Below are 261887 nucleotides of genomic sequence, written 5' to 3'. Positions count from 1 at the left end.
GGACGGCTCGGGCGGCCAGGCACTTGAGGCTCAGCTTCATCTGGGTCTTCAGGAGGATTTCGGACACGCCCGTGGTGCTCTTGTCCAGCGGGGTCTTCTTCTGCTTGTTGGTCATGTCCGTGTGGGCGCCCGCCTCCACCAGGCCGGTGATGATGGCGTGCAGGGTGAGGAAGTCGCTGATGGGCCGGTTGTACTGGACGATGACGTGCAGGGGGCTGTTGCCCTCCAGGTCCACGGCGTTGACCTCGGCCCCGCAGTCCAGCAGCAGCTTGGCCACCAGGGCGTTGGGGAAGCTGCAGACGTCGTTGGTGTGGAAGTCGTCCACGGGGGTGTTGGAGTTGACGGCCAGGTGGAGCAGCGTGGCCCCGTCCCGGGTGCGGGGGTCCAGCTGGATGAGGTTGTAGATCTGCCGGTTGAGCCGCGCCTGGTCGTCCTCGCTGCACTGGGTCTTGGTGGAGATGCACACCAGGTAGAGGAAGGTGAACAGGTTGCACTCGTGGTTGTCCAGCGCCCCGGGCGGCTCCGCCTCCGGGGGCCCCCGCCCCCGGGCCATCCCCTGCTCGATCTCCAGGACGCTGCACCTCAGCACGCTCTCGATGTCCCGGGCCCTGACGGCCTCGTGCAGGTGGATCATCTGCGAGAAGACCTGGGCGAAGCGCAGGAGGTCCTTGTGGGTGTTGCGGTTGCCCTTCTGCCGGAGGCGCAGGGCGTGGAGCCACAGCTCGATGCACTGCTCGAACTCCATGTTGTCCGCGTAGACGGCCCCGCGGTAGATGATGGGGTGCGACACGTCGACGTTGTCCGAGCCCAGGATGCGCTCGCGCACGATCAGCCCCTCCATGTGCAGGGCGTCGCGGTCCTGCCGGATGGCCTCCAGCTCCTGGGGGCTCCGGCACTCCGTGCGGTTCCCGTAGGCGGCGATCGGCGGGAGCACCTCCTTCTCCACCACGTGGTCCCGGTCCCGGTAGCGCTCCAGCATGGCCAGGTACAGGTAGTGGTACGTCTTCAGGATGTCGTAGTTCTCGCGGTCGTTGGCGAACGAGGCCCCCAGCAGCTCCAGGGCCTCGATGCGGCTGGCCCGGTCGCAGTCCGCGTGCGACAGGAGCAGCTCCACCACGTCCGCCTTGCAGCTCTCGGCCGCCACCTTCAACGGGGTCATCCCGTGGCCGTTGACCGCCATGGCCGCCTTCCAGCGGATCAGCTCCCGCACGATCTCCAGGTGGCCGGCCTCGGCCGCGAAGTGCAGGGCCGTGGCCCCGCAGTGGGCCCGGGCGTTCGGGTCCGCCCGCTGCTCCAGGAGGTAGCGCACCACGTCCGTGTGCCCCTTGTAGGCCGCGATCATGAGGCAGGTGTTGTCGTACTTGTTGGCGATGCTGATGTTGGCGTGGTTCTCCACCAGGTACTTGACGATGTCCAGGCGCCCGTCGAAGCAGGCCGCCCGCAGGGGCGTCGAGTTGGTCACCGTCGTGTGGTTGACGTTGGCCCCGTGGCTCACCAGGAGCTTCACCACCTCAAAGTGGCCGGCGCCCGCCGCGCACCACAGGGCGGTGGCGCCATCGATGACGTAGCTGCGGAGGCAAGGGGCACACCGTCAGTACGCGCGGGCCGCGCGGCGGGGGGGGGGGGGTCCGGGGCGGCCCGGCCGTCTAGGGGAGGGAAGAGCGGGGGGACGGGCGGGGGAACCTCCCCGGCTGTTTCCACGGAGCTTCCCAGGAGGAAGCCGCCCCCGCCGCGGGCGGGACCCCTCCCCGAGGGAGAGCCGGTTCACCGGGGATGTCGGCGTCGCGCCCGGGAACGTCGGCGGGAAGACGGTCTGTCATAGGTTCAACTGGACAGGGAGGTGTGCTGGGCGGGTGGGTGTGGGAAAGTGTGTGTTTGGTAGGGGGTGTGTGGCATGGGACACAAAACTTCAGAGCCCAGAGGAGTAAACAACTGAACAAGGAATTGTGCTGGATACGGTAGCACGGAGGGAGACGAAACCCCAGAGTCAGGAGGACAGAGCAATTGAACGAGGGGGTGGGGTGTGTGTGTGTGCAAGCACGCGTGTAGCGGGGGGAGGGGGTAACCCAGAGGGGGACAAAACCTCAGAGCCCTGAGGAGAGAGGACCTGAAGGAGAAGGCGTGGTGGGTATGGTGCGGGACCGATCCCCAGAGCGGTGAGGAGATTGATTCAATAAATCAATCGTATTTATTGAATGCTTACTGGGTGCAAAAGCACCGTACTAAGCACCTGGGAGAGTGCAAAATAACAACAAACGGACACGTTCCTCCCCACAGTGAGCTCACGGCCTAGAGGGGGAGACGGCCATTGATATGAATAGATAGATAATTACAGATATATGCAGATCTCTACATATGAGCTGTGGGGACGGGAGGGAGGATGAATGAAGGATCAAGTGAGAGCAGTGCAGCAGGAAGTGGGGGAAGAGGAGAGGAGGGCTCAGTCGGAGGGAAGAGGACTAGCCAGAAGAGCAGAGTTTCGGCAGGGCACGGGAGAGAGGACGAAAGGACCCGGGGAGGCGGCGGGCCCCCCGGGAGGGAGGAGCGCTCAGGAGACCCCCGTGATGTTCCGGGGAGGCGGGAACAGGCGCAGGCTCAGGGATCGGGATCGAGTTGTACCACACCCGTGGCTGTCGAAACCTGTCACCTAAGTAAACACTGCCTATGGTTTACAAGGAAGCGAGTGCCTGGGTGATCCCAGGCGGGGGGAAGGGGGACGGGGAGACCCGGGCACCTTCGCAGAGATTCACGATCACGGGAAGGGCTCCGGCCTTTCAAATCCCTCCCTGGGGCAGCAGGGCCAGAACCCTGCGTGTCTCCCATCCCTTTTGGGGGATTCCCGGGGATGAGGGCAGATGACTCCAGGAGCAATCTCAGATGCACCAGCCGGAGCTCCAGGAGAATCCCCTCCTGGCTGTAAAGTGCCCCGGGGCACCGAGTGATAGAGGCCGGCCCTCCAGGCCCAAACGGTGACCCTCCGGTCACAGACAAGACCAACCGATTCTAACCCAGCTTCTTCCCAAGTGAACCACCAGTGGAGTGACACTCAAAACATCAGACGGGCCAAATTCCCACTGGCAAAAAAACATCAGTTTTGGGAAACCTACCCTTAATAATGATAATAATAACGGTATCTGTTGGGCACTTGCTACGTGCCAGGCACTGTACTAAACACTGGGGTAGATACGAACACATCAGGCTGGCACAGTTCACGTCCCACAGGCTCACAGTCTCGATCCCCATTTTACAGACGAGGTGACTGAGGTCCAGAAGTGAGGTGACTTGCCCAAGGTCACACAGCAGACAGGTGGCAGAGCCGGGGCTAGAACCCGTGACCTTCAGACTCCCAGGCTCATGCTCTATCTACTACGCCATGATGTTTCTTACCACCACCTCTAAAGACAAGTGCCCGAGGCATCTAAATTCCCCTAGTGGCTAGAGCACGGGCTTGGGAGGCAGAAGGTTGTGGGTTCGAATCCCGAGAGATCCACCCTATCCCTCTCCTCCCCCAACATAAATCAATCACCGGCAGATCCTGAGCCAAATACTCTGCGCAGGGTGCTAGTCTAAGCACTCAGAAGACAACAGGTGAGGTAGTAATCAACTAGGTATCTACTGAGCGCTTATGATGTGCAGAGCACTGTACCTAGAGCTTGAGAGAGTACACTACAACAGAGTCAATGGACAGGTTCCCCGCCCTCATGGACCTTTCCGTCCAAATTGCTACACCAACTGCCATCAGGGGGTTCTTCCCTAGGGAAAGAAAAAGAGGAGGAGGAAATCCACGGAGCTCGACTGGCAAAGACAGTCGGGGGAAGCGGGTGGGAATCGCAACCGCCCAACTGGAAAAGACTCAAACCGCTGCTCTTGAGATGGGCTGTGGCGAGGACATGAGTTCAGAGACCACAAACTCCTCCCTTCCCATTTCATCCTCCCAACCCGCCCCCTCCACCCACACCGGGCACCCTCCGACCTCAGAGGGGTCAACCGGAACGGTTCATCGGCCAAAAATGTTGCTACTGGAAGGGCTCTCCCTGGTCTTCCTGTCCCCGCTGTCCCACGGCCTCCCAGTTGGTCCCCGGCTGTCAGGCTTGCTCACCCTCTTAGGCAGAGTCCCTTGCCCCCATAGGTCGAGGTGTATGTCCAATCTAATTATCCTGGATGTTTATCATCATTAATGTATTATAAATACTACAACTGAAAATAATAACAAAGTTTGCACAGGGCAAAGTTCTGGTATAGTGCTATTCACTCCCCAGGAGGTCAATAAATGCTTGGTGACTGGCTGGACGTTGCAAATCCCATCCAGACTTCTAATAAGAAGAAGAAGAAGAAGAATGGTGTTTATTTAGCGCTTACTAGGTGCCAGGCCCTGTACCAAGCACTCGGTGGAAAAGACCTTAACAGGAACCCTTAAGATGAGGTCGCTCTGAAAGTACGGAAATCAATCAATGGCATTTATTGAGTGTTTACTGTGTGCAGAGCACTGGACTAAGCGCTCAGAGTACAATGCAACGGAGTCAGTTATCACATTCCCACAATACGAAAGCCCACAACAAGCTTTCAGTCTAGAAAAATTGCATTCACAGATCGCCACAGTATCATCACAACTTTGGAAAGAGTTTTATACCTGCAGAGGCAATAGGCCCCATTTCTAAAATATGCCTTTGATTTACAAAGAATACCAAAAACTATTTTTAAAAGGCTTTTGAAATAAAAAAAATTTTTAAACCACAGGGCTTAAGTGACTTTTCTTTAGCGTAGAGAGTTTACTAATGAATTCACGTACAGGCGCATCTGAGAGATGGTCAATTTCTCCAAAGCCATGAAGCAGCGTGGCCTAGTGGATAGAACCCAGACCTGGGAGTCAGAAGGACTAATCCCGGCTCTAATCCCGGCTCCGCCACATGTCTGCTGGGTGACGTTGGGCAAGTCACTTCACTTCTCTGTGCCTCAGCTACCTCATCCTTAAAATGGGGATTAATCAACCAATGGTTATTTATTGAGCGCTCACTCTGCGCGGAGTACTCTACTAAACTCTTGGGCGAGGGCAAGAGAATTAGCAGACACGGTAAGATTAAGAGCCTCATGTGGGACAGGGACTGTGTCCAATGATTAGCACATAGCTCCCCCAGCACTTAGCAGAGTGTCTGGCACACAGTAAACACTTACCGAATACCATTTAAAAAAACACCGCCACAAAAACTTGAAACCAACCCCGGCCCGGCAATCCACCCCATTATAAGGCGACAGGGCCAATCAACTGTGACATCGGCATTCCTTCGCTTCGGTCGGTCAGCTGTATTTATTGAGCACTTAATGTGTCCAGAGCACTGTACAAAGCCCTTGGGAGAGTACAATATAACAATACAACAGACGCATCCTCTGCCCACAACGAGCTTACAGTCTCGAGGGTGTTTTCCCTTCCCGTGCTTTGCCCCGCACTTGCTCCGAGCAGCGAACCCGGGCCACCACGTAACGACTCGCTCGGTTGTTGAGTTTTGCGTTGCGGTGACTCCTCGAATGCGACACTACCCGGCACATCGGCACCTCTGAACAAATCTCAAATAACGCAACAGGGCAGCAACGAGGCTCTGCAGGGTGGCTTACGGTGACAGGAAAGCTCCTTTTATTAACAGGTGGAATCGAAACCAATATCAAGGGCAGTGAGAGAAAAATATCGGGAGACTGTGAGCTCGTTGTGGACGGGGAATGTGCCTCGTTACACTGTACTCTCCCAAGCACTTATCACAGTGTTTTGCACATAGTTAGCACTCAAAAGATACGACTGAATGAGCTGGAGTCTGGCAGTTATTGTTAGAAGTGCTCAAGAGGCCGACCTCAGGCGAGCATCAAATCGGGGACTGTGAGGTTTCTTGGGAGGAGAGGGATGGTTTCTTTTTTAATGTGCGTACGCCATTGACATTTCGCTGTTTAAATTCAAAAATCTTTTCACTGTTGATACGGTGAAAGGTAATAGTTAATAATGATCATGCAACTTAGGGATCACTACATTCCTCACGTCTTAGCACTTTAAAAAAATACACTTGCGAGCAAATGGCATTGGCCAATTTGGGGGATCTTGAGAAAGCACTGATGTGCTTTACATCACGTCCGATGGGAAACGCTACTCTGTTGAGGACTCTTCCGCTTTAACCAACCACAGAACTAATTATGAACACTCACTGGGATTTTTCAGTATTTCGACGTCTCTCCTACATATACAAAAGCTTTTTCGATTTTACCGCTTTTTTTCCTCCTCAGCCTAAACTGTACTCTACAACAGGGACTTCTAAAATTCAGCTGACTGGAAAGTGAGCTAAGAAACGGCTCTCGTGAAAGACCATTTTCTTTTCACATTCTGCACCTGACTCGGTTTGGGTAATGAACAAATCGGTCGGCTTTGTTTTTTTACCTAAGAGGCCATCGGTTCAGCGGGGCAACGTTCAGATGACCACAGGGATCTGATTCAAACACTGCCCTTCCACTTACGTCACGGGAAAACATCGGGGAAATTCAACCCAAAAACTTAATACGGTGTTTCATAAACGAGCGCTCTTTCAGAACTGGCCTGAGAAGAATTTGCCAAGTGAGTAGCCGATTTCACTTGAGCGTCAGAACCCAACTAACATTTTTCAGCCAGTTTTTGATCTACATTGAGTAGCCTCGGAAAGCCTTTACAAATCCCAGTTTACCACACCGGACAGAAAATAAATAGGGTACATGTGTCTTTCTTATGACAAAATAGGCTTGGGACAAAAACGACCACAAACTACGGGCATTTCCCCTGAGACTTAAAAATGATCTGCATGTGGGTCTTCCAATTTTCACCTAAAAAGGATCCAATGGGATAAGTGCAAAGACTTCAAAACCGGCTACACATTGAGCCTACTAAAAAGGACTGTTTGTAGTCGCTTCCAGGTTTCTGGAGTGGAAGCGCTTTCTTATTCAGTAGTTCTTCAACCCAGGGCTTAGAACAGTGCTTGGCACATAGTAAGCGCTTAACAAACACCAAACAAAACAGCTGATGTTGACAAAGCGCGTACTAAACATTTATAGGTTGATTAGGCTACAAGTAGCTCCTTGCTTATGTTTTCCTCAGGGACTTGCCCGATCTAGTTTTTCAAGCCTTTAAAACAGAGCTCTGGCTACTTCTTTCTGGATGCGCATTTAAATGAGCTGAACAGAGTTTTTTCAAAGGCAGAGCACAAAGAGAGTGCTCCGGGTCTTCCAAAATCCCTGTTTCTCAATCCCGTTTCCTTCCCTGCTCCTTGACAGCTCGACTCCCCCCCCGCCCCCCCCCCCCCCCCCCCCCCCCCCCCCCCCCCGCCTCCTGCAAGTACAAGTGGGTCCCAAAACAGATGCTTTTTTGAAAAACCAATCACACAGCCTGCCCGATGAGCCTCTGAAACGGTACCATCACTACATTCCAGGAATCCCACGCTTCCTGATGAGAATCAGCGTGGTCCGGAGGAGAGAGCGCGGGCCTAGGAGTCAGAAGGGCTGGGCTCTAATCCGGGCTCCGCCACTCGTCTGCTCTGTGACCTTGGTCAAGTCACTTCACTTCTCTGTGCCTCAGTTTCCTCATTTGTACAACGGGGATTAAGACTGAGGGCCTCATGTAGGATCGGGATCGTGGGATAGAGTTTAAATCTACCCGCGCTTAGTACGGTGCCCGGCCCATAGTAAGCATTTAAAACCACAATTATTATTACGAACCTCCCTTTGGCTTTGTTCTGTTCTTATTCCATAATATGGCCTGCTTCCTCTCTCCTTTCAGCCCGTTCTTCTCTCACATTCCCCTTTTCCTTGCCACTCACCTGTCTCTATCCAACTACCTGTCCAACTAAAACTGAGCAGGCTCGGTGGTTTGGCTGTCCATGGAATATCTACTTCTTTCAAAGTTGCACTAAAGCTGACAATAGCCAGAATGCTTTTCGTGATGTGTGCTAACTACGTCAGACACCTGCTCCTCAGTCGATATTTTCTCGTCATCCATCAGTGGCATCTGCTGAGCTCTTACGGTGTGCAGAGCACTGTACTAAGCGCTTGGGAGAGTCCAATATGACAGACACATTCCCTGCTCCCAAAGAGTTTACGGTCCTGAGGACTCATCAGGTTTTCTCTCTCTCCACTTCCAACAGCCCAGATCCCCAATAGCTGCTCTAGAGGAGGAAATCCATCACATTCCACCTACACTATAAACGGAGAGGAGCACTCTGTCAAGACCTGGATTCTCATCCTGACTCCATCACTTGTCTCCTGGGTAAGTCACTTCACTTTTCTGTGCTTCAGTTACCTCATCTGTAAAACTCAGCTGTGAGTCCCACGTGGGACACGGACTGCGGCCAAATCGATTAGCTTGTATCTATCTCGGTGACTAGTACGGCTGACTGGCATACAGTAAGCACTTAAATACCATAAAAAAGAAAAAAAGAAAAAAAAAATTGCCCAGGAGTGCTCTGCCATCTTACTCTATCCTCTGGTTCCCAGAATATACGTAGGCCAAGATTAGGCCTAAATCAAGAAGTTGCTTGTTTAAAAAAAAAAAAATGCAGACCATGGGATCTTTAGATTCAAAAATGACACAAGAAGCAAACTACGTATGGATGAGATGTTTCTATTCTCAGTCCTTATCTTTCAACTCTAACTTTTGCAAGTATTTCCTCTTGCTCTATAACCTGGAATGAGGAAAAAAAAAAAAGATCTGTCTTCTTTAAGGATCGGAGATGAGTAACGCATCCGTCTTTAAGGAAAAATTCCATTTAGTCAAATCTGAACCTGAAAGTCTGGGTTAAAGTGGTACACATTAACTACAGAGTACCCAGAGTAAGTTACTAAACATCCCCCAGAGAGGCCCTACTTCCTAAAGAAGGCGGTTCAAGTTTGAAAAGCCCTGGGGGGGGTTCTCTCGGGCTGGGAGGGAGATGCCAAAACCACCAGATCTCACCATTACACCCACAGTTCTTTGTGTTCAATTGTCAAGCACTTAGTAGAGTATTCTGCACAGTAAGCACTCAAATACCAGATTGATTTGCAGACCTCCAAAACAGAAGAAGGCCCGTTCAATCCCAAGAGGTGACTTTTCTCTGGGGCTGCCTTCCTACCACAACAAGGGAGTAACAGTTCAAAAATATCTTCCGGTAACAGCACCACCTTGGTCACCAGATAAAGCTCTGTCCACAACTCACGTGCCCACGCCCGGGATACACCACATTGAATCCTGAGTCTTGGTTTAGTCTGCCTGAAGTGACGTGACGTTCTTCAGGCCCCCTGATGTGCAGGCAGCTTCGGCACCTGCGAATGGCACGGTGCCAACTTTGGATGGATTACCCTCCAGTCCCCCGACCAATGTGAGGAATGCCTGACCAGGCCACGGGAGATGGGGGATTAATTCTGTTGTACTGCATTCTCCCAAACACTTAGTAGTGTTGTGCCCATAGTAAGCGCTCAACAAATACGACTGATCGGTGCTAAGACGTACGGAAAATGTGGCTGTTATCTGTACCCTCCCACGTGCTTCGTACAGTGCTCTTGCCCACTAAGAACTCGATAAATACGAGCGGGCCCTGCCGCTTGCCAATGGTCACCTACCACTGAGAAGCGGCGCGGTTTAGTGGAAATCAAGCGACTGTATCTCTCGAGCGCTTATTATGGGCAGAGCACTGTACTAAGCGCTTGGGAGAGAGTCCGGGCCTGGGAGTCCAAGGACCCGGCTTCTAATCCCGGCTCCGCCACTCGACCGCTGTGTGACTTTGGGCAAATCACTTCACTTCTCTGTGCTTCAGTTCCCTCACCCAAAAAATGGGGATACTGTGCCCACGGGACTCGGACTGGGTCCAACCCGATGGGCTTGAATCTACCCTAGTGCTCAGTGCAGTCGGTCAATTGTATTTATTTAACATTTCCTGTGTGCAAAGCACCGTACTACACGCTCGGGCGAGTACAACATAATAACAATAATTATGGTACCTGTTAAGTGCTTACTAGGGGCCAGACACCACGCCAAGCCCCGGGGTAGACAGGAGGTCAGGTTGGCCGCGGTCCCCGTCCCATACGGGGTCTCACGGTCTTGACGTCCTTTCTTCAGAAGAGGTAACTGAGGCCGGAGGCGGGGGGGGTGACTTGCCGGAGGTGACCCAGCAGACAAGCGGTGGGAGGAGAACAGAGGAGAAGCAGAGTGGCTTAGTGGAATCGGAGGTCACGGGTTCTGATCCTCCCTCTGCCACCGGTCGTCTGACTGACTCTGGGCAAGTCACTTCACTGTATCTCCGTTTCCTCGAGGATCTGTAAAACGGGCACGAAGCCTACGAGCGCCGCGTGGGGCAATGGGATGACCCCAGCAGTTTAGAATGGTGCTTGGCCCATAGTAAGCGCTTAACAAATGCCATCGTCATCATCATCGTCGTCATTATCCTCCTTTCATTCACTCAATAGTATCTACTGAGCGCTCTGTGCAGAGCACTACGCTAAGCGTTTGGAAGATCCAATTCGGCAACAGACAGAGAACATCCCTGCCCAATGACGGGCTCAAGCTCTAATCGGGGGAGGCTTCCAGGCCCGTGCTCGACGCCCTAGGCCTGGCTGGGGGGACCAGCCTTGGCCGGCCAGGCCGCATTCCGCGCCCCCGTCGTTGGGCTGTTGCCGAACCGCCCGTCCCAAGCGTTGGGCACAGACAGGGCTGCGCCCAGCGCCGGCGCTCGACCGATGCGATCGGCTGGAGGAATGCCCGCCGCGAGCTGAGGGTCTGGAGGCGGGGGGGGGGGCGGCGGGGTGGGGGCACCTACCCGTCGAAGCGGACGGTGCCGGTCTGCTGGGTGTGCACGCGGTAGTGCTCGAGCAGCAGGCGCACCACCTTGGCGTGGCCGTTGCGGGCGGCGATGATGAGGGGCGTGGAGCGCTGCCCGCCCTGCTGGCTGACATAGCCCAGCAGGTAGCGGATGTCGCTCTCCGAGCGGTTGAGGAGCAGGGCGGCCAGGGTCAGCACCCGCCCCTCGCTGGCCGCCTTGTACACGTAGCCGGCCAGGCCCTCCATGCTCGTCCGCCCCCCCGCCGCCTTCTCCTCTTCCTCCTCCTCCTCCTCCTCCCGGGCCCGGGCCCGGTCCTCCTCCTCCTCCGCCGGCCCCTCGAGGCGGCGGCGGCCGCCAGCGCCTCAGCCCGGGCCCCGCACGGCCCATTCAACAACGGGGCCCCCGCCCGCCGCTCCGGGGCGGCGGCGGAGCACGAGGAGGACGACGAGGAGCAGGAGCGGGAGGAGGCCCGGGGCCCGGGCGGCGCTGCCCGACGGGGCGGACGGCCGTCAGGCCCGACGGCCGTCAGGCCCGGCCCCTGCGGGCGCCTCCGGCCGCGGAGGCCTTCATGGCGGCGGCGGCGGCGGCGGCCCGGGCCGGTCCTCGAGCTGTCGGTCCGGGGAGGGGAGGGGAGGCGAGGACGGCGGGCCTTCCCCGCGGCCGCCCGGCCGGGGAGGCGGAGGTCGGGCTCAGGCCGGTTCTCGACGTCCGGGTGGCCTCAGGCGAGCGCGGCGGCGGGGCCGGAGAGAGGCCGAGAGGCAGGTGGGGGCGGCCGGGACCCGCTCCCGCTCCTCCTCCTGCTGCTGCTGCTGCTGCTGCTGCTGCTGCTGCTGCTGCTGCTCCTGCTGCTGGCGGCGGCCGGGGCGGCGGGGCGGGACCGTCCCATCCCAGCGGGCGGCGGACCGCGGGCTCCGGGCCTCCGGGCCGGCCGGGCGGAAGCGAAGCCGGGGGACCGGTCCGCCGCGCATTGCGGCCCGGACGGGGAAACGCCGCTCGGGAACCAAGGTTCCGGGCCGACGGACGGACTGACGGGACTCCCCCAGCCCGCCCCAGCCCGCGGAAGGAGGGGGCTTCTCGGGGCCGGGCCCCCCCCGGGGTCTCCGGCAGCCCCAGCCGGGCGGGCGAGGAGCGCACGTGGGTGGGAGGGGCCCGGGCCGCAGCGACGGCCTCCACCCTCCACCTTCCCCCCCCATCCTCAGCCCGGGCCAGAGCAGCGGCAAAGCGGTAAAATACGGTAAAGCGGCGCCGGGGGGAAAGTGGGTGGGGCAGCCCGTAAATACGGTAAAGCCGCTCCCGGGCGAAGTGGGGCGAGCCGCGTATAAATACGGTAAAGCGGCTCCGGGGGGGAGTGGGTGGGGCAGCCCATAAATACGGTAAAGCGGCTCCGGGGGGGAGTGGGTGGGGCAGCCCGTAAATACGGTAAAGCGGCGCCGGGGGGGGAAAGTGGGTGGGGCAGCCCGTAAATACGGTAAAGCCGCTCCCGGGCGAAGTGGGGCGAGCCGCCTATAAATACGGTAAAGCGGCTCCGGGGGGGAGTGGGTGGGGCAGCCCATAAATACGGTAAAGCGGCTCCGGGGGGGAGTGGGTGGGGGCAGCCCGTAAATACGGTAAAACGGCTCCGGGGGGAAGTGGGTGGGGCAGCCCATAAATACGGTAAAGCGGCTCCTGGGCGAAGTGGGGCGAGCCGGCTATAAATACGGTAAAGCGGCTCCTGGGCCAAGTGGGGCGAGCCGGCTATAAATACGGTAAAGCGGCTCCTGGGCGAAGAAGTGGGGCGAGCCGGCTATAAATACGGTAAAGCGGCTCCGAGGGGAAGTGGGTGGGGAAGCCCATAAATACGGTAAAGCCGCTCCTGGGGAAGTGGGGCGAGCCGTCTATAAATACGGTAAAGCGGCTCCTGGGAGAATAATAATAATGTTGGTATTTATTAAGCGCTTACTACGTACAGAGCACTGTTCTAAGCGCTGGGGTAGATAATGGGGTAATCAGGTTGTCCCACGTGAGGCTTACAGTCCTCATCCCCATTTTACAGATGAGGTAACTGAGGCACCGAGAAGTGGCTTGCCCAAAGTCACACGGCTGATAGGTGGCGGGGCCGGGATTAGAACCCATGACCTCTGACTCCTAAGTCTGTGCTGTTTCCACTGAGCCACGCTACTTCTCCCCGGAAGAGTGTGAGGCAGCCCATAAATACGGTAAAGCTGCTCCGGGCAGGGGAGCAGTTGGTAAATACGGTAAAGCTGCTCCGGGGAGGGGGGAGAGGGGAGAGCGGCCGGGGCCTCGTGTGCCCCCCAGCGCCCAGGTGGGGCATTGCCGCCCCCAGCCCCCGACCCCTGACCCCTGACCCCCTCCCCGACCTCGCTGCGCCCAAAACATCACCGGAGAAAAGCCTGGACGCTTGTCCCCTCCAAACCCCCCGACCCAAAACGGAAAAACCGCAGGAGACGGGGCAACAAATCTTCCCGCAACTAATAATAATTATGGTATTTGTTACGTGTTTACTATGTGCAGAGCACTGTTGTAAGCGCTGGGGTAGATACAGGGTAATCAGATTGTCCCACGTGGGGCTCACACTTTTTTTATCCCCATTTTTACAGACGAGGTCACTGAGGCCCAGAGAAGCTGTGACTTGCCCAAGGTCACACAGCAGACAAGTGGGGAGTCAGGATTAGAACCCACCACCTCTAACTCCCAAGCCCGAGCTCTTTCCACTGAGCCACGCTGCTTCTCTGGCCCCTAAAATTCCCTCCTGGCCCCTTGAGGCTCAGTATTCTCTGGAGGGCAGGCCCGGGTCATGATTTTTTTTAAAAAATACACATTCCCTCTTTATTCCTTTTGTACCTTTTCCACTCTGGCTCAGAAACCTTTGGAAAATACCAATCGACGGTGTCTGTGGGCCGGGAACTGTGTCCACCAACTCGGTTCCTTTGGCCTTTTCTACCTGTTTTCCCCCTTTAAACTCTAAGCTCGTTGTGGGCAGGGAATGCGTACGTTAAATTGTACGCTCCCAAATGCTTCGTACACTGCTCGGCACACCGTAATCGTTCAGTAAATGCCACTGATTGATATGGAACAGTTACCAATAATAATAATAATGTTGGTATTTGTTAAGCGCTTACTATGTGCCGAGCACTGTTCTAAGCGCTGGGTTAGACACAGGGGAATCGGGTTGTCCCACGTGGGGCTCACCGTCTTAATCCCCATTTTACAGATGAGGTAACTGAGGCACCGAGAAGTTAAGTGACTTGCCCGCAGTCACACAAGTGACCAGTGGCCGAGCGGGGATTCGAACCCATGACCTCTGACTCCAAAGCCCGTGCTCTTTCCACTGAGCCACGCCGCTACCAAGAGTAAGAGCACTTGGGAGAGTATAATACAACAGAATTAGCAGATTGCTTATGTCCTGAAATTGTTAGGATTTCCTTTTTTATCTTTGATCTAAACTTCTAAAAGGAAACGAGAATGGAAGCTTTGGGTTTTTGTTCCTTTGTCCCCCCCAATTCCCTCTGAATTTCTTCTCACCCTTTCTTTGCCAAACCACTCAGGCTGTGAGCCCTAATGTTTAAGAGATCTCTGGCGATCCCAGATGTTTATGACTGGCCTGCAGCTCCAGCAGCCAAAGGCAGAGAAGTGCCCTAGAAAAATTGGATTCAGAGCTTGTTTTTTACACAATAAAGTGCAAATTGAAGGTGTCGCTGGCGTCTTCCTATTAAAAAGAAGGGCTTCTGGGGAAGGAAGAGGGAGGGGCAAGGACGAGGGAGGCCAGAATCCCTGGAGACCATCACATTCCAAGCCTGCCTGATTGTGATATAATAAGGGATTTTTCCCTCGATATCAAGGCGGCCCCCTCCTCTTCCTCCTCCTTCCCCCTCTGGATCCCGGCAGCCTCTCTCACCTGTTAGAATGGTCTGATGATCCATGGATTATAGCTCACACACACACCCCCCCCCCCCCCATGTTTTCTTTCTGTGATTGTGTGATGCACAAAACAGGTGAGGATGGACCCGCCCCCACCATTTCCATGGCAACAAAGTCTCGACCAAGACACTTTCATTCATCTTTCGTCCAGGCTCAGGTTTGACTTTGAGGCCTGAGGGATCTGTAAAACACTCCTTTAATGATAATAAGAATGATAATTGTGGTATTTGTTAATCACTGACTTGAGCTTCCCCTCTAGACTGTCAGTTTGTTGTGGGCAGGGAATGTGTTGTAGTATTGTATCCAAGCGGGACTCAAAGTCTTAATCCCCCTTTTCCCAATGAGGGAAATGAGGCCCAGAGAAGTGAAACGACTTGCCCAAGGTCACACAGCAGACAAGTCGCAGAGCTGGGGCCAGAACCCAGGCCCTCTGATTCCCAGGTCCGCGAACAGTGCTTGGCTCATAGTAAGCGCTTAACAAATGCCATTATTATTATTATTTCCAATAGGCCATACTGCCTCCTTTGGGGAGCTGATCTTCAAACAACAGCTTGGGAGGAAAGAGTCAGTCAATCGCACTTATTGAGCGCTTACTGTGCGCAGAGCACTGAACTTGGGAGGTACAGTATAATAGACAGACACATTCCTAGGCCACAGGATGGACAAGCCTCTCTCTGAAGGGCAGCCAGGGACAATGTATCCCCCCGGGCTTGAGGGAGGTAGATGATGATTGTGAAGAAGTTGAACAGCTTCTGAAATTCCCCCAGATCCACAGACCAGGTTAGGAGGCTGTCCAGAAGCACGGCAGGGAGGATTAGAGGAAGATTTAGTTTTCTCTTTTATCCCCAGCAATTAGTATAGGCTTCACACTCGAATGGACTAATAAATCATTTAGTGCCTCCTTTACTAGACTGGAAACCCCTTGAGGGCCAGGATCCCGTCTACAAACTCTCTTGTCCTCTTCCAAACCCTTACTACAGAGCTTGCATCCACTAAGAACTCGGTGAAATATTATTGCTTGATTGATAAATGCCATTAGCAATCAATCCGTCAGTCATGTTTATTAAACGCTTACTGTGTGCCGAGCACTGTGCAAAGCACTTAGGTGAGGACAGCAGCATGAAGCATGAGGCAGTATAGTTTAGTGAATAGAGCACAGGCCTGGGAGTCAGAAGGACCTGGGTTCTAATCCCAGCTCTGCCACTTGTCTGCTGGGTAACCTTGGGCAAGTCACTTCACTTCCCTGGGCCTCAGCGACCTCATCTGTAAAATGGAGATTAAGACTGTCCCCCCCCAGACTGTGTCCAACCTGATTAGCTTCTTAACTAATTAATAATAATAATAAAGTTGGTATTTGTTAAGCGCTTACTATGTGCAGACCACTGTTCTAAGTGCTGGGGTAGATACAGGGTAATCAGGTTGTCCCACGTGAGGCTCCCAGTTAATCCCCATTTTACTGCTGAGAAGTGAAGTGACTTGCCCATAGTCACACAGCTAACAAGTGGCAGAGCCTGGATTCAAACCCATGACCTCTGACTCCCAAGCCCGGGCTCTTTCCACTGAGCCACGCTGCTTCTCGTAATTAGCTGATTAGATCTCCCCAGGGCTTAGAAGAGTGCTTGACACACACTGAGAACTTAAAAAAATACCATCGTTATTATTCCGAGTGCTTAGTACAGTGCCTGGCACACAGCAAGCACTTAAGAGGTACTGTAATTATTATCATCATCATTATTACGACGCAATATAACAGACACATTCTCTGCCCACAGTGAGCATAGATACTAGGCAGACCAACATCCGGGATGGTGGAAGGGGGGTGGTGAATATGGACAACCCACAACATCGGCCGCCAATTATTATTATTAGTATCAGTATACTGCTCAGGTAGTAATTTCCCCTCCTCCCACTTCCCTGTCCCAGGGAGCTAATGCCCCAGGGAGGCATGAGACATTGGCAGGGAGGAGAGGGAAGAGCTGAGAAACATGGCTCACGCACAGACCGGATCAACTCCTGGACAATTCACATATAACGCCACGTAGTTCTACAGAGCACCAGGAAGGCTGCGAATAAAACAGCCTCACCCGCCCCCACCCTTTGACATATTATTAAGCTGTGTCACCTCTCCTAGTCTTCGACATTTACGCAACATGAAATCCTGCACTCAGAACTTTATAACCCAGGAGAAAGACCGGCCCTGCCCGTGGGGAGTTTGCTGCCTCAGAGTCATGACTCAATCAAAGAAACAAGTCCAGACTAACCCACCAGCAAGGGGAGAGTGAGGGGGTGTGAAACACAAACAATCACACACACACATAAACACCCCTCTCCACGCCCTTGATAACAACTGGTTCCCCAAACAACTGAAAAGGAGAGACAGCAGGTCTGATTTTGTGAGGACTGTGCTTCACTTTGTGCCCTGTTTCCGTGGCTTAGCGGAGAGGGGAAGGGCCCGGGAGTCAGGAGGACCTGAGTTCTAATTCAGTCAATCGTATTTATTGGGCGCTTGATGCGTGCAAAGCACTGTACTAAGTGCTTGGGAGAATACAGTATAACAACAAACAGACACAAATTCCCTGTCCACAACGAGGATCCAGGCTCCGCCGCACGTCTGCTGTGTGACAAGTCACTTGACTTCTCTGCGCCTCAGTTCCCTCGTCTGTCAAATGGGAGTAACACTGTGAGCCCCGTGTGGAACAGGGACTGTGTCCAACCAAATTAACTTGTATCTACCCCAGCACTTAGAACAGTGCTTGGCACCTAGCAAGCGCTTTAACAAGCACCATAGTTATTATGAAGCCATGACTTATTTCTTGACTTTTAGTGTGCTTCTATATTATATTTATACATTCACCTGTTCATTCCATTATACGCTCAGCCGTTCTGTCCTGGTCAACCAATGGTATTTATTGAGCACTTCCTGGCTGCTGAGTTTTTCCAGGAATTTATTTATTTCTATTAATGTCTGTTACCCCCTCTAGACCGTGAGCTCGCTGCGGGCCGGGAATGTGTCTACCTACTCTGTTCTACTGTCCTCTCCTAAGTGCTTAGTACAGTGCTCTGCCCAAAGTAAGCACTCCATAAATATGATTGATTGATCAATTCAATCCCCTTGCCCCCTCCTACCTCCCCTCGCTGTCCTCTCACTACAACCCAACCCGCACGCTTCGCTCCTCTAATGCCAACCTACTCGCTGGACCTCGATCTCGTCTATCTCGGCTCCGACCTCTCGCCCACATCCTGCCTCTGGCCTGGAACGCCCTCCCTCGTCATATCCAACAGGCAATTACTCTCCCCCCAGCTACAAAGCCTTATTAAAAGCACATTTCCTCCAGCAGGCCTTCCCTAAGTCTTCATTTCCTCTTTTTTTATGGCATTTGTTAAACGCTTATTATGTGTTCAACACTGTTCTGAAAGCTGAGGTAGGCAGTCCCTACTGTGTCTCCTTTGCACTTCGATTTGCCCCCTTTATTCACCCCACTCTCAACCCCACAGCACTTATATCCATATCTGTAATTTATGTATTTCTATTAATGGCTTTCTCCTTCTCTAGACTGTAAGCTCACTGTGGGCAGGGAACTTGTCTACCAACTTTGTTCGACTGTAGTCCCCCAAGCACTTCATTCATTCATTCAATCATATCTATTGAGCACTTATTATGTGCAGAGCACTGTACTAAGCGCTTGGAATGTACAATTTGGCAACAGATAGACAATCCCTGCCCAACATTCAGGGCTCTGCACACAGTAAGCACCTAATAAATACAATTGATTGATGGATTGATTTGCAGAGACTTCTCATCCCTCCACCTATTCATTCACTCATTCATTCATTCAATCGTATTTATTTACTGCTTACAACAACAGTAATAATAATGATGGCATTTGTTAAGTGCTTACTATGTGCAAAGCACAGTTCTAAGCGCTCAGGTAGATACAAGGGAATCAGGGTGTCCCACGACGGACTCGCGCCATTTTACGGATGAGGGAACTGAGACCCCGAGAAGTGAAGTGATTTGCCCTAAGTCACATAGCTGACAAGTGGCAGAAGCGGAATTAGAACCCACGACCTCTGACTCCCATGTCCGGGCTCTTTCCACTCAGGCAGGCTGCTTCTCACTAAGCACTTGGGAGAGTACAGGGTAACAACAGACAGACAGATTCCTGCCCACAAGGAGCTCACAGCCTAGAGGGGGAGACAGGCATTAATAAAAATAGGTGAATAAATAAATTACAGAGATAAAAATGTGTGCTGTGGGGATGGGAAGGAGGACAGATGAAGGAGCAAGTAAGAGCAGCGCAGAAGGGAGTGGGAGAAGAGGAGCGCTTAGGCAGGGAAGACTTCTTGGAGGAAATGTGCTTTCGATAAGGTTTGGAAGTGGGGGAGAGCAATTACCTGTCTGATTTGAGGAGGGAAGGCGATCCAGGCCAGAGGTAGGATGTGGGCGAGATACATGAGACTGAGGTACAGTGAGAAGGTTAATATTATGTGGGCTGCGTTGTAGTAGGAGAGTAGCGAGGTGAGGTAGGTGGGGGCGAGGCGATTGAGTGCTTTAAAGCAAATGGTGAGGAGTTTTTGTTTGATGTTGAGTTTTGTTGGATTCATTCAATAGTATTTATTGAGCGCTTACTAAGTGCAGAGCACTGTACTAAGCGCTTGATGGCGAACCCTCCGAGCCTACAATCTGATGCTCTGCACCAGAGGCAGAGGAGACACAGTGGAGGCCCTAAGGCCCATTAATATTCCAGTCCTTTAAATACCAAGAGAATCCATCTTTTCCCCTTGAACTGGCAGCTGCACTATGAGCAGAGGGCATCCTAGCTATGCCGGAGACCCCATCTTTAGGAAATGGACATGAAGAAAAGTCTCAGTAGGAGAATTTTACCATCACGGCAGGAGGTAATCCCCTCTCCCTCGCTGCCTGCCACTGGACTGTTTTTAAAATAACATATCCATTGCATGCAAATTACACGGAAATTGGGGATGGAAAGGAAGCCAAGCCGGAGCTGGGTCCTGGCTGGGGAGAGGTAGATGGGGGTGGGCGGAGGTGGGAATGTATTTTGAGAAGCAGTACGGTGTAACGGATAGAGCCCGGGCTTGGGAGTCAGAAGGACCTGGGTTCGTTATCCCAGCTCCACCACTTGTCCGCTGTGTGACTTTAATAATAATTATGGTATTTGTTAGGCGCTTACTATGTGCAGAGCACTGTTCTAAGCGCTGGGGTAGATAGAGGGTAATCAGATTGTCCCACGTGGGGCTCACATTTTTTAATCCCCATTTTTACAGATGAGGTAACTGAGGCCCAATGAAGTGAAGTGACTTGCCCAAGGTCACACAGCAGATGAGTGGCGGAGTCAGGATTAGAACCCACGACCTCTGACTCCCAAGCCCGTGCTCTTTCCACTAAGCCACGCTGCTTCTTGAGCAAGTTACTTCACTATTCTGTGCCTTAGTTACCTCATCTTAAAATGGGGATTGAGATTGTGAGCCCCATGTGGAAGAGGGACTGTGTCTGTATCGATTTGTTACTAACAAATACCATTATTATTATTATTACTATTTTCAGAGGCTCAGTGGGGAACTCAATAGAGAGGCAGCTTGGCCTAGTGGATAGAGCCCGGGCGTCAGAAGGACCTGGGTTCCAATCCCAGCTCTGCCACTTGTCTGCTGTGTGACCCTGGGCAAGTCACCAACTCTCTGTGCTTCAGTTCCCTCATCAGCAAAATGGGGATTGAGACTGTGAATCCCATGTGGGACATGAACTGTGTCCCACCTGATTAGCTTGCATCTCCCCTAGTGATTAGTACAGTGCCTGGCACATAGTAAGCACTTAACAAATACCATAAAATAACAAAACTCACTGTGCAAGCTTCTAGCGGTAGAGTCCCCCCCACACCAGGCTAAGATTCTGTCTCAGAGTCCTCTCTTTGATCTCTTCTCTTCTGCACCATGTACACATCATTTATACATATGTTTCTTCCTTTCACCAACCATGGCCTCCTCCTGGGTCTCATGGATGTCATGTCATGGTTTAATGGATAGAGCAGGGGCCTGGAAGTCAGAAGGTCATGAGTTCTAATCCCAGCTCCATCACATATCTGCTGTGTGACTTGGGCAAGTCACTTCATTTCTCTGGGCTTCAGTTACCTCGTCTGGAAAATCGGGAGTAAGAACCAAGACTGTGTCCACCCCGATTTCCTTGTATCCACCCCAGTGTTTAGTACAGCACCTGCCACATAGTAAGCGCTTAATAGAGACCACAGATATTCCTCCCCAAAATTGCCACAGTACTCACACCTGCTCCTGCTCCATGAAACTCCTTCCAGTGCACCAAAGCATGTTCTTCCCCACCTTCAAAGCGCTCCTAAAGCTCTCATGTGGGCCATTTGCATCCAGGTGTGACGAGGGTGGCCGTCCATCCAGTTTCCCTGCCTGGTGTGGATACACGACTGGACGCTTGAGGTCTGGCATTTTGCAGTGCCCATCCTCCCTCTGCTGCGGCTCCTGCGGCTGAGTACCACGGCCCGGAAGTGGCGCCCACCTTCCGAGGGACCCGGGAGGGGAATGCAGCAGCTCTGGTTCAAGTGTGTGTGTGGCGGGGGTCGGGGAGAGGGTCAGAGGTTACCCAAAAACACACTTTAGGCTCTGGTGAGCTCAGCAGACTCCCCCCAAATGGCACATATCTCATCTATCTCTCCGCCAACCTCTCACCTATGTCCTGCCTCCGGCCTGGAATGCCTTCCCTCCTCATATCCGACAGACACTTACTCTCCCCGATTTTAAAGCCTTATTGAAGGCACATCTCCTCCAAGAGGCCTTCCCTAAGCTCTCTTTTCCTCTTCTCCCACTCCCTTCTGCGTCGCCCTGACTTGCTCCCTTTATTCACCACCTTCCCAGCCCCACACAGCACTTATATCTGCAATTTATTGATTTCTATTAATGTCTGTCTCCCCCTCTAGACTGTAAGCTTATGGAGAGAGAATGTGTCAGTTGTACTCTCCCAAGCACTTAAGTACAGTGCTCTGCACACAGTAAGCGCTCAATAAATGCTGGGTGCCCAGCATAGTATATATAACATCTCATGCACATCAGTATGTACTAATTTCAAGTGCTGCCAGTTACCATACTACTGTCCTCCCCTCTAGTCTGTGAGCTCGTTTTGGGCAAGGATTGTCTCTATTGCTATATTGTACTCCAACAGCTTAATATAACGCTCTGCACACAGTAAGCCCGCAATAAATACGATTGAATGAATGAATACTTGCCTCCCCCATTTGATTATAAGCTTCTTGAGGGCAGGGACTGCATCTTTTGTTCTGTTGAAGGTCCCAAGCCCCCTGTTCTGCGCATCTTGGACTGCACGCAGTAGACCGCAATAAATGTTGAGGTGGAGATGAAAACAGTGGACTTGAAGTCACTGATTTCCCTTGTTTTGTCCAGAAAATTCATTTGACATTTACTCATGAATTCTTTCCACACCGTTAATCATTTTTGCCCTTGTTTTGGGGACCCTCTCCTGTTTCTTCACCTCTTTAAAATGAGGTAAGCACAACTGGACGGGGTTCTCTAATAAAAGGTCTGACCTTTGCATGTCATGTTCGTGCCAATGTACGCCAGGACCATTTGGGCTATTTTAAGAACACCACTGTGTTCGCACAGCTGAGTCAAATTCAGCTTGTGGCCAATAATTTCTGTTGGGTTTTCTCCTCCTTTAGTACATAAGATCTTCGAGGGCAATCATTGCACCTCAGCTGTTATTTGTTAAGCACTTACTATGTGCCTAGCAGGGAACTGAGCCCTGGGGCCAGGTAACCGGGGTCAGAGCTGGGATTAGAATCTGGGTCTCCTGACTTCCAGTCCCACGTTCTTCCTACCAGGCCATTTTTGCCTCCATTTTTGTCCTCCGGAAATTAAAATAATTTCCCGACCTCTGACTTGCAAGCCAGTGCTCTTTCCACTAAACCACACTGCTAGCGATTAACAAATAAGTGTCATTATTATGCCACATGTGCAAATAATCTTGCATGCATCTCATTCATTCATTCATTCAATTGTATTTGTTGAGTGCTTACTGTGTGCAGAGCACTGCACTAAGCACTTGAGAGGACAGTATCCACCAGCTCTCTCCAATCAATGGAGTTTACTGGACAATTTCGGTGTGCGGAGCACTGTACTAAGGGCTTAGGAAAGTACAATATAACAACAACTCTCTTCCCCTACTAGCCCCCAACCCCCACACTTTCTTCTCTCAACTATATCTCGCTCCTGACTTTCCCATGTCTGACCTCTCACGCTATTCCTGGAATTTCCTCCATCTCCAAAGCCCCCAGAAAACTGCCAGACTATAGCCCTCCCTATCTTCGAATCAATCAATGGTCTTCATTGAGCGCCTACCAGGTGCGGAGCACTGTACTAAGTGCTTGGGAGAGTAAAACAAAACAGGGTCGGTAGAGATGTGCCCACACCTTCCCAAAGCCCACGCCCTCCAGGAAGCCTTCCTTGATTAATTAAAAAACTGTCATGTGTGTCCACCCAACACCCTTAGCATTTAAACACTTGATGCCCAACCCTGGCACTTACATATATTGCATATTTATTCAGCTGTTTCATCATGGGGTATTTGTACTGCCTGCTATGTCCTCGTTCTTCCTTCTGCTTCTACTCGTAAATAATTTTTTGTCTGTCCTTTTCCTCCATTGGACTGTAAATTTAAGGGCGGGAATATGTATTTTACCTATGTATATGTATTTTGCCTATGTTGTACTCTCTCAAGTGTTAAGCACGGCACTCTACCTCAGCAGGCTCTTTTTTAATAGTATTTGTTAAGCGCTTACTGTGTACCAGGTACTGTCGACACTAGGGTAGATACAAGATAGTCAGATTGGACACAGTCCCTGTCCCACATGGGGCTCATTGTCTTAATCCCCATTTTACAAATGAAGTAACTGAGGCCCAGGGAAGTGAAGTAACTTGCCCAAGGTCACACAAGCAGACAAGTGGCAGAGCTGGGATTAGAAACCAAGTCCTCTGACTCCCAGGCCCGTGCTCTTTTTTTTTTAATGGAATTTGTTAAGCACTTACTATGTCCCAGCCCCACAGCACTTATGCACATATCTGTAATTTATTTATTTAGATTAATATCTGTCTCCCCATCTAGACTGTAAGATCACTGTGGGCAGGGAATGTGTCCCTTTATTGTGATATTGTACTCTCCCACATGCTTAGTACAGTACTCTGCAAATAGTAACTGCTCAATAAATACGATTGAATGAATGAATACAGATTAATACAGAATACAGATTAGGGACAGTCCCTATTCCACATTGAATTCACAGTCTTAATCCCCATTTTACAGATAAGGCAACTGAGGCAACAGGGAAGTGGAATGATCTGCCCAAGGTCACACAGCAGACAAGAGGCAGAGCCGGAATTAGAACCCAGATCCTTCTGACTCCCAGAAAGAGCACGGGCTTTGGAGTCAGAGGTCATGGGTTCGCATCCTGGCTCAGCCACTTGTCAGCTGTGTGACTTTGGGCAAGTCACTTAACTTCTCGGTGCTTCAGTTACCTCATCAGTAAAATGGGGATTAAGACTGTGAGCCCCACGTGGGACAACCTGATTCCCCTGTGTCTCTCTGACCTCCCTTCCTCCTCTCTCGCCCCGCTCCGGTCTATTCTTCACTCCGCTGCCCGGCTCATCTTCACACAGTACCATGTGCAGAAACGATCTGGGCGTGTCACTCCCCTTCTTAAACAACTCCAGTGGTTGCCTATCGACCTCCGCTCCAAACAAAAACTCCTCACTCTAGGCTTCGAGGCTCTCCGTCACCTCGCCCCTTCCTACCTCTCCTCCCTTCTCTCTTTCTACCGCCCACCCCGCACGCTCCGCTCCTCCGCCGCCCACCTCCTCACCGTCCCTCGGTCTCGCCCATCCCGCCGTCGACCCCCGGGTCACGTCCTCCCGCGGTCCCGGAACGCCCTCCCTCCTCACCTCCGCCAAACTGATTCTCTTTCCCTCTTCAAAACCCTACTTAAAACTCACCTCCTCCAAGAGGCCTTCCCAGACTGAGGTCCTCTTCCCCCTCTACTCCCTCTGCCATCCCCCCTTTACCTCTCCGCAGCTAAAGCCTCATTTTCCCCTTTTCCCTCTGCTCCTCCACCTCTCCCTTCCCATCCCCACAGCACCGTACTCGTCCGCTCAACTGTATATATTTTCGTTACCCTATTTATTTTGTTAATGAATTGTACATCGCCTCGATTCTATTTAGTCGCCATCGGTTTTTACGAGATGTTCTACCCCTTGACGCTGTTTATTGCCATCGTTCTCGTCTGTCCGTCTCCCCCGATTAGACCGTAAGCCCGTCAAACGGCAGGGACCGTCTCTATCTGTTGCCGACTTGTTCATCCCAAGCGCTTAGTACAGTGGTCTGCACATAGTAAGCGCTCAATAAATACTATTGAATGAATGAATGAATGAATACCCCAGCGCTTAGAACAGTGCTCGGCACATAGTAAGCGCTTAACAAATACCAACATTATTACTATTACACTAGGCTGCGCGGCTTCTCCATAAACACCACCGATCGAGGGAAAGGTATCTGCTGCAGAATTTCCCTCGTAATTCCCAGGCAATTTGCAAGTTAAAATATCACTGGTCCTGATTTCCCCCCGGCCCTCCCCCTGCCAAGCAAAGAGCAGGGAGGCAGGAAGCCCCCCAAGAGTGGAAGAAGAAGGGTCTGTCTCCCCCAAGCCCCTCTAGACTCAGTTCATTGTGGGCAGGAAATGTCTCTGTTTATTGCCGCACTGTACTCTCCCAAGCGTTTAGTACAGTGATCTGCACACGGTAAGCGCTCAATAAATACGATTGAATGGATGATTGAATGACAGAAAGAGTTTACCTGAGTCCTGTGCATGGCCGCAGATGGTCCGCAGGTCGCAGACCGGAGAACCCCCAGTCCGGAGGCTCTCAGGATCGCTCCCACCCCGGCGCTGACCGAACCTCTCTTCCGGCCCTCTCCTTCTCCCCATCAGTGGAGGCCGCCATTAATCCCGAGGCCCCGGGACCCCCACGTTCAATCCGGAGCAGCCGTCCGAGGAGACCTCTCTCCGCCAGCCGCCCGTCACCAGAGCTTCCCCGCTGGGCCGGCGACCTGCCGGAGCAAAAGGAATGAGGGTGGTGAGTGGGGAGGCTCGGGAGGGGGCCCGTGTCATCTCGAGGGACCTGCTCGCCCTGTCCTCGGCAACCAGGAGCCGGGCCCTCTCTGCCCGGGAGAGCTGGGACGAGGAGGTGAGGATGGATCGGGGTGTGGTTTCCGTCGTGGCTGACCAGATTTCCAGCTCACCAGGTCCTTCTGTCTCCTGGGGTGTGGTCAGCCGGGAGGAAGGCGCGCAAGTCATACCTGTCCACGGCCCGGCCTTTTTCGGTGCATATTTCCCCCTTGTGGGACAACTGGAGAGCTCTTGTTCTCCCGCATTTTCTCCCTGATCCTCAGAGCATCACGATAGATTGAGAAAGGATCAGAGGTGCTTATCTAATAATGATAATAATATTTTTCATGGTATTTGCATGTGCCCAGGCACTGTACAAAGCGCAGGGTGGATACAAGCAAATCAGGTTGGACACAGCCCCTGTCCCCACATGGGGCTCCCATTGTCAATCCCCATTTTACAGAAGAGGTAACTGAGGACTGAGAAGTGAAGTGACTTGCCCGGGGTCGCACAGCAGAGTGGGTGGAGCCAGGATCAGGATGTGCTTTATTAGCGGTTTCCTAAAATAATCAGTTCTGACCCAGTCCCTGTCCCAGAGAGGTAAGGACAGCAGGAATCATCCCCATTTTACAGATGAGGAAGGCAAGGCATGGGGAGGTTAAATGGATTGTCCATAATCATCATCGTAATAAGCGTGTTATTTGTTAAGCACTTACTATGTGCCAAGCACGGAACTGAGCCCTGGGGCCAGGTAACCGGGGACAGAGCTGGGATTAGAATCCGGGTCTCCTGGCTTCCAGTCCCACGTTCTTTCCACCAGGCCATTTTTGCCTCCATTTTTGCCCTCCGGAGGTCAGAAATAAAGAAGAAAATTGAGGGAAAGAGGGAGGGAGGGAGGCAAAGAAAGAGGGAGAGGAAGGGAAATAGAGAGGGAAGGAGGGAAAGAGAGAGGAAGGGAAAGAGATAGAGACAGAAACAAAGAGAGACAGAGACTATGTGATTTGGGCAGGATTGATTAGAGAGGTGAGGGTGGGCCAGACTAGAGATGCAGCTGAGTTGGAAAATAATAATAATGTTGGTATTTGTTAAGCGCTTACTCTGTGCAGAGCACTGTTCTAAAAGGGACTGCGTCCTCTAGGAACCCTGCCTGCCTCACTGCCTGAGGATTTGTCTCTTCCTGGGGTAGAGAGGGGGCTGAACAAAGTCCTTCATTTCCACCACTGCCTGGAAATGACCCCCTGACGAGTAATAGAGAAGCAGTGTGGCTTAGTGGAAAGAGCCCGGGCTCTGGAGTCAGAGGTCGGGGGTTCTAACCCCGGCTCCACCACTTGTCTGCTGTGTGACCTTGGGCAAGTCACTTCACTTCTCTGCACCTCAGTTACCTCATCTTTAAAAATAGGGATTAAAAAATGTGAGCCCCACATGGGACAATCTGATTACCCCAGCTCTCTGCTCAGCACATAGTAAGCGCTTAACAAGTACCATTATTAATTAATTAGTAGTAGTTTAGTTTACATTCACATTTATTAAGCACCCATTGAGGGTACTAATAATAATAATGATAATGGTATTTGTCATACTACACTATGCTCAGCAATTGCAAAGTACCAAACAAGCAAGTGACACATTGCCTACCCACAAGGAGCTTTCGCTCTAGTCACGGTGGCAGATGGAAGTATATTTTCAGAGAGACCAAAATAAATAGCTGAATGTCCAAATGAAAAACTATAAGCAATCGTATTTTTTGAGCACTTACTGCGTGCAGAACACTAAGTGCCAAATAGAGCCACAAAACTGCTGAGGATGGGCGTACATACGAGCAGTGTGACCTTGGGCAAGTCACCTCACTTCTCTGGGCCTCAGTTTCCTCTTCATGGAGATTCAATAGCTGGTCTCCCTCCTACTTAGACTGTGAGCACCAATGTGGGATAAAGGCTGGGCCTGCCCTGATTATCTGGTATCTACCCCAGCGCTCGGTACAGTGCTCGACACATAGCAGTCCTTAACAAATACCCCGATTATTATTGTGGGAGGTGGGATGCTGGGAATTAATCAGGAAAGGCCTGTTGGAAGAGGTGGGCTCTCAGGAGGCCTTTGAAAAGGGGAAGGCCAGGGTCAGTTGGATCTGGGAAGGCAGTGTGCAATGTGGTTCAGTGGAAAGAGCACAGGCTTGGGAGTCAGAGGTCATGGGTTCGAATCCCGACTCTGCCACTTGTCAGCTGTGTGACTGTTGGCAAGTCATTTAACGTCTCTGTGCCTCAGTTACCACATCTGTGAAATGGGGATGAAGACTGTGAGCCTCACGTGGGACAACCTGATTACCCTGTATCTACCCCAGCGCTTAGAACAGTGCTCTGCACATAGTAAGCGCTTGACAAATACCAACATTATTATTATTATTATTAATGGAAAGGGCACAGGCCTGGGAGTCAGAGGACGTGGGTTCTAATCCCGGCTCTGCCACTTGTCTGCTGTGTGACCTTGGGCAAGTCACTTAATTTCTCTGTGCCTCAGTTCCCTCACGAGTAAAATGTGGATTAAGACTTTGAGCCCTAGGAGGGATAGGGACTATGTCCAACTTGATTATCTTTTACCTACCCCAGTGCTTAGAACAGTACCTGGCACATCATGAGCGCTTAACAAATACCACAGTTATTATTATCACCTCTGGCTCTGCCTCCCAATCTGCTTGTATCCACTCACCGCTTAGTACAATGCCTGGCACATGGTAAGCGCTTAAGAAGTACCATTATCATTATCAGTAGTAGTATTATTCTCTCCCACTTTTAACAACCCCCAAAGAACGACGCCATTGATAAACCCTACCTCAGAGTCTTCCCCCAAGAAGAACTCCGGCACATGAATCACAACCTGTAGCAGCGTCGGGTCTGAAGGACAACAACATGGAAATCAGTCATCTTTCCGGAGGCAAAGCACAGTTCTTTCCGCCACACGCAACCCTTATTAAAAGCCAGGTTAAAAGAAGGGAGTGCGGGGAGCTTCCCTTACTAGGATTCGGGATTTCATTTCTTCCAAGTGCCTTCACCACTCTTCATACTAGTTATTCTCTCCTTGTAGCCGTTACGGAAGCAATTCTGAATTCCAGAAACCACTTCCAGGAACGCTTCTGTACTTACCACTGAATCTGCCCCAGGCTGGATTTCATCATTTTCAGTTCATTCCCAGTTCACGGGTTTGGTCAGTCCATGAGGTGTTGACCAAGCTTAACTAAGCTCTTAAACGTTTCCCTTGTTGGAAAAACAATCTCCCAAAAGAGCAGCCATCCAAATGAATTTTTAGAGTCCTGAGCATCCTGGGAAGACCAAGTAGGGTGGGTCAATTCTTTTATTTCTAGCCTTTTTTTTTTATTATGGTATTTGTTAAATGCTTACTACGTACCCTTCTAGACTGTAAACTGATTATGGGCAGGGAAGGTATCCCCTCATTTTTCTCATATTGTACTCTCCCAAGTGCTTAGAATGGTGTTCTGCACGTAGTCAGCGCTCAATACGTAACACTGACTGATTGATGTGCCAGGCACTGTTCTAATCGCTGGGGTAGACACAAAGTAATCAGGTTGGACACGGTCCACGTCCCACATGGGGCTCACATTCTTAATCCCCATTTTACAATTGAGGTAACTGAGGCCCAGAAAAGTGAAGTGACTTGCCCAAGGTCAGACTGCAGACAAACGGCAGAGCTGGGATGAGAACCCAGGTCCTTCTGTAATAAATTTTCATGCCTGGCAGCAGACTGTGACAGATTATGCTTTGCCAAACTACATTCACCGCCCACTTTAAAACCCTTCAATTCATTCATTCAATCTTATTTATTGAGCACTTACTGTGTGCAGAGCACTGTACTAAGCACTTAGAGAGTACAATTTGGCAACAGAGACAATCCCTACCCAATAACGGGCTCCCCAGAAGGTAGTAGTTATATTTATTGAGTGCCTACTGAATGCAATGCACTGTAATAAATCAATTATATTTATTTACTGTGTGCACAGCCCTGTACAAAGCACTTGGGAGAATACAATATCACAATATAGCAGAGTTGATAAGCACATTTCCTACCCACAATCAGCTTGCAGTCTAGAGGGGGGAGACAGACATTAATATAAATGGAAAAGTCAACAGAAGCACGAGACACATTCCCTGCTCACAAGTAGCTCCCATTCCAATGGAGTGAACGCCTCCCCAGTTGATTCTTCCCTCCATTTATTTATTCATTCCGGCATTTGTCAAGCTCTGACTACATGCCAGGCACTGTACTAAGCCCTGGGGTAGGTACAAAATAAGCAGGTTGTACACAGTCCACGAATCACATGGGGATCACAGTCTCTACCCCCATTTTACAGACGAGGTAACTGACGCCTAGAGAAGTGAAGCGACTTGCCCAGTGTCACACAGCAGACGAGTGGCGGAGCTGGAATTAGAAACCAGGTCCTTCTGACTCCCAGGTTTGGGCTCTATCCACTAGGCCAACCAGCCTCTCCTCTCAGTGAGCGCTCAATAAATACTATCGATATACTATCTCCACGCCCCCCCACCGTGTGCCTGTGTTTATATTCATTCATTCATTCAATAGTATTTATTGAGCGCTTACTATGTGCAGAGCACTGTACTGAGCGTTTGGAATGAACAAGTCGGCAACAGATAGAGATGGTCCCTGCCGTTTGACGGGCTTGCGGTCTAATCGGGGGAGACGGACAGACGAGAACAATGGCAATAAATAGAGTCAAGGGGAGGAACATCTCGTAAAAACAATGGCAACTAAATAGAATCAAGGTGATGTACATTTCATTAACAAAATAAAATTAACAAAATAAAATTAACAAAATTATTTATATATTATCTAGTCATTTGTCTGCGCTTTCGTATTCATCTTCTCACTCAACTCTTGTCTATTTGGCAGCTTATTTCGGTTTTCCTCCTTTCTTAGAGCCCCTGAGAGCAGCGTTCATGCCTTTTCGTTATTTCCACGTTTCCAAGCCCTTGAGAACATGTCTCCTCTAACGCGATGGTTTGGTTGTTGCAAGAACCTCGTGTTAAGGAAGGCTCACCCATGTCCATGCCACATACGTGTACACAAGCAGTTTCTTCGATAACTCAGCTCATCAAACCCAAATAGGCTCACGCAGTCAAAAGAACTTCCCTAATAAGCTCGTTATGGGCAGGGAACGTACCTGCTAATTCTGTTGTCTTGTAATAATAATAATTATGGAATTTGTTAAGCGCTTACGATGTGCCAAGCACTGATCTAAGCGCTGGGGTTGACACAAGTTTCTCAGGTTGTCCCACGTGGGCCTTAATACCCGTTTTTCAGATGAGGTAACTGAGGCCCAGAGAAGTTAAGTGATTTGCCCCACACAACTAAGTGGCGGTGTCGGGATTAGAACCCCTGACCTCTGACTCCCAAGCCCGTGCTGTTTCCACTGAGCCACGCTGCTTCTCAAGTGCTTAGTACAGTGCTCTGCACATAGTAAGCGCTCACTAAATACCACTGATTGCTTAATCAAGCTCATTATCAACTCTGCTATATTGTACTCTCCCAAGTGCTTAGAACAGTGCTCTACACAAAGTCAGTGCTTAATAATACCATTGATCGATCGATTGATAATCGCATTTTGGCCCAAATGCATATCAACAACATATAATAACAATAATAATGATGATGGCATTTGTTAAGCGCTTACTATGTGCAAAGCACTGTTCACAGCGCTGGGGGGATACAAGGTGATCAGGTTGTCCCATTTGGGGCTCACAGTCTTGATCCCCATTTTACAGATGAGGTAACTGAGGCTCAGAGAAGTGACTTGCCCAAAGTCACCCAGCTGACAAGTAGCGGAGCCGGGATTAGAACCCATGACCTCTGACTCCCAAGCCTGTGGTCTTTCCACTGAGCCATGCCGCTTCTTTATGTAAGGAGAGATCAAGCAGTAGTATTTATTGAGTGCCAACCGTGTGCGGAGCACTGTACTGAGTGCTTGGAAGAGTACAAGAGTTAATAGATGAGGTCCCTGCCCGTGAGGATTGTGTGCATTTGGAGGCAAAGGAAGGAAAACACATGCAGAAGGCCACGGAGGTTCTTTGAGTTAAAACTGTTCCCTGTGCTGTTGCAGCCGCGTTCTCACAGAAGCTAGGGAGGATGAGAATAGCAGCCCAAAAACCTAATTTCCAATCCTAGCCGAGCACCCAGTCGATCGTATTTATCGAGTGCTTACTGTGTGCAGAGTGCTGTCCTAAATGCTTGGGAGTGTACAACGGTCTACCCAGAAACTTTTTCCAGATAATTGAAGCCCCGCAAATAATAATAATAGTGGTTTTGATTAAGTGCTATTATATGCCAGGCACCATATAATAATAATAATGTTGGTATTTGTTAAGCGCTTACTATGTGCAGAGCACTGTTCTAAGCGCTGGGGTAGACACAGGGGAATCAGGTTGTCCCACGTGAGGCTCACAGTCTTTACCCCCATTTTACAGATGAGGGAACTGAGGCACAGAGAAGTGAAGTGACTTGCCCAAAGTCACCCAGCTGACAAGTGGCAGAGTCTAGATTTGAAGTCATGACCTCTGACTATTAAACGCTGGGGAAAATGTAAGGAAAGCTACATAGGGCTCACAGTCTTGATCCCCATTTTACAGATGAGGGAACTGAGGCCCAGAGAAGTGATTTATTCAAGGTCACACAGCAGACAAGGGGCAGAGCCAGGATTAGAACCCAGGTCCTTCTGACTCCCAGGCTCGTGCGCTATCCACTATGCCCAGCTGTTACACTCTTGATCTCTATTATCCTATTTCTGTGCACTTATTATTATGGTATTTGTTAAGCACTCACTATGTGCCAAGCCCTGTTCTAAGCACTGGGGTAGATACAAGGTAATCAGGTTGTCCCACATGGGGCTCACAGTCGTAATCCCCATTTTACAGTGGAGGTACTTACTATGTGCCAAGCACTGTTCTAAGCACTGGGGTAGATACAAGGTAATCAGCTTGTCCCACGTGGGGCTCACAGTCGTAATCCCCATTTTACAGTGGAGGTAACTGAGGTACAGAGAAGTTAAGTGACTTGCCCAAAGTCACACAGCTGATTAGTGGCGGAGCTGGGATTAGAACCCAAGTCCCAAGGCCGTGCTCTTTCCACTAAGCAGCTGCTTCACTTCTGACCCAAAGTATTTGGATAATGGAAGGAAAGGGGTATTTGGGCCCGGAGCGGGCGGGGGGACCCCCATTTTCTGAATAATATGCAAGCTTTGACTTACCCCCAGGGTGGTGAGAAATCCTCCAGGTGAGTTTAAGTTGTCATGTGCTTCGGCTCCAAGCCGCTGGGCAGCAGATCAGGCCCAATCTGGGGCTTCCTGGAGGAGGAAGGGAGAGTCCTGAGACAAGGATTTGGGGGAATCTAAAAAGGGCCAAGAGATTCCAGAGCTGAGAACCCCTGGCGGGGGGGGGGGGGTCTGGTCCACCTTGATCCACATTCCTCTCCCTCTTCCTGATCTCTTTGGGGGTTCATTCATTCAATAGTATTTACTGAGCGCTTTACCATGTGCAGGGCACTGTGCTAAGCGCTTGGAATGGACAATCCAGAGGGAGACCATCCCTGCCCAATGACGGGCTCACAGTCTAAATGGTTGAGACAGACGGCAGAGCAAAACAGAACAAAACAAAAACAAGACAGCATCATCAAGGTAAATTCATTCATTCATTCAATAGTATTTATTGAGCGCTTACTCTGTGCAGAGCACTGTGCTAAGCGCTTGGAATGGGCAATCCGGCAACAGATAGAGATCATCCCTGCCCAATGACGGGCTCAAGGTCTAAATGGGGGGGAGACAGACGGCAGAGCAAAACAGAACAAAACAAAAACAAGACAACATCATCAAGATAAATTCATTCATTCAATAGTATTTATTGAGCGCTTACGCTGTGCAGAGCACTGTGCTAAGCGCTTGGAATGGACAATCCAGCAACAGAGACTATCCCTGCCCAGTGACGGGCTCAGGGCCTAAACAGGGGAGACAGACAGCAAAGCAGAACAAAACAAAAACAAGATAACATCATCCAGATAAATAGAATCGAGGGGATGTACACCTCATTAGCAAAATAAAAATAGGGTGATAATATATAGAAAAGAGCACAGTGCTGAGGGGAGGGGAAGGGGGAGTTCACACCGACCCCGACCCAATAGACTACACATGGAATCCCAGACCTTCCAGGGGGAACCCCATCTATTTTCCTCACTGAAATGGAAACATAATGGAAATAAACAACAAATGCTTGTTTTCATCCCCATAAGGTGGGAAGAGATGTGTTCCCTCGTGGTAGGGGGGTGGGGTCAGGGATCTTGGGAAAAGCTCCTCCAGTTCACACTCTTATTATTATGGCTGTGTTCCTTTCTTTTTTAAATGGTATCTGTTAAGTACTTACTATGGGCCAAGCACTGTACTAAGTGCTCGGGTAGATAAAAGTTTATCAGGTTGAACCCAGGCCCTGTCCCGCATAGGGCTCACAATGTCAATCCTCGTATTTACTGAGGAGGAAACTGAGGTCCAGAAAATAATCATAATAATAATAATGTTGGTATTTAGTAATAATGTTGGTATTTGTTAAGCACATACTATGTGCAGAGCATTGTTCTGAGCCCTGGGGTAGATACAGGGGAATCAGGTTGTCCCACACTGGGCTGAGGTAACTGAGGCCCAGAGAAGTGAAGTGACTCGTCCACAATCACACAGCTGACCAGTGGCAGAGCGGGGATTCGAACCCATGACCTCTGACTCCCAAGCCCGGGCTCTTTCCACTGAGCCATGCTGCTTAAGTGTTTACTATGTGCCAAGTACTGTTCTAAGCGCTGGGGTAGGAACAAGGTTAATCGTTATGGGCAGGGAACGTCTCTGCTAATTCTGTTGTCTTGTAATAATAACAATAATGTTGGCATTTGTTAAGCACTTACTACGTGCCAAGCACTGTGGTAAGTGCTGGGGTAGGAACAAGGTTAATCGTTATGGACAGGAAGTGTATCTGCTAATTCTGTTGTCTTGTAATAATAATTATGGTATTTGTTTAGCACTTACTATGTGCCAAGCACTGTTCTAAGCGCTAGGGCAGATAGAGGGTCATCAGGCTGTCCCATGTGAGGCTCCCAGTCTTCATCCCCATTTTCCAGATGAGGGAACTGAGGCCCAGAGGAAGTGAAGTGACTTGTCCAAGGTCACACGGCAGATAATAATAATAATGTTGGTATTTGTTAAGCGCTTACTATGTGCCGAGCACTGTTCTAAGCGCTGGGGCAGATAGAGGGTCATTGGGGGCCCCACGTGAGGCTCCCAGTCTTTGTGCCCATTTTACAGAGGAGGGGACTGAGGCCCAGAGAAGTGAAGTGACTTGCCCAAGGTCACGCGGCTGACAATAATAATAATAATGTCGGTATTTGTTAAGCGCTTACTACGTGCCGAGCACTGTTCTCAGCGCTGGGGCAGATAGAGGGTCATCGGGGGCCCCACGTGAGGCTCCCAGTCTTCGTGCCCATTTTCCAGAGGAGGGGACTGAGGCCCAGAGGAGTAATAATAATAATGTTGGTATTTGTTAAGCGCTTACTATGTGCCGAGCACTGTTCTAAGCGCTGGGGGAGACATAGGGGAATCAGGTTGTCCCACGTGGGGCTCACGCTCTTCATCCCCATTTTCCAGATGAGGGAACTGAGGCCCAGAGAAGTTAAGTGACTTGCCCACGGTCACACAGCCGACAAGTGGCAGAGCTGGGATTCGAGTGCCCTGCCCACAGTCCCACTGCTGGCAGGCGGCGGAGGCGGGATTGGAACCCAGGCCCTCTGCCTCCCCAGCCCGGGCTCTTTCCACCGAGCCCCGCTGCTTCGGGAAATGTGGGCTGGGTGGCGAGCGGGGGCGAGGCGAAGCGCTGGGGCCGCCGTGAGGCAGGGAGCCCGTCCGACTGCGCCTGGGGGGGGGCCGAGGGGCCGAGGGGCCGAGCGCCGTCGTCAGGAAAAATGGACGGTCGGAGGACGGACCAGGGGAGGGAGGAAGGAAGGAAGGAAGGAAGGACGGACGGACGGAGGGACGGGGTCGGCAGGTTGCGCTGACAGGGTCGGGCTGATGGGGGTTGGCAGGTTGGGCAGAGGGGCGGGCGGCCAAGCTCAGTGCGCCGCCCTCAGCCTCGACCCGACCGAAATGGACGAAGCCCAAGGCCGCGGCCCCGCCGTCTCCTCAGCCCGCGCGCCCTGACCCCCCCCCCCCCCCGCTGGCTCCGCCCCCCCCCGAGGGCCCTCCTCTCCGCGCGCCCCCGCCCGCTCCGCGCGCCCCGCCCTCCAGCCCGGCCGGCTGGCCCCGCCCCTCCCCGCGCGCCCCGCCTCCCTGAACGCGCTCCTCCCCGCTGGCCCCGCCCCTCCCCGCGCGCCCTCCTCTCGGAGCGCGTCCTGAATCCCCGCTGGCCCCGCCCCTCCCCGCGCGCCTGGACTCCCTGCTGGCCCCGCCCCTCCCCGCGCGCCCTGAATCCCCGCTGGCCCCGCCCCTCCCCGCGCACCCCTCCTCTCAGAGCGCGCTCCTCCCCGCGCGCCCCGCCCCTCCCCGCGCGCCCTGAATCCCCGCTGGCCCCGCCCCTCCCCGCGCGCCTGGACTCCCTGCTGGCCCCGCCCCTCCCCGCGCGCCCCCGCCCCTCCCCCCCCCGCGGCTGGCGCCTCTTCCGCCCCTTTACAGTGGAGTCTCCTCAGCGTCTAGTCCGGGCCTCTGCCCTCTACCACTCCGACTGACTGGCTGATTCCCTGCCCGTCCGGTCCCGTCCGGTCCCGTCCGGTCCCGTCCGGTCCCGTCCTCCCCGCAGAGCCGCCGGCGGGGCCGGGGCCGGGGCCGGGAGGGAAGCGCGGCCATGGAGGCTGCGGCGCGGAGGAGGCGGCCCCGGCGGCAGCAGGAGGAGCAGGAGCAGCAGGAGCAGGAGGAGGAGCGGCGGCGGCGGCGGCGGCCCCCGGCGGCCCCCGGGACCCAGAGGGGCGGCCCCCTCGTCCAGCCCAGGTGAGGGCCGGGCCCTCCCCAGCCCGCTTCCCCGCAACAGCGACAACAACGATCGTCATCTGAACCGCTCGCCCCGGCACAGAGGAGCACAGAGCTTCCCCTTTGCCCTCCGCTCCCTCCCCCTTCCCCCCTTCCCCTCTGCTCCTCCCTCCCCCCGGCACTCGGCTCCTTTGTACGTTCATTCATTCGGTAGTATTTATTGAGCGCTCACTCCGTGCAGAGCACTGGACTAAGCGCTTGGAATAGACAATTCGGCCACAGAGACACAATCCCGGCCCAATTCATTCAGTAGCGTTTATTGAGCGCTTACTCTGGGCAGAGCACTGGACTAAGCGCTTGGAATAGACAATTTGGCAACAGAGAGACACAATCCCTGCCCCATTCATTCATTCAATAGTATTTATTGAGCGCTTACTCTGGGCAGAGCACTGGACTAAGCGCTTGGACTATATAGTTCGGCAAGAGAGAGACAGAGAATCAGAGATACAATCCCTGCCCAATTCATTCAATAATATTGATTGAGCGCCGACTCCTTGCAGAGCACTGGACTAAGCGCTTGGAATTTAAAATTCGGCAACAGAGACACCATCGCTGCCCAATTCGTTCATTCACTAATGTTGATTGAGCGCTGACTCTGTGCAGAGCACTGGACTAAGCGCTTGGAATAGTTCGGCAAGAGGGAGACAGAGAAACAGACACACAGTCCCTGCCCAATTCGTTCAATAATATTGATTGAGCGCTGACTCTGTGCAGAGCACTGGACTAAGCGCTTGGAATATACACTTCTGCAACAGATAGAGACACAATCCCTGCCCCATTCATTCGTTCAATAGTATTTATTGAGCACTTAGTGCAGAGCACTGGACTAAGCGCTTGGAATATACAGTTCGGCAAGAGAGAGACAGAGAATCAGAGACAGAATCCCTGCCCAATTCATTCAATAATATTGATTGAGCGCTGACTGTGCAGAGCACTGGACTAAGCACTTGGAATAGACAATTCGGCAACAGAGAGACACAATCCTTGCCCCACGCATTCGTTCAATAGTATTTATTGAGCGCTGACTCCGTGCAGAGCACTGGACTAAGCGCTTGGAATGGACAATTCGGCAACAGAGACACCGTCCCTGCCCCATTCATTCATTCATTCAATAGTATTTATTGAGCGCTTACTCTGTGCAGAGCACTGGACTAAGCGCTTGGAATATACAATTCGGCAACAGATAGAGGCAGTCCCTCCCCAGTGAGGGGCTTACAGTCTAATCGGGGAAGACAGGTGGACAAAAACAAGACAACATCATCACGATAAATAGAATCAAGTATATATTTTTATGACCCTCTTTATTTTGTTATTGAGGTGTCCATCCCCTTGATTCTATTTACCGTGATGATGTTGTCTTGTTTTTGTCTGTCTCCCCCGTTTAGACTGTGAGTCAGTCATTGGGCCAGGATGGTCTCGCTGTATTGCCGAATTGTCCATTCCAAGCGCTTAGCACAGTGCTCTGCACATAGTGAGCGCTCCATCAATACGACTGAATGAATGGATTTATCTTGTTGATGTTGTCTTGTTTTTGTTTTGTTCTGTTTCGCTCTCCCCTCTGTCTCCCCCGTTTAGACCGTGAGCTCGTCATTGGGCAGTTATTGCCCAATTCTCTGTTGCCGAATTGTCCATTCCAAGCGCTTAGTCCAGTGCTCTGCACAGAGTAAGTGGTCAATAAATACTATTGAATGAATGAATTTATCTTGATGATGTCGTCTTGTTTTTGTTTTGCTCTGTTTTGCTTTGCTCTCTGTCTCCCCCGTTTAGAGCGGGAGCCCGTCATTGGGCAGGGCTTATCTCTATCCGTTGCCAAATTGTCCATTCCAAGCGCTTAGCACAGTGCTCTGCACAGAGTAAGTGCTTCAGTAAATGCTGTTGAATGAGTGAATGAATTTATCTTGATGATGTTGTTTTTGTTTTGTACTGCTTTGCTTGCTGTCTGTCTCCCCTGTTCAGACCGAGAGCCCGTCACTGGGCAGGGATGGTCTCTCTCCGTTGCCAAATTGTCCATTCCAAGCGCTTAGCACAGTGCTCTGCACAGAGTAAGCACTCAATAAATACTATTGAATGAATGAATAGTAGTATAGTGCATAGTTTCTGAGCACTAGGATAGCTACAAGGTAAGCAGGTTGCCTCACGCGGGGCTCACGGTCTTAATCCCCATTGTATAGATGAGGGAACTGAGGCACAAAGAAGTGAAGTGGCTTGCCCAAAGCCACACGGGTGATAAGTGGCGGAGTTAGGATTAGAACCCAGGACCCCTGACTCCCAAGCCCCTGCTCTTTCCACTAAGCGTAACTGTGGTACTTGTTCAGCGCTGACTACGTGTCAGGCACTCTGCTAAGCGCTGGGGTGGATGCGAGCAAATCGGGTTGGACGCAGTCCATGTCCCACATGGGGCTCACGGTCTCAATCCCCATTTTACAGATGAGGGAACTGAGGGACAGAGAAGTGAAGTGACTTGCCCAAAGTCACACAGCAGACAAGTGGAGAGTCGGGTCCCCCACCCCCCAACCCCACAGTACTTGTGTATCTATGTACATATTTATAATTCTATTTATATTAATGATGTGTATGTATCTATAATTTTATTTATTTATATTGACACTATCGATTCCCATTTACTTGTTTTGATGTCCATCTCCCCCCTTCTAGGCTGTGAGCCCGATGTGGTCAGGGATTGTCTGTATTGCTGAATTCTACTTTTCAAGCGCTTAGTACAATGCTCTGCACACAGTAAGCGCTCAATAAATGTGATTGAATGAATGAATTTGTTGCTGAATTGTACTTTCCAAGCGCTTAGTACACTGCTCTGCACACAGTAAGCGCTCAATCAATAAAATTGAATGAATGAATTTGTTGCTGAATTGTACTTTCCAAGCGTTTAGTACAGTGCTCTGCACACAGTAAGTGCTCAATAAATAAAATTGAATGATTAAAACCCATGACCTTCTGACTCCCGGGCCTGGGCTCTGGACACTGAGCCATGCTGCTTCTCATGATCGTACACCCCCCTCCTCATAGTGGAAAGAGCACAGGCTCGGGAATCAGAGGTCATGGGTTCTAATCGTGCCTCTGCCACTTGTCAGGTGACTTTGGGCAAGTCACTTAACTTCTCTGGGCCTCAGTTACCTCATCTGTCAAATGGGGATTAAGACTGTGAGCTCCACATGGGACAATCTAATAACCTTATATCTGTACCAGCGCTTAGAACAGTGCTGTGCACATAGTAAGCACTTAAATACCATTATTATTATTATCATTTTAATTATTTCCAAGGTCCCAGGCCCAGGCTCTTCCCACTAGACTATGCTGCAATCTCCTTTCCGTAACGGTGCCCTCAACAGATGAGACCTAGGGAACCAACCCCCTCCTGCAGCTGTTCTTGCCCCATTTAATCCAGTTCCCACTCTCCCCTGCGTGCGCCACAGCCCCCCAGCTCCAACTGTGTGACCTTGGGCAAGTCACTTAACTTCTCTGGGCCTCAGTTACCTCATCTATGAAATGGGGATTGACTGTGAGCCCTATGTGGGACGTGGACTGTGTCCAACCTGATTAGCTTGGATCTACCCCAGGGCTTGGCACATAGTAAATGCTTAACCAATACCATAAAAAAAAAAAACCAGGTCATACTGATGACATGGAGAGAGGGCCCTAAATTCACCCAGGACTGAGGGGGACCCGGGAAAGGAGAAGTAGTGTGGCCTAGTGGAGAGAGCATAGGCCTGGGAGTCGGAGGAACTGGGTTCTAATCCTGGCTCTGCCAAGTGTCTGCTGTGTGACCTTGGGCAAATCACTTAACTTCTCTGGGCCCCAGTTTCCTCATCTGTAAAATGGGGCTTAAATCCTACACCCTCCTTCTTTGCCTGTGAACCCCATGTGGGACAGGGACTGTGTCCAAACTGATTAACTTGGATCGACTCTAGTCCTTAGGACAGTGCTTAGCACAGTAGCAAGCACTTAAAAAGTATTATTATTATTAAAGAAGAAAAGGCACTGACCAAGCATGGGTAGAACCCCATCATTGCAGAGCTCCTGGGTCACATTTTCTAGGGGACCTGGAGTTAAAGCTCCTCATTTTTTAGTCCGGGACTCTGCCGGTTTTCGTGATCAATCTATCAGTCTTCTGTCGGAGTTCCATCCGTAACGGCCTTGTTGGTATTCACGCTTGGAAAAAGAGAGGCGGGGGAGCGGAAAAATGGTTAGCAAGTATAAAGTTTCCTTTACTTTTCAAAGACTCAAAGGCCAAAGGTGGCTACTTCTTGAGCAGATTAGATAACTAGCAGGTTGGGGCAGGAAAAAAGACACTAAACTTTGTAGGATCTCTATCCTTCCCCATTCCTTAGGGTGTAAACGCCTTTGAGGGCAGGGATCCCGTCTACCAACTCTCCCGAGCTCTCCCGAGCACCTAGTACAGTGCCCGCGTCCAGAAGGCACTCAATAAATACCGATAGATTGACGGGAAGGAGAATAAAGGAAGGGTTGGGGGAAAGGAAAAATCAACATTAGGCATTCCAGCCCCTGGAGAGCAGATGAAATTTGTGGTCTAGGAAGACTGTGTGAGTCTAGGAAGCAGGGTGGAAAAATCCACTCCAGGTGAGGGGGACTGATTTCCTCAGTCAGACACCATCCCCGCTCTCCACCGGGCTGCCGTTCCTACCCTTTACCAGCAAAACTATGACAGGCTTGGGACTGCCATCTATCCAGGGAGCTGTTTGCACAGAAAAAGCGACCCAAGGTACAATTTACCACAGCCATAAAGACTTAGGGATAGGATTGATTCTTGCAATTTAGCTAGCTTTGACTTTTTATAAGAAAAATAATAATTGTGATACTTGCTAAGCAGGTAACTGTGTATCAAGGACCTTAGTAAATCCGGTGTAGAGGCAGTATAAGTTGATCGGACAGTCTCCGTCCCTCGGTTGAAGCCCCATTTTGTAGATGAGGTAACTAACGCCCAGAGAAGTTAAATGACTTGCCCAAGGTTACACAGCAGGCAGGTGGCAGAGCTGGGTTTAGAACCCATGAACTAGTGGCAAGACCATGGGCTTGGGGGTCAGAGGACGTGGGTTCTAATCCTGGCTCCGCCACCTATCTGCTGTGTGACCTTAAGTGAGTCACTTCACTTCTCCGGGCCTCAGTTCCATCATCTGTAAAATGGGGATTAAGACTGTGAGCCCCCAATGGGACAACCTGATTATCCTCAGTGTTTAGAACAGTGCTTGACACATAGTAAGCACTTAAGTACTATAATAATAATAATAATTATTATTATTATATCCTCTGACTTCCAGGTTATGAGGGGAAAACTGTGCTGTAGGGGCTTCTAGGAGCTGATGGAGAAGGGAAAAATTCATGCTGCCAGAAACATTGCTTTCACTGTTAAACAATGATTACAGTTTTCTGTAAGGGTAGGAGTTGGGGGAGGGGGTTTGCATGCCTTAGTGGAAAGATCACGGGCTTGGGAGTCCAAGGTTGTGGGTTCTAATCCCCCCCTCCACTTGTCAGCTGTGTGACTTTGGGCAAGTCACTTAACTTCTCTGGCCCTCAGTATAAGCATCTTGGCTTATAGCTCTCTCTAATAAAATGAGGAGCTCTCTCTAATAAAATGAGGCGGTATTGTGTGCGGGTATTTAAATAAGTTAAATGTTTGCTATGGGTCAGGCATACTAAGCTAAGTGTTTACTTGTCAGCTGCGTGACTTTGGGCAAGTCACTTCACTTCTCGGTGCCTCAATTACCTCATCTGTAAAATGGGGTTGAAGCCTGTGAGCCCCACTTGGGACAAGCTGATTACCTGTATCTACCCCAGTGCTTAGAACAGTGCTTGGCACATACTAAGTGCTTAACAAATAAATAATTATTATAAATAAATAAAAATTCCTTCTTCTGAGCATTTTTGTTGACCTCCACCACCTTTGCAAGAAGGACAAGAGTGAGGTCCCAGAGCTAAAATTTTATTATTAAGAATAAGAATAATTGTGGTGTTGCTGCTTACGGGCTGCAGAGCACTGTACTATGCACTAAGTCAGGTTGCCTGCCCATAACGACCTCACAGTCTAGAGGGGTTTGTTAAGCACTTACCATGTGCCAAGCACTGTACTAAATGCTGGGGCACATATGAAATAATCAGATCAGACACAGTCCTTGTTGCCCCCGGGGCTCACCGTATAACGGAAAAGGGAATAATAATAATTGTGGTATTTGTTAAGCGCTTAATTATGTGCCAGGCACTATACTAAGCTCTGGGGTAGGTATGAGTTAATCAGGTTGGACACAGTCCCTGTCCCACATGAGGCTCACAGTCTTAATCCTCATTTTACAAATGAGCTAACTGAGGCCCAGAGAAGGGCAGTGACTTGCCCAAGGCTACACAGCAGACGTGTGGTAGAGCCTGAACTAGAACCCAGGCCCTTCTGACTCCTAGGCCTGTGCTCTATCCACTAAGCCACGCTAACAGTTGAGGAAACTGAGAAGTTAAATGACTTGCCAAGGTCACAAAGCAGGCAAGTGGCGGAGTTGGGATTGAACCCACGCCCCCTTACTCCCAGGCCTGGGCTCTTTCCACTGAGCCACACAGCCACACCTTCCTCCTAACCTCCTCATCGGGTCTAATCTCCCCACCGGCTTCCAGGTTCATATCTGGAAAGGGGCAACAGAAGTAGATAGACGTTAAGGAAACACCTACCAAATTCTCATCTGTGACATGGGGCAGATGCTTATTTTTTGTTTTTAATCCTATTAGGGTTTTTTTTTATGGTATTTAAGTGCTTGCTGTGTGCCGGGCACACTCTAAACACTGGGTTAGATAGACGCTGTCCTACATGGAGCACACAGTCTTAATCTCCCTTTTACAGATGAGGTAACGAGGCCCAGAAATGAGAAGTGACTTGCCCAAGCAGAGCAGACAAGTGGCGGAGCCAGGATTAGAACCCAGGTCCTTCTGACTCCCAGGTCTGCGCTCTATCCACTAGGCAGATTTGCACAACCTTTTAGGGAAACGGGGAGTCCCGGGGCACGGTGGGCCAATTCCAGGAGAATTCCCCCCTCCACACTGGCTACCACGGAGCCCGTCTCCGGCTACTGCAAGGCATTATTAGTTGCCCACACTGGGGTGTGAAACGCTGAAGCTCGCGGGTGTTCCGGTTCCATGGCTTGACTCGAATTCAGGCTTTCCCTCCATCCCTAGACCAGTTTCCGGGTTTCGTGCCACCAAATCTCCGGCCGCCCCGGCTCCCTGCATCAATCAGTCAATCAATGGTATTTACTGAGCAGTGTGGCTTAGTGGAAAGAGCCCGGGCTTGGGAGTCAGAGGTCGTGGGTTCTAACCCTGGCTCCACCACTTGTCTGCTGTGTGACCTTGGGCAAGTCACATAACTTGTCTGTGCCTCGGTTACCTCATCTGTAAAAATGGGGTTTAAAAAATGTGAGCCCCACGTGGGACAATCTGATTACCCTGTGTCTACCCCAGCGCTTAGAACGGTGCCGTGCACATAGTAAGTACTTTACAAATACCATAATTATTATTATTATTGTTCCTGAGCACTTCCTATGTGCAGGGCACTGTTCTAAGCGCTTGGGAACATCAGCACATGTATATGTACGAGTATATCAGCCTCGTCTTGGCCCTCATCCAGGCTAATGAGAAATTGAGCCCTAGTTCCTCTGCCAGCAAGACCCTGTCTAGGAAGGGCGTCCAGTCCCCGCTTTTGGAGGGGGAGAGGCTGACCCCGCTCCTCTCCTACCCATCCCGTCCCAGGCCCGGCCCGGCCATGGTGGATGGCACCTCCAGGAGCGCCCCTTTCCACCTGGATCTCTGGTTCTACTTCACCCTGCAGAACTGGGTCCTGGACTTCGGACGGCCTATCGCCATGGTGAGCAGGCGGGAGGGAGAGGGAGGAAGGGGTGAGGAAGGGAGAGAATGAGGGAGGGAGGATGAAGGAGAGAGGGAGGGAGAGAGAGGTTTGGGGGGAAGGGGCAGCACCCGGAAAGAGGGTGCGAAGGGGTGAAAGAGGCAAGAACGAGGGGCTATAGCTCCCTGGGCAGACCAGGGAAACGGCTGTCGCTGTTCTCCTGTCTGACCCGGCCTCATGAAGCCAGACAGCCGATCTGCCTGACAGCGCTCTGGTCCTCGAGCTATCCGGTTTCCACTGCCACGGCCCAATTTCCTCTAAGAAAGAGTTCAGAATAAACAAACGCGCTTGTAATGGAAAGTCCTTGCAAATATCTTTCAGCACCCGGCCAGCAGCCGGGAGATGGAGGAATCTCCCGGGACCGAGCCGTAGCAGCTCCCCGCCCCTGCCTCTCCTCGACCCCTCCCCTCACCCCCCAAACGTGGCAGTGACCCAGGCGCAGGGTGAGCCGGCTGACTGAGCCGAGGTCTCTCCGCAGGGGGCTGGCGTCTCCAAGCCCAGCGCCATATTCCCAGGATCCAGAATTCCAGGGTCGGGGCCCTTCCGATACCCCAGCTCCTCTTGCCGTTCCGAAGGCGGCGTGGGCCCGGATGCTTGCCCACACTGGGATTGGGTGGTTTCGTCGGGCCTCCTGCCCGAGCCCGACCCGCAGCCGGGATCAAAGGTCAGGGGACTGACTTTCCGTCCTTCTTCCCCCAGATCGTCTTCCCACTGGAGTGGTTTCCGCTCAATAAGCCCAGCGTCGGCGACTACTTCCATATGGCCTACAACCTCATCACGCCCTTTCTTCTCCTCAAGGTAACCCCGGTGGAGGGGGCTGAGGCCGTTCTCAATAATAAAAACTGTGGTATTTGTTAAGCGCTTACTGTCTGCCAGGCACTGTTCTAAGCACTGGGATGGCTACAAGCAAATCAGGTTGGGCACAGTCGCTGTCCCACATGGGGCTAGTGGCAAGAGCTTGGGCTTGGGAGTCAGAGGTCGTGGGTTCTAATCCCGGCTCCGCCACTTGTCTGCTTGGGCAAGTCACTTCACTTATCTGGGCCTCAGTTCCCCTATCTCTAAAATGGGGATTAAGACTGTGAGTCCCATGTGCGACAACCTGATTACCTTGTATCTACCCCAGCGCTTAAAACAGTGCTTGGCACATAATACCATTATTATTATTATTATTATTATTATTATTAATCCCCATTTTACAGATGAGTCACTGAGGCATAATGAAGTGACTTGCCTAAAGTCATAGCAGAGACATGGCGGAGGCAGAATTAGAACCCAGATCCTTCTGCACTCCCAGGTCCGTCCTCTATCCACTAGGCCAGGCCACTTCTCACCCTTGGCACCTGACATTTTGGGGGTGAGCGGGGAGGCTTTTCTCTCCCATATCCAAGGCACCGAAGAGTTTTGTAAAAATACTAGTAACGGTGTTGGTTAAGTGTGCTAAACACTGGGATGGATACAACACGGTCACATTCAAACATTAGTCTCTGACCCAACTGGCCCCCACTCTCCAAGGGGGATGGTGAACGAGCATTTCTTTCCCGTTTCACAGATGAGGAAACTGTCAAGATTTTAAACAACTTGCCCGAGGTCACCCAGCGGGCAAGTGGCAGGGTGGGTCTTAGAACCCGAGTCTCTGTACGCCTGCGCTTTTTCCACTGGGCCACAGTGTTTCTCAAGAGTTGATTTGGGGAAGTTGAGGCGAGGGAAGAGGAAGGGTTACAGGGAAGGGAAAAAAGGGAAGAGAGCACTCTAGACTGTCAGCTCGTTGTGGGCAGGGAATGTGTCTTATATTTTACTCTCCCAAGCACTTAGTACAGCGCTCTGCATGCGGTTAGCACTCAGTAAATATGACTGACTGACCGACTGGAGGGGCAGATGGATGGAGAGAGGAGGAGAAGAGGTGGGGGGGAAGAGAGAGGTGTGTGTGTGTATGAGAGAGAGAAAGAGAAGGCAATGCTGATTTCTACCCTCAGGCCCACAGCACTTAGGTCCATAGCTCTAATTTACCTCTACGCTATAAGCTCACTGTTATATTGTACTCTCCCAAGCGCTTAGTTCAGTGCTGTGCACACAGTAAGCATTGAGAAAGTAATTGATTGAACACTGTTTCCATCTCCAGGCAGACCAGCTAAGTTCCCTCATCCCCACTGAACTCCTGGGGAGCCCCCACCCCCCAGTTGCCATCAGCCCCGGGGATCCGACCCACCGTGAGGGTCCAGGCTTGAGCTGCCGCCGGGGCTGTGAGTGGGGGCAGAGGGAGATTCCCAGAACCTCTGCGCCAATCAGGAGTCCTTCCAGCTCCTGGATGAATCCCACCGGCCCCTAATTCCATCCTTTCCCCCACCAACGCCCCCTGCCTCAGGAAACCCCTCCCACTAGCCCAGCTTCTGCTGCAGGCTTAGAAATTAGGCCGCAGGCCACCTGCCCTGCACCAAGGCCAACTGCGGCACAGAGCTGGGCTCTCACCGAAGTCACCTGTCCGAAGCCAGGTTGCAGCAAAGACCCGGTGAGTCTGGAACCTCCTCTCCGGGAACAAGGCCGGGCAAGGCGCCGAGATTGGTCCAAAGAGCACGCCGGAGAAAACTCTGCCTGGAAACGTTCAGTGCTGGCCGGGGGATTTGCAAAGATGAACCACCCCTCTTTCTCCCTCCCTGAGAAGCAGCGTGACTCAGTGGAAAGAGCTCGGGCTTGGGAGTCGGAGGTCGTGGGTTCGAATCCCGGCTCCGCCCCTTGCCAGCTGTGTGACTTTGGGTAAGTCACTTCACTTCTCTGTGCCTCAGTTACCTCATCTGGAAAATGGGGATTAAAACTGTGAGCCCCACGTAGGACGACCTGATCACCTTGTATCCCCCAGCGCTTAGAACAGTGCTTTGCACATAGTAAGCGCTTAACAAATACCACCATTATATCATTCCCACCCCCTCAATTCTCTTGTCATGGAACATTGCTGGAGACTTGGCCAGTAGGGGGCGCCCTGCCGCTTTGGGAGGAAAGAAGGGGGGCTGGAGTCCTTCTGGATCCCCTACCCCTACCCACCCCCCTCCATTGACAGACACCTGTCAGGGAGCAGGAGAAAATTTTGTGAATTACTTTGCCCTAGAAACAAAATCTCCGGAAAGGTGAGATGAGTGCAGCTTTTTTTTTTTTTTACTTGAGTTTGAGCTGCTTGTCGGCTTAAACTGGAGGGGAGAGACACCTCTCCTCCCATCTCACCAGCCCCCCATTTCTGGACAATGACGCTGCTCTGACTGGAAGGAAGGGAGGAAGCCGGCTTAGCGGAAAGAGCACGGGCCCGGGAGTCAGAGGACCAGGGTTCTAATTCCGGCTCTGCCTCTTCTCTGCTGGGTGACCTTGGGGAAGTCGCTTCACTTCTGTAGGCTTCAGCTTCCTCTTCTGTAAAATGGGTTCTCTCTCCCTCTTAGACCATGAGTCAACTCGACTGTCTTGTATCTACCCCAGACATAGTAATCAATCAGTTGTATTTATTGAGCACTTACTATATGCATAGCACTGTACTAAGCGCTTGGGAGAGTCCAGTAAACAGAGTTGGTAGGCACGTTCCCTGCCCACAGTGAGCCCACAGTCTAGATGGGGAGAGAGACGTTAATGTACAAAACAATTACGGCTATGTTCGTAAGTACTGTGGGGCTGAGGGAGGGGTGAATAAAGGGTGCAAATCCAAGTACTTCCCCAAGCGCTTAGTACAGTGCCTTACACACAGTAAGCGCTCAATAAATACAATTGAATGAAGCACAAGGGTGACACAGAAGGAAGTGAGAGAGGAAAAAATGAGAGCTTAATTGGGGAAGACATATATGAATATTATCAATATTAACTGGGTCTGAGATAGGGAGCTACATAGACCGTAAGCACGACTCTAAGCTCATTTTGGGCAAGGAATGTGTTTATTGTTGTATTTCACTCTCCCAAGCGCTTAGTACATTGCTCTGCCCACAGTAAGTGCTCAATAAATACAATTCACTCATTCAGTCGTATTTATTGAGCACTTACTGTGTGCAGAGCACTGTACAAAGTGCTTGGAGAGTACAGTTCAGCAACAGAAAGAGACAATCCCTATTCAACAATGGGCTCACAGTCTAGAAAGGAGAGACAGACAACAGAACAAAACAAGCAGACGGGCATCAATAGCATCAGAATAGGTAAATAGAATTATAGATATATACACATCATTAATAAAATTAATAGAATAATAAATATGTACAAATATACACAAGTGCCGTGGGGCGGGGAAGGAGATAGATTGAATGAATGAGTGAATGAACAGCCTCACCTCAGTCTGAGGGATGGGGCAGGGGCTCCAGGCAGGTGGAAGAGAAAGGCTTCCCACTGCCCCAGGATCAGGCATCTTGGTTTGGATAATATTCCTTTGGAGAGCCAGGATTCTGCTGCCGTCTTCGGCTAAACGCCGAGTACGTTGTAGTGGTGGTATTTACTGAGCACCCACTGGGTCAAATGTCCCATACTAAGCGCTTGGGGCAGCACAGTGGAAACACATGATGCCTTCCCTGCCCAAAAAGACCTACCACTCTAATGGAAGAGGCAGATGTGAAATCATTTACAACTAGGGGAATCAGAACTGACAATTGTTTCCAAAAAAGGGGCGGTTGAGACTCTCCCGTAGGCAGTAACCTCTTTGTGGGCAGGCAACTCTCGTTAGGTTGTATTCTTGCAAGCATTCAATACAGTGCTCTGCGCACAGGCGCTCAGTAGATACCATCGATTGGCTGAGAGGCTAAAGCGGCTGGCTGGATTTTCCTGGCCCTTTCAGGCAATCAGTAGTATTGAACACCTGCTGGGTGCAGAGCACCGTTCTAAATGCTTCAAGACACGAGGGTCACGTATTTGATCGTCTGTCTCCCCTCGCCGCCTTCGATTGGAAGCTCCCTGTGGGCAGGGATCATGTCTACCCAGTCCCCCGGGCTCTCCCAAGCGGCTAGCGCAGCACGCCCCTCTCAGCTCGGCCCCCGTGGCCGGATCGAGGGTGGGATGTCCCCCAGAGTCCGTTCCCTGTTGCAGCTGATCGAGCGATCTCCCAAGACCCTGCCCCGTGCGCTGGTGTACGTCAGCGTCATCACCTTCATCATGGGCGCCAGCATCCACCTGGTGGGCGACTCGGTCAACCACCGCCTGATTTTCAGCGGGTACCAGCACCACCTGACCGTCCGGGAAAACCCCATCATCAAGAACCTGAAGCCAGAGACCCTGGTAAGGCCGTCTTCCCGCTGCCGGCCTCGGGGAATCCCGGAGGCCCGAGCCTCCCCGCCTAACCCCCACCGCTGTTTCGCTTCCGCTTCAGATCGACTCGTTCGAGCTGCTGTACTACTACGACGAGCATCTGGGGCACTCGATGTGGTAAGCGGCCGCCCGCTCGGGGAGGCTGGGGCTGCGGGCCCTAGGGAATCGGGGGCTGCGGGCCCGAGGGAGGCCAGGGCTGCTTGTCGGGGGGGACACCTGGGCTGTGGGCCCGAGGGAGGTCGGAGGGAGGCTGAGACAGCCGTCCTCGGGGGGCTGGAAGGAGACCAGGGCTGCGGACCTGGGGGAAGCTGGGGCTGCCAGCCTGAGGGAGGCTGGAGAGAGGCTGGCACTGCAGGCCGGGCTGCTGGGCCCTGGGTGTTCCCAGCCTCAGTTTAGCACTGCTGTGGTTAGACCGCAGGAGACTATCAGCATGGACTCTTTCCACCTTTTCTGCTTGACAGGGCTGTGGGTTTGTGAGAGAGTGTAGGTGTGGTCGGGGTAGCGTGTCCTAGTGGAAAGAGCACGGGCCTCGGAGCCAGAGATCCTGGATTCTAATCCCAGCTCTGCCAAATGCTTGCTGTGTGACTTCGGGTAAATCACTTCGCTTCTCCATGCCTCAGCTCTCTTGTTCTCCCTCCTCCTTAGACTTTGAACCTCATGTGGGACAAGGACTGTGTCCAACCTAATTCACTTGTACCTACCCCGGTGCTTAGAACAGTTGGACACATAGTAAGCGCCTAACACAAACCATTTAAAAAAGAAAAAAGGACCCTCCGCCTCCTTCCGGGCCAGAGGACGCCGACAGGCTGCCGGCGGAGCCAGCCTCAGTTCCCAGTGACTTGTCCAGCCCAGGCGGGAATCACACACATTTCCACATGCAGATGCAGTCACGTGCACCCAGCCCGGCAAGTGTGTGGACTCTGCAGTCCCGAGCAGCGGGGCCAAACTGGCCAGCTGCGACACGTGTCCCCTCCCCCTCCCGACCCGGGGTCTCAACCCTTGGCCCAAAGACGGCTGGCCTCCAACCTCCTAGGCCACGTGGGAGAGGGCACGCGGAGTGAGAAGCGGCCCGACGAAGGCCCCAGCTCCCTTGGAGTAGGGGGAGGCCTGGCCGTGCCCTTCCAGCACGAAGCCCCTGAACAACTCTACGGACCAGGGCTGCCCTCCCCCTCCACACTCCACCCCCACACCGCAGGTCCGGAGGGCCTGCGGACGACATCATCGTGCTCCGCTTTTAGCTCTCCCCTCTCCCCTGGGACACAGGCAGCTGGGAGAGAGGAACATGGCAAGGCAGGGCAGTTGATGGTACAAGAAACCGCTTTCAGCTGTCTGCTTGTTCTGAGGCCGGAGCGGGCTCCTGAACACTGTTTTTTCACAGTAGGAGGCACAGATACACACACACACATCCCCCCATTCCCTCTGCAAAAGCACTCTGTGGCACCAACACCCAGGGGTATACGCAAGTACACCCATCTCTCACTCTTTTAGCCTGGAAAACTCTCTCTCTTTCTCTCCCCCCCCACACCACCCCCTTCCCCTTCTCTCTGCCCTCCCACCCCCACTGTCTCCGATTCCCGATTATTATCCGGCCGTCTCCGCAGCCTCCTCCTTTGCCAGCTCTCAGGCAGTGCTCGCCACAGCAAGCCCATTCCCCAGATGGGGGAGAGGGCTCGAGTGTGCGAGAGGGGGTGCAGACATGCACCGAGCCTAAGAGAGGCCCCTCCCCACCCCCCTCAACACAGTGCTCTGAACATAGTAAGCACTCAATAAATACGATTGAATGAATGAACCCAGCTGGGTGGGTTGATTTGTAACCCAGGCGGTCCCAGCTGGCCTGGCTCCCTCTTCTCCCTGGGCTGCCACTCAGCGGAGTGTTGGCTCTCTGAGTCTGGGCCCAACCTCAGGGGGTGAGGGGCAGTGTGAGTGGGGAGGGGACAGGAGGATGCAAGTTGCACTTAGTACAGCAAGCGCTCAATAAGTACAATTCGAATGAATGAATGAGATCTAGGTGTAGGCAGATTGGGGGGGGGGGTGTGAGTGCGGGTGAGAAGCAGCCTGGCCTAGTAAATAGAGTCAGAAGGACCTGGGTTCTAATCCCAGCTCCACCACTAGGTGACCTTGGACAAGTCACCTTACTTCTCTGGGCCTCGGTTACCCCCTGTGTAAAATGGGGATTCAGGCTGGGAGCCCCACGTGGGACCTGGATTGGGTTCAACCTAATTAGCTTGTGTCTACCGTAGCGCTTAGTACAGTGCCTGGCATAGAGCACTTAAAAAATGCCACAATTAGTATCATTCTCCTTATATGGGGGAGGAGGCCAGCCAGCCACACTCACCCTGCTGCCCAGACCCGGCTCCAGGCCCGTTTCTGCTGGGAAACGGGGCGGACGCCTCCTCCCGCCAGAAGGGCCGGCTTCTCCCCGTTCCCGGTACCGAGGAGGCGGCCGTACCGTCCTCGTCCTCGCCCCGCCCCCACCCCCCCGGTGCCAGCAGCAGCGCAGCACGGAGGCGGCAGCCCCCGCCCGGCCACCTGCTCGCTGCCTCCTTCAGACTCGCGTTTGAAGCTTTTGTGCTAGGAGATGGCGGGGAGGCAGGATGCTTTTTTCTGCTCCAGCCTTGAGTAATAGAGGAGGAGGAGGAGGAGGAGGAGGAGGAGGAGGTGATCAAAGCGGGGGACCGTGTCTTCTTCACAGCGCTCGTAGCGCTGGCCCAGGGCCCGCTCCCTCAGGAGTGGCTGTAGAAGCAGGCCAGGGTGGTTGGGGGGGGGGGGAAAGGGAGACGATGGCCCTTTCGTTTAACCCCGAAAAGAGCCACTAAGAGCCTCCGTCTCCGGGGGGTGACCTCTCCCCCCGCCCCTCCCCGGGGCCACAGCCAGACGTGTGGAGCGGGGCCTTCCCTCAGTGTATGATGGGTAGGATCGACCTGGGCCTCCACCGCCCGGCTTAGACTCAAGCAGCTTTTCGGCAGAAATGGTGTCGCTTCTCCATCCTCTCTGCAGCGGGAAAACAAGTGAGGTGTGGGGGAAGGAGCAGTGATCCCATGGAAGGGTGGCGTGGAGGTGGGGAGGGCCAGCCAGGGCCCTCCCCCTTGGGTGCTGAGGTTGGGGGACCCGGGGGCGCTACCGTGGCTCAGGGGAATCAGAGGTCATGGGTTCGAATCCCAGATCTGCCACTTGTCAGCTGTGTGACTGTGAGCAGGTCACTTAACTTCTCTGTGCCTCGGTTCCCTCCTCTGTAAAATGGGGATGAAGACTGTGAGCCTCACGTGGGACAACCCCATTCCCCTGTATCTATCCCAGCGCTTAGAACAGTGCTCGGCACATAGTAAGCACTTAACAGATACCAACATTATCATTATTACTGTGTTGCAGGTACATCCCTTTCTTCCTCTTGTTGTTCATGTACTTCACCGGCTGCTTCACCCCGATCAGTGAGGAGAGCAGGATGCCCGGAGCGGCCCTGCTCCTAGTGGGTCCGAGCAGCCTGTACTACTGGTGAGCGAGTGAATGACCAGAGGCCCGGGGAAAGCCGGGAGGGCTTGGGTGCGGGTGGGTGCAGGGGGGAGAGCGAGGGAGAGGGGGCAGGCCCGACCGAGGAAAGCGGCCTGGACTGGGAAGACGGTGAGTGCAGGGGCGCGATGCCGAGGGAGGAACGAGCCAGTCGGTCTCACCAGGACTGAAGCAGCGTGGCCTAGGGGAGAGAGGTCGGTTCTAATCCTGGCTCTGCCACTTGTCTACTTGTCTGCTGTGGGACCTTGGGCAAGTCGCTTCACTATTCTGTGCCCCAAATCCTTCATCTGTGAAATGGGGGTTAAGACTGTGAGCCCCATGTGGGACGTGGACTGTGTCCAACCCGATTACCTCGTATTTACTCCAGCGCTTAGTACGGCACCTGGCACATAGTAAGCGCTTAACAAAAAACCGTAAAAAAAGTCTGCAGAGGGAACTTAGAATCCACTTGGTTGCTTTCCACGTCCCCAGGCGGGAGCGGACTGAGATGCCTCGGTGTTCTCTGGGGGCCAAGACTGTCTGCTCGGGCCTCGTGGATCCTTAGCCCTTTCCTCCCGCCTCGGTCGGCCGCCCGACTTTCCCGGACGTGCGGTGCTGCCTGGAGCCAGAATGTGCACCTCCCCCTTCCTCATCTGCCCCACCCCCATGGGCCCCAGCTCTAACCCAACCCGAAAAAATGTTTTGAGGGGGAAAAAAAAATCAGCAGACAGGAACAATGCTTGCTGACCTGAAGAGTCTGCTTTTGGCCCCAGCCCCATTTCCCAGCCACTGAGCGCCCCCTCCTCTGAACTAGTTAGCCAAACACACACACACACACACACACACACACACACACACAAATATACATATACACTCTCCCTCTCTCTCTTCCCCCACCACTAAATCAAACAGGGATTAGAAAGGAGATAGAGAGGATATTCTGTTTCCCTTTGCCTCACTGCCGGGTTTCCTTTAGCCCTCAAACAGGGCTGTTTTTTTTTCCCATGGCTGCTGTAGTCCCCTCGGATTTCTCTTCCTTGTTTGTCCTCAGCCCCCCCCTCCCTTTCCCGCCGAAGTCCGCACCTCATTAATGCCGGGCCTTGGCCCGTTACATCTTCGTCGTCGTCAGATCCCCTCTGGCCCTGCCAAGAAGACCCACTAATTAAGACTAATTGCGGCCCCCAGCCCCGTTAGCGGAGAGGGTTTGTGTGTGGGGCCAGAGACCTCTGCTTCCAGTTGATTTCTGGGGCCCCTCCTCAGCTGCCCTTCTCTCTCCACCACCCCAACCCTGGTCCAGCCCAGATCTGCCCGCAGGCCTGCTGTTCTGTTTTCTCAGCCGAGACCACCTGCTGGGGCCAGTTGGGGGGGGAGGGGGTGACGGAGCATCTTACTGGGGCCCAGAGGAGCAGAGAGAGGGAGTTACTGGGGACAAAACAAGAACACTGCCCCGGGCCTGACCAAGCTTACGGATCCGTGGTCCAGGGAGCCCATTTTGGCCCCGGAGACCCATCCCCAGCAGCTCCAGGATTGCCAGCATGTGGGAGGCCAAGGCCTGTCTCTGGCCTCACGCAGATCCAGTCTGAGCAGGAGGGAGCAGCTGTTCTGAGGATGATTAAGAAAGGGCTCAAATTGCAGCAGGCAGGATTGAGGTTAGATCTCGGGAAGAATCTCCAACCGGGGCTGAGAGACCCCGAGAAGGATGACCAGAGGAGGTTGGAGAACTCCCTCGATCGGTATTTAAGGAGTGTTTTCAGGGGTGAGCCAGCCCTGAGGGAGGGGGTTGGACCTGATGACCCCTGAAAGTCCCCTCCACCTCTCATCTCTCCTTCCCTCCCTCTCTGGGTCACCCTAGGTACCTGGTCACCGAAGGGCAGATCTTCCTCCTCTTCCTCTTCACGTTCTTCGCCATGACGGCCCTCGTCACGCACCAGAAGCGCAAAGGCCTCTCTCTGGACAGCAACGGACTGTTCTTGTTCTACTCCTTCGTCCTCACGTTGGTGCTGGTGGCGCTGTGGGTGGGCTGGCTGTGGAACGACCCCACCCTCCGGAAGAAGTACCCCGGGGTCATCTACGTCCCTGAGCCTTGGGCCTTCTACACCTTGCACGTCATCGGGCAGCACTGAGACACCTCCCCGCCCTCCCCCCACAGCCCAAGACCCCCACCGGGCGGCCCCAAGTGGGTGCCGGGCGGAGGGGGTGTTTCCAACCCCGTCCCCCACCAAGATGGCATCCAAGTTTCCTTGGGTCCTTTACCGAGTCTCATTTTGTCTTTTTGACTTTTGGGGAGCTGTCTTGAAAAGCGTGTTGGGGAGGGGGTCGCCAAGGGTACCCCAACCCCTCGGGCCCGCCGGCTCCCGAGGCTCGGCCCGCTCCTCACTCAGTTGGGGACTGAACTCGGACCCTGGTAGAAGCAGCTACCTCCACAACCTCCTCCGCTCGGGCCCTGGCTGGCGACTTCCGGCCAGAGGGAGGGGGACAGGGACGGCTCGGACGGGAAGCGATTACCTCAGGGCTCGTCAGCGGGGTGTCCGCACCAGTTCAGACTTAGGGCGGGGAATGTGTCCGTTATATTGTTCTGTTGTACCCTCCCAAGAGCTTGGTACAGTGCTCTGTACACAGCGCTCAGTAAATACGATTGACTGACAGGGCCCAGCTTGACTTAACGGGAACTTGGGAGGGGAACCCAGTGATTCTGGAGAAACACCCAAAATTCCAGAGTTCCACTAGACAGCAACACAACATCCTCTGGCAGTTTTTCCCAACTCGGGTGGCCAAATGCCTGAAGCCAGCCCTGAGGATCACGGGGAGGAAAAGGGCTTTGGCAAGGCGGTTTTGATGGCAGACTCAAGAGATGTCCCCTGTTTTTCACCCTGAGGGGACGGACATTCCATCCCACACCCTTTGGCTGCCCAAAGGCTCCCCCACCCCCACCGGGGTTAATGCGTCACCAGCTCAGCAGAGCTAATCCAACTCCCAGAATAAGCCGAAGGAGAGGCTCCAGGCCAGAAGGTCTAGATCCAGGCCGGACCCCGGGAGGGCCGGGGAGACGACTCCAGACATCGGGAGGAGAGACCCAACCCTAGGTGGGAGCAGAGGTGGGTGTGGCGAAAGTCTTCCAAATTCCCCACCCATCTCCCCCACCTTCACCAGGAAACCCAAACAGGACCTCAGGACCCCCTGCATGTCACTCGGGCCGGCCCTTGCAGGCCAGTAGCTGAGAGCGGTGAGAGAAAGGTGTCCGGGATGGTCAGGGGATGGGGAGGCTGCACTGGAGGCTCAGTTCACAGGGCCTGCTGCCAGAAAGTAGGGAGTGTGGGTGTTTGTCTGTGTTAGGGGCAGTTGTATTGGAGGCTCAGTTCAAAAGGGCTGCGTGCCAGAAAGTGGGTGTGTGTGGAATGATTTAACGTGTGGGGAGGGAGGGGGATGGACTAGGTGACCTCTGAGAGTCCCCTCCATCTCTCATCTCTCCCTCCCTCTATCTCTGGGCCGCCCTCCCCACCTTCTTTCTCCACGGGAGGCCTTTGTTTTCAGTTGCGTCTCAGCAGTGAGGATTCTGGGAGGCAAGCAGGACTCCCCGACTCGATCCTGCCCCACACTTTCCTTGGCCATGCCCTCTGTGGCTCCCTCCCCGCCTCAGGTAGCCAGCGCTGACTAGTGAGGTCCCAGGATGGCCCATTTGAAGGGAGAATCGGCGGGAGGGGAGATGTCCACCTCCCCAAGGTTTATCTCTCTACTGTCATTTCTGTTTACCCTACCCTAAGGAACAACCACAAAAGAGGAAATTTCCAATAAAAAATGTTGGCTAGAGGCTACCGGGGTCCTTTTCCTTTTCAGGGCGGGGGAAGTCAGATTGTTCATCGGGTCAGGTCGGGGGGTCCTAACCCCAGCAGGAATTTAGCCCGTGCACCGGAGACGAACCAGAACCCTCTAGACTGTAAGCTCCTGGGCCGGGAATGTGTCCTTTCTACTGTTCTGATGTCCTCTCCCAAGCGTTTAGTCCAGTGCTGTACACGCAGTAAGTGCTCAATAAATGCGATCGACTGACTGACCCACCCCCTAGTGCCCCAGGTGTGTGGGGCTTGGAAGAGGGACAAGAGCTCCGGGAAAGATGTCCCTCAACAGCTCTGCCGCTGCTGAGACCTGGAGGAGGGAAAGACCGTGTTGCCGGACACCTCGGGATGGAACAGAAGCGTAGCAGGGAGGTGGAGGCAGGGCAGGAGAAGGGGTTGCCCACACACAGGGAAAAAAAATTGTGGTATTTGTTAAGTGCTTACTATGTGCCAGCAGTGTACTATAAGCACTGGGATGGATACAAGCAAATCAGGTCCTATATAGGGCTCACGATCTTAATCCCCATTTTACAGATGAGGTAATTGAGGCACAAACAAGGCGTTCGTCTCACATTCTGCAGGTCCTTCCCAACAATCACTCTCCCCTTCTAATAAAGACACATCTCCAAGAGGCCTTCCCTGACTAAACCCTCTTTTCCTTTTTTTCAACTCCCTTCTGCGTCACCCTGATTAGCTCCCTTTATTTGCCCCGTCCCTCAGTCCCACAGCACTTATGTCCATACCTGTAATTTATTTATTTCTATTAATTTCTGTCTCCCCCTCTAGACTGTAAACTTGTAACAGGTAGGGAATGTATCTGTTATATCGTCCTTTCCCAAGCTCTTAGTACACTGTTCTGCATAGAGTAAGCGCTTGATGGGAAGCAGTGTGGCTCAGTGGCAAGAGCCCAGACTTGGGAGTCAGAAGTCATGGGTTCTAATCCCGGCTCTGCCACTTGTCAGCTGTGTGACTTTGGGCAAGTCACTTCACTTCTCTGTGCCTCAGTTTCCTCATCTGTAAAATGGGGACTAAGACTGTGAGCCCCACGAGGGAGAACCTGATCACCTTGTACACCCCCAGCGCTTAGAACAGTGCTTTGCACATAGCGCTTAACAAATACCATCATTACTACTAATAAATATGAGTGACTGACTGACTGACTGACCTCCCATGGCCCGCACAGTCTTGGAGCTCCAGCGGAGAAGTCAGATGGTGTCCTTGCTCACCTGCTTCTTGGCTTCTGGCAGAGGAAGCTGATCTGTATTTTCAAAAGAACGGGATCCGAGCCTCCACCGCTTCTGCCAAATGGTGAGAACAAGCTGGCTCCTAGGGTGGGGGTGAGGAGCTGAAGGAGGGTAGGACTAATAATAGTGATAATTATCTTAATAATAATTGTAATGTTTGTTAAGTGCTTACTATGCGCCAAGCACCGTACTAAGTCTGGGGTAGATCCAAGCTAATCAGATGAGACACTGTCCCTGTCCCAGAGGGACTGTTTACAGTGTAAGGGGAAGGGACAACAGGAGTTGAATCTCATTTAACAGATGAAAAAACTGAGGCTCAGAGAAGTGAAGTGACTTACCCAATGTCACACAGTGGGCAAGTGGCAGAGCCGGAATTAGAACCCAGGCCCTCTGATTCCTAGGCCCGGCCTTTACCTACTAGGCCACGCTGCTCCTCGGGGGGAAGCCACAGGATATCAACGGAGTTCACAGGGGCGCTGGCAACCTCCTCCCAAAGGATCGACTGTAGCTGTCTCTTCCCGGTTATGTGGGAAGGGAGGAGGGGAAAGGCAGGAAATGGCCTTTAATGCCTCAGAGACGCTTTTTTCCTGGAAAACGGAGAAACAGGATGGAGGTCGGAAGCTGAGGAACGAGAATGACTGGGAACAGAAAAGTGCACTAAGAAAGGGAGAAAGGAAAAGCTAGTTAAGAGGCAAGTTAACAAAACTTTTCGGCCCCTGAATAGCCCAAAAGGAATTAGAGGAACATGGGTTAGTGAGGAACTGTTGTCTACCAACTCTGTTATACTCTCCCAAGTGCTTAGTACAGTGCTCTGCACACAGTAAGTGCTCAACAAATACCATTGATTGATTGATTGATTGAAGCGTGTGTGATTATGACAGAATCTTCCTTCAGGGACAATGGATGAGCCTTGGTCCTGAGGGAGAAGCAGCACGGCCTAGTGGATTGAGCATTGGCCTGGGAGTCAGAAGAACCTGGGTTCTAATCCCGGCTCTGCCGCTTGTCTGCTGTGTGTGACCTTGGGCAAGTCACTTCAACTCTCTGAGCCTCAGTTGCCTCATCTGTAAAATGGGGGTTAAGGCTTTGAGCCCCATGTGGGACATGGACTGTGTCTGACCTGATTAGCTTGTATGTACCCCAGGGCTTAGAACAGTGTCTGGCACAGAGGAAGGCCTTAACAAATACCTTGGAAAAAACACCCTCACAGAGGAACTGATGATGGTGTGAGTTGCTCGTGCCGAGCTATTCACACTCTCTGGTCCCTGCCCGTCGCATTCCTACCAGGGTAGAGAGTGCAATGAGCTCTTATGCTCGAGCCTCACAACGCAGACCGAACTTGTCCACTTCAAGTTTGTCCTTTCTTGCCTTAACTCTGCCCTCTCCTCTGCCTGGCAAAACTATTTCTCTTCCCTTAATAAGACATGGACACCCATGCCCATCACCCTCGCCACTTGTTCCAGACATTTAACTCCCTCCTCAGGCCCCCTGTCTCTGCCCCCCTCCTCTCCATCCCTCTCCCCTAACGATTGGGTCATCTACTTTATTAAGAAAATTAAGCAGCAGTGTGCAAAGAGCAAGTGTGGTCTTTGCTCTCTTTAGCCAGCCACAAGCAGATCCAGGACTAGAACTCGGGTCTCACATTCATTCAGTCATTCAATCGGATTTGAGCGCTTACTGTGTGCGGAGCACTGAATCAAGCACTTGGGGGAGTACAATATAACAATAAACAGACACATTCCCTGCTCACAAGGAGCTTACAGTCCGGGGGGGGGTGGGGGGGGAGAGATAGACGTTAACAGAAATAAATAAATTAGGGATATGTTCATACATTTAGTGGGGTTGAGGGAGTGGTGAATAAAGGGAGCGAATCAAATATAAGTAAATCAATTACAGCTATGGACATAAGTGCCGTGGGGCTGGGAGGGGGGATGAATAAAGGGAGCCAGTCGGGGTGACGCAGGAGAGAGTGGGAGAAGAGGAAAGGAGGGCTTAGTCAGGGAAGGCCTCTTGGAGGAGATGGGCCTTCAATAAGGCTTTGAAGCCGGGTAGAGTAATTGTCTGCCGGATACGAGGAAGAAGGGCGTTCCAGGCCAGAGGCAGGATGTGGGTGAGAGTTTAGCGGCGAGATAGACGAGCTCTGTTGTGTCCCAGAGCACTGCTCCTTCCCACCGACCGGCCCAGCAGTCGGGCTGAAGTGGGTATGGGTCTGGAGTTCAAGTCCTCCAGGGCTCCAGTCCTGAGGAAAAGGGCATGGCCAAGGCGCTCAGAAAGTCTCAGATTAGATATACACATGGGGAGTTCCAGTCCCCTGGGTAAGCTTGGCCCCTTATCCTCTGCCCTTGTGGACAGGCCTCCTCCACAGTCCCCTTCGCTCTGTCCCGGGATCTCTCTCTCAAAGCCAGCTCTGACCGGCAACTCTGGCTGGAGACATCGCAGAGTCGGGGTGATTGAGGGCTTCCAGGGGAGGAAGGAGCCACTAGGGAGACCATCACCCCACCCCCGCTGCTTTTGACTGGGAAGGTGGTGATCTCTGGTGAGACCCCAGAACATGTCCATATCTGTAATTTATTTAAATTAATATCTGTCTCCACACCTCTATACTGTAAGCTCGTTGCGGTCAGGGAACGTATCTGTTTACTGTTGTATTGTAATAATAATAACAATGTGGGTATTTGTTAAGCGCTTACCATGTGCGGAGCACTGTTCTAAGCGCTGGGGTAGATACAGGGTAATCAGGTTGTCCCACGTGAGGCTCACAGTTAATCCCCATTTTACAGATGAGGTAACTGAGGCACAGAGAAGTTAAGTGACTTGCGCACAGTCACACAGCTGACAAGTGGCCGAGCCGGGAATCAAACCCATGACCCCTGACTCCGAAGCCCAGGCTCTTTCCACTGAGCCATGCTGCTTCCCCATTGTACTCTCTCAAGCGCTTAGTACAGTGCTCTGCACACAGTGAGGGTTCAATAAATTCGGCTGAACGAATAAACCAATCAATTGGCCCCTAGCTCAGGATTTCAGGCAACACCTTTCCTCTGAAGTCTCAAAGCACGTTCCAGACAGATGCAGTCCCCTCTCAGTGGCAGTCAGGGATCAAGTTTAGGGCTCAGAAAGGATCCCTTTGGCTACTTCTGGTCTTCAAGTCATTCACTCATTCAATCATACGTATTGAGCACTTACTGTGTGCAGAACATTGTACTAAGCACTTGGAAAGTACAATTCAACAAATACAGACAATCCCTACCCAACAACAGGCTCACAGTCTAAGAGACTGTAAGTTAACTTACTTGGGGCCAAACTCCAATACCTAAACTCCCCTGACCAGTCCAGCTAATTGTAATAATAACAATAATAGTAATAAAATAATAGTAGTAGTTTGTATTAAATGATTACTATTTGTCAAGCACAGATTAGCTTGTATCTACCCCAGCATTTAGTACAGTGCCCGGGACATAGTAAGCGCTTAATAAATACCATAAAAAAAAGCGCAGTACTAAGTGCTGAGGTAGATACAAGATAAGCAGGTTGGATACAGTCCCTGACCCATAGGGAGCTCACAGGCTAAGTGGGAGGGAGTAGGATTTAATTCCCATTTTACAGATGAGGAAAGTGAAGCACAGAGAAGTGAAGTGACTCGCCCAAGGTCACACAGCAGACAGGTGGCAGGATCGAGGTTAGAATTCAGGTCCTTTGACTCCCAGACCCGTGCTCTTTCCACTAGGCCACATTGCTTTCCAGGGGCCTATTAAGGACAATGGGACCAACTCATCTGACCTCCCCTCAACCTTCCCATTTCTCACAACCACACCATGGACCGTCCCCTCCCCAGACCCCTTAAACGGATAGAAAAAAATAGATTGCCAACATGTTTCAATCTCCGAGGACTTGATTCCCCCAGTTTGAGGATTTTTCAAGCCCTCCACCTCTCTTCTTTTCCCTCAGCGTCCTGCGTCTGCAAGAAAATAAAGAGCAGCGGACACTCCCGCCCTTCGGTTTGGCTCCAGTGGACGAGGTTGGGTGGGGGAGGAATTTGAAGCTAATGACTTCAATGTGGGGTTTGGGTTATCTGGAGGTTTCCGTTCTCTGCAAGCTCTCCCCGTCCCCTGCGATCCCAGGCCGAGAGACTGACCGCACCAGCTCAAATCAAGAAATCCACGCAGAGACTGCTCGATCGTTTTCCAAGCGGGGCCCAATCCAGTCACCCCCAAACCTGACAGCCGAGAGACCTCCTATCCTGTGCCAGGGGAAGAAAGAAAAACCAGCTGAGTCTCCACCCAACCCGGATGTTGCGTAAAACTACTTCGGGTCCCCCATCTCTCTCCACTTCAGCATGACTGAGAACTGACACGCCAGCCCAGAACAAGGATGCCCGCTGCCGTCGGCGTAGGCTCTTGGGCTCCACCCGGGATTATTTCCCTATCGGGTCTGTCGTCGGGGTTCGACCTAGCAGAGGTTCTCGATCCATCTGCCAAGGGGCCTTCCCCGACTGAGCCCTCAATTCCTCTTCTCCCTCTGTGTCCCCCTTGCACTAGGATTCATATCCTTTATTCGCCTCTTAGCCCCACAGCACTGCTGTACGTGTCTGTAATTGATTTATATAAATGTCTGTCTGGCCCCTCTACACTGTAAGCTTATGTGTCAATGGGGTTTTTCGGGGGTATTTGTTTAGGGCTTACTGTATGCCCTGCATTATATTAAGCGCTTGGGGTACATAGATGCTTATCAGATCAGACACAGGCCCTATCCCATAGGGGTTTTTTACAGTCTAAGGGGAAGGGACAACAAAAATCGAATCCCCATTTTATAGATGGGGGAATAGAGGCCCAGAAGAGTGAAGTGACTTGCCCAAGGTCACAAAACCAACAGCAATGTTGGTATTTGTTAAGCGCTTACTATGTGCAGAGCACTGTTCTAAGCGCTGGGGTAGATACAGGGTAATCAGGTTGCCCCATGTGAGGCTCACAGTTAATCCCCATTTTACAGATGAGGTAACTGAGGCACAGAGAAGTGAAGTGACTTGCCCACAGTCACACAGCTGACAAGTGGCAGAGGCGGGAGTCGAACCCATGACCTCTGACTCCGAAGCCCAGGCTCTTTCCACTGAGCCACGCTGCTTAGCTGGGATTAGAGCCCAGGCCCTTCTGCCTCCCAGCCCCCAGCTCTTTCCCTAGGCCCCACTGCTGCTCCTGTGGGCGGAGAATGTATCTACCAACTCGGTTATATTGTACTCTCCTAAGCACTCACTACAGTGCTCTGCACCTAGTAAGGGGTCAGTAAATACAATCGATCGATTGATTGATCTGCCCCCTAGGATCTCCTTCCCGTTCTTCAACCTGGAGGACATTTCCTTAGCCAGCCGACGTGAGCGACGGCCGCGGAGTTGGAACCCGACCTGCCGTGAGGCACTGGGCCTCGTCACCATGGCAGCCGGGTATTTATGACGGTCGCCACGGCTTCTCCACCCCCGCCTGGTGAATGGACTTTAGCATTCACCCCGGCGGAGGAGGAGGAGGGAGTTGAGGACGGGATCCCGGACCACAGGCCCAAGTCGCTCCTCCCTCTCAGACCAAATCCCCTTCCTCTTCGGACCCATGGTGAGTGAACCCGCCGGCTGGCTTTGGATCGGTGCTCCCAAACTGTAGCGGCAAACTCTGGACGGATTGTTCTCATTTCGCTTACTTTGTCCTCTTCTTCCATCTCTCCTTCCCTTTCCTCATACCTACAGGTGAAGTTTCTGTCCCAAGATCAAATCAACGGTATGTATGGTTGCTTTTTAAATTAGCTTGGGGGGCAGTCAAAACCAGTTTGGAACTTAATGGCGTTTCTCATTCAAACGCTTCCTTGATGATGATGGTATTTGTTAGGTGCTTACTATGTGCCAGGTACTGTACTAAGCACTGGGATGGTTACAAGCAAATTGAGTTGGACACAGTAGCTGTCCCATGTGGGGCTCTCAGCCTCAATTCCCATTTTAAAGAATAGTGAAGTGAGTTGCCCGAGGTCACACAGCAGTCTAGTGGAGGAGCCGGGATTAGAACCCATGACCTTCTGACTCCCAGGCCCGTGCTCTATCCACTATACCATCCTTCTGGGGATTTGGAAACACTGGTTGCTTGTTGCTCAGAGACCCGATCTTGGGAGGACTCTAATGTCTCCGGAGCGGTCAGGAGTTCCCAGATCAGTCAATCAATTGGCTTTATTGAGCTCTTACTGTGTGCAGAGCACTGGACTGAACATTTGGGAGAATCCAATACAGTTCCTTCCCACAACGAATTTACAGTCTAGAGGCGTAAAGACAGAGTCCTGGACGACAGCTCCGAATTTGGAATAGAAGGGGCCTTCACATTTAACTTCAGTCGGATGAGGGGAAGGAAACAGAGATAAAGGGGGATTTTGCTAGAATCAGCCTCTTGCAACACTTCCCCCTAAACCCGTTAAGTCAGATTTGGGAAAGAACTTAACAGGCAGCCTCAGCTAAAGTCCACTGGACTTTATCGATCCCACAGAGCTGAAGAAGAATGGAAGGTGGGAGATCATTTTTTCAGGGTCCCCATTTCCCCAGCAGACACAGTGGGTTCTCTAACTTGGTTCCCCCGAAGACATGAGACACTTTACCTAAATTGCCTCCCTCCTCCTCACTCAGTTGGAGTTCCTTCGCCTCTCCTGATGGATGGCCTAGTCTCTGGCACGTGTCTGCTGTGTGACCTTGGGCAAGTCACTCAACTTCTCAATGCCTCAGTGATCTCATCTGTAAAATGGGGATTAAGACTGTGAGCCCCAGTGGGACAGGGATTGGGTCCAACCTGATTAGCTTGTATCTAGACCGGTGCTTAGAACAGTGTTTGGCTTATAGTAAGTTCTTAACAAATGCCAAAATCATTATTATTATCATTATTATTATACCCCTCCCAGCCCTTCCCTTCTTCTGGAGCACTCAGCTCTGATTCTAGAAAGAGAGGGGACAGAGAAGAAATTACGAATAAATTCTCAGCAGTCTATTTGAAAGGGTAATAGGAAGGAAGTCAGGACTCCAGCCCAAACTCACACGCAATAATAACAATAATAGTAATAATGATTGTGGTATTTGTTAAGCACAAATTATGTGCCGGGCACTGTACTAAGCACCGAGGTAGATACAAGCAAATTGGGTGGGACACAGTCCCTGTCCCACATGGAGTTCACACTCTGAATCCCCATTTTACAGATGAGGGAACTGAGGTCCAGAGAAGCTAAGGTCACACAGCAGACCAGTGGCAGAGCCGGAATTAGAACCCACATCCTTCTGACTCACTGGCCCGGGCTCTATCCACTAGGCCATATGGCTTCTTGGCTAATGGAGCACAGATCTGGGAATCAGAAGGACCTGGGTTCTAGTCCAATGGATAGAGCACAGGTCTGGGAATCAGAAGGACCTGGGTTCTTATCCCAGCTCCGCCACTTGTCTGCTGTGTGACCTTGGGTACGTCATTTCACTTCTCTGGGCATCAGTTTCCTCATCCGTAAACTGGGGATTAAATTCCCATTCTCCCTCCTCCTTAGATTGTGAACCCCGTGAGGGACAGGGACTGTGTCCAACCCGATTAGCTTGTATCTACCCCGGCGCTTAGTCCAGTGCTTGGTACACAGTAAGTGCTCGACAAATACCGTTTTTTAGAGGCACAACTAAGGTGGGCTAGCTTTTAAGGGTTAAAAACTCCCATCACTAGGGGCTTCTCCTCCCTCCAGATCTGATCCACCCCAAGGAAGAGTCTCTTTCCCTAAGCAGAGCCTGGTTCCTCCTTCCTCATCCCAAATGAAACGTGACATCATATGGCAGGAATGCGGAGAATTCATTCTCTGTCCTGAGCTGAACGATTTCATACCGAATTAAAACTCTGGCAGGAAATGAAGATGTCATCATGGATTTCTTAACGTTCAGCTTAAGAGTCACCAACGTGCTGTGCCCTTTCTCCTCTCATTACCGGCTCCCTTGTCATCAACCCCCCACCCCTACACCCCAACTACCTGCTGCTGCTTCTGGAGCCCTCCTCCTCCTCCACCCCAGTGGAAAGGGAGAAAAAAGTAGTCAAGGCAGATCTTAGAAAGAACCACTCCCCCTAACTACCTTGCCTCTCCGTTTTCAGAGGGTCCGTTAATTGCCTGGAAGCACATCCCACCCTGCCTTTCATTAGTTTTCCAGCTGGTAACTCTATCCCCTTAAGAATTGCAAAAGCTATTTTGCTAGTAGAGAGCCTCAGGTTCAGAGGCTGAGCCAGCTCCATACTTTGTTAATTAGGGTAAATTAAGGAGCCTTAAATTCCCATCTAGCCACCCTGCTACCTCCTCCCTCAGACACCCCCATTAACTTCCGGGCAGGCCTCTTCCTTTAAAGGCCGGGGGCCGGCGGGGAGCAGGAAGGAAGGAAAGGGGAAGAGGGGGAGGGCCAAAGCTGGCCACTAGAGATTGCATGGGCTGATATGGACACACTAGAACCAAGTGATAGAAATAGATCTTCTGAGGAAAGACTAAGAGAAGGCTGTGAGAAAGAATAATAGCCACCTTTAAGCACAAGATTGCCCACCACAGAGCTCTTATGTAGATATCTGCAATTTATTTATTTCTAATAATGTCAGTCTCTCCCTCTAGACTGTAAGCTCCTTGAGGGCAGGGAATATGTCTGCTTACTGTTTTATTGTACTCTCCCAAGTGCTTAATACAGTGCTCTGCACACAGTAAACTCTCAGTAAATACAACTGACCCACCGACTGAATCGCAGGCTAGCAGAGGACTGAACCAGAGAAAATGGAGTCCGCTGTGGGCAGGGAATGTCTCTGCTGTCTCTGTGGTAATGTATGTGCTCTCCACACAGTGTTCAATAAATGACACTTAGCTTGAATTTTTTTAAATGACATTTGTTAAGCATTTACTATGTGCCAAGCGCTGTACTAAATGCTGGTATAAATCCAAACTAATCAGGTTGGACACAGTCCCTAGCCCTCGTGGGGCTCACAATCTTAATCCCCGTTTTCCAGATGAGGTAAGTGATGCCCAGAGAACTGAAGCGACTTGCCCGAGGTCACCCGGCAGACAAGTGGCAGAGTCGGAATTAGAACCGAGGTCCTTTTGACTCGCAGGCCCAAGCTCCTTCCATTAGGCCATGATGAATTAGGACAAAAGGGGTTGGGGGAGAGGCTTTTGAGGCAGGGAACTGGACTAAAGTTTTCTCCCAGCTCTTGGAATAGTGAGTCAGTCATAGTTATCAGGTGTTTACTGTATACAGAGCACTGTGCTGAGCACCTGGGAGAGGACATTAGAACAGACGCAATCCCTGCCCGCGACGAGTTTTATAGTCTAGAGGGGGAGACAGACATTAATATAAATAAATAAAGCTACAGATATGGACAGTGGTGTTGTGGGGCTGGGAAGGGGGTGAATGAAGGGAGCAAGATGTAGGAGGGAGAGGGAGAAAAAGAAAAGAGGGCTGAGGGAAGGAAGGCTCTTGGAGGAGATGTGCCTTCAATAAGGCTTTGAAGGGGGGGTAGGGAGCGACTGTCGGATAGGAGGAGCAGGTGGGACCGGGGCCTGCAGATGGAAGCAGCCCTAGCTCATCTCTGCCTTATTTAACCAATATTGGGGATGGGGGAGGGGTGGGAGGAGCAGCTGGAAATTGATTCTTAGCTTACCCAGCTGACCCGGGTAAGGGAGGGAGCTAACAACATAAGGAAAGAAAAAAGGACGGCTGGACAAGGAGGATGGGGGTGCGGGTGGTCCTGACTCCTACTATTTCTCTCTCTTCCACGCCAACAGAATTCAAAGAATGTTTCTCCCTCTACGACAAGAAGCAAAGGGGAAAGATAAAAGCCAATGACCTGATTGTGGTGATGCGCTGCTTAGGGGTGAGCCCAACCCCCGGAGAGGTGGATCGGCACCTTCTGGCTCATAAAATAGGTAAGTGTCGAGAAGAGCCCAGGAGCCTCTGGGAGATGGAGGAGGGGGAGGATGGAGGGTTCTGAGCCAGCTAGGAAACGGGCGGGGAGGAGGAGACGATAATCGGACCAGTGCCAGCCCAGGATGGGACCGAGGCACAAGTGCCGGGTCCTCTCCGGGTGAACCTCGAAGCGGTTTTGAAAAGATAAAAGAATGGGAGCGGATGCTGCCCGCTGCTTAATGGCCGCTGGGATGGCAGCCAGCTCTCTTTCCGGCCCGATGAAGCGGGTGCTGGGGGGAACTAGAGTTTCTGGTTGCAAGCGAGGCAGCCACATATATTAGTCTGGGCTTGGCATCCATACCGAGGCTACTCCCATCCAGAGTCTGTGCTCCCTCCAGTTAGTCGAGAGAGTTAATTCTGGTATCTGTTAAGCGCCTACTAGGTACCCGGCGCTGTTCTAAGCACTGGGATGGTACAAGCAAATCGTTTCGGACGCGGTCCCTGGCCCACATGGGGCTCCTAGTCTTAATCCCCATTTTACAGATGAGGTAACTGAGGCCAGGAGAAGTGAAGTGACTTGCCCAAGGTCACACAGCAGACAAGTGGAGGACCTGGGATTAGAACCCAGGTCCTTCTGACTCCCAGGCCTGTGCTGTAGCCACTAGGACACGCTGCTGCTCTGTCAGGGGGAGGGGAGGGAGGGGTAGGAACTCTGTATCCTTTCTTCCCTGACTCTAGTTTGGGAATGTGTCTGTTTATTGTTACATTGTGCTCTTCCAAGAGCTTAGTACAGTGATCTGCATTTCATTCATTCAATAATAATGATAATTGTGGTTTTTGTTACACACTTACTCCGTGCCAGGCACTGCGCTAAGTGCTGGGTGGATACAACCAAATCGGGTTGGACACAGTCCCGTCCCACATGGAGCTCACAGTCTCAATCCCCATTTTACAGATGAGGTAAATGAGGCACAGAGAAGTGAAGTGACTTACCCAAAGTCACACAGCAGATAAGTGGCGGAGCTGGGATTAGAACCCATGAACTTCTGACACCCAGGCCCATGGTCTATCCACTGTACCATGCTGCATTGAGTGCTTACTGTGTGCAGAGCACTGTACTAAGCATTTGGGAGAATACAATATAACGATAAACGGACACATTCCCTGCCCACAACGAGCTTAGAGTCTAGAGCACACAGTAAGCGCTCAGTAAATACAATTGACTGACTTGACTCTCCTCCTCATTGGATCCTGCCCTGCTAATGACCAGACAACCGATCAGGACACCATGGTGACATCAGGGCTTTCGAGGTGGTCTCTATCAGAGAATCGCCTCTCGACCGAAAGGCAGCCGGAATTGGGCTGGTCCCGGGCATTCGGGTTCAGAGCTGTGGCTGAAATAGAAGTTTCTACCACAAGTTCATTGAGGGGTAAGGCTGTCTCAGGCCCAGTCACTGCGCTTCAAGAAGGATCCCCCACCTCCCCGTAGCGGCAGAGCTATTGGGCAGTTATGGCAGGCAACAGTAACCAAACGTTTGTAGTTGAGCGCTTCCTGTGTGCAGAGCACTGTAATAAGCGCCTGGGAGAGTACAGTAGAAGAGTTGGTAGACATGTTCCCCACCCACAATAAGCTTACAGTCTAGAGGGGGAGACAGACATTAATATAAATAAATGATGGATATGGACGTAAGTGCTTTGGGGCTGAGGGAGGGGTAAATAAAGGGTGCAAGGGCATGCAGAAGGGAGTAAGAGGAGAGGAAATGAGGACTTAGGGAAGGCCTCTTGGAGGAGGTTGGCCTTCAGTAAGGCTTTGAAGAGAAGAAGAATGATCGACTCCCAGTAGTCAAAGAAGAGAGACGAGAGCAGCAGGAGTGTGAGAATCAGAGTTACATGAGAACCCAAAATGTTGACAAGGACCAGATCTCCCAGAATTCCAAGCAGAGAACCTTCACCGCTCCAGCACAGAGCACCATCTTGGCACCCAGTGGATGGAGTCCGGTGTCAAGATGACCCCCCGAAGTCCTGAGACATCAGGATCAAGCTCCCCAGCAGAGGAATAGATTCGACCGCTAGTGGTTCGCTGGGGATTCACTCACACTCCCTCATCTCACTGGGTGTGTTGGAGTGTAGCACGTTGCAAAGTGCGGGTGCGGTCTTGGCCCAGCTACAGTCCAAATGGGGACTAAAACCCAGCTCTCCTGATTCCCCGGGGCAGCGTGGACCACAAAGGAAGCACTGAATAGGCACCCCAACTCACTGTGGGAGAGGAGATTAAGCCACCGCCTGAGGTTCAGATGGCAGAGGGAAAGCTTTGAATCCTGAGTAAGAGGCAGGAGACGCACCCAGACCTGCCTGCCCGGGCCGGAGTTGGCTCCGAAAGAGCATTAGAGACCGAGGGCCCAGGCTCCGGGTCAGCGGGTCTGGCGGACCACCGGACCCCCACAGACCGGTGAATAAAACCATGCTTCGGGGGCAGACTGGAAAGATCTGAAATGCCTCCACTAACTAACAGAACTAACCGAGAGGAGATCAGCGACAGCGGAGAGAGCACGACCTTAACAGCGGGACTCTGAGGGAGGGCAGGGGCTAAGACACAAGAGCCCCTGGCCACTGCCAAAGGGTCAGGTTTGACGGAAAAAAAGCATCCTGGTGATCAGCTGCCTCACAGAGGAGCTCAAGGGCCTGATGTTTTATGGCTTGGGTTCCTCCTATAAAGTGGGGTTGCGGGATTTTTTCCAACAGAAAGAAATGGCAGTCAAAGCTTAGCTTAAAACTTGCTCCACATTTCGGACAGGTCCGGTGGCTCCAACCTCCCGAACACTCCCTTTGGTGGCTGCTGGAGCCAAAGGATATCTCTTGTATTCACCATCCAAATACATCCTTTTTTTTTTTTATGATACCGTTAAGAACTTACTATGTGCCAGGCACTGTTCTAAGCGCTGCAGTAGATACAGGTTAATCAGTCCTTCTGCATGGGGCTCACAGCCTTAATCGCCATTTTACAGATGAGGGAACGGAGGCCCAGAGAAGTGAAGTGACTTGCCCAAGGTCACACAGCAGGCAAGTGGCAGAGCTGAGGTTAGAACCTAAGTCCTTCTGATTCCCAGTCTCATGCTTTGTCCTTGGTACTTGAAGATCATGGTGCTGAAGGTGAAATTCACCTGGGGGTCCACAGATCCAACCATCCTGTGCACACCCCAAAAAGTATTCCTTGTTGGTGCTGTCATATATGTTGTTTTTGGTGCCCGGCACCATTTCTGCTTTTGCCTTCTCATCCCAAATAAGTAGGGAGTCAGGTCACCCATGAAGGAGCTGTGGATAGGACTGGCTGCGGGGTTCAAGGCTGGAGGATTTTTCTCCCCCAGGCTACCACCACTCCACTGGGAAGGAAGATATAGAGCAGCATCTGGAAGATCCAGCCTATCTTGCCGGTCTTCGTTCTGATTCCCAGAATGTCACTCCCCGTCGCCACTTCTGCGCTTAGTACAGTGCTCTGCACCCAGTAAGCGCTCGATAAATACAATTTGACTGACCGATTGCCTCTCTTTGGTCTCGGGGTTTCCAGACAGAAATGCAGAGCTCGACTTCTCTACGTTCCTCACCATCATGCATCAGCAAATGCAACAGGAGGACCCCAAGAAAGAAATCCTTCTGGCCATGCTGATGACCGACCGAGAGAAGAAGGGCTACATCACCGCCGCCGAACTGAGAGCCAAACTCACTCAGATGGGAGAGAAGCTGTCGAACCGGGAAGGTAATGAGCCCAGGAGTCAGAGACTCCTCTGGTTTCTTCCCCTTGGGCGCTCTTCCAAACGTTCGCTTAGTACAGAGCACACGGTGAACACTCAGTAATTATAATTGATTGATTACACTCTGGGCTAGGATGAGGAGGGTGGGAGAGAAAAGGGGGAGTCTCCAACAAGGATGATGGTCAGGTCATCTGGATGGCCAGGCCCGTGTCCGCTCTATTCATTCCTTCAGTCATATTTATTGAGTGCTTACTGTGTGCAGAGCACTGTACTAAGCACTTGGGAGAGTACAATATAACAGACAGATACATTCCCTGCCCACATCAAGCTTACTCTCTAGAGGGGGAGACAGTAGAAATAAATGACAGATATGTACATAAGTGCTGTGGGGCTGGAAGGGGGGATGAATAAAGGGAGCAAATCAGGGCGACGTAGAAGGGAGTGGGAGAAGAGGAAAGGGGGGGCTTAGTCAGGAAGGCCTCTTGGAGAGGTGTAATAACTGGGTCCCACCTGTTGTCCTACCTATGGGCCTGGTTCCGGTCCAGTATGGAAGTCGAGGAGACGTTCTTCAGCATCCCTCATGAACATGCATCTCGGGCAACCCGCACGATCCAAATGCCAGTTACCTAAACCCTCCGGTGGGCCAAAAGGAGGCTAATTAGTGTCGAGGAGAAAAACCAGTGAAAGACATTTGTCGGAGGAAGCCCGTCCCTGGTCTGTTAGGTGTTTCTATGCTCTGACCTCAGTGGTATTTGAGTGCTTACTGTGAGCGCTTACTTTGAGCAGAGCATTGTACAACAGCTGGTAGACATCACCTGCTCATCATCACCATCATCAATGGTAGTTATTGAGGATTAATATGTGCAGAACACTATACTAAGCTCTGCAGATAGTACAATACAACAGAGCTGGCAGATAAAGTAAGCTCGTCGTAGGCAGGGAATGTCTGTTTATTGTTGTATTGTAGTCTCCCAAGCACTTAGTACAGTGATCTGCACACACTAAGTGCTCAATAAATACCACTGAACGAATAAGTTCTCTGCCCACAGCAGACTTACTATCTAGAGGCACCAGGAGCTTACAGTCTAGACGGGGAAACAGACATTAAAATAAATTTCGGATATGGACGTGAGTGCTGTGGGGCTGAGGATATCAAATGCTTAAAGGGGGCAGATAGCGGACAACTGATAGCTTACCCGATTGAGTTTGGAGAATTCATCCAGAAGTCGCGGGAGGAATGGGACAGGAGAAGAGAACTAAATTTGCAACCTAATGAGAGTCTGAGTAAAGGTTCAAAGCAGAGAGATATTCTGGGGTCTCTCAGGGAAAGCACACTTGGATTTCCACATTTTGCTCCAGGATATCTATTGGTGCAGAAATGCTTAAAAGTGATTTTTCAAAACCAACGGAAAATGATTTGTCACCCACATTGTTTTATCCGAGGTCGATCCCCTGGCAGACTGGTAGACCCCTTTCCCATCTCGGGAGAACAATGACCCGGGACAACGGGTCATCTCTTGCAGGGTTCTAAAGGCTTTCCAAGAATATAAATGACCTTATAAAAGCAAAAGCTCAAGCTTTTGAATGGCCCTGGCCCTCAGAGCAGTTTCTCGGGGGTGGCCGGTCCTGACCTCTGCCCCTTGACAGCTGGAAGAGCAAACAGAGAGGAGGAGGAGGAGTAATGGCTATTTTTTGAGATCAATCTTGTCATCCACCCACCCAATTTTCAGAAAGGGCAGCATCCCAAGAAGCCAGCAGGGGTGCCAACAGGGAGCAGCATGGTGTGGTGTCTAAAGCACAGGTCTGGGAGTCACAGTGTCACGGGTTCTAATCCTGACTCTGCCACTTGTCTGCTATGTGACCTTGAGCAAGTCCCTTCCCTTCTCTGGGCCTCAGTGACATCATCTGTAAAATGGGGATTGAGACTGTGAGCCCCACATGGGACAGGGACTGTGTCCAACCCAATTTGCTTGTATCCACCCCGTGCTTGGAGTAGTGCCTGGCACATAGTAAGCACTTAACAAATACCATAATTAATCAGGACAAGTCTTTCCAAATCGGCTTCCAACAAGGCCTTGTAAGAACCTTTATTGCTTCACCTTGCTAAAATCCTGTTTCCAATAGGAATTCACCATACCCTGAGAAGCAGAGTGGACTAGTGGACAGCGCACAGCCTGGGAGTGAGAAGGGCCTGGGTTCTAATCCTCGCTCACCAGATGTGTGACCTTGGGCAAGTCACTTTACCACTCTGTGCCTCAGTTACCTCATCTGTAAAAATGGGGATTAAGATTGAGCCCTAGTGGGATATGGTCTCTGTTCATCCTGATTATCTCGTATCTAACCCAGTGCTTAGTACAATGCCTGCCGTTTAGTAAGCGCTTAAATATCATTTAAAAAACAAAACACTCCCCAGGTGCAGAGGTCAGAGTCGGAAATCAAGGGTTCTAATCCTGCTCCGCCAATTGTCTGCTGTGTGACCTTGGGCAAGTCACTTAACTTCTCTGTGCCTCAGTTACCTCATCTGTAAAATGGAGATGAAGACTGTGAGCCCCACATGGGACAACCTGACTACCTTGTATGTACCCCAGCGCTTAGAACAGGGCTTGGCACATAGTAAACGCTTACCAAATACCATTATTATTACGAAAAATCCTCCGAGCTCAAACTCACTAACCTGAGTACCCACCTCAAGGATCTCTTTAACCAAGATGGCCCCAGTGTTGGAATCTCACAGTTAAATAGCCCCAGGACATTCCATTTAAATCCCAATTTTACTCTAATATGGAAGGGTCTTTGTTTTTACAACTCATTACTAGTGTGGGGAAATGAGCGATGTTTCTGGGTACTCAATCATTGGTATGGATTGAGTGCTTACTGTGTGAGGAGCACTGTACTAAGCACTTGAGAGAGAATAGTGCAACAGAGCTGGTAGACAGGTTCCCTGTCTACAACCAGCTGACAGCCTAGAAGGGGAGACAGTACTGTAAAAAAATAAATTATCAATATGTAAGTTCTGTGGGGGGTGGTGAATAAAGCATGTGACTCGAAGTTCAAGAGTGATGCAGAGGGAGTGGGAGAAGAGGAAATGAGGGCTTAGTTGGGGAAGGCCTCTTGGAGGAGATGTGCTTTTAATAATGTGTTTTTGAAATGAAAAGTTGGCCCCCCCAGATGTAAAACAGGGAGCCATTCAGGGGTAGGAAACAGAGAGGGAATGGGGATTGATTGATCCACAGATTGGATGATCAGCCCCAGAATCACTGAGAGCTAGTAAACATCAGAACTTACTTTGGGCTGGAAAGTAAGCATTTCCTCCCTCCCCCCCATCACCACACATCGCTCTTACACAGCAGCTCTGGACTTGGGGTATGAGCTGGTTTAAAACACCCTCCTCCTAAATGACTCCTGCGCTTTCTTTCTGAACCCTACCCTCAGGCCCAAACTGGGACCCTACATCCTCCTGTATTCCCTCTCTGTTTTCCAAACTATTTGGAAATCTGGAAGAAATTCTGCCCTGGATTTTGAGGGCAGAAGTTTCTGTAGCATGTTAAGGCAGAGTTCCACACGTCCTTTGGATCCATGTGGAAAAACACAAGATTTGGGGGGAAACCCACTGAAACCAAAAGCAACGGGCAGAAGCTCAGCCGGGAGGGCTGAATGCTTTTCGGCCCAAGCCTCGTCAGCCGAAAGGGCTACGACACGGCCACCGGCTTGCTGAGCAGCCAACAGTGGAATTTGAAAAGGTCTTTGAATTCAGGAAGTGCTTGTAGACCTCACTGAGCTGCTTAAAAATCAGCCTCAAAGTCTGGAGCATCAACTAGGTGTATTAATATTTCCCCTCCCATTTTTTCAATCCAATAATGCATGAGATCTTGCCCTTCATGGTAACCTTTCATGATTGAAATGCTATTCTGGAACGTCCGAGATATAGGGGTTCCACTGAGCCCTTTTCTCTACCAGGTGGATAGTTAGCAAGTAGGAAGCTTCTGATCTCCTAATTCCTGTGGTTAATGGCCTATAACTAAAGCAAACGATGTAGGTCCCCAAACACACACCCCCACACGCACACCTCAGTTGTTTAACCACCAGAGAAGTATTTCAAAGAAATGTTAACAGAAATAATGCACTTCTGTCAAGCGCAGAAAAAGAAAAACTACCACTTCCTGTTGCCATAGAAGATGTGAAAGGACACGGTCCTGCTCTAAGCCAAACCATGCCACTCCCTTCCCCCGCCTCACTTTTTTTTTGGTATGGTATTTGTTAAGCACTTATTATGTGCCAGGCACTCTTCTGAGTGCTGAGGTAGATACAAGATAATCAGGTTGGACACAGTCCATGTCCCACATAGGACTCACACCCTCAATCCCCATTTTAGAGATGAGGTTACTGAGGCCCAGAGAAGTGAAGTGACTTGCCCAAGGACCCACGGCAGACAAGTGATGGAGCCCGGATTAGAGCCCAGGTCCTTCTGACACCCAGGCCTGGGCATTAACCAGTTGATCACACTGCTCTTGAGTGTGTCCGGCCTAGCTGTTGGTTTAGGGATACCCTGCTAAGGAGTAAGGACGCTTTTTAGGCCTTTCCTCCCGCTGTAGGATCGAGAGGGTTGGGAGACGTGTCAGCCAATTGGGAAGTGAAGGGATCTCCCCCAACCATCCCCCCGCCAGGGCCCATCCAAGCTGTAGAAGGTGTCTGAAGCAGTCCCTTCCTGCTGGAATTTCTGTGAACAGCTTGTGGGCAGGGAATGTGGCCAACTCTATTACACTGGACTCTCCCAAGCACTTAGTACAGTGCTCTGCACACAGCAAGGGCTGGATAAATATTACTGACTGGCTGAGAATCAGAACCGAGCTCATCACACCTCCAATGCCAGTATTTATCGACCCCTTTCAATGTACAGACACCTCAGCCTGCCCTCGCCCAAGTGGCAGGGGCTCTAAACTTTAAACACTGTAGAACAGACTATTAAAACCTTATTGAAGGCACATCTCCTCCAAGAAGCCTTTCCTGACTAAGCCCTCATTTCCTCTTATCCCATTCTCTTCTGCATCACCCTAGCACTTGGATTTGCTCCCTTTATTCACCCCTCCCTCAGCCTCACAGCCCTTCTGTTCATATCTGTAATTTATTCATTTATATTAATGTCTATCTCCCCCTCTAGACTGTAACCTCACTGTAAGTGGGCAGGGAATGTGACTACCATAGATACAGATATAAGCAAATATCTGTAATTCATTTATTTATTTATATTAACGTCTGTCTCCCCCTCTAGACTGTGAGCTTGTCGTGGGCAGGAATATGTCTATTTATTATTATACTGAACTCTCCCAAGCATTTAATACAGTGCTTTGCACGAAGTAAGTGCTCAATCAATACGATAGAATGAATGAATACCAACTGTTACATTGTACTCTCCCAAGCGCTTAGTACAGGGCTCTGCACACAGTGAGCGTCCAAAAAATACAACTGACTGACTAGTTATCCTCCCTCTAATGCTGAGCGGTCTAAAATTCAGTCAGCCAATCGTATTAATTTGTATAATGTATATATCATATAACAGACACATACATCCCCTGCCCACAGAGAACTTACAGTCTAGAGGTGGAGACAGACATTACTATAAATAAATAAAATTACAAATATGGACATAAGTGGTGCGGGGCTGGGACGGGGGGGGTGAATGAAGGGAGCAAGTCAAGGCGATGCAGAAGGGAGTGGGAGAAGAGGAAAAGCAGCACGGCCTGGTGGATAGAGCCCCCCTAGGAGTCCGAAGGCCCTGGCTCTAATCCCGGCTCCACCACTTTTCTACTGCGTGACCTCGGATACGTCACTCTCTGTGCGTCGGGTACCTCCTCTGTAAAATGGGGATGAAAACTGTGAGCCCCATATGGAACGTGGACTGTATCCAACCTTTCTTGTATCCCAGCACTTCTTTTAGTGCCTGACACATAGTAAGCTCTTTACAAATACCTTGAAAAAAATACTAGTAGTTTAAACTCTTCCAAATTGTCTGGGGCCAGGGGGCACTTAGACGTAGGTTTTCTCGGCTGAACTCAGCAAGATGCGACGGCAGAATCCCAGCACTTCGGGCCTCTCCTAGGCCTGCAGGCAGGCTCTTTGAGCCGTGCTCGGTTGGGGGTTAGCGAGTGCGCTGCTGCCCGTCGGAAAGATTAAGAAGTGGGCACGGTGGGAGGGCGGAGGTGCCAACTCTGCATTTTCACTGGCGGGGAGGGAAAGGGGCAGAGATTTCAGGCAAGGAAGGGGGCGGGCAGAGATGGGCTTCGATAGCTAATGGGTCAGCCAGAAAGGCACCATTTTGAGTCTCGTCAGGCTTGACTGGAAAATGGGTCTTGTCCGAGGCACAAGACTGGAGGACATCACCCTCACTGACTCCTCGCAGGGAGTGCCTGTGTGGGAGAAGTATCCCTCTCTTACCCTGACACTCTAGGCCAGGCTTGGACACCCAAATCGAGACCATCCCTCCCTCGTGAAACCCCCTCCTCACCTTCCTTCCCATCTAGAGGAGGTTGATCTGGCCAGGTAGGTAGGAGGGAGGTGTTTAGTTTGTTGACTTTTTTGTATACGTTAAGCACTTACTACTGTCAAACACTGTGCTAAGCACTGAGGTCGATACAAGTTAATTAGGTTAGACACAGTCCCTGCCCCACACGGGGGTCACAGTAGGAGGGAGGACAGGTCCCGATTTTACAATTGAGGAAAGTGAGGCACGGAGAAATTAAGCAATCTGCCCAAGGTCGCACATGAGGCAAGTGGCAGAGCCAGGATTATAATAATAATGATAATGATAATAATAATTGTGGTATTCATTAAGCACTTACTATGTGCTTACATAGTGGTTACAAGCAAATCGGGTTGGACCCGGTCCCTGGGGCTCACAGTCTCAATCCCCATTTTACAGATGAGGCAACTGAGGCCTAGAGCAAAGAAGTGACTTTACAAGGTCACGCAGAAGGCAAGTGGCGATGCCGGGATCAGAACCCGGGTCTTTCTGACTCCCAGGCCCTTGCTCTATCCACTAGGCGACACTGCTTCTTTGTTTATTGGAGCGGGCCCGGTTGCCGCCATACATCCCGGAACTGGGCTTCTCTCCGGTCTCCTCGCCCTGGCGCTCTACCCCGATACAGAAGTCGTTAACGAGCGGGGCCAGATCCTCCCCAGATGGTATCGTCAGGCACCGGCACAAGGCTGGAAAATTGTGTTTCCCATTAAAGAGGGTATTAGGGAATCTCCCGCTGGCAGCTATCATCTAGCAGGAAAGTTCCCATTTGAACTCCCAGCAGTAGCAGGACCTCATATCTAGGGAGCTCATCCTGGCACGCTTATAGCCAGTCGGTTGTTGCAGAAGAAATTTTCCCTGAAGGGAGATAAATTACAGTCTTCTCAACTTCCTAAAAATACCCCGATCATTTATTATGGAACAGCATCTAGAGCATGGTGCATAATAATTACACTTTTAAAGGAGGGTGGCTGAAGAGAGAATTATATGAGATTTTTCCAACTGCCCAGACTAATTTGTTCAGATCTCCTTTTCGGGAAAGCACCACGTGATGAAATGACAATTGTCATATCCTACTAAAGACGATCGGCTGCTTCTTACTCACTTCAAAGGCAGCATCTAAAAACTAAAACTTTGTGCATCTTTTTCTTGAACATAATACACTAGAACCTCAAAATCGCCAAAGACAGGGAAAAGAAGATTTACTAGAAGATTTAATGGAAAGATCCTGGCCCTGGGAGTCAGAAGACCTGGGTTCTAATCCCGGCTCTCCCACTTGTCTGCTATGTGATCTTGGTCAAATCACTTCACTTCTCTATCCCTTGGTTCCCTCATCTGTAAAATGGGGATTAGGACTGTGAACTCCATGGGGGACAGGGATTGTGTCCAACCTGATTACCTTGTATCTACCCCAGCACTTAGTACAGTGCCTGGCATATAGTAAGTGCTTAACAAATACCATTAAAAAAATACTGGCGCTGATGCCATGACGCTAATCTAGGCCGAAAAGAATCTTCCACCCTTCTTGGACATGCAGATGAACATTTTTACCTCAAAAACCTACGTTTGTCTAACTCCAAGGAAGTCACCCTCAGGTTTGCTGTGCTTTTTTAAAATACTCTTTAAGCGCTATGTGTCAGGCACTGTACTAAGCGCTGGGATAGATACAAGCTAATCAGGTTGTTTTATGGTATTTGTTAAGTGCTTATGTGTCAAGCATTCTTCTAAGCGCTGCAGTGTATACAAGCCATTCGTGTTGGACACAGTCCCTGTCCTTAAAAGGGGCTCACAGTCTTAATCCCCGTTTTACAGATGAGGTAACTGAGGCACAGAGAAGTGACCTTCTCAAGGCCACGCAGCAGACAGAGGTGGAGCCGGGATTAGACCCAGGTTCTCTGACTCCCAGGCTCATGCTCTTTCCACTGGGCCAGGCTGCTTCTCTGGCAAACCAAATTTCTTAGAGAGAACAGGATTGGCGGCTTGCATCCTGAATGGTTACGGAGAGTTTGGGCTTGGACCATCAGTGCTAGGGCTAAACCTTTTCCCTTTACTTCTGTTTTCTGAACATACACACCATCTTTCTTCCTCCCCCTCACCCCCTTCTTGTTCTACGAAGAGGAACAAGCCCTACTCATGGGAAAGTCACATCTCCCCAGTGCTTAGAACAGTGCTTGGCAATAATAAGCCCTTAACAAATACATTATTATTATTATTATATCCCCATAAGCGCCAGAGTGGGGCAGGCTCATTTGTCAGTGCGACACAAATTTCCCATTGTCTGAAGATGGCCGGGGGGAAGGCAAGGGGTGAGAAACATGTACGCTCTCCTAATCTACTGTTACTGCTACTAATTATATTTGTTAAGCACTTACTATGTGCCAGGCACTGTTTTAAGCATTGGGGTATATACAAGGGAGCCATGTTGGACACGGTCCTTGTCCCACCTGGGGCTCACAGTCTTTATCCCCATTTTACAGATGAGGGAACTGAGGACCAGAGAGGTGAAGTGACTTGCGGACAAGTGGGGGAGCCAGAATTCAAATCCAGGTCCTCCTGAATCCCAGGCCCGTGTTCCAACCGCTAGGCTGTAATGCTCCTCTCCTGCTTTGTTTCTAGGGGCCAGAGGTTTGAGTCCCAGAAGAGAGACCGTCTCTTCTCAGGCTTCCCTTCCTCTCCCACGTCTCTCCTACCTAGTGGGGCTGAGGCTTAGCAGCAGTGCCCCTCCGCTCAGTCCTCCTCCTAGCACAAACTGGCCATAAAATATAAGAACCCTTCCCATCCGCCGCCTGTTCACTCCTTTCTCTTTTTTCATGGCATTTGTTAAGGGCTTACTGTGAGGTAGGAACTGTACTAAGCGCTGGGGTAGATACAAGCTACTCAGGTTGGACACAATCCCTGTGCTGCAGAGGGTTCACAGTCTTAATTCCCATTTTACATTTACATTTCTCTTCTTCTCTCCCCAATCTTGTCAACCTGCAGATCCAGGTAGACCAGGCCTAGGACACGCTCACTCCCCCCGGGGCCCTGCCCACATCTCTCACATTCAAACTCTCCCATTTCATTCATTCTCTTCCTCCGCCCATCCTTCCCTCCCTCCATCCCTTTCCCCAGCGGCCCCAAAGGGCTGCAGCTGTGGCTAGCTGAAACTGGGGACTCCTTAACTAACCAGAGCCCTGAAAAGTGGCCCGTTCTAAAGCCTGGCAAACGTGAAACTACGGTGCACGCCGTAAGAATTCTTTTAAAACGAAACTTGTAGAGCAAAGATACCTTCAGGTGTTTGGGGCCTCCAACACGGCAAAATTCTCTCGACTCCCATTCCCCTTGTACACTTTAAATAAAAAGCAGCTTCTCGCGGCTCTCACCACGACTGAGGAATGACAGAGAGGACGCCGTGTGGCCTAGTGGATAGAACGCAGGCTTGGAAGTCAGAGGACTTGGGTTCTAATCCCAGCCTTGCCACTCGCCCGCTGTGTGACCTTGGGCAAGTTATTCTCTGTGCCTCAGTATTCTCAATTATAAAATGGGGATTCAATACCTGTCCTCCCGTCTCCGTAGAACGTGAACTCCATGTGGGGCAGGAACCGTGTCCGACCCGAAAACCCGTACTTAGAACGAGCGCTTAGAACAGTGATTTCCCCCGGCTGTTTTGAATTCAACGTTGGGTTTCCTACTGGTCGATCGACCCGGGCACTTCGGCAAATGCACAGAGACTTCTGGAATCCCAAACCTGCCGGGACATGAATGGATCTAATCTAATTCATTACAGTGGACGACCTTCTCAGGGAAACAAACGTCGGACCGAGCGGCAAAATCCAATACAATCAGTTTATCCAGATGGTCACCCTTCCCATCCCAGACTACTGAACTTCTATACGAGAGGAAACTTCCCCGGAGCCCGATGATCTTCTCCCGCTCTCAGATTGCTGAATTTGTCCTATCGAAAGCATTCTTCCGCTCCGGAGCGATGGGGCCTCACCTGCCGGGTTCAGCCTAACTTGTCGATCTTGAGAACGAGATTTTGCTGGTGTAAATAAACAATTTCCCCAGTAGCGCAGAGCGTCTTTAATTCATATTCGATCCGTCACTAAATCCTGGCGGTTCAGCCTTCATGACACTGCCAGAATCCAGCCTTTCCTCTCCATCCAAACGGAGACCATGTTAATCCAAGCCCTTATCCTGTATGCTGCTATGATGACCGCGTCAGCTGCCTTGCTGACCTCCCTGCCTTCTGTCTCTCTTGTCTCCAGCCCGTACTTTACTCTGCTGCTCGGATCATTTTTCTATCAAAATGTTCAGTCCGTACTTCCCCACTCCTCCAGATCCTCCAGTGGTTGCCCATCCACCTCCGCATCAAACTCCTTACCGTCGGCTTTAAATCACTCCGTCATCTTGCCCCCTCCTACCTCAGTTCGCTGCTCTCTCAACAACCCAGCGCCCCCCCCCCCCCCCGACTTCACTCCTCTAACTCCAGCCTACTCAACTTCGATCTCGTCTTTCTCGCCGCCGACCGCTTGCCCAGGTCCTACCTCTGGCCTGCAACACCCTCCTCATAACTGGAGAAGTAGCATGGCTTAGTGTAAAGAGCCCGGGCTTGGGAATCAGAGGACATGGGTTCTAATCCCAGCTCTGCCACCTGTCTGCTGTGAAACCTTGAGCAAGCCACTTAATTTTTCTGTGCCTTACTTACATGATCTGTAAAATGGGCATTAAGACTGTGAGCCCCACGTGGGACAACCTGATTACCTTGTATCTACCCCAGCAAATAGAACAGCGCTTGGCACATAGTAAGCACTCAACTACCGTAATTATTATTATTATTATTATAATGAACGGACGATCATTCTCCCCACATTCAAAGCCTCACTGAAGGCGCATCTCCTCCAAGAAGCCTTCCCTGATTAAGCCCTCTTTTCCTATTCTCCCGCTCCCTTCTACGTACCCTTGCATTTGGATTTGCTCCCCCTTTTTACCCCTCCCTCAGTCCCACAGCACTTGTGTACATTTCCATAATTTATTTATATCAATGTCTGTCTTCCCCTCTAGACTGTAAGCTCACTGCGAGCAGGAAATGTGTCTATTAACTCGGTTACGCTGTACTCTCTCCCAAGCACTGAGTACAACGTCTTGCACCCAGTAAGTGCTCAAATGCAATGGATTGATTGACTGATTAACGTGGACATTTATTAACAGAGGCAATAAACTTTAAGAGCCAAAACCTCCCTTGTAGATGAGCACAGGGCTGGGAGTCGGGAGAACCAGGTTCCAGTCCCAGTTGTCACTGGTTTGCCGTGTGGCCTCGGGCAAGTGACTTAACCTTTCTGGGCCACGGTTTCCTCATCTGTAATAATGAAGATAAGATACCTGCTCTCCTTGCCTCTCAGTCTATGTGAATCCCCTGTGGGATAGGGATTACATCTGATCGATGATCTTTTTATCTATTTCGGTCCTTAGCCCAGAGTTCGTGATAAATATGTAGTAATAAGAAGAACTGTGGTACCTGTTAAGCGCTTACTATCTGCCAGACACTGCATTAAGCACTGACACAGATACAAGGTAATTGGGTTGGACTCGGTCCCTATCCCACATAGGGATCACCGGTCTTAATCCCCATTTTACAGATGAGGAAACCGAGGCACGGAGAAGTGACTTGCCCAAAGTCACACGGCAGAGAAGTGGCAGAACCAAGATTAGAACCCAGGACCTTCTGACTCTCAGGCCCCTACTCCATCCACTAGGGCAAGCTGCTTCTCTACACAATTATCATTATCGCATCTTCCAAAGTTAGCCGTCACCGCTCTCCACGGGCTATTACAAATTCTCATTTAAATGCCTCATCTACCCTAGTCCAGTACACGGGGCGAACTCTTTCGGATCGCGCTACCTCGGGACCCCGACCCAATGCACCGAAAATCCGAGCCGGTGTCGGAAAGACGCGATACCGGAGCTCTCTCCCAAGTACGGAGACCACAAGCCGAGACTCTCTGCCTCCGTTCCACGTCGGGCAGGGATTCTCTAACGTCGTGAAATCAGTCTCGCAGGGAGGAGGGGATCTCAACGAAACCCGGATGTGCTGGCGGAAGACGTGAGGGGAATTACGCGGAGGGCAGGTGGCTTCCTTGGAGACGAACCAGAAGTCCTTACCCGATCAAATTGGGCCGAACGCCGCGACAGTAACCACGAGGAAGACGCGGTGGGCACCACGCTGTGGCCTAACGATGGAGAACGTTGACATAATGTAGCAGTCCTCCACTAAGGAAACCCTATAGACAACCAGAGGTGTTCATTGGTCCCAGCTGAACTTTGCCAAAGAATTGGAAGATAGGTCCTTAAAGGAACTGGAGTTCTTTTTTTCCTAAAGAGGATTAATGGTAATGACATTTAGCATGCGATTTTTTGGTTTTTTTTTATGACGAGGACATTAATCGGCTGGATATCTTATCGCCCGAGGACCGAACGAGTGGAAATGGGTTTAAACCAAAGCGGGACGGATTTCTGTCGGACGTACAGTCTTGACGCTCGGGTTTGTGAAACGCCGGCGAAGGCTACCGAGGGAGGTGATAGAGACCCCACCCCAGGAGACATTGAAGAGAAAAGAATAGTCCATCTGACCCGAATAGTTTCATCGGGGCCAATTATGAGTCCAGCTTGGCTTTTTTTTTTTTTAATTAAAAAAAAGGTAGCTCAGGCCCTCTGACGAGGAGATCCTAGAATACAGCCGACCCACAGCTCTGAAGTGACAGATGCTGTTCAGTGAGCTGAAGTAGAATGACTGAAGAATTGAGCCGGCAGGGGGACGCCTAAAAGAGCACACAAGCACAACATTAAATGATGTTGCGGTGCTGTGGGATGGTGGGAAATGACAGGCCAATCTGGTGTAATGCTGTCAAAATGGGGCATGTCATTTTCAGCAAAGACAGCACGCAGCAAAGCAAACGGAGCAGAGACACACACAATGCCACATTCCTCAAACCGTGATGCCCGGTGAAGACTCTCTTTGGTCAGGCCTTTCTATTTGCAGACACAGACACACAGACAGACACACACAGTCAAGCCAATCTGCAGTCACACGCACGGTCAGATCTATTTTCAGACACACACACACACACACCATACACACTCTGGTCAGGCCTATTTTCAGATGCAAACTCACACACACCCCCACCCCCACCCCCAGCGGCATCACCTTGAAAAGGGAGACCGATTAATCTGAGAAACACAAAAAGAACTTCTAAACTCGCATCTTCGAGGCACTTCCGAACTCTCATCTCCTCCAGTCGGCCTCGAATCTATTAGTGGTATTTACTGAGTGCTTATTGCGTGCACTGTACTAAGCTACCGGGAGAGTTACAATACAAGGGTTAGTAGACACGATCCCTGCATACAAAGCGCTTGCCGTCTAGAGAGGGAGAGGGATGTAAGATATATTAGAGACGGAGGAGAATGGCAGAATTTAAGGATACGTACGTCGGTGCCGTGGGGGTGGGTTGTATTTGAAAGTGCTTAAGGGGTAAAGACTCACGTGCAAAAGCAATGCAGAAGGGACGGATAAAGGAAACAAGGCATTAGTCAGGGAACACTTCTTGGAGGAGCTATCATTTTAGTAGGGCTTTAATCAAGGCTTCGCTGACTTAATAATAATAATATTCGTATTTGTTAAGCGCTTAATATGTGCGGAACACTCTTCTAAGCGCTGGGGGAGATACAGGGTAATCAGGCCGTCCCACGTGAGGCTCACAGTTAATCCCCATTTTACAGATGAGGTAAGTGAGGCACAGAGAAGTTAAGTGACTTACCCACAGTCACACAGCTGACAAGTGGCGGAGCCGGGAGTCGAACCTATGACCTCTGACTCCGGAGCCCAGGCTCTTTCCACTGAGCCACGCTGCTTCCTTATTCTTCCTTCCCTATTTTCCTTCCTACTGCCACTTCAACACGTCCACATCGCCTAAGCCCTTCCGTGTCCAAACACACACACACACACACACACACACACACAGAGGACTGTTGAACCTATCTATATCGCTTCCTCCTCCATGTAATTTATTTTAAGGTCTGCCCGTCCTCTACTATAGATTTTACACTCCTTAAGGGCAGGGTTCACGTCTACTATTCTATTGCGCTCTCGCTTAGTAGAGCGCTCCGCTCAGAGTCATGTTCTATGAATACCATCACCTCTAGTCTCAACCTGCGTTTCCAGTGCACTTTTCTTCCGGGTGCTTTTACGCCTAGAATCTCCTTGCTCGTCACTGACTTGCGAGGTGCACTGGATTAAGGATTATTGGGCCATCGCGGACTGGGAAACTGAAGGACAGCAACCACGGTGTTTCGTGGTGGAGCCGGGATTAGAACCGATGACTCCTCTAGACCGTGAAATCGTCGTGGGCAGGGAACGAGTCGGCTAATTCTGTTGTATTGCACCCTCCCAAGTGTTTAGTTCAGCGCTCTGCACAGAGTGAGCACTCAATCGCTCAGTACAATGCCTGGCACACAGTAGGCGCTTAAATCCTTTATCATTATTCATAACAAATATCACTGATTAATCTGATTCCCGGCTTGGTGCCTTTTCCATCAGCCTACACTGCCAGCATGTCCAAACGGCGATTTTACGGAGTAAATGCCCACAGTCCCTTACCTGATACCTAACATCTAGACTGTTAGCCCCTTGTGGGCAGGGAACATGTTTACCGACTGTGATACGGTCCTCTCCCAAGCACTCGGTACAGTGCTCTGCACCCAGTAAGCGCTCAACAAATACCACCGATCGATAACCAAAGGGCCTAGTTTGGGCCCGCTGAGAAATACCCCCCGCTCACCCACTGCTCTCTCGGCAATTTTTCAGAGTGGAGAGGGAGGGAGGAGAGAAGACGGAGCGGCGAGGGCAAAGGCTACAAGCAGTATTGCCCAGTCGGCTTAGTCCACTTGGCCTCCTTACTTCCTGGCCATTGTCTCCTCACCCAAAAACAGGTGTTTGCTTGGCTGGGAGAGTAAACAGGCGCTGCATTCCAACACACAGCTGGCCAAACGTCAGGATTGGGGAAAAATATCCCCGGCACATTCATTACCGTGTGTTGGGAGAGAATGGGCGAATTGCCACGCTCGACCCTCTCTGGATGAAAGGTGCCTTAGAAGCACACGGTATCATCAGAGTCCTCGAGTATCAACTTTGCGTTTCCCCAGCGGAAGATATTTTACAGCAGACGGCTTAACTGAATGCTTTTTTTTTTTTTTATTACATCTAAAGACCTCTACATAAACAGGTAACATTCAATAAGTAAACAATTTTTTTTCCAATGCATGTAATAAATATTTTCACTTGGTACTTTTATACAAACTGACATTGGTCTACTATACATTTTAAAAGCCATTTTACTGGTTTGGCATGCTGTATGGAAACTCTAAGAGAGAAAGGTTTTAAGGCAATGAATCACAGATTTAAGTTCATGGAATTAATGGTAACTTTATATTCTGTATATATACATTTTCCCTTTGTTAATTAAACAATTAACAGCAGCATTCTCGGGGACCACCAGCTATTCTCCCTTCTTTCGAGTCTAAACTTTGCTTACGAAAAGAGAGTTTAACAACGCTTACATTGATAAAACAAAATCCTGTCCCAAATACTTCGAAACTATGCTTTAAAAAACCCTGAAATGCGGAACATATTCAAAACTGAACTCGCCAAACATTCTTTCCACGGAATCGCTTCTGATCATCGGAATACAACTCCGGCCGGTTTCCGAACTCTACCCCGCGGAGGTTTAGGTGAATTTCCGCTAAGCGGGTACGGGTCTATGATGCCTGAACGACGAGAGCCGTACGGACCCTCTGAACGTTCCAAATAAATTATAGTCAGCCAGGCTTGGCTGGTTTCAAGTTCAGATTTTGTTTTGAAACTATGTATCCAATAATGCCCACGAAAGCAATTAAAAGCCACTTCAACCCTGCTATTCAAACAGCTAGTTACGCATATCTGTGTGCATGTGTATATGTATATATATATACATATATACACGCACACGTACAGTACTGTACACAAACACATATACAGACACACAAACACACACACCACTTGTGAGAGACGGTGGGGGAGAATGCGGGGAGATGTTAGCCGACTGCCTACCAGTTACACGATCACCCTACGCAGCCAGAGTTGGCCCTCCGGTGTTGAAAACTGATCAAAAGAGGGAATTACTTTTTACCTCTGAGACACGTACGCGGCCCGTGACACAAACGACAGTCTTTGCTGAATCAGAAGGTCCGTTGAGAGGAACCTTCGAACCGGAAGGCCGATTCCACGCAGCGAACGTGCCATGTGACTTAATGTTTCGGGAAAGTAGGGTGAAGTTAGCCGCGAGAAGATTGGAGAATGAACAACCCACGTTCAAGGACGACAGGACGGTCCCCTTACTCTCCCTCTCTATTACTGGGGAACACTATAGAAACGGCGACTTGAAAAATCATTCCTCCCCTGCCCCATCTCCACCACCACTCTACTGGTTCTCATCGGGTCTGCGGCGCTGTTGGGCGTCAAGCAAAACGGAGCCTAAAATAGGGACTAGCAAGATAAATGGTGGAAATGGTTTTCACCTCTATTACAATTCAGCTCCACACGCGCACACACACACACACACACCCACTCATCCCCCCCCCCCCCCGCCCCTTACTGATCAGATTGAGACTGTTTTTTCAAGGAAAAAACAAGGTTTTTTCAAGTCACCTTAAAAACAGCTGAATTAACGGAGCCCTGTATACTTTGGAAATGTGACCTAGGACCCAAATCTCTGTCATTTTAGTCATCGTTTCCATTCCAAGGGCAGATTTAGACAAAAGTGATGATTTTATTGCTAAATATATCAGTCTAAATTAATAAACCAGCAATTTTTAAAAAGGCGTTTAAACAGCTCAACATCAGATTTGATTTATAACCGAAGTATCTCCTGCTTTACGATGTTTTATTTTAACTGACATTTAAAAGACTTTTATTACAAACTGGTGTACAGTGAATAATTCAGCCAGTTAATGTGTGGAATACACATGCGTTGGGGGAAGACGATTTAACTCACTTATAGCTCACACACACTTATCTATAAATACATATATACACACATATACATATAAACACAAACTTTTTTTCAAAATTCAAGTCAACAACTTAGTGGCAAAGGGATGCTCTAAAAATACGGAGACTATTTTTTCGATGCCACAAATTCATGTGAACCTGTAAATGTATCCTACGGCGATATTTCATTCTACCCGGATTAAAATCGAGCATTTTGTTATCAATGCAAGGTTTAAAAAGACAATTTCATACACAAAAGGTGGTCCTTCATCGATGCTGAGAACAACTAGCTGACATCAACTGTTTTGGCTGAAAATCCCAGACTGAAAAACTGGTAAAATTTGTATTCCTTCTTTAACCTTCTGAATAAACTTGTTACCTGTACTCTCAACCAGCTATAAAAATATTCTGCACACCAGAGAATACATTACATTCTTTGGTGTGGACTTTGGAACACAAGTCGAGCGAACCACTTTTTCTTTCTTTCTTTTTTTAATCCCCCCCTCCCCCCACCCACCCGCCCAATCTCCTGAAAAAACAACTTTCAACCTATTTACACCTTCCGCTATTTAGTACACATGGATGGACCGGACCGACTGATCCATTAGTTCTCTAAAATGACTTCCCAATGCCATGCAAGTCTTTAAAACGGGAAAAGAAAAGGGATGGCTAGCAAGTACAGCCTGTGGTTCTAGAGAAGCATACCGAAAACCAACAATGCAAAGTGGCTAAAAGTCAAAAATGGAAAATGTGAATTGCAAACCACTCGTCCAACACCAGAGCTCCACAGATTAGCCGACTTGGATGCACAGGATAATGAGGTGGCATTGCATCTACTCTAATGCGTCCTTCGTTATTTTGGAGGAAAAAGTCGGAAGTGCTGTACCGTGACCCTTGTCTGTTGCAAAAACCAAAAAACGGACTATTTTCAACAGATTTTTTATTTCCTTAGTTTGGAACCAAGGCTTTAGATGAACATCTGTTACCCCGTTGCCAAAAACAAGCGTCGACCGACTTGTTGCAAAACGGAACTCGGCGAGAGCTGGCTGGCTGGCTGGCTGCCGTCAGAACCCAGGCCTGGGGTGAGAGTGGCCCCGAACCTCTGGGAACCCGTGGCTTCTAAGCCTTCTCCTCGCCAAGGCAGCTTCGCATCTGCCCATCAAAAACTCATTCTCTGTGATGGAGGCAGCAGGCGAGAGCGTGTCAGAGAAGCTGGTTCAAGCGATGGGGATAATGCATCAAAAATTCCATACTGTGAACTTTAAAAAACCTTCAAAAACACTTTTTTGGAAAGTGGAAAAATTACATATACCAACTGAAAACAAATTCAGAGAAAACCAGAAATGACATTAACACAAACATATGAAGGCCCACACGCGAGCACATACGCACGCATGCACACACACACACCCGTTCACATTCTCTCTCTCTCTCCGACACTCACACACATGCACGCAGACACACCATACACTCCCAAAACTCCGTTCAGAAAATACAGAAGGAATGCAGTGAGACAGATGAGATTTATATAACTTAAGGTAGGATAAAATCTGCACAAAAAGGAAATTCCACATAGCCATCCGCTAAAAAATGGCTCTTAAACGAGATATGTTTTTCACTCCCCAAGGAAAAAAAAGCGCCTACAACTTAAAAAAATTAATCTATGCAATTCCTTTTCTGATACTGTGAAGAAAATAATGCCATTCCTGTCCAACTAAAAACAAAAAGTAAAATCACAGGACAAATATATATGATGTAAAATCTTCAGAACTCAGAAAATGAACTAAAGGTGGTTTTGTGGGGGCTGTTAGGTTTTTGTTTTTGGTATTTTTTTTTTTTTTTTGTGAGTTTTACCAGACGGGCAGTCTTAGGTTTATATACAAAAGTAAAACTGAAAATATAGTTTTGTTCTCTGTACATGTCTTTTAATTTTTTTTTTCCTAAAAAAAGGAAAAAAAAAACCCACACTGGTCTACGTTTCTAGACAGAATAAGGTAAAACAGAGCGCAAAAGTTCTCTTTCTGCCAAGTTCATTTAGTCTGGGGGTGGGGAGGGAGGAGGGGGGAGCCGGGGCGGGGGGATCAGTCCAAGGAAATAATGTCCGGCATGATGCCAAAGATGGATGCCGTGTCTGTGCCGCTTCTATTGGCAACGGGGTGGCCGTGATTCTCTCTCAGGCTGTTGGAGGACACGAGGCTGCTGTTACTGCCGCTACTGCTTCCATTGGTGGTCGGAAGAGTAGCAGTGCTGCCTCCCGCGTTTAACTGATCGAGAAACATCTGAGAAGAAGCGTACGGAAAAAACCGTGACGAATGTAAGAGGTCTTGCTCGTCCGATGCAGAAACTGCCGCAGCTGCAGCTGCCAGGAGGGAGGTGTTGTAATGCTGGGGGGGAAAAAAAAAGACAAAAAGGATTTAAATTCTACGTCTGAATACCCAAGTTTTCTTCCCAGCAGCACAAACTTGGAGTAGGAGGGCGATAGGTATTCTAGGTCTCTGGTATTTTAGAGGTTGTCGGGTCTCTCTACTCTGTGTGGTTTTGAGTGTTATTTTGTGAGACAATCTGTACAATCAAGTGGACTGATGTAGGGATCTTTTACCTCTGGAGACCTTGGTTTCTGAAACCAGAAGAAAATTGGAAACAGAATTATTACCGTTCTCGGTCCCAACTCGGAGAGCAAACAATTCTTCAAATCCAGCTAGGGCAGAGAATGCAGTAAAGGGGCAGGGTGGCACGATAAATCCCTTCCTCCCCGAGGGACATACACTCGCCGAGAAACTTCTCAGCCAAAATAGACACCCTACTTACTCCCACCACATAAGACGGTTCTGGGAAAAAAAAAGGGAACGAAAAGGAATCCCTCGTCTTGACGGATCCCAAATTCACAAGTGCTGCACTTCCAAAAGAGACAGAGGCGATTTGAAGAATCACCACTCCTAGCTCATTAGGAAGTAAGTCCTCCAGAAAACCCACTTTAGGCCACCGGATCTCTGCCCCGACACTCTGAAAGGGAACTGCTTTCCGATAATCTGAGGAACGTACCTGATTGTCTCCTGATAAGAAAGGAAAGAAATCTAATCCTGTGAAGTCAAAAAACAAAGTTATTTTAGTTTTCTCGAAAATAACCTCTCTCCCCACCACCCACCTGGACCACAAACAAACCAAACAAAAACAAAACAAAAACCCATGCTGAAATCTCTGGAATCAATGCCATTAAAACCCTATCTGAATTTAAATATTTGGACCATCCCGCTCTGGTGCCAGGGCCTTACTGCAAGTTAGCTGCTGATTTATATGCATTTGCAGGGATACAGTTTCAACAAAATCTGTATTAACCCAGGCGCTACAACTCCCTGGTCCCAGGCCTTGGGCAAAGGCAGGTATTATGAGGAGAGATTTAGGGGTGTTAGCAAGGAGGCAAGAGATGCGAATGAACTATCCAAGAGCTGAGCTACAATGTTGGGACTCCCTAAGAAGCCCAAATGGCTTCTGGAGATTGGGGTTCAGTTGAATAGAGAAGGCAGGCACCTGCCACTCCAAGCCAGCACCCGCCAATCTGCATATCCCGGTTAACCTAGTTTAGAACATAACGCATGGCATTTCCAGAACAAAAACTTAAGCGTGCCTACAATCTCACTAGTCACCATGCTGAAATCAACAGCTCTGAACACCAAAATAAAGGATCTGTAAAATCCAATAACATTTACAAACACATATACACTCTCACACACACAAAACACATATACCCTCCCCACCCTCTACCTACACACACACACACCCTCCCCACCCTCTACCTACGCAGACACAAACACTCACTTAGTCAAACATATTTATTGAGCACTTACTGTGTGCAAAGCACTGTACCAAGCATTTGGCACAGTACAATATAACAAAAAAGACACATTCCCTGCCCACGACGAGCTCATGCACACACCCCACCCACCTATACACATACACAAAAACACCCCCCGCCTCCCCTCACACCCACAGTGTGCCCAAACAGCTGTTGAATCAGACTCAGGCTCAGGAAAATGCTACTGTAAATAACGCAAGGAATCATTCAGCTAAAAAGATTCACTCAAGTGTTTACAGTTAAAAAGCCTCCTGGGAGGGTTATGAAAATAAGGAACCAGAAAAGATGGGTTGCATGACACTCCACTGGCTCACCAGATCCCTGAGATTTGGGCGCCGGGGTGGCCCCGGCCCTGAGAGCCCCGCAATCGGAGGAACGCAGAGACACCGAATTGCTAAGGGCCCGGGACAGGTTTCCCTTGGCCTGGGAGACGGGGACATCCCAGACCCTGCCGAGAACTACATCCCAGCTCTTTCCTTCTCCCCTGCCTAGGGGGACTGAAATCTCTGTCCCTCCTAGAGGTTGACGAAGCACCCGATCTCTCCGGGAGCTCCAGAATCTGGTGTGACCCAGGCCAATTCCAAATTTCGAGGGCAGGGTCCTCTGGTCAGGCAGATTCTACCCTGAAGCCAAAGAGCTGGAACAAGACCTTTTTCTGTTTCAGATCCCCTTCGTCTGAGGAAGAATTTAGGCTGCTGAATGCCATTTAGGCGGTCCATTTCCAAATCCTGACTGAGAAAGGTTAACGATTTAAGAAATAAACTCCTCCTAGAGGACTCTAACAGGAAAATAAGTATCTATTTATGGGGACTGTCTGGTCTCCCATTTTAGTAGTTATGGTATTTCTTTCTCTTTAATTTTTTTAAACGGTATTTGTTAAGCGCTATGTGTCCAACACTCTTCTAAGCGCTGGGGTAGGTACAAGTTAAGTGGGTTGGATGCGGTCCCTGTCCCACATGGGGCTTGCAGCCTCAGTGGGAGGCAAAACAGGAGAACTGAGGCAAAGAGAAGTGACTTGCCCAAGGTCACACACAACAAGCAACTGGCAGCGCTGGGATTAGAACCCAGGTCCCCCGACTCCCGGGCCCGTGCTCTTTCCAGCAGGCCACACTCAAATGCTTATTAAGTGCTTCCCGGGGGTGGAGCCCTGAACTAAGAGCTGAAACTGTAAGTTCCTTGAGGGAAGGCTCTGTTTGTCTTCACCACGACCCCCAACGCCCTAGGATGATATCGGGAACCTATGAGCGCTGTTGAGAACCTCTTGCCCCTCCCCAATTACAACTGTATTTCATTAAGCTGTTCACTGAATATCGGAACTGCTTATGAGAAGAGTATTTCTCCCTGGGTGGCTTTTAAAACAGTAACAAGCTGGGGGGTAGTCTTGAACTCTTAAAAAAGACCTTGACCCAATCCCAAATTGAGATTTTCCCCCTTAGCAAGCAGATCCGACTGTCCTGGAGGTAACCCTTTCGGCAAGAACCAGCCACCCACATTTTCTAAAAGCCGTTTGGGAAACTAGATGAAAATGTTGCATCGAGGCTACCCTAAATAACTGGAGCTGCTAAAAACTCTTCATTTTCTTTGACCTATTCCTTCAACTGTGAATAAGTATCGCGTGATAAAAGGTGACCAGAAATAGACTTACCGAGGGCGTGCCAGCTAATGGGATTTTCCTACTGGCTTACAAGTACTTTGAAAAATGCAAATGACCAAGACTGTTTGTTTCCCAACCACTGTGATGATTTCTAAGAGTCTATAGCAAACACAAGGTACAGTAGGCCTTGAGCTAGGAATTATTCAACTACCGAAGGAAAACCCGGAGTAATTCCTCACCCTGCCAACCACGCCAAAGGTGACTATAATCTAACACTGCACCTCTGGTATGGGGGATACCGGATTGGATACGAGGGAGAGAGCTGAATGAGGCCCCTTCCACCCCACCTTTTATTCATTATTCATTCAATAATATTTATTGAGCGCTTACTATGCGCAGAGCACTGTACTAAGCGCTTGGAATGTACAAATCGGTAACAGAGAGACAGTCCCTGCCCTTTGACGGGCTTACGGTCTAATCGGGGGAGACGGACAGGCAAGAACAGTGGCAATAAATAGGATCGAGGGGAAGAGCATCTCATTAAAACAACAGCAGATAAATAGAATCAGGATTATTCATTCAATCGTATTTACTGAGCGCTTACTGTGTACAAAGCACTGTAGTAAGCACGTGGGAGAGTAGGCTAAAACAAGAGACACATTCCTGCCCACAATGAAAATAATAATGATAATAATAATGGTATTTGTTAAATGCTTACTATGTGCAGGCACTGTATAAACACTGTGGGGGGGGGGGGGGCGAAGGGAAGGGGCGTACAAGCAAACTGGGTTGGACATAGTCCCCATTCCATATGGGGCTCACAGTCTTAATCCCCATTTTCCAGATGAGGTAACGGAAGCCCAGAGAACTGAAGTCACTTGCCAAGGTCAAACAGCAGACAAGTGGGGGGGCCAGGATTACAGCCCATTACCTTCTGTCTCACAGGCCCGGGCTTGCTTTTTTTGTACAAGACTCCCGAGGGTGCAGCATACCCATTCCTGGAAGCACGGAAGGGAAAGCAACCACTTCCCCCCTGGGCAGCGGTGAGGTTACAGGGCAGGCCTAACAGTCTTTCCCTCTACTCGTGCCCTGCATAATCAGATGGAGTGATGGCAAACTGGAGTCCGGAACAACGCTGACCAGACTCAGGACAGCCCCGTTACTGGGGTTTTCTCCCCTTCCCAACCCTTCCCTTCCAAATGGACTTTGGGGTTCATTGGCTGGTGTCTGTGCGTGGATTTAGACAGCCTCTACGTAGTGGGGAAGACAAAGCTCAATAACTTTGAAAAGACTGGCTCTACTGCAATGCAAAAAGATACTCTGTTAACATACATACATGATTATTTAGAACTGCTGAGATGTTCTTGAAAATTTCCCACTGTCTCTCACAATGGGAAGGCAGCTGCCTGTAGTGCAGCATACTGTAGTGGCTACAGCCCGGGCCTGGGGATCAGAAGGCTGTGGGGTCTAATCCTGGCTCCGCCACTTGTCTGCTGTGTGACCTTACGCAAGTCACTTCACTTCTATGTGCCTCCGTTACCTCATCTGTAAAATGGGGATCGAGATTGAGCCTTTACGTGGGACAGGGACTCGTCCAACCCAATTTGCTGGTATACACCCCAGGGCTTAGTACAGTGCCTGGTATATACTAAGTGCTTAACAAAATACCATCGTTATTATTTATTATGAGCTGCAGATACTGCAGGATACACAAACCTAATTGCTGGGGGGGTGTGGGCAGGGACTGTCTCTCTCTATTGTACTTTCCAAGCACTTAGCACAGGGCTCTGCACACAATAAGCTCTCAATAAATACGACCGAACGAACGAATGAAAGAATGAATCAGCTCACTGGCTGTCGGGGCCCAGTAGCCAGAAGATCCAGGCGTAATAAACTATGTGGCCCACGTTTACATTCACAAATAGAGAATCTGAACTGTTCCGATTTTTGTTGTTGCTTTTAAAATGGTACTTGTCAAGCGCTTCCTTTGTGCCAAGCACTGTCCTGAGCCCTGGCACAGAATCAAGACAAATAGGTTGGACACAGTCCCTGTCCCACATGGGGCTCACTATCCAGGGAGGAGGGAGAACAGATATTCAATCCCCATTTTACAGATGAGGTAACTGAGGCAGAGGGTCATTAAGCGGTTTGCCCGAGTTCATGCAGGAGACACGTGCTGAAGTTCTGACTAGAACCCAGGTCCTCCAAGTTCCGGACAAGAGTTCTTTCCACTAGGCCATGCTAATGTCCAAACTGTCGGGTTCAAATCCTTGTAAATTTCAGAACCACCCCCGCCTCTGAAAGGTCATTTCAGATTTGATTTTCAGTACTCAAAAACCCTCTTCCCACCTGAGCAACCTACCTTGCAGGTCATATGACATGGGTGTCATATGGAATGGGTGTCTGTAGTCTTGTATGAGAGAAGTATTAATGTAGCTTGGGTCGACGGCTGGAAGGCTTGGGGTTCTTGACACAGGAGATGCTTGGTGAGGCAGATTTAAAATGCTACCGAGAGAGAAAGAGTTGCACAGTTTTAATTAAGTCGGTTCGGTTAAGTTCATAAAGGGCTATAACTATTACGGTTTCCTCCCGCTCCCACTACTTGTAAATAATAATAATTACGGTACTTGTTAAGCACTTTCTAAGTACCATGTACGGTTCTGAGCGCTGGGGTAGATACAAGTTAATCAGGTTGGACAAAATCCCTGTCCCACATGGGGCCCACATTCTTACTCCCCATTTTACAGATGAGGTAACTGAGAAGTTAAGTGACCTGCCCAAGGTCACACAGCAGACAAGTGACGGAGCCGGGATTAGAATCCAGGTCCTTCTGACTCCCAGGCCCGTCCTCTGCCTGTCCACCCTTTTCGATGGTAAGGTCCCGGAGGTCAGTGCTTTTTGTCTTGCTTTTGTACGGTGCTTTGCACTCAACTCCCGACTCGCTAAATACTACCGAGGATGAACACTCGGCCCAATCTCCCCTGGGGAGGAAAAAGACAAAAAGGCCAATCCAAACAAAGGAGGCAGGGCCAGAAGTGGAGACCAGGAGGGGAGAAGAGGAGCATGGAAAGAGTTGAGCCAGGAAGAGGGGATTAGCTAACATTCCACCTTCATAATAACTCTGTTTTGTTTTTTTTTGAACTCAGCAGGAGCTGAAACTAAAACAGTCAAGCAAGTTTGCATTAGAGCCCCTTTCTCTCTGCAGCAAAAGCAAGGAGTGGGACTGGAAGGTGGATAATGAGTAGGGGGAAGGGCAGGAGAAAATCGGGGGGGCAAGGGTGGGAAGAGAAACTATGGGAGCCCAGCCAAACCTAAGCACTGGCCCCTCTGCAGAGTTCTACGACTGACTTTTACTTTCACTTTTGCCAGACGCTCCTGAAATCCAATTTCTTCCTTTCCAAGGCCCAAGAAAAGCAGCATAAAGTCAGGCAGGCTTTACTTCTCAAGCAAACTCATACCCATACAAATAGAGCAAGGACCTCGCCACCACGATAGGAGTCACTCTGCCTAGGAAACAACCCGAATCTGTCCGATTTCCTGCTGATCATCCACTTGCTTGCCAGATAGGAGACGGGCCAAACGAGTTTACTGACATTAATGCGGGATGCCTAGTCACCTCAGGAAACTGGTGGTGTCTTACTAAATTACCCAACACAAGGTACAGGACTGAATTTCTATAAAGAAAACCATGAAGGAATTGTTGGGCTGTGTCGGACTGACAATATTTTACGCTCTGGTGCCTGCTAATTCTGTTGTATTGTATGTTCCCAAGCGCTTAGTACAGTGCTCCGCATATAGTAAGTGCTCAATAAATACCATTGATTGATTCACTGCAGAGCAACTACGCAGTTCAAATTCTCCTTTAAAAGATGAAGTTTATTTTAGTTGGAAGAGATGCATTATCACTGCTTCTTCGAAACAGGCATCTAGGGTTTTAAAAAATTCAGGCACAACCAACTGCATACTCTCCGCTAACGCCGTGGTTTTCAAATCTGCATTTAGACACGCTACGGTTCTCCAGGAAGTATCCAACAAATATCGACTGAGCATTAATGCCGGTAAACTATTCTAGCTCCACCCAGTGATCAATCCCAGGCCTCTCGCGGGCAAGGAATATGCCTACCACCTCTGTTATACTGAATTCTCCCAAGTGCTCAGAACAGTGCTCCGCACACAGGTAAGCACTCAATAAATCCACTGACGGTGATGACTTCTCCCGCCCCATTCCACTTTCTTGAAAAACAGAACCAAAAAAAAAAAAAAAAACCCAAGCCCACCTCGCCATAAAGACTGCTACAAAGCAGCAAAATAAAGGACAAGGAGGAGCTTATTCCCAGATCAGACACCTAACTGTCCAGTATGCTAGCCAATAATAATAATTATGGTATATGTTAAGTGCTTACTATCTGCCAAGCATGTTCTAACTATTACCTCCTCCCGGAAACTGCAAGCTACTCGAGGGCAGGAGGAATCACGTCTACCAACTCCACTGCCTTGTACTTTCCCAAGTCCTCGTTAGTGTTCTGCACACAGTGTGCACTCAATCAATACCACTGATTGATTGATTATTATCTACGAGCACCACTCCTCACACTTGACTAATGTGGGTGACAGTAAAGAAATCTACCGAGCCGGAAGTGGTGCTTGCAGATTTTTTTTAAATGGTATGTGTTCAGCGCTTACTATGTGCCAGGCATTGTTCTAAGTGCTATGTGCCAGGCACTGTTCTAAGCACTGGGGTAGACACAGGCTAATCCAGTGGAACAGAGTCCATCTTCCACATGGGGCTCAGAGTCTTAATCCCCATTTTAAGGACGAGGGAACTGAGCACAGAGGAACTGAAGTGACTTCCCCAAGGTCACACAGCAGACAAGTGGCGGAGCTGCAATCAGAACCCAGGTCTGTGCTCTATCCACTAGGCCAAGCTGTTTCTCTAGCTTGGCCGAGTATGTGACCTTGGGCAAGTCACTACACTTCTCTGTGCCTCAGTTACCTGGTATGTAAAATGGGGATTAAGACTGTGAACCCCATGTGGGGGACAGGGACGGTGTCTAACCTGATTACCTTGTATCTACCCCAGTACTTAGAAGAGCGCTTGACACAGAGTAAGCGCTTAAATATCATAATAAAATGAAATAAAATAATCAAATAAAACCAAGACCCCAGAGTTGGTAGACACATTCCCTGTCCTCAAGGAGCTTATAGTCTAGGACTAGAAACTGTACCAAGGACCTTCTCCAAGAAATAACACACGGCCCCTAGAATCAAACAGCTCCCTGGTATATTATGCAAACCAGCCTAGGATCTGGCCCTACAATGTCATTTCCAAATTCCATTTCATTTGCATGAAAAATTCACTCCGAGGGGGAAAAGTTGGTAGAAAAAAATTCTCCATCAAGTATTTGCCAAACCCATTTTCAGCTTCGCTGGTTTGTGACAGTATTCTTCCGCTCTACCGCTTACCCTTTATTGTTTAATGGCGACGCGGGAGAAACCGAAGGACAGGTCCTCTTGGCAGAGGGCTCCTCCTCCTCCTCCTCCTCTTCCTCAGAAGAGCTGTCTATAGTTAGATCAATCACCTCTACCTTCTTATTTTTGTTTGAGGACTGCTGGTGAGAAGACACCTGGTGATCCAAGGAAGAACTCAAGCATCCTAAAGATTACCAAAAAAACACAGCTTGTTTTTCCTTTCTTTGTTTTTTTTGTTTTTTTTTTGAACTCCTATGTTTGAGATTTCTTTGCCAAAGAGAATTTACCTCCACTAAGATGCTGGCAGTCATAAAGTTAAGTGTGCTGCTTCTCCCCAAGGAGAAACATACCCATCCAAGGAATGAAAGCCCAAACCAGACTATGAAAAAAAGAAATCCCCAAGATCCACACAATGAATAAAACTTACATAACATAAAATTGAAACAAAAAATGCTGAAAGGACTAACCCTTCCCTGAAAAAAATAGACTACAAATGAAAAAGGATAACATTTCCAAAGTACGGTCCTGCCAAATGAAACATCTGATTACGTTACTTAGAAATCTGATGCCCTGAAAACAAAAGTTTGGGGAGGAATTTCCTTTCCCTACTTTTGAACGTTGAAGCATCAGTTTAATCCAAGGTTTATCGAACTCCTCATAAACTGCCCTCTTCTTTAAAAAACTTCAAATATTCTAGTGCTGAAAATGGACATTTACAAAGAGCAGAGGAAGCAGCTACATCTGGAAAATCAACACTCACCATCAACCCCATTATAGGATGCAGTCACCTCCTGTATTTCCTTTTTCGATCTCATTGGTGCCCAAGATCCATCTTCCTTGAACTGGATCTCATCACAATCTGTACAACACTTCAGGATTTCCATGAATAAACTAAAACAGAAAGATTTTTCATCAGACAACTAAAAGCATTTTAATGAAAAATTGAGAGTTAATCAGATTTGCTTTTTTGACTATTCGCAGATAACTGAGAATCTGCTCCTCCTGTTAGCCGTGGCAAGTGAGTGAAGCGGCGTGGCCTACTGGAAAAAACCAGGGGCTGGGATTCAGGAGAACTGGGATCTAATCGATTAGACCGTAAGCCCGTCAAACGGCAGGGACTGTATCTATCTGTTGCCGACTTGTTCATTCCAAGCGCTTAGTACAGTGCTCTGCACATAGTAAGCGTTCAATAAATACTATTGAATAATTCCATTTTTTTCCCTGGCCTGCTGGGTTTCCCTGAGCAAATCACTTTAACTCTCAATTTTCTCCCCTTCCTAATTTGTGAAACAGGCATAAGAGGCCTACTCTCCCAGCCCCCTAGACTGTGAGTCCCTTCTGGGTCAGGGAATGCATCCAGTCCGATTATCTTTTCTCTGCCTCAGTGTTTAGCTCAGTGCTTTATTATTATTATTATTGTTATTATTATTATTATGGGTATTTGTTAAGCGCTTACTAAGCGCCGAGCACTGCTTTGACACACAGTAAGCACAAAATTCCACTCTTATTATTCCTAAGTGCTGACGAAGAGCTCTGACCACTACTGGAATACTAATGTCACTTTTTAAAAAATGGTATTTGTTAAGTGCTTACTATGTGCCTAGTGGATGGAGCACGGGCCTGGGAATTTGAAGGACCTGGATTGTCATGCTGGCTCTTCTTCTTGTCCTGTTGTGTGACCTTGGGCAAGTCACTTCTCTGTGCCTCAGCTTCCTCTTCTGTGAAATGGGGATTTAGACTGTGAGCCCCATGTGGGATGATGGGGACTGTGTTCAACCCGATATACCTGTATCCACCCCAGCGCGTAATATGATGCCTGGCACATAGTAAGCGCTTAAATGCCATGATTATTATTATCATGTGTCAAGCACTGTTTTAAGTGCTGGGGTAGGTAAGAGTTTATCATGTTGGACACAGCCCCTGCCTCTCAGCCCCCCAAAGTCTAAAATGGGGTGGGGTGGGGGGTAGGGACAAGGAATTAATCCGCATTATACAGATGACATAACTGAGGCAGAAAAACCAAGTGATTTGCAACAAGGTCCCACAGCAAGCAGATGGCAGAGCCAGAATTAGAAGTCTTGTCCTCTGACTCCCAAGTCCATGCCCTTTCCAATAAGCCATGCTGCTTTAACTCAGTGACATTACTGCCATTTGGCATGAATATGATGTTTCCTCAGTATGACCAAAGAGCTTTATGAACGTTAAAATTCCCCAACAGGTACTACTCTAGCAACTTACTTTCAAGTTTTTAAGCCAAGCCCAAATTTTTTCAGGTTCTTTACTCAGCTGAGTCAACAAAAGATACATTTCACCTTCATGTCCCCTAACCCCCACCCCAGTCAAAAAACACTTCAAGTCAAAATATAAATTGCCATTAGCATTAATTCATGAATGAGAGGAAATATTTAATGGATTTTCACCTTTCTCCCTTGGATCTCTCAGGGCAGGTGACAGGTGATGGGGACAAAAGGTGAAAAAAAAAAAAAGGAAACTAAATTGGATGGAAGGAGAAAAGTGGAGACATAAGTTGGCAGAAAGAAAGTCAAGAAACCTAGCAGGACTAGGCGGAAGGAGAGAAGGAAAGAGGGGTGTGGGTGGGGGGAGAGGAAAAGAAGAGTGAGCAAGAGAAATCAAATGACTTTCACAGTGCCGTCAGCATGGTATGTATTTGAGGAGAACAGTGGGGGGTGGGGGGAGAAGGAAGAGAAGAGGAAAGTCTATGCCAGAAAGAGTGGGCTGTTCCTTGACTTCTTTGGGCCTTTAGGAGGGGAGAAGAAACTTCTCAGTTTGAGTGGAGTTCTTTTCAACACCCAGGAATGAGTAAATAAAGCTCAGCCTGGTCTCCCACATAGAGTTTCATAATCTGGTCTCCTTTCGGCCTCATCTAGATAGATTAAATAGGTTGGTGATAGGTTGGTGAGGGAGGAGTTCCTGTTGAGTAAACAAGCATATCTCGATTAGGACCACGAGGGCTTCTGATGATGATTTTTCTCTAGTAAATCCAAGTTAACAAATCCAACATCTTGCATTTGTGCAGCAGGTTGGAAGAACTAAGTGAAGGGACTAACCATTTTCATTACCGTTATTAAAAAGAGCCAATAAACAAGTGAACATTAAAGTCGACACAGGAACAGTAAAATATAACTTTGTGGAGATTCCTTTGTCGGAACACTGTCACGGATCATTCAAAGAACTAAACTGGCACATACCAAAAAAAGAAAATAGTCCCAAATTTATTTTTAGGAAACATGAGCATAAACAGGGCAGAATGCAGTTCCTCAAACAGATACCGTTTCATTGAAAAGGGAAAATTTAAAAAGTTTTTATTTTGAATGCAACTTTGAGGATATGATCGTTGAGCATCAGACAGCCATGAGCCCAAGTTGAAAAACAAGCTCCCCCTCAAAAGAGTCTAAAACAACCAGAACCTAGAATGAACGGATACTAATGGTCGATTACAAGGATGAAGCTGACTTACAAGGTGACTTACCCATCAATTATAAGATGTTCATAGGGAGCCTTCTTATCACAGACAGGACAGACCCAAGTTGGTTTCTTCTCATTCATTTGAATATAAAGAGTGGCATCAAAACACTGCAAGTGCGAACATGTCAATGCTCGGCAAGGAATAGTCAGTCGCATTTTACCAAGCTTTGAGAGAGAGGGAGAGAGAGTGTTAGTGCACTGCAGCTCTGAATAAGTAACACAGTTTGACACAAGATTATTTTTAATAATTTAAATTTCCAAATGCTGAAATATTCAACAACATTTAATGTGTGCAAGTTCTGATTAACATCTGTTTAGCTTTCTGAAAAAGGCTTTAATTCAACACAGTGGAGAACACAAATCTCTACTTAAAACATTCAGATCTTTTACTGATTTTCCTCTATTCTCTCTGACTATATGGCCTGCGAAACTCCTAATGCCTTAACGTTTCTATTCAACTATGAATTCTAACTTTGGAGTCTTTGGGAGACTTGAAGGAAGAATTTTTATATATATTACATTGTTCATTGTTTAGGATAACTATTTCAGTTTTGGGGTTTTTTGTTTTGGTTTTTTTTTAAAGAAAATGCTTTAATACTTCACCCATTCATCCTGAAGAGTTTTCAATCTGAGTTCCACTGGTCCTGCCTAAGGAAACTGGGGTGGGGGAGGAAGGTTTAGAAACATAGTACCTAACCTTTTCTCTTAAAGAAATGTTTGAATATAATATAGAACCTGATTTTTGTTTTCCCCCAGAAACTCTTGATTTGCTGTGTCTTTTTTTTTTTAAAGGTATTTGTTAACGCTTATTATGTGCTAGGCACTGAATTAAGCCCTGGGGTAAATACATGCTAATCAGGTTGGACATAGTCCCTGTTCCACATGGGGCTCACATTCTTAACCCCCATTTTACAGATGAGGTAACTGAGTAGAGCACGGGCCTGGGAGTCAGAAGGTCATGGGTTCTAATCCCAGCTCCACCATTTGTTTGCTGTGTGACTGTGGAAGTCACTTCACCTCTCTGGGTCTCAGTTACCTCATCTGTAAAACGGGGATTGAGACTATGAGCCCCACATGGGACGGGGCGGAGTTCCACCGATTTGCTTGTATCCACCCCGGCACTTAGTACAGTGCCTGGCACATAGTAAGCACTTAAATAACCATCGTTACATGAGTTCTGAGGATGAGCTCAAATGAATACATTCAGAAATACAAAATGGCAGCCAATGGGTTAAAAAGAATCAGCGTACTGGAGAAACTGGAATTTTGGATGGACTATGAAGATGATAAGGACGGTGGTCTGGGGGGGATAAAGGAAGGCGGAGGGGTACCAGACTTTTGGGACAATGTGATCAAGGGAATCATCCCATTATCGAGATTAGTAAATTCAGCACAAAAACATATTTGTTCCGAGTAATTTAGCGAGCCACCCAAGAGGTGGAAAAAATCTAGAAAACTCAACATTCAATACCCTGCGCTAACCACTTCCTGTTCATGTATTAGATGGCCTCCTACCGTACTCTAATTCAGCCCAAATAAGTGTTTGTCAGAAAGGAAATCACTTAAACCTGGGAGAGCAAATTAATCAGAATTAGAAATGGTTTTTGCTTGCCCTCTGTCTGAAACTTATTCTGAGTTTATGACGGCAGGTAGTCTTAAAATCCCAGCCGTTACCCTAAAGCCGTAACTCCACTTTTCTAATTATGCAACAAGTTTCTCTTATGCATTTTGGCAGTTTTTACCCACTTACAAAACATGCATCAGGACAAACTCTGTCAAGATTATGCACATTGTATTATCTTGCGCAAGGTTCTTATCCTAAAGATTTAAGATTGACTACTTTAAGGCAGATCATTCAATATACATAAATAGAAGCAGCACCGCCTAACGGATAGAGCACGGGCCTGAGAGTCAGAAGAACCTGGGTTCTAATCCCGGCTCTGCCTCTTGTCTGCTCTGTGACTGTGGGCAAGTCACTGTGGTCGCTGAGATTGTGTTTCCAGGTTATCCCAAGCCCAAATTATAATAATAATAATTGTGGTATTTAAGTGCTTACTATGTGCCAAGCACTGTACTAAGAGCTTGGGTGGATACAAGCAAATCGAGTTGGACACAGTCCCTGTCTCATGTGGGGCTCACAGTCTCAATTTTCATTTTACAGATAACAGAGGCCCAGAGAAGTGAAGTGACTTGCCCCAGGTCACAGAGCAGATAAGTGGCGGAGCTGGAATTAGAACCCATGACCTTCTCAATCTCAGGCCTGAGGTCTATCCTCTACACACGCTGCTTCCCCGATGGGCCCTGTAGTGTGGAAAGCACCGGGAAAAAACGATCACGAGAAATCAGGCTCTCAACAGCCTGAAATTGAAATCGGTGCCCCATCTCCTAAATGCGTTATCAGCAGGGAACGTGACCGCTAATTCTGTTGGACTGTACTCTCCCAAATGCTTAGTTCAGCGCTCTGCACATAGGAAGAGCTCAATATATAGTGATCAATAAGGAGGAGTAGCGAGACCTAGAGGAAAAAGCACAGGCCTCGGAGTCAGAGGGCCTGGGTTCTATTCCTGGATCTGCCAACTGCTAGCTGTGTGACCTTGGGCAAGTCCCTTAACTTGTCTTTGCCTTAGATTCCTCAATGGTTAAATGGGGATACAACACTTTTTCGCCCTCCTACTTAGGCTGTGAGCCCCATGCAGGGCAGTGACTGTGTCCAACCTAACTGACCTGTACCTACCCTGTCACTTAGAACAGTGTTTGACACACAGTAAGTGCTTAAAAAATACCACTTAAAAAAAAAGATGGCTTCTTTCCCTTACCTTGGCCCATCTGGCCAGGCATCCACTGGCCAAAACTATCTCCCACTCTCACCATTTCTGGTCTAGGTGGGCAGTGGACCTAAGTGCTTTTCCATTCTCCTGTGTCGTAAATATAGTCTGCAGGCATCTCGGTCTTTAGATCTCTAAATATCCAGTACGCACTCAACAGTCTCTTTATGAAAATCATCTAAGTGTTCTTCTGTTTGAAGACTATCAATCGTACCTATTGAGCGCTTGCTGCGTACACAGCACTGTACTGAACACTCGGGCAGTACAACAGAACAGAGTTAGTAGGCATGTACCCAGCCCCCAAGGCGCTTACAGTCTAGAGAGGTAGACAATATAAATACGCTACAGATATTTATACGTATATAAGTGCTGTGGGGCTCAGAGAGGGGTGGATTTGGGTTGCAAATCTAAGAGCAAGGGCGACGCAGAACCAAGTGAGAAAAGAGGAAATGAGGGCTTAGTTGGGGAAGGCCTCTTGGAGGAGGTGTGATTTTAATAAGGCCCTGAAAGTGGGAAGGGTGATTGTCTGTTGGATACGAAGGGGGAGGGAGTTCCAGGGCAGAGGCAGGGAGATGACACTGCTGACAGTGAGATTGTACAAAGGCCAATCTCACTTGGCCTTTATTCATGAAAATATATTAGGGCACCTTTCCTAGCCACTGCCGCAAGACAGGTGCCTGAGTTTTTTCCACTGTATTCTAACGAGTGCTTCTTATAGGGCCCTGCCCAGAATAGGCACTCTATAAATTTCATCGATGAATTGATTGATAGTAGGTGCTAAATCAACAGTACTGATTGCTTTTGCACTAATGCGGGGCCACCCACACGCTCCAGGTTTGTAGCAGTGGCAGATGGTTTCCTGCAGAAGCAACATATTCATCTGTTCATTCATTTAATAGTATTTATTGAGCGCTTTCTGTGTGCAGAGCACTGCACTAAGTGGTTGGAAGAGGACAATACAATAAACAGACACAGTCCCTGCCCACAGAGAGCTTACTTTGGAGGAGGTGAAAATAAAATCCCACACCACATACTTCCAGTCAAATCTTCACTATACATGAGTAGGTGGTTTTGCGAAAGTGAGTCGAATACCAAACTGGATTTCTATGGGGGGACAGGTTCCCTGGCAAGAGGACAAATCAGGGGTGCCGCGGGACGGCACTCACAAAATTAAGGCAACCGAAAGCGACAACTCGGAGAGAACAAAGAGCTTCTTTCCGATTAGATAATTCCCGCAAAGAGCATCCACGGCGTCTCTGTAGCAACTGTCCGTTCCGCTGGGCCCGGAGAATCGTGATCTGTGTTTACCCGTGATGGGGCGAACAGAAGGAAGAGATTTCACAGACTCCATCTGGGCCTCAATGGAGCTAATGATACCTGACTTCTTAGCCCGTTAACGAGAGGATTTGTTTCTCCCATTTCTTGTCACGGCGAAGCGTGGTAGGGAACGGCACGTCAAAGTTGGGGAATTTGATGAACTTTGGTGGCGTCCTCGTGTGTGCCTCTTAATTAGCCCAATTGACAGCTGCTGCCTGGGGGTGGTTGGAAGCTCCGTGCTCCCTCCCCTTATGCCACCACCAGCCTGCTTCTTCGGTTCGGAGGAAGGGGGAGCTATAATTAGACCGTCAGCTCCTCGCACGGTCCTCTCCAACTGATCGGGGTCTTTGCCCGAGAAGATGGGCTAATTATAGCTCCTCTCATTCTCCGATACGAAGAGGTTCACCATCTAATTGGAGTCCGTGTTTGATCTCTGCCCCTCCGCCCCCCTCCCCAACTGAAGCCAGTCTTTGATTGGATTCAAGGGGGAGGGAGTTCCACAGAGAGCCCATCCCCCCTAGTTGGCAGGAGGAGGCTGGGGATGGAGGAAAAAAAAAAAAAAAAGAAGCCTGAAACGCAGCTTGTCTGTTTGGGAGAGCTGCTGATGATAGGGCTCCTAGGCGCAGAACCCGAAGGTGGGACTTGTCGACTGGGCGCAAAAACCATTCTCGTTTAGGAGGTGAAACCTGCCAACGTTAAGCTGGCACAACTCTAGCTTTATCCCATGTGGATTTCTCCATCAATCCCCTCAACCGCACCCCTCCTCAAAAAACTCAAATCCCCACCTGTCAAAAATAATAATAATAATAATAATAATGATAATGGTATTTGTTAAGCACTTACTATGTGCCAGGCACTAAACTAAGTATTCGAGGAGGATAAGAGCAAATCAGGTTGTCCCATGTGGGACTCACAGTCTCAATCCCCATTTTACAGATGAGGTAACTGAGGCCCAGATAAGCAACGTGACCTGCCCAAGGTCACTCAGCAGACAAGTGGCAGAGCCGGGATCAGATCCATGACTTTCTGACTCCCAGGCCCGTGCTCTATCTACTGCGTAGGGAAGGAACTGCAAAAAAGGTCATCTAGTTAAATCCCCTGCCTCCAAATACAGAGAGTGGAAGTAACAGAATCCTTTTCTCAAAGCTGCCCCCCTCCATCCTCCAACCACAAACACTCCTTTGGCCAAGGGTAGGGATGTGAGCTTGTTGTGGGCAGTGAATATCACTGTTTATTGTTGTATTGTTGTTTCCCAAGCGCTTAGGACAGTGTTCTGCACACAGTAAGCGCTTAATAAATGATTGAATGATCGAATGAACTGAATGAATGAATCAGCCCAGAAGGCAGAAGAATATATCTGCTAAGTGGAAAGAACCAACTTTAGATCATTTTGAATGGCTCTCAAATCCCCAGTGAGCTGCCTGAGGCTGAGTCTCCTTGACTAAAACATTCAGCCCAGATGATGAGGTTTTCTGGGGGCTGTTTTTTATTTCTTGTAGAGATTTTTCAGTCGGGGAGATGACGCTCTTCACCAGTAGACTGTTTCAGCAAACTGAAATTCCTATTTCCCCTGTGCCACAGTAATCACCTAGGCTCCTCCTTTTTCTCATTTTGCCTGGTGCTCACTTTGCCTTTTATTTCCCTTGCGCCCTTCCATCCGCCGCCCCCCGCCCCCCCCCCGGGGATTTTCATCAAGGTCAACCAAGCTTCCCACCGGAGGGGAGTCCGGTGGAGGTGGAGGAAGGGGAATGGATTTGGGGAACCATGCACGGACCACACACCTATAGAGGGCAGGACAAGAACGTGGTTCCTGGTGCCCAATCCAAAACCCACAAGTCGAGATGCCTTGATTTTGAGACTGCTTTATATTTTTTCTCTCTTCCCAGGGCAATAGCTCATTTGTCTTCAGGAGAAATGCAATTCTTAGGCTAAGGCCATCAATATAATCAATCCTAGTGGATACAGCATGGGCCTGGAAGACAGAAGGATCTGGGCACTAGTCCCGGCTCTGCCACTTGCTTGCTCTGTGACCTGGGCAAGTCACTTAGCTTCTCTGTGCCTCGGTTACCTCACCTGTAAGACTGGAAGCCCTAGGTGGGACATGGATTATGTCCAACCTGTCTGCCTCGTATCTACCCCCAGGGCTTAGTATAGCGCCTGGCACATAGTAAGCAGTTAACCACAGAAGTACCATAGAAAAAAAATTAACCACTGAGACCACCACCTAATAGAAAGTAGACGCTTCCATATTGTGCAGATGGACACAAAGGCAGCAGAAAACAATGGTGCTTTCCTAAATGATGACACCTAGTCCATCTTCAAAAGGTTTTCCACAGAAAGCTTTAAGACCAGAACATCCTCAGAGCAGGCCGGTAAAGGAAGTTGGGAATTAATAAACCTTTTTGACAGATACTCTATCTCAGCTTCAGAGATGGAACTGGGGCTGAAAGCTCTTTTTTAGCTTAAATCATATCCTTTCCCCCCATGAACAGCAAAAGAGGTTTAAATGTGTGGGTAGGAATGTTTGCATTGCAAATGTACATGTATTTAAAACTTTTCATGAGTGTTTTAAGCAGCTTTGTAGGCCAAGAGTGGTTTGAGCCACCATTCTTATTTTAATATAATAGCATGCCTGAGGTATATCATTACCAATGATGTAACAGGGGAAGAGGAAACATTCTGAAGCAAGTTGAAACCAGTTCCCTGAACCAGAGGGACCTGAAAGATGGTGAAGTGGTTTAAAAAAAAAAAAAGGTTCGGCAAAGAAAGGGAAGTGGGTTTTTGGGGGGTGGGGAGAGGATTGGTGTTTTGTTTTCAAGTTAAAAAAAAACAAGGAAAAGAGGAAGTAGAGTTTTGACCAAAAAAGGTTTAACCAATGCTTCATATTCCTTGCCCTGAATGGTACTTTGACATCCTTTTCTTTATCAAGTAATTGAGCTAAATAGATTTTACAGGCCTGGGGAGAAAGTGCGTGTGTGTCTGCCTCTCTCCCTTCCTCTCCCCGCCGCATCAAGAGGGTTTATCCAATTCTTCATGTTCTATTTTTAATAAATCAGTACCAAAAAATAAGCCTGCCTAAGAGCAAAGATGACATTTTTAATCATTTTCTTTGCCTTTAGCTAAATGGCACATAGACAACAGAATCCCAATTTATCCTGAACACTGCATCACAACCAAAATATCCAAATGCACAGTGGGACATATCTGCCTGTTTCAAAGGGAAATCTTCTTTAGTATTTTATAAATTTGATACAGAGATGGGATACTACTGCTCAGTTTTTAACAAAAAGACACCTGAAGTATGCAGAGCTGTTTTTCCATTAAGTATCACTAGCAGATATTAGCATTATCACATCCCTGTGACCAGGTATAAGTCAATGAAACAAAATGACTGCGATTCTCAACATTTTTAAATGTTCCATCATCGATGCAAATTCACAAAGTAGACGCTACTTTTAAATGAACCGATCAAACTGCAAACAATTAAAGGGGTACCTGGGAAGAAGTAGGAGGCAAAAACAAAAAGGAGAACAAGGAGCCAAACAGAAATCAATGCTTTCCTAAACATACCAAATAGCTCTGACAAAAGAGAGCTGGCACATTCCAAAGTAGGAGCACTAATGAAAACTTCTTGATTGATTCACAAGAGGCAGTTTATATTGACTACTTCCTGCGGCTAATGTTCCAATGAATATGCATCAAAATAGCTTTAACAACTCCTAAAATTCGAGTGCAGAAGCAAACAAAAGAAACGGACGAATAATTTAAGGGAATGTCAATGTGCAATGCAGCTATTTGTTCTTGCGCCTCCTTCTGAATATTAAAAATGAATTTGTTTTCTTATACACGCTTGTGGAAAAAGAATGAAAATTTATCTGACCACTGAACTAAACAGCGACGAAGATTTCACGGGCAAAAATGGAGGAAGGGAATGGGTGGGAGAAAAAGGAAGGAGGAAGAAATTGAGCGCTTACTATGTGCAGAGAATTGTACTAAGTGCTTGGGAGAGTAAAGTACAATAGAGTTGGTAGTAGACACATTCCCCGACAACAACAGCTCTTAGATAGGAATATGTTTAAATCTCCTTTGAACTTATTAATAATAGTTTGAAAATAATTAACCTATTAAAATGCCAACAAAATGTTGAAAGAACATGCTAAAACTAGGTACATATTTAATACTCTTATTATCCTCAATTTTTATGAGTTTAGAATAAATAAGTAATTTGGCTTCTGACAGATTCCCATTTAAACACGATGCATTTTCAACTTCAGGTGTGAGTAAGCTAACCAAATCAGGAAGAATTTTTTTTTTGCTTGCTGAGAGCTCAGTCATCAATAACAGAACACATGATATTCAAACTGTTTAATTCATTTCCTGTGAAATTTTAAACTATAGAAAACTGAAAAGTTTGGACTAATGCTTCCGATTTGATCATTCTGTTAGACACGGTTCAGTATAGAGATCAGAAAACCTCACCTACTCTCTTGCTTGGGATACGGTCTTATTTCCAGATTTTTCAAGTAAACTTTTCAGCTAATCTGATCAAGAAACAAGCTATTTTATATCCACAAACCCAAGATTCTCAGCTTTTAAACCCCCAAAATGGATTTCTGAATGTACTTTTTACTGTTAGAATTAAGATCTTTCCTTAGGGTATACTTCCCTGCATCAAAAACGTATAAACCTTGAAGATGTAAAGATTTTTGTCTTTCTTCTTTAACGAGTCACATCCAGGATGGGCATATGTCCAAGAGATTTAAGACAAGTTCTCAAGTGATGGGGAAGTGGGCCGTTGACATACTCATCTTGGAAATGGGGGAGGAAAAACTCATGCAATTGCCCGGTTTCTAATACTTACTGGACAGAGGAGCGAAACCCTTAGACTGGTCGTGGCTATTTCACTGTCTGGATCCGCTGTCAACTTCTCTTTAACTGTCATTCGATGAGGAAAGGCAAACAGAAAAACATTATGGGTTTATCGCTCATTCATCACCATTATGGCACAAAAATACTGTAGATACCTTAAAATAATTTCTTTAAAGATTTCCAATAGGCACAGCGAAAAGGGAAACCACAGCTCGAGAGTCTGCATTTCCTGCCGGAGACAGCCAACACTGGTGCGTGTAGTCTGACTGCGCGTCCTAGGAGGCCACCAATTTCTCCCCCCGGGGAACCAAAAACTGCAATGCAGCAGCATGAAAGGAGAATTTCCGAAGTAGGAAGCAGGTCCCTTTTTCATCCAGAATCCAAGGCCCTAAGTTGGTTTTCATTTTTTGTCGTCGTCGTTACCGAGACGGAATATTTCACCTTGGTTAACCTAACGTCTATTTACAAAACAGCACAAAGACAGTTACAAATCCACTCGGATGCTAATGAGTGATAGCACACTCTGTGGAAGACTTTTAAAAGAGATTCAGATGTCTTTTATATATAATGCACAGAAGAAAGTGGCCTGTGTCTTCCTCTCCCCTCTATTTTTTTTCTAAAAAAAGGAATCAGAAAATGGCTGTAGACTGATGGTATACTGACTACTCTGATGGAATCCTCCCCCCGACACGTGAAGGGCAGCAATAGCAGAGGGGACCAAGGGTCACGTACCGAAGAGGGAGCGGACTCCAATCATAATTCGGCCAAGAAGGTCGGATTGGAAAAAATTCCTTTCACTGGCATGGTGAACAGGTGTTCGGGGCGGCGGTGGGGGGCTAGGGGAGGGAGATGTGAGGGGGTGGGGAGAGGAAGTGTGGCAGCAGGCAGCAGCCGGAGCAGCTGCAAAAATACTAAATGATAGAGCATAGGTACGCTGGCCCCTCGGCATGTGAAGAAGAGCCACGTGTGGCTCGCAGACTTCAGTTCGGCCACCCGTAAGCTATTCGTCTAGAGACTCCCCGCTCGGAAACCCAGCCCGGGAGCCGAACCACATCACTGCACGACGCTTTAGCGGCGGGGGTTTAAGGCCCAGGACCTCTCTCTAATAATAACTGTGGTGTTTGTTAAGCGCTTACCGTGCGTGGGTGGATACAAGCAAATCGGGTTGGACACAGTCCCCGTTCAAAGGGGGCTCATGGTCTCATTCCCCCTTTTATAGATAAGGTAACTGAGGCACGGAGAGGCGAAGTGTCTCGCCCAAGGTCACACAACGGACAAGTGGCGGAGCTGGGTTTGGAACCCCCAACTTTCTGACTCCCAGGCCCGTGCTCTATTGACTATGCCACGCCGCTTCTAACGCTCTGAAGTTCAAACACGAGTTCGAGCCCTGGGAAAGGTACCTGCCGCCCCTACTTCAACACCCACTGCGGCTCTCGGGGCCCTCAGCGTCCCTAGATGTCAGGTTGCCTCCCCAGGATCCCACGCATCCCCCAGGAACCTCCTTCCCGGCGGGACAGACCGAGGAAAGCAAACACAGTCTGGTGCCACCTCCCCTTCACCTCAGGAAGACTGAGATGGATGCCACTGATGCCGTCATTGGGGTCGGGTTGTGACTGTGGGCTCCGAGCCACGAGGAGCCTGAAATTCCGTATCTCCTGCCCCGGTGCCCTGCCACGCTCTGTTTTGGTCTTTCTGCGGTCTTAGTTCATCTCGCTTCCTGGATCCCTTACCAGTCTCTCTCCCAATTTTTTATTTTTACATGTTTAGTACAGCACGCTGCACGCAGTAAGTGTTTAAAACATACTGTTAACCAACAAAACTACTACAGCATGGCTTAGTGGAAACAGCCCGGGCGTGGAAGTCAGAGGACGTGGGTTCTAATAATAATAATGTTGGTATTTGTTAAGCGCTTACTACGTGCAGAGCACTGTTCTAAGCGCTGGGGGAGATACAGGGTAATCAGGTTGTCCCACGTGGGGCTCACAGCCTTCATCCCCATTTGACAGATGAGGGAACTGAGGCCCAGAGAAGTGAAGTGACTTGCCCACGGTCACACAGCTGACAAGTGGCAGAGCCGGGATTAGAACCCATGACCTCTGACTCCCAAGCCCGGGCTCTTTCCACTGAGCCATGCTGCTTCTCCTCGGCCACTTGTCAGCTGTGTGACTTTGGGCAGGCCCCTTAACTTCTCTGTGCCTCAGTTACCTCATCTGTAAAATGGGGATTAAGACCGCGAGCCCCACGTGGGATAACCTGATAACCCTGTAACTATCCCAGCGCTTAGAACAGTGCTTGGCACATAGTAAGCGCTCAACAAATACCATCATCATTATCATTATTATTATTACTGCTATGATATATTGGCACCAGAACCGCCTTCCTAACCATGCTGCTTACCTTGGAGGCGTAAAAATATTAAGGCCAAAAAGGAAGAGAAAGAAAGGCAATCTAAGGGAATCTGGTGGTTGAGATTTGAAAATCATAAAATACAATAATCCAGATATTTCCGTTATTGCTCCCACAGCAACAGTAAATTCTACCAAACTACGGTGCGGGCAGCGCACTAGTGTACATGTGGGTGGATGCAACACTCAGAAGTTGATCAAAATATTACATATGAGCAGAAGGGACAGAGTTATGCCTGCTGTGGGAACAATAACGGAATCTGTGATTTGCCTGTTTAAATTTCTACAACAGTACTGCAGTAACAAATATCCTTATTTGCTCAATTATCGATTTTAGAGCATATATACATTTTAAATCCCAATAACGGGCGTTTGGATGGAAATGACTTACTCGCAAAGGAATGCGGGGTGGTAAAATACGTTTTTAGAGTATTAAATACCGTTAATGAGGGCAAAACTATTTCCATTGTTGTAACCTTCTTTTTTTTGGTCAAATTAGGCAGCAAGAGTGGAGATCACTTTTAATGCAGTTCTCTGGTGGAAGGAGTTCTAGGGTGGAAAGGATCCAGATAAATCCAAGGTAATGGGGCAGTAAAGGCTTCATTAGCTTACAATCAGTGCGGGCTTTAATCACAATCACCATGGAATTCCCTAGATCTTCCCCCAGATCTTCCCCCAGCTCTATGTGTCTTAACCTTATTGATTTACATTTGGATATATCCAGTCCTCACCAATCTATGGGTCATGCTACCCTTCTGGCTCACAATATACGAGCGAAAACAGCAACCCCAGCACACCCTCAAATATATATCCACCCATCAATGGTATTCATTGAGCGCTTCCTGCGTGAAAAGCACTGCACTAAGCATCTGGGAGAGTCCAAAACAGCAGAGTTGTATTCACGTTCCCTGCCCACAAGGTGCTCCATCTCACAGTGTTCTAAAAATGAAAAGGGATCTCCTTGCACTTGGTTTATAAGATGGATGATAAGAGTTGTTAGAGCAACACTTGAGTAGCAGCGTGACCCAGTAGATAGATTACGGGCCTGGGAGTCAGAAGGACTTTGCTACTCGTCTGCTGTGTGACTTTGGGCAAGTCACTTCACTTCTCTGGGCCTCGGTTTCCTCATATGTAAAACTGGGACTAAGAATGTGAGCCCCATGTGGGGCATGACTGTGTCCAACCTGATTAGCTTGTATTTACTCCAGTGCTTAGAACGGTGCGTGGCACATAGTAAGTGCTTAACAAATATCATTAAAGAACCATTCCCTTCCCCACCCCCCCACCACACCCCTCCCCAAAACAAACAAAAAAAGATATTTTACTCCTCTGATGGGGCTGACACTAAAAGTAGGCTGTTAATCCCAATGGATGGGGCCTTGCTACCACTGCTGAAAGGAGCAGCAAACAACTGGAAGAATTTGCAAAGGGTGAGTGCGATTATTAACGTCACACCTGTACTTACATTGTGTTTTTTATGGGGTGTTCTCGGAACGTTTTTGAGGGAATGACTTTACCACTAGAAACAAAGGTCCAGTAAAGAGAGAAATCTACCATCAAAGAGGCAGTGCTGAAAATGAGCCAAGAAGTCAGCACGTTTGGCTTTCAGGACCCAGTTTAGCCACCAAATTAGAATCCTTCCTTTACGGATGAAGGACAACCAGTAGAAATATCGGGGGGGGGGGGGGGGGTGTGTGTCCCATCAGCATGCTAAACTACTTAACTACAATTCTTCCCTCTGGATATTCTGATTTTCTTTTGGCACTGCCTTCCATCACGATCTTCAAAATTTCAGATGCCATACTGCTACTTCAAGCCCAATACGTCAAAATGGAATGCTCTCCTCTTTCATCTTGACTTTAAACTCATTATGAGCAGTGAATGGATCTGCTAATACCACTGTATTGTACTCTCCCAGGCGCTCAGTACCGTGCTCTGCACATAGTAAGCACTCAATAAATACCAGTGATTGACTGATTCCCTGTGGGTTCTTTCCTTTCAGCTCTTACTCAAAGCCTTACATTTAGATTAGGCTCGTCGGATCCCATTTCCATGAATACTTCTTTTTAAATACGATAGCTCCAGAAAACGCACTCTTGAAACCCAGTGGAATTTAACCTTTGAATTCACAGCCCAGCACCCCAAAGCTACAGATACAGCATGGCCTAGTGGAAAGTGCAAGGGCCTCGGAGACAGATGCCCTGAGTTTTAATCCTGGCTCCTCCACTTACCTGCTGTGTGACCTCGGGCAAATCACAATCCCTTCTCTATATCTCACTTCCCTCACCTGCATAATGGGGATTCAATACGGTTTTCCCTTTGACACAGACTGTAAGCCCCATGTGGGACCTGATTATCTTCTATCTACCCCAGCGCTTAGTACAGTCCTGACACATACTAAGCCCTTAAGGAATACCATAATTATTATTCTTCGGAAGAATGGAAATCATTCTCATTGGCTGATTTACCAGGAACAGGGTCTTAGGCAAGCATACTCCCATCATTTAATGCACACTGGTTTTCAACACTGGGAATATTAGGAGCCGGCAGGTAATTATTTCACATTAACTCTTTGATACCTCAGACGGCATGAAATACCCAATTTCCAATTCTGTAAAATGGAGATATTTCTTGTGTCTCCCCCATTAGTCTCTAAGTTCTTGGTGTAGTCACATCTCTTTCATCTTCTGTGTTGTTCCAAGCACTTAGTACAGTGCTCTGCACGCAGCGCTTTCTTCTGGCCTCAAAGAGCCATTCAGATGATCTTCATTTTTATTTTCAGAATTCTAGTAGCACTCATTTAGTCTATGACACAATTTGATATTTGGGTTCTGGCTCTAATGTGCAATGCTCCCTTCAGGTACTTAACAACAGTGGAGAGGATATAAAATGGCAAAGAAGCAAAAGCACCTCAAAAACAAAGCGTTTCTAAGGCTTCGGAGGACATTTTCATAAAATTAAGAACAACGCCAAGTCGAAAATTCTTTGAGTGGTCAACTTGAGGCTTAGTGCAGTTTTCCACACACAGTAAGCCCTTCAAATACCCCCAGATGGTTGAACATTCTACAGTGACAAAATACGTTCCCTGGATGCAGATCTCACTCAGACATAAAGCGGCATACGTACTTAAAGCTCTAGAATGATCGGGATTCCTTATTCCTTTTGCCCGTAACCTCTGAAGGAGAACTGTGGAGGACAACTGTTTTACAAGATAGACCGCCATGGAATAGTTCTGAAAAATAAGCATCAAGATTGGAAATCAGATGAATCAGGCCTAAATATCTGTGTTAGAGGCGTACATAAACAGTGCATATTAACACACCCACACACCCCTCCCCCCCCCCCCCTTAATTCTTTAGCCAGCTTCCAGTATGGGATGCCCAAAATTTCACAAGATACCAACTGAACCCGAGGCTTAACCACTGGATTGCACCTGTCTGAAACAATCCCCCAGTGAGGTCAAATGAAAACCCTGACTAGTGACTTGTGACTTGAGGTGGAAGAATCACCACCGACAAGAATGACTAGGTAGCAGACGTTGCTGGAAAAGTAATTAAAATTCCAGTTGGCTCCGGCTGTTTTTTCCTAACTCTTCTCCCTTCGACCAGACAGATCTCCGATCGTTGGGGAACAGGCCTCTGAGCAGTATAACCATTGGGGAGTTCAGGTGACAAGGGAATTTTCGGGAACGATCTGAAAGGTGCCGGCTGGCATACTGGCGTGGAAATACCCATTACCAGCACGGGGGGAATAAACAGATAGGACTCAGAGGAAGGAACAAAGAAAGCAGTCAAGCAACAAGCCTAGGCAGAGTGGAGGGAGTTTGATTGGGTAATAGGAGGTAGAGACAGCACAGCCATAGAAAAGGGTAGGACGGGATTCTGAAAGGAGAAGTTTGAATTTGGTGCTGGATGCGTGGGAAGAGATCCATAGAGGACGATGATTGCGTGCACAATAAGGCCAACGTTGCTTTCCAATGTATAATCGATTTTGAAAAGCAGGATTTTGCTCAGACTCGTCTATGGGAGGCAAATTTGTCATTTCCAAATTCATCGACAGTATATCCTGATTCGCAGGAAAAACTGCTGCACAGAACATAGCATGTTCTTTAAAGAAGAGTCAAAACACAGGCAAACAATAGTGGAATTCATAATTCATGAAGCAACGGAAACCAAGTGGCTTTTAAATTTTCTACGGTTTCGGAGAGCCCAACCTAAAAATCCAATATGCTACAACAGCTCTTCTTTCGGCATTAAGCAAGCCTCTTCATCTTTATCACTTGTTTGTTTAATGCTTCAATTACGATAGATGTTTAAAAAATGCTAATTAACACTGTGAAATTATTTACTGACAGCTTGACTCTACGGAGCTAGAAACCTGCCTAAGGCAACTTCTTCGTAAATCTTTAGAAACAGATAGAGTGGAAACCACAACTACAAGTTTGGTGCAAAGGTATGTTCTCTCCTGTTGAGACACGCAGCCCGACAGAACGGAAGAAGGTAGGAGGAAAGAAAAAAAAAAGTCTAATATTTTAAAATGTCATTTGTATCCATAACCGGGAACTAATTTTTACAGTCATTAACAGAAATCCAACCACAAAAAATCTGTGCTATTGCTTGCTGGAGAGATGGGGAGAGGAATGTTTTGGGCTCATTTATCTCTCTTTCTCCCCGACGAGTTCGAAATGCCTCATCCAGAGGTACGGTGCAGGGGTGGCCGAGCCTCACGAACCCAAGAGCCACAAAGCAAAAAACACGACGTGGCCGAGAGCAGCGGATTAAAAAATATTCCTTACCCAGAATGTCGGGTGGACATTATGGAGGGAGGAGCGGGGGGCTGGATGAAGGGGAGATACAGTGGACAGCAAAGGCGGCCGACGAGAGACGACTGGGGCAGGAGCTGGGGGCGGGGGGGAGGCGAGGCAGAGGGAGTACCAGGTAGTCAGATTTACTGAGCGCTTACTGTGTGCAGAGCTCAGGAGAGCTCAACTGCATATATTTTCATTACCCTATTTATTTTGTTCAGGAAATGTACATCGCCTCGATTCTATTTAGTTGCCATTGTTTTTACGAGATGTTCTTCCCCTCGACATTATTTATCGCCATCGTTCTCGTCTGTCCGTCTCCCCCGATCAGACCGTAAGCCCGTCAAACGGCAGGGACCGTCTCTATCTGTTGCCGACTTGTTCATTCCAAGCGCTTAGTACAGTGCTCTGCACATAGTAAGCGCTCAATAAATACTATTGAATGAATGAATGAGAGGACAATACAACAATAAACAGGCACGTACCCTGACCGCAACAAGCCGACAGTGTAGAGGGGGAGACGAACGTGAACAGAAATCAATAAATCCTGGCCCCGTGTGGATAGAGGGATGTTCCCAACAGTGAAGGGCAGAGCCTAAAAGGGCCGGAGCCGCAGCACATGGCAGTCATGGGGAACAAGAGCAGAGCCGGACGAGCCGCTCAGCGAGCGGAAAAGGGCAAGCCCGGCTACGTGGTGGCTCACGAGCCACGGTTTGGCCACTCTCGGCTTCTCACCGCCCATTAGGGACTTCACGTTGGCTTTCAAGCCTGCGGAATTCTGAGGTCCCCTTGGGAAGTCGGTATCTTCAAGAGAGACGGTTTTAGTTGGGACATCGTCTCCTCTCTCCTCCTCCTCTGTCCCTAGCCGTGCGGGATTTTCTGGTCTCGCTTTCATGTTTGAAAAAGCATTTTCACACCATTCCCGGGTGCCATCACAAAGACAGCAGACTTTACCAGTCAAGAAAATACTAAGAGTTTGATGGATGGCAGTTCTAAAAGCAAATTCAGAACAAGAAATGACAACCATAATGATCCAAAGATCAAGACGCAAATGAAAAGACTTGTACTGTTGATTGTTCAGGAGCTCATTTTCTTTGACTAGGACAGGCTGCTGAATGTTCTGGAAGCAATATCGCTGTTTAAATTATGGCAGGCTATCCTAAAATGTGGTCATTATAATCCACTTTGATTCAACAGAAAGAGTTGGGGATATAAAACAGTTATATTATTTGTACATAGATTTTTCCATCACTGCAGTTGAACAAGCGGAGATCTTGTTCAAGGAGTATGCATCTTATTTTAAGTAGTCTCTGGCTTCCAAGAGAGAAAAAAAAAGAAAAACCTAAGATAACGACACTTCTTTCGTAACCGTATATTCCATGTTCTTCTCTTCTGCCATGAATAGAAATTCAGGAAAAAAGTTAAGCGTTCTCTTCTAACAGTAACCAAAAATTACACCCTCCACTACAAATTTGGTATTCAATTTCAAAGCTAAGGAAATTTACATTTGAAAATCAGTCAGACCTTTCCAAATCTCTTCATAAGGAAGCTATTTCAAACTGGTTAAGTGAACGCAGGGCTGAAACCCCCGATAGTGAAAATCCAAGGAGTGGGTTAACAATAAAAAAAAAATGGGATCAACTTCCTGAGTGTCTCAAGCCATCACTTAAGGGCCCAAGTTTCTCCCCTTGCCAGGACTCTTCCGGGGTAGGTACAGGTGAGAGAGCTGAAGTCAGAGTGGCCCGCGGGTGTCGATCTGGTCCAGGGATGGCAAGGTGGGCAGGTATCGCTGACTGCTTCTCTGCAGGCAGGGAAGTGGTTAAGAGCAGAAACGCGACAATCCTTCAAAAAGCTGCTCGAGACCACTGGACCTATCTAGATCCAGCTTAAGGAAGCATCATCTAATGTTTAGAGCATGGACCTGGGAGCCAGAAGGACCTGGGTTCAAATCTCAGCTCCGTCACTTGCCTGCTGTGTGACCTTGGACACATCACTCCACTTCTCTGGGTCTCAGTTCCCTCATCTCTCAAGTAGGGATTAAGGCTTTGAGCCCCATGAGGGACACAGACCACGTCCACCCTGACTAGCTTGAATCTACTCCAGCACCTGGTACAGTGTCTGGACCATAGTAAGTGCTTAACAAATACCATTAAAAACAAAAAACAAACTAAAAAAAAAGGTCAGGATCTAGGCTGGAATGCCAGTGGAGTGTGCCCAGACCATGGAGGTCAGCTCACACACCATTCCTACAGCTTGGATTTATCAAAGGGGTCCTGCCGGCCGCCATTCCCACCACACAGCTCCCAGGAAATCTGCAACTCCAAATTCCAATTCCTGCAGCAGGATAACGTGGACTTCCCCGCCCTCAGTTTGAAAAGCAGTGAGGCCTAATCTTTAAAGCCAGAAGGACCTGGGATCTAATCCCAGCCACCCCGCCACTTGCCTGCTGTAGGACCTTGGGCAAGTCACTTCCCTTCCTCTGTGCCTTAATTACCTCATCTGTAAAATGGGGATGAAGAATGAGAACCCTGTGGGGGACTATGTCCAACTTGATCAGCTCGTATCTACCTCAGTGCTTAGTAAAGTGCCTGGCACATAGGAAGCGCTTAATACTGGGGAAAAAAAAAAGTACTAACCCTAAACCAAAACTCAATCCTAAAACACACGCCATCCAGTCTAGATTTGTCTAGATATTGCAGTTACTTGCAAAGAAGACATGGGCTGAAATTAAAAACACAAGGCAGAAAATTTCAGCAGGGTACCCATTTTGCTTTGTCTTACTAACAAGCTACGGTGCTGCTTTTTTTTATAAGATGAACGCTTCCTGAACCCTTCCTGATACTCCTCCAAGCAAAAAAGAACAAAAAGCTACTTACTCTTCCGATTTCCGCAGTCCACGAGACCACGATGGTGTTCGGTACTGTCGTGGAGAGCCGGACGAGCGAGGTGATATTGATGGGTCGGCTGGGTCGCTTTGGTTCCACACCATTTTTGGTAGGTGGAAGGTAGCCCTGAGAACAAAATAATGCATTTATATCCGTTCTAGTCCTCAAATAGTCTCATTTTTCTTCCTCCAACAGCCCCAACATTTTTATCCCTCTAGACTGTAAGCTCTTTGTGGGCAGGGAATGTGCCTGTTATATTGCACTCTCCCAAGCGCTTAATACAGTGCTCTGGACACAGTAACGGCTCAATAAATACATCCACTGACCGATTAAGCGCTTAATACAGTGCTCTGCATGCAGGAAGCGCTCGATCAAGACGAGTGGCTGATTTAAAGGTACAAATATTCTCATTAAGGCTCAAAATTGCGAGCGCTAACCAGAAATAAAAACGGTCGGCTCTCGTGCTTTAAATCTCTCTGCTTAGTCAAAGCTTATTTCTCATCCTGCTCTCGGACCGCAAGACTCCTCGTACAATCTAGTCTTCTAACTACGTCTATAGGTTTGCTGAGGCAAGTCTAGGAGAAGACAATAAAGTTAATAATCACTCAGAGACATCGGGAAGGATTACGTACAAGAATAAGTACAAACAATTAAGAACCCGGCTCACAAATATAAGCTTAAGGATCAAGGGATCTTTTCTCCACTTCATCAGCACTAACCCTTTCTTCCCTGCCTTTCCACACCAAAGAGCTGAAACAATAGCGTGAGGCTTCTTGCTATGTCTTTTCTTTCCCTCTGACTGCTGTATTATTCTACAGAGCATCAAGTTCCCTAATCTGTACCCTTATCTTCAGACCCTTCCCTGCAACAGTACATACCTTATATTTCGGAATAACATCTGTACAATTGGGTCACGCGCTCCATTTTTTCAAGATAGAAAAATATAATAAAAATCAACACTTGGCCACGATACCATGCGGTTTCACTGAAATAACGTCAGGCTGCCCATTCAAAGAGCTCTTCGGAACTTACTGGAAGGCTGCAAGGTTTCCCGTTAACTTTCACACAAAGATTGGGCGGGAAGTGATCTTCTTGTGGACAACTGGTTTCTGATAAACAAAACCTAAAAAAGTTACACAGATTTATCAGCTTTCATTCTTAAAATCCGATCCTGATTTATTCACAGCTGAGTATTTATTCCACACTTGATTTGGCTGATGAATAACTGTTAATATCATTACACCCGATTCGCCTCCAAGGTAAGGGTAACGTATTGATTTAGATTAACGTCTGTGTCCCCCCAGACTGTAAGATCATTGTGGGCAGAGACGGTGTGTGTTTATTGTTATGCTGTCCTCTCCCAAGCGCTTAGTACAGTGCTCTGCACACAGTAAGCCCTCAATAAACACAACTGACTGATTGACAAGGGTTGCTTTCTTGCAGAACGTTACATTGAGGACAGTAGATGCTAGATTATTTACCGCAAATCCAACGCCACACCAGGGCACATCAGAGCACATCGCACCATGCTGCACCCAGACGGGCAGCACATTATCGGGAGACACAGCTCCCTCAATTCAGCCGTGGCGGCCTAACCAAAAGGTGGAGTGAAAATGTGTTATGGCAGAACACATTTTCTGTTTCGGATCTCTCCCGAGAACTGCATTTTTGCTATTATTCTACCCTATTTTGGATTTGGGTTCAACTGGCCAGGTTGCGGTAGAGGGAAGGTTATCACAATTGGGCAAGTTTTTTAATCCAAATTTTGGCTGGCACAGTTCACTGAGCTCCTGAAGAGCCTGCTGTAAATGATCCAGCGGCAAGAGCCTCGAGGTTCCGCCGAATTATTCCCGAAAACCGTTTGTGACTACACTGTAATGCTTTCATTTTTACCCCTCTCAACGGGCCAAGGAACTGGACCTGGAAGGGCAAGGAGGAATGGGGACTGTGTCTGATTATTGTTATACTGTCCTCTCCAAAGCGCTCAGTACAGTACTTTGCACACAGTAAGCCCTCAACAAATACGATTCAGTGAATGAATCAATCAGCATTCCGGTTTAGGGGGCATGAGAGAACTTTGAAAGCCAAGGATCTTGGATGGAATAGTGTGATCGGTGTTTTCATTACAGCAACAGAAATGAAGATTAAAGAGACGACCCCTTAAGAGAACACCACGGCTTACGCAACTGTCCATCTACCCCGCTATACAGGTAGCGTATTTAAACGGAAGCACTAGGGCTCTTCCTAAGACTCATAAAACTAACCCGAACAATTCCATCTACACCTGGAGTCGATGACCAATACACCTGGTCTGTGTTATCCTCACTGGGCTGAAACTTCAGGTGTCTGCAGCACGGTATCAGGAGGGAAGCGAGAAGGAAGAAGTTCTAGTCTCTTAGGAACCAAGGGAGAGGCACAGCTTGGGCTTCTCTGGGTCAGGATCCTGTCCAGCAGGGAGGCTTCTCAAATTTTACTAGGATGAGCAGAGGGAACCCACTCTTGGGAATGTCCCGGCAGCCATGGGGATCGCTTATCGTGCAGGTGCAATTCTGCCTTTTCCTTTTCTTCTTTAATGGCATTTGTTAACAATAATAATAATAATTGTGATTTTTGTTAAGGGCTTCCTATGTGCCAAGGACTGTACTAAGCACTGGGGTAGTTAATAATAATAATAATAATGTTGGTATTTGTTACGCGCTTACTATGTGCCGAGCACTGTTCTAAGCGCCGGGGTAGACACAAGGGAATCAGGTTGTCCCACGTGGGGCTCACAGTCTTAATCCCCATTTTACAGATGAGGTAACTGAGGCACCGAGAAGTGAAGTGACTTGCCCACAGTCACACAGCTGACAAGTGGCGGAGCCGGGATTCGAACCCATGACCTCTGACTCCAAAGCCCGTGCTCTTTCCACTTCCAAGCTAATCAGGTTGGACACAGTCCATGTCCCACAAGGGGCTCATGTGTCTTAATCCCCATTTTCCAGATGAGGTGCAGAGAAGTTAAGTGACTTGCCCCAGGTCACACGGCAGACAAGTGGCGGAGCCGGGATCAGAACCCAGGTCCTTCTGACTCCGAGGCCCGGCTCTATCCGCTAGGTCATGCTGCTTCTCTTTTCCCTTCTGGAAGTTATTCAGGACCCACTTGGGATCCACACCCCTGGGGCTTCAAGGTGAAGAGCCAGAGCAGGGCTCGGGGGTCGGAAAGACGGTCAACCGATCAATGGATTGACCAACTCAGGAGCCGAGTTCTTTCCCGTTGTGGTCCTATCCTCTCTCGGGACCTCCCAGAAGAGGGTGGATTTCTCCTGACTCTCCCTTACCTCTGTTGTACTGCACTCTTGCCCAAGCGCTTAGTTCAGTGCTCTGCACACAGTAAGTGCTTAATAAATACCATTAACTGATGGATTGATTGACTCTGGGACTCAATAAAGGTTTGAAGACACAAAGGGATGTGGAGTAAAAGCGAGCCCGAATAGGGCTGTAGAACAACGCCTAAAGGAGTCTCTGGAATAGTGAAGGGCGTTGCATATTAAAACAAGAAGCAGAACCAGAGCTCAGGGTAGCCATATATTCATAATACATCTCCTTAGATGTTTGATCTTGTGGGCCAGAAACCCATTAAGACATCCATTTCTAAACCTGGCACGTAACCCTCTTTGGGGGAAATAAACTACACCTGGGCATTTGATTCGACAGCGAGTAGAGGTTACAGTGCCTGCGCCACGGAAAAAAAAAGTTGGCCCCTACCATCTTCTACAACCCATCCTTTAATCTGAGGTCACCAACAGGGAGACCTATGGCTTCCCTCTCCTCCTAAAGGTGGGACTGGTCCCACTCTCAAGTGCTAATAGGGCATTTGGTGGGCAATTTTTTACCTTTTAAAAGAAAACAGGGCCTGTCAGTTCTGCCGCCAGAGCACGCATTTTGAATAGGATGCGAACGAAGGTGGAGTTATGGAACACTCTCCTGCTGCCTTGTTTGGAGGAGACGGTGGAGGGCCCGTGGGAGAAGCGGCAAGTGCCACAATGCGAATTTCCCTCCACACAGGGTTCGCTGGGAACCCAAGTCCCTCGACAGAGGAGAACTGACTGTACCGTCCCTTACGCTCTGTGGCGTTCCTTGCATTAGAAAACTAATCTATCCGAACATGGGCACTCTCCATCATCCCCTGAAGAGATTTTTCTGAAAAACAAACCTGGAAATGGATCCTAGAACTCTCAAGCACATGTGATTCCCTTTATCCCAAGGAAGGCGGTATCAGATTACCGGATCCCCTCCGTTTGCTGCAACACAAGATGTGCCGTTCTTTGCCTGGGCAGTCAGTTGCTTATGAAATTCCTCATAAGGGAGTTGAATCCCTTGAAGTCTATATGCCACTTCCAGAAAAAGACCGCCTCCCCTTAATTGGGATGATAGCCAACTCTGAAACTTCTCCCAATCCTGAACATAAGCATTGTTTTTACGAGATGTTCTTCCCCTTGACTCTATTTATTGCCATCGTTCTCGTCCGTCCGTCTCCCCCGATCAGACCGTAAGCCCGTCAAACGGCAGGGACCGTCTCTATCTGTTGCCGACTTGTTCATCCCAAGCGCTTAGTACAGTGCTCTGCACATAGTAAGCGCTCAATAAATACTATTGAATGGATAAGGGGTGGCGGAGGAAACTTACAGGGGTATGAACACAAGGAGATCACACCCAAAGACTTTAGGATAGCCTGTAAACACAGCCGTCTTTAAACATGTGCAAGAAGCCTGGTTCTGAGAGGGGAACAAACTCCTTTGAGAAATCATTCCTTTGTTAAAGTGACAATTACACTTTATTACATTTATTACGGGAAGCAGCGTGGCTCAGTGGAAAGAGCCTGGGCTTCGGAGTCAGAGGTCATGGGTTCGACTCCCGGCTCTGCCACTTGTCAGCTGTGTGACCGTGGGCAAGTCACTTCACTTCACTGGGCCTCCGTTACCTCATCTGTAAAATGGGGATTAACTGTGAGCCTCACATGGGTCAACCTGATTACCCTGGATCTACCCCAGCGCTTAGAACAGCGCTCTGCACATAGTAAGCGCTTAACAAATACCAACATTATTATTATTTTTTTAAAACCGACGAATTGATTCTCCGCCAAAAAGCCCAAAACCTACAACGGAGTTTTCCTGACAGACTGCTACCTTTAAATCTGGACATCAAAAGCAGAATGAGTTTAAATCCTCCAATTTTATCAGCTTCCGAGGAGCCATTCAAGATTTCTTCTATAGCTAGCATCCATCCCTCCTCCCCAAACTAGGAGAGGACTCGACAGGTAGTTCTTTAAAAAAATTTCAATTTATTGAAAACGGCATCGATGTCCCATACGGGGGCTAGCTCTTGGGGAGCCAAACCACTGAACCAGAAAACAGATAATAGGATTACATCTAGGGGTGGAGGATTTCAGCACTTTAGTTTATTTAGGCAACGCAACGGCCTGCCACTGTGGTAGGGTGAAGTCTCTTAGGGTAATTTGATCCTCAAAGTACAAGAGGTTTTTTTGGCAGGGCTTTGCGGGGAGGAAATCCCGGGGTGGCCATTAGTTGAGCAGTTCCGTTGGGCAAGTCGCAAGGTACGGAGTTGGAGCGAGCCGTCCGCCTTAGCGCTTAGCCCGGTGCTCCGCACGCAGCAAGCGCTCAATAAACACGATTCAATGAGTGACTGAATGAATGCCTTTGGAGTTCTGGAGGACCGGGGGATGAACGGGGTCAGGAGGAGAAACGTCTCTTTCTTCAGACAAGGGAGTCTGAAAGGTTCCCCAACAGTATAATGAGGAGATAGATGATGAGGATTTGTGGTGCTTTCGTCTTGGAAAATGTCCCAATTAGCTTTGCTCCTGTTTCCCCTCCCCTCTGCCCCGACCTTCGAAATAAAGGTTCAGGAACTCTGATTCAGCCGGGTCAGTGGGTGGGGTTTTTGGAAGAAGGGGTTTTCACCACATAGGGATAGTTCCCAAATACCAATCTCCTGAGGCTCGGTGGGGTAGGCTGGGGGACGGATACCCTGACCAGAAAGTCTGGGAATTGTTGACTACTTGACTGGATCCTGGCCACGCAAGTGGGAGCAAGTGAGCTAAATTCTCTCTCAAAGCTTTGCTCCCTGACCTTAGTTGGAGGTGGCAAGGGGCTTTTAGAAGAAAAGCAAAAACAAAACTAAAAAATTTAAAAAAAACCCCTATCTCCATTTCTCTTTCACTAGTCCGGGTGTTCGGCTCTCCCGCTGTGACTATTAATATTTATCGATCACCCACCGGGTATTTTTCATCAGTCCCTCTGCTCCTCCTCAGAACAAAGCCCTGGGTTTTGCAATTAAATATCAGGTGGTGTTTCCACCGAGGTGCCCGGAACAGGACTCGACTAGTTCTCCCACTGAATATATACATCAGACCAAATACCTTCACTTGATTAAACAGGAGGGGAGAAGCTGAAAGAGATCCAACCAGGAATGATAAGCAGATCGTTACAATTCCTGGAATAACTCTTCTCCAATTGGAGAACCTTTTCTTCCCTCCGGCACACCTTTACATCAGGGATCTCATTCTGTCTTCTCAAAATCGCCATGAATTAGGGGCGGGGAGGGGAGACAAATATTCTTGTCCCGGTTTCACAGATGGGGAAACCACAGCTGAGAAAGATGACTCGCTCAAGGCTATCGGCCAAGTCGCTGGGAGAGCCTTTCTCTAGACTCACTGCTTCCAACAGACTGTCATCCTACTTGCTTTTGGAGAAAGGGACTTTTCTGCTGGGACGATGAAGCCCTGTAATCCCTACCCAGTATTTCTACCTTCTGAAAGCATTTTTCGCTATTAATATTTAAGGAATGCATTTGCTGAAGCTTTTCAATCATCTTCTTGGGCAGCTCGGTACGGTTGATTGCCAAATTGAAATCGGACACTTGAATAGCTAGGGCAAAGTCTGCCTTAGAGCTAAATGGCCAGAGCTGCAACTAGGAAAATTGTTCACTCCATCAGAAAAAGAATGTAAAAATTGGGAAAAATCGGAGGTTAGGAAGGTGTCCATAATTCCGTTTCTGGCCACGTAATTGCTAACCACTTACGTTAATAGTAGAGGAAGATCAACTTTATGAAAAGTGACGAAATATTCCAGGCTTAAACACTGCGTACTTTAACACTGTACATTCCCAAGCACTCAGTACAGTCCTCTGCACCCGTTAAGTGCTCAATAAATATCACTGATTAACAATTTGCAGAAAGAGCCCGGATTTGAGAGTCAGAGGTCACGGGTTCTAATTTCAGCTCCGCCACTTGTCAGCTGTGTGACTTTGGGCCAGTCACTTAACTTCTCTGTGCCTCAGTTACTTCATCTTTAAAATGGGGATTAAGACCGTGAGCCCCACATGGGACTTCCCCAGCGCTTAGAAAAGTGCTTGGCACATAGCAAGCGCTTAACGAAGACCGTCATGATCATTCTTATTATTATTCGGTAAAACTGTACCTTAGCTGGACCTGTACTGTGAAGTCACACTTGGTCCCAGAAATGTCCCTAGAAGAGAAAGGACAAAAGAAAAAAGAAAAAAAAAAGAGAAACAGTAAAATTTGGGGCGCAAGTACAAGCTAAAAATCAATGCTGCGACAGGAAGAGCTTTATGTACTAAAATAATCAACATAGGACTGCTTTGACAGTCACGGCTGCTCCACAATGATATTTTTAGTTAGGCTAAGAATACTTGAAACTCAACCAGTACACATTTAGTTTTAATCCCATCTTAGACGCCATACTGAGTTCCAACTGCCAATCTTGAAAGTTGTATTTGAAGATGGGCAGGGAATGTGTCTGTTTATTGTTGTACTGTCCTCTCCCAAGCGCTCGGCACAGTGCTCTGCACACAGTAAGCACTGAATAAATACGATCGAGTGAAAGACACACTTACATGGAGCTACTGATCTGCTGGACTTGCTGGGGTGTCAATGCAAAGGCAAAACAGGTTTCTCGAAAACGCTGGCTGTTGTCTGAAGCTAAAGAGAAAAGGCGGCATTAATTTTCACATTCACGGTCAAAGACATCAGCAGGGGAGATTTGAGAAAAACAAAGCACAACAAGGGAGCCACCTGCCCTAAACTGACGGGATTTCCAAGTAAACCACGGTTTCGTAGAAGCAGGCGATGAAAAAAATGAAATTGAGAAATTGATGCCACAGCTGGAACGCATCAAGGGAAAGAATGTTTCTATTAGTTTTAAAAAAACACTAGATTCTTAGAAGACAACACCCAAGTGTTGAGTACAGAAAAGATCCTATCAAAAGGAGCACTGATAAAGGAATGAAAATCATGATGTAAGGTGTGTATGGTGCCACTGAAGTGTGGAAACATCACTAGCATCTATTGAAAAGGAAAGAATCTGAACAAAGGTAAATCTTCCTAAGGCTGCATGAGTGTGATTGAGAATTACCACAACAAAATCAACACAAACACACACACTTCTTTGAGATCTGCAACGCGGGAACATCTGGGCTTCACTGACAACTTTCAGGAAACTCAGCATTCTCTTCTCCTACTATGCTCTGACATCAAATCACTGTTATACCAGAGAAACCCAGGAAAACAATCTCACTTCATATGACAATCAACCAATGGTATTTCTTGAGCGTCGACTGGGTGCAGAACACTGTACTAAGCCCTGGGAAGAGTACGATACAACGGGGTTGGTGGACACATTCCCAGCCTAGAAGCAGCAGGGCCTAGCGGATAGATCCCGGGCCTGGGAGTCAGAAGGACTTGGGTTCTAATCCCTGATCCACCCCTTGTCTGCTGGGTGACCTTGGGAAAGTCACTTCACTTCTCTGGGCCTCAGTTTCCTCATCTGTCAAGTGGGGATTAAGACTGGGACCTCCATGTGCAGAGCACTGTTCTAAGCGCTGGGGGAGTTACAAGGTAATCAGGTCGTCGCACATGAGGCTCACAGTCTTCACCCCCATTTTACAGATGAGAGAACTGAGGCACAGAGACGTGAAGTGACTTGTCCACAGTCACACAGCTGACAAGTGGCAGAACTGGGATTTGAACCCATGACCTCTGACTCCCAAGCCTGGGCTCTTGCCCCTGAGCCACGCTGCTTCCCCTATATAACATACCTTCCCTCTCCCTCTGCCCGGAATTTGGAATCCGGTACCTTTTATTATCTCAAAAATCATTCAGGAGAACCTGAAGGACTTCAAGGCCTTTTAATTTTTTAATTAAGGTTTGATTTTGTTTATTTCAGTCGAAGCCATTAAAAGAAGAGAAGGCCAGGGAAGCATTTTAGTTCTGAACTGACTTCACTCGATGGTGCCTCGTACTTGGGACACTGCTGTTTTTTGCGCATCCTATCGTAAAGGGCTATCAGGAAGCATATGAAAGACAAAACGGACGGAAATTAGGAAAGCCAGAATAGATCCATTAGTTTTCTTTCCCTCTTGCCCATCCCCCAGCCTCCCTTCTTTTTATGGTGTTTGGTAAGCACTTACTATGCATCTAACACTGTTCTAAGTGCCGGGGGAGATACGAGCGAGCGAATTATGTTGCCCACGGTCCCTGTCCCGCATGCGGTTCACGGTCTAAGTAGGAGGGAGAAGAGGAGAACTGAGGCCCAGAGAAGCGCAGCGACTAACCCGAAGTCACATAACAAGCAATAGGCAGAGCCAGGATTAGAACCCAGGTTCTCTGCCTTCCAGGCCCATGCTCTTTCCACTAGGCCATGCAGCAACACAGTGGTCCCTTGCAACTCCTGATGATACGTTTGTAAAGCGCTTCCTATGTGGCAAGCCCTTTTGTAAGTGGTAAATAATAATAATAATAATAATGTTGGTATTTGTTAAGCGCTTACTATGTGCAGAGCACTGTTCTAAGCGCTGGGGTAGACACAAGGGAATCAGGTTGTCCCACGTGGGGCTCACGGTCTTCATCCCCATTTTACAGATGAGGGAACTGAGGCACAGAGAAGTTAAGTGACTCCAAAGCCCGTGCTCTTTCCACTGAGCCACGCTGCTTCTCTAATAATAATGTTGGTATTTGTTAAGCGCTTACTACGTGCAGAGCCCTGTTCTAAGCGCTGGGGTAGACACAGGGGAATCAGGTTGTCCCACGTGGGGCTCACGGTCTTCATCCCCATTTTACAGATGAGGTGACTGAGGCACAGACAAGTGAAGTGACTTGCCTACAGTCACACAGCTGACAAGTGGCAGAGCTGGGATTCGAACCTAATCAAGTCGAGCACAGTCCCTGTCCCACATGAGGTCCACAGTCTTAGTCCCCGTTTTACAGATGAGGGACCTGAAGGCCAGAGAAGTGAAGTGACCTGCCCAAGGTCATACTGCAGAAAAGTGGTGGAGTCGGAATTAGAACCCAGGTCTCCCTGACTCCCAGGCCGGGGCTCCAGCTACAAGGGGAGGTACTTCCCCTCCAATGCCCACCAGGTCTTCCCGGCAAGGGGCCTTGTCCCATTGCATCCACTGAGCCAGGACTGCCTCCTCTGTGGACACCACCCTGGGGGCAAGTAGCAGTCTTGAGGGGTGGGCGAGGGGGTGGAAGTAGGATGAGGGCAGAGGTGTTGGGGGATGGGAGCCCCTGTCCCACCCACCCACCCGGGGGGAGCCCACAGGCTTTGTGGGGGGGGGGGGGGAAGCATCCCACGGCCACTCCGCATCTACAGCTCCCATGGGGAAACGATCCGCTCTACCTATAGATTTTTTTTTTTTAAAAAAAGGAAATTCAGTTTCTTTGGGGCTACAGCTCTGACCGAGAAATTATCTGTTATACTTACTGAACAACAAAAAAAGTAAATGAAGTATCTTTTCCATTTTAAAAGTTTTCGCTTTGGTTTGTATTAAAGGGCAACTTCAAGATCCACGTAGGCACCTTTCTCTCTTTTACGCGAAAATTTAGGTTTCCTAAGTGCCAGACAAGCTGCCGTATCCTGTCACTTTCTAGTACTGAAATACTCTGCATGGCTCCTATCCTGAGGGGGGTGGGAAGGGAAGCTGGAGAGAGAAAACAAAATACATTATGAAACAGAACTTTTTACTTCCAGGCATCTTTTTATACCCGAGATGCCTTGAAATAACCTTTTCGGAATTCCCGGGTTCCTAGTAAAACATTTGGGTGTTCTCAATAGCAGAATAGCCCCTTACAGCTGTTAATTCCGCTACATGAATGCCACATACCACAGGCTAAGTTCAGAAGACAGAATATTATTACAGCTGTTTAATATACATGGAAAAACGAATGTAAAGGAATTTATTTTTTTTTTTTTTTAACCAACCGTAAAAATTACAAGCCATTTGTTTTTCAGTCAAAAATCTCTCTGGAAATAAACCTTTAGGCTTCAGTGAAATTCTGTAAAGTTTCATCGGCAACATTACAAAATTCACTAAGGTCTGTTGAGCGAAAAAGACTAGGCCTTGCCTTCATTTTTCCTTTCCTCTTTTCTCCTGACATTTCTTCCTATGTGGCTTCACTTCTACTTGTATCTTTCAGAGAAAAACAACAACGTTACAAGTGACTCAGTGTTATCGGTGACTCACGATCTATTGTGTCAAAAGGAGCACCACTGGAGCATTCCTTCTTCTTCTTCAAAAAAAACCAGCCCTCAGACACACCCAGGGTGGTTACGATAATAATGAAGATAATCATTGTGGTATCGAAGTGTGAACTCCATGCCAAGCACTGTACTAAGCACTGGAGTAGATACAAGTCAATCAGATCCCACATGGGGCTCACAGTCTAAGTAGGGGGGGAGAACAGGGATAGAATCCCCACTGTGCAGATGAGGGAACTGAGGCCCAACGAAGTGAAGCGATTTTGTCCGAGGTCACACAACAGGTAAGTGTCAGAGCCAGAATTAGAACCCAGCTCCTCTGACTCCCGGGCCCGGGCTCTTTCCACTACGCCACACCGCTTCCCACACGACCACGATCGTGTCCTCAGTCACCACCCTCCATTTCTCCGCCACCACCATCACCAGGAAATACCTATCCCAAGATATCAATATCAGAAAGACAACTCGATCGAATAATAATAATAATGTTGGTATTTGTTAAGCGCTTACTATGTGCCGAGCAATATCCTAAGCGCGGGGGGAGATACGGGGTAATCAGGATGTCTCACGTGAGGCTCACGGTTAATCCCTATTTTACAGATGAGGTAACTGAGGCGCAGAGGAAGTGAAGTGACTTGCCCACGGTCACACAGCTGACAAGTGGCAGAGCCGGGGTTCGGACCCATGACCTCTGACTCCCAAGCCCGGGCTCTTTCCGCTGAGCCACGCTGCTTAAAGGAGAACCAGTAAGCCAGACTAATAACTGGGGCAAGAAAGGCATGCTGAGGATTCAAAACTACTTTTCTTTCCTGACACTTCCCAATCGGTCTCAACCTTCAACCAACCAGCCAGAGGAATCTACTGAGCACATACTATATGCACAGCACTGTACTGAGCGCTTGGGTCGGTACAAAACAACAGAGTTGGCAGATACGTTCCCTGCCCACGATGAGCTTACAGTTTACAGCCTATAATGCATAATTTAAAGATACGTACGTCGGGTGCTTTCCTCTCGGGGTCGCAACTGGGGAGCTTCCAGTACTCTTCCAGTTGCGACTAACGGAGGGAGAGTCACGCAGAGGCCTATCCATTCCATTCCTAGTCTGGGCAATGGTTAGTTAGTGGAAGGCAATCTGTTAGAGGTCAAAGCTCACCTGTGCTGGGCAGCAGTGGCACAGGAGAGAGTTGAGGGCGGCGACTCGGGTTTACTGCGCGGAAGGAGGCGATGGTAAACGCTATCCGTATCTTCACCAAGAAAACTCTACGGATACGCTACCAGAACGACTGCGGACGGAGATGGGGCATTCTGGAAGAGATGCGCCTACGGGTCGGACGCGACTTGACAGCATAAGACAAGAATATCGGAGCCGAGCGATCTGGTGTGACCTGGGCAGGATTTTGTCTAGAATCATCTACCGGGCCTAAGAACAGAATGCCGAGAACAATTCTCAAGACCTGACTACAAAAAGTATCTTTCTGAGGCTGAGACTGAGACGATCTGGTGAAGGACCAGAAGACCGAAGGGCCATTAAGTGGCTGCCATCAAACCAAGAAAACAGTAAGAATGAATGGCTTCCTCTCTCCAGGAGATCCACGGCCTCTTTAGGCTTGGCGAGAGGATTCATGCTGGTGAGGCAGGGGATATTTAGAATAATAATAATGTTGCTATCTGTTAAGCGCTTACTATGTGCCAAGCACTGTTCTAAGCGCTGCGGTAGACACAGGGGAATCAGGTCGTCCCACGTGGGGCTCACAGTCTTAATCCCCATTTTACAGATGAGGTAACTGAGGCACCGAGAAGTTAAGTGACTTGCCCAAAGTCACACAGCTGACAAATGGCCGAGCCGGGATGCGGAACCACGACCTCTGACTCCGAAGCCCGTGCTCTTTCCACTGAGCCACGCTGCTTCTCTAATAATAATAATCCTTGGCTCCCTTGCTGTTACACTCGTCCCCTACATAATCTTGCAAGTTCCAAAGCCCAAAGCACTTTCCAGATAGAATCTGAGATGTCGTTAACGGCACGCTACTGGGGTCAGATCTGGCGGGTATTTGTATTTTAAAAAGAGAAAAGAAAAAGGCGCGGGCAGGGCCAAACCCTAAACGTACAGAACGTCTGCGCCTTGAATATGATGCCACCGACAATTTGATTTGGTGTGAGTAGATGGGGTTGAAATGATTAAGGACGGACCAGTACTTCCTGCAACGTTTCCAGCAGAAATCGCCATCTGCATGTCTTCCTTCTGCAGGGCGTGTTGCTATCTGAGACTCTGCCTGCCTCCTCTGCTTACAAGTCAGCCACCCCATTTTTCAATGCTGTGCTCTAGTACGGTCTGCTGCTGTTGCTTCCCAAGATTCCACAGCTACGCTGACCACCGAACGCCAACGAGAAGCAGCTCTCCCGACCAATGGATAAAGCGCGTGCCTGGGAGTCAGAGGACCTGGGTTCTTAGCCTGGCTCTGCCACTGATCTGCCGTGTGACCTGAGGTAAGTCGCTTCTCTCCTCCGAGCCTCAGAAGCTGCATCGGTAAAATGTGGATTAAGACTGTGAGCCCTTATGCGGGACAGGGACTGTGTTCAACCTGAATATCACTGTGCTTAGCACAGGGCCGAACACACAGTACGTGCTTAACAAATACCATCTTAAAAAAAAAAAAAAAAGAGGCCAAAAGGTCTTTTCTTCTCAGCTCACACCTCAAAATATCCTTTGGTTTGTGACTGCAGCTGCTCTTTGAAATATGGATCGCTTCAGTTTCATGACACTTTTGGCTGTGGTTTGCAACATGCCAAACTGGTATGTCTGATCTACCGTATTGTGGAAAACGGCAGTGGCCTAATAATAATAATAATAATAATAATATCGGTATTTGTTAAGCGCTTACTACGTGCAGAGCACCGTTCTAAGCGCTGGGGGAGATACAGGGTCATCGGGTCGTCCCACGTGAGGCTCACAGTTAATCCCCATTTTCCAGATGAGGTAACTGAGGCCCAGAGAAGTGAAGTGACTTGCCCGCAGTCGCACAGCTGACAAGTGGCAGAGCCGGGAGTCGAACCCATGACCTCTGACTCCGAAGCCCGGGCTCTTTCCACTGAGCCAAGCTGCGTAGTGGATAGACCACAGGCCTGGGAGCCAGAAGGTCATGGGCTCTAATCTTGGCTCCGCCATTTATCTGTGTGACCTTGGGCAAGTCACTTCATTTCTCTAGGCCTCAGTGACCTCATCTGCAAAATGGATATTGGGACTGTGAGCCCCACGTGGGACAGGGACTGTGTCCAGCCCGATTTACTTGTAGCCAACCAGCGCTTAGTAAAAATTTGTTAAGTGCTTACTACGTGCCAGGCACTGTATTATGCCCTGGGATAGACACAAGCTAATCGGGTAGGACACACGGGGCTCACGGTCTTCGTCCCTATTTTCCAGATGAGGGAACCGAGGTCCAGGGAAGTGAAATGACTTGCCCAAGGTCACCCAGCAGACAAGCGACACAGCTGGGATTAGAACCCAGGTCCTTCTGTCTCCTAGGCCCGTGCTCTATCCGCTAGGCCACCCACAGACTGAGGAGATCCTTAGGGTGATTCTTTCGGTCGCCCCGCTGCGGCCCTCCATCGAGCAGCTGCTTGGGTAGCCAGTCGGCTTCCGTTCTCCGGGTGAAAGCCTGGAATTCGGTCCACCTGCCGTCATTTAAGCAACGCGGCCACAGCCCGATGGCAAACGAAGCGGACAAAGGCCCCGACAGCTGCTGCTGGCGGTGCCGGTCTAGCGGATAGAGCGTGGGGGCCTGGGGGTCAAAAGGATTCCCTATTAGGTGACCTTGGGCAGGTCCCTTCACTTCTCTCTGCCTCAGTTACAGCATCTGTAAAATGGGGATTAAGACGGTAAACCCAATGTGGGACAGGGACTGAGTCCAATCCAACTACCTTGTTTCTACCCCAGCGCTTAGAATATTTCCCGGTACAGAGTAAGCACTTAACGAATACCATAATAACTATTGTATTATTATCACTAGGCGGCTCTGAACCCTGGAGACCTGGTACCTGGATAGCAGAATCATTTAGCAGTGGCTGGGGCATCTGAACAATCTTCTTTACAGCCACCCGTTCTCCCGTGGGAAAAGCAGCATGGCCTAGTGGCAGGAGCCCGGGCTTGAGAGTCGGAGGACGTGGGTTCTAATCCCAGCTCTGCCACTTGCCTACTTGGTGACTTGAGCATGTCATTTCACTTCTCTGGGCCTCAGTTCCCTCATCTGTAAAATAGGGATTACGACAGTCAGTCCCATGTGGGACAGGGTGTGTCCAATCTGATTACCTTGTACCTACCTCAGTGCTTAGAACAGCGCTTGGTACTGAGTAAATGCTTAACAAATACCATTATTATTATCAGTAGTAATAACGATAAAAAAAGGATTGGGCAAAGTGCCCAAATGCTGCCTGCCTCATACCAAAAAGGGGCTCACCAAAAGAAAACCTACGGAGAGTATTTTCTTTGTTTCTCACAGGCCAATGGAAAACTAATTTGCACCAAGAAAATATCCTTCATTTCACAGACTATGAGGATACTGAGACGTCAGCTTTACGGAAAAAGACTGACGTTGGTTAAATACAACTGGCAACAGCAGAGAACCTCCACGGCTAGTGGGCAAAACTGCATTCTTTTAAGTGGCATTTGTTATGCTCTCACTATGTGTACAATACTCTTCTAAAAACTGGGTTAGGTCCCTGATTTGCATGGGGCTCAAAGTCCAGGTAGGAGGGAGAAGAGGTAACCCCTATTTACGGTTGAGGAAACTGAGGCACAGAGAAGTGAAGTGACTTGCCCAAGTTCTCGCAACAGGCAGCTGTCAGGATTAGAACTCAGGTTCCTCTGACTCCCAGGCCTGTGCTCTCTCCACTAGGCCACGCAGCTTCCCTGCATTTGTGTATGCGGGTCTATTTTCATTCATATATTGATCGGTATTTTCAACTACCTGCGTAGTTTTCATCCTGCTCTGTCCATGCTATATCCTCTGGTTTTCGTTATCTCTAAATTTTTGTCCGTCTTCCTCTTTGAATGCTAAGTTCCTCGAAGGCAGGGAATGTGTCTGACTCCTGCTGCACTCTGAGTGCTTGGTACAACACCTGGCATTCAGTAGATATTCCAACACCTCACTGAGGTTGAAATCTGCTTTCACAGATCTTCCCATTTCAGAAATGGTATCAAGCATCGGCTTCGTGATGAGATAATCAGTCGCTGGTTCAAAGGTGAACAGGTATTTCGTGTCCTAAGCCCGCCCCGAGGCGGAGGACTTGAAGCACAAAATACGGTGTCGGCAGGCAATGGGTTCTAATCCCGGCTCCACGACGTGTCTGCCGAGTGACCCTGGGCAAGACACTTCGCTTCTCTGTGCCTCAGTTGCCTCATCTGCAAAATGGGGACCGAGACTGCAAGCACCATATGGGGCGGGGATTGGGTCCAGCTCGATTTGCATGTATCCACCCCAGTGCTCACTACAGTGCCTGGCACACTGTAAGCGCTTACCAGATGCCAGTATTATTAACGGTGGCCTGGAGCTAAATCTCCCGACGCAATTCTCAGTCATACTGGGCTGGGAGACTTGAACTCTGGTCACGGGATGGCGGCAGGTGGTTGAACTCCGGGTAGTGGGTAGGCAGGGATGGCGTCTTTATCCTTCCTGAATCCATGAGTACGGGTGTTTTAGTAAGTGCTTCCAAGCACCTTCTCTTCAAAGCGTCTCACAAGCATCAGCTAAATAGTGGAAGAAATTTAGGACCAGATACAAGACTCCTATTCCAGTTCTTATAAAAAGAATACTTGAGAATTCAGGCATATGTCTTAATTCCACTTACAGCCCAAGACTGACCGGCTTGGATTTACCAGAACTGAGGAAATACCAAGCTGATATGGAAGTTCGTAGGAATTCGGTCTTTGAATCATCCCATCCCCTTACAAACAGCTCATGTTTATAAGGGTTGAATTTAGTCTCTCTTTCTCCGTCGGAGCAGGTTTTGTGAAAATACATGGTTTTTGGTAGCAAGGGTTGGTTCTTAAAACCGACGCACTCTAATTGGGCACAGAAGAGGTATTTGGAAAATATGACTTTTTCAGGGGCAGAACTGTTGCAATAAGAACTAGTAAGAAAAGGTTGGACAGAAATGACACAATATTCACAATTACAAACTAAGGGAATGATCAAATTGACTACAGGCGAGAAATGGGAAAAACAGATACAGTTTCTTAAACACTGGCAAAAAGGAAAAACACTCAACTGAACTGAGCAGGGCACTTTCTACTGCTCTAAAAATATTCTCTCTTCCACCTCACCAGCAGTATCGGGCAGCTAAAAATAGCAACATAATCTTTCTGTTGTAGAATACCTCTTGCTGCTCTTTGGAAGAACAAATCACAAACGCCCTTCTAGGAATGCCAGTCTTCAAATCGGAACTCTCCCTGTCCTGCTCCACCTTAAAAATGGCAGGTGGATAAAAAACAACCTGATTTTTTATCGATGAGGCCAAAAATCTCAGCCTCTAAATTTCCAACTATTGAAATGGGAATCTCATCCCCAAATCTTGTCTATTTTCCCGCGGCACATCACGCACTGCAACGTTTCACATTATACTTCGATATTAGCTTAAAATTTTCAGACCTTGCGCCGCTGGCAACATATACAGTCGTTACCAGCCACCACGGAGAAGCGGCTGTGGCCTAGCAGATATGAGCCGGGCCTGACAGTCAAAAGGACCTGGATCTAATCCCGGCCTCGCCACGTCTCTGCCGGGTGATTTAGGGCACGTCCCCGTGCCTCAGTTACCTCACCTGCAAATGGGGATTAAGGCTGGGAGCCCCATATGGGAGGGACTGTCCAACCTGATAAGCCTCTATCCTCTCTAGTTAGCACAGTGCCTGACACAGGGTAAGCACTTAAATTTATCATTAAAAAAAATTAGCAAACCAACACTGATCATTTCAAAATTATAAATTTGCCAGGCGTGGGGGAATGTCTGCTGGGACTGTGGCTTGGTGGTGAAGGTTTCTGGTTGTTGTTTCTCTTAATGGTGCTTGTAAAGCACTTATTATATGCCAGGCACTGTTTTAAGCACTGGGGTGAATACAACGTAATCCCGGTTGGAAACAATCCCTGTCCCACAAGTGGCTCACAGATGAGGTCCTGAGAAGTGAAATGACTTGTCCAAGGTCACCCAGCAGACCAGTGGCAGAGCCGGGATAAGAACCCAGGTCCTTCCAACTCCCGGGCCCGTTAGGCCATGCTGCTTCTCTGACTGAAGGTAAAAAAAAAAAAAAATCCACGATGAGAAAATCTGGCAAAAGTTCTTTACGGAAAACTAGTCACACTAGCCACGAACATATTCTATATTCTGAAATGCCCACACGTCACAATGAACTGCATCCTGGACTGTCCATACACTCGCTTTACCTATCGCTCCCCAAGGGACATGAATGGCAGAGGCTGGAGTGGCCCTGCACAGACGCCTTTCGGGCAAACTTCTCGGTGAATAACAGTGACATCTGTTGAGCGCTCACTGTGTTCCAGGCACTGTATTAAGCAAGCAAATCGGGTTGGACACAGTCCCTGTCCCACATGAGGCTCACAGTCTTAATCCCTAAAGTCTTGGTGAAAGGCACCAGAGGGAAAATCATTGGCTTCCGTCAAGCGCTTAGTACGGTGCTTTTCCACAACTGAATGAATGTCCCTAGCCTTCTCATCGCCTCTGAATACTCTCTCTTGATGGCCCCATCTTCTTGGAACTTCCCTTCTCCTTCCATGTAAATCAATCAATGGTACTTATCGAGCACTTACTGTGTGCGGAACTCTGGACTAAGCGCTTGGATCTCTTCCATTAGGCATCCTAGCCCAAAGGCAACGACTAGTTTGCCTACTGATAACCCAGAGGGATTTAGAAGCCCAAGCACCTTACTAGCCAACATGCAGTCGGGCCCATTTTAGCTCAGAGAAACCAGACCTGCCCTGAAGAGAGGAGAGCAAATCTGACGGCTACAGCTCACCTTCGGCTGCTGGCCGAAGGGCAAGTGGTGGAATAACAATAATAATAATAACAGTGGTATTCGTTCAGCACTTACTACGTGCCAGGCACTGCATTAAGCACTGGGGTGGATACAAGCAAACAGGGTTGGACACAGCCCCTTGTCCCACATGAGGCTCACACTCTTAATCCCCATTTCACAGATGGGGTAACTGAGGCCCAGAGGAAGTGACCTGTCCAAAGTCACACAGCAGACAAGTGGCAGAGCCGGGATTAGAACCCAGTCTTTCTGATTCCCAGGCCCATACTCTATCCTCTAGGTCACGCTGAAACAACCGGGGAAATTTTGTTACTTCCAGAACATTAAAAACATACACGACTGGGTCAGACTTCGCAGTCTATTCAACTGATATTCTGCCTCCACCAGTGGCAATAAGATACCTGGAAGGAATGCTTTCCCTTTTTAATGCCCGTAATGACAACTGTGGTATTTATTAAGCGCTTATTATGTGACCGACACTGTATTAAGTGGCGGGGTGGATGCAGGCAAATCGGGTTGGCCACAGTCCCTGTCCCACATGGGGCTCAAGGTCTTCATCTCCATTTTCCAGAGGAGGGAACTGAGGCGCAGACAAGTGAAGTTTGGGACTGGGCCTTCCAACACCATTAAAAACCCCGCCTTGAACCTGCTGCTGATTTTGACACACACAACTTCCTGTAATAAGCTGTTTATGCTTACCATCCAGCAGGTGAAGAAAGGTTCCCTTCTGTTCGTTTTGAACCTTTCCCTCAAACTTTCAAAGGATGCCTCCTTACTCTGAGATTCTAGGCCATGGGGAACAATTCTGTTTTCACCCCGTCCACACCCTTTAGGAGCAACTAACTTCTGCTTTCGTTTCAATCTGAAACCAACATCATGATAAAAAAAAAATTCCAATGAATTCTTCATAAGGGAGATGTCTAGGGTGAAAATGCAACCCAAAATGGACCAATTTCTCATGTCGTCTTTGCTATTCTTTTTTTTAAATGGTATTTGTTAAGACCTTACTATGTGCCAGGCATTGTACTATGCCCTGGGGTAGATTAACAAGCTAATCGGGTTGGATACAGTCCTTTTCCTACATAGGGCTCACAGTCTTAATCTCCATTTTACAGATGAGGGAACTGAGGTCCAGGGAAGTGAAATGACTTCCCCAAGGTCACAGAGCAGACAAACGGTGGGGCCAGGATTAGAAGGGTCCTTCTGATTCTAATCCCAGCTCCACCACAGACATGAGGACCCTAAAACTAAAGAGTAAATTTCTACCAGCTGGCTAGGACTCGGCAGCCTGTAATTTAATCTCTTGATTTGATCCGGTTACAGTATCAGTTGAGAATAGAAACTGCATTAAATAATCATTGTAGCGTCACTTTCTTCAGCATTACTGTTTTCTTTAAAAACTGAAGACAAAGGGCAAAAAAAAGACTTTAAAAGTAGCCTAAATACATGAGCCCAACAGACTGAAAAGGCACCAATTATCTAATGTAAATATTAGGCATTTTAGAATTTCCCATAACTGATTTTAGAGTCAGAAAATAGACCAACTGGAAATTCCACACGATTGGGAAAATATTCCTACATACTCTTAAGGTACATATTAGAGCGACTGTTTTTTAGAAAGACTTTAGAAAAAGACAACCTCCTAAGCATGTGTATTGAACTGTACATTCTGTATTACTCATTCAATCGTATTTATTGCGCACCTACTATGTGCAGAGCACTGCGCTAAGCGCTCGGGACGGTACAATATAGCTAGTCGTTTACATTACTGTCCGTCTCCCCTTCCAGACTGTAGGTTTGCTGTGGGCAAGGAACGTGTCTACCAGCTCTGTTGTACTGTCTTCTCCCTAGCGCTCTGCACACAGTGAGTGACCATTGATGACTGATCATTCATTCATTCATTCAATAGTATTTATTGAGCGCTTACTATGTGCAGAGCACTGTACTAAGCGCCTGGCATGTACAAATCGGTAACAGATAGAGACAGTCCCTGCCCTCTGACGGTAATGACCAGCAGAAGGAGAAAACTAAGCCTTAGAGAGTCTCCGGAATGATGAATATCACATCTGTCAGAATTCAGGCTTAAGGGAGAAAATACCCCATCTTAACGCAGTCACCAACTGAGAAGATATTTCACTGGGGCCAACACACAAAAATAAAAAAATTCATTCTGGGCGGGGAACGTGATTGCTATATTGCTCGGTTGTACTCTCCCAAATGCTTGGTCCAGTGTTCTGTACACAGTAAGCACTTAGTAAGTACGAGTGATCGAGTGATAAGTGCTTACCCCGACTATGCGAAAAGACCGTTGCAGGAGCGTTAAGTTGTGCTTCCAGACTGAAATGGGTTAAGGAGTGGATCGAAAGTCTTAGTCATTGGTATAAAAAAAAAAATCTCTGATTTTCCTCAATATTGTTTTGAAAAAGGATAAGAAGGGCAGACCAATGAACCCTAACCAGATGGATAACTTGAGAGCAGTTTTCTCCACACTGTGGCCTGGGGGTTATTTGCGACCCGCCAAAGATTTCCATTTGCTCCTACAGCTTCAGTCTTCCTCCCGACTTCCCGGTTCTTTGGTGACTGGGGCTCTGACAGTCAAGTGGGCCGAGAGAACTGAGGGGCAGAGAAGAGAGAGAGAAAAAGCGAAAATACGATCTTCCATTTGAACTGGAAAGTGATCAAAGAATACGGCCGATCACAGGCAAAATAGGCAAACACATCTGTGGGCCTCTTACTGCAAATCCTGAATGTGGCCTTTGGAAAAATCACAACGGGCTCTCTGCTCTACGATTCTGACGCAATTTCTGATGCCAGAGTTCTCGAGTAATCCGTCAATCCGTGGTGTTATTGAGTGTTTACTACGGGCAGAGCTCTGTACTAAGCACTTGGAAGAGTACAACAGAGTATTTCCTCTCATTCAACAGCAGGCTAAGAATCCAACTGCAGAGAAAGTTATAAACAACTCCCATGTGTCTCCCCAATCTTCTAGATGGAGAAAACTGCCATTTGGTAAATTTACTATTACTGGAGCTTGGCATTTTGCAAAGTTGGGTTTGTGTTGGGTGAAAAAGCGACTTACCAAACCCTGAATAAATCCTCCCACCATATAAAAATACAATTATAATGACAAACAGTGCGGCCAAGTGGATGGAGCACAGGCTTGGGAGTCAGAAAGATGTGAGTTCTAATTCCAGCACTGCCACTTGTCTGCTGTGTGACCTTGGGCAAATCACAATTTCCCTGTTCCTCAGTTACCTCATCTGTAAAATGGAGATTAAGACTGTGAGCCCCATGTGGGGCAAGGTCCAACCTGATTACCTTACACAGTAAGCGCTCAATAAATACCATTGACTGATTGATCTACTGCAGTGCTTAGTACAGTGTCTGGCACATACTAAGTACTAAATACCACACACACAAAGTATAAAATAATCTGAAGAGTGCCTTCGAAGATGAGATGGGCACCTCTCTTTTCTAGGAGCAACAATCCCCCTTGGTTCCAACAAGTTCTGTGGTTATGTTTCACGTTTAGTAGGTAAACTATTAAAATACCATAACGAAAGAATTTTAAGGCTGCAAGCCACGGAAGGAATGCTAAGGGGCAGCTAGCATAACGCTAGCGCCTCTCAGTGCCTCTCTGCTCCTCCCTACCCCCCAACTCATTGTCCCCAGCATAACTCTGGGATTCGCAGAAGTTGACTTTGTGGAGAATAAGCTTTGGACTTCACATGGATGTGGTTTAGAGCCAATGCACTGGGGTGATCTCCCCCGTTTCAGCGCTCGATTCCCAGAAAGGTTTGCTCTTTGACGCCCCTTTCCGTACACCTTCTCTCTGGCTTCTACAGGGCCCGCGGCAGACGTGCTCCACTGCCGGTAGAAAGACCCCCTCCATAATATTCGGAAGGGAAAACGAAACGCAAGCGGGAAATTTCATGCCATTGGCCCAACCGTTTGAAAAAACAGAGCGCACAATATCTCCGACCTTCATTTTGCCCGGATGCCGGTCAACTGGGAGTCGGGAGGACCTGGGCTCTAACCCAGGCTCCGCCACTTGTCTGATGTGTGACCTTGGGAGAAGCAGCGTGGCTCAGTGGAAAGAGCCCACGCTTGGGAGTCAGAGGTCGTGGGTTCGAATTCCGGCTCTGCCGCCTGTCAGCTGTGTGACTGTGGGCAAGTCACTTCACTTCTCTGTGCCTCATCTGGAAAATGGGGATTAAGACCGTGAGCCTCACGTGGGACGACCTGATTACCCTGTATCTACCCCAGCGCTCAGAACAGTGCTCTGCGTATAGTAAGCGCTTAACAAACACCAACATTATTATTATTATTATTATTACTTCATTTCTCCGGGCATCAGTTACCGCACCTGTAAAATGGTTAATCCCCATTAAGACTGGGGGACGGGGATTGCGTTCAACCTGATTATCTTGTATCTAAGCCAGTGCTTGGTAGACTGCCCGGAACATAGTAAGGGCTTAACCGATACCACTAAAAAGAAAATTGTACAAACTCCTGTTCATGTGTAGGAATGTCTAATCATCCCCCATCTCTGTGCCTCAGTTACCTCATCTGTAAAATGGGGATGAAGACCGTGAGCCCCACGTGGGACAACCTGATTCCCCTGGGTCGACCCCAGCGCTTAGAACAGTGCTCTGCACGTAGTAAGCGCTTAACAAATACCAACATTATTATCCTGCTGCTCCCCCATGGAGAAAGACAGAGGGTCTTCCCTAGAAGGCTGCAGGAGGAGAGGGAGGGGAGTTAGGGATAATGATATAAGAACTGTGGTATTTCTTAAGCACTTACTATGTGCCAAGCGCTGATCTAAGCACTGGGGTAGATACAAGGTAATCAAGTTGGACACAGTCCTCGTCCCTCATGGGGCTCACAATCTTGATCCCCATTTTCAGATGAGGTACCTGAGCACTGTGAGCCCGTCACTGGGCAGGGATTGTCTCTCTCTCTCTTGCCAAAGTGTTCAGTCCAAGAGCTCGGTACGGTGCTCTGCACATAGTAAGCACTCGATAAATACGATGAATGAATGAAGCACAGAGAAGTTAAGTGACTTGCTCAAGGTCAAACGGCAGTCATGTGGCAGAACTGGGATTAGAAGCCATGATCTCTGACTTCCAGACCCCTTCTCCTTCCACTGGGTCATGCCGCATGACAGAATTGGCCCCGGGCAACCAAGGTGAGGCAGCCTTCCCAGGCCACCTCTTGCAACAGACCCACCTTTCTGCTCATAAGCTCCCGGGCACGAAGCCCCCCGTCCAGCTGCTTTTGTTGCCATCAATCCTTCGAACCTCCCGCTGGTCTCCTCTCCAGCTCTCGCTCTCCTACCTCTAGACTCCAATCTCACTGCGGACAGGGACGGCGTCCGTAATAACGTAGGGAAGCAGCATGGCACGGTGGAGAGAGCCCGGGCCTGGGAGTCAGGAGGTCACGGGTGCTAATCCCAGCTCCGCCACATGTCTGCTGCGTGGTCTTGGGCAAGTCACTTCTCTGGGCCTCCGTTACCTCATCTTATAAATGGGGAATAAGACTGTGAGCCCCATATGGGACAGGGGCTGTGTCCAACCCCATTTGCTGGTATCCGCCCCAGCGCTTAGAATAGCGCCTGGCACATAGTAAGCGCTTAACCAACACCTCAGTGATTATGATGACTCTCCCAAGCACTTTTAGTACATTACTCTGCACCCAGAGAGTGCTCAGTAAATACGACGGACTTGATTTCGGCTACCAAGCCCAGAATCCCGTCCTCCCCACCCCCCACCCTCCTTTCAGGTTCTGGCAACATCCCCCACCCTGACTTCCTTCTGTGGCAGCTTTCCCTCTTGCTGGGCCCCTTCCGCTGATAGGGCCATTTGTAGTACAAGTTCAGAAGAAAGCTCTCTTAGATGCCAAGATAAACAAAGGAATATGTTGAGGTTTTTAAAGTGTCAATAGAACACGCAAAGAAAAATAAAGCTTTTCCAAAAAAAGGAGAAATGAACACAATGAATCTAGGGTTGCCTAAAATCCCATCCTAAATAAAAAAGACTATCTCGTCTCACATTATCGAACAAATCGAAGGCTCTGAAAACCAATTAAGCACTGGGTTCTTTCACCCTGGGATTCTGCTTTCCTCACCTTCTACCTACGGAGCACCTCGGCACAGATGTGGGATCTCTTACTTCTTTAAGAGGGCCAGTAAAAGTTTTGCTTTGCTGATACGCAGCTTGACATAGTGGATAGAGCATGGGCCTGTGAGTCGGAAGGTCACGTTTTCTAATCCCAGTTCTGCCTCTTGTCTGCTGTGTAGCCTTGGGCAAGTCCCTTCACTTCTCTGTGCCTCGGTTACCTCATCTGCAAAAAGGGGAATAAGACTGTGAGCCCCATGTGGGACAGGGACGGTGTCTACCCAGCTTTGCTTGTATCCACCCCAGCACTCAGAACAGTGCCTGGCACACAGTAAGCACTTAAATACTCTAACTTTTTTTTTTATATACAGAGCAATGCTTTTATAGCCAGATAAGAGTGTCGGTTCTTCCATAAGGTCTGTTTACACTGCAAGCTTTGGATAGAACAGCACGGCATCTTTGGTCCTCTCAATCAATTGATTTTATTTATTGAGTGCTTACTGAGAGTAGAACACAGTACTAAGAGCTTGGGAGAGTAACCCATACCTGCCTGGATATAAGCAAAGTAGCCTGTATGTGGCCTTGATCATATGAAAAATGATCAAAGTAATGTTTTCAAAATGCTTGTACTGACTGTTTAGAAACCGGTGTTTGTTAAGTGCTTACTGTGTGCCGGCACTGTACTGAACCCCGGGATAGATACAAGCTCATCAGGTTGGACACAGTACCTCACAATTAAGTGTATTTATTGAAAGCCTGTATGCAGCTCTCATTTACTGTTTGCAGAGCACTGTACTAAGTGCTTAGGAGAGTACAGTAGAACAATTCAAAACGTTCCCTGCCCACAGCGAGCATAGTCAAGAGGAGGAGACGGACATTACTAGAAATATATGACAGATATGGACAAAAGGACTGTGGGGCTGAAAAGCGGGGGGATGAATACAGGCAGAAAGTCAGGATGACATCCCTGCCCCACATGGGACTCACAGTCTTTATCCCCATTTTACAGGTGAAGGAACAGTGGCCCAGAGAAGTGACTTGCTCGAGATCACCAGGCAAACCGAATGGTAGAGCAGAGTTTGGAACCCGGGTTCCCTGACACCCAGGCCTGTGCTCTTTCCATTACGCCACACTGCTTCTCGCTCAGAACTTTCTTCCACTCCCATAGCCCCGGCTGTGCAATCGCTTCTCAGATGTGCTTATTAGAACACAAAAGAATCAGCCACTTCTTCGGTATCAATAAATCTTTACTTCTTTGAAATGTTCCGCACACAGATTTGGCCTTGGGACGGCTAAAAAACAGCCTTACCGGGGATTAGGAGAGTTTGTAGGTGATGCTACAAAGCTCCCTAACGGTGATCTTCATAATAAAAGTGGAAGCCAAAAGGGAAATATGGGTGAATAGAAACCCAAGCTCTCTGACACGAACTCCTTCACTAGACTGTGGGAAAAGTTACCCCGGCCTACCTACTGCTTACTCCATTTGTCAAGTATGACTTTTTATTCAACTCGATGCACTCTTGCAAAGATGAATTTCAACGCTTACTTTCAAACCATTGCCCCAAACGCTGCGGTTGCTTTCAACAATAATATGAATAATAATTATAATAATAATTCTTGTTAAGTGCTTCTTATGTGCCAAGCGCTGTCCTAAGCGTTGGAGTAGAAACAAAAGCAGGATGGGCACGGTCCCTGTCCCGCGTGGGGCTCGTAGTCTACGTAGGAGGGAGGAGGACACGTCGGTGAGGCGGTGGGAGAGTCACACGGGGCAACCTGATAAATTGTATCTGCCCCAGTGCTTAGAACAGCGCTTGGCATAGAGGACCGCAGCTAAAGCCTCATTTTCCCCTTTTCCCTCTGCTCCTCCACCTCTCCCTTCCCATCCCCACAGCACTGTACTCGTCCGCTCAACTGTATATATTTTCGTTACCCTATTTATTTTGTTAATGAATTGTACATCGCCTCGATTCTATTTAGTTGCCATCGGTTTTTACGAGATGTTCTTCCCCTTGACGCTGTTTAGTGCCATCGTTCTCGTCTGTCCGTCTCCCCCGATTAGACCGTAAGCCCGTCAAACGGCAGGGACCGTCTCTATCTGTTGCCGACTTGTTCATCCCAAGCGCTTAGTACAGTGCTCTGCACATAGTAAGCGCTCAATAAATACTATTGAATGAATGAATGAAGGAAGGAAGCGCTTAACAAATACTATTATTATTATATGCAAAAACCTGTTGCATGGTTTACCAACAGCAAACCGTCCATAAAGGCATTTGATGATAATAACTGCGGTATCTGTTAAGCGCTAAGCCCTTACTACCTGCTCAACGCTGGGGTAGATAATAATAATAATAATGATGGTATTTGTTAAGTACTTACTATGAGCCAAGCACTGTTCTAAGCGCTGGGGGAGATACGAGGTAATCAGGTGGTCCCACGTGGGGCTCACAGTCTTAATCCCCATCTTCCAGATGAGGTAACTGCGGCACAGAGAGAACTGACTTGCCCAAAATCACACGGCGGATAAGCGGCGGAGCCGGGATTAGAAGCCATAATAATAATAATAATGTTGGTATATGTTAAGCGCTTACTATGTGCCGAGCACTGTTCTAAGGTAGACACAGGGGAATCAGGTTGTCCCACGAGGGGCTCACGGTCTTAATCCTCATTTTACAGTTGAGGTAACTGAGGCCCCAAGAAGTTAAGTGACTTGCCCAAAGTCACACAGCTGACAAGCGGCCGAGCTGGGATTCGAACCCATGACCTCTGACTCCCAAGCCCTTCTCTAAGAAGATCATCGGATCAGATCTGGCCCCTGCCTCTAATGAGGTTCAACTGCCCAAGAGGGAGGGAGGGAAGGAGAGCAGGGATCATAACCCCATTTGAAGATAGGGAAACCGAGCTCCCGGGAGGTAAGAGCAGGCCAGAGGTGGGGACAGAAGCCACGTCTCGTGACTCGTAGCCGCCCGGCTCCTCCCACGCTAGGCCACGTTGTCTCCTCTACTACTGACTCCCCTTACACGGGCCTGAAAAACGACGCAGGAAATGCACTGGCTCGTTGAGCTGCAGGCTCGGATTCTTTGTCTACCGTCGGGCTATCTGCCCCATGGAGCTAGAACATCAGACCGTTCGGATGCTTATTTATTAAAAACACACAGGTCGCCTGGGGGCTTCTGGGCGGATGTACAAATACCAATACGAAACCAAATTAAATTCGGCGGCCTAGCTGCAAAGGAATGCCAGATGAGAAAGGTAGATCTTACCCTGCCCTACAAAGGTCAACACGCAAGTGCAATCACGCCAGGAAAACAAGCCCGCTTTCAGAGAAGGGGGCTCGGATGCGAGCAGTTCTTTTCTAGCTTCACATGAGGTCCCAAACTGTAAACGCCTAACTATTTTTGAGTATCCTCCTATTGCCTTAAAAGGGAAAAAAAAAAAGACTCCTTGGCTTCGTGCCTTGAGGTTTGAAACGCCGCCCTCTTCGGAAGAATGAGCCAGTGAGCGGGAATGGTCCGTCAGATCCTTTCCTAAACCTATCGTCCTGGCTAGAAGAGAGGTGGACAGTGTTTGATAAATCCAAACGCGTCCAGCCCAGGGGGAAAAAAACAAGTTCACTCTCCTCCGGACGAGATATCATAGGGCAGTGGAATTTCTGAGGTACGTGAATCGTTCAGAGCTATAGGCCTATGGGATGGATGATTCGTCCACAGACTAGTCGATCCTTTCGCAGACACCACTGCGTCTGGCCGGAAGCACTTAGATACTTTCCCCTATCGCTAATTTGTTTTAACGTCTGTTTCCCCTGCAGACCCTAAGCTCCTAATGGGTAGCGAAGACCTCAGCGGACTCTGCTCCACTGTAGTTTCCCAAGCGCTCAGTACAGTGCTCCGCACACAGTGGGCGCTCTGTAAACGCCACCGATGGAAGATTTTCAACAGAGAAGGCAGGGTGGAATAAGAGCTTCCTTGAAAATAAGAGTTACTTACTGTAACCCCAGTTGGACCAAGGTGCAATTGGGTTCTCGGCTGCCCTCCGGACCCTTGTCAAATTTGAAGCGCGGCTGCCTCACTGGGCAATCGACAGCCTGCCCGGGAAACCCGACTCGGCCCTTCTCACGATAGTGAGAAGACCAGCCCCTCTCTTCTCCGGTTTTCCAAAACTCAGAAGCAGCCTGGCCTCGAGGGTACAGCCCGGACCTGAGAGTCAGAAGGACCTGGGTTCTAATCCCACCCCTGCCACCTGTCCGCTCTGTGACCTTGGACACCTCATTTTGCTTCTCTGCTGTGCCTCAGTTCCCTCATCTGTTAAACGGGGATTAAGACTGTGAGGTCCACAAGGGACAGGGACTGCGTCCAACCTGATTACCTTGTATCTACCCCAGCGCTTAGAACAGTGCCCGGTACACAGTAAGCGTTTAACAAATAACTTTAAAAAAAAAAAAATGACATAGCCAACTCGCCAGTCTGCCAACATCCTTTCCAAAATAGTCTGTTCCAGCAACCAAGAGCCGTTAGCGATCCCTCAACGTCTGGAGGGATATCAGGGGCCTCTGGGCCACCTCTCCCGAGAACCTAGGGCGGAACGATCTCCTGCGACACGTGAAACCGGAGACAACCCTTGGGGAGGAAGTCCAGGTGGGCTCACAAATCCTTGAAGATCCTGGTAAAAAGGGTGGGTGGGGAAGAGAAAAAAAAACAACCCCCTCCCCCACCCCACAAAAAAAAAACCAGTCATGGATGCCTGGAGCTCACTGATGCATCAGATGGCCATCACAAACAGGGCCTTCCTTCCAAGGGAGAAATCTGAAACCACAAAGAGGCAAAGCTTGAACAAAGACTTAGTCAGCTGGGTGAGAATGATGCTCACTTAGCGGGGAGTCAGGGGGGTTGGGATAGGTGCATTAAGCTTGAACTGAGCTCTTAACGAACCTGATCGCCCGAGTGGAGCCAGTGCAGTGGATAGAGCACGGGCTTATGAGTCAAAAGGGCCTGGGTTCTAATCCAGCCTGTGCCACTTGTCTGCTGTGTGACCTTGGGAAAGTCACTTTACTTCTCTAGGCCTCAATTCCCTCATCTGCAAAATGGGGATTAAGACTGTGAGCCCTATGTGGGACCGGGATGGTGTCCAACCTGATGATCTTGTACCTACCTCAATGCTTAGCACAGGGCCTGGCACGTGGTAAGCACTTTAAAAATACCATTGTAATTATTATTATTACTGTTAGGAGGAAGAAGAGGGCATGTGCTCTTCAATCAGTCTCTCCAATTCAGAGTCAAAGGGTATGTCTGTTGGGTGACCTCGGGAAAGTTACTTATCTGGGGCTCAGTTCCCTCACCCCTAACTGTGGATTACGATCGTGAGTCTCATTTGGGACACGAACTGCGTCCAGCCTGATTACCTCGTATCTACCCCAGTCTTTAGAACGATGTTTAGCACGTAATCGCTTAAATGCCACAATTATTATTATTATTATGTTGTCACTGTTCCTGCCCCCTCTTTTGCAGAGCACAAAATGGCTGCACTGGAAGTTTCTGGAAAGGGTAAAAAAGAGCAACTTCGGGCGTGCTCCAACTGTCACTCAACCCCTAGGCAACAGCACCGACCAAGGACCAATTTGTGAGGATCTGGTGGGGGCTGGGATTGGTTTATCCATCAGGACATTCTCCTTTCCCTAGCAAGAATGGGATGGAAAGCCACACCCCATCTTCTACTGCCCAAATCTCATAGATTTCAGGTTCAGGAACCAGCAATGAATGAGCCCTTGTTTAAGAAGAACACTGTGGGTTTTGTTTCTGTTTTGGTTTTTTTTTAAAAAATGGTATTTGTTAAGCGTTTCCTATGTGCCAGGCACTGTTCTACGCACTGGGATAGATACAAGATAACCGGGTTGGACGCAGTTCAGGTCCCACGTGGGGTTCACAGTCTTAATCCCCATTTTGCAGATGAGGTTACTGAAGCACACAGAAGCGAAGTGACTTCCGCCAGCTAAGCCACAGGAGACAAGTGGTGGGGTCGAGATTCGAACCCAATCCTTCTGACTCCTAGGCCCAGGCGCTATCTGGTAGGCCATGCTGCTTCTTCATCTGGATCGGTGGATCATGATGTGGAGTGAAAAGACTAGGAATCGCTTTTGTCCCCAGCACACTGAAGGGCTGGGACACAGACCAGATCCATCAATGGTATTTACTGAGTACTTACTGTGTGCAGGGCACTGTACTAAGTGCTTGGGAGAGTTCAATATAGCAAGAGTTGGTAGCCACGTTCCCTGCCCATACGCTCGTTCATTCATTCATTCAATAGTATTTATTGAGCACTCACTATGTGCAGAGCACTGTACTAAGCGCTTGGAATGGACAATTCGGCAACAGATAGAGACAATCCCCGCCCAGAGACAGAGGTTCCAGTCAAGAGAGACAGATATTAAAATCAATTACAGACTTGAACACCGTACCAAGTGCTTGGGAGAGTTCGATATAGCAGGAGTTGGTAGACATGTTCCCTGCCCGTACAGAGCTTCCAGTCAGGAGAGACAGATATTAAAATAAATTACAGGCTTGAACCTAAGTGTGGGCTCCACAACTTTTCAGGGAGGTGAAAGGTCTTTCTCTCCAGGACTCGGCTCCACGCCTGGACATTCTATTCATGTGGATGAACGTAGAGGACCCTGGAACAGAGCTTTCACTGGCCAAGGGCCCTGGGCGGTCTTCTTAGAGAGCAGGATTTAAGACGAGTTAAGCCTGGGCTTCAGAAGATTCAATGTAGGACCGTGGTGCACCACTGACCTTTCAGGGCAGACCACCCGAAGGCATTCTTGCCCGGCCAATTGTCCACATCAGCGTGGCTTAGTGGAAAGAGTAAGGGCTTGGGAGTCAGAGGACGTGGGTTCCAATCCCGGCTCTACTACTCGTCTGCTGTGTGACCTCGGGCAAGTGTCACAACTTCTCTGGGCCTTAGTTACCTCATCTGGAAAATGGGGATTAAGACTGTGAGCCCCACGTGGGACAACCTGATTACCTTGTATCTACCCCAGTGTTTAGAACAGTGCTTAGCACACAGTAAGTGCTTAACAAATACCATTATTAGTATTATATTATTATGAAAGCCTTGCCCGCTAAACCAGACCCCAGAGGCCGCCGGGACCTCCGGGCTCCCTCCCGGGGCTAACATGAGCTCCGAGGAAAGGGTATGAAACCGAAAGCGAGAGTCACCAGTCCTGAAAAGGGAAGCTGCAATGTTCAGGCTAGTCCCAGATTTGGAAATAAGTACCCTTAAAGTTAAGGGTTTGCTGGGAAAAGACACCTTTTTGTCTTCAGGGTCACATCTTGAATTCTCCTTTCACGGGGCAGGAATTCAGTTCCCCAAAGTTACTCAAGTTTGGGGGCAGAGGGGAACCAGAAAGAAAGGGTGTGGACACTGCTCTCCCCTCTGTGAGGGCAATCGATCAATTAATCAAAGATATTTACTGAGTGCTTATTATGTGCAGAGGACTGTACTAAGCACTTGCTGACACGGTCTTTACTTGCCCTTCCGTGACGTGAGGACCGACTGGGTTTCTGAGAGCCTGCCGAGGGGTGGTTTGAGGGGCAGGAGACGGTCCGGCCGAGGACCTGGGCAAGACTGTGGGGAGGACGCCGGCAAGACGTGCTTTGGGATGAGAGGTGTGGAGTGTATGGATCTCCCAGGAACCAAAGGCCTTGGAGATCACGTCAGAGGAAATGTTTGATCATCAGTAGTAATAATGACCATTAAAAAAAAAAACCCCAACCCCTCCCCCCAACCACTTGGCAGTATCCTCTATGCAAACCGATCACTAAACACCCACCTGTGGGCCAAGCTAGTCCGTTGTCTGCCAGACAACCTCTACCCCTCTAAACAGGTTGACACCGAGATGTGGTTGAGGAGGATTTAATCTGGTGTTCAGCTGGTGCTAACCGTGGTTTTATATACATAATTTGTGGTATTCGTTAAGCACTTACTGTATACAAAGCACCGTACTAAACACTGGGATGGATACAAGCAAATCGGGCTGGGCAGTCCTTGTCCCTCATCTCCATTTTACAGATGAGGGAACTGAGGCACAGAGAAGTGAAGCTACTTGCCTAAGGTCTCACCGCAGACGAGTGGCACAGTCAGGATCAGAACCCACGACCTTCTGACTCGCAGGCCCGTGGTGTATCCACTAAGCCACGCTAATTGTATCTGTTGGGCATTTATTGTGTGCCAGGTACTACACTGAGCACTGGGGTAAACTAATCAAGTTGGACAAAGTCTGTGATCCACGCAGAGCTCACAGTCTTCATCCCCATTTTACAGATGAGGGAACTGAGGCCCAGAGCAGTGAAGCCATTTGCCCTAAATCACAGAGCAGCCCAAGTGGGGGAGCTGGGATTAGAACCCAGTTCATCTGACTCCCAGGCCCAGTCTCTTTCCACTGGACCGCACTGCTTGGTATCGGGGCTCTGCCAAAGTTGCAGCCCTATTCAGAAGCCTTCCTCCAGATTCTCTCAAGTTATGTTTAGAAAAGGAGGCCAAGAGAATAAAGACCATAAGCTCCTTGAGGGCAGGGACCTTGTGTCTTCCTTCTGAAACACCCTCCCCACCAACTAGGAAGGGATGCTTCATGAAGGTGTTTTTTTAAACACACTCATTTGGATGATGCTTCTGCAGAAAAATGGGTCACAAAAGGGTGGGAAGAGCCAACTGGAGGGTGGGGTCTTAAAAACAGCTGGGTGTTAAATGCAGAGGGTGGAGTTTTTAACAAAAGTTCAAACTGGGGAGAGAAGGAAAGAGGGTGGAGGACAGGGGAAGGGAAGGGGTGGGGAGTGGAGGGGGGAGAGAGAACAATTGATTTTGAAGGATTTGGGAATCTCGCTCTTTTTTTTTTAATGGTATTTGTTAAATGCTTACCATGTGACAAGCACTGGGGTAGATACCAATTACTCAGGTCAGACAGTCCCTTCATTCACTCATTCATTCATATCGTATTTATTGAGCGCTTACTGTGTGCAGAGCACTGTACTAAGCGCTTGGAATGTACAATTCGGCAACAGAGATAATCCCTGTCCAACAACGGGCTCACAGTCAAAGTAGAAGGGAGAAGAGGTACTGAATCCCCAATTTAAAGTCGATGAAGCTGAGGCCCAGACAAGTTATGTGACTTGACCACGATCAAACAGCCAGCAAGTGGCAGAGCCAGAATTAGAACCCAAGTCCTCTGACTCCCAGTCCCGTGCTCTTTTACCTAGGCCACGCTGCTTCCCTGCTCGTTAATAAGGGACGTTTCTGTTGGATCATTAATAAAGAGCAGTCTGTGGTCTGGTTACTCCAGATCTGGTTGGTGGCTGTAGGGAAATAAAGGCAGAAATGACATATGGCTAAGGGTGTGGAACCTTTATTCTTCTCTGCCCTGACAGAGCACCATGCTTTATGTTGGGCCTTGTTTGGGTTATCATCATTAGGAGGGAAAAGCAGAGCCAGAAGATCATTACTACGGGATTCCTTATGCTATGGTTGCATCTGTGTTTTTTGGAGAGGGGAGGAGGGGTCGAAGGGGGAAGGGGGAATGCTTTTAGTAGAGTGGAAAGTAACTGTTGGTCAAAGGGCGGGAAAGACAGGGAGATAAACCAGAACGTCCGACGCGGTCCCTGTCTCACAAGGTTGACCCCAGTTAATTCTCCGGGCTGCCGACACCAAAGAGGACGTGGATAACACTCCCGACAGGTCAGGCTCTTTCATCTTAACCATCTCCAGCCAACTCTTCCTTCCGGGGATTTTATGCTGACTGATGCTCCTTCCCTGGCGATAACTCGAGGCACTGAGGGCGCAGTGAGGTACTTTTAAGAGGAGAGGATTAAAGAGAGCAGACAGTCCACAAACTGTACACTCGGTCCACGGACAACGGAGAAGTGATTGCCAGGTCTGCTTTTCCTAAGGCTCCGTAGCTTTCCCATAGGTGGGATGCCTCGGTTCTCACGAGAGGTGGGAAGGAGAGGTGAGATGGCAAGAGGGTGACAAGTCGGAGGGTGAGGGACCGCTAGAGTGGTGACCGAGGGAGTAACCCTGGCTCACCGACAAGCAGCACTATCCCGACATGGGTGGCCCACCCTCAAGAGAGAATCTGCTCAGCTACAGAAAAGGGAAGACGGAAGGAGGTGGGCTTTTGAGTCGGCGGGATTCTCCTAATACTGAGGGATGGGTCAATCCATCCGTGGTATTTACTGAGCGCTTATTGTGTGCAGAGCACTATCCTAAGTGCTCGGGAGAGTTCCACAGAGCGGAGTTGGCAGGTCCATTCCCTGCCCACAGCGAGCTCACAGTCTAGAGGGGGAGACGGAGGGATGGTATGGCCCGGGAGCAAAGGCTTGGAGTTGGAGGACGGGGGTTCTAATCCTGGCTCTGCTGCTTGTCAGCTGTGTGACTTCGGGCAAGTCACAACTTCTCTGTGTCTCAGTTACCTCATCTGCAAAAACGGGGATTAAGACTGTGAGCGTCAAGTGGGACAACCTGATTACCTCGTATCTACCCCGGCACTTACAAAAGTGTTTGGCACCTAGTAAGCACTTAACAAATACCATTGTTATTATTATTATTATTACCAGTATAGAGCGGCAGCACTTCCTCCAGCACAAAGGGCTGGGGTGGAGGGAAACGGGGAGGGTGGGCAGGCATAGTAGACTGTGGAGGGAAGAGGGGAGGAGCATGAAGAAAAAGCAGTGGGGTGGAAGGAATCAAAGTTAGCCAAGGAGGATGCAGCATGAATAAATTCCATCATTACTACCAGCTGGAAGAGTCCCCTGAGGTGCGATTCCCAGAGATGTCCCCGACATCAAAGAGGAGGTCAAGGCTTTAGGAGAGCGGACTATAATTGAGCTCTGGCGGGCTGAACTGTGACCCAGCTCACCCTCAAGTCCTAAACAAGACTCTAACTACTCCCTCCGATGCATTTTATTCAGCCCACCACAGACAAGTAATCGCCTCTTTCTGGAGAAGGCTGTACCTTATAATAGTAGTAATACTAATTATAATAGTAGTAATACTAATAATAGTAGTATTTGTTAAGCGCTTACTATGTGCCGGGCACTGTATTAAGCGCCGGGGTGGATAAAAGCAAATCAAGTTGGACACAGTCCCCGTCCCAGCTGGGGCTCACAGTCTCAATCCCCACTTTTCAGATGAGAAGTGAAGTGACTTGCCCCAGACCACAAAGCAGACAAGTTGCAGAGGGGGGATTAGAACCCAGGATCTCTATCCGTGCTCCATCCATTATACCGTGCTAAGTATCACAGATATCTTCTGAGTGGGTGCCTGAATTAATTTTAGGTGAGTCGTTGCTTCATTCAAATGATTCTCTAATATGGAAGCAGGTTACATGGTTGCCAATTCTCCAGAGAATCCCTTTGAGAAATAATTAATAAAGCTTCACATTAAAGATCCATTTTGCTCTCTCTCTGAAAACCTGCTACCTTTAGGGAAGACACAGACATGGGCTAAATTAGTAAAGAGAACTGATAACTTCAATTTCATTCTGGTTTTTTTTTTCCCTGAGATATAAATAGAATAGCACACCCAGGTCTGAGTCAAATCAAATTGCAGTGGCTCAGTGGAAAGAGCATGGGCTTTGGAGTCAGAGGTCATGGGTTCGAATCCCGGCTCTGCCACTTGTCAGCTGTGTGACTGTGGGCGAGTCACTTAACTTCTCTGTGCCTCAGTTACCTCATCTGTAAAATGGGGATTAAGACTGTGAGCCCCACGTGGGACAACCCGATTCCCCTGTGTCTCCCCCAGCGCTTAGAACAGTGCTCTGCACATAGTAAGCGCTTAACAAATACCAACATTATTATTATTATTATTATTATTGTTACTGCTTCTTCATGTCACTATGCAAGAGGACTTCTCAGGGGTTTCTATCTGAGCAGCCGCTATTACATGGGAGATTTTAAGATTAAAAATTAAAGCAGCAGCATGGTCTAGTGGGTAGAGAGGGGCCTGGGAGTCACAAGGACCTCAGTTTTAATTCCAGCTCTGTCACTTGTCTGCTGTGTCAACTTGGGCAAGTCGCTTCATGTCTCTGGGGCCTCAGTTACCGCATCTGCAAAACGGGATTAAGCCCCATGTGAAGTAGTGTGATCTAGTGGAAACGGCACAGGCCTGGGAGTCAGACTACTGGGACTCCCATCCTGGCTCTGCCACGCGTCTGCTGTGTGACTCTGGGCCTGTCACTTACCTTCTCTGTGCCTCCTACTTGGACTGTGAGCCCAATTATCATATTCTCCGGAGCAACTGGGAGTAGTCGTAATGGCGTTTATTAAGTGTTTACTGTATGCAGATCACTATACTAAGTACTGGGAAAGAGCAGGGGTGGGAATAAGCGCTCAGTACATGCCACTGATCAACTGACCGATCCTTCAGTATTAGGAGAATCCCGCCAACTCAAAAGCACACCTCCTTCCGTCTTCCCTTTTCGGTAGCTGAGCGGATTCGCTCATGAGGGTAGGCCACCTATGTCGGGATACTCCTGCTTGTCCGTGAGCCGTGGCTACTCTCTCGGTCACCACCTTCGCCACCTCCCTCCTCAGTCGTACATGCACAGCACTTTAAAAAGCGCTTGGGAGAAGACAGTTTAACAATAAACAGGACACGTTCCCTGCCCACAATGCGCTTACTGCCTAAAGACTGTAAGATGGATGACCAGAAGTCTTAATTCAAAGGATTTGGAAGCTCTTGCCTTCCATTCCCTACACACGTACCTCAAAAGAATGTGGGAAAGTAAGTTGATGTACCAGATATTTCCGGGGCCTTTCGGAAAATAAGGATTCTGGGACAAAATGTGCTACTTCTCTTAGCTTTGCAGAGAAATGCACAAAGTAAGGGAAGCGGTGTAGCCTGGTGGAAAGAGCCCGGGACTGGGAGTCAGAAGAGCCTGGGTTCTAATCCCGGCTCTGCTACATGTCTGCTGTGTGATCTTGGACAAGACACTTCAATCAATGGTATTTCTAGTGCCTCAGTTACCTCATCTGTAAAATGGGAAATACTCCTCCCTCCTACTTGGATTGTGAGTCCCGTGCGGGACAGGGACTGTGTCTAACCTGATGAACTTGTATCTACCTCAGTGCTTAGAACAGGTCTTGGCACATAAGTGCTTAACAAGGACCATAATTATTATTAATTGCTATTTTGTTGTTACAGAAGCTTTTCAAAGAGTTTTGGTGTGGGTGCTGTTTTCTCACTCTGCAGTAGTTTCTCAAGCCCCTGAACAAACACTCAGCCAAGTTCTCTCGGCTCAGATTCCCTGCCCCCAACCATTCACTTCTGCTTGCTCCTTCTTGCATCTACGAATTCTGAGTGACAGCGCCTGGCTCGTTGTGGACAGGGAATATGGCTGTTGTATTAACGTAGTGTACTCCCCCAGAAGCTTAGAGCTCTGCATGCAGTAAACGCTCAATAAATCCAATGGACTGACTGGTGTTGCATACTGTGTGACTTTTCACTTCTCGGTGCCTCGGTTACCTCATCTGTCAAATGGGGATGAAGACTGTGAGCCCCACGTGGGACAACCTGATTCCCCCGTGTCTCCCCCAGCGCTTAGAACAGTGCTCGGCACATAGTCAGCGCTTAACAAATACCAACATTATTATACCACCCTCTAGACCGGAAGCTCCTCGTGGGCAGGGAACGTGACTACCGACTCTACTGTGATGTCCTCTCCCAAGCGCTCAATACCATGCTCGGTACACAGTAAATGCTCAGTAAATCCCGGTGCCTGAAGGATCGATGGTCTTGAACGTGAACCGACCAACTTACTACTCCGTATGCCCTAACCTCTCTCTAGTCCGTTCCCAACCGATATCCAAAGAAACCCTACTCACACGGGAATGGCCTCCAGATTCTTTATTATATTTTACTGAACTGCCTCCTTACCAAAAGCAGAGAAAGAAAAACACCCCAGATATCAATCTAAAACATTTTAGCCTCATCAACCCTGAATCTCTTGTGTTTGGTGAAACCTCGACAGAGCCCTACTGCGGGAGACACAAATTTGCCAAGACACGGTTTGCATATATCAACCGAACCTCGGGAGACCAGATTTGACAGGCCAAATTTAAACTAAACTCAATGGAGAGGTTAATGTGGGGAGGGGGAGAGAAGGCAAGGCGGGAACTGTAGAACCCAAATAGCTTTTCAAGAAGTGCTTTAGTTTTAAAATGAGATCATTCCTGCAATAATCAAATTAGCTCTGACTGCAAAGTCTCTAGTGATGAGAATAATGAAATCTGGGGGAAAAAGTGGAGGAAAATCATTTGCACATAAAAAGGCAGGCTAATCTAAATGCTAATTTAAGCCTGCTGGGTGCTTCCCCTGCGGCCCCCTTTCCCCCCACAAAATCTACCTTGGTCCCCAGTAGTGCTCTTGGGTCCATTTCTCGAGCTCCAGAAAGCCAGGGAGTGGAGGTGAGAATCCCTCTTGGGTTCCTGCCTGGAGACTTGCTAGATAGGGGCCGGGTACTGCCAGGCAACTGAGCATCACTGAGACCGGCCCAACAGCTGCAGCTGCAGAGAGGTCCTAACCCAGGGCAGGACGGGAGTGGAGCGAAGACTCGGAAAATTGGGGGAATGGCCGGGGGGGAGCTCAAAAGACATAGGATTAAATCCTACTTCGACTGTGGGACAGGGACTGTGCCCGACCTGACTGACTTGTATCTACCCCAGCGCTTAGTACGGCGTGTGGCAAGTGGTCAGTGCCTAAAAAGAACCATAATACAGATGTGGGAGTAGGACCTGATGCTTTAGTGTTTGTTTGTTTTGTAGCAACATGGCTACAGCAGAGAAGCAGCATGGCTCAGTGGAAAGAGCACGGGCTTTGGAGTCAGGGCTCATGAGTTCGAATCCCAGCTCTGCCACTTGTCGGCTGTGTGACTGTGGGCGAGTCACTTAACTTCTCTGTGCCTCAGTTCCCTCATCTGTAAAATGGGGATTAAGACTGTGAGCCCCACGTGGGACAACCTGATTCCCCTATGTCTACCCCAGCGCTTAGAACAGTGCTCGGCACATAGTAAGCGCTTAACAAATACCAACATTATTATTATTATTATTAGTGGTATTTTGAAGTCAGTCAGTCAAGCAATGGTATTATCGAGTGCTCACTCTGTCCAGAGCACCGTTCGAAGGGCTGGAGAGGGTACCATACGATAAAGTTGTGAGACCATCCCATTCAGGAATTTTCCATTAATACACGTAGTTTGCTGCATTTTAAACTACAAGACGAATAATAGCATGCCTTAAGATAGAAAATGTGTTTTTTCAGGTTTAATGGACCTCTAACCCTCATATATATATATACATATAGGCACACACACACACACACACACATATATATATAATTACAATTTTGGGGTTTCACTTAGATTATATATATCTAATCTATATATCTATATATAAAATCTAAGTGAAACCCCAAAATTGTAATTTTTCCCTAACTCTTTCACTGCCACAAAGGAATATGGGCCATTTATAAATCCACCTCAATTCTGTCAGAGTCAACTTAATGGATTTGTGTGATGGATTATCAAGGCCTCGGCTGCCAACAGATTTGACACTTTGAATGCGATAGCTGGAAAGTTTAGTCATTTTCACATGTGTTCATTTTTTTTGCGGGGAGGGGGTCCTTTCCCTTCTCTTCACTCTGTAAAGAGTCTAGTTTCATCAGATAACTGGTCCACCAGACTGTAAGCGCCTTGTGGGTAGGGATCAAGCCTACCAACTCCGTTGAACTGTATGTACTCTCCCAAGCTCTGAGAAGAGGGCTCTGCACACAGTCAATACTCAATAAATATCATTCATGGATTGCTTGGTACCCAAGGACATTTCAAGAAGTCATAATGCCCCCACATAAATCAGACCGATGCTACTGAACGTGTATCATTAAAGGGGGGAAGACCTGACTTCAACCCAGCTTTACAAAAAGTAAAAAAAAAAATTAAGCCCAATAATGGCTCTCTTCCTCAATGACTATTTTTACATCGACAGCCTCCACACCCTAATCATGATTCATGGAAATCGGGTCGAGTTGGATGGGCATGAAACCGAAACTGAAGACAGAGAGCATTATACACCATTAGAAATGAACACATACTGTAATTTGCAGTACCATTTCACCATTTTAGTAGAAGACGATTTTTAAAATATTTATAAAACTAATTAACTGATGAGTCTTAAACACTCTAAGCAGAAAATGATGCTGTATCGCCATTGCTATTTAGCATCCTTATTAACCTATGAGATACTTCAAATCGAAGCCAAAAGTCTTACACGCAACTCTGCCAAAAGGGACACCATTAACCTTTTAACTTTACCAACCTCCTCCCAGTGTATTCCTCAAGTAATCTATTACTGGGGCTAATTTCACCGTAAACAATGGAATTTTAAAGTTAACTAGAAATGCAAATAGCCGCATGTGCTCAGACAAAATTAGCAGCATGTATTAACATTTCCTCTCGATATTCCAAATGCCCAGCAAGTGTGCACAGATCTTTTGCCCATGGTTGAACTAAGGATGAAACTGCTGCTCTTTTCTCGCCTCTAAGCCCTCCTCCACTTTAGGATAGAGATCTACACATCTGTGCCTCTGAACATAACGACAATAATAATAATAATAATAATAATAATAATAATAATGGTACTTGTTAAGCACTTATTCTGTGCCAAGCACTGTTCTAAGCACTGGGGTAGATACAAGTTTATCGGGTTGGACACAGTCCCTGTCCCACATGGGCTCACACTCTTAATCCCCATTTTACAGATGAGAGAACTGAGGCCCAGAGAAGTAAAGTGACTTGCCCAAGGTCACGCAGCAGACAGAGAAGCCGTGCGGTTTAGTGGAAAAGAGGTCGGGCTTGGGAGTCGCAGGTCATGGGTTACGATCCCGGCTCCGCCACTTGTCAGGTGGGAGACTTTGGGCAACTCACTTCACTTCTCTGTGCCTCGGTTACCTCATCTGAAACATGGGGATGAAAATTGGGAGCTCCACGTGGGACAACCTGATTACCTTGTATCTACCCCAGCGCATAGAACAGTGCTTGTCACAAAGTAAGTGCTTAACAAATATCATCATCATGTAGTGGAGCTGAGATTGGAACTCAGGTCCTTGTGACTCCCAGGCCCGGGCTCTATCCACTAAACCATGCCGTTTACACTGATTTTTCTGTGATGTAGCTCAGTGGCAAAAGCACTGATTGGTCCATTGTGTTGCCAGGGGACCCGGAAGAAGCATACGGATAGAGAACGCTCCTAACCAGCACCGGTGAAACCTGTAAATCTGCTCCCCCTAACTTGCCCACCAGTCGACAGCACTACTGACCTCCGTCAATCAACGGTATTTATCGCGCATTTAATGTGCGCAGAGCACTTCATTTAAGCACTTGGGAGAGTATAACAGAACAGAGTAGGTAGACGTGTTCCTCACATAAGCTCACAAGCCTACTATTATTCTTGACTCCTCGCTGTCTTTCGACTCTTGCGTTCCGTCTGTCGCTAAATCCCGCAGGTTTTTCTTCTCCATTTCCCGGATCCGCCCTCTCCTCTCCGCCCAAACAGCCGTGACCTCGGTCCGGACGCTCCTCGTAATCCCAGTCGATTACCATACCCGCCTATGCAATCATCTCCCTGTCTTCATGCTCTCCCCTTTCCGGTCCATATTTCATTCTATTACCATTCTTCTTCTAGGATTGAAGAAGATCGTTCTTCTAAAACCTCATTCTGCACATACTTCAAAAAAACCTCCACTGGTTATCTACTTCTCTCGGCATCAATCTATTTTACCATGCCGATTACCTACTACATACAACTCAGAGCTTCATTTTGCTCCTCCCACCACCAACCTACTCAACGTAGCTCGATCTTGTCTATCTCGCCGCTGACTCCCTGCCCACGTCCTGCCTCTGGCATGGAACTCCCTCCCCGCTCCATATACAACAGACGATCACCCTCCTCACCTGCAAAGCCTTATTAAAATCTCGTCTCCTCCAACCTTAATCCCACGGCACTTAATATACACGTCTGTAATTTTTTTTATACTAATGCCTATCTCCCTCTCTAGACTGTAAATTCCTTGTGAGTAGAGAACTCTGTCTACCAACTCTATACACTGAGCTCTCCCAGGTGCTCTGCAAACAGTAAGTGCTCAATAAGTACGATCGCACAATTTACACACTCTACTTAAACACTTTATCGTTATTAAGTGCCGTCGAGTCGTTTCCGATTCATAGCGAACGCCTGGATGTATTTTCTCCAGAACATCCTGTCCTCTGCCATAATCCGCAACCTTTCTAATGGTTCTTCCGTTATCGTTGTTATGGTCTCTACCCATCTAACCGCCGGTCTGTCCCTTTCACGTTTTCCCTGGACTTTTCCTAGCATTAGTGTCTTCTCCAGAGAATTAGTCCTCCTGATTATGTGTCCAAAATATGCTAATCTAAGTCGAGTCATCTGGTCTTCCAAAGACCACTTTGGCTTAATTTGCTCCAAAATCCATTTGCTTGTTTTTTGGGCAGTCCTTGGTATTCATAAAAGCCTTCCCCAACACCACATTTCAAAAAAAAAATCGATGTTCTTTCTAGCCTGTTTTTTCACTGTCCAGCTTTCGGATCCATACGTTGTCACTGGAAACACCAAAGACTTAAACACTAATTCACCCAGTTACATTATCTCGTTCCTCCTATTTGTAAATTATTTTGTATTTCTCTCTGTAAGGTTGTAAGCAGCTTAATAAGAATAATAAAAATAATGATAATTGTAGCATTTAAGAGTTACTATGTGACCAACACTCTACTAAGCAGTGGGTTAGATATAAGATAATCAGGTCAGACAAAGTTCCTGTCCCACACGGGGATTTTTATATTCTCAGGAGGAGGGAGAAGGGGTATTTAATCCTCACTTCACAGATGAGGAAACTGAGGCCCAGAAAAGTGAGGTGACTGGTCTCAAGTGCCACAGCAGACAAGTGGCAGAGCAAGGATTAGAACCCAGGCCTCCTGACCCCGGCAGGTTCTAATCCTGGCTCTACCACTTGTCTGCTGTGTGACTTTGGATGGGTCACTTCTCTGGGATTCCACCCAGAGGAGCAGTGTGGCTCAGTGGAAAGAGGCTGGGCTTCGGAGTCAGAGGTCATGGGTTCGACTCCCGGCTCTATCACTTGTCAGCTGTGTGACTGTGGGCAAGTCACTTCCCACGTGGGACAACCTGATTCCCCTGTGTCTACCCCAGCGCTTAGAACAGTGCTCGGCACATAGTAAGCGCTTAACAAATACCAACATTATTATTAACATTATTATTCTCTGTGCCTCAGTTACCTCATCTGTAAAATGGGGATTAACTGTAAGCCTCACTTGGGACAACCCGATTACCCTGTATCTACCCCACCGCTTAGAACAGTGCTCTGCACATAGTAAGCGCTTAACAAATACCAACTTTATTAGAGAAGCAGCACGGCTCAGTGGAAAGAGCCCAGGCTTGAGAGTCAGAGGTCTTGGGTTCAAATCCCGGCTCTGCCACCTGTCAGCTGTGTGACTGTGGGCAAGTCACTTCACTTCTCTGTGCCTCAGTTCCCTCATCTGTAAAATGGGGATGATGACTGTGAGCCTCACGTGGGACAACCTGATGACCCTGTATCTCCCCCAGCGCTTAGAACAGTGCTCTGCACATAGTAAGCGCTTAACAAATACCACCATTTATTTTTTATTTTATTTTTATTCCTCATCTGTAAAATGGGGATTAAATCCTATTCCCCGCTCCTGAGACTGTGAGCCCGAGAGGGGACAGGAACCGTGCCCAACCTGATTTTTTTGTATTCGGTTTGGTGCTTGGCACACAGTAAGTGCTTAACATGTACCGCAATAAAAAATAATAAAAAGAGGAAGGAAGAGAGAGGAAGGAAGAAGAAAACTCCATTCTGTACCCAACGAATCACATTGCTAACCCTCTTGGGAACATAAAAGGAAGAATCGGGCTGACTAGCTATTTGGGTTTTTGTTGGTTTTTTTAAAGGCAAAAACTTCCATCTTCTAAATGAACTGCCCCCATTTCAGAATAACAGAAACAAAACAAATTGACAATGGGGGTTAGAATCTACTTCGGTAAGCTTCCAAGAACACAAGAGAATTGAAATAAAACTCGGGAGTACAAAAACCTGATAGTCCATAAAAGGTCAGACTCTGGGAGGCCCATCCAAGGGAGACATTCCCGATGTTTAGTGCTCTGGCCCTTCCTCAGAATAGCCACCTCCTTACACCTGCAATTATCTGACCCGACAGCAAAGTATCTGCAGTCAACTTGGAGTCAGGTGGCTCCATTGGCTAGCAATGGCTAGCATTGGGATGCAGGTAGAGATCGGGAGTGGGTAAGATCCATCGGTATTTGTTAAGTGCTTATTATATCTTATATATATATATATAGGTCTTCTTATAATGTTGGTATTTGTTAAGCGCTTACTATGTGCCGGGCACTGTTCTAAGCGATGGGGGAGATACAGGGTAATCAGGTTGTCCCACGTGAGGCTCACAGTTAATCCCCATTTTACAGATGAGGGAACTGAGGCACAGAGAAGTGAAGTGACTTGCCCACAGTCATACAGCTGACAAGTGGCAGAGTCGGGAGTCGAACTCATTCTTACATATTTGTCTGTCTCCCCCTTCTAGATCGTGAGCCCGTTGCGGGGTAGAGATTGTCTCTGTCTGTTGCCGAACTGTACTTTCCAAGTGCTTAGTACAGTACTCTGCACACAGTAAGCGCTAAATAAATACAATTGAATAAATGAATGAATATATGCCAGGCACTACAGTAAGCACTGGAGTACATATAAGCTAATCGGGCAGGACACGGTGCACGCCCCACGTGGGACTCACTATCTTAATTCCCATTTTAAAGATGAGGCCCAGAGAAGTGAAGTGACTTGCCCACGGTCACACAGCACACAAGTGGCAGAGCTGGGACTAGAATCCAGTCTTTCTGACTTCCAGGCCTCTGCGGTATCCTGCTTCCCATGTTTTGAATAAATAAATGAATGGAGTAGCCTCTGCCACAACGCTTGGGTTAAGCCACGGTGGGAATTATACTGTGAGCCATCCTGAAATCAACCTACTCTGAGGCCACCCCGTCTCTCTCTCACCCACTGTATCCCAAGGGAAGCAGCGTGGCCTAGTGGATAGAGCTCGGGCCTGGGAGTCAGAAGGGCCTGGCTTCTACTCCTAACCTCGCCACTTGTCTGCTCTTTGGCCTTCAGCAAGTCACTTCACTCCTCTGGGCTTCAGTTACCTCAGCTAAAATATGGGGATTAAGGCTGGGAGCCCAATGTGGAACAGGGACTGGGTCCAACCTGACTAGCCTGTATCTACCCCCACCAATTAGAATTGTGTTCGACGCACAGTAAGAGCTTAACGAATACCATCACCATTTTTATTATTATTATTATTACGGGGAGGACGGCGGGACAGCAGCGCTAGACTTGAAAAAGAAATAGGCAGAGACCTGCAATGCCTACAATTCACCGGACTCAACACCCACAGCATATCACAGGTAAGTAGATTTGTTTTGCGGGTCTCTACCTCAGACCTCTTTGGCCAGCACCAAAACAGGAAGTCACTGTTGGTTGATTTCGCGGTGTGCAGTGGTGGAGTGCAGAAACGGGCCTTCACCCTCCCCCTTCCAATCCCCCCGACAATGCTCAGGGGTCCCTAAAACAACGGAGGGCCCCACAGTGGGGAAGAGAGAGTCTCAAAGTGTAGTGTCCTAACCAGAGTTATCTGCAGCCACAGAACCTGACGCTACTAGGCAATCAAAAAAAAAAAAAACCAACAAACCCTAAATACACAAAGAATGTCAATCATATCCATCATATCAGTTTAACAGTTCAGCTAAAATATTTGTTGTGAATCTAGAAGCTCAAGAATGCAAAGTTTGGAAAGTCAGGCATTGGCAATTGCCCCTCTGCATTTAGCTGATCGAAACCATTTCTGTTTGAAACACCATTGATTCTTAAGAAAACAACCGAATCCCAAAGCAAGTCTTTTCAGATGCTGATTTTCCAAATCCTTGTGGTATTCACGTGGCTAGGTTTTCAGTTTGCAGGTATTTTAACAAATAATCTAGTCTATTTCAATGCTATTTTTCCATGTATTCTTGTGCCATCAACCGGGACTGTTGGTTCTACTTCCAAGAAGCAGAGTGGCCTAGTGGAAAAAGCATGGGCTTGGGAGTCAGAGGAGCTGGGTTCTAATCCCGGCCCTACCACCACTCTGCTGGGTGACCTCGTCCAAGTCACTTAACTCCTCTGTGCCTAGGTTACCTCATATGCAAGATGGGGACTGAATCCCGTTCTCCCTCCTACTGGGACTGGGAGCCCCATGTGGGACTTGATGATCTTGTCTGTTCCCCAGCGCTTAGTCCAGTGCTTGGCACATAGTAAGCACTTACCAAACACCCCAATCATCGCCAAGAACTACATCCCTCTAAACTGTAAGCTCGTTGTGGACAACAATGTGTCTGTTTATTGTCGTACTGTACTCTTTTCATTCATTCAAGTATTTATTGAGCGCTTAATATGTGCAGAGCACTGTACTAAGCGCTTGGAATGGACAAATCGGCGAAAGATAGAGACAGTCCCTGACCCTTGACAGACTTACAGTCTAATCGGGGGAGACAGACAACTTCCAAGTGCTTAGTACAGTGCTTCGCACACAGCAAGCTCTCAATGAATACAACTGAATGAAGGAATGGATTTGGCCAAGGGCTCATTTTGGTTCCTAGACCACCTTTCCTCCCCTACCCCAAAACCTATCACTCCTTTTAAGTCAGCAGCAAACCAAACCTCCTCAACGTATTCTGCTACCATAACCCCGTCGCCCGTTCCGCCGAGCAACGCCGAGAACCTTACCTAGGCTGGTGGGCTTTATCAGTTCATCCAGTAAGTCATAAAACGGTAATTTCTGGAGTTTTATATCCGGGTGGACCGGGTGGAGAGCGGAGGCGAGGTGGGGGAGTTCCAGTTCGTGCTTAGGTCCCAGAAGAGAGACGGGGAGCAATGGCGAGGTGGCCGGGTGACCGTCGTAAGCGAGCTGCGGAATGGCGGACGGAGACAGCGTGGCTGGCATGGGGCTCGAGTGGACGTTGGGGATGGACAGGTCGGCGGGGGTCATGATTTTCTGAGGAAACCGCCGCCGATACAGTTCTTTGATTTTCATCTGCACGGCGGGACTGCAGCCCGCCTTCAACAAATGCAGGGCTTTCGTGAGAAGTTCGTGTTTGCGGCCGTGCTTGTTTCTTCCCGCGTAGCCCAACAGGACTTGGAGTTCAGACACTCGGAGGCTCATAACCATTTGCTTGAAGACAAAACAGAACGTCAGAGCGTTAGTCGGCCGCTTAATGATCGTCAGAATGGTACTTGTTAAGCGCTCGCTATGTGCAAAGCACTGTTTTAGGCGCAGGGGTAAATACAAGTTAATTAGGTTGGACGCAGTCCCTGGCCCGCATGGGGCTCGCACTCTTAAATCCCCATTTTCCGGATGAGGGAACTGAGGCCCAGAGAAGGGAAGGGATTGGCCCAGGATCACACGGCAGACATGTGACGGAGCCAGGATTATAACCCAGATTCTTCCGACTCCCAGGCCCGGGCTCTATCCACTTATGCCACAAGTTATTTCATCTTCGTCGCTTCCATTTCTTAGACCGCGGATCTTAAAATAGGCCGCTCATCTCCATTTTTTTCTGGCTTTCGTCAGCCTATCGGCCCTCCCTTCTGCGCCGTCTACATTTAGGACGCTACCCCTTACGCGCTTTGAAAGTCGGCCTCCTTCCCTCCCCCCAACATCCCGCGGCACTTAATTTCATATCTTTACTCCCTACCGCTTTCTCTCTCTCTTTCCTTCCTCTTATTTTAATCTCTGTCTCCCCCCAGTACAATGTCAGCTCCTTATGGGCATGGATTCGTGTCAACCAACTCTGCTGTACTGTACTCTTCCACGTGCTTAGTCCAGTGCTCCGTAGGAAGCGCTCAAAAAATACCACCGATTAAATGATTTCCAAACTTAAAATACACGTTAATAGGGGAGTGATAAGAACTCTTTTGGGAAAGGGAGAGCGACGTGTTTCAAGATTCTGTTTTAGCACAGACTCATATGCTACCCCATCTGTCATCTCTCAGAACCACCCACTCCAATTCCCTGACCTTGTGGCCAAGCTCTTGCCAACTTCTATTCCTGACTTCCCATCTAACACTCGAGCACTGGAGCCCCCAATGGACACTGTTAATCGATCACATTTATTGATCAAACCACCAATCAAATCTATTGAGCGCTATGTGCTGAGTACTGTACTTGGGAGAGTATAATGCAACAGAATTAGCAGACATATTCCCTGCCCATAATGAACTCACACTCTGGAGGGGGAGAAACACATTAATATGAATAAATAATTTATAGCATAGAATACATAATTTAAAGGTATGTACGTAAGCGCTGTGGGGTTGGGAGAATATCAGGTGTCCAAAGGTCACAGAGTGAGGTGCATAGATGACGCAGAGGAAGAGCGAGCTGGGGAAATGAGTGCTTACTATGTGCAGGGCACTGTACTGAGCGATTGGGAGAGTCAATACAACAGGGTTGATAGACATGTTTCCTATCCACAGTGAAGTTACAGTCTAGAGGGGGAGAAAGACATTAAAATGAACAAATAATTTATAATATATAGTTTAAAGATACACACACAAGTGCTGTGGGGCTGGGGGTGGGGAGACTATGGAATGTCCAAAGGTCAGAGATTGAGGTACATAAATGACGCAGAAGGAAGAGCGAGCCCGGGGAAAAAAAGGGCTTACTGCTCGCAGGGCACGGTACTGAGCGCTTGGGAGAGTACAATGTGATAGAGTTGGTAGACACGCTCCCCGCCCACCAAGAGCTTACAGTCCAGAGGGGGAGACATACATTAATATAAATAAATTCCAAATATGGACATTAGTGCGGTGGGGCTGAGGCGGGTTGGGGGATTGAATAAAGCGAGCAAATCAGGGCAACGCAGAAGGGAGTGGGAGAAGAGGAAATGAGGGCTTAGTCAGGGAAGGTCTCTTGGAGGAGATGGGCCTTCAATAAGACTTCGAAAGGAAGGCGAGAAATTGCCTGTTGGATATGAAGACGAAGGGCTTTTCAGGCCAGAGTCAGGATGAGAGCAAGAGGATAGCAGTGAGATAAAGGAGACTGAGCTACAACTGTCCTCCTGCCTCGCTCCAAATACCCCTTCAGCATTCTCTCCGTAGAGGTAATTATCAATCCGAGGCATCCAATGAGCACCACCTGCCAAACACTGGACCAGACGCTCGCGTGACTATGACAAAGCAGGGTTGGTAGCCCCTTTCCCTGTCCACCAGGAATTTACAGTCTAAGGTAATACTACTGAGTTGGTGAAGAAAGAAAGCCAAGGGAGCAAGACGACTGCGTAGTCTAAAAACCCAACTCAGCTGGGGCGAGGATCTGGAATTTGAGGCATCTACCCAGCCTGACGCTTGGTGAGGTACCATCCCATTTCCAAAAAGTGGGCAGACCAGCAGGTGAGCAGAAACCCTTTTCTCCCGACCCGGGGCTGTTGTCTTGGGCCTTTTCAGGGCCGAGAGGAGTGGAGCCTCACCCGCGCGTGGAGCCGTTGGGGGACCGCGGGAGGGTGAGGGGCGTTCGAGTTTGGGAAGGCGGGAGCCTGGCCCGGACCCAATCAGGAACCCCCGGGTGCCGCGCTTCTCAGGGTGGCCGCGGGCTGAGACATGGCTAGCTACATCTAATAGCAACAATAATAATTACGGTACTCAAGTGCTTACTATGTGTCAAGCGCCGTTCTATGCGCTGGGGTAGATACAAATCAGTCAGGTTGGACACGGTTCCTGTCCCTCTTGGGACTCTCACAGTCTCAATCCTCATTTTACAGATGAGGCAACTGAGGCCCAGAGAAGGGATGTGACTTGCCCAAGGTGCAGATCTGAGATTAGAGGCCAGGTCCTCTGATTCCCAGGTTCGTGCTCTATCCTGAGATCATCCTGCTGCCCTGGTAGTTGAGACACCGCACCTTGGAAAACCCTCCCCACCTGGCCCTCCAATAAAATAATTAGAAATCCGTACTCGGTCTATAAGACAGGATCGAATGCCAATCGCTAACCGCCCCTTCCAAAATAATTACAATGCTGCCATGGAAAATTATTTATTACCGAACTTCCTGTGCACTATACGTGGAAAAAAGCCACAGGAAAATGAAGAGATGATTAATACAAACATACTCCTTTGATTTAAAAATTATCTAGTAGCAGTATACCTCAAGGAATAAAAAGAAAGGGGACTTTACACTGATTTCTAAATTAACAGATAGTTTAAACAAATGTCAATCAAGCCACACATACTTTCTGAGAAGTCGAGACGGGGATTTCTTTCCATTTGATTTAGATAGGGCTTTCTTGATGGAACACAAAAATAATTCGATAATCATAGTAATCTCACCTTTCAGTGTTGACTGCTTTTGTTCTGAATGTATAAATACAAAGAATTAAATCCTGCTTGCTTATTAGCAAAATTCGGTCTTTTTGACTGAGAGAACAGAAGTTTGGTGGTCAGTGAGAAAAAAATTGTCCTCCCTTACTAGGAACTTGAGCTCACTGTGGACAGAGAATGTGTCTGTTAAAGAATACTCTCCCAAGCGCATAGTACAGTGCTCTGCACACAGTAAGCGCTCAATAAAAACAATTGAATGAATAGTATAAGTGCTACAATCAAATGTATTTATTGAGGGCTTACTGTGTGCAGAGCACTGTACTAAGCGCTTGGGAACGCACAGTACAATAATATAACAGACACATTCTCTGCCTGCATGACAATGGAAATGCAAGGCACAAAAAAAAAAGCCTCAACTATAGGGCTAGTATGCGGAATGAGTACCTTTTCCTGGAACCTCAAGGTATTAACACTGGCTACGAGGAAACTTTCAGCAATCCATCAACTGTATTTACTGAATACCTACTACGTGCAGAGCACTGTATTATGCGCATGGGAGAGTACAATGGAAAAAAATGGCCCCTACCTCCTAGGATATTACGATCTAATGGTGGAGACAGACAAATTATTGACAAATAATGGTTCACCCGTGCATCAAACAGCTACGCCTGTCCTCTGGCTTTAAGGCACCCATCGGCACCTATTCTCTTCTTCTATTACACCCCAGCCCACACTGGGTTCTCCCCAAGCTCATCTCCTCTCCTGGCTTCGTTCTCAACTCTCCCGTCGCCGACCCCCTGCTCATACCCTTCCTCCTGTCTGGAACTCTGAAAAGTAATAATAATAATAATGTTGGTATTTGTTAAGCGCTTACTACGTGCAGAGCACTGTTCTAAGCGCTGGGGTAGATTCAGGGTAATCAGGTTGTCCCACATGGGGCTCACAGTCTTCATCCCCATTTTACAGATGAGGGAACTGAGGCCCAGAGAAGTGAAGTGACTTGCCCACAGTCACACAGCTGACAAGTGGCAGAGCCGGGATTCTAACCCATGACCTCTGACTCCCAAGCCCGGGCTCTTTCCACTGAGCCACGCTGCTTCTCAATGGGGACTGAGACTGTCTGCCCTCTGTGAGACATGGACTGTGTCCAGCCTGACCGGCCTGTAGCTACCCCAGTGCAAAGTGCGGTGCTTGGCACATGGTAAGCTCTTAACAAATGCGGCCCCCAAAACTCCCCCGAGAGTTGATTGTGGCATCTCTGGCAGATTCAGGGTTGCCAGCCAGGAAGTTGGATGGGGCTGAGTATTATACCTACCTCACACCTCGCACAGGGCTTGGCACATCATAGAACTTTAAATTATATCTTTAAATTAATGTCCGTCTCTCCCTCTAGACTGTAAGTTCGTTACGGGCAGGGAACATGTCTGCTAATTCTGTTGTACTGTACTTTCCCAAGCGCTCTGCACACAGTGAGCTCTCGCTGAATACTACTGACTGACAGAAAGCACTTAAATGCCACAGATATTAGAAAGAAGGTTGGTCACTACAATTGCTCTATCACTCTGTCAATCGGTGCAGAGCGGGTTTTAATTGAACTTTTGTACATAATCAATCAGTAGTATTCATTCATTCATTCAATAGTATTTATTGAGCGCTTACTATGTGCAGAGCACTGTACTAAGCGCTTGGGATGAACAAGTCGGCAACAGATAGAGACAGTCCCTGCCGTTTGACGGGCTTACGGTCTGATCGGGGGAGACGGAAATTTACTGGGTCCTCTGGTGGGGGGGGAAAGACACTGATATAATAATAATAATAACAATAATGGTATTTGTTACATGCTTACTCTATGCCAAGCAGTGTTTTAAGCGCTGGGGGGAGGGGGGATGCAAGCTACTCAGGTTGTCCCACACGGGGCTCAAAGTCTTAATCCTCATTTTCCAGATGAGGTAAGTGAGGCACAGAGCAGTGAAATAACTTGCCCAAAGTCACACAGCTGACAAGTGGCGGGGCCGGGATTAGAACCCATGACCTTTGGCTCTCAAGCCAGGGCTTTATCCACTGAGCCACGCCGCTTCTCTATATAAATATATGACATATTCTATTGGACCACTTCTCTCTGTCCGCCTTGTTAGACAAAGATCAGATCATCTACTGCACTTTCTCAAGTGCTCAGTACAATGCTACACACACACACGAGAAGCAGCGTGGCTCAGTGGAAAGAGCACGGGCTTGGGAGTCAGAGGTCATGAGTTCGAATCCCGGCTCTACCACTTGTCAGCTGTGTGACTGTGGGCAAGTCACTTCACTTCTCTGTGCCTCAGTTACCTCATCTGTAAAATGGGGATTAAGACTGTGAGCCTCACGTGGGACAACCTGATTACCCTGTATATCCCAGCGCTTAGAACAGTGCTCTGCACATAGTAAGCGCTTAATAAATACCAACACAGACACGACACTCAATAAATGTTCCTGACTGACTGAAACAGTGGGAGCAGGAAGGAGGAAGGACACTATAACACTATAAGAATGAATGTCAGGATGAGATAGCCGAATAATTGCATAAACAATTTAATAAACATGGCCACATGATTCTAATTTATCAGTATATACATCAATGAGGAAAATCTATTTCTTTTTTTTAAAAAAAAAGTCACTGCCACTTGAAATCAGGTCCAGTGAGAGGTCTTAGTAAAATCTATAACCTGAGCAGGTGATCCATAGCCTTCTTGCTAAATTTTACCAACAATGTCAGAAAGACGTGGGGCAAAAAATTAAATGACGTGAGGGGAACTCTAAAAAACTGGCTCATTCAATTGAAAAACTACAAAAATGCCGTTAGAAGTCAATTCACAATGAAAAGTGACGAAAATACAGGAAAGCTAGACACTTAAGTATATCCGAGAGACTGCAATCCAATATATTTTAATGTCAAGTATTTAAAAATCCCATTTGTTAGCATTTTGACAAAATGAATATTTACAGATGGCGAACACTAACCACTGCTACTATTATAAATCATCACCTCCTCGGCAACAAGAATCCCTTGTTATTCTGCTGACTCTACAGTCTCAACTGATGCAGTTCTAAAAACCCTGGGGAATCCAGATTGCCTGAGAACCCGACATCCTAACTGGAACAGCATTCTAGGATAAAAAGAAAGGGGTGGTCTATTCAGTGCTAAAATTAGAAATCTTCTCCCTCCAAAATATATCTGTTTATTTATACATGGAACAAATGTAGTTGGAAGTTCAAATTTTAAACCCAAGAGCGTAGTTTTTAAAAGCTAGGGGAAAATCTTAAAATTAAAAATCACCTAAAAAAAAAAAAGAGGGCTTCGGCTTCAAATACAGGTTAGTCCCTCCTTTTCCCGATATCCAGTGGCTCCTATGATTCTGAGGTGAGGTGGGAAGAAAGGATTTGGGGAATGACATCTGACCTGTTCTCCTCCTCCACTTTCCCCAGTGTTCGATGAGTGAGTTCTGTGTTTAAAACACTGACCTAAGCCCTTGGGAGAGTAACCCGGTGGTCTTTGAAACCTAGGAAGGGAGGAGTACACAGTGAACTGAGTCACATTCTTCTTTTGCCCTAACAGCAAAGTCGGTGGAAACAGCACGGGCCCACGACTCAGTGGACCTGGATCTAATATCGGCTCTGACACTTGCCTGCCGTGTGACCGTGGGCAAGTCACTCGCTTTCTCTGTCCCTCAGTTTCTTCACCTGTAAAACGAAGTTAAATACCTGTTCTCCCTTCCCCTTTGACTGTGAGCCCCACGTGGGACAGGGCCTGTGTCCAATCTGATTATCTTATAATAATAACGATGGTATTTGTTAAGTGCTTACTATGTGCCACGCACTGTTCTAAACGCTGGAACTACCCTCACGCTTAATACAGTGCTCGGCACACAGTTAGCACTTAAGGAATACTTTTTTTTAATCATCATTATCATCATCTAGAACTTAGTAAGGGATGCAGGGAGAGGGAGGAAGAACAAGGGAGGGCGAAGAGATGGGCAACGAAGGCTACGGCAGACAACTAGCAGGCCAACGACCTTAAAGCGTTAGGAGATCTGGCCCCCCGATTTCAGCGGGCCAGTTGTTCTTTGGATCAGCTCTTCCTGCTTGGGGGCTTTCCCAGCACAGCTAAATTGGCAGCGAGGACCTTTCGCTGTCTGCAAAATCGGAAAAAACAACCACAGCGATGGAAAATAGAGCCTGGGAGGATATGGATGGTGTTTAGCCAGGAGAAGGGAAGGCCACGGGAGAGCGAAACCGCCGAGTCGACGAAGAGATACTGAGGGAAGGGAGAGCCCAGTGAGGCCAGGGAGTTGTATTCTGTAACCAGACCACAAAAACAACAGGAGGAACGAGGTTTCGGTAGGACACAGGGACGAACTTCCTGACTGAATGGCTGACAGAAACAAGACCAAGAGAACTCCGAGTCTCCATCCCAAGAGATCTTTTTAAAGTGGCCTAGACAGCCTCTGTTTTGGATGGCAGCGGGCAGAGGGTTCTCAAGGTGCCCTGCCGCATTCTCACTGGAAATAAAACACCTGAACTGCACTTGCGACAAACTGGTAATGGACATATCGTAGTCTAATCTACTGGAAATATGATTTGAAGGTGTGACCTAGCCCCAGTCGCTTTCTGACATATCAAGTTTAACTGTCCATTAAACAGCACACATTAAAAGAATCCCATCTACAGGTAAATAGCTAGGAACGGAGAGAGGCCAACGGCAAGTGAAAACCCAGTCAAATTATAATTTTATAAAGTGGTTCTCCATGACCTGATAGAAAATGTCAGTTTTACTGACTCATTAGTTCTGACAACAGTCAAAGGTCATGCCTAAATTGTAAAATAAAAATTAGATATTTCCTGTTGGGCCACGCAATCTTCCTCTCACATAATCCTCTGCAATGGGTTCCAGTATTAGTCACGAAATACCATCAGTGTGTATTTAGAACCTTGCCCTTATATTCTACTTCTATTTCTGGTAGTTAATCTATCATTTAAAAACTCAATTGTAAACTGGAATAAACACTATCAAATTTTGTAGCTAAACAAAGCCAAAGCATTAATTTACAGGATTTTATCTATTTATCCTTGAATTGTTTCTGGGTAGCCAGAAGTTATTTTGTAAACAAGATTCTTGCTCTCTGCCTAGAAACAGAGAAGCAACATGGCCTAGTGGATACAGCACGGACCTGGGAATCGGAAGGATCTGAGTTCTAATCCTAGCTCCGTCACGTGTCTGCTGTGTGACCCTGGATAAGTCACTTTACTTCTCTGGGTCTCAGTTCCCTCATCTGTAAAATGGGGATTATGACTGTGAGCCCCATATGGCATATGGATTGGGTCCAAACTGATTACTTGTACCTATCCCACTGCTTAGTACGGTGCCTACTACATAGTAAGCGCTTAACAAATACCATAAAAAAACCCCAATAACCGAGGGGCAAAGGCTATTCAGTACACACGTGACTGTCTCCAATAAAAGTAAGATTGGCGATGCTCGGGATCATATTTTTCATATAGAATTCCAAGGAAAATTGTTTTTAAGCTGGAATCGAAGGACATTTACTACCAAGTCAGACAAAGCGGTAAGAACGTGTTTTGTTTTGTTTTAAATCCTCCCATTTGAAGGAGGGTGACGAATGTCAACATTCTCTCTGGATCAACCAGAAAACCTAGTCATGCGGTTTCAGCTTCAAATGACAATCTTAGTTTTAAACTTCTCCACCAACTTGGTCCACCCAATTTCTGACCTCAAATCAGTCATTCGCTCCGCAGTGACGGAAAATTGCTCTTCCATCGTGTCACCTCTCCTACCTGGAGGAACAAGCACCTTCTCTTCTGTGCTCACTAAACTATACCTGATTTGATGACCTCGAAACTGTGTAAAATGAGAGAGTAAGTTCTATGGAAGAGAGCGGTGCGTACAGTGCCCTGCACACAATTACCGCTCAATAAATCCCACTGACTGATCAATCAATTTGGAAGTGAAAATTCCACTTCAGTATTTTTAAATAACAGCTCTAGACTGTGAGTTCATTATGGGCAGGAATGTGTCTGTTTGTTGTTATATTGTACTCTCCCAAGCACTTACTACAGTGTTTTGCGAACAGTAAGCGCTCAATAAATACGAATGAATCAAACAGTGCTTTTCGATAAGGGTGCCTCTTTGCATTCTGGAGAGCTCGATTAAAAAATGAAAATAATTTATAAATAATGCTCACTAATGGAACTGAACAATCCATGAAATATAAAAATGCCATCTTTCTTGCTGAGAACGTGCGTTAAAAAAAGATTTGGGCACATCTCACAGAGCCACGGAGATGGTTTTAGCTTTTTTTTTTTTTTAAAACGTAGCTGGCCATTTCAAATTGCACTACTTCAAAATAGCACTTTGATATTTCAACAGAGCCCTACTTGCTAGGGGGCTCACAGACAGAAAATACTAGTCCTTCTACATGTAAACCCAGAGACACCTTTTATATAATTCTAGTTACCGGAAAAATCTGCACAAAATGACTGCGTCAGTTAATCGATCATATTTACTGAGCGCTTACAGCGTGCAGAGCACTGTATAAAACACTTGGGAGAGGACAATACAACAGACACATTCCCTACCCAAGTGGTCAGACAGATGGGCCAGAGAGCGACCAGAGAGATAGGAGGAGAACCAGGAGAAGACAGAGTCCTCCAAGCCAAAGTTGGATAATATTTCCAGAAGAAAGGGGTGGTCGACAAGTGTCGAAGGCAGCTGAGAGGTCGAGGAAGATTAGGATGGAGTAGAGCCACTGGATTCGATAAGGAGATCATTTGTGATCTTTGGGAGGCCGGTTTCTGTGGCGTGAAGGGGACAGAAGGCAGATTGTCAAGATGAACAACAATCGCTAGGCATATAGGAACAAACTTGAGAATTTAGGAGATCGGACAAAGGCCAGGGTGGGAAAGCTCATGAAATTCCACTCCACACCGGTAGGACTTCTGCATGATTTTGAGATAAAAGAAATATTGCAATACAGAGGTATAGTCTGAAGCAGCAGAACAGAGGTTGACGCTGATTCACTCACAAAGTTGACTCTTTAAATAAATAACTTATTTGTTTTATAAAGCCTGAAGTGTCCCATTTGTTTCGTAGCGAAGGCACACAAGACACACTATAGGTTGTTGCTTTTCTCAGCCCCTTCTCCTCGTAAGCAACAAAGGAAAGTACTGGATTGGACAGCTTAGATGTCATTCCGTCTAAACTTCACTCGGGCAGTGACGCATGGAAGAAATACCATAAACCAAACGCGCAGGAGACCGACATGGCAAGGAAGATGTTGAGAAACACAATTACAGGACTGCTAGAAAGACCTTGAGAGGCCATTTAGCTCATCTAGACATTCAGGAAAACCAAAATGGTAAAGGAAAGAATACAGTGAGTTTGGCCACTAAGCATGTTTTCACTACGTGCTCTAGCTAGAACGCTCACTGGGGAACATTCACCCGATTTCACGAGCCTGTTTGCTTCAGCTGACACTCCATCAAGCTTGTGTGTATGTATGTTTGTTAGCGTGCGTGCAGAGGGACAGACTCAGTGAGAACAACATGATTTTTCCCTAACAATAAGATGTTGCAAGAACGCAAGTTCCACGTTGTAGGAGAGCTGGATATACTGAATGAGGAGGGGAAAAAAAAAAAATCACAACAGTACCATTTGTAACCATGAACAATTTTCCCAGCGTATGAACTCTAAATCGGTCATCTTCAAATGAGAATGAAATGTAGCGTATTTCTCTGAAACGAAGCTACTTGGAAGAATAAATAACAATGACGCAGCTATATTTCCTTCTGGGAGCCCATGACATCACTTGGCTCAATAACACCAATAGATATCATTTAGCTATAGAAGAAACCCCCAACAAAGAATACCAAAATATTCTACTTTTGATTTACAGCTTCCAAGAAACAGGCAAAATTTATCTGTCCAAAGATGTTCCGGCCACCCTGGAAATGATTCTAAGAAAACACCAACTCTATGAGCAAACAGGAAATGATTTCAAAAGAAAATCATGCAGCCTTTATATGGCAACCAGTCTACAACAAAAACCTCGCCTGACAGACCTGCGGCCATCCTTTTGCCCTGCAATATGTCATGTGTCATTAAGACAAATTTACAGGGGTCTTCAAACAGTGGTGTGTACTGAGTACCTACGTAGTGCTAGACACTGTACTAAACGCATCGAAGCTTACCACTGTAGCAAGACATACATTCCTTGCCCTCAAGGAAGTTTCCTGATGGAAGAGGCAGACAAAAATTACTCAACGTGTAAAAGGAGGAGGAAGAACAAAGCTACAGTAGGAAGTAGTAGAAGCCAAACAGAATGCAACAGCTGAATAACTGAATACCGAGAGAACTATATAACTAAAAGTCCATGTACGAACATAAGCGCTGAGGATACGAACAAAATATACAAATATTAAGGGTGGGTGTTGAACTTATTTGGCTGAGAGTAATACTTGGGGCTCAGCCCACGGAATTTTCTTCTTTCTTTCTTTGCTTTATGGTACTTGTTACGTCCAAGGCTGTTCTCTACGCTGCGCTAGGTACAAGTTAATTAGATCGGACACAGTTCCCGTCCCGCACGGGGCTCACCGTCTAAGGAGGCACGAGAACAGGTATTTAATCCCCATTTAACAGTTGAAGAAACTGAGACACAGAGAAATTATGAGATCAGCCCAAGGTCAAACAGCAGGATTAGAACCTAGGTCCTTCTGACTTCCAGACCCGTGCTCTAATAATAATAATGTTGGTATTTGTTAAGCACTTACTATGTGCAGAGCACTGTTCTAAGCGCTGGGGTAGACACAGGGAAATCAGGTTGTCCCACGTGGGGCTCACAGTCTTCATCCCCATTTTACAGATGAGGGAACTGAGGCACAGAGAAGTTAAGTGACTTGCCCACAGTCACACAGCTGACAAGTGGCAGAGCTGGGATTCGAACTCATGACCTCTGACTCCAAAGCCCATGCTCTTTCCACTGAGCCACGCTGCTTCTCTAATCACTAGACCACACTGCTTCCTCTAATATCGAAAGTATATTTGCAGAACACACCCAAAAGGTTGAAGTTATTTTACTTCCGTATGGAAGAGAGGTAAAAAAACAAAAAACAAAAATCAATCAAGGTCAGAAATAAATACAATTGACGCCTAATCTGGAGCGGTAGGGTATCACTAGTTCTAATGAAACCGAGCTTCTACTTCAGCTACTTTACAGAATGGACATTAAGAATTAAACCCAAAATGTACAAATAACATGGATCTCACAGCTCTGAAGAGAGCTGGAAGGGGTTTTTTGATCTTCACTGTACTTTCGCTAAGAATTAACAAGATATTCCTGATGACAGAGTCTTCTCCTCCCAAGGCATATGTCTTGAACAGGGAAGGAAAAAAGTAGAGGAAGCAGAACAAGAGAGGGTCGGCTCCTCAGGTAGCTCAAGATTTAAAGTAGCAACCAACTCCCTCCACCCTCCCCGGTTCAATATATAATCCATTTACCAGGGTCTTCTTATTGCACATAGAAAACGCTTAATTTCCTAAAGTTCTGTCCTAAAATCTCATCTACTCTCTTTGCTTCACATAAAAAATCTCACTGAAATGAGAATAAGGCCTGCTAGAGTAGAGGTTTTAAGGCACTAAAATCAACTCTCTTCTCTCAGCCATCCTCACTCCTTTCCTCCCGATACATCGGCCAGTATATTTTGCTTCGCTACCACTGCGATTTCCTCGTTTCTCTCCCCAGGGACCCCCTGCTCACACCCTCCATCCTGCCTGAAACTCCTCCTCCTCCACTTCTGACAGACCACCACTCTCTCCATCTTCAAGATTATGTTTCCGGAAGTTTTCCCTGACTGATCTCTCGACTCCCCACCTTATTTTCCATCCCTACTGTGTCATCTATGTACTTGAGTCCTCTCCCCCTTAAGCACTAAGGTACTCCCTCCACCCTTACACTCTGTTGCTTTCCATAGCCGGAATTTATGTTCGCCTCCTGCACTAGATTGTAAAATCCTTAAGGGCAGAGTGGTTGTCTACTTTATTCCATTGTATTCGCCCAAGCACTCAATAAATAAATCAATGGTTGATTTAAGTTATAAATTGATTTTTCCCCTTTAAATTTATCTTCCTTTCAAAACTGATACTTCAGATTATTAATGTGGCCTCTCCATTCACTATTTTTGCTTGTTTTTCACACCGCAAGCTGATAAACACCTTCCAAAGTCTGATCAGACTGACTCCAATATGTTTATGCTGCCTCTTCATGATTTCCAAAGGAATTCGTTACTTATTTTTGAGTGGCACACTTATATCGGTCCCAACAACCAGTTTAAGTACTGAAGTTATTAGAAATTCTATCTGTATATCTACAAAATGAATAATGTATCCATAAGGCACATTAATTCCAAATTGACTTTCACTTTGGGACTTGATAGACCAGACCAAAAACTTAGTTCCTGTTTTAAACCAAATGTACTTTTACTTCTCTCAAAAGGCCAAAAAGTTTAAGGTGGCATGGCAAGAAAAAAACAACCTATGCCACTGAAGATCCAATTCCAAGAGACAGCTAGGATTTCTTTGCGGGGGGACCCCACAATGTAGTAAGAGGAGAGTTTATACTTTGAGCCAGAATAAGTTTCATCCTTAAATTGTATTAACCAAATTAATCAGTGAAATCATTTCAAAGAAGTACGTGGGGATAAAATTGGTATAACTCTTTATTATATACAAAACATCTTTTGCCTATTCCCAAATCTTACGTTTTTAAAAATAAGGAAGAGTCTTAAAATGGCAATAATTTTCTTCCTAAAAATGACTGTTTGAAATTATAAAGGGTTATAAAAGAATGCGTTCTGAGAAAGCTAATTATGACTAGGTATCTCCCAACCCAAGCATCATCACCTTTTATATCTTCATACTCTGAGAAGGATTAAATGTGACCACAACTCCTTCAAAAGGCAGAACAAGAGTTAGATGGAGCCAAGAAAACAATGAGTCTTTGCAAGAGCAAACAGCAAGTCAAGAGCAGTGTCTGCCACAGATGCAAAACTTCACCTGTGCCCTGGCGTCTGGAAATCTTCTCCCACTCATTCCCTAATCAATCAGTGGTATTTATTAAGCACTTTCCATATGCAGAGCACTGTACTAGGTGCTTGGAAGAGAAGCAGCATGGCGTAGTGGATAGAGCAGGGCCTGAGAGTCAGAAGGTCATGGGTCCTAATCCCAGCTCCGCCACATGTCTGCTGCGTGACCTTGAGTAAGTCACGTCTCTGTGAAGTAGTTATCTCATCTGCAAAATGGGGATTGAGACTGTGAGCCCCACGTGGGACAGGGACTGTGTCCAACCCGATTTGCTTGTATCCACCCCAGCGCTTAGCCTACAGTAAGCACTTAACAAATCCCACTCATTATTATTACAGTGTAACAGAGTTGGTAGACATGTTCCCCTGCCCACAACATGTTTACAGTCTAGAGTGGGGAGCCAGACATTAATATAAATAAATTACGGATATGTATATAAGTTCTATGGGGCTGAGACAGGGGTGAATAAAGGGTGCAAATCCAAGTGCAAGTAATATAAATGGGGGATGAAGGGCATGTCAGTAGAAGCATTTGAGTGACTGCATGCAACACACTGCACTTACTCTATGCAGATCAAAAGACGCTCACATTCCAGTTCTGGCTGCTGATTCCCTCTAGGAATCACGCAAACGGGCAGAGTGAGCTCGCTGTGGGCAAGGAATGTGGCTGTTTATTGTTATAGTGTACTCTCCCAAGCGCTTAGTACAGCATTCTGCACACAGTAAGACCTCAATAAATCTGACTGAATGAATGAATGACCACATAGCCCAATAACAAGGGTCCAACTGGTGATGGGAGCAACACAGGGCCATGGAAATCTGGTGAAAATTGAGTTTCATCCCTAGGGCTTGTCAAAATCTTTCGGTACATCGACCGACATGAGAAGTGGCTACACTTTGGGACCCTCTTGAAAGTAGAAATGTCATTTATTGAGCACCCACTGGTACAAAGCCGAACATGGGAAAGTGAAAAAGAAGCAGGAGACGTGTTCCCTGCCCCACAATGGGCTGTGCTCTGAAGAAGGAGACAAACTCAACCCCCCAAGACCCCTTCGATTCATCCTCCCACAAGCCAGTCTGGAAATTCCTACTTCCCTTTTCACTCACACATTTCACATACAAAGTTCATGAGCAGGCTAGCAATGGGGTGCAGGGAGGAAGAGGAAAGGGGATTATCTGACTTTGCTCAAGATTGTTTTTTAATGGTATCTGTTAAGCACTCACTGTGTGCCAGGCACTGTACTAAGTGCTGGGGAAGACACAAGCTAATCAGGTTGGACACAGTCCCCATCCCACATGGAGCTCACAGTTTTAATTCCCATTTTACAGATGAGGGAATTAAGGCACAGAGAAGTGAAGTGACTTGCCCAAGGTCATACAGCAGACAAGTGGCAGAACCAGGATTAGAGCCCCAGGTTCTTCTGACTCCTAGGCCTGTGCTCTATCCATTAGGTACTAACCTATTTATTAGAGGGTGAGCCACTCCCACTCTCCCCATTCCCCTCCTTCCCACACACTGAAGAAGAGGGATCATGACTAATTCCCACCCGTGTATTAATAATAAAAATGGTATCTGTTAAGCGTTTACTGTGCCAAGCACTGTTCTAAGCGCTGAGCATTGTTGTATTCCTTCCCAGTCCTTTCCCCCTCTAGATTGTAAGCTCAATGTGGGTGGGGAATGTGTCTGTTATATTGTTATTCTGGACTCTCCCAAGCGCTTAGAACAGTGCTCTGAAAACAGTAAGCGCTCAATAAATACGACTGACTGACAACACAGTGTTCTCCACACAGTGAGCACCTAATAAATACTATTATTACTGCTGCTATTCTGCGCTTGTGTCTTCCTCTTTCCATATGGGCTTCTTCGCTTCTCTAAGTTTGTTGTCCTCCTCTAGGAAGGACATGGAGGCCAGTTAGAATGCCAGAGAGAGATATTTTACACACCACGGCACGTACGTATTTGCATGCCTCTCATTGGAAGGACTCCTGCAATTTGCTACCTCAATCTCCAGCACCTAATTAAAATCTAACAAATTGTAGGCAGAATCTCCTCATTTAATTACATCTTGAACATTGCTAAAGATACCAGTTCTAAGAATAGCCCTAAAAGAGAAGATGGAAATAGAAGGACAAAATGCTTTGGGGGAGATTGGGAGGGAGAACTTATTTATGGCTGCTTATCTGTGGTGGGAATGTCTGATCAGGCAATTGTAACCCGATCCTTTTCAAAACTCTTAACTGGTCTAGTTCTTCAACTGAAAACAGGGAAGTTTAAAGTTGGTAAAAAGGACTGGTTTCTACCAACTGAAAATAAAACCTTTTTAAAGCAACTTGAAACCAAACTCAGATTGCGAACCAGATAGGGAGTGTATCCAACCTGGTTATCTTTTATCTGCCCCAGCCTTAGTAAGTTGTTGGGACATACAGTAAGCACTTAAATACCACAATTATAATTATTAGACCCTAAAAGGTTTTATGAACGGCAGAATATTCGCTATACTTCAGTACTCATTTTTCTTCCGAAAACTATATTTCTCAAAAAAAAAAATTGACAGTGGCAGTTTGCACATCTCTAATTTTGCCTAAAGACATATGATGCCAAATCCAAAATAGGAAATTATGTACTGCACTTTCATTAGGAAAATGAAGTACTGTGTCAGTTCAGAAGTGACCATAGTTAAATTGACTATAATAGTTAAATCACCCCAAGAGAGAACCAGAAACTCACACTTGCAATTCTGCTCTTAATAAAATACTATGGAGCCAAATATCTAAAGAAATAGAGCCCTTTAGACACTGTTTTGTTTCGTTGTCTGTCTCCCCCTTTAAGACTGTGAGCCTGTTGTTGGGCAGGGATTGTCTCTATCTGTTGCCGAATTGTACAATCCAAGCACTTAGTACAGTGCTCTGCACAGAGTAAGTGCTCAATAAATACAATTGAATGAATGATTGAAAAAAAAGTGATCAGCTTCCTAAAATACACATACTTGGAAGATTTCTGAAAATTCAATTCATCTATCTCTCTGTAATAAATGCTGCTATCAGGCAGAAAAAAAGATCAAAATGTTTTGCCTAATTTAGGAGAAAAATTGTGCCTTAATTTTTTTTGTCATGTATTCCTAAATTATTAATTTTCAAACACTAGCCTCAGCAGAAAATGGGAGTATTTTCCAGGGTGAATTTGGAAATCTATGGCCTACTAAGATCCTACCCACTCTGATGTATTGTACTCTCCCAAGTGCTAAATACAGTGCTCTGCACATGGTAAGCACTTATTATTGTTAGCATCCTATTTGTTAAGTGTTGACTATGTGTCAAGCACTGTTCCAAAGCACCGGGGTAGATACAATCAGGTCGGACATAACTCCTGCCCCATATTGGGCTCACAGTCTAAGTAAGAGGGAGAACAGGAGTTCAATAAATACCCTTGGTTGATCTAATTAGGAAATTTCTTTTAGGTCATGTGCATTTATCATCTCAAATAATATAGTATTAGAAGTTACATAGTTATTGCAGAATATTTCTCCAAGAGTGAATTCTTATCGTTGGATTGCTGTATTATTCATTCTAGAGAATGCACAAGACTTTAAAGTCATAATGGGGTTCTTCTTTTACCACAGTCTACCAAATCAAAAAAAATCAAGGGAGCGGCCCTACACAAATTTATTCCTCCAAAGATTCCCGGAATATTCTGCTCAAAATTCCTTTTCATTTGTCTCCAGCCTTCTCCTCCATGTCTTGACACAAATTGTCTATTCCAAACAAACCTTTATTCCAATTTAACTCCTAGAAATTTTGCTATGGGGGGTGGGGGGTAAGGGATGGGGGATGGGGGAATAGAGTAAAGGTTTGACCATACACAAACTTCCAGTGAGATGATGGAACATCATGGGTATATGATCAAAGCTCCTATAGCCCATTTCTATATTCTGCTGTCAATGAAGCAGTAGCTGGACCTAGTGGATAGAGCACTGGCCTGGGAGTCAGAAGGTCCTGGGTTCTAACCCCGGCTCCACCACTGGTCTGCTGTGTAACCTTGGGCAAGTAACTTCACTTCTCTGTGCCTCAGTTCCCTCATCTGTAAAATGGGCATTAACACTGTGAAGCCACTGTGGGACATGGACTGTGTCCAACCTGATTAGCTTGTACCTATCCCAGCACTCTCCCCACCCAGGACGGCACCTTGAGAGTTTCCAGTACACCACCAGTCTCGGCTACGGGAAGGAGAGTCAAGTAGAGGCCTACCCATTCCACTCCTAGCTTGGCCAGTGGCTAGCGAGTTGAAGGCCATCTGCTACAAGCCCAAACTCACCCGTGCTGGGCAGCAGCGGCACGGGAGAGAATCGAGGGAGGAGACTCGAGTTGTCTGCGCGGAAGAAGGCAGTGGTAAACCGATTCCGTATTTTGGCCAAGAAAACTCTATGGATCCACTACCAGAAAGACTGTGGATGGAGAGTGGGACGTTCTGGCAGAGATGTGTCCATGGAATCGCTATGGGTCGGAGACGACTTGACAGCGTAAGACAAGACCCCAGCGCTTAATTCAGTGCATAGCACATAGTAAGTTTTTAACAAATATCATTAACGATTAAGACTAGACAAATGATCTTGCCGATGTGTGGGGAAGATGGGAAGGGCAGGTGCAGGAGTCGGCAAGGGATGCAGAGATCAGACTTGGAAGAACTTGGTAGGAAAGGCAGAAAGATCAGCGATAGCCCTAGCCTTCGGGGTACTCGGTCACCTTGGTTTCTCCACAGCCTTCCTGTTGCTCCTCCCCATTACCACGATCGGCGATTTTTAGCCCAACTGAAATCCTTGATAACCAATCAACATCCTAGCTACATTAACAGAAACTAATCTCTGAGTAAGGCCCCACTATGATCCATTTAGTCACTCGATCCATGCATCAATGCACAGAGAAGCACTCTGTGCAAAGCACTGTACTAAGCACTTGGGAGGCTGCTAATAATAATAATAATAATTATGGTATTTGTCAAGTGCTTACTATGTGCCAAGCACTATTCTAAGCGCTGGGGGGGATACAAGGTAATCAGGTTGTCCCATGTGGGGCTCACAGTCTTAATCTCTATTTTACAGATGAGGTAACTGAGGCCCAGAGAAGTTAAGTGGCTTGCCCAAGGTCACACAGCAGACAAGTGGTGGAGCCGGGAGTAGAACCTGCGACCTCTGACTCCCAAGCCCATGCTCTTTCCACTAAGCCACGCTGCTTCTCTGCGTGGCTACAATTTCAGAGTAGGCAGGCACGACCCCTGACCTCAGAATTTTGCAATCTAGGAGGGGGTATAGACGTTAAAATACATTACAAATAGGGGAGAGCAGCAGAGAATAGGATATGAAATTTAGGATATTTCTCAAGGTCACATGCACCATCCCAAATAATGCAGAATTAAAAATTTAATCCCTATCCCACAATAATTTACCATCTTTAATTCATTTTAAATTTAAACTATGCACAAGTTGACATTATAAAAAAAATCAAAACTCCTTGTGGATCTGATTTAAATTTTTCATTGCAATTAAAACAGGTTTTCCACCAGATATACCATACACGAAGGCATAAGAAATGCCATTACTAACAGGCCAATCATTTATGCAACTTACGACTGTCTTGGCCAGTGATAGCAAGATGCTTATGGGAAGCAGCATGGCGTAGTGAGTAGAACACGGGCCTGGGAGGCAGAAGGTCATGGGTTCTAATACCCGCTCAGCCACTTGCCTCCTGGGTGGCCTTGGGCCAGTCACTTAACTTCCCTGCGCCTCAGTTACCTCATCCGTAAAATGGGGGTTAAGACTGTGAGCCCCATGTGGGACAGGGACTGCGTCCAGCCTGATTTGCTTGTACCCACCGCAGCGCTTAGTACAGTGCTCTGCACATAGTAAGTGCTCAATGAATACTACAGACTGAAGTTATTCTCCTGAATGTTCTTGACATTATCTAACACTCTTTATTGTTTCTTTTTCCTCTAATAACCCATCATTAACCTCTCAATCATGAGTTTCTCTTGCCATGGCATGTCTTTGTAATTCTACCACCATAAAGTTTTCTTATTTTAAGACGACTAAATGTGTCTTGACTCTACCAGCCAAGTTTTCATAAGGAACTGACCTCTTTCTAACTTGAAAAGCAATGTGGCCTCAAATTCCAACTCCAAGTAACTCAGATTTGCAAGCATGCTGGCAATTCTAAGGTGTAAGGCATACAAAGTGAAACCCTCTGGAGACATTTACAATGTTTCTGGAAAGTTACCAGCCCATCTGAAAAATCTGTCCCAAATTAAACTACATATAAACTTTACTTTTTCACAAAGTGCACTACGCTATAAAACCTGGGTATTAAATGAGGACTAGGGTATATTAGTTCAAGAAATCTTAAGTATTATTCAAGCTTTATTTTCTGGTTTTACTCTCAAACCTACGGGGATTATTTTAAAAACAGACCAGTATTTCCATTGCAGACAATAACTGTGATAATATTAGTAGAAGATTTATTGATAAGTGTTAAGAATTGAAGTGATAAAAACAGCTTGTTTGCTCTCAGCCAAAAAATGGAGGAATTAATCGGATATGACCTTCTCAGGATTTACTACAAAAGGTTATCAGCAGAAAAGTCTGCCTATTGAAAGAGGAGGAAACTTGGAATTCAGCTAAAACCTTCTGATTGTTTGAGGTATCGTTCTGTTTAATAATAAAATTTATCCAGGCATTCATTAACAGTAACGGCACCTATTTTGGACCTCGTATTTACTAACCTGTGATCAGTATTTCTGGCTACTAAAGGCTAAATATTTTCTTAGACGATATTTTTTAATGCAATAGTCTTCCAGCCCTTAGCACAGAGAAACGTATGGACATTAACGCCTGCACTCTGGCACTGCCAAAATCATTTTTTGGGTTCAATTTCTTCATTTGAAAAGCAGAAGTGGTGATGGTAACTTTGAAAAGATGTGTTGAATTACTAATTAAATTTATTTAGATGTTCAGCACTGGCAGGTGCTAAATGATTACAGAGAAAGCAGAATCTGGGAATAGGAATCTGAACTCTTGAGTGCAGGAATATTATATTTCATGTTCCACTTTGGGCTGGTAAGCCCTTAACTGGTCTTCCTCTTGACTGTAAGCTAGTTGAGGGCAGGGAATGTGTCTACCAACTCTTTCATGCCATGCTCTCCCAAGTGCTTAATACAGTGCTCGGTCCACAGTAAATAAATGCCACTGATGATTGATGATGATTGCTGGGGGCAGGGGACGTGCCTGTTTATTGTTGTTTTCTACTCTCTCAATCTTTTAGTACAGTGCTTTGCACAAGGTAAGCGCTCAATAAATACGAATGAATTGAATGATGATGACGATGATGAACAAGTGCCCTAGTCAATAAGCTGCACCACCTGGAAAACACTTCCAGGTGTCTTGTCTCTCCCCAGTTTCCCCTCACAAGAACCAATGGTTCTTGTTTTTGGTTTTTTTTTAATCCATTTTTTTTTAATGGTATTCGTTAAGCCGCCTGGCTTAACTGTACTAAGAACTAGGGTAGAAACAAGATAATCAGGTTGGACACAGTCCCTGTCCCACATGGGGCTCACAGTCTTAATTCCCACTTTACCAAAGAAGTAACTGAGGCATAGAGAAGTTGAGTGACTTGCCCTTGGTCACAAAGCAACCAAGTGGCAGGACAGGATTAGAACCCAGGTCCTTCTGATTCCCTGGCCCATGCTCCACCTACTAGACCACGCTGCTTCTCTGGTTTTGGTTTTTTTTAGTAGAACTGGGAGCGAGACCCCAAAGGTGTAGGAAATGCTATTCCTCCCTCCCAATCCCAGCCAGCAGACTGAAATAGGAGTGAGTGGTTACTGCAGGTATCTGTGACTATCCACCACGCATCCTCTTCAGCCCTCGAGCCATTTCGGCACGGCTACCTTACCCTTTAAAATGACCGTGGCTATTAGTAAATCTATAAAGCTTTTTGAACCATGGCTGATGCTTCACAAACTACGAGCGTTCCTGCATGATAAAAAAAAGAAGCAAAATACTGAAAAACAGCAAAATACAGTATCCTATTGCATTAGAGCAATATATTCACTTTTAATCCATCATAAATGGTAGTAGCTATTCAAACAGGATAAGACAACACTGTAAATTTCATTTTTTAATCAATCTCAAATGATCCTACCTATTTAAACACAATAAAGAAGACAATTTTGAAAAGTGCCCCCTTAAGTCCTATGGGAGGCATTATTAAAAGGGTGGCCATGCCATATTCTGACTGGAAAGTTTGACTGTTGAAATTCTCCAGCTGCTCTATCCATTTTTTTTTAATGGTATTTGTTAAGCCGCCTGGCTTAACTGTACTAAGAACTAGGGTAGAAACAAGATAATCAGGTTGGACACAGTCCCTGTCCCACATGGGGCTCACAGTCTTAATTCCCACTTTACCAAAGAAGTAACTGAGGCATAGAGAAGTTGAGTGACTTGCCCTTGGTCACAAAGCAACCAAGTGGCAGGACAGGATTAGAACCCAGGTCCTTCTGATTCCCTGGCCCAGGCTCCACCGACTAGACCACGCTGCTTCTCTGATTGCTTGAAAACTATCAGGGGGAGCAGTGTGGCCCAAAGAGAAGGGCAAGACTATTTTATTTTATTTTTTTTAACTCCCCTTCCGAGCTAGTGGGCAGGGGAAGTCTGGGGCTCATTTCGGAGATGGAGAAAAAGAGATACCCACTTGCTTAACAATTAAATCACAAGTCAATTAAGTAAACAAGTGTTGTTGCTCAACTGTCAATGGTAGTTTCCACCACAAACTAAGCTCATGACAAACACACTGCATAATTTCTCTAAGGATTGCGAGGGTTTTTTGTTGTTTGGGTTTTTGGGGGTTTTGGTTTTTTTTAGTAGAACTGGGAGCGAGACCCCAAAGGTGTAGGAAATGCTATTCCTCCCTCCCAATCCCAGCCAGCAGACTGAAATAGGAGTGAGTGGTTACTGCAGGTATCTGTGACTATCCACCACGCATCCTCTTCAGCCCTCGAGCCATTTCGGCACGGCTACCTTACCCTTTAAAATGACCGTGGCTATTCATGAGGAGTTCCAGAACGCTCTCAAAGCAAGCACCCAGCCTGCTCTTGCAACTCCAAGTCCTGACTCTTGGCCCCTTCTCTCTCAATAGGACTGCTCGGAAATGTAGAAAAGGCAGAAGTATCAAATAATAATAATAATTTTGGTATTCATTAAGTGCTTACTGTGTTTCAGGTATTATACTAAGCGCGGGGGTGGATACAAGTAATGGGGTTGGACACAGTCCCTGTCCTATGTGGGGCTCACGGGTCTCAATTCCCATTTTACAGATGAGGCAACTGAGGCACAGAAATGTGATGCATCTTGCCAAGGTCACACAGCAGACAAGTGACAGAGCCAGGATAAGAACCCATGACCTTCTGACTCCCAGACCTGTGCTGCTTCTCTAACTCACCAGCGAATTAAGTTCCAGGTCATCTCACAAAATAGTCAACATCCCCTGGTGATCCGAAAGGGTTAATTCAGCCAACAGTCGCTTCCCTTCGCTTCATCATTTTGTATTTGTAAGTGCTGGGCAATAATACTGAGTAGTTTACTCCCAAAGTACAATTCACTCGCTCTGGCTCGGAGCAAGAGCTAACCAAATATCTATTCTTAAGTGTAAAACTTGAATTCTTAAAGACGACGTTTAAATGAATGACACTTCAATTTCCTTTACCCGGATGTTTAACATTTGGCACTTTAATCTCAAAGATAACTTACAAATGAATTCGCATCCCATTTTTTAAGCGGGTGAAAATGGCTCATGAATTTTCAACTCTCCTCTTCCTCCGACAGCCACACACACTTTCTTAGGACCACAGACATTTAAATTGGTTCCTGCTGTACCATCTTAGTACAATTTGTTTTGTGACATCATAGTGAACACGGACGTTGCCATGGAGTTGGGCCAATGGAATTGAATTACACATCTTAGTTCACATACATATTAGCCAGTTGCACGGTCGCAGGCAGCCTTGAAAACAAATATGAAACTTTTGACCGGACAGCCAATTTTGCTACCAATACCTCCCTCTCGGAAGGTACATCGATATTTTCCAATTACCCGACACAGATCGTCGTGGGCCCCAGGCAAGAGATTATCTGCACGGCTGGTTTACCAACGACCACACAGCTCACGTAAAATCCAAGTTCAGATTTTCAGATATGTAATGAAATAAAGCTTTCAAAGCCCCGCATCGCTCCCAAACCGTGGAGTTTGATCATATACGTGTGAAAAGAACAAGAGCATTTTAGTGATTTATCCCACCCTAGGGGACTGACTGCATTTAGCAAGAGTGGACGATTAGTTCAGCCTGAAGCGTTAGGGCTGGGAGGAGGAGGGTCGTGGGCTCCGAACCACCCCCCGGTGGCTCCTCCCTGGCTCGGAACCAACCACAGATCTAGTTAGTAGCCCCCGGCCCAACTCTGTTCCTGGGGGTCTCAAGAAGTCACTAACCTGCACCCACGGATGGACGGGCGCCAGGAACGAACTAGCCGTAGGCAAAAACTAATGGCTCAGCGCCTGGCCCGGCTCTGGTCTGTCAACCAGAGGAAGCCACTCAACTGGATGGGTCAGAAACACCACAGACACCCACCCCCGCTCACTCTGGGAACCCCACGCTCAGGCCTGAGGGGCGGAAAGAGAAGTCGGAAAGTGGTGAGATGTTTAGAGGGATCTTTAAATACTGAAACCCAAAACAAATGCATGCCAACTACTGAATACCGGATCCACAAGCCTATAGCCAAGGTATCACATTTTTCAGGAACACTGGCCAATCTCCTTTAGGAGGGGTTACCACTGTATAAGGCTTGGGCTGAAGAGGAAACAAATCCTACTCTGATAATAATAACAGTAGTAGTAATAATAATAATGGTGTTTGTTAAGCATTTACTATGTGTCAAGCACCGTCCTAAGCACTGGGGTAGATACAAGCTAATCAGGTTGGACACAGTCCCGTCCCATATGGAGCTCACAGGCTTATTCCTACTCTAATTGTTCAACACTATGTCCCCCAAATCACACGAATCACTCGCCGGTACGTCACATATTTGTATTTCATCTAAAGGGGTTCGTTCACTCGGCCAGGGTATAAAATGTTGGCATTAAGAAAAAGAAAAATATCCTGATAAACCACAGTTTGGTTCCCAGAAGTTTTGTGTTTTTTCTAAAAGAACACATAATAAACTAAGTTTTATTTCCTTCGCATAGTGTTACTATAAAGTACAGAGTGAACTTTCCTTGAACTTTTTCTCTTATTAGATTTTTGTCACTTTAGCAGGCTTCTATTGAAAGCCCGGAACATTAGGAGAGCGCTCTAAGTGGTGCAGTACCTGGAAATTAAAATGGAACAAAATTATTCAGCCAAGAAAAAAAAATTTTTCACAAGAATTCAAAGGCTTTCTGCAGTGGTAAGGAATTGTGGTGGTGGCTGGTTTTAGGAGGTTTGAATGCCTATATGTGTGCTGGTAGGCGGAGGGGGAAGAAAGCTTCATTTTCAATTCGATGTTAAAAGAGCAATAGATCTACTTTAGTAAATACTAATCAAATCTACCTAGGTGAGCTGAACTAAGGAACAGGTTTCCAGAGGATCTAGAACGGGACTTAGTGAAATGGATCAAAAATGGATTCTCCTCCACTTTCTATTATCACCTCATAAACTATTCAGGAAAAAACATGAGCCTGGATGTTTATGGATCAGATTTTTTTTTTAAAGAAAAGGTTGAGAAAAATCTCTCACAGAACAGAGGGTGTAAAACTGTTTCCACAGTCTAGTGCTTACCTACCTCTGCAGTAAGACTAAGACTATTGCCATTAAAGGTCACTCAGGGTTTATCCACGGGTATTCAGAAGGAATGACAAGTGCAGCAGTTGTTAAAGACGTAGAGCCTAAAGGAGTGGAAGGGTGGCATCTCTTTATCCGTGAGACTGTAAGCTTGTTGTGGGCAGGGAAGGTGCCTGTTTATTGTTATATTGTCCTCTCCCAAGTGCTTAGTATAGTGTTCCGCTCACAGTAAGCACTCAATAAATGACAGAAAGAAATGCAGCATGGCTCAGTGGAAAGAGCCCGGGCTTGGGAGTCAGAGGTCATGGGTTCAAATTCCGGCTCGGCCACTTGTCAGCTGTGTGACTGTGGGCAAGTCACTTTACTTCTCTGTGCCTCTTACCTCATCTGTAAAATGGGGATTAAAACTGTGAGCCTCGCATGGGACAACCTGATTACCTTGTATCCACCCCAGCACTTAGAACAGTGCTCTGCACATAGTAAGCACTTAACAAATACCAACATTATTATTATTACATATAACACTCCTTTGACACTGTGATCTAATAATGTTGGTATTTGTTAAGCGCTTACTATGTGCAGAGCACTGTTCTAAGCGCTGGGGTAGACACAGGGGAATCTGGTTGTCCCACGTGGGGCTCACAGTCTTAATCCCCATTTTACAGATGAGGTAACTGAGGCACAGAGAAGTTAAGTGACTTGCCCACAGTCACACAGCTGACACGTGGCAGAGCTGGGATTCGAACTCATGACCTCTGACTCCAAAGCCCGTGCTCTTTCCAATGAGCCATGCTGCTTCTAGCATCTAGACTCCAGGGGAATTATTCACTGCCACTGAGAGCTCTCTACCACTTCAGACTGCTCCATTACATATAGATAGCCCAGTAGGTCTCTCAAACCATGACTCTATTTACACACAATGTTTGCACCCTTCACTGTGGCATTAAAACCAGTGAGACCTGATAAATCTGAGATTTTTTTAAACAAACTGGTTAACTTTAAGTTTAATTTGCTCCATGCTAGATCTGTGATTTTATTTATTTGTACTGATGTCTGCCTCATTCCTTCATTCATTCAATAGTATTTCTTGAGCACTTACTCTGTGCAGAGCACTGTACTAAGTGCTTGGAATGTACAATTCAGCAACAGATAGAGACAATCCCCGCCCAGTGACGGTCTCACAGTCTAAACCGGAGAGACAGAGAGCAAAGCAAAACAGAACAAAGCAAAAACAAGACAAGACATGCATAAGTGCTGTGGGGCTGAGAGTGGGGTGAATATCAAGTCTCCCCCACTAGACTGTAAGCTCCTTGTGGGCAGGGATTTTCACTGCTTAGTGATGTGTTGTATTTTTCCAAGTGCTTAGTACAGTGTTCTGCACACAGTAAGCACTTAATAAATTCGATTGAATGAATGAATGAATTTCCACTGGACCCACGGACCCCTTTCCAGAAACTGCTTCACAGTTCCCCTACGGGTATTTGCGGAAGGACAGGGACGGAGAAACCGAGTGGGAGGATAATTCTGTGTGCTGAAAGTTGCAATTAGTGAGGGAAGGGAGTGGGGTAAAGGGTTCAGAAATATCTACATGCCACCCTTTGTTTAGCATTCCGTGTTGGCATCAACACATCTTTACTGCAATTTAGTTCTCATACTCACGAATTACTGAGTCCTAGGAATTATCCTAAAATGACAGCATACCACCTCAAATTCGTGCAGACGCCAGCCTCTCAATTGCAAAAGGCGCCAGGCTTAGGAGGTCTTGCAGGCACAAGGATAAATATCCCAAAATAATGTAAATGAGACCCTTCCAAAAAAAATAAAATAAAGCAGGCAAGTGATTTCGATTGAACTGTAAATAAACAATAACACTAGACTGCAACCTTCTCCCAGTTATTATTATTTAAGTGCTTGGGAGGAGATGCTAGTTCAAACAATAACACCCCTGCACTAACCTATGGGTTGTTAAATCATTGGAGTGACAGGTCCAGATAAAAATCAATAAGCTACACAACACAGCTTATTTAAAAATACTTTGGGCTAAATAATCTTTTTTGTGGCAAGCAGCAAAATACAGTCCCAATCATGTGACTATTTTAAAAGAGACTGATTTTATATTTTTGGAAGTTCCACAATCTTCTGGTAATGTACAATCCAAGGTTCCCTGACACCTAGGAGCTAATATCCTATTGAGAGAAGACTGATGACCATAACACTCCTTTTCTGACAGTTTGGTTTCAATTTTATCTTGTTTTTTATTGGTGCTGAGGGAAAAGAAGTAATATGAGTCACATTTTGGAGGGGATATCATCACTGGTTTTTCCATTTACATGATGAAAATTGCCTACAGCGGGTTTGGAGTTAGGGAAAGGCACACCTTAGTACAAAATGAAATGTAGTTTTTAGGTAGCAAAGGGCAGCAGGGAAAAGGCAGTAGGGGACAGAAAGGGGAAGGGGACAAAAGGGGACAAAGAAACAGTAGGGACTTAGTGGATAGAGCACGGGCCTGGGAGTTCTAATCCCGGCTCTGCCACATGACTGCTGTGTGACTTTGGCCAAGTCACTTCATTTCTGTGGAACTCAGTTGTCTCATTTGTAAAATGGGGATTAAGAGTGTGAGCCCCATGTGGGACAGGAACTGAGTCCAACCAGATTAACTCATATCTACCCCAGCGATTAGAACAGTGCTTGGCACATAGTAAGTGCTTAACTAGTAACCATTATTATTATTATTATTATAGGTAGATTGTTTCCTGTGGTCAAATGAGGGAGTGACCTTTTTTGCGCAACTTTGAACTGTCAATGCTACGCGTCTCGGGGCCCTTGAAAGTTTGTGATGATGGCCAGGGAGAAGGGGCCAACAAGAGAACCAAGGAACAGTGAGGAAGGCAGAAGAAATGATTAGGGTCCTAGAGCTCACTACAGAAAATTAGCCAAGGAATATATATACATATATATATATTTTTTAATAATGGTATTTGTTAAGCACTTAATATGTGCCAAGCATCATTCTAAGCAAGTGGTAATTGAGGCAGAAAACATGGAAAGATAAGAAGGTGGATCTTAACATCCCTTGCTCCCTCTCCAAAGAGAAGGCAGGAGGCAACTGAATGTCAGACAATCTAAGGCCGAATCTTGATATTTCAGGGATCGACGTTCCAGTCTGTGGAGAATCCCAGCCGAAACCTAGTCTTCCTTTACCCCTTCCCTCCTGCTCGTCATGAATGCCAACACATCCACAAGCAGAGGGGAAGGGAAAAAGGAAAAATACAAATGAATCCATTTTTCTACCTAATGACAGCTCTCTTTAACTACTAGCCTCTCACTTTCTACATCCGAGTGCGGCAGAAGGAACCAAAGGCCCCACCGATCGCGGTGGCCGTGCCCAGAGCAGAACGCTGGCTTGATCAACACCAGAGCCACTCCATGTTTAAATTAACATTACATCCTCTGCATCAAGAAGTGGTCTACAAACCAGTCGAATGCATTTATTGAGCACTTACTGTGTGCTGAGCACTGTACTAAGTGCTTGGGAAAATACAATGTAACAATATACCACTGAGGCAGCTAAATGTTAGGCTCCTGGAGATTTGCAGCAACATGACAGAAGCCCTGTTGAAAAAAGACACTCCAATATGATCTCCAAGATACACAGCAAATGGGCATTTCTGTTACCAAGGTAGCCATTAAGACACTGGGCTAATCTTAGCCACTAATAATGGGTGAAAAAGACACAGATAAAAACTCGTGGCAGCAGAACAGGTATTAAATAAACAACACCTTGCAGCACCTCTTGACCCTGTCAAAAAAAGATGCTTTTAGTCACCTGCTTCTTGACAGGAAAATCAAATTTAGTAAGGCCCAAACTGAACTTCTTATCTTCCCACCTAAACCCTGTCCTTCCGCTCGCTTTCCCATCACTGTTGACGGCACCACCATCCTTCCTGTCTCACGAGCCCGTAACCTTGGTGTTATCCTTGACTCTCCTCTCTCGTTCAACCCACGTATTCAGGGCTTCACTAATCCCTGTCAGCTCTACCTTTATGACATCGCCACAATCCGCCCCTTCCTCTCGGTCCAAACTGCTAACGCATTAATGCGAGCACTTACCCTATCCCGCCTTGATGACTGTATCAGCCTCCTTTCTGACCTCCCAGCCTCCTCTCTCTCCCCACTCCAGTCCATACTCCATTCTGTTGCCCGGATCGTTTTCCTTCAGAAACATTCAGACCATGTTTCCCCACCTTCTCAAGAAACTCCAGTAGTTGCCCATTCACCTCCGCATCAAACAAAAACTCCTCACCACTGGCTTTAAAGCACTTAATCACCTTGCCCCCTCCTACTTCACATCGCTACTCCCCTACTCAACGCAGCCCACTCACTTCGTTCTTCTAACGCTAACCTTCTCCACTGTACCTCAATCTCGCCACCGACCTCTCGCCCACATCCTACCTCTGGCCTGAAGCGCCTTTCCTCCTCATATCAGACAATTGTTCTCCCCCACTTCAAAGCCTTACTGAAGGCACATCTCCTCCAAGAAGCCTTCCCTAAGCCCTCCTCTCCTCATCTTCCACTCCCTTCTGCATCACCCTGACTTGCTCCCTTCATTCATCCTCCCTCCCATCCCCACAGCACATATATATATAACTGCAATTTATTTATATATATATATATATATATTAATGTCTGTCTCCCCCTCTAGACTGTGAGCAGGAATATGTCCGTCTGTTGTTAGAGTGTACTCTCCCAAGCACTCAGTACAGTGCTCTGCACACAGTAGGTGCTCAATAAATTCGACAATGAATGAATGCATGAATGAATGAGAGAAGCAGCGTGACCTAGTGGATGGAGCACGGGCCTGGGAGTCAAAAGGACCTGGTTTCTAAACCCGGCTTCTCCACTTGTCTGCTGTGTGATCCCATAAATCAATCACTGGTATTTACTAAGCGCTTACTGTGTGCAGAGCACTGTACCAAAGCGCTTAAGCAAGTCTCAACTTCTCTGGGCCTCAGGTACCTCATCTATAAAATGGGGGGGGGTAAGACTACGAGCCCCATGTGGGATGTGGACTGTGTTCAACATACTAATGTTAATGGCAATAATATTAATGGTAATAATATTAATAATAATTAAGAAACACCGCATTTATATCTGGTGAGATCTACCAGCCTGGAGAGGGTTCACTGGGCTTAAATTCTTCCCTAAGGGCCTCCTCAAATTTAGAGGTTGGAGAATATGCCACAGGACTCAAAAGCTGTCATCATCGCTACTATTTTCCAAAAAAAAAAAACAGTTGGATGCAGCATGGCAAAAGCAAGGGTTTGGGAATCAGAAGACATGGGTTCTAATCCCAGGTTCTACCACTTGTCTGCTGTGGGACCTTGGGCAAGTCACTTCACTTCTCTGGGCCTCAGGTTCTTCATCTGGAAAATAGGGATTAAGACTGTGAGCCCCATGGGGGACAACCTGATTACCTTGTATCTATCCCAGTGCTTAGAACAGTGCTTGGCATATAGCAAGTGCTTAACAAATACCCTAATTAGTATGCAGCAACTGTGGAAATAGCATCTTCACTGCTCCCCTTTACTGGCAAAATGATATTAACATATCATTAAAGAAGTCAGTGTTAAAGAAGATATGTGGCTCTGTCTGTGCACTCCCAACACCCCTAAGAGGGATGATGGCAATAACACGGATATTCTCTTAAATACATCCATTATGGAATATGCAGCTGTGCAAAACATAGATAGCCTATCTACATATAAAGACATGGTACCTGCTCCAGCTACTGGAGAAGCAGCCTGGCATAGTGGATAGAGTATGGGCCTGGGAGTCAAAAGGTCATGGGTTCTAATCCTGGTTCTGCCACTTGTGTGCTGTGTGACCTTGGGCAAGTCACTTTACTTCTCTGTGCCTCAATTAGATCACGTGTAAAATGGGGATTGGGATTTTGAGCCCCTCTGTGGGACAGGGACTAAGTCCATCTTGAACTGTTTGTATCCACCCCAGGGCTTAGTAGAGTGCCTGGCATATAGTAAGCACTTAAATACCACAATTATTATTATTACTGAGAAAGTCTCCACAGCACAGCAGTCCGTAATGAAAAATGTCACTACATCTAAACCCGAAGACATGACTGCTGAGATCTTCAAGATCTTCCTTGACTAAGCCCTCCTTTCTTCGTCTCCCTCTCCCTTCTGTGTCAACCCCCCTTCGTTCATTCCCCCGCTTCCAACTCCACAGTACTTATGTTCACATCTGTGATTTCTTTTATATTAAAGTCTGTCTCCGCCTCTAGACTGTAAGCTCATTGTGGACAGGGAATTTGTCGGTTATACTGTTTTGGCGTACTCTTTTAAGCACCTAGTACACAGTACTCTAAATAAATACTATTGATCGAATGACTTCAGGTTTGGAAGGGACACGTGATCAACTATCTTCCAAAAAAGGTTATTAGATTGCCATATGACTAAGTCGTCTTTGCTGGCACGATTCCGGCTAGAGTTCTTCTGGGCCGGTTACTGAACACTGTCATTGACCACATTCTCTCAGAATCACAGTGGGGCTTCAGACCAGAGTGGACATGATCTCTGCAGCACAGATGGAACATGGGATGGACGAGGAACAGTATCCAGATCTCGACACAGTTTTCAGAGGGCTCTGAAAGCATCTGACCGCGGCAGAAGATCCGGATTCCGGAATTTCCTTAGTAAACTTGACTCCCTGCAGCATTCAATAAATATCACTGATCAATTGGTTCTATAGGGAAAATGATGGACCCTGAAAGCACACACCCAAGACAAGATGCAGATGATTGTGAACCGTTTTACACAGTCACCATAACTCTCTGGGCTGATAAGTCTGGGGGGCAAAAATGTGGTAACATAGCCTGTAAACAGGGAAAACCCTGCGCAGCCACCTACCACCAAAACTCTTCACTGGCCTCACTGAACTAAATATTTCAGAATTCAGGCACCTAGATGATGTCTTGTCCAAAGATGCAAAAATAGACAAGAAAAAAGAACACAAGTAAGCTTCACTAACAGTGATGTCATCTACAAATTCAGAGGGCAGCTATCATGGTTCTGTTTTAAAGCTTAGTGAGGGAAAAATTTGGCAATCCTTACCATTTTTGCCCCCACATTAATCTAGAAATATCAAGGGTAAGAGATTCATCCTCAAAAGAAAATATAATCTGAATGACCGCGTACATTAGCACTTATTTAAATTTCAATGGATTCATCATTCAACCTAATTTCGGTCAATACAGTTTAACACTACCCCAAGAAAGTATATTATTCTTTTAAAGCTTCCTTTCAGCGAATTTATTTGGAAAAAAAAGGCTGAAGCAGATGACCAGTTAATGATAGGTTATTGGAGGCAAATATTTATGGTTAGGAGGCTCACCTCTCACCATAGGATTGGATATCAAAATGGGTAACCATTGCGGTGTTCTTCCAAACGCCCCTCATGCCTCTTCCAGAGAAGATCCTGGACTGGAAAAGCTACTAGGTCTGGATCCTGTGTGGCACTGTTTTTGCTCTTACATTCTTGTTGCAACAGAACCATTTCCCAGCTCAACCATAATCAAATCTCCATAAAGAAGTATTTACTAAGTGCACGGGACTATGTGAGACCCTGTAGCAAACCAGCAGGTGACTCTCCACAAGTTTGCAACCAATACTGACTTGTGAACCCATCTGAAGAAACCACCACGCAAAATGGGGACCAATAGAGAAGAAGGCCTATTAAAATACAAGTAAAACATTCTCACCTGGTAAGAAATCTTGCTATAGGCCCTAAATTATTGCTAAACCTACAAGGCTGGAAAAAGGACTTTAAAACTGGTTTAGAAGTTTGGGCCTAGAATGCTTAAATCTATTTTAGGCAGCAAACCATGAGACTAAAAATGGATTTGCTCACTTAGCCAACCCAAGATGCACTGCACTGAATGGATGCAACTCAACTTTTGTTTTTCAACTCCATTTAAACAAAAAGCTTCTATTAATACTAAATATTAATTTTAGTTTCAGTTACTGTTAAAACCAATAATATTTACATCAAATGTATCGAGGACATTAAAAACAAACTAAAGCAGGCTGTCAATCATATTCGATGATATGAATATTCAGGAAGTAAAACGATCTTCTACCTTTCAATTTATTCTGGAAAAACATGTCACAATAACCACAAACATTGTCCAAGTCAACTATAATATATGTGACACACAATCAATCAAGGGTATTCATTAAACACTTACTGCGTAGAGAGCACCGTACTAAGCGATTGAGAAAGTGGACTACGTTAAGAGTTGGTAGTCACGATACCCGCCCACTTACTCCTGCTTTACCTCAGGTAAAGCAGTTTCAGATTTGGACACTGAGCCTCCTTCTTGAAATGCAAATTGTGAAAACAAGGCCTTAAAAGATGGGCTTAGGATGCAAAGAATTGACTTACCTTCAACTCATCCAGGGTGGCCATATGTTCCAGCCTGAAATCATGTGTCAAATGAACGTAGTGATGATTGCATAATGTCCAAATTTTGCTAGCATCCTAAAGACAAACAAAACACAATCCTCGTCCTCTCAGTTCATGTTGTAATTGGACGAGCTCCATAGACTTACCTTTGTTTTGGGGAAGGTGGGGTTGTTGTTTTTTTGATCTTCTGAATTAACCATGCTGCTGAGAAGTAGCATGGCCTAATGACAAGAGCATGGGTTGGGAGTCAGAGGGCATGGGTTCTAATCCTGACTCTGCCACTTGTCCGCTGTGTGACCTTGGGCAAATCACTTCACCTCTCTGTGTCTCAGTTAACTCATCTATAAAATGGGGATTTAGACTGTGAGCCCAATGTGGGACAACCTGCTTACCTTGCATCCATCCCGGTGCTTAGAACAGTGCTTGGCACATAGTAAGCAACATAATTACTATTATCATTAACCATTATAGGATGTGTGCAGTTAATGAGGGGGTTTGGGGGAGAAAGCAGAATGGTCTTTGTTTAAAAAGGGAGTTGAAGAAATGAACTTTAAGAAGCTTCATCCTAGCTGACCGAGGATCCCGAAACCCAGAAGTACCCAGAAAAGCTCCTGCTGGGACTTGGGGAACCCCAAAGGTTGCCGGCCCAGAGACGAGTCCAGACACCCATTAGCAGCAGGATCCAGGAAATGCTGGAGGTCACGGTCACCAGGAAGCAGATGACCCAATGTTCTCTGGGAAATACTGCAAAAAGGTGGAGTCCCTCCCCTTGGGCCCCAGGCCCCTGGAAAAGGCTCAAGACTGTCAGCACTTGAGTGGAGATATAAGGTCCAGATGTCTGATGCCTGAGCTCCCCAGGATACTGAGTTGACAGAGGGTAGATGGGCTAAATGCTGGTGCCAGCTAGTTGTAGTTTTTCGGGGGGTGGAGGGGAGATGTCCTTCACTATGTGAAGTCTGCAGTCCCTAAAACACAGGCCCGACTTGAGAGGAGAAAAAAAGCCAAAAAAACCTCTAAATGGTCCTCATCTTTGACAACTGTCTGCTGAATTTGAGGGCTGGAGATTGCTCCAGGTTGGTGAGTCCGTCAATTACATTCCCCTTTACTCTGGGATTCGATTCTTTTGTTCCAAGTGACATGGGACAACTTGAGCCTTGACCATCTCAGCTGGGTCACTTGGGGGCTTGTCATTCCATCGCCCTTCTCACCTTTGCAGCGGTACCCAAATCCCCCCTTCTCCATTCTGCCCACCCTCCCCTCGGCGTCACCTGTGAACCACATAAAGCACTTTGATACTCATCCCACCCCCACAGCGCTTATGTCCATATCCTTACACTCTACTACTTCCCCTGCCTATTTATTTTCACGTCTGTCTCCCCTGGCAGACTGTAAATTCCTTGGGGCAGAGATGGCGTCTGTCTACTCTGTTGGATTATGTTTTCCCCGGCGCTCGGTACAGTGCTCCGCAGCCAATGAGCGCTCAATAAATCCCATTGATCGACTGATCAGGCGAAGTACGCAATGCGGTTCAAGCCAGTAGCTACAGTGGACAGGCCATTCAGGGGAGCTGAGGACTCATTTGTTCATTCGTTCATTCAATCCTATTTAATGAGCGCTTACTTTGTGCCAGCGGCTGCCTTCCAGTAGCCCGGCCCACTGTCGTGGCAGGCCGGGGGAGCTGTGTTTTCAAAAATACTTTGAACCCTAGAAAATTCTGCGACTGGATGGAAGATGGGGAGAGGGAGGAAGGGAAATGGATTCACTCTGATACCATGTTTTTTCTGTTTCCCTTCCCACCCAACCCATACTAGATTGCAGTCCTCAAGGGCAACTCCTAGAACTGTGCTGTGATCAAAGTTAACACTCAACAGATACTAGAAACTTACTGAAATAGAGGAGGCAGTAGAATAAGGAAACTTTTGGAATGGGGGAAAGGGAAGTAACACAAAAGTCCATTGGAGTAGGATGAATTTGCCTCCAAACAATCGAGTCCCTGTAGACCCCAGTTTCTACTCTTATTTCCTTCCTAATGCCAAACATTAATGAGTATGACAGAAAAAAAGTTCAAAAAGCCAAGCCCCATTACATAAATGAATGCAAAAGCGATGATCATCCCAGTAAAGCTGGACGACCACTGCCTGCTACTATTATCATCATTATGGTATTTGTTAAGCACTTACTGCATGCCAAGCAATCTGCTAAACTCCGGGGTAGAGACGCATTAAGGAGGTTGGTCAGAGTCCCCTACCTCACAAATACCTTCCAGTCTAAGAACAAGGAGGAACAGGAATTTCATCCCCATTTTACAGATGAGGAACCTGAGGCACAGAGCAGCTAAGCGACTTGTCCAAGGTCACCCAGCAGACAAATGGCAGAGCCAGGATTAGAACCCAGGTCCTGAGACCCAAGGCCTGTGCACTTTGCATTAGGCTACGTCGCTCCACAGTGACTGTACCAACTCCCAACCATAGCTGCCCTCCTTCAAAACCTTATTGAAGGAACATCTCCTCCAGGAGGCCTTCCCTAAGCCCTCCTTTCCTTTTCTCCCACTCGCTTCTGCGTCACTTTGACTTGCTCCCTTTATTCATCGCCCCTCCCAGCCCCAAAGCATTTATGTACGTATCTGCAATTTTTTTTTGATTGATTTATATTTATACTCCCCTTGCCTGAGAGAAGCCTGCTAATGAATACGCAACATTGGTTTCAGGACCAAGCAATCTGATATCCCACAGAATTCAGCTTTGGATTATTTTTAAATATTGCCTTTAATCCTTAACTAAATACTAAATTCCACTCAATGGACATGCTGTTTCATCTGCAAGGGTTGTTTTTTTTTTTTTTACATTAGCTTGTGTCATCTAATAAAGGCTGAGAAAACATGCAGTGTTTTTCTAAAACCAAATAATTTTGAAAAGAAAAAATGTGTATGAAATAAACTGTTCGATATGCTGATAATTTATGATCATGCTTCTTACCCATTTTCATTTAGTTTCCCAATTGTTTCACTGGGAAAATAAAAATACTTTTAAAAAAATCCAGATTTAAAAATTGATTAAATTTATTTTCTTCTTGGCTTTTAGAACCAGCAGTGAAGGAAAAAAAATCAACCCATGAAACAAAACAAAACAAAAAAAAAACCAGCAACAGGGTGAACCATAAAGCAAGTGTTAAAAGGAAAAGCCTTCCATCAAGAACTGCATGTAATTCAAATTCACTCAAATTAGCCCCCAACTAGCTCATATACAAAAATCCTCTTGTATTAAGGTGTGGAAACACTGGAGAGAGCCACGATTAAGATTTCAGCTAGTGATGGCCAGAAGTAAATTGATAAAATTTGCGGTGGAAAGAAGGCGGCCAAGGACTATCCATCCATAAATGGGCTCCCAATGGGGAGGGAGAGATAGCACTGTTTACATCTCCTTAGCTCTGCTGCTCTCTATTCATGACTAAAATTCTTTTTGCACCCCTCACGGAGGACCTTGAATCCTTTTTATAAAAAGGCACCCTAGGATGCCTCGAGCTGGCTGCCACCGCATCTTTTAAAGCAGGCTTTCAATCCGTTTTCAAAAACTCTTTCGATCCACAAAAATCTGAGTTGGTCCAATAAAAATCTGAATTCTCCACTCCCCCCGGGCCCATATTTACTAATGCATCACAGTTCCCCCATCACTCTTACCTCTTCCTCCTATCCTGCGTTATCACTAAACTCAGGCAACACAAACATCTGCCCATAGGAATTACATTCAGAGACTCCCACGCACGGATTCCCCCTGAAAATGTACCCACAGGGGAACGAAAGAAGAGAGGCAGAGTTTATCAATTCCCTTGAGCCTCACTGCCTTATTTCCTCTAGGTCCAAATTTCTTTTAGACCAAGCTCCGTCTGCATTTTCAGTTAAGTTTAAAGGATGACTATTACCCAAAGGCATTTGTGGCCATTTTTATCAAATGTTCTGGGCATCTGTGGGCAGGGAATGTGTCTGTTATTTTGCCGTGTTGTTCTCTCCCTAGCGCTTAGTACAGTGCCCTACCCACAGTAAGTGTTCAATAAATACGACTGATTGATTTCTTTTTCATAACCATATGGAGCAGCTCATCCAGACATTGGAAACAAATACCAGGATTCACGCAAGGAAAACACCACGGCCAAAAGCGCATTTAAAATATCTGTAACCCATCTGAGATAGCAGTTCCCTTGGGCTCTCAAAACTCCTTCCCAATTCCCACTCCAACGGTGACTTTTTCTTAATCCCTGGACCCCAGCAAGCCAGGGTACAATTACCCAAACTCAAAAGCCTCAGCAAGAACTCTGAAGAAGCAAGTTGATGGAGTTCACTAGTAGAAAACCAAGGTTAATCAGCTACGGACTCTCTACTAAGAACTACTGCAGTCAACGGGGATTAGAAAAGACTCTTTGAAGAGAAAGACAATACAATCACCAGAAAAAAAAAAAAGAAAAGAAAGGAAGCGGCTCTTTCGACATAATTGTGAAAAAATTCAATGAGTTTTCAGAAATCGTTTTTAAATACTTTTCCTAACAATGACGACAGAATAAACGTTATCCGCGTATGGTATTTAAAAGCAAGTCGCAGCAGTCCGAGTACAATCCGAAGTATGAGAAGAACATTTGACTTTTTTTCTTTAAAAACTAGGTAACGGACCACTTATTACTATTACCTACAAAATAAAGTCCGATTTAGAATCACTTTATTATTTCACATTCCTAAAGAGTTTCCTTAGAAGTTGCCACAAGTTCTCTATAAATGTCTCCCCACTGAGTTCAACTTGAAAAATAAAAAGGGTCCGAATCATTCCTACCTTTCTCACGGCTCTCCCCGTGCACTGAAGTGATACCATTTGGTTTGAATTGCTAACATTAAAAACATCTGTAATTCAATAATGCCACAGTCTTAAGTAGAGATACAATGATCGCTTAGATGAACCGCCATGGTGATCTATCCTTTATAAGTAGTGTGACTTAATGGATAGAGTCCAGGCCTGGGAGTCAGAAGAACTTGGGTTCTAATCCGGGCTCTGCCACTTGTCTGCTGTGTGACCTTGGGCAAGTCACTTCACTCCTCTGGGCCTCAGTTCCCTGTCGGTAAAAAAGGGGGATTGAGACTGTGAGCCCCATCTGGGCCAGGGACTGTGTCCAACTTAATTATCTTGTACGGACCCCAGCACTCAGTACAGTGCCTGGTACACAAGAAGCGCTTGACAGATACCATTTAGGAAAAAAGCATCCAGCAATAAAAGATTCTCCCTTCCACATCCTTGCAAAGGTCTCTTTCCAATGCACTCTAAAGGGAGATTCAACCCTATATAAACAATCGCACACACCGAGTTTACTTTGCTGTTTGTAATTCACAACCTAATATTGGGTAGTGCTATCCTGAAAGGCTTACGGGTTGCACTGTCCTACAATGATTCATTTTTCTACCAATTTGAGGTTTACAGTTTTTGAGTAAAAAAAGGGGTCACTGAAAAAAGAACAGCATAAATAGCTCTAAAAAGAGTCGATGGCAAGCAAAATGTACTGTGCATTCCTGAATTCAACTAATTCAAAGATTCTGGGCTTGCATTTGGCAAGTGCATATTTAAAATGCCGGGAAACTGGGCTTCCAAATTTTCCACTTCACAATCATCTTTCTACCCAAGCGCTACTGCTAATCATTATGAGAAAAAAAAAACACCTTATAAAATAATGTCCAGATTTTAAAACCAGAGAATCTTCTAAAACCAACCACTGACTGGCCGATCTCTACACTGCGGGCTCGCTGAGGACAGGAATGTGTCTGCTGTTACAGTGCACTCTCCCAAGGGCTCAGGACATTGCTCTGCACACAGTAAGTGCTCAATAAATACGAGTGAATGAATGAATATCAACCTTTGGCAGCATCAGGTGGCACTGCCATTTTGGGGGGAAGTCATGCCACTGCCAATAAGGGGCAGCCATTTTGGAGAGCCCGGTGCCACCAATCCAGCCCACTCTCTTCTTCTCCCTCCCCCTTTTTCTCCTCTACTAGTTCCACATCAAGGGGGCAGCAGGGTCATGGCTGCAGTCAGTGGTACCAGAGATTCCAACATGGCAGCAGTGGCGGGGTCATCTTCCATTGGGCCCACTTTCCCCAAGCTTCCACAGTCCAGTACGGCAACTTTTTTAGTTGCCAGTGTCTGTTTTAGATTATTTCCCTGCACTGAAATGTTACCCATAAAGGGATACTGGAGAAGAAACAGTTGCACACCGCAAAAAGATCGACAAATTGAGTGTTAACACGGCTTGTAGGTTTACTGGAACCAACTGGGCGATGATCTGAAAGCATCTTGTTTTCCACTCCGGTTGGGCAGTCCTGGGTCAGAACAGTTATTAACCAAAAATTGGCCAATCTGAGAATGGAGGCAATGACTCTGTCCCCAATTAATAAAATCTGAGAGGTTGGCAGCCAGGAGTGAAAGATGTTGGACCCCTCTTAGCTGTGCAAATGTTACTGTTTTCCTGTTATTTGGCCTCATTCTGACATTACTGGATCATTTTTTTGCAATATAAATTTTATCTAAGGAATCACACCAGGAATCTGCTCAATCCCCAAAGGCACTTTCTTAAAATGAGAGAACAAAGGAGCAAAGCTCCCAGCATGTGCTTTCCATACCCGCTTCTTTAGGACAACATGAAGAGTGACAATATAGAGAGCGCAAGCTTTCCAACTTCTTTCTCCGCTCCGTGTATGATAGACGCATAATCACCCAAACTTTGAATCACTATCTCCAAAAGTGACCGAGGCGACTATTCGACGACCCAATAAAAATCGCTAAAATCATTTAAAACGCTATCAAGGTATAAACGCAACAGAGCTGAATCACCTAACCCTTATTAATCTTTAAATTTCCCTAAGTTTTGAAATCGGTATGACTTTCTGATTTTAATCTTTTAATTCTCCTATTACACATTTCAGTTCCACGCAGCGCTTCGGCGGGAAAGAATCCAGTACTAGATTAGCCCGTATTCTCCAACAGCTGGTTTTCAAATAAACCTAGGATTAAAACCCAAGACTGAGGTAAAGATGTAATGCCATTCAAAGCCAAGACTTCGGACGTTTTGCAATTTCAGCCTACCAAGTTTCATCCTACCACCAAATCGTTTTCCCCCGATCTTACGGGAAAGAAGATCTTACCCGCATATTAACACTAGCCAAAAAAACATCTTTGGCTTAACTGGCTAAATGTATTTCGCACATCGTTGACCAAAAGATCTGTAAGGAAAAAAGCAAAACCCGTCTACCTCTTTTGACAGCTCATCTGCAATAGTTGAGTCCCAGACAGGGCCTTTACCCAGACCACAACTCAAACCATCACTGAGTTTTCTTGGGGTTCAATTCGTCTTCTCTCTCCGGGCTCCGAATTGAACGTGACACCTTAATCTCACCTCAAATGGGATGTTCGCCTTCGACTCTTTTTTTTTTTTCCATAAGCTTTCCCTACAACATGACAGTCGGCTCCCTAAACTCTGACAGAAACACTGGCCTTCCCGTCCGGCTTCGGCCGCTTGATTCGCCTACACAAAGACGCCAAGAGCGGGGGACGACTGCGTCCGAAGCCTCCCAAAACAAGTTGGGCGCTAGAATTGCTTTAAAACACCGCCGGCGACCCAAGTCACACGATCCGAGTCGAAGCCCCCCGTGTCAAAATCCAAGCAGGAGGGGCGAGTTAAGTCGCTCCCTTCGGCTCCTAACGGGGGTGTTGTATTTACTAGCTATGATAAAGAAGCCATCATCGGGTTTTAAAAAAAAAAACAAAAAACAAAACGGGGGTGGAAGGGAGGAAAATCAAAAAAGCCGATTTTTCCAGAGTGGTTTTCGCGACGGGTGGATCGTCGGTAGTTGGGTTTTCTTGGGGGGGCGGGGGGGGCAAATGAGGAGAGAGATGCATTCAAACCAACATGGCCAGCGAGATGCCCCTACAAACAAAAGGCAACGGGGGATATAAACAGGAACCATTCACCTCCATCGGCTAAGAGCATCGCCATCATGGTGTGGGGAGAGCCCCGAAAGGCACCCGCTCGCCCTCCGGCCCTGCCGAGGGGAGAGGAGGAGGGGGGAGGCCCGGACGCGGACCCCCCGACTCCCACCCGGGGGGCAACGGAGGGTCAACGAAGGGACGAGGGTCCCCGGTCCAGGCCGGACGACCCCGGCGGTGGGGTGGGGGGTCTCCCCCCTCGCCCCCCGGTCCCGCCTCGGGGCTCGTTAAAGTTTTCCGGAGGGTCCCCCGCGGTCCGACGAGGCCGGAGCCGAGTTGCCCCGGGCCGGAGCCCCTGACAGGACCGGCCCGGGGAGGAGGAGGAGGAGGAGGAGGGGGAAGACGAGGAAGAAGAGGAGGAGGAAGGGGCTGCTCCCCACCGCCCTCTCCTCACGTCCCCGGGAGACGATCCCCTTCCTCGGGCTGCTGAGGGGAGGGGGGGGAAAGGCGATGGGAGCCACGGGACGGGTCCCTCATCGTCCATGGGACCCCCCCGGTGTCGTCGTCGTCGTCGTCCTCCTCACGCCCCCCACAACAATAACACGCCGGGGTCGGGACCCGTCAGCGCCCACTGTGCGGGGGGGAGGGTCGAGCCCCTCCCGAACGAGACGGGTGGAGAAGGGCGGGGGTCTCCCCCCCGCCCCCGCCGGGGCTCCCCCGTCCCCCCCCGGCCCGCCCGGCGCCGTCGCCGCGGCCACATATTGGAAGTCAATTCGAGCTGCGCTTTACCTTTAGTTCCGCACTGTCCGCCATCTTGCGAGTGTCAGCGCAAGCGCAGTGAACTCCGCCGGGGCCGCGGCTCGCCCCGCCTCGGCCCCGCCCCCCCGGCCGGCCCCGCCCCCTGCTCCGGCCCCGCCCCCGCCCCCGCCTCCTCGGCCAATCGGCGCGCGGGAAACCCCGCCCCCCGGCACGTACGGCCGCCCCGCCCGACGTAATATTTAAATAATGGCGCCAAAGGGAGGCCTTTGACAGTTAGTCCTCGGCCGCCCCTTCTCCTCAGCGGGGAGGAGCCGGGCGGGCTGGGGGTTGGAGCCCGGGCCTGGGTTCAAGTCTCGCCTCGGCCCCTTAAGAGTTGTGCTCTTTGTTCATTCGTTCAATCCAACCCACAGTACCGTCATCCAGATAAATGGAATGGAGGGGATGTACACCTCATTAACCAAATAAATAGGGTCATAAATAATATTTAGAAATGAGCACAGTGCTGAGGGGAAGGGAAGAGGAGGGGGAGCAGAGCCCTGGACTAAGCGCTTGGAATGGACAATTAGGCAACAGAGAGAGATGATCCCTGCCCAACGACGGGCTCACGGTCTAAACGGGGGAGACCGCAGAGCAAGACAGAACAAAACAAAACCAAGACGGCATCATCTAGATAAATTCATTCCTTCATTCGATAGTATTTATGGAGCGCTTACTCTGTGCAGAGCACTGTGGAAGCGCTTGGAAGGGACGATTCGGCAACAGAGAGAGACCATCCCTGCCCAGTGACGGGCTCACGGTCTAAACGGGGGAGACAGATGGTAGAGCAAGACAGAACAAAACAAAAACAAGACAGCATCATCTAGATAAATTCTATCTTTCAATAGTATTTAATGAGCGCTTATTATACGCAAAGCTCTGGACTAAGCGCTTCGAATGGACGATTCGGCAACAGAGAGAGACCATCCCTGCCCAATGACGGGCTCATTGTCTAAACGGGGGAGACAGCAGAGCAAGACAGAACAAAACAAAAAGAAGACAACATCATCTAGATAAATTCATTCATTCGATAGTATTTATTGAGCGCTTGCTCTGTGCAGAGCACTGGACTAAGCGCTTGGAATGGACAATTCGGCAACAGACAGAGACCATCCCTGCCCGGCGACGGGCTCACGGTCTAAACGGGGGAGACGGTCGGTAGAGCAAGACAGAACAAAACAAAAACAACATCATCAAGATAAATTCATTCATTGATTCACTCAATAGTATTTATTGAGCGCTAACTCTGTGCAGAGCGCTGTACTAAGCCCTTAGAATGGACAGTGCGGCAACAGAGAGAAACCATCCCTGCCCAGTCACGGGCTCACGATCTAAACGGGGGAGACAGATGGCAGAGCAAAACAGAACAAAAACAAAAACAAGTCATCATCAAGATGAATTCATTCATTGATTCATTCAATAGTTTTTATTAAGTGCTTACTCTGTGCAGAGCACTGTGCTAAGCGCTTGGAATGGACAATTTGGCAAAAGAGACGATCTCTGCCCAGTGACGGGCTCACAGTCTAAACGGGGGAGACTGACAGCAGAGCAAGACAGAACAAAACAAAAAACAAGACATCATCATCAAGATAAATTCATTCATTGATTCATTCAATAGTATTTATTGAACGCTTACTCTGTGCAGGCCCCGTGCTAAGCACTTAGAATGGATAATTGGGCAACAGAGAGAGACAATCTCTGCCCAGTGACGGGCTCACAGTCTAAACCGGGGAGACTGACAGCACAGCAAGACAGAACAAAACAAAAAACAAGACATCATCAAGATAAATTCATTCACTCATTCAGTAGTATTTATTGAGCGCTTACTCTGGGCAGAGCACTGTGCTAAGCGTTTGAAATGGACAATTTGGCAACAGAGACAATACCTGCTCAATGACGGGTTCAGTCTAAACGGGGGGAGACAGACAGCAGAGCAAAACAGAACGAAACCAAAAGAAGACAACATAAATCACGATAAATAGAATCAAGGGGATGTACACCTCATTAACAAAATAAATAGGGTAATAAATAATATATACAAATAAGCACAGTGTTGAGGGGAGGTGAAGGGGAAGAGCAGGGGAGGAGGGGGAGCAGAGGGAAAGGAGGGGCTCAGTCTGGGAAGGCCTCCTGGAGCAGGTGAGCTCTCAATTTAAGCACCTACTCAATGCCAGGCACTGCACTAAGCACTGGGATAGGTGCGAGGTCATTCATTCATTCAATCGTGTTTATCGAGCGCTTACTCGTGGCTCAGAGGAAAGAGCCCGGGCTTGGGAGCCAGAAGTCACGGGTTCTGATCCCGGCTCCGCCACTTGTCAGCTGGGTGACTTTGGGCAAGTCACTTCACTTCTCTGGGCCTCAGTTACCTCATCTGTAAAATGGGGATTAAGACTGTGAGCCCCACATGGGACAACCCGATCGCCTTGTATCCCACCAGCACTTAGAACAGTGCTTGGCATATAGTGAGCGCTTAACAAATACCATCGTTATTATTATTACCGTGTGCCGAGCATTGTACTAAGTGCTTGGAATGGGCAATTCGGCAACCGACAATCCCTGCCCAACACTGGGTTCTCAGTCTTGGGTTGGACCCAGTCCCCGTCCCACACTGGGCTCACAGGCTTAACCTCCATTTTACAGATGAGGTAACAGGGCCAGGGAAGTGAAGTGGCTTGCCCAAGGTCACCCGGCAGACAAGCGGCAGAGCTGGGTTTAGAACCCAGGTCCTTGCAACTTCCAGGCCCGTGCCCTAGCCATTAGGCCACACTGCGCTGGTTTGCTGGGTAACCTTGGGCAAATAAGTCGCTTGACTGCTCTGGGCCTCAGTTACCTCATCTGTAAAATGGGGATTAAGACTGTGACCCCTGTGTGGGACATGGATTCTGTCTGACCCGATCACTTTCTATCTACTCCAGCGCTTAGAGCGGTGCCTGGCACATACTAAGCGCTTTAACAAATACCACAAAAAAAGGATGGGCCTGGGAGTCAGCGGACCTGGGTTCTAATCATGGTCTTGCCGTGACTTTGGGTAAGTCACTTCACTTCTCTATGCCTCATCTGCAAAACAATACCTGTTCAATACCCCTTCTCATTCATACTTAGACTGTGAACCCCGCGAGGGACCTAATCAACTTGTATGTTAACCAACGCTTAGTACAGTGCTTCATACATAGTAAGCGCTTAACAAATACCACAGTTATTATTACTATTTAGCTGGTTCATCTTTTCCGGGAAGCAGCATGGCATAGTGGATAGAGCATGGACTAGGAGTCAAAAGGTCATGGGTTCTAGGCCCGGGCCCCACCACTTATCTGCTATGTGACCTTGGGCAAGTTACTTCCATCCATTCATTCAATGGTATTTATTGAGCATTTACTGTGTACAGATCACTGTACTAAGCGCTTGGGAAAGTACAATACGACAATAAACAGTGACATCCCCTGCCCACAACGAGTTCACAGTCTAGAGTGGGGAAGACAGACATCAGTACAAATAAATAAAATTACAGAGATGTACATAAGTGCTTTGGGGCTGGGATGGGGGAGAAGCAAAGGGATACATAAAATGACAGATATGTACATAACTGCTTTGGGGCTGGGAGAGGGGAAGAGCAATGGGAGCAAGTCAGGGCAGAGCAGAAGGGAGTGAGAGCTGAGGAAAAGTGGGATTTAGTCTAGGACGGCCTCTTGGAGAGGTGCCTTCAATAAGCCTTTGAAGGGAGGGAGAGTAATCGTCTGTCGGATTTGAGGAGGGAGGGCATTCCAGGCCAGAGGCAGAACCTTGGTTGTTCTTTCTTGTTGTTTTGAATTATCCGTCGACTAATATGGATCGCGGATAACCACTGATGGTTTTTAAGAATATCGGACACACACCACATGTACAGAACTGGACTACCGGGTATAAAACTGTTGAAATGGCAGTTTTGCTTTAGAAAGTAGTTGCTTTAGAAATCGTGTTGCAGAGGCTGATAAACCCTACCCACATCCTTCTCACTAAACAATGCTACTGAACCTCTCGTTCTACACAGCTTTCCAACCCCAACAAAGCCATAGCCTCAGTCCCCTGGGAAGAATAATAAGCTCACAAGGTCGGGTGTTCATTCAATCGTATTTATTGAGCGCTTACTGTATGCGGAGTACTTGGGAGAGGACAACACTAAACAGACACAACCCCTGCCCACAATGAGCTCACAGTCTAGAGGTGGGGGGAGACAGATATTGATACAAATAAATAAATGACAGATATGTGCACAAGTGCAGTTCGCGCTTCCCGCACTACGCAATGTAGCAATTTAAAGATCTTGGCTCTGACCTTGGAAAAATAATAGAATAGCCAAACTACTTCTCCAAGGTGGTCCTCTTGGCCACAAGATATGATTGAGGTTGTCTCATGACAAGAGGGAGCCAATACTGCCTGAGAATCGATCATTCAATCATTAGTATTTATGGAGCATTTACAGGGTGCAGAGCACTATACCACACGCTTGGAAGAGTACAATACTCATTCATTCGATCGTATTTATTGAGCACTTACTGTGCGCAGAGCACTGTACTAAGCGCTTGGAATGTATAGTTCAGCAACAGAGACCATCCCTGCCCACCAACGGGCTCACAGTCCATGATCACCGCCTCCAAGTTGCTTACAGTTTTATGTAAGTTTACCTAGACCATGAGCCCCATGCGGGACAGGGACTAATAGTAATAATAATAATAATTATAATGGTATTTGTTAAGCACTTATCGTGTGTCAAGTACGGTTCTAAGTGCTGGGTAGATACAAGATAATCAGGTGGGACACAGTCTCTATCCCACATGGAGCTCACAGTCTTAAGCTCCATTTTACAGATGAGATCACTGATGTACAAAGAGGCAAAGTGACTTGCCCAAGGTCACTCGAGGGACGCAGTCCAGTCTCTTCACCTCGTACCTACCCCAGCATTTAAAACATTCCTTGGTACGTAATAAGGGCTTAACACCCCCAGAGTTACGTTTATTATTATAAATTGGGTTTTTATTTCCTTTGGGCTGCTTGGGAAATAAATTAAGAACTTCTCAGAAGGGAAAGGTAGAAAAGTTTCAACATGATTAAAAATAAACTTCACCTAGAATTAGAAATCGAGGGAGACCCTCACCATTTTCTCAGCCCCACATACACACTGAGCTTTACGCTGAAGGGATGATTTTTTTTTCTACAAAAACGTTGAGGACATGTCACCTCACTCCTCAAAAAACACCAGTGGTTGCCCATCCACCTCCATATCAAACAAAAGCTCCTCATCCTTGGATTTAAAGCAGCCCATCACCTCGCCCCCACCTACCTCATCTCGCTCTCCTTCTACAACCCAGCCGGCACACTTCACTCCTCTAATGCTAACCTTCTCACTGGGCCTCCATCTCGCCTGTCTCAATCGCCGACCTCTGGCCCCCGTCCTGCCTCTGGACTGGAACGCCCTCCCTCCTCAAATCCCACAGACAATTACTCTGCACCTCTTCAAAGCCTTAATGCAGGCGCATCACCTCCAAGAGGCTTTCCCAAACTAAGCCCCACTTTTCCTTTCCTTCCACTCCCTTCTGCGTCGCCCTGACTGGCTCCCTTTACTCTTCCCTTCTCCCAGCCCCACAGCACTTAAGTACATATGTATAACTTTATTTGTATCGATGTCTGTCTCCCCGCTTCTAGCTCGTCGTGGGCAGGGAATGTCACAGTTTATAGTTGCACTGTACTTTCCCAAATGCTTAGTACAGTGCTCTGCCCACAGTAAGCACTCAATAAATAAGATTAAATGAATGAAAGATGAGAAGCTCCAGGGGTTGACACCCCCCACAGCCACTGAAAATGCTGATTCCCCAGAGTTCCTGCCCCAACCGTCCGGTGTGGAGTTCCCAACTGATGGCAGAGATGAGAATTCCGGGAAACGAACGGCTGACAGCAGCAGTTGCGGCTGTATTTTCTCTTCCTACTTTTCACGGCGCAGCTATTGAACTTCGTGATGGGTTTTCTGCTATTGCTGTCACTGCGGCTGCTGCAACCCAGCCTGGCCTAGTGGAATTAGCCCGGGGCCCTGGGAGTCAGAGGCCCTGAGTTCTAATCCCAGCTCTGCCACGTACCTGCTGGGCGGCCTTGGGCAAGTCGCTTCACTTCTCTGTGCCTCAGTTCCCTCATCGACGAAGTAGGGGATCAATACCTGTTCTCTCTCCTATTTAGCCTGGGAGTCCCGTGTGGGACCTGATTCATTCAGGTATTCAACTGGATTTATTGAGCGCTTACTGTGTGCAAAGCACTGTACTAAGCATTTGGGAGAGTACAATATAACAACGGACACATTCCTGCCCACAACGAGCTCACAGTCTAGAGGGGGAGACAGGCATTAATATAAATAGATAAATGAATTATTTAATTGCAGATATATAAAAAAACTATATCTATATATATCTGCTATGAGGATGGGAGGGAGGATGAATGAAGGAGCAAGTAAGAGCGACGTAGAAGGGAATGGGAGAAGAGGAGAGGAGGACTTAGTCAGGGAAGGCTTCTTGGAGGAGATGTGCCTTCAATAAGGTTTTTAAATGGGGGCGAGACCTGATGATCTTATATCTACCCCTGTACTTAGTAGTAATAACAATAATAATAACTGTGGTATTTATTAAACGCTTACTATGTGCCAGGCACTTTACTAAGCAGTGGGGTAGGTTCAAGGTAATCAAATTGGACACAGTCCCTGTCCCATACGGGGCTCACAGTCTTAATCCCCATTTTACAGATGAGGTAACTGAGGCCCAGAGAAGTGAAGCGACATGCCCGAGGACAAAAAAAATACAGACGAGTGGAGGAGCCAGGATTAAAACCCAGGTCTTTCTGACTCCCAGACCTGAGCTCTATCCCTAGGCCACGCTGTTGCTCGTACGATGCTTGGCACGTAGTAAGCACTAAACAAATACCACAATTATTATTATTATTATTATTCATCATATCAAATTTCATGCACAAGGGACACAGAGGCCACAGCAGCTTGGTGGTAGACGGGAAAATCACCCTTTCTTCCAGAGTCCCACAGAGGGCTCACAATCTTAATCTCTTCTTCTTCTTCTTATAGTATTCGTTAAGTGCTTACTATGTGCCGGGCACTGTTCTAAGCGCTGGGGTTGCTACAGGGTATTCAGTTTGTACACTGTCCATGTCCCACACGGGCTCACAGTCAATCTCCATTTTACAGATGAGGTAACAGAGGCTCAGAGAAGTGAAGTGGCTTGCCCACGGTCACACAGCAGACAAGTGGCAGAGCTTGGAATAAAAACCCAATTCCTTCTGACTCCCAGGCCTGTGCTCTATCCACTTAACCCTGCTGTTTCTCTACCCCATTGCTTAGTACAGTGCTCGACACATAATAAGAGCTTAACAAATACCACAACTATTCTAGGAAGTTTCATATTCATTCAATCGTATTTATTGAGCGCTTACTGTGGGCAGAGCCCTGTGCAGTACTCTTGGGAGAGTATGATATATCAATATTCATTCATTAGTATTTATTGAGCGCTTACTATGTGCAGAGCACTGTACTAAGCGCTTGGAATGAACAAGTCGGCAACAGATAGAGACGGTCCCTGCCGTTTGACGGGCTTACGGTCTGATCGGGGGAGACGGACAGACGAGAACGATGGCGATAAATAGAGTCAGGGGGAAGAAACGTCTCGTAAAAACAATGGCAACTAAATAGAATCGAGGCGATGTACATTTCATTAACAAAATAAATAGGGTAAACATACACAGTCCCTGCCTACAGTCTGGTGGTAGGGGGACAATATTTAGTTATTTTGCCTAGGAACCAAGATGAGGCTCCGGGGCCATTTTTAGGACTAAGAAGCAAAGAGCCCTGTGTTCAGATGTCAACCCAGGCAGTTGTGCTCAAAAATGCAGGCTGAGACTACTTCTCTCCATCCTCCCTTTTCCTTCCTCCCCGCCTCTCGCCAAGCGCTACGCGAAGGGGTGCGGCCTACGCTAGAGAGTTGGGGAGAAAGAGCCAAAACAAAGTCTGGGTTGGCTTTTGGCCTTTCCCGTCCATCTGTGTCTCCGTGTCTGTTCTCTTTCATTCCCCTGGATGTGCCTCTGTGTGTTTCATCTCCCAGTGGAATAGCGTGGCCTACTGGAAAGAGCACAGGACGAGAAGTCAGCGGACCTGGGTTCTAATCCTGGCTTCACTGCTATCCTCAGTGGCAAGAGCCCGGGCTTGGGAGTCAGAGGTCATGGGTTCAAATCCCGACTCTGCCACTTGACTGCTGTGTGACTGTGGGCAAGTCACTTCACTTCTCTCTGCCTCAGTTCCCTCATCTGTAAAATGGGGATGAAGACTGTGAGCCTCACGTGGGACAACCTGTTGACCCTGTATCTCCCCCAGCGCTTAGAACAGTGTTCTGCACATAGTAAGCACTTAACTAAAACCAACACTATTATTATCCTTTGGTGAAGTCACTTTATTTTCCTGTGCCTCAATTTCCTCATCTGAAAAATGGGGATTCAATATCCATTCTACCTCCCCCTTAAACTGGAAGCCCCATGTGGGAGAAGGATTGTGCCTGATCTGATTGAATTGTATCTCCCCAAAGGCTTAGCACAGTGTCTAGCACATAGTAAGCACTTAACCAGTACAATAATAATAATGAGGATAATATCGGGGAAGCAGCACGGCATAGCGGATAGAGCACGGGCTTGGGAGTCAGAAGGTCATGGGTTCTAATCCTGGCCGTGCCACTTGTCGGCTGTGTGACCTTGGGCTAGTCACTGTAGTTCTCTGGGCCTGAGTTCCCTCATCTGTAAAATGGGGATCGAAACTGTGAGCCTCACACAGGACAGGAACTGTGTCCAACCTGATTTGCTTACATTCAACCCAGTGCTTAGAACAGTGCCTGGCACTTAGTAAGCGCTTAAATACTATAGTTATTAATAATGTCTTTTCAACTGGCCAATCTGGAAGTAAAAGACCTATGTCAGAGAAGCAGCGTGGCCTAAAGTGGCACAACTTTTCTGGACCTGAGTTCCCTCATCAGCAAAATGAGGATTCCATGAGGCCTGATGATCATGCATCTACCCAGTGCTTAGTAGAGTGCTTGGCACAGAGTTTAAGCACTTAAATACCACTATTATTCCATGCACGGCACATGATGTCTTATGGAACCTTTTTCAGAAATCTGCTGAACCTAAAAAAATGACTCCCTGGGAATCTCTGACAATCCCTAATTTACTCCAGAGCCTCTATATTCCCCTCCCAGTTCCCTATTACCTCAAGTACCAAGAACCTCCTCCAAGAAGCCCTCCCTGACTAATCCCTCACTATTTACCCTCCCTTCTGCAACACCTGTGTACCTGAATCTGTACTTCTTAAGCACTTGGATTTTCACCCCACCCCGACATCACTTACGTACATATCTACCTGCAATTTATTTTAATGTCCATCTCCCCCTCTAATCAGTAATCTCGTCTACCTGCTCTTTTTTTACTGTACTCTCCCAAACGCTTTGTACCATGTTTTGCCCACAGCAAGTGCTCAAGAAATAGAGAAGCGGCGTGGCCTAGTGGAAAGAGCGCAGGCCTGGGAGTAATAATAATAATAATAATAATAATGTTGGTATTTGTTAAGCGCTTACTTTGTGCCGAGCACTGTTCTAAGCACTGGGGTAGACACAGGGGAATCAGGTTGTCCCACGTGGGGCTCACAGTCTTAATCCCCATTTTACAGATGAGGTAACTGAGGCACAGAGAAGTTAAGTGACTTGCCCAAAGTCACACAGCTGACAAGTGGCCGAGCTGGGATTCAAACCCATGACCTCTGACTCCAAAGCCCGTGCTCTTTCCACTGAGCCACGCTGCTTCTCTGGGGTCAGAGGACCTGGGTTCTAATACCGGCTCCATCACCTGTCAGCCTCAGTCCCCTCATCTGTAAAATGGAAAGTAAGACTGTCAACCCTATGTGGAACATGGACTGTGTCCTACTAGATTAGCTTGTACGTACCCCAGCGCTTAGTACAAAGTAAATGCTTAACAAATACTAGAAATCAGTCAATCAAAATAACTCATTTGATGGGCGGAGACTTGGCAAAGCCAGGCTGGACATTTGAAATAAAAATTTTGGACAAAAAGGTGTTCAGTAACATATCGGTATCCAAAAGGGAGCAAATGAACCCCAGACTCAATGTTATAAAATTGAATGAATAGGTACCTTGCTCCTTAAATGAGGCTCCATCTCTCTTCTCCTTTGTCTTCTTTAAATGTGGGAAGAGAAAGGATATCACTTGGAAAAAAAACAAGGGAAAGAAAAAGAGAAGAGTAATCAGCAAGTTAAGCAGGGAATGTGTCTGTCAACTCTGTTCATCTGTTCTCTCCAAGCGCTCGGTATGACGTTCTGCATTCACTCATTCATAAATTCAATCGTATTTATTGAGCGCTTTCTGTGTGCAGAGCATTGCACTAAGCACTTGGAATGTACAATTCGGCAACAGATAGAGACAATCCCTGCTCAGCGACGGGCTTCACATAATAAGTGTTCTATAAATACTCTTAATTGACTGATAAGTTGATTTACAGAGTCATGAAATGAGCCACACCTAAAGAGGTGTGGGGAACCGTGAACCTTCAAGACATGAATTATTTTTCTGTTCTCAACCATCAGACTTTAAAGAAGGAATTACTTAAAATTGACAGTTGACGTGATTTTCATTTTTGAGAAGTAGCGTGGCTTAGTGGAAAGAGCATGGGCCTGGGAATCAGAGGACCTGAATTTTAATTCCGTCTCCGCCACTTGCGTCTGCTGTGTGACCTTGGACAAGTCACTTTGCTTTTCAGTGCCTCAGTTCCCTCATCTGCAAAATTCAATCCCCTTCTCCCTCCTACATACTCTGTGAGCCCCATGTGGGACCCCATCCTTCTCTATCTACCCCAGCATTTGGCATAAAGTAAGCACTTAAATATCACAATTATTAAGATACGCAAACCATAACAGGTTTTCGTTAATGTTGTGTCCGTCAGGAATGTGACCCCGTGCTCTAGAATAAAAAGTACACTCAGTTCTAGAAGATTAGATGGCCCTACCCAGGAAATTAGAAATAGTTCTTTTTGAACTTTATGTTTCACCTTATTCTGTTTTACAAAAAACATTCTGTTGTATCCTGAAAACTTAGCTCAAGGTAGTAAGATTCACCTCTTACAGTTCAAAGGGGGAAAAATTAGACTGTGATAATAAGATTACTTATTTTATTATTATTATGGTATTTGTGAAGTGCTTACTAAGTGCCAGGCACTGTACTAAGTGCTGGGGTGGGTACAAGAAATCGGGTTGGACAAAGTCCCTGTCCCACACAGGGCTCCCGGTTTTCATCCTCATTTTACAGATGAGGTAACTGAGGCACAGAGAAGTGAAGTGGCTTGCCCAAGACCACAATACTAAAAATAGTATTTGTTAAGCACTTAACTATATGCCAGACATTGTGCGCTGGCACTATTCTAAGCACTGAGGCAGACAAGTGCTTAGTCTGGATTAGAACTCATGACCTTCTGACTCCCAGACCCGTGCTCTATCCTCTACGCCATGCTGCTCTTTTTCTGTACTACTCACTACTTGTAAAGGTGAGAAGCGTTTGTATTTCATTTAGCTGCCTAATTCATTGCCTGGGGAGAAAAAATCTGTCCAGTGAAACTAGATCTGTAGAATAAAAGCACTCAAAGGGGCACCGTGAGATCGCTAAACAGAGGTCTCCGAAGAAATTGAAAAGTGGATGCCAGAAAAATCAAGTAATGGAGCTCTGCATCAAATAATAATAATAATGATGTTTGTTAAGCGCTTACTATGTGCCAAGCACTGTTCTAAGCACTGGGGTAGATACAGGATAATCAGGTTGTCCCACGTGGGGCTCCCAGTCTTCATCCCCATTTTACAGATGAGGTAACTGAGGCCCAGAGAAGTGAAGTGACTTGCCCAGAGTCCCACAGCCGACAAGTGGAAGAGCCGGAATTAGAACCCACGGCCTCAGGCTCCCAAGCCCGTGCTCTTTCCGCTTTTTCTCCTCAAAGAGAAGCAGCGTGGACTAGTGGAAAGAGCAAGGGCCTGGGAGTCGGAGGACCTGGGTTTTAATCCCGGCTCCACCACTTATCTGCTGTGTGACCTAGGGCAAATCACTCCTCTTCTCTGGTCCTCGGGTCTCCTGCTCTCCCTCCTACTTAGACTGAAAGACCCATGCAGGAGAGAGACTGTATCCAACCTAATTCACCTATACCTACCCCAGTGCTTAGAACAGTGTTAGATTACATTACCAATACCATAAAAAATAAATTATTATGATTAAAGATCATATTTGTGATCATGTATGAATAATTTTTTAAATTTTAAATGATATAGCTTTGCCAAGACTTGAACCAACAGCCAGCTTAAGTATTTAAAAAGAGGAAAGTAGACTGTGTTTAATTCTGAGCTCCGGGAAGATGCTTCAAATAGCATTCCCAGAAAATAGCCCTCTGAGTAAAGAGGGTAGGTGACATATTAGAAGCAGGGTGGCCTAATGGATAGAAGCTGGGCCTGGGAGTCAGAAAGACCTGTGTTCTAATCCTGGCTCTGTCACTTGTCTGCTGTGTGTCCTCAGGCAAGTCACTTAACCTCTCTGTGCCTCAGTTACCTCATCTGTAAAATGAGGATTAAGACTGTTAGCCCCATGTGGGACATGGACGGTGTCCAACCTGATTAGCTTGTATCTACTCCAGCGCTTAGAACAGTGCCTGGCACATAGTAAGCACTTAACAAATACTATTAAAAAATGCAACTCTGATTTTTTTTAATGGCATTTATTAACCAATGCCTATTCCTATTGTAAAGATGTGAAGCAGCATGGCCTAATGGAGAGAGCATGGGCCTGGGAGTCAGAAGGACAAGGTTTCTAATCCCTCCTCTGGCACTTGTTTGCTGTGTGACCTTGGGCAAGTTATCTCATTTCTCTGGGTGAGCCTCAGTTACCTCATCTGTAAAATAGGGTTTAGCACAGTAAGCCCCATGTGGGACAGGAACTGTGTCCAACCTGATTACCTTGCATCTACCCAAGCGCTTAGAACACTGTCTGGCACATAGTAAGCACTTAACAAATACCATAAAAAAAAAAGTTACAAAAAGTTACAAGATTTTAGTTTCTGTAAACTCATGATGAACAAGGAATGTGTGCAAATTCTGTTGTTCTGTGGCATTCTCCCAAGCGCTTAGTAATATGCTCTGCACATAGTAAGTGCTTGGTAAATGCCATTAATTAATAAGAGAACTAGGTCTGTAAATCATTCAGAGGAATTGTGCTCCATCAGGACAAGTTCTGATTGTTTATGTCCTCATAGAACTAGCGGTTTCTGCGTTCTTCTAGGGTTCTCGTAGGGTTCATAAAAAATAATTTAGCTACCAAGCCTCACTCTTCTTCAAGCACAAAGACGATGGGGGTCATCACCCCTATAATCTTTAGAGTTGGCCCCCAAGACTTGCTCGCTCCGGGGTTCTGACAAGACCTGAGGGTTTCACCTCGGGGCTGAAAATCCCTCAAATGGCAGCCTCCTGCCCTGTCGACTCTCTGAATCCCTTCCCTTCCGACTCCTCGTCTCCTTTTAGCCCCCGTGCTCAAAATGACAAGTTGGCCCTTAGGTCTCCAAATTACGAGATTCGTGTCCCATTCTCATTTTATGTGTACATTCGGATCTTCTATTAGAAGTGAATAAACTAAAAAGCCGGCAAAAGTGGAAGACAAGAGCGTCTGTAATTTTGAAGAAATTTGTAACGTGTTTCACAATGAATGCAGGAAAAAAAAAATTCAGTGTTAAACACAGAATTAAATTAAAGAATATCCCTCCTCGCCATGACAAGCGGTGTGCCATTAATGGAACAAATTGCCACTGAGGTCAATGTATTCCACCTTTATCTATTAGTCTGCCTGAAAAACAAGATTCACTATATATGTTATTTCTCTCTTTTGGCACTAATAAATGCATTTGGGGTTCCGTAAAGAGAACAGCAGATTAGCATTAGGGAAGTCTTATGCTCAATTAATTTTAGGTTCATTTCTTAGTCAGGGGAGGAATGCGGATATTGTGGAGGCAGCAAACTTTTCTGATTGTCTTCCATGTCAGATAAGCAAATTCCAACTCCCCAGTTAATTCATTCCGTTATGCTTAAGCACTATGCGTGTAAGAATATGTCACACAGTTCTCAAACCCTTGCAATATCTTGACATCTGAATACAAGAGGAAGCAGGGGTTCATTTTCTCTGCCTTTGTGAATTATAATCCAAGCTTTAAAATAATTTAAATATTTTTGGTATCACTATTTGTTAGGCTTGTATCACGTGCAACGTGGTGTAGGGGATAGAGCACGGGCCTGGGAGTCAGAAGGTCATGGGTTCTAAACCCTCTCCGCCACCTGTCTGCAGTGAGGCACTGGGAAAGTCACTTCACTTCTCTGTGCCTCAGTTACCTCATTGTAAAATGGGGATGGAAACTGTGGGCCCCATGAGGGACAGGGACTGTGTCCAACCCGATCAGCCTGTATCCACCCTAGCGCTTAGTACAGTGGCTGGCACACAGTAAACGCTTAACAAATACCGAAATGATTATTATTATTGTGCATTGTATAGCAGACCAACTGATTCCTCAAGGAACCTGTTTGCTGACAAATCACTATTGCATCAGAACTGCAGTAACATGTAGAGCAATTAGCCATTTTTTTATTTGTTGTTTAAATTTCCTTCTCCTTTAATAACGTGTAGGTGCTCCCAAAGGTACTTGAGTCAAGGCCACCTGCAAGCTTCCTTGCATAACTCGGTCAGACACCTCAGTTCTAACCTGTAACACAACTTTTCCAAACAGAAGGCTCTCCACAGCAAAGGCAGCTCATCAAATCGGCCAAGAAAATGGACCCATTCAATTTGGGCCATTAACTCCGATTTTGTCGCCTTATCCCCTCAAGTGAGCTGAGGGACCCTTCTTCAGCTTCTACTGCTTTTGCACTCAAGGAACTCAAATCCAAATACATAGAAGAAATCAGTTCATCATTAACCAGGATCCTTTCAGACCCTCTGGTTCCCAAATGGAAAACTGGAGCTGCAAAAAGAAGCATATCACTATTTCACATGGTTTTTTTAAAAAATGGTATTTGTTAAAAACTTACTGTGTGCCAGGCACTGTACTAAGTGCCGGGGTAGATATAAGCTAGTTAGATGGACACAGTCCATGTCCCCATTTATTTATTTTTCCTGAATCAAGCTTCCCGCACTACCTGGTTTCTTGCCTCTTCCAACACTTTTGATATCTCCAGACCTTGCGGTCAGGAGAAAGGTGAACAGGAGGTGGGGTTAAAAAGGTGTGTTTAATAATATTGGTATTTACTGAGGGTCTGGGTGCAGCGCGCTGAATTTAGTGCTTGGGAAAGTCTGCAGAAGCAAGAGACACACCTTCCCTGTCCACAGTGTGGCTTAGTGGAAAGAACCCGGGCTTGGAAGTCAGAGGATGGGGGGTTCTAATCCTGCCTCTGCCACATGTCTGCTGTGTGACCTTGGTCAAGTCACTAAACTTCTCTGTACCTCAGTTACCTCATCTGTAAAAAGGGGATTGAGACTTTGAGCCCAACGTGGGACAACCTGATTACCTTGTACCTACTCCAACGCTTAGAACAGTGCTTGGCACATAGTAAGCTCTTAAATACCATCATCATTATTATTATTATTTCCTTTGCTAGCTGGATCTTTTCCAACTTTTTACAACACCATGCCAGTTTCACAGTGCTTTGTGACTAGATGTAATTTTATCATTACTTTATTATTCCCTTTTATAACATAGAGAATTAAACCAAGAAGAAACTTAAAAGGATGAAATTGAAAGCCGTAACGATAGCAGTCCTGTCCAGTGGCAAATGGAGCTTAAAATACATGCCCAAGATGCAGACTCAGAGTTAATGAAAATTAGAGGCCTAGGTAACTAGGAGGATGTTGGATGGCTAACAATCCTGGGAAGGGCATGAAAAATGAACTGAAATACCCCTTGGATTCTGGCTGAAGCCAACATGGAGTTTAGCCCAGTCCTGTGGGATCTAACGGAAATAATGTGCAATAGTAAACTGATTTGCTACGCTAGTCAGAAAGCAGAACTGTCATTTGTAATATTAACCAGAAGAATCTTTCTCTCTCTCCTTTTCTTCAATCAATTAGTGGTATTTTTTTTGAGTGTTTAGTACATGCAGTGCTGACCTAAGCACTTAGGAGAGCAAAAGAGGACAGAGTTGGTAAACATGTTCCATGCCCTCAAGAAGCTTACTGTCTAGAGGGGGAGAGAGACTTTAAGTTAAATAATTTACGGAGATAATAATTATGGTATTTGTTAAGCGCTTACTATGTGCAGAGCGCTGTTCTAAGCGCTGGGGTAGATACAGGGTCATCAGGTTGTCCCATGTGGGGCTCGCATTTTTTAATCCCCATTTTTACAGACGAGGTAACTGAGGCACAGAGAAGTGAAGTGACTTGCGCACAGCAGACAAGTGGCGGAGCCGGGATTAGAACCCACGACCTCTGACTCCCAAGCCCGTGCTCTTTCCACTAAGTCACGCTGCTTCTCTGAGATGTATCTAAGAGCTGGGTCTGACAAGTAGATAGGGCAAACTTGTCAGCCTTCTCTCTGACCTCCCTTCCTCCTCTCTCGCCCCGCTCCGGTCTATTCTTCACTCCGCTGCCCGGCTCATCTTCCTGCAGAAACGATCTGGGCCTGTCACTCCCCTTCTTAAACAACTCCAGTGGTTGCCCATCGACCTCCGCTCCAAACAAAAACTCCTCACTCTAGGCTTCAAGGCTCTCCATCACCTTGCCCCTTCCTACCTCTCCTCCCTTCTCTCTTTCTACCGCCCACCCCGCACGCTCCGCTCCTCTGCCGCCCACCTCCTTGCCGTCCCTCGGTCTCGCCTATCCTGCCGTCGACCCCTGGGTCACGTCCTCCCCCGGTCGTGGAACGCCCTCCCTCCTCACCTCCGCCAAACTGATTCTCTTTCCCTCTTCAAAACCTTACTTAAAAATCACCTCCTCCTAGAGGCGTTCCCAGACTGAGCTCCTCTTCCCCCTCTACTCCCTCTGCCATCCCCCCTTTACCTCTCCGCAGCTAAAGCCTCATTTTCCCCTTTTCCCTCTGCTCCTCCACCTCTCCCTTCCCATCCCCACAGCACCGTACTCGTCCGCTCAACTGTATATATTTTCGTTACCCTATTTATTTTGTTAATGAATTGTACATCGCCTTGATTCTATTTAGTTGCCATCGGTTTTTACGAGATGTTCTTCCCCTTGACGCTGTTTAGTGCCATTGTTCTCGTCTGTCCGTCTCCCCCGATTAGACTGTAAGCCCGTCAAACGGCAGGGACTGTCTCTATCTGTTGCCGACTTGTTCATCCCAAGCGCTTAGTACAGTGCTCTGCACATAGTAAGCGCTCAATAAATACTATTGAATGAATGAATGCATAGTAAGCGCTCAATAAATACTATTGAATGAATGAATGAATGAAACTTCCAAGGTATTGGGGGAATCAGCTGGGACTTCTAGAGAGAGCACCGTAGTCTAGTGGGTAGAGCATGGGCCTGGGAGTCAGAAAGACCTGGGTTCTAATTCTGGCTCTGCTTTGTGTCCGCTGTGTGACCTCAGGCAAGTCACTTCACCTCTCTGCGCCTCAGTTACCTCATTTGTAAAATGCCGATTGAGACTGTGAGCCCACTTGGGATAGGGACTGTGTCCAATCTGATTTGCTTGTATGCACCCCACTGGTTAGTACAGCGCCTGGCACATAGTAAATGCCTTACCAAATACCATTATTATTATTATAGGGATTGACGCTTCTTGACATCCCTGGTGGCAGGTCAATCAATCATTCATGGTTTTTAATTAGATCTTCACTGCACTGCACTGAACTAAGCACTTGGGAAAGTGCAATATAACAGAGTCGGTAGAGACATTCCCTGCCCACAACGAACTTTCAGCCTAGGGGGGAGTCAAAAGTTAAAAATTTAAAGAACCCAGCCCTCGTCAGGAGCGGGCCCTGAGTTTAAAGGGATGTAGAAGGAAGAGGAGGCAGTGGAACTTGAGAAGGGAGGTGGGAGGTTGGAGAGTAGTGTCAGGGGATTCCTCAGAGAAACACTCTAGGTTTGGGGGTTCGAATAGACTGCCAGATGATGTCTTTGTGTTACACCGCATGCTCGCAATGCTTAACATCGTGTCTCGTCTTATGCCGTCAAGGCATCTCCGACCCAGAGCGACGCCATGGACACATCTCCCCCAGGATGCCCCACCTCCATCTGCAATCGTTCTGGTAGTGGATCCATAGAATTTTCTTGGTGCAAATACAGAAGTGGTTAACCACTGCCTCCTTGCAAGCGGTAAACTTGAGTCTCCACCCGTAACTCTCTCCCATGCCGCTGCTGCCCAGTACAGGTGAGTTTTGACTTGTAGCAGATTGCCTTCCACGCTCTAGCTACTGCCCGAGCTAGGAATGGAAAGGGTAGGCCTCTGCTTGATTCTCCCTCCTGTAGCCGAGACTGGTAGAGGACTGGAAACTCTCCAGGTGTGACCCTGAGATGGGATAACATAGTGATTGCCCCCCAAAAGAGGGGAAAGGGAAGATTTTTTCCTGCCTCAAGGAAACCAAAAGGTCTGAAGTTGGCCCTGGCTACTAGGAAAATGCCCAGTTAACTCTGGAGCAATGTGACCTTAAAAGAGGCAGTCCAAGAGTGGGAAGGAGAATCAAGGAAATCAATCAATCAGTGGTATTTATTGATCTTTTACTGCGTGCAGAGCACTGTACTAAGCACTTGGGAAAGTACACTACAAGAGAGTCGGTAAACATAATCCCTGTCCACAAGGAATTTCCAGTTCAGAGGGGAAGGCAGACATTGAAATAAATAAAATTTGGGGAAATAGAGGGTATAAGGATTATTATTATTAACTGTGATATTTGTTTAGTGCTTACTATGTGTGAAGCACTGTACTAAACTCCGGGCGAGTTGGGGGAATGAGGATGTAGTCGAGGAAGGCCTCTCAGAAGAGATGTGATTTGGGGATGGCTTTGAAGGTGGATAGAGTGGTGGTCTGTCAGATACAAAGAGGGAGGGAGTTCCAGGCCAGAGCAGGATGTGGGAATGAAATGGAGGTAAAGGTTGGCTTTAGAGGAGTGAAGTGGGCAGGCTGGGTTGCCGTAGGAAGTCAGTGAGGTAAGGTAGGAGGGGATGAGGTGATTGAGTGCCTTAAAGCAGGTGGTAAAGAGTTTCTTTTTGATGCAGAAGTGGATGGGCAGGTGAAGCAGCGGATCCTAGTGGCTAGAGCACAGGCATGGGAGTCAGAACAATAATAATAATAATAAAGGTATTGTTAAGTGCTTACTATTTGTCAAGTGCTGGGGTAGATACAAGGTAATCAGATTGGTTATAGTCCCTGTCCCTCATGGGACTCACGGTCTTAATCCCCATTTTACAGGTGAGGGAACTGAGGCCCAGAGAAGTGAAGTGACTTGCCCAAGGTCACACAGCAGATAAGCGGCAGAGTCGGGATTAGAACCCACTACCTCCGTCTCCCAAAGCCACGCTCTTGCCACTAGGCTGCTTCTCGAGGACCTGGATTCTAATCTCAGCTATGCCACTTGTCGGCTGTGTGACCTTGGGCGAGACATTTATTCTATCAGGCCTTGATTACTGAATTAGCCTCCTTGCTGACCTTCCTGACTCCTATCTCTCCTCACTCCAGCCCATACTTCGCTCCGCTGCCCAGTTCATTTTTCTACAAAAACCTTCAGGCCATGTTTCTCCACTCATCAAGAACCTCCAGTTCTGCAAACAGAAACTCTTTACCATCTGCTTTAAAGCACTCCATCACTTTGTCTCCTCCTACCTCTCCTAGCTACTCTCCTACTACAACCCAGCCCGCACACTTTGCTCCTCTAATTCCAACCTACTCACTGTACCTCAATCTCGTCTATCTCACCACTGACCTCTTGCCCATGTCCTGCCTCTGGCCTAGAACCTCCTCCTTCTTCATATCTGACACACAATTACTCTCCCCTCCTTCAAAGCCTTATTGAAGGCACATCTCCTCCAAGAGGTCTTCCCTGACGAAGCCCTCTTTTCTTTTTCTTCCACTCTCTATGTCTTTCCCTGACTTGCTCCCTTTATTCATCCCCCCTCCCAGCCCCACAGCATTTATTCATTCAATGGTATTTATTGAGCGCTTACTATGTGCAGAGCATTGTACTAAGCACTTGGAATGTACAAATCGGTAACAGATACAGTCCCTGCCCTTTGACTTATCTATTTATATTAATGCCTGTCTCTCCTTCTAGAATGTAAGTTCATTGTGGGCAGGGAATGTGTCTGTTATATTGTTGTAGTGTACTCTCCCAAGCGCTTAGTACAGTGTTCGGCACACGGTAAGTGCTCAATAAATAAGGCTGATTTATTGATCTAACTACTCTGTGCCTCAGTTACCTCATCTGTAAAATAGGGATTAAGACTGTCAGCCCTGCGGGGGACAGGGACTGTGTCCAACCTTTCATTCATAGTTCGTTCAATCGTGTTTATCGAGCGCTTACTGTGTGCAGAGCACTGTATTAAGCACTTGGAAGAGAACACTGTAGCAATAAACAAACACATTCCCTGCCCACATTAGCTGGTATCTACTCCAGTGCTTAGCTCAGTGCCTGGCATATAATAAGTACTTAACAAATACCATTAAAAAAATTGGAAGTTTTTAAGGAAATGCAAGTTTTACTCACACTCTTGATCTTAGTGACTTCTATATTAAGGAGTCCTTCTGAATGACCATCCCTCAGTTTGCCCTCCTGTAAATTGGGAACTGCTATGAATTTTCATAAGAGCTTTTGTGAAGATTTGTATCTTTAAAGGGAAAAAAAGTATCCACTGTGACAGTCAGTTCTTCTGGGCCAAAGAGTTCCAGGAGAGAGAAGAATGTGTGAAATTCCAAGCCTTCCTGTCTCCTTACAATCATTAGCTCCAGTCTTTTCCTGTTACCACACCCCTACCGCTATGGAGAGGGAACTGGGATTGAAAATAGGATAGAGAACTCAAAAAGTCAGGGAGAGTTGTAAACATTCAGGTCTCTGAAGTCGATGTACTTTCCCAAGCACTTAGTGCAGTGCACTGTACACTCAGTAGGTGCTCAGTAAATATCCTTTACTACTACTACTTAAATAAAACATCCCAGACCTCTAGTCATGTGGTGGCTAAATTCTGAATTATCGGGACAAAAAAATCCCACAAAAGGGAATGTCTGTTTTTTACCGCCCATGATCAATTTCATGCTGAAGATTAATGGATAAAAATAAAACCCTAAAATCCATATCCAGTACACCCCAGTAGACATTTCTCTATAATGGAGGAGCACGGCAAACTGAAAGATTGGGGATTTTATTTAGACTTGGGAGTCTATTCTCCAGGTTTATGAAGCATGCAAGCCATTCGGCTCTATTACCAGGGGGGAAAAACCGAAGTACAGCTCATAACTCATGATTTGGAAGGCCTGTGGCTGCAGCCAGACAATGCAGAGACTTCCCAGAATGCGTAGCACAGTGCATTGCAGTCGGTAGGTACACGAAAAAATATCGCCTACTAACACTATGCGTTCTACGACGACTACTACTTGTATTACTACTAATCGATCAGTGCTATTTATTGAGCACTTAGTATGTGCCAAGCACTGTGCTAAGTACTTGGCAGCGTTCAATACAACAGAATTAGCAGGACGTTCCCTGCCCACCTCTGCTATTACTTCTGCTGCTATTTCTTCTTCGACTACAAGTCCTCCTCCCCCTCCTAATACTCCCGCCATCTCAACTACGATTGTCGTTGCTGTCTTACGCCGTCTAGGCGTTTCCGACCCATAGCGACGCCATGGATACGTCCCTCCCAGAACGCCCCACCTCCATCCGCAGTCGTTCCCGTAGCGGATCCATAGAGTTTTGGTAAAAAATCTGAAAGTGGTTTACCATTCATTCATTCATTTAATAGTATTTATTGAGCGCTTACTATGTGCAGAGCACTGTACTAAGCGCTTGGAATGTACAAATCGGTAACAGATAGAGACAGTCCCTGCCCTTTGACGGGCGTACAGTCTAATCGGGGGAGACGGACAGACAAGAACAAATGCAATAGAGTCTCCACCGTCGACTCCCTCCCGTGCCGCCGCTGCCCAGCACGGGTGAGTTTTGACTTGTGGCAGATGGCCTTCCACTCGCTAGCCGCTGCCCAAGCTAGGAATGGAATGGGTAGGCCTCTGCTTGACTCTCCCTCCCGGAGTCAAGACTGGTGGAGTACCGGGAACTCCCCAGGTGCGACCCTGAGAGGTGTAACTACTATTATTGTTAGTAATAATGTAGTGGTAATGTTAGTAACAAATACCAACATTATTATAATAATAATAATGGTATTTGTTAAGCGCTTACGACGTGTCAAGCACCGTTCTAAGCACTGGAGTAGCTACAAGCTTAATCAGGTTGTCCCACGTGGGGCTCACAGTCTTCATCCCCATTTCCAGATGAGGGAACTGAGGCCCAGAGAAGTGAACTGACTTGCCCAGAGTCACGCAGCTGACAGGTGGAGGAGCCAGGATTAGAACCCACAGCCTCTGACTCCCAAGCCCGGGCTCTTTCCACTAAGCCACTAGTGGAAAGCTACTAGTTCTTTGACTCCTACTCCAACTTCTATTACTACTTCTGCTTGTACTATTACTGTTTCTTGTTCTTCATCCTTCTCCTCCTCCTCTCCTCCTCCTTCTTCTATTTGCATTTTTAAATAGAAAAAGTGTCCAAGTAGCTGTGTGTCCATCCTCTGGTGAAATTAACATTACAACAGAAAAGAGAAGAGACAAAGAATATCAAAATAGCAGCTACTTTGGATTTCTCAGAGTCAAAAAGAAAAAGTAGGGTTCAAGTGTGAAAAGACTTTTAATGTTCTTTCAGCATAAGAAGGCAAAAAAATCCTCCACTGGAAAAAATCAAAGGTCAGAAAGGTCATTCTGATAAGGGGTGAAGGATAATGATTTTATACCGCCTGCCCCCCAATTGAGCATTTGTTTCTTAGGTTGGCTAATTTTAATAATCTTCTAATTTGAGTTAATCCAAGTTGGCTTGAAAATTAACACTCGTGAAGGTGAAAAGGGTAGGAAAAGGGGGAGAAGGGGGTGACAATATTTTCTACTCTGTTTTTCTGAGCATTTTACAGATCCCAGTTGATTTCGCAGTTGTTGCGAGCTTTGTGAATCCTGGTATCACTGACTGTTGGAGCTATTCCCCCCCCCTTCTCTCCACACTGAAGATGTGACTTAAAGACATGCCGAGTCTCTGCTGAAAGTAGCTGTCCTCACTTCAGCAACTGCAAAATCATCTAAACGTTCGCTACGTTTCTACCAGACCTGGAAGCACACATTACTTCACATGCATTACATCGGGCAGCCAGGGTAAAGTGATCGTAATGATAATAATAAGGATAGTTCCTGTTAAGCACTTACCATGTGCCAAGCATTGTTGTAAGCGCTGGGGTAGATACAAGCATATCAGGTTGGACCAATCCTTGTCCCACATGGGGTTCACGTTCTCAATCCCCATTTTACAGATGAGGGAACTGAGGATCAGAGAAGTGGAGTGACTTGTGCAAGGTCACACAGCAGACAAGTGGCAGAGCTGGGACTAGAACCCAGGTCCTTCTGACTTCCAAACCCATGCTTTATTCACTAAGCCACACTGCTTCTCATTTCAGCGCTCAGTACAGTGCTTGGCACACAGTAAGCACTTAAACACCACAATAATTATTATTATTATGTCGTGGACACCATTTTACAGATGTACGTCAGTTTTGTGAGATCCTAGAGTGCTTCTCTTGGGGGCCTCTTTGGGGATCCCTAAACCCCTCTACTGGCTCTAGAGTCTTTCTGTTTTCATTTCAGGTGCGATCTAACTCCGGTGAAGCACCTGAGCCGTGGAATACGGCAGCTGAAAAACGTTTAACACCATCTTAAAAGTGTCTATTGTGTGACCTTGGGTAAATCACTTCACTTCTCTGGGCCTCAGTTTCCTCATCTATAAAATGGGAATTGAGACTCTAAGCTCCACCTGGGACAGGGACTGTCTCCAACCCCGATTTGTTTGTATCCACCCCAGGGCTTAGTGCAGTGCCTGGCACATAGTAAGCACTTAACAAATACCAGAATAATTATAATTATCTGGAATCATAGGAGTCAGACAAGGGATGGGGCAGCTGAAAAGAGACTGTCAACTGGAAAGCTACATGACTGACCACACACTGCCCATCTTTTTTTCTCTGACCTCGCTTTCACTAGACGTGGTTACCTAAATTTGTCAGCCTCTCCTGAATTATCGAAGGCCTTACCATCATTCCACTCTGAGAAGCAGTGTGGCCTACTGGATAGACCCTGGGTCGAGAGTCAGAAGGACCTGGGTTCTAATGTTGGCTCCACCACCTGTCTGCTCTGTGACCTTGGACAAGTCGCTTCCCTTCTCTGTGCCTTGGTTATCTCCTCTGGAAAATGGGGATGAAGACTGTGAGCCCCATAGGGGACAGGGACTGTGTCCAACCTGACTAGCTTGCATCTACCTCAGCACTTAAAACAGTGCTTAACACATAGTGAGCGCTTAACAAATATTATCATTATTTATAATTTTCAGCTTTGAAAACCTACTCTCCGCGTTTGGTAAAATCACCTTAAATCTTCCAAGTGATTTCTCTATCTAGGAAACAACCCCTGTCTCATTTCCAGTTCTCATTCATTCATTCAGGTGAATTTATTGCACCCTTACTGAGTGTAGAGCACTGGACTGAGCGCTTAGGAGATCAGCAGAACAATAAACGGATACAGTCGATGCCCATAATGAGCTTACAGTTTAGAGGAGGAGACAGACATTAAGAGAAATAAATAAAGTGACAGTTATGCTCATAAGTGCTGTGGGGTTGGGAGGAGGGATGAATAAAGGGAGCAAGTCAGGGAGACACAGAAGGAAGAAGAGGAAAGGAGGGCTTAGTCAGGGAAGGCCTCTTGGAGGAGATGTGCCTTTTTATTGTACTCTCCCCATTGCTGGGCACACAATAAGTGCTCACCTGGCTCCATCCCAGACCAGCTTGGAGTTGAGCTAAGGCCGTAAGCCTCAGGCCCTCCTCCAAGTCAGGCCTAGATTTCTATCTCTGCTCTCCAGACCTTTGGCAGGAGGGGTCTAACTCTTGGGAAAAAAAAAAAATCTTGTAAAAATTCATTCAATCGTGTTTATTGAATGCTTACTGTATGCAGAGCACTGTACTAAGCGCTTGGGAAAGTATAATAGAACAACAAACAGACACATTCCTGCCTACAATGAGCTCCCAGTTTAGGGGGATATAGTTCTTGAAGATGATTGTGGTATTTGGTAGGCAGATTTTAAAATGAAGTGTGACAAACGGTCGGTCTGAACTGTATGAGATGCTATCTTTGTTCCTAGAGGCTAGAAATAGCAGCCAATGGAGAGACAACCTGGCCATTCATCTGATTTTATACCAGACAGTCTGGCTGACAGACTGGTCGGCCCCTCCTCTGGCACCATGGGGGGATGGGGAGGAGGTGGCAAAGGGTTGCCCTCAGGGATCACTCCACTGTAGCTCCTCACCTCGCTCAGCTCCATTCCCAGACTCCTCCACCTCATCTCCTCCCCTCTTCTGCCCCTCTGGGACACTCACTCTTAAATTTCCCCACTGGCAGCGTGGCCTAACAGTTAAAGCCCCGGCCCGGGAGTCAGAAGGACCTGAGTTCTAATCCCGCCTCTTCCACTTGTCCCTTGTGTGACCTTGGGTAAGTCTCTTCACTTCCTCTCGGCCTCATCTGTAAAGTGGGAATCGAGACCGTGAGCCCACGTGTCCAACCTTGTATCTACCCCGGCACTTAGAACAGTGCCTAGTACATAATAAGCACTTAACAAATACCTTTAAAAAAATGACTAATTTTGACCTTTCACTCTGTCCATTGTCAAGGCCCCTTAAGCTAAGAAGCTGTCTGATGCAAACTCACGAATTCACTCATAATCCCCAAATGTGAAATCCTGAGCAATTATCATCCCGCCTCTAGAAGAGGCAGAGAGAGATGGAGGTGGCCAGTGTCAGGTTCCAGTGCGGTTCACAATGGACCACAGCTAGAACACAGATTTGTTCCTTTTCAGATCCCCTGGATATACTGTGGGCAGGGAATGTCACTGTTTATTGGTGTAATGTACTTTCCCAAGAGCTTAGTACGGTGCTCTGCACATCGTAAGCACTTAATAAAAACAACTGAGTGAATGAATAATCAAATAACCAAGAGAGAACAGCAGCCACAAAAATCTGAGGTCAGAGGGTATAGCCCTCGAGGTCAGTCAGTCAGTCTGTCATGTTTATTGAGCCCTTACTGTCTGCAGAGCTCAGTACTAAGTGCTTGGGAGAGTACAATATAATAATAAACAGATATATTCCAGAAGGAGCAGAGTGGCTTAGCGGAAAGAGCACAGTCTTGGAAGTCAGAGGTTTTGGATTCTAATGCTGGCCCTGCCACTTGTCTGCTGTGTGACCTTGGCCAAGCCACTTAACTTCTCTGGACCTCGGTTACCTCATCTGTAAAATGGGCATTAAGACTGTGAGCCCCACGTGGGACAACCTGATTACCTTTTATAATAATAATAATAATGTTGGTATTTGTTAAGCGCTTACTACGTGCAGAGCACTGTTCTGATACAGGGGAATCAGGTTGTCCCACGTGAGGCTCACAGTTAATCCCCGTTTTACAGATGAGGTAACTGAAGCACAGAGAAGTTAAGTGACTTGCCCACAGTCACCTATCCCAGGACTTAGAAGAGTGCTAGGCACATACTAAGCACTTAAGAAATACCATTCTTATTCTTATTATTATTCCCTTTCCACAACAAGCTTACAATCTAGAGTGGAGGCTTACAGTCTAGAGGGGTCAAATGCTAAGCAGAGGTGAAGGAGAAAGAGCGGAGCCTTTGGATTTTACAATGAGGAAGTCCTCTGGACCATAAACTCTCTTTGGGCAGGGACTGTATCTACTAAGTCTCTTGTATTATACTCTCCCAACTGTTTAGTATGGTGTTCTGTGTGTGTTAAGCGCTCAGTAGATACCAGTGATTGATTGAGGTTACTGATAGCCTTAGATAGAGTCCTATCCCTCCTTCACATACTATATGATAAATCACTCAAACACGACACCCATGAAGCTTGGAGGTCTTCCTAGATTTTCCGGTGTCTCAAACACCTTTGCCTCTTCTTCCCAAATTAGAATTATGCCCATCCAAAAGGAGAGACTTGAGCTTTCAGTGGTTCTTTTCTGTGTGCTGAAGCAAGCAAAAAAAACTTGTTAATCGGATCAAGTTTTCCTCTTAAGCTCGCCTCACTATTTGTGTGTTTGGGAAGCGGAGGGTGAGGGGTGAGGGTGGGGGAGGGAGATTCATCTCAGTATAGAATACCTAATAAGCTTTAAACAGAGTTAGAGTGCTACAACTGATTTCCAACGGAGCACATAAAAACAGCATCGCTAATTATACTTTAGTAATTACCTGAAAATTATATGTTTATTGTTTTTCCACTAGCAGATAAGACTATTTTTGAACTTTACATTGTTCACTCCCGTTGCTGGAGTCGTGCTGTCTTTAAATGTTCCTTCAATCTCCTGATTAACATACTTTTAGAAATGGATTAAGTTGTCTGAAACATGGCAATTTTCTGGAAAAGCTGAACTAGATCTTGAGCTTTTGCAAAAAAAAAAAAAAAAAAAACAAAAAAAACTTAGCTGCTTCCCTCCCCTCATCTACTCTTAACTCTTGGGGGAAAAAAATCTTGCAAAAATAAAGCATGACAAATGGTTCAGTCTGCACTGAGTTGCTATCTTTGCTCCTGGATTCTAGAAATATCACCCAATGGAGAGACAACTTGGCTTGGTACCCAATATATTTGTGTACCCTCAAATTATGTTCCTCTGTTAATTGTCCCTTTCCTATGAGCTCTTCTTATGATGGCAATATCTTGAAACATGCTTGGAATTGTAGTGAGGAAATACTGCTGTGAGCTTTTAAAGAGAATCCTAAAATGGGCCTGAATCTTAGAGAAAGCCGGTCAGCTGATTGGCCACATGGCTGTGAACAGCGGGGCCCTGTGGATAGAGCACAGACCTAGGAGTCTGAAGGACCTGGGTTCTAATCCGGGCTCTGCCAATTGCTTGCTTTGTGACCTTGGACAAGTCACAACTTCTCTGTGGCTCAGCTTCCTCAACTATAAATGGGGGATTGAATCGCTGTTCTCCCTCCTATTTAGTCTGTGAACCCCATGAGGAACAGGGTCAGTGTTCGACCTAATTTATCTGTATTTACCCCAGCGCTTAGAACAGTGACACATAATAAATGCTTAACAGATACCTTAAAAAAAAAACTAAGAAAAATAGAAAACAAAACACTCCACTACAGTGTGGACAGAGGAAGTTCTCTGCACTAATCCTACCTCAGCTGCTGGCTCTCATGGTGTTTACTCTAGGGAAGGAGATGGGGGGGGGGGGAGAGAGAGAGAGATTGAGAGAGAGAAAGAGGGAGAGAAGGGGGAGGGAGAAAGACAGAGATTGTGTGTGTCACTAAAATGGAAATTGGAGAAGGTCAGATTGTCTAATAGGTAAGGAATGAGACCAAAGTAGGAGAATTGAATTTTATTCCTGGCCCCTCCAATGATTTACCATATGACCTTGAATAAGTATTTGGCCTCTCTCTGCTCATTTCCCCATCTGTCAACGGGGAATTCTCTCTCCCAGGGTACTGAGAGGATTAGCTTTGGTAAAGTGCTCTGACAAAGGGAAATGCTAAGTAGTAGTTGTAATGTCTTTTAAACGAGTACTCTTCCAGGGTTTTGCCAGGCTTTCAAAACCTTGCTGACCTCGCCACCTGTCACTGTCCGCTCAGAAGTAGCCGTTTCAACTAGGCCATATTGGCCTTTTCAATTTGCTGAAAATCAGGGCGGAGGGGTGGGGAGGGCAAGGATTTGGGTTGGGGGCATGGGGGAGGGGAGAATGAGTTTGGGTCACCTGGGAAAAGAGATTGAATGAACGAATGAAAAAGAGGGAAATAAAGAGAGGGAAGAGGACAGAAAAGAAAAATAAAATTGAATTCAGAACCAGGCTTAAGAAAAAATAACAGTTTAACACATTCTTCCTGTTCTATTGTTGACTTTTTACTGCATTTTCAAGATAAAATGGGGGTGGTATGAAAATTGTCCTAATTCCATTAAGTGCTGTAATTCCTCTTTCCGGGTGGTGATAAATGATGCTATTTGGTTAGAACCTGTGTTCTAAAGAGCACCATTATCATCACTGTGCATTTATGGTCCTGTTAACGTTTTGCCCAAATCTTTTTTTATCAGTGAGCTGCATTCTCCCATCTGGAGCTCCTGAGGGCAGTACAATGCTCCTCCTCCAAGAAATGGGTCACAAAAAAACCCAAGTCCTCCACCAACCCTCTCCCTGATTCCTCTTATGCTGGAACTCCCTCCCCTTCTCGGCTCTATCAAACCACATCTTTCCTTCCTTCAAAGCCTTCCTAAAAAGTCATTTCCTCGCTACCCTCCTACTCCAACGCAGCCCGCACACTTCGTTCCTCTAATGCTAACCTTCTCTCTGTACCTCCGTCTTGCCGCCAAACCCTCACCCATGTCCTGCCACTGGCCTGGAATGCCCTCCTTCCTCATATCTGACAGATAATTACTCTTCCCCCCTTACAAAGCCTTACTGAAGCCACATCTCCTCCAAGAGGCCTTCTCTGACTAAGCCCCCTTTCCTCTTCTCCCGCTCCCCTCTGCGCTGACTCTCTCTTTATTCATCCCCTGCGACCCCCACAGCGCTTATGTCCATATCTGTCATTTATTGATTTCTATTAATGTCTGTCTCCCCCTCTAGACTGTAAGTTTGTTGTGGGCAGGGAATGTCTGTTTATTGTTCTATAGTATTCTACCAAGTGCTTAGAAATAACTCTGATGTTTGTTAAGCGTTTGCTGTGTGCCAGGCAATAAATACGATTGAATGAATGAATAAATGAATGAAAGAGGTATTCCCTGACCAATCTTCTGCCTTCCTGATCATGCCAACCCATCAGTCTCCTCAGCCCTCCATCCATCCATCCATCAACTGGTGGTATTTATTCAACCCTTATTGTGTGAAGCCTTCCCTGCCTAAGCTCTCATTCCTCCGACTCCTTCTCCTTCCTGCATCGCCTATGCATTTGAATCTGAGGAGAAGCAGAGTGGCTCAGTGGATATAGCCCGGGCCTGGGATACGGGAGGTCATGGGTTCTAATCCTAGCTCTGCCCCATATCTGCTGTGTGACCTTGGGCAAGTCACTTCACTTCCACTGGGCCTGTTACCTCATCTGTAAAATGGGGATTAAGAATATGAGCCCTCTTTGGGACAGGGACTGTGTCCAACCTAATTTGTATTTACCTCAGCGCTTAGAACAATGCTTGGCACATAGTAAGCCCTTAATAAGTACTGTAATTATTATTATTATTAGAAACTCTTGATCTTGTTCCACCCTCAGCCACACAGCACTTTTCATTCATTCAATCACATTTATTGAGGGCTTCTTATGTAACGTTGGTATTTGTTAAGCGCTTACTATGTGCAGAGCACTGTTCTAAACACTGGGGTGGATACAGGGTAATCAGGTTGTCCCACGTGAGGCTCACAGTTAATCCCCATTTTACAGATGAGGTAACTGAGGCACAGAGAAGTTAAGTGACTTGCCCACAGTCACACAGCTGACAAGTGGCAGAGCCGGGAGTCGAACCCATGACCTCTGACTCCGAAGCCCAGGCTCTTTCCACTGAGCCACGCTGCTTCCCCTACTGAACTAAGCACTAAGGAGAATACAACATAACAATATAGAGACACATTCCCAGCCCACAAAGAGGTAACAGCACTTATGTACAGATCTACAATTTATTTTAATATCTGTCTCCCCCTCTAGACTCTAAGCTCCTGGTGGTCAAGTCTCCCAGCTCTTTATATTGAGAAGCAGCGTGGCTCAGCGGAAAGAGCACGGGCTTTGGAGTCAGAGGTCATGGGTTCGAATCCCGGCTCGGCCACTTGTCAGCTGTGTGACTTTGGGCAAGTCACTTAACTTCTCGGTGCCTCAGTTACCTCATCTGTAAAATGGGGATGAAGACTGTGAGCCCCACGTGGGACAACCTGATTCCCCTGTGTCTACCCCAGCGCTTAGAACAGTGCTCGGCACATAGTAAGTGCTTAACAAATACCAATATTATTCATTCAATAGTATTTATTGAGCGCTTACTATGTGCAGAGCACTGTACTAAGCGCTTGGGATGAACAAGTCGGCAACAGATAGAGACAGTCCCTGCCGTTTGACGGGCTTACGGTCTAATCGGGGGAGACGGACAGACAAGAACAATGGCACTAAACAGCGTCAAGGGGAAGAACATCTCGTAAAAACCGATGGCAACTAAATAGAATCAAGACGATGTACAATTCATTAACAAAATAAATAGGGTAACGAAAATATATACAGTTGAGCGGACGAGTACGGTGCTGTGGGGATGGGAAGGGAGAGGTGGAGGAGCAGAGGGAAAAGGGGAAAATGAGGCTTTAGCTGCGGAGAGGTAAAGGGGGGATGGCAGAGGGAGTAGAGGGGGAAGAGGAGCTCAGTCTGGGAAGGCCTCTTGGAGGAGGTGATTTTTAAGTAGGGTTTTGAAGAGGGAAAGAGAATCAGTTTGGCGGAGGTGAGGAGGGAGGGCGTTCCGGGACCGCGGGAGGACCTGACCCGGGGGTCGACGGCGGGATAGGCGAGACCGAGGGACGGCGAGGAGGTGGGCGGCAGAGGAGCGGAGCGTGCGGGGTGGGCGGTAGAAAGAGAGAAGGGAGGAGAGGTAGGAAGGGGCAAGGTGACGGAGAGCCTCGAAGCCTAGAGTGAGGAGTTTTTGTTTGGAGCGGAGGTCGATAGGCAACCACTGGAGTTGTTTAAGAAGGGGAGTGACATGCCCAGATCGTTTCTGCAGGAAGATGAGCCGGGCAGCGGAGTGAAGAATAGACCGGAGCGGGGCGAGAGAGGAGGAAGGGAGGTCAGAGAGAAGGCTGACACAGTAGTCTAGCCGGGATATAACGAGAGCCCGTAATAGTAAGGTAGCCGTTTGGGTGGAGAGGAAAGGGCGGATCTTGGCGATATTGTAGAGGTGAAACCGGCAGGTCTCGGTAACGGATAGGATGTGTGGGGTGAACGAGAGGGACGAGTCAAGGATGACACCGAGATTGCGGGCCTGCGGGACGGGAAGGATGGTCGTGCCATCCACGGTGACGGAGAAGTCTGGGAGCGGACCGGGCTCGGGAGGGAAGATGAGGAGCTCAGTCTTGCTCATGTTGAGTTTTAGGTGGCGGGCCGACATCCAGGTGGAGACGTCCCGGAGGCGGGAGGAGATGCGAGCCCGAAGGGAGGGGGAGAGGACAGGGGCGGAGATGTAGATCTGCGTGTCATCTGCGTAGAGATGGTAGTCAAAGCCGTGAGAGCGGATGAGTTCACCGAGGGAGTGAGTGTAAATGGAGAACAGAAGAGGGCCAAGAACTGACCCTTGAGGAACTCCAACAGTTAAAGGATGGGAGGGGGAGGAGGCTCCCGCGTAGGAGACCGAGAATGATCGGCCAGAGAGGTAAGAGGAGAACCAGGAGAGGACAGAGTCCGTGAAGCCAAGGTGAGATAAGGTATGGAGGAGGAGGGGATGGTCGATTACTCTCCCAAGCACTTAAAAAAGTGCTCTGCACACGGCAAGTGTTCAATAAATATGACTGACTGATCAATTGATTGATCAATAATAATAGTACTTGTTAAATGCTTACTATTTGCCAGGTACTGTACTAAGCGCTGGGGTAGATACAAGCTAATCAAGGAGGACACAGTTCAAGTTCCATGTGGGGCTCACACTCTTAACCCCCATTTTATAGATGAGGTAACTGAGACACAGAGAATTTAAGTGGCATGTCCAAGGTCACACAGCAGGCATGTGATGGAGCTGGGATTAGAACCCAGGTAGCAGTAATAGGACCTATTATTTGGTATCTGGTAGTAGAAGTAGTATTTATTAAGCACTTATTATGTGCAGAGCACTGTACTAAGCACTGGGAGAGAACACACAGGTGGGAATTCATTTGTTGCTTGCTTGCATTCTGTATAATTTGTACCTATTGACTCTTACCTATTGTAACAGTATGACCTCGTGGGTCGAGCGTGGGCCTGCAGTCAGAAGTACTTGGGTTCTAATCCCGGCTCTGCCACTTGGCTGCCGTATTACCTTGGGCAAGTCACAACTTCTCTGTGCCTCAGTTACCTCATCTGTGAAATGGGGAATAAGACTGTGAACCCCATGTGGGACAAGGACTGTGTCCAACCTGATAAACTTGTATCGATCCCAGTTCTTAGTACAGTGTCTGGCACATAATAAGCATTTAACAAATACCATAAAGAAGAACAACAACAACAACAACCAAAAAAAAGACACTTGATGACACACTAGACTGCAAGCTCCTCGAGGGCAGGAATCAAAACTACCAACTGTATTGCGTTGTTCTCTCCCAAGGCTTTAGTACAGTGCCCTGCACACAATAAGGGTTCAATAAATACTGTTGAATGACTGAACAATTACCCTGCTTCTACTCCAAAATGGGCTTTCATTGCAACCATACAAAGACACCGGGTGGGGGGCCGGCCTTCGTGTTGAACTTGTGAATCAACGGCAGGGGCATCTACGAAGACTTAAGAGTTTTCATTATCCCCCTTCGCATAGCCCCAATCAATCAATCGATCAATTAATCGTATTTATTTAGCACTTACTATATGCAGAGCACCCTCTAAGCGCTTGGGAGAGTACAACCCAACAGAACTAGCAGGCACGGTCCCGTTGTGAGTGGGGAATGTTTCTGTTTATTGTTATATTGTACTTTCCCAAGCGCTTAGTAATAATAATAATAATATTGGTATTTGTTAAGCGCTTACTATGTGCAGAGTACTGTTCTAAGAGCTGGGGTAGATACAGGGTAATCAGGTTGTCCCACGTGAGGCTCACAGTCTTAATGTGAGGAGCAGCGTGGCTCGGTGGAAAGAGCCTGGGCTTTGGAGTCAGAGGTCATGAGTTCGAATCCCAGCTCTGCCACTTGTCAGCTGTGTGACTGTGGGCAAGTCACTTCACTTCTCTGGGCCTCAGTTCCCTCATCTGTAAAATGAGGATGAAGACTGTGAGCCCCACGTGGGACAACCTGATTCCCCTGTGTCTACCCCAGCGCTTAGAACAGTGCTCTGCACATAGTAAGCGCTTAACAAATACCAACATTATTATCCCCATTTTACAGATGAGGTAACTGAGGCACAGAGAAGTTAAGTGACTTGCCCACAGTCACACAGCTGACAAGTGAGTGTACAGTCCTTGGCACAAGGAAAACCCTCAGTAAATACAATTGAATGGCTGAATGAACTTTCCCTGCCCATAACGAACTTACAGTCTAGAGGAGAAGACAATCTACCCCCTGGGTCACCTAATTCTATAATGGCAGGCCACCAAAGTGAGAGGGATCTCTAAGAGGAGAGCTTTCAGACTGTTAACAGCCTCTCCTCTAAGGGCCTGGATATAAAAGGAGCTTCACCAGTCAGCCGCTACCCGCTTTACCACATGGAAAAGACCTAATAATTGTGGTATTTGTTATGTGCTTAGTGTGTGCCATGCACTGTACTGAGCACTGGGGGTAGAGACAAGACCATCAACTCCCACGTGGGGCTCACGTTGGAAGAGGGAGAACAAGTTTGGAATCCCCATTTTACAGATGAGAGAACTGAGGCCCAGAGAAGTGAAGTGACTGGCCCAAGGTCACCCAGAAGGTACTAGAGTAATAATAATCGTGATATTTTTTGTGCACTTACTATGTGCCAGGCACTGTTCGAAGTGCTGGGGTAGATGCAAGATAATCGGGTGGAATACAGTCCCTGTCCCACATAGGGTTCACAGTCTTAATCCCCATTTTACCCTGGAGGTAACTGAGGCCCAGAGAAGTTAAGAGACTTAACCCTAACCCTATTCTCAGGGTCATCCAGCAGACAAGTGGTGGAGATGGGATTAGAACCCAGGTCCTTCTGACTCCCAGGCTTGCACTTTATCCATTGGGCAATGCTCCTTCCCAAACAGGTATTTAGTCCCCATTTTATAGATGAGGTAACTGAGGCACAGAGAAGTTAAGTGACTTGCTCAAGGTCACTCAGCAGGTAAGGGGCAGAGGCGGAAGTAGAAGCCAAGCCCCTGACTCCCAGGCCCGGGCTTTAACCATTTTAGTATTTAGGCCATGCTGCTTCTCTGTGGGCAAATACCCAAATGTCTAGCTCTGGCCATTGCTTCCATCACAGATGAGAAAGGTGAGGCTGAGAAGGGTGACATTGCCATCAGCAGACTCCAAAAAAGTGCCCTAGAGGCAAAAGTAAAGAAATTTTTAAGGAGGAAAAAGTGGATTTTCACTAATACAGGTTCATTGGCTACCTGATATCAGAAAATCCCTAGGGTCAGAAACATACAGTAAATACAGCATTCAAAAAAAAAAAAAATCCCAAACAGGCTAATGTGAGTTTGCCGTGGTTTGGCGAGAGTATTGACACTCTTCAGGAAATATTGGAGTTGGATTTTTTTTTTCCTTGTGATCCAGATGAAATTAATGACTTTCTGCCCTCATTCAAGATAAAACCGCATACACATTTTATAAATAGACTGTAAATTGATTCCTATAAATAATTTGGTATTGTGAACAAGCGTTTGCACTGCTGTTCAGCAATCTCGTGATGAATGTTTAATATTTCCTAGAAGTAACAAAGGGTTTCATCATTTAAATCTCATTTGGGTTACCATATTCAGAGGACAGAGTGACCCCCTGCACAATCAATGGTGTTTGTGGCAGTAACGAAGTGGTGACAGATAGAACTCAGATCTACTTACCGAAAATAATAAATAAAGCCAAGCTCATTTTTCCCTTTACAAAATTCTCTCCCTTCCTCCAACTCCCACCTCTCTCTCCTTCTCTCTTTCCTTCTCTTTTTTTTTCTCTTTCTAAAAACTTGTGCCGAAGAATTGGTAGGAGCTGCTAACATTTAGAAATGGTTCCAAGTACAGTACAGTGAAGGACCACTGAAACCCATGATTTTTCTTGTGCTTCTCAAAGAACAAACTGATAATCCTATTTGCCAATAACGAATGAATTTCACAGGTGAGTAGTGGAAGCAGTAATAGTATTTATTGAGCACCTATTGAGTTCCAAGCACTGTAATAATATAGAAAGTCCTTGGGAAAGTTACAGCAGAGGAAAAAGATTGTAAGATCTAGCTCCCTCTAGATTCAATCAGCTTTCCCCATCAATCAATCAATCAATGGTATTTATTGAGTGCTTAGTACTCTTCTAAGTGCTTGGGAGTGTTCAAGAGAATAAGCAGACATCTTCCCTGCCCATAATAACTCTAACAATGCTGGTATTTGTTAAAGTCTATGTGCCAGGCACTATACTAAGCACTGGTATGGATGCAAGCAAATCAGGTTGGACACAGTCCCTGTACCACAGGGGGCTCCGTTTGTCAGATGAGGTAACTGAGGCAGAGAGAAATGAAATGATTTGCCCAAGGTCACACAGCCGACACGTGGCAGAGGTAGGATTAGAACCTAGGTCCTTCTGATTCCCAGACCTGTGCTCTAGCACTAGACCATACTGCTTACAGTCTCCATTCTACCTCACTTTGCCGATCTCCAACTACAGCTCAGCCCGCACACTCTGCTCTTCTCTAATGCCAGCTTACTCACTGGGGACCGATCTCATCTATCTCACGGCCGACCCCTTTCCCACATCCTGCCCCCGGCCTGTAAGTCCTTTCCCCTGCATATAAACCAGACCACCACTCTCTCTACCTTCAAAGCATTTTTAAGGTCACATCTCCTCCAAGAGGCCTTCCCTGACAAAGTTTTTTTCCCCCCACCTCCCTCTCCCTTCTACATCATCTATGCACTTGGATCTGTGACCTCTGGACATTTGATATTCTTCCCGCCCCCAACCCCACAAGACTTATGTATATATCTTTAAATTCTATATTATAAATTATTTGTTTATATTAATGCCCATCTTCCCTTCTAGACTGTAAACTCATTATGGGCAGAGAATGTGTCCACCAATTCTGCTGTATTGTACTCTCCCTAGTGCTTAGTACAATCAATAAATACCATTGATTGACTCATTGAATGGCCATCTTATGCAGATTCCACTTGCCAGCCCCAGAACCTGTCACGAGCCAAGGAGGAGCATCAGTTCTTGCACATTTTACCATTTTATTTATCATTCCTAGCTGTTTCAGACTAAAAGTTTACATTATGCTATTATTAATTCCAAAGTCTGATGCAATTTAACTGTTCCCCTGACTTTCACCCTGGACTGTTAATGTAAAGGAGATGAGCTTCCTTAGGAGTCTCTTAATAATACTAACAGTAGCTATTATTAGTATTATTATGGTACTTGTTAAGCATTTAGTATGTGCCAAGCTCAGTTCTAAGCACTGAGGTAGACACAAGTTAATCAGATTGAATACAGAAATTGTCCCACATAGGGCTCACAGTCTTAATCCCCATTTTACCGATCAGGGAACTGAGGCCCAGAGAAATGAAGTGACTTGCTCAAGGTCACACGGCAGACAAGTGGCGCAGCTGGGATTAGAACCCATGTCCTCTGACTCCCTAGCCCGTGCTCTTACCACTAGGCTATGCTGCTTCTAATGAGCACCATTTTGCTCTCCTGACGTCAGAAGACTTCCAAGTTCTGGGAGGAGAAGTCGTAGGCCCAGGAATCATCTGAGTTGAGCATCATCCCATATATCCTGCTGAGTAATCACATGTTCCTCAACAATCCACCCAAAGAATAAGCAGTTCCACAAGAAATCAGAGCCCTGGAGACGTTTCCTGTCCACAAGGAGCTTACAGCCTAGAGGTATTTGTTAAGCGCTTACTATGGGTCAGGCACTGTACTAAGCGCTGGGGTGGATTCAAGCAAATCAAGTTGGACACTGTCCCTGTCCCATGTGGGGCTCACATTCTCAACCCCCATTTTACAGATGAAGTAACTGAGGCATAGAAAAGTGAAGCGACTTGCCCAACGTCACACAGCGGACAAGTGGTGGAAAAGTCAGTAATCGTGAAAAGGTGGGGGGCCAAAATTGAAGAAAAGAGAAGTGATTGAAGGAAAATGGAGGAAGGATAGAGGACAGGATTTTGGGGAAGTTGAAAAGGAATACAAAGAGAGGGCCATCTCCACCAGTTAAAACTCATGCTCATCGTTGGTGTTGACGTTGCAACACATTCATTCTAGGCAAATCACCCAACCTCCTTGGGGCCTTGTTTTTCCCCATCTGAGGAAATGTAGAGACTGCTGGGCGACAAGGATCGGCACGGCCTAGGGTATAGAGCAGAGGCCCAGGAGTCAGAAGGACCTGGATTCTAAACCAGGCTCTGCCGCTCATCTGCTGTGTGACCTTGGACAAATCACTTCACTTGTCTGGTCCTCACTTCCCTCATCTGTAAAATGGGGATTAAGACTATGAATCCCATGTGGGACATGGATCGTGTCTCACCTGATCAGCTTGTACCTACCCCAGCACTTAGTCCAGTGCCTGCACAGAGTAGACACTTGACAAATACCATTATTATTATTTTTTAAAAAGTCCCTGCCTAGGTTCTTCTGACTTCCTTCTGAAGTGCCCCTTTCCCACTCTCCCATTTTCCCATTCTCTCTGCCCATGAAACCCTGCCTCAGTTATAAAGCATCTTGGGGCCCTTGATCAAAGGTACAACATAGTATTTGGGGGAATAAACTCCTTTGAAAGAATGAGCCCTAAGTAGACCATTTGGGTCATTGCCTTCCAAGTGGTAAACCCAAGGTTTCTCGGGAAAGGAGTTCATTGTATCGGGCCGAGGATTTATTTGTATTTCAGATAGGAGACAAGAGGAAAGTGGGGTTGTTATTTTTATCTGCCCTTCCCTCCGTTATCTCTGTCTACCAGCTAGGCTGAGGCAGGGAAAAGGGAAGGCGGGTGGTACGGTGTCAAAGCTTGAACTGAGACGCAGACCTTGTTAAGGGCCCCTGAGGTGGCGTGGACATAGGAAGGGGACGGGGGAGGGCGGAGGAAGGGGGACTTTTCATGAAGGAATTTGCTGTTATCAGAGTCTGCCAGCTGCAAGACCGTGGCAGAGAAGTCAGGAGAGACGTGGTGTGGAGTTTTCCGGGCTGGGAGCGGGTGGCGTTTGCTACTTTATCCAGAGTAATCCGGATCGAGTTGTCGGCAGCACAGAACCCCCGACTTTCTCAGGCTACCGAGATGGCCCACTGACCTCACTTAATCCGTGGTATTTATTGAGCACTGAATGCAGAGCTCTGTACTAAGTGCTTGCCACTGCACTAAGCGCTTTGATGGCAAAACCACACCTGTATGTCTATTAGGGTGGTTGAGAGAAGAGTGCACGCAGGTAAAATGGAGTCTGGATTTTTATGGCTCTGCTACTTGTTTGCTGTGTGACTTTAGGCAAGTCACTGCACTTCTCTGGGCCTCAGTTACCTCATCTGTAAAATGGGGATTAAGACCATGAGCCCAGTGTGAGACAGGGACTGTATCTAACCTGAGAAGCAGCGTGGCTCAGTGGAAAAAGCCCAGGCTTGGGAGTCAGAGTTCATGGGTTCGAATCCCGCCTCTGCCACTTGGCAGCTGTGTGACTCTGGGCAAGTCACTTCACTTCTCTGGGCCTCAGTTACCTCATCTGTAAAATGGGGATTAACTGTGAGCCTCAGTTGGGATAACCTGATCACCCTGTATCTACCCCAGCGCTTAGAACAGTGCTCTGCACATAGTAAGCACTTAAATACCAACATTATTATTTGCTTGTATTTGCCCCCCCTTAGTACAGTGCCTGACACGTAGTAATTGCTTAACAAATACCACAATTATTACGGCCAAGCAACATTCAACCAATCAATCAATGGTATTTATTGAGCTTTAATTGTGTGCAGAGCACTGTATTAAGCGCTTGGGGGAATACAACAGAACTGGTAGACACATTCCCTGCCCACAACAAGCTTTCAGTCCAGAGGGGGAGATAGACATTAATATAAATAATTTATGATATGTAATTTATAGATACGCACAGGTCTATAAACAGCTGGCAATCACATTTATTAAGCGCTTGCTGTGTGCAGGGCACTGTACTAAGCGCTTGGGAGAGTATAACATGACAGACACATTCCCTGCCCACAGTGAATTTATAGTCTAGAGGGGGAGAGACACAGTGAGCAAAGCTTTTGCCCTGGGAGAGTGGACAGGGAGGAGACATGATGGAAGAAGCGGAGGTATCCATCTGCTCACGGTTACCTTTTTTTAAATTTCATCTGTTAGACACTTACTATGTGCCAGGCACTATACTACAAACTGAGATACATACAAGATAATCAGGTCGGACACAGTCCCTGCCCCACATGGGACTCACCGTCTTAATCCCCAATTTACAGATGAGGTAAATAGAGGCACGGAGAAGTGAAGTGACTTCCCCAAGCACAAACAGCAGACAAGTGGAGGAGCTGGGATTAAAACCAAGGTCCTACTGACTCCCAGGCCTGTACTCTTTCCACTAGGACACTCGGTTTCTTACAAGAAGGAAGGCATAGGGCTCACGATCCTAATCCCCATTTTACAGAAGAGGTTAACAGGGGCACAGAAAAGTGAAGTGATTTGACCAAGGACACACAGCAAACAAGTGGAGAAGCTGGGATTGGAATGTAAATCCTACTGTCTCCCAGGCCCGTACTCCTTCCACTAGGCCGCACTGCTTCTAACAGGGACGAAAGCCATATGATCATGATGGTTTATTACTCAATCCACTGCTGAGCTCAATAAATACCGTTGCTTGATAATATCTTTGCGGCCTGGAGCCGTCTTTTATTTCTACTAACTGTGGTATTTATTAAGCGCTTACTATGTGCCGGGCACTGTACTAAGTGCTGGGGTGGATGCAAGCAAATCAAGTTAGACACAGTCCCTGCCCCATGTGGGACTCACAGTCTCAATCCCCATTTTACAGAGGAGGTAACTGAGGCCCAGAGAGTGAAGCGACTTGCCCAAGGCCACACAGCAGACAAGTGGCGGAACTGGGATTAGAATCCAAGACCTTATGACTTCCAGGCCCGTACTCTATCCACTGTGCCACGATATTGCGTCTTCTCCTTGTTGGCAGGGAATGTGTCTACCTACTCCGTTGCAATGTTCTCTCCCAAGTGCTTAGTACAGGCTCTGCACACAGTAAATGTTCAATAAATACAATTGATTGATTGATTCTGATCTCTGGACATAGTAAATGCTCAATAAAAAGCACTGATGGATTCACTGTTTCTGTTGTATTCTCCCAAGAGGTCAGTACCGTGCTCTGTTCACAGTAAATGCTCAATAAATACGATTGATTGATTGATTGATTGATCCTATTGCATGATCCCAAAAAGTCATTGATTGATCCGGTGATGGTATCGGGAGCCTCTGTAAACCTCCCTTCCAGACATTTACACAGGTGCCTGGTAAATAAGCTCTTTCCTGCCAGAACCAGGAGACCTCTGCAATCATATTTATTGAGTGCTTACTGTGTGCAGAGCACTGAACTAAGCACTTGGAGGGTATCATTTAACAATATAAGGGAGTTGGTAGACACATATCCTGCCTTAGTCATACTGATTTGCTTGGATGACCATCTCATCTAGCCCGAGATATGCTCTTTCTCCAAGCAGCCAGCCTATTGAAACTTAAATTTTTTAAAATTCTATTTTAGAGCATCTGTTAAGCACTTACTATGTGCCAGGCACTATACTGGGGTAACTCATACAGGTTGGACACAGTCCACGTCCCCCGTGCGGTTCAGAGTTGTAATCCCCATTTAACTGATGAGGCAATTGAGACATGGAGAAGTTAAGTGACTTGTCCAAGGTCACATGGCAAACAAGTGTCTGAGCAGGGATTAGAACCCAGGACCTTCTGACTCCCTAACCCGTGTTCTATCCACTGGCCTCGCTGCTTCTTCAAATCAATCAAGATGCTCCTGGAACCTAAAACTCAGAGCAAGCAGAGAAGCAGCCTGGCCTAGTGGATAGAGCACGGGCCTGGAAGTCCGAAAGACCTGGTTTCTAAACCCGGCTCCACCACTTGTCTGCTGTGTGACCATGGGCAAGTCACTTCACTTCTCTGGGCCTCAGCTACCTTATGTGTAAAATGGGGATTGAGACTGTGAGCCCCACATGGGACAGGGACTGTGTCTAAGTTGATTTACTTGTATCCACCCCAGCGCTTAGTACAGGGACTGGCACATAGTAAACACTTAACATTATTATTATTAGATACTATAATATGACTTGGAAAATGCAAAAGATAAAAAAGTCTCTCTTCCAGCAACTATAATTTTCCCAGCTCTGGCCTAAGATGATTCTTTTGCCTTAATGAGGGAGAAATCTTGACAGGAAGTAGAAAAAAAAGCAGCAAATATCTCATCTCTATTTTGACCTTAATAGGAAACAATCCCCTAGCCCAAACGACGTAGGTCAGCAAGTGAGAGTCTCCCCCATGCTACAGGTTCACAGTGTTCAGTACAATGCGAACAATAAATAGACGTGGTCGGCTAATTACAGTCCGCTCCTCTTTATCAGCCCTGCGCTGTCACGGGACGTTCGCTTGCTTTTTGCCTTCTGAAGTGCTTGGCTGCAAAAAATCTATTACTACCAAAGAAGCCCCATGAGTCGAGGTAACAACTCCAGGCTCCATAGCCTGAGACTAGGTGCGAGTCACTGCACACCCCGGACGCTCACAAATCGCACTACACACTGCTCTAAAAGAGTCTCGCTAAAAGGGATCGCCAACACATGAATTGCAACTGGATGAAGTAATGCAGAGACGAAGTCCACTAATCCTATTTTCACAGAGGACACACACACGCGCGCACACACACGGACACACTTTCAAAATCTCCGTTAACTCTGAGCCTTTTAACTCTGAGCCTTTGCAAGGAGTTTTTCCAATATTTTAGCAAGTCACACTTACTAAGATGGTTAACTATTTAATTAATTCGGTGTTACCATTAGCTCATGTTTGAAGCAGTTTACTTTCCCTGCTGACAACTTTACCTCAGTTCATCCGGCTGATAACAATGACTCCTTTGTTTTCTGGAGTGTTGTGCTACCAGCTGGAGAAGGATAGCTTCAGCCCAGAATTTTCCATGACCCAGAAGCCACCACTCTCTCCTAAACTCCTATTTCCCATTTTTTTAAAGGTATTAATTAAGCGCTTACTACGTGCCAAGTCACTGTTCTAAGCGTTGAGGTAGACACGAGCTAAACAGGTTGGATACAGTTTACGTCCCATGTGGGGCTCACGGCCATATTCTCCGTTTTTCAGATGAGGTAACTGAAGGCCAGAGAAGTGAGGTGACTTTCCCAAGGTCACACAGCAGACAAGTGACGGAGGCGGAATTAGAACCCAGGTCCTTCCGACTCCCAGCCCCGTGCTCTAACCGTTAGGTCATGTGAAGTCACTGAAGGTTGACTGAAGAGTGATTTAACTGCCTACATATTTCTGAAGGGCTTCTGTGGGGAGGGTGCTTGTTCTCTGGGGCCATAAAGGATTGAAAAAGAGGAACAGGGATTTAAACAAATCTGTTTGGATGTGAGGAAAAACTTCATAACCATCAGGTGACAGCAGCTGAGCTGTATTGCATTCTGTCTCCTCTTAGAGAACTCTCATCGAACGATAACCACCTTTACTCAGAGGGCTGAGTGAAATTGCCTACATGGGCAAGATTCCCTTCAAGCTCTAGGAGAGAAGCTATTGGGGAATGAAACCTAGAGCAGGTAAGCTTTTTCTTGACACATATGAACTGCTTTTTGACAGCTGCAACAACAACAGACCCATCCTCTGAATCGACGCCTTATCGTGGCAGGAAAGTTTGCATACTCTGATGAAGCTTAAAACTATGTCATATAGGGCTACCCATAAGCTAAGCCGAAGCATCGAAGTCGACTCGCCTGTGCTGGGAAGCAGCGGCATGGGAAAGAGTCAAAGGCGGATGACCAAGTGATCGAAACGTTGATCAGAGTCAACGGCAGAGACTCAAATTTTTACTCCATGGAAGAAGGCGATGGTAAACCACTTCTGTATCTTTACCAAGAAAACTCTATGGATACATGCAAACGAGTAAGGCTGTGGGTTCCCATATGGGCCTTTTCTGCCTGCCAAGCACCTATATGTGAACTATATCTTCAGATGTGGTTTAGGTGAGGACAAAGATAAATTTATCCGAAAGAAAACTGATATAGGTCCTCCACCAAAACTCCCCACATAAACTCCAAAGGAACACACGATCAATATAAGGTGGATGGAGAGAATGCTCAGGGAAACAGGCTTAAGCCAACTCCACTTCCAAACCATCACCCACAAACTCCCATTCTTTTCCACAAAAATCCCCAAACTCTGGGGAGGTCACTCAATATACTGTTACCAACTGCTTCCTGACTCATTCTTTCTCATCTAGTGGATCAGAGTCCAATCAATTGTTCAGTCCTAAACCCCAGCCCGGGCTCTAGAGAAGTCTTTTGGCTTTCCTTTTTGGCTATTCATTTAGGTCTGAATTTGTTGGAAATTCTCTCTTTTTGAAATCTGAGTTTTCAGACATGAAACTCATTTCCTCTTACACCACATTTCATACACAGAGGTAACTGTTACAAATAAATAGAGTACAGAAATGGGGCTGGGATCGTGCTAGCCGAAGACAGTTCCTTGGCCACAAAAGGCAGGTCTTTCGGGAGTGGAGAAAAGAACTAAGAAAGTCCCGAGCCTGACAAATGTCTTTTCCTTCCTTCCTCACAAAAAGGGATAAAGATCTGGAGAAAGGGTTTTTTGGTTTTGTTTTGTTTTTAAAGTAATTGTTAAATGCTTACTATGTGACAGGCACTGTACTAAGCTCTGGGGTAAATACAAGCTAATCAGGTTGAACACAATCCATGTCCCACTTGGGGCTCACAATCTTAATCCCCATTTTACAGATGAGGGAACGGAGGCACACAGAAGTGAAGTGACTCGCCCAAGGTCACCGAGCAGACAAGTGGCGGAACCGGGATTAGAACCCAGGTCCTCCTGCCTCCCAGATCCGGACTCTATCCCCTAGGCCACGATTTTGACAACCCTATGGAAGTTGCCTCTCCGTGGACTGTTCCAGATTTGGTTTTGGGGGGGAGGGTGTCACCCCAACTCTTGTACCCCGAGAACTTTATTCCGGGTGGTGGAGAGGGGGCACATTTCCTGAGGCTTGGTGCCCACACAGGCTTCTTTTTGTAGGCAAAAATAATTCTACCATGGGGCTGTTCCTTTCAAGAGAAAACCCCTAGTGCTGAGAACCAACTACTGTTTTCCCAATACCTACAAGAGGGTGAGAGTCAGCAGGGCTTGGTCCAAGTCTTGGGGATCATGGAAGCTCCAGCTAATTCTGCTGCCAAGTCCCCAACAACAGAATAGCGGGGAAGGAGCCACTTCTCTCCCCACCTGTAGCAGGGAACTAGGGCTTGCTTTGGATTCTTGAAGGAAAGCAGGCTCCAGGCCCATTGTCAGAGAAATGCAACAATGGATTGGGTCATGATCCACCTCAAACATTCCACGACCCTGAAGGGGAACCTACAGGGCTACCCCTCGCTCCTAAACCTCGGCCCCCTCCCAGAATACGTGTGACGCCATTTCATCAAGCCGTACTCACGTGTAATATTTCAGCAGGAAAAAGCAGCATGGCTTAGGGGATAGAGCAGGACTTGGGATTCTAATCCCGACTTGTCCGCTGTGTGACCTTGGGTGAGC

The 261887-nt window shown here is 47.5% G+C and overlaps 4 protein-coding genes, 1 long non-coding RNA gene and 2 other non-coding genes across 12 annotated transcripts in view; 2 read left to right on the top strand and 5 right to left on the bottom strand.

Annotated features, from left to right (window-relative positions):
- Positions 1–11275, bottom strand: part of FEM1B (fem-1 homolog B) — a 13146-nt gene extending 1871 nt beyond the window's left edge. For both annotated transcript variants that reach the window (XR_005660073.1, XM_029065425.2), the window contains exons 1-2: positions 10788–11275; positions 1–1568 (exon numbers count right to left, since the gene is read on the bottom strand). The exon at positions 1–1568 is cut by the window's left edge. Coding sequence is in view for 1 of the 2 variants with exons in the window: in XM_029065425.2 (XP_028921258.1) it covers positions 1–1568; positions 10788–11035 (1816 nt within the window). In the remaining variant the exon portion in view is untranslated. The remainder of the gene's footprint in view (positions 1569–10787) is intronic.
- Positions 11276–25554: 14279 nt separating this feature from the next.
- Positions 25555–35029, bottom strand: LOC114812147. Its single transcript, XR_003759792.2, has 5 exons — positions 34995–35029; positions 33183–33278; positions 29053–29228; positions 28742–28803; positions 25555–25857 (listed from the first exon to the last, which is right to left on the bottom strand). It is a non-coding gene; the product is annotated as an uncharacterized LOC114812147 (long non-coding RNA).
- A 1872-nt stretch (positions 35030–36901) lies between these two features.
- CLN6 (CLN6 transmembrane ER protein) lies at positions 36902–57442 on the top strand. Its single transcript, XM_029066355.1, has 7 exons — positions 36902–36941; positions 44739–44853; positions 45592–45690; positions 49930–50118; positions 50210–50265; positions 53518–53640; positions 55487–57442. The coding sequence occupies exons 2-7, from the start codon at positions 44752–44754 to the stop codon at positions 55755–55757; spliced, it is 840 nt and encodes a 279-aa protein (XP_028922188.1). The 5' UTR covers positions 36902–36941; positions 44739–44751; the 3' UTR covers positions 55758–57442.
- Positions 57443–64052: 6610 nt separating this feature from the next.
- On the top strand, positions 64053–82927 carry CALML4 (calmodulin like 4). 2 transcript variants are annotated; one of them, XM_007655830.3, is made up of 5 exons: positions 64053–64302; positions 64434–64464; positions 68495–68635; positions 72181–72369; positions 82645–82927. In XM_007655830.3, exons 1-5 carry the CDS (start codon positions 64300–64302, stop codon positions 82740–82742), a joined length of 462 nt encoding a protein of 153 aa, XP_007654020.2. In that variant the 5' UTR covers positions 64053–64299; the 3' UTR covers positions 82743–82927. The 2 variants fall into 2 exon arrangements, with proteins under 2 accessions (XP_007654020.2, XP_007654018.2); XM_007655828.4 differs by lacking the exon at positions 64434–64464 and having other exon boundaries at positions 64179–64302.
- An 8514-nt stretch (positions 82928–91441) lies between these two features.
- Positions 91442–261586, bottom strand: PIAS1 (protein inhibitor of activated STAT 1). Of its 4 annotated transcripts, XM_001516057.5 has the most exons (16): positions 261463–261586; positions 226083–226154; positions 207105–207200; positions 172078–172522; positions 131359–131443; positions 130923–130970; positions 124477–124567; positions 123436–123570; positions 118882–118987; positions 113343–113416; positions 104344–104504; positions 101614–101744; positions 100848–101037; positions 97747–97889; positions 92980–93017; positions 91442–92321 (listed from the first exon to the last, which is right to left on the bottom strand). In XM_001516057.5, the coding sequence occupies exons 2-16, from the start codon at positions 226104–226106 to the stop codon at positions 92019–92021; spliced, it is 2070 nt and encodes a 689-aa protein (XP_001516107.3). In that variant the 5' UTR covers positions 226107–226154; positions 261463–261586; the 3' UTR covers positions 91442–92018. The 4 variants fall into 4 exon arrangements, with proteins under 4 accessions (XP_001516107.3, XP_028920730.1, XP_028920728.1 ...); XM_029064897.2 differs by lacking the exon at positions 207105–207200 and having other exon boundaries at positions 92019–92321; XM_029064895.2 differs by lacking the exons at positions 226083–226154; positions 261463–261586 and adding an exon at positions 215867–215923 and having other exon boundaries at positions 92019–92321.
- Positions 234345–234482, bottom strand: LOC114812641. The gene has a single exon (XR_003760292.1). It is a non-coding gene; the product is annotated as a small nucleolar RNA SNORA7 (small nucleolar RNA).
- On the bottom strand, positions 238116–238253 carry LOC114812331. The gene has a single exon (XR_003759987.1). It is a non-coding gene; the product is annotated as a small nucleolar RNA SNORA7 (small nucleolar RNA).
- Positions 261587–261887: the final 301 nt, after the last annotated feature.

The sequence above is a fragment of the Ornithorhynchus anatinus genome, chromosome 5, assembly GCF_004115215.2.
Source record: "Ornithorhynchus anatinus isolate Pmale09 chromosome 5, mOrnAna1.pri.v4, whole genome shotgun sequence".
Classification (NCBI taxonomy): Eukaryota; Metazoa; Chordata; class Mammalia; order Monotremata; family Ornithorhynchidae; genus Ornithorhynchus; species Ornithorhynchus anatinus.
This window is presented reverse-complemented; position numbering and strand designations above follow the sequence as displayed.

Excerpts from the sequence above, each read along its gene's own strand:
- CLN6 (XM_029066355.1), top strand. The coding sequence starts at position 44,752 with ATGGTGGATGGCACCTCCAGGAGCGCCCCTTTCCACCTGGATCTCTGG. Across the intron at positions 44,854-45,591 it reads TCGGACGGCCTATCGCCATG|ATCGTCTTCCCACTGGAGTG; the intron begins GTGAGCAGGCGG and ends TTCTTCCCCCAG. Across the intron at positions 50,119-50,209 it reads ACCTGAAGCCAGAGACCCTG|ATCGACTCGTTCGAGCTGCT; the intron begins GTAAGGCCGTCT and ends CTTCCGCTTCAG.
- CALML4 (XM_007655830.3), top strand. Across the intron at positions 64,465-68,494 it reads GTCCCAAGATCAAATCAACG|AATTCAAAGAATGTTTCTCC; the intron begins GTATGTATGGTT and ends CCACGCCAACAG. Across the intron at positions 72,370-82,644 it reads GAAGCTGTCGAACCGGGAAG|TGGACGACCTTCTCAGGGAA; the intron begins GTAATGAGCCCA and ends AATTCATTACAG.
- PIAS1 (XM_001516057.5), bottom strand. The coding sequence starts at position 226,106 with ATGGAGCCTCATTTAAGGAGCAAG. Across the intron at positions 131,444-172,077 it reads GATAAAGCCCACCAGCCTAG|CTTCAGACAACAGCCAGCGT; the intron begins GTAAGGTTCTCG and ends TTTTCTCTTTAG. Across the intron at positions 130,971-131,358 it reads CAGCAGATCAGTAGCTCCAT|GGACATTTCTGGGACCAAGT; the intron begins GTAAGTGTGTCT and ends TTTCTCTTCTAG.